Source organism: Spodoptera frugiperda, chromosome 3, assembly GCF_023101765.2.
Source record: "Spodoptera frugiperda isolate SF20-4 chromosome 3, AGI-APGP_CSIRO_Sfru_2.0, whole genome shotgun sequence".
NCBI lineage: Eukaryota > Metazoa > Arthropoda > Insecta > Lepidoptera > Noctuidae > Spodoptera > Spodoptera frugiperda.
In genome coordinates, this window is record NC_064214.1 from 9,986,743 (window position 1) to 10,227,309 (window position 240,567).

Below are 240,567 nucleotides of genomic sequence, written 5' to 3' on the forward strand. Positions count from 1 at the left end.
TGGCTCTCCAAACAACGGCGCGATAATGTTTGATTGATGCTGTCGATACCGGCCGTAAGGGGGCGTTTGTGTGCAAGACTTTTTGATGCGATTTCTGACAAGATTTTTTAATGATAATTGGGTTAAATAAAGGCAATCATTTAATTTTCACTTATTACAATGCCTATTTCTACCGAGGAAAAAACACAAATCGTAACTTTCATACAGACTTGCAAATTGACAGTAACAAGCACCTAGCTTTTTTACTGACAGAATGACAAACTATTATTTCTTTACTTGTTGACATTTCAAAAGTACCTATTAATGGTTTAATTGAAATTAGTAATTTAACTTTGACTTTGACGTAAACTGTCAAAGTAGCGACAACTGCGCCCACAATTTTACTACTCATCATATTCGCTATATCGAATACTATAGCTAACAAATATCTACCAAACCAAGAAGAAAACCACATGTTTTTAATTAAAACAAATTTTAAATCGCAACCTCTAAAATGTCTCTATGAACGCACCCTAAGCATCAATATTATCCACAAGGATATTCCGTTACACGCATCATTAAGGGTTGGCACACGTTACAGAGAACATTGGCGCTCGGAGGGTTATCCGCGCTTTGATTACTGATACGTAATCAACCAGTAATCAACTATTATGTTATGGTAGCCTAGTATGTGTAAAGAGTTTGGTTGTAATGGTTTGATGTTATGGGTTTGTGATCAAACTTTTGAAGCTCTTTTGAAGCTTTGACTCTGGCATGACTAAATTAGACCTGCTTTATTCAATCTTGTAATTTTCGAAACACCGAAAAAAGCCCAGTAATGCTTTGCCCCACCGGGAATCGAACCTAAGACGCCTTGTCCGGCAGTCGCACTTGCAACAACTCGACCAACGAGGCAAATAAATATTATGTCATAGAGAAACTCCTATTTCAAGCACTCCATACAACAATTTTTACTAAACCTCATACAGCAGTCAAATTAAAAAACACTATCATTTATCACAATAACAGCAATTAAAAGTGTCTCTGGCAGACACCATAGTCACGCCACCCTGAACCAGACGTAATATGTTAATTTGTCTATTCATTAAAATAACAATTATAATTGAACATACAGAGTCCACCACGCGAATTTCTAATTAGTATCTGTAATTGTTGAATGAGGGTATTTTATTTAAAGAGACCAAGTTGCTTGAGTTGAGATATTATCTCTTTCTGATGGTTTAAACAAGTATAAAAGTTAATATTTAAAAGATGTTCTAATCACCTACGTCGCCTGCACTCAAAAGTATTGGTCTCTGTTTCAGCAAACGATTTAGTAAAGTTAATATCCATAAAAGGTCATAATCTTGTTACAGTAAAATCTATTCACTTTTCGTCAGTTATTACTCGTAGTGTACAAGTTTCAGTTTTCAAGCCAAACATCTATTTGAATTCCAAAACTCCATAAAAAAATTGGAATCCAAAAAGGGTATAAGTAATCCCTTGTCCGACCCATCGCAGCTCACTTACCACCGAACCAGTTAACTCTTTTGAACACAATTAAAATTCATCCCACAACCTTGAAGATCACATTTGTCCCGGAATCAATTCTCCACTGATGTCATTACACCCAAAAGACGCGGTTACCCCATACATACATATGTGTAATCCCCTAATTTGATACTGGTTTTAATTAAACAATTTAACTTGGCGGCCTCGTCGCACCCCCCCTTTTATCCCCAAACCGTACCCCTACGGTATCGCTCAGAGATTTATTGCTGACACACCTGGCACCTTTGATGTATTGAGCGCAAGACATGTGTGATTATCTTTGGGGAAGTCATTGGTAATGTAGATCATAGGACGAGATATTTGAAAAGTCATCACTGAAATCAAATCGATATTTTCAATCTTATAGTTTCAATTTATATGGTTCTACCCAATGACTTTGAAAATTCGGATGTAGTCTCTTGAACAATTTGGAGCCACGGATTACCTAGCGGATTTACCGCGGCTCCGGCTCGAAAAGCAAGAGGACGAATGGTTTTTATTCAGTAAGAGTCTGATACTCCGTATCACCTCGGCCTAAGACAATGGATGTCATTTCACCACTTAAAAAAAGTCCATTGAAACAATGACTGAGGCACCTGGCGCCCTCTCACGCACACACCTTTTTTTCAACGTCTTTGGGTTCAACTCCTTGCCACACGAGGCCATGGAAAAATCATAATTTAAAAACAAACTGCTTCGTGTAAACTACAAAACTTCTTTCTAAAAATCACCATCACAATCAGTCATATTGAAAACTGTCAAAGCATACGAAATAAGGATGTCAATTTGTGTGGCATATATTTTATAAATTATTTATTATTTTGTAATCAATTTACAAACATGATGTTCATTTACGCGTGCACAGTCATACTCACGGCAATATGTGAAGTCATCGCCGTGGACCAGAAGGACTATGCACCAAATGTCGGCACAGTACTGTTCACTGCAGCAGATCTTAAGAAGAAACAATGGAGCAAGAGCGAACTAGCATTACTGAAGGCCAGAAGGCACTTCCAAACCCTGCTTCCACCACCAGTTTTCATCAACAACTTCAATGAAGACTACGTCAACATACTACTCGGATATTTCAAGGATGCCTACACCGCTATCAAACGAGAAGCTCCTGACACCGAAACAGACACCATTATGACCACAGCTCTGTCTGATGCAATAGGCGGCTACCTTAAAGTTTGGGTACTACCCGTGGCAAAACTGGACTACTACGGAGGTACAGTATCTCAAAATAACGTTGTCAAACTATTCAAATTTTACAATGAGATAAAAAGATACTTAGACACTGATGGTGTCGGATGGCGCGAGCCTGATGAAAGGGTGCTCAACTCTATGACCATCAATGTAGCTCCGTTGAAGATCATGTCAAACACCAGAAGCATGAAAGATCCTTGTGATAATTTAGCTTACTTTGAGAAGACTGATACAGGATTGGCGATACCAATTCCTAACGTGAATTGGAATGAGAGAGCAAGTACAATGTTTATACCGTTGAAAAATACATCTTTAATACCGATGAACACTCCAGATTCTGCACACAATCTGGTTAAATACTACGACGCAGCAAAAAATTGTATTCAATCCAGTAACCCTAAGGAACAGGAGAAATTCGATGAAAAATTTCAAGAGTGGCTCGCACGTGACGTTGTGCCACACTTGAAGGATGAGAACCTGTACCTCGCACTAGGAAGTGTGCTCTCACTAGTAAACAGGACACGAGATCTTTGCAATAGCGTCATTGACTTATACGGGAACAAATACGTCATGTGTAAGAAACCCCCTTCACACGCGTTAGTCGATTTATCATGTAAAAAAATGTGGATAATATCTATTATACTGCTTATTGAAGTGGCCTGGTGCATACCAGCTCTGATTTACATATTATGTTCTAAAAGATTTCGCAAAAAAGATTGTACAAGTAACGTCTATCTCTTTATAGATAATAATAAGGGCGGTAAGGGTGTTAAGGCGGAAAAAAAGGGGAAAGGTTACTTCAAAGGTACGACGAGCTGCATGGTTGAAGACACTTATCCATTATCACAGGATAGACCCCATAGCACAACATTGAGTAGAGATCCTGAAGTAGTATTATTTCGTAGATCCCAGTTGACCAACATGGAATTTGAAGGTCAATTGCCCGAATCAAAAATGGCTAAAAATATTGGAATTGGGTCGCTATTGTGTCTTCCATCGGATCCCATAGTTAACAAGATATCTCGTGAAATACCCAAACAATTTGGAGTTATCGAAAAAAAGTCGTCACTTAAGAGGCCGGCTCAATATGTATACCCTGATCGATATAATTCTATGCAACATATGAACAACTCATCAAGTTACGACCAGGGCATCAGCTGCAGTTCGAAATATACCCAAAGCGATAACAGTGTCACAACAGTGCGGTATGCGTCAAAAAACTTACCACCAGACAGGACATCGTTTGACTACAGAAATAGAAAAAGATGTGATTACAGAAGGTGTGATGATCGTAGAAAATCAGAGGAGTGTTGTCAAGTCAGTGAAGTCCGTGGCAAAAGGTCACAAAACGAACAAAGAAGATTTGAAGACCTCCAAAAAGCAGAAGAACGTAAGAAACTTGAAGAATGGCGACGGGCAGAAGAACACAAAAAAGCAGAAGAACGCAGAAGGGCAGAAGAATGTAAGAAACTAGAAGAACGCAAAAGGGCAGAAGAATGTAAGAAACAAGAAGAACGCAGAAGGTTGGAAGAATTAAAGAAACAAGAAGAACATAGAAGGGCAGAAGAATTTAAGAAACTTGAAGACCGCAAAAGAGCAGAGGAATATAAAAAACTTGAAGAACGGCGAAAAGCTGAAGAACGTAAACAGCTAGAAGACATCAGAAAAGCAGAAGAATCCAAGAAATTAGAAGAAAGTCGCAAGGCAGAAGAACGTAAAATAGCAGAGGAACGTAAAAAAGCTGAAGAATTGAAGAAATTAGAGGAACGTGAAAAAGCAGAAGAATACAAGAAATTAGAAGAACTTAGAGTTGCGGAAGAACGTAGAGCTGCAGAAGAACGTAGAATTGCAGAAGAACAAAGAATAGAAAACGAACGTAAACTAGCAGAAGAACATAAAATTGAACTTAGATTTTCAGAAGAACGTAGAAAGCCGGAAGAATGTAGATTATCGGAAGAATTTAGAATAGCAGACGATCGTAAAAAAGCAGAGGAATTTAAGAAACTAGAAGAACGCATTAAAGCGGAAGAAAGTCTGCATTTGGATGAATTCAGAAATAATGAAGACCGCAGACACACCGATGAACCTCGAATGTTTGAAGATAGCAGAAGATTCGAAGAATGTAGGATGTTAGAAAAACAAGACGATTGTAAAACACTAGAAGAGTATAGGATGCTAGAAAAACTTGAAGAATGCAGGAGTCTTGGAGAACGTATCAAAGCAGAAGAATATAGTAGAAGACGTAAACTGTTTGAAGATCAAACTAGGAAGTATGAAGAATTTAAAAAATACCAGGAACGCATGGAACGTGAACAATCTAGTAAAAAACTTGAAGAACAAAATGAGGAACAAAAAGATATTGAGGAGTTCCGGAGACAAAGAAAAGCTGAGCATTCCAGGAAAAATGATGAACGGAAAAAGCCAGAAGAGGCTAAAACGTTCGATGAATACAAAAAACTTATGGAAGCCAGACAGCTTGACGAATCCAGGAAACAAGATAATACTAAAAAATATGATGAAGCAAGAAAATATGATGAGACGAGAAATTATGATGAAGCCAGAAAACGTGATACAGCTAGAAATCCCAATGAGTGTAGGAAATATGAGGAAATTAGAAAATTTGAGGAATCCGATAAACCCAGAGAACAGAAAACAGGTAGAAAACCTGAAGATATTAAAAATCTCGAAAGTTATAGAGATTTCGATAATAGTCGACAACTTGATGCACAAAGACATAACAATAAAGACATGGGAGGCAGCAAGGTGTTAGATAGTCTCACAAACTTATACTCAGGCACTAAGATTCAAAATGACTTTAGAAAAACAGAGGATCGAAGGGACCAAGATCGTAACTCTTATAATACGATGGACAACTGTGGTGTTCGAGGGGCCTATTCTGATAACATAGATAACCAGGGCGCCAAAGACGGCGACTATTCTAGCAGTACTGGTGACCAAATAACACGAGACAGTAGCTGTAAAAATACAAGTGATCGTGGAGAATGCGAGCATAGCTCTTGTAACAAGATAGATGACAAAGTAGCTCGAAACGAGAGCTATTATAACAAGAGAGGTGAAAGAGAAGTACGTGTGACTCCATGTTGTTGCCATAAGGCTGATGACAGAGTAGCGCGTGACTGTTGCTGTGCAAGACCAGAACACAAGAGACACGACCATAGCTGCAGTAAAAGGAACGAAGACCGAAGGAAGCGAGAGCACAGCTGTAGTAGAAAGACAAAACATCGAAAAGAAAGAGACGACAGCATTTACTTAGTTGAAAATCAGAGAGGACGAGAGGAAAGCCCTTATTTAAGAACTACAGAAGAAATAAACAAAAGAGACAGTATGCCTAAAGAAAGCACGCACATTGTCAACGAAGTTAAATTTGAGAATTTGAATCGCAAATCATCTGATTATGTGGACTACAACAGTCCATTAGCAGACTCCCGAGACACTATAACAGATGAGCTGCAAAGAAGTTCTTATCCTTGTACCGAGTGCATCGATTCACTATCGACTTCAACGTATCGCGATGTAACTTCAGATAGTCTTTCAAAATATCTGTCAGATAAACCGTTGGAGAGAGAAAGAAAAACTCGCTTTGAAGTCACGAAGGAACGGATGATGCCAGGAAACAGAGGAAAAAGTAAAAACAAAGTCAAAGTAAAAACTGGAAAGTCTCCATACTTGGAGATTACTATTGACAGACCTACTACTGAGATTTGCGTGGATATGGGACAGTGTAAGTCGCATTACTCGTCGTTTAAGCCGAGCAAGATACCCAAACGTGCTAGTATTCAACCATTTCATAGTAGACAAGGATCAGACCCAACGGAGAAACAAAAGAGTCTAATTCCTCAGCCTAAAAGGAAGACACTAGATGACATTACTTTAGCCCAGTGCGGCTGTTCCAAGTCATGTGACACTAGATTAAATGACACTTTCTGATGACTCGAACTATCTACATGTGTCTATACGTTTGGCACCATTATAAAGAGGGAATTTAGTTTTATTATAGGTAGTTGATATTTCAATAATGTTAGCTGTACGATTATTGCTGTAATTCATTTGATACTGTTATTAATATTATATGGGTTTAAGTATAATTCTGAGTTTTTATTTCTGAAATATAACATTGATATCATTATAGGTAAACTATGTATGTGTTAAGTATGTATTTATAAAAATCACGATACATACACTGAAATCCTAAACCTTGAATTGTTATCTTTTGTAAATTGGTTCTAATTACATCCACAGTACAGTACAGGGCGCAAAATTCAATAACATTTCTTACTTACACACTTCTACGCGCTAGTCATTCAATTAGCAATACGCTACAAATACTGTTTTCTTGCTAGATATTCAGAAAACTGTAGTTTTACACACTCAAACACATGAATTTAAAATAAACACAACAAATTAATAACCCACAATCAACCAAAGATACATCATATCAATTATTCCACCTCCAATCTCTTTCTCTGTTCATAACTAGAGAGGTACCCACTCCATATAATTCCAGTGAGTAGCTCACTAATCACGGTGATGAATTTATTGGCTCGATCCGGGTGAATTAGAGGGGATCCTGAGTTATTGCATATTTTGCCCAGCTCAGGTGGCCGCCACCGCTGCTAATCTGTCATTACACCCAGTAGCCACTTTGCGAATTATATGTCGGACTTTTGTGGTAGGCGTTTTGGAATAATATACTCTTGTTGATGTTTCATGACAGAAAATACTAAACATGGTCTTCTAGCATTGTAAACTATATTAGTTTCACATTGCCCTGTTTACTAGTGGCTACCAGCGACTTCGCCTGCATTCCCATGGGATAAAAAGCTTATCTGTTATTCTGGACCATACTCTACCTTTGTACCAAATTTTATCCTGATCTCTTTAGCCGTTTTGACGTGATTGCGTAACAAATATCACACAATATTTCGCATTTATAATATTAGTAAGACAATAGAATTTTCACGATCACTCAAACATATTTAATGATTAAAAAACGATCTGAAACCATTAATGCTATTCTAAAAACGAAACTAAGTTGTCTCCGCACTACCCTCTAAAGTAACCAACAAATAGTATCGTTCTTTCAAACTTTTTACTAAGAACTTTTAAAGTGCTGTCCGAAGGTACAAAGTTCTATAACAAAAAATATTTATGAACTTGTTACCTAGTTTGTTCCCATTATGAAGTAGGGACAAAAAATGTACTAAACTTTAAACACTTTTGAGACAACTTTTTCCATCGACATTTAGTATAAGTGTCTACTTGTTAAGCACTAATAGGCTAACTGCCTTGCCTGAGTAAAGTTTCGATTGCTTTACAACAGTAAAATTCTTAATTAATTTATTAGCATAGAGTTCAGACAGTGCCTGTCTCAATTCAGATCGTCGCAAAATAAGATAATTCTGAAAATTATGTATACACTGAAGTATCAACACGAAATTACATACATACAAACAGAGACTTACTTTACGGTACTTTTAATTTAGCTATTCTTTAATATATTGCCAATCTGGTCGCTATATGTCCGTTTAGGGCGCTCTCTACCGACTGCTTCAACACGAATTTTGGTATTCAACCCTTAATGTATTCATCAATTGTTCAATTTATATGACAGTAATCAATTTGTCCATCAAAAACGGCAGATACTTTAATCAACAACTAGAATCAATTACACAATACAAGTGCATAATATGTATTATATGTACTAGTAATCTCGAAGACCACCAATGAAGGGTGACCACTCCCCAATAAATACTGGACTCGGGTAAATTGGTGCAGTGTTGTGGGATTACTACGTTTACCACCAATTGTCCGGATAATCCCCGATTGACAGGGATTACAGGACAAATTACCCCTGTTCCTATTTAATTTATAGGTGACCTCTAAAGGTTGTAGGAGGCCATCTGTGTATAAAGTAAGATAATTGCAATAAATCTGCGAGAGGACCTTCTAATCATGGAAGGTCAAATGTTGAAGAGATGTATTTTGGCCATATGTGGATATGGGCAGGCCATTTGAGTGAGACACTTAGTGATGATGCCGTTACGGCTATACCTAATTTGATTATCAAATATTGATCCTAAAAATGGTAAAAGAAAAATTATACCAAAACTGATCATGACAAGTAAAGTTAACTAGATATTTAAATAAAATCAATCAAGTGATCCTAATCAAAAATATGTGACTATACGTGTAGTAGACTACTGATTTCATTCACTCTAATATTTACAGATTATACTCATTTTTTTACACTCAATATACACGAAAAACCTTCGAAGATATATGGATTTGAAATATCGCGTCACGTCACTTCTAGGTACGTTTTATACGTAGAAATGACCTATTTGCTCTCATTCCTAAACATTAATTTGTTTTATAGTTTGTGAATATGGTGTTAAGTTTACCATCTTCACACATAGCAATACAATCACGTCCATACAAAATATTTCCACCTTTACAAACAAAATGTTCCTACCTAAACAATCTCCTAAACCCCCAAATCAATCCTTCATTAATTGAAATGTATAATACTTAGAGATTAATGTGTTCCAATGAAATAAACATAATACTTCAGGGCTCCAAGTCCAGGCCTGATTTATAGGCTGGACCTCAACCGAAGTTCGGACCCCAGGATTATAATGTCCAACACTAATCTCCCTGATAAAGTACTACGGACCCGTTTTGTAAAAGTATGACAAATTAGCTGGCTTGTTTTTCTGGATCGGTTGTGTAAAAACATATTTTGTATTTTAAAAATGATTTCCGTCTGTACGGTGTGAAATTCTGTATGTACCGATGTTCTCGTGGGTAAAAATTGTTAAACGATATTAGTTTTAACTGTGTCCTGCTTAAAGAGAATTATATTTTTGGGAGAATAAATAGAAACCACAATGCGAGTGGTCACAAGTGCGACTGACAGGCAAGGGGTTTCGATTCCCGGGTCGGGCAAAGCATTATTGGGTTTTTTTCAGTCTTTCGTAAATTTCTCAGTAATAGCACACCTATTACATGGGGCTTATACTTAACACAAATGGTGAAGAGTGGGTGTACATTATAGTGGCATTACGTACTTTATCCCTTCAGGGATAAAAGGCGTGACGATACGACGATCTTACTAACAGTTCCCGAATCAAAAACTTCATTGTTAAATCATTAAAAACACAAAACCAAAATAAATAACCAACAAACGACAAACCCAACAAAAAGAATAATGAATTTATGAACTCCCTTATCAAGAGAAGACGGGACCAAAAGAAGTATATCTTAAATTAACCCGTTGACAAAGCAATTGCCGCCCCTGTCGGCGGTTTGGGGGTCATAATTTAAGCAAAACCACCCCTAACTGAACAAACCCAAGATTTTACACTGATACCCATTTGTAACCCTTATCTATCTGATGGAGGAAGCAATGGGTAACGAAGGATAAGGAATTGCTGTTACTTGCGGAAGATTGCGACATCGGAAGGGACGGTGGGAGGTTCAGATTTGTTGTCGTTGTAGATATTTGGATGCAATTTGTTGAAAGCTATTGCTAATGTGTTTCTTAAATTCGTAGGTTTGCGATTTTGTAGTGTCTTTGTGTATGATTTAAGGTGACTTGGCTTCTTCGTCAGATTGCAATGAGAACATTTTCATTTTCAATATAACAATTAAGGCACACCTGATTTAATCATATATGACATAGTTATTATATTCCGATTTATATTTTATTATTGTATGCCTCTACGGCTGGACATTGCTGAACTCATTTTAATTATTATTTAAGACCTGTATTTATGATGCATACGAATAGTCTACAATAAAGATGATTTGATTTGGGTGTTACATTGTGATAAGTGTTAAATTATAATTAGTAAGAAAATCACCACTGTTGAACATAAGCTCTCCCCATCTACAGATAGGTACCGAAAACTGAAGTTTCCACTAATCGATAAATTATTTTTTGTAGTTTATAATATTATTATAATTGAATGTTTTTGTCCCGATTCTCTTCAAACTCCAATATTTAACTTAACAATTACATCCCAATCTTGTCTTAACACAATCACGCACCACAAACCAACCTCCATTCACACCGTAGTCACCACCTATTCGGGTAAGCAAATAACTCGTGCTTTCTAATTGAACCAGATAGGTGTCCCCGTAATTATAGCGGTGTAACAAGCTCCCTGGGGATCACTGAGATACTGAAGACGATACCCTTCCGTGGCAGATGCTGCGTGAAAAACGAAACGCGAGATAAACGGAGTCACGTAGCGGTACCTTGGTTTTGTTTTGGGAGATGGGTGTGTTTTGGGGGTCCTATGAATTGTATTTGCAAATTTTAGCACAAGATTGGTTGGGTATTTCCGAGATTCTGTGGAATTTGCCGGCTATTTCTGGACAAAAATCCAGCATTCAAGTATTTATTGCATCCATAATGTACAAAGGTGTTAGAAAATACAGTATTTAGCCACAATTATGGACCTTGTCGGGCAGTATTATGAGGTATGTTCAGCTTTTGTTTGTATTGCCAAATTTCCTTATACTACGTTACTTCAAGTAACTCCAAAACCATCGGAGCAAAAGAGACAAACACGTATAATTACTTCTTAGCAAACATCTCGCGAATTTCACTATTTATTGAGCTCCCAATGTCAACTAACCAAATAAGCAAGGAATTTTAGGAGCACCGCAACCATTTTACCAAGACCCCTCTTTTTCCATACCTTATCTTTAGTTGTGTAGAGTTTGTTGGTAAAGAGGGGGGTGTGGGAGACCAGGAAATAGTTGTTGATGACAAATTACACGGTAGGGGAGTTAAACAAATTAATCACGGAGTCCAATTTAGCGGAAAACAATGTGGGGCGATGTGATGGTCGGATTTTGTCATGGTATACCATGTCGAGAGTCTACCAGCAGAGATAAATTGGATGCCGTCTTCCTATGTACGTACTTGTTACTGTAATTATTAGAGAATTTAATAAGTATTGGTATTTAATTAATAGCAAACATTGGCAGGTAAATACATACTAAATGTAAATGTAACGCCCTATTTTCGTCAGTTATGTTATAAACATTTCGCGATTCCAAGTTGGAACTCGTTACCATTCCTCAGCCTTAACCACGATTTCTTGAAAAGAATAAACTTGTACTTAGTTTTGGGTTGGAAAATACTAGGGATCGTGATGTGACCATTAGAACCCTTAATACACCAGCTCCGGAGACCCCGTTGTTTTTAAGGGGGAAAAATCATCAATGACTTCTCCCGCCTTGGGCGAGACGAGAGGGAGTGTCAGACTCTTACTGACTAAAAACCACCCTGTTCCTACACCTGCTTTTCGAGCCGGAGCCCGGATAGGTAGTCCGTAGCTCCGGAGACAGTCTTCAAAACTTGGTGTGTTAACCTAGCAACCCTTTGGTCTTTTTTTTCATATCTTAACAAGCCTAACAAATCCGTATTCCTACAATGTAAGACGCATGAGTAGGTAATGGCTCCCATCCTGTTTGTGGCCGCGACACAATAACACTTGCATGTTCGTTTACATCGTCTTAATTTATATTTCCTGCTTACACCACTTTGTTAAGATGGCGTCATTAGTCAGGATTATCATTAGCTAAAGTGGTGATTGTTAGTTTGTGAAGATTTTTCATGTTGATGTTAATTAAGTATCCTTTGAAATGACTTCCGTATGTCTTTCGAGTCTTGATAGTCAAATAGTTGTGTGCACAATTGCTAACCAGGAGATTTCTGAGTATACAGATCTATGTATATGTATGTACTTCTATCTAGGATATTTATCAGTATGATATACTAGCTCATTAGAACTTGAAACGGGATATTTACCATGTTTATTAATTTCTATGAGTTTCCGATATTTCGGCACTGTTGCAAGCGCCATGATCACGAATGAACTGTGCTCATCCGTAAAAATCCCGTTTCAAGTTGTAATGATATTGTTAGTGACCATTTTAGTTTAAAAACTTATGGTAGGTATGTTCTATTTCCAACAGTACCATCAGATCAAACAGATAAAAACAACAATTATTATCGAACACAATTAAATCATAACATCCAAAACACATATCAATATAAAAGAATCAAAGTCTATTATTTACCAAACACCTGGCGGAAACCGCAATACCTTCCACTCCGAATGCAATAATTAAAAAAATATCGGCCGGAAGTTAGTTCCGCTCTAGTGCCCGCTTCCGCCTGCCATTGGCGGACACCTTTGACCCCTCCCAACGTGAGGGTAGGCCCACCCTCTGAGCACTCACGTGTGATGACGTCATACGTCACTCGACCCTCCGTTTGCGCACGTTTTATTTATTTTAGTTACTTTTGTTTTTCACGGTGAAGGTAGCAAGGAACTAGGTGAGGGGTCGGTTGGTAATGAGTTTTGTTTTTGTGATAATTATTCTATATACCTCTCTATGTAATGCCTGCCTTTCTATGTAGTGGGTCGAGCAAAGGGTGATTATGGGTTTTTGAGAACCCGTGACCTATCGAAAGGCGTTCAATACTATTAGCATGAGTTTGCTTTACGTTTAAAGTAATCAAAACGAGAGCGCGTTCAGCGCTCTGATTGGTTAGTCCATTCGTGCCAGCCAATCAGAACGCCGAACGCACTCTCGTTTCGTTTTCGTTCAACGTAAAGTCATACGTAGGGTACTGACCCCGCTTTCGTACTGATAATTCATAATTCATTTCATATTTACCTGAAAAGCTACCCATTATAACTATGTATATATTCTAATAATTATCACTAAATACTCAAACAAATCACATCAACAATCCGAAATAATCTTCGAAGGCATTTTAAAAAAGAAAGACCATTCCCCGTCCATAAAATCTAAATTTAAAATTCATTATGTATGGCGCATTCTACAATGCGTATACGCACGATAAAACTTCAAACACCCTGATAGTTAGAGAGTGCTTCGGAATGGAGGAGATAAACAAATTAATAGAGATATGATAGTGAGAGTCATAACTCATTATGAGATAACAATATCTGGGAACTGTTTAAGAAGTACTTATGGATTGTCTTTGGTTTCGTAGCTATATGGGCTCTAGGCAGGATTTATGGATAGTTTGGTTGAAGAGTTTAAAACGTATGTTTAATTTATATTTCGATTTCTAAATAATTTTTCAGACTGCTATTGGAAGTGGAGTGTATTGTCTATTTCCGATTTTAGTGAAGATCCATTGTTTGTTTTGGCGATAAAACTATTTCAGATGATATTTGACAAGAATAACTGTATACTGCGTGGTTGATGCGGTAGCTGGGTAACTGCCGCACAACGTATCTTGTCGCAGGGCTCGGTTTTTTTATATTACATTTCTGTCAGTTTCATTACACTCAGGATTGAACTATACCAAGTACTACAATAGTTTTCCAATACGCAATACTAATAGCTTTTAGTCTAAAACAAAACTTCAGCTATGAATTGACCAATAACACCTCCAATTACTTTATTAAAGAACGCAAATAAACTAATTCACAATCATAATATAATTAGAGGTAGGGACTAACAATAAAACTAGAAATTAGCACTAGAATTAGTGTGCTGAATGTCGTGAATTTTACAGCAGTGTGAAGTGTAAGGAACACGCAGGCTATTAAACTATTCCTTGTGGCATAGAGCGCATATTTCAAACAATTAGACGGGCCAATCGCGGCCAATTTGAGCCTCCAACAGCCGCCATCATGTTGTAGGACGAAGTTCATAGTTAGGATTTGTGACGTCTTTCTATCTAATCTATTCCCATGGATAACTGTTGAAAATTTACTAGGGCCAAAATAAAACTATTAAATACAATAGTTATTTTGGCCCCAGTCCTTCTGATATACTTATTAGATTTTTCAGTTTTTCATTTCAGTTTCAGGATAAGTCTTGTAAATAAGTGCTAGTTCTAAGATAAATAAATTCAGCTGTTTTAACTAGTGACAGGTTTCAATTACCACGTTGCGAAGAAGTAGGACTACACTTTATTACGCTACTAACTCATTACATACTAAGTCTACTGAATCCATATTATCCAACCATACAGGTTATACTCACTAACAAAATAAACATTTATTTAAAAAAAGAGTCTTCAACAACATAAATCTGCCATTTCCAAAAAAAAACTTTTGGTAAATGGTGACCACGATAGGTTTTGCACGACGCGACGGTTTTGCCCCTACATGCAAAACTGTACAGGCATACATGCAAAAATGTACAGGCATACATGCAAAAATGTACAGGCATAACTGACTTATATTGTACTAACAACTGTACATTTTCCCCCATATACTGGGGTTTGCATACACAGTTTTACATGTAAAGGCAAACCCGACATGTAAAACATAACATGTATGGCCACCATATTACTAAAATCAACCAATAAATACCAAAATCCAGACATTTCTCCCTCATCCCAATTTCCAAACCGCCCTTCACCGTTCACCGACTACACCGTACGTCCAGTGGCCATAACTCAATGAACAATGGCCAGCATTCTAATCCAGGCCAGCCCTGGTGGCTGCGTAATGAAATTCCCGGGTTATATGCCCGGGGCACGCCACTGTCATCATAACAATTAGTTGGACCACTAGCCGACAGTTCGTGATAGGGTTTTGTTTACATATATCTGTTTTGTTGACTAAATGCAGACTTTGATTAAATCCATTTAATTCCAGGGACTTTTTTTATGGCAGAAAATACATCGACTTTCCCGTCTTGGGCGAGGCGAGAGGGTAGGTTAGGCACTAGGTAAACCGCAGGTTCCAGAAACCTGTAAAGCATTTTGTGTCTCTTCATATTCTTCAATAAATTGACTACACGGTTGACGCGGTGGCTGGGCAACCGGCTGCCATGTAACTTGTAGTTGGTACGATTTAAGCACGGAGAAACTCTTTGTGTGATCCACTAAATTGTTGTTTCGGATCTGGGTGTTATGTGTATGTGAACTTGTATGTTTGTAAATGCATTCACGATACAGGAAAATTTCCTAATGTAGGGAAAAGTTTTTAAAAAAAAAAAAAACAGATAATATGAAAGATTTTTACTTTTTACCTCATACAAATAATTATATTGAGCTAGATTCGACTATGCGATACAATCCACTGATGAACAGCAACACCTTAAAAATCATCGTATCTTTTAAAACGATAAACTTCTTACAATTTCGTACTATAAACACCACATACCTCTACCGTAGACCTTAAGGGTATAACAACCATAATCTCAAGTTCAAACAATTTCAATGTCAACAAACACCATCAATTAATTCCTTACAAATTACAGACGAATGTTTCATTCAACACGCAATACATTACTGCGTGTGGCCAACCTTCCGTTATGCCTCTAATATATTCAGCCAATTGAGTCCGCACTGTATATTAAATATGAATAATGATCGCTTGTACGACGAAGGAATACTAAACACCTAAGATCATCATGTCATCATCACATCAGGGACAGTCATAAATTTTGAAGAGCAGTCGTAATTGATGTAAGGCTTATGTCCCATAGATGTGCAAAAATAATTACAAGGGGATATTATTTTCCAGAGTTGCGGACCACCTAGCCTCTGGCTTAAAGCAGTAGTAGGAACGAGGTGGTTACTCACAAAGGCAGGAAGTCATTAGATGATTTTAAAAAAAAGACGACAATATTGGTAATGCAACTAAATTAATAAATAGTTATTGCTTTTTGGGTATGATAGTGTGCAAGTGACTGCCGTGGAACGTGTAGCAGGTTCAATTCCCGCACGGAGAAACTCTTTGTGTGATTCACAAAATATTGTTTCGGTTCTGGGTGTTATTTGCATGTAAACTTGTATGTTTCTTAACGCACCCACGTCACAGGAGAAGAACCTAATGTGGGACAACGTTGTAATCTAATGACATAGTTTTACAATTCCTTATTTTCTGGTGTATTTCATGACTATGTCTAAATTGACCATTCGGTTCGATTGTAGTTTTTTTTATTTAGCAGTCGCTAATCTACCTAACCTATACATCCAATTCTAATAATTACCTGACATCCTATTACCTAATATGAGCATCTTTACCTACCCCTTCAAAGAATAAAACGAAGTTCGAGTAACAAATCAATTTCACAAAAAACCACCACATCGTCGCCCAGTCGAGCCTCATCTCAACTAATTCGCCATCATAATTTAACAAACACCATCTCTTTCTAACACACCCTAAGCCTATACGAAAGAAAGGGATAGAGGCACTTAATAATTTTCGCGACAATGAAACTGGATCGTTCGCGAGAGATTTATACGCTCATTTGTAAATAATGATGGCGCCACTCATTGTGATTGAAGTCCCATTGATGGCGACCTAACCACACCCCTGTGTTCAGGGCTGCCACGTAGCACCCATCTTCATTCTTACATTCCTATGTATGACGTAATATTTCGGTTTATACAGTCTATTTTTACAGATTTGGTTTCGTTGTTTGAAGTGGTTGAAGCGGAACTACGGGGTAAGGGACTATCAGATGGTTTACTAGTCATGAGGAAGCGGCAGAGTAGATATATTTTATCACCACTCCTACACTTCCCGCGGGTACCGTAAAATGCAACTAAGAAACTACACATTTGACAGAGAACGGGTAGCAGCAATTTCTGAAATTTCTTCTTATGCACTATTAGCTTCTGCCAGCGGATTCGCACACATTCCCGTGATATAAAAAGTAGCCTATGTACTATTCTATATCATAATCAACCCGATCCATTCAGCCGTTTTGACGTAATTGAGCAACAAACATACACATAAAAACAAAAATTCGCATTTATAATAATAAGTATAGATAGATGATCTCCAACACACATGCAAAGCATGGATATTGTGACCTGATAAACCATATTATGTAATAGTCCAGCAGTGTTGTTGATGTACCAAGTAGGCACTTAAACTTTATCAAAAGCAAGAGCCAGCCCTATCTTAAGGCCAATTACTTAAAGTCAGTATGCATAACGGCGTAGACAAGTACACCTGCTATTGTCTGCAGCTTAATACGTGGCGCCCCCTGCCAGACTCTTGCTTACAACTCATGTGAGCACTTTGTACAATTAGCAAGCTATTTTAAATTAACACCCTGACAACAGTTTTGATTTTAGAGCTGTTAATGTCTAGCTCTATGGTTATGTTAGGTTTTTTTTTGTTGTAGTGTTTACACTTTTGAAATTGGAATTTGTGATGATTTGACAATAGGCTAGTTTAAAAGTCAAATTATTGAATTTAACTAGTAGGAAACTAGCCTATACTTTTGTGAAAACAAAATGACAAAAACGTTACTTATCTATGAATTTTGTATGAGATCGTAACTCGTCATCAAATTTTCAATACCTTTTTCCCGAAAATTTGCTACAAAAATTAAAATAATAAGTATAGACCTCAAATTATTGAATGAAGGTACAATTTTATTGTATTGTGACGTCAAAATCAAAATAAACTATACGGTACTCGTTTTTTTAATCGTCACCTGTTTGCAGCGTCAGGCAGCGTTACATTTACCCTGTATTTTAGCTACGCATGTAGATATTCTTTTGTTAATTTACTAAATTGTTACCTTGTGCGATAAAAGTTCAGTGACCTTTACTAAACAATGTTATCATTTTCAACGTGGTTTTCCTAGTTTACCGAATTTCTATAAATTAATAATAGGCATTAATAGGACATTACTAATGCCTTCGAATGGTTAAACAACACTTATTAAAATCAATAAATTTATTTAAAAATGTTACATTAACGAAACTAAAAACATTAAACAAATATTATATGCAGTGCTACGCGCTACGCAAATTCGTAGTAGACTACGATTGCTACGAATTGCGTATCACTTTACTAATCCTAAATAGAACAAAATAAATAAATACATTAAAATAATTACTTATCTTAAGTTCCATAAAACCTGACAACAAAACGTCAAAGCCTAAAATAACCGCGAAAATCTCTGGTTACATTTTTATTTCTTAACTGATTAGAGCACAGATAAAAAATCCCTCTTTAAAAAAATACTGGCAGGAATGAGGTGCGTATTCTCAAGTCAACAACGTCTTAAAACGATTACCGACAGTCTTCAAGGTGTGAAGGGGAGTGCGACACGTAAATCGCATTAGATATGTTAAATCCCAGCCCTGAGGGAGTAGGAAGGCGGTTGAGACGATATTTTTATTCGTATCGCTTACTTTCGTGATTATTGTTCGGTAGCCATTTGCATTGCGCGGGAATGTGTACAAGGAGGTGGTGGTTTTGATCGTTTTTAGATTATTTTAGGTTAAGAATTGTTACATGTAAATGCCTATTACAATTATTATTACCTACTGTAAATGTATTACAACTATTCTGAGTCATTTAGATAATTGTATTTTTATCCGAGTAGATAGTAAATATCGTTTTCTAATAACTTTATCTGTTCAATCCACTTTATTACCAATACCATACCAATTTTAATTAATAATAGATACTTTAGTTAGCATTATTGTTCCAAATTCCCGTCCGCCGTCTATGCAAATAGGTTTGTAAAAAAAACATTCTCCCACACTAGGATTTCTTCTGTGTCGTGTGTGCGTGTACAAACATACAAGTTCACATGCACATACACACATTGTAAATTGAAAACAAAGTACACAACTACCCTTCAATTCCGCATAAGGCAAACTAAACGCTGTAGTTAAAAAAAAATCTCAAGTATCAAAACGTGACAGCGCGAGCACACAGGTGACATTTCCATGATTTTCCCGCCAGAAGCGTGACGTAAAAAAACCCCAAGACGCAAAGCAAAGTCAACGACTCCGCAGAATGTCGGAACCGAGGTTTTTTTTACTTTTTTATTCACTTTCATATTTATACAGTCGCTACTTGTCTGTCTTGTCAATTTGGGAGTGTCACAGATCTTTTACTTACAACAATTGACTATCTTTCTGTTGTAGGCGAGTGTTTTGCTCTTACTTGGTCTCTAGGCGCTGAGAATATTATTTAGATTTAGAGGGTGATTTTCTAACTTAGGTAGGTATTAAAATAAATACTGAGAGGATGCCGTGCAGTTCATTTTTAAAAATAACTTTGTTAACAAATATTATCCAATTTTTGGAAGATTTCGTTCAACAGTTTTCTATTGACGGGTAAATATTTAAAACGCAATTTATCAGAATTTTAGAATGCATGGCTCAAAGTTGTTCTGTTCTGTGTCAAATAAGAAAGCAAAATATTAATGATCCAATTTTACATTTTCAAAAGCAAATACAAGAAAAATAAAATAAACAAATACAATAATGTCACTTTATATCTCCCCTCGAATTGTCTCCAAGTGTTTGATGTTTTAAAAAGTCGTCGCCTCAGATATGTACAGTCGAGTTAACGATTTATTCACAACCCTCCTACCCTTTTGTGAGGCATCCTGTATTTGAACAGTGTAGATTTGATTCCATGTTAATTTTTCTTCGCTCTCGTCTCGTATTGTGAATTTGAGATTAATCGAGCAAGAATTTTGCGTATGTAGAAATGTTTATGAAGATATTTTTTTTATTTAGTGTGCCTTTTGTTATTATTTCGACTTATTTTTTAGTTTTACTTGCAATTTCTCGTAACGGTGCAAATAAACTGCTTTTCTTTCTTTTTTTAGCTTCTTCACTTGAGAAGAGGCCATTGCTCAGCTTATGATGATGGTGGTACCATCGTACGTGGAAAGACTACTCAGCTGTGGATTAAAGAAACAAAAACATGAGTAAACAATATGTGGGCATGTATGTATGTTGACTTAATTGACCTAATCAGGCTCCATTATTTATCATCGAGAAATCTTTAAAACCATAACTTTTATAATAATAAAACGAACACACAAACCAACTCGTAACAAAAGCATGGAAAGCAGTAAAACAGAACTGGCGTATTCCCATTTAATTCCTTGACTTAGTCACAGGTGTACCTAATTATCTAAAAGAAAGGGTTCTTTCATGATCCTTGCAATATTATCTCACAATTTCTGCTACAATCACCTTTATTTCTAACCACATTAAGGTTTTATTTCCCTAATCAAAAATGTCTCCAATACATTCCTCAATTGTATACACGACCATCATAAAATGATCCAACATGTCACGTCTAATTTTCTCTAAGACTTTCATTTTTGTATCGAACGCGGGAGAAGGGGAGGTCAACGTTAATTGGTTGGTGTTTTATAGTACAAATTCCGAGTTAAGATCAGAAAGTGATGGTTTTTCTTATAATACAATTGCGATTTATGAAGATAATCTCGCTTGTTAGCGGATCAGTGCTAAATATGATGGCAAAGTTGGTTTATGTTTGTGCTTTATTAGTTTAAAACACAATTCCGCCATGTTTGATTGTCTATGCTTCTTTCTAGATGTCAATGTCAAAAGTAAATCAAGACTTTTTTTACATTTGATGGGTCGACGTTTAGCCGCTATCTCGCCTGATGGTAAGTGATGATGCGGCCTACAATGGAGCATGTTTGCCCATAAGCAACCTATTGACGTAAAGCTATCATTAAAAGCTGTAGGAACATAAAACAAATATAACCTTTCTTCTTTCTTTTAACCACTAAAATTATTTGAAAAGATTGTTTACACAAGTAAAGGGAATTTTATTTTATTATTTTGTCGTTGATTCCAAGATCTGTGCCCAATTATGAAAGGTTTATGAAATGAAAGAATGAAATAATAAGTTTTTGAAATGGATCTTGACATGAAAGTATTTTGCAAAGATTCATTGTTTAGTGCGATATGAGACCTATAAAGAGTTTTTAGTCAGCACGTTCACCGGCTTATATCATAAAAAATGTGTCATGAGCGGCAATACTTTTACTCAATACACATTTTTAATACTTACACGACAAAACTAGTAATTATTAGACCATGTATCTAAATGATACAAAGTCATAAAGTAATATATTTCACACGTAACAACCTCTGAGTGCGGGTGTGATCCATCATAGAGTTTTATTCAATTACAACCCTCTGACGGCTGCGGAGGGCCTCCGCGACCCATCCAATTATTACCACTAATTATAATTATTGCACTTGATACTGTTTTGTGTTCACTTTATATGGTTTAGATGAACTCTGTCTTTTTTTTTTGTTTTATGTATTTTATCCTTCGAATATATTTATGAAAGGTAGCATTCATTATTTACCGTCTTTTTTATTAGGAGTTTCATGTAACAGGAGGTGCTATTTTCAAACACAAGGTAGACTTCGAAACTGTATATTATTTCCTTATTGAGAAACAAAATAATATTTAACCATTTAGCAAACTTGAGACACACAAGACAATTTCCACCATCTACTTTAGCGACCGCAATGTACATCTCTCAATCGCTAGTTTCCTCAACCAAAGCGTTCCCTCAAAGCAAACAGACAAAGAGATTAATGTCCCAAACCCACAACACTTGTTCACTAATCCCTACATGTGACTTCACCCACCTAGCACACACATTAATAATTGCACACCTCCTTGACAATACAGATTCGTCATACAACTTACTTGCAAACTTTTAATACAGCTTAAAACTACCTTAAAGCTTTAACCTTAAGGTCCATTTTCCTAATTCGTAGCTGTATATTTAAGTTTGCAATCTACACTGGAGTTGATCACCCCCGCGGGTGCCATACGTCATCAGGGCGAGGGACGACATTGGACAGTTTAAATTTCGAATTGCACGCAATCCATTTTCGAAATTGTAACTTTTGTTAGGTTTTAGTTCATTTTGTGATTGGAATTTGTGTAGGTCAGATCGAATCGAATGGATTTTTTAAATAACTTAACTTGTAGCACGCCATTTTATGAAGCGATAGTCAAAAACTGCGTGTGAGGAATATTATACTAGTCTTGAGGAAAGAGTCTATTGTTTGCCATTATTGAGGTAATCCAGACGCTGTCTATTAATATTGCTTTATTGTAAATATTAAAACATAAATTTTATTGTACACCATTAATAAAAAGAAACAATAATAATATCACTGACAGAGTTTTCTACCAGACAACCTTTGGATGGACATAATACAAATTAAAGAAATGTAAAGAAGCAAGAACTCGTACGAACTCTAAAAATCTTTCACCCTGATGCACACAATCGCATACCTACACGATTGCACGGTTGGTACTTTGACTGCACGGTTGGTGTGGTGGCTGGGCAACTGGAGCAACTCTGTATAATTCATAAATTGTTGTTTCGAGTCTGGGTGTCATGTATATGTGAACTTGTATGTTTATAAACGTAACCACGGAACAGGAAAAATTCTAGTGTGGGGCAACGTAAAGTTTTTTTAAATAACATTCTTGGGGCTCTCGCAGCCAAATCTACTAACAAATTCTAGACTGGTCAAATCTACTAACAGATTGTAGACTGGTCATAAGTAATCTCTTTCCTCCATTTAATTTCAACTTACATGTTAAGCCTAAGTCCAAATACAGCTATAACTTTCTCGATTGTGTTTAGCGGCTGTGTTTATGGTATTCCTATGGGGCCAAAGCGCAAAGGGCACGACATTTGTCTATGGGGTCGCGACCTTTTCGAGGATATGGTGATGATTCCGCAAAGGGCGCGAAAAACATAAAACCTATGCGGTCTCCTTTATAGTGGTGACATTTTTGCCAATTTATGGCCTAAAGTGGCACTTGGATTGGTGTTGTATAGGTTGCTGGGCATTTTGTGAAGTGGTTGTTTTATTTTATTATGGTATAAGCCGGTAAACGAGCTTTGGATCACCTGATGGTAAGTAATCGCCGCCGCCCATGGACACCCGAAACACCAGTAGCGTTACAACTGCGTTGCCGGTCTTTTTGGTGGTTAGGAATTTAAGGGTTGTTGGGGAATCGGGGATTGGAAATTGTAATTGAGCCTCCGGTAACCTGAATCACACAACGAAACGCAATGCATGCGTTGTTTTACGTCGGTTTTCTGCGAGGCCGTGGTATCACTCCGGTCGAGCCGGCCCATTCGTGCTAAAGCATTGCTCATCCACACTTAATTAATGATTGTTAGTTCCTATCCTTTGTAGGAACATGTGATGCTAACTTGATACTTTAATACGAGATCAAGGGAATATAAACCCTTACGACTTACACTAAAGTCAAAGTCAAAACTATTTATTTCAAATAGACCGGGAAGGCACTTTTGATTTTGATACAGTTCAACATTTCAGCAATATTATTTTTAAGAGCCATTTATAAACACTTATTTATTTTTTTATCCCGAATAAATCTCCCTTTTTCGTACACAATAATAATACTAACATTGAATTTTTAAACGATAAAACGCGTACAGGCTCTGTGTTCGCGTGGGGGTGTGTGTGCCGTGTGTGCGCCATTGTTCGGCCTTCACATGACACTAAAGGGGTTTTCGAGTGTGCTTTTCAATTTGCCTCAGGCGAGACGGACTGTGACATGCGTTGAGAGGAATTGTGGTGAGTTTATTTTAAAATAATATCTAATATAAGACGATCATTTAACACAACACTTTTCCGAGTTAGGTACATATATGTAGTTTTTAAGCATATTAAGGCAACACTGACAAACGGTGAAGGAAAATGTCGTGAGGAAACCTGGGCTTATAATTTCTAATTATAAGTTTGAAATCGCCAACCCACATTGAGCAAGCGTAGTGGTAGGTAACACAACTCCCTGATTTCCAACTCACATTGTCTAGACAAATTGTACCTAACTCAGAAAAGGCTTTTAACTTCATTTTGTCTGAACAGTTACTCTTTAGGTACAGTCCTAGAAGCCCAATACCACAACCAATGGGTACAGAGTGTTAGGTAATCAAAACATACAGTTGGTAAATGATATCCTCATCATGGAAAAACTGGCATGATTTTTCCAATTTTATATGGCGTTTTATTTAAATTAATGTAGTTCTGTATAAAGCTTATAATAACGTGGTTAAACTTCATAAAAAATAAAAGTAATTTAAATAAATAATTCACAGCAACACTCCACAGTTTCAACTGTTCTTGGTCAAATCAAGTTCGTGTAATAGTGAAACTTTTTTTACAATGGATCCGTTCAAAAACCTCTCGCATCGCGAACACAGAGTGCAACGGAAATGAAACGGAGCATGTGTCGATGGAATCGGCCAGCGAACTATTGTCGCGTGCCCGCGTTCCCGAACGAAGCGACACTTGTCAAACGTGGCGGGAATTTAGAAAAAAATATCAACGTCATTGTCATCAATCGAAAAATCGAAATTCGAAATGCGGGAATAAAGGAACGCACCTGTGACTGTGATGTGTGATGTTCTGTCGTGGTGTGGGTGGTGAAATGAAATCGAATTTTAGATTATTTCAAAGGTTTCTAAATAAAAACAGTTTCCGTGAAGATACAGAAAAATAAAATTAAACCACGGCACAGGAGAAAATCGTAGTGTGGGGCAACGTTTAAAAAAAAAGATAATTCAAATATAAAAAGTAAGAAAGAGTTTTTGTTTAGTAAAAGTGATAACAAATCATTGTTAGTGGTTATCCCAAATTCTTAGTTATGAAACAAACTATTGTTTACAAAGTGTACATTTTCCAAACATTTTCTATTCCATTTCTAGTCGCAATCTTCAGAAACTCAGACAGCAGTAAAATGTAGATTTCTTTGACGATATAAAAACAAAGGAACAATTTTATTTTACATACGCACTATGAATAAATATGGCAGCACTGGGGATGTGCTCTGTTTTCATTCGTAACAAAAAGATTTTTAAAGTAAAGAATAAAAAACGTGCGTATTTTTACTACTGACTTATTTCTAGACAAATTCGATCCATGGCTTCCATGGCTTATTAGTTTAAAAAAACATTTCGAACTAATTCAAACGCATTTTTGTCAAGACCATCCAAAAGCAAAAAAAATATTAAAAATTCTGTTCATTAAAAAAAATAATCGACTAATTACAAAAAAAAAAAAAAAACAAGAATACAAATCACTACATTAATTTATGTTCGAAACTTAAATAATTTAAATTAAAAAAAGCGACGCCCTCGGGCCAAACGTGCAACTAAGTTTAATGAGAAATTAGAGGAAAAATTGAAACAGCCAGTCATAAATGAAAAATTAAAAAAGTCCCGCCGGATGCGGAAACGCGGCCATGTTTCACGAACGGCAAACGGCGAACGGCCTTAATTACGGCCAGTGACAAACAAACCGACGAAACATTTATTGTCTCTGATCGAATTAATGCTGACTTCGCCCAACATTGGGAGCTTTGCTTCTAATTAAGAAGAGTCTGATTGTTTTGTTTGAATTCTTTGGACTAACTAAGTATTAATTGGTCCTTTGGACAGCATCATATTTTGGATTTGTCTGATAATTTATCTTTTTTATATCTCTTTTAGTGTCATGGTGAGTAAGAGAATGGGTTCGAAACATACCAACGACAAGTTACCAATGTGACTTATTCCGAGTTATATGTGGTTATATGTACTTTCTAAGATTATTTAGACACCCCTAAACATGGTGAAGGAAAACATTGTGAGGAAACCTTGGCTTATAGTTTGAAATCAGCAACCCGCATTGATCAAGCGTGGTGATTACTGCTCAAACCTTCTCCGTGTGAGAAGAGGCCTTTGGTTAGCAATGGCCACTTATAGACTGATGGTGTGATATCTTTTCTATATGTATAGCGAAGATGATATCTTTGGGGGATGATGATGATTTAATTCTTACGCAACAAAGAACTGTAATATCACGATCTATATGTATCATGTAATTCTGAATGATTAAATTATCATGTAAAACGCATCGATGTTCTTCCATTAATATTTTATTATAAGTAAATAAGTTATTGTTATGCGTAACACAGGACCAGCCTCTTGGGTGTCTTTGTGCATAAAATCACAATAATATTCTTCAATGAAGCTGATAGAATGTAACTAGAATATGTATTATAGCATAACGAACACACAATATCTCATTAATTTCCATGCCTTTAAACGCTTTTGTCATACCTATATTGGAAACAAGTGTAACAGTTTACACATGTAGTCAATTAGAACTTCATAGTTTACGAATTTAGTTTAGTGTAGTTGTAATTTTTTTAGGGTTTCGTAGCCAAATGACAAAAAACGGAACCCTTATAGATTCGTCATGTCTATCTGTCCATCAGTATTTATGGAATACCTACGGTACGGTCTGGTACGATAAACGAGCAGATGGATCACCTGATGGTAAGCAATCGCCGCCACCCATGGATACTTGAAACACCAGAGACGTTACAAATGCGTTGCCGGCCTTTTGGGGGTTAGGAATTATCCAATCTAATTCTAACACTATCCAACAAACATTCAAGTACTTAATAATATAAAAAAATAATGTATAGGGTAGGTGTAAAGTGTGTAAATGCATTATGTGGGTAGGTAGATGTCGCGGTGCTCCGGTGACTTCCGGCGACACTGAGATGACACTACACGCAACCCAGTTATTGGGTAGGGTTGGCACGGAGGGAGAAAAAAAGAAAACAGAAAAAAGAAAAAAGCCACTAATACTTTGCCCGATCCGAGAATTGAACTCGAGACCCATTGTCCTACGAGGCAGTCGTTCGTTCGAAATTATAAGGAAAAAAATATTGTTGAAATAATATGATTTGTATTTTATACATTGGTATCTACATATTCGTAGATGAATTTTAGGAATTGGATTTCCACAAATACCGCAAGGTTTTTAGGCTGTAGTAGTAGGCTGCTCACGATGAAGAGTCCTTCTGTGAGGCGAAACTAGTTGGTTTTTCTCCATTAAGTAAACCGTGATTTATTAGTTAATTTACCGCAAGTATGTTATCTAATAGATACAGAAAATAAAGTGTACCTTCGTTTTGAGTTGTTATTTAAAAAAACAGCTTTTTAGTTTGATTACATTTGGCATTTAATTTATGTATTCCAAATACCTTGTTTCTATTGAGGTATGGCTTTTATTCCATAACAGACAAATGTCTTCAGATACATGAGAGTTTTCTTGTATAAGATAAAGATATAATATTAATAAAAGAAATAATTAAAATTCAACAAAAAAAATGGTTGCAAGTGCCAACCCTAGACCAAAGACATCATTATTGTAATGGATGTCACGGGCTGCAACTCCACAAGTGCTCTAGAAAGTAGTGGCTTTACCACAAACCATCCCCCTGACACAAGCAAAAGTCAACCCTTTCACACAAACAATAGAAGCTAAACGTAATGCAGATTAAAGTTTGCAGTTTCGAAGACTAGATGGTGCGACAATCGCGAGAGCAACACATTAGCGACATCTCTTGGTGAGTGAGAAAATTACAGAGGAATTATGATGTCGGTGAGTGTTGAAGCTTTTAGAGATGTGTAGGTGCAGTACTTTTAAGGATTTTTTAAGTGTCACACTCATAAATACTTGGAGAATTCATCTAGTAATGTATTGAGGATATTTTGTTGTCTGCTAGTTGATGATTGACCCTTTATTGAAGAATATTGAATGTCGTGGTAGCCCGGAGGTTTAAGACGCCCGCTTCTCATGTTCTAATTATAAGTTTGAAATCGCTAACGCTCAAACCTCCTCTGTATTAGAAGAGGCCTTTGGTCAGCAGTGGCCACTAATAGGCTGTTAATATTGATATTACCCTTTATTTAAACGTATGTATGTTCATAAAATAACTTTATCTGCTTCTATCACTAATATAAACATTAGTGATAGAAGATTATCTGTTACAAAAAGGCTGTTTTTGAAATTAATTACAACTTATTTCTCGTTTCTGGTTGTTCGGTACTGCATAAATTATATAAGAACACTGACCTAAGAAGTCCTTCATCCGACGCCCCAGCATATAAGGCAAGCGGCCCACAAATCCACATAGCTCAAACCTTTCTAGACTACCTACTGGTCCTACTACTAATATTTACATTTACGCGAGTACTGTTGGCCTAAATGAGATACTATAAGTGTCTCAACCATCAAGTAAATTAAAATTAAATACATATTATTATAAAATATTCTTTATTATGTTCTTATGTCTTTTATTCCAAGAGTCGGGAAACCGTAAGCCCTTTTTCGGCTGTCCTAGCAAATATTTTAAAATAGTTTTGACTGCCTCGTTGGTCGAGTGGTCGCAAGTGTGACTGCCGGTCAAGGGGTCTTGGGTTCGATTCCCGGGTTAATCTCACGCAGTTTGGAATTGTGTCCAGTATATGGCAACAGGCTCACCCCCTATTACATGGGAATCATAACAGAAATAGTGAAAAGTGGGTGTAGGCACTTCTACCTACCCCTTCGGGGATAAAAGGTGTCACGTTGCGTTTTAAAATAGTTGCTTTGTCAACTGTATCTAGACTTACCTATAGCGCCATAAGAACTACATAATAGCTGACATATTAGAATACATCAATTACAGGTTGATACCGGTTACTTACTGCACATAAACTGCGCAGATACTTAATAATCACGTCAACTTAACGCTTTATTACAGTCAGTCGATTTATGTATTCCATTCTTGTATGCAACGCACTTGTAACTCATCTACTGATACGTTTATACATACAAAGTTTTTTTATGGTATAAGCCGGTAAACTAATCGCTGCCGCCCATTGACACCCGAAACACCTGAGTCGTTACAAATGCGTTGCTGGCCTTTTGGGGGTTAGGAATTTAAGGGTTGTTGGGGAATGGGGGATTGGGAAGATTGATTTTGCCTCCGGTAACCTCACTCAGACAACGCAACAAAAGTTTCACGTCGGTTTTCTGTGAGGCTGTGGTATCACGAGCCGGCCCATTCGTTCAAGGAGAATGCCCTTTATCATCATGCATTCTAAATCAACCACCGAGGGCTGAAACTGACAGCAGCATCCTCTACATTCTCGGTAACACTGTGACCCCCAAACGACTTACCGTACGTGGAGATCATGACAAACTTTCCTCAGAAATGGGAATTAGGGATAGGCTTCTGTCTTTGTCAAGCTGTCTACATCTCCCGGTTGGTAGTCATGACACCTAGTCATGTGACTATGTAAACAAAACGTGAATATGTAAACTGCATACTCATAGTTTACCTACTCCATGCTCTAATCAGATATTAATTAATGAATAGTAAACACAAGTAGGTGTTCTCTCATTAACCCACTCTATAATGAAGTGTTTATGCTAATACAGGACGGTAAAAGAAATACGAATGATAACCTTATCACCAATTTCTAATCGACTGTGTGTGGGATTGTTATTGTTTACAGAGAGGATATACAAACCGGTTCTGTTATCTTTTGTAAATATCTATTTATTTCAATAATATTACTTAAACCTGTAGCTTCACTCGCATTACCTAATTAAATTCTAATTAAATTTTGTCAATAGGGACATGCAACTTCCTATAATAGTATACTTTGGATATTATGATTACTTTCGTTTTAACTTAACTCTCGAACCTCTCTGTCAAATCTCTGACCATCACAAATAAATTGTGATGTGATCACAAGTCAATACCATCACCATATCAACGTCAACGTGACGCCTTTTATTCCCGAAGGGGTAGGTGCACATTACGGCACGTAATGCTCACCATATCAATCCCTATTATTTTTTCGAAAAGGAAAAGTGGTTAAGTCGCGAATCCAACAGTCAGGGCCACTCTGCTGCTTCATAAGCATGATGATCATCGAGATTGCGAGGTCGATTCCAGGCCCTTGTGAGAAGAGACTCTTGTGAGAGGGAGTGTCAGACTCTTACTGACTAAAAACTACCCAGTTCCTACTCCTCTTCGAGCCGGAGCCCCGGTAAACCCGCTTGGTAGTCCGCAGCCCGCAGCTCTGGTCATTTAGCACCATAGTCTACACTTTTGATATAACTCCAATCTATTTTTAAGTCAAAAAAACAAGCCATTTGCTTTTTTCCACTGTACCTATATTATGTAAATATTGATATAAAATGATATTGTTTTGTTACAAAAAATCACAGTGTAACGTTAATTTCAATTAAGTTGTAAACATTTTGCGAGATAACACGTTTTTGTTTACTTTTCTCGAATTCTTGTTTGCTTTCAATTTAAATCGTTATGCAGATAATAGATATTGTTGTGAACATTGTATCATCGTGTTTTTATTTTCTTGGGGGCTGGGCAGAGTACTTATAGAAATATGATTCGATGTATTGGCAGAAAAACGTGAAGACTATAAGTATAAATGTAATGTTTATTTTTATTTCTACTTTTCTTTAGTTATCAGGTTTTATTTTTTGAGGGCGGACATCATCTAATGACTTCTGCCGCCAACGTTAAAGCGAGAGGAGTGTCAGCGTTCCTACTCCTATTTTTCGAGTCGGAGCCCCGATAACCCGCTAATTATCCGTAGCTCCAGGTTAGGTCCTAGCTACGAATGAAATTCGGAAAATACTTAGACGTCCATTAAACTATCTACTTTAGGTTTGAGCCATTTGTTTCTCATAAACAATTTACATTGGCTTGACTGAGAAATACAGAATGCGAATAAGAGCCAGAACAATATACCTGTCTTCATAGACAAACAAATTATTACATTACATACTTAAAACTGGTTTAACTCAATGCTCAGAACATACACAATAACTTTGAGTAGATGAGGGTAATCTTAAAAATATTGGATCGAGAACATCAAGTAGTTTAGTTTGTTTCGACTAATAGGAATTTGCACTAATAGGAACTAGCAATGGTTTTATATCACGTATCGGTTTTATATTACGTATCGAAAATACGGAACACGACACTATCTACTTTCAGATATTTTTTGTGAAATAAAAGTTGTATGTTGTGTGTAAGGACTATTATCATAATATTAATGTGGTTGTCAATATTAATATTATCAAGCCTGTATTTCTAATAGGGTTGATCAGACGATTATCTAGATTAATGATGGCATCTTAGGAATTATAAACATCTAGAAGTCGATTCGTCTATAAACAATGAATTTATTTACTTAGGTACGTAAGGAAAACAATAGGTATATTTATAAATACTTTATTGTTTATAATTTATAAAATATTTCCACTGGGAATTAAAGCACTAGGGCATAGGCAGTAATACATTCAATGCGTGAGGTTGGATATCGCATACATATTCATTCGGCGTCCATTATTACATGATACTGACGCCGCTGGAGTAAAGCGCTCACTTCTCGTTCTCATGAACAACCTGAGGCTTGTAGTCCAGCTCCAGCACCTTGCTGAGGCTGTGCACATACATGTCGAGACGCTGGGTCATGTAGTAGCAGCGTCTGTCCTTAATCTGCCTGTTCTTGTTCAAATCCATCACAGCAATCAGCAGCCCATCCCTGGTGCGCGACAGTCCAGGACACCGCACGCCGTCAGGGCCAGTGAAGTAACTAGACCCGTAGAACAATCCCAGGTCTTTGTGAGCAGGTTTCCCGTCAGCAGAAGTAAATTCGTTAGGGAACTCCTCATACCCGACTCTGTTGATCGCAGCTGTGTAGTAGCAGTTGGTGATGGCAGCGTTCCTAGCCTCGATGTTCCACATGTACTCACTGCCGGCTTCCGCAGCAATAGTAGCTGATGGGTTGAACACAATCTCAGCCCCGTTCTGGCCGAACATCATCCAGTTCAGCACGTGGTGGCGGCCGAAGCAAATGTTCACCGCGATCTTACCGTACCGGGTAGCAAACACAGGGTGGCCGGTGTTACCCTCCATGTAGTAATTCGACTCGTTGAAGTCTCCTACTCTTGGAATATGGTTCTTGCGGTGCTTACCAATAACGCTGCCAGTGTCGCTGATAATCACGGCGGTGTTCCACAAGATGTCGGAGTGGTTCTCGTCTCGTTCCAGAATGGACGACACGAATACCATCGCGTATTTAGCGGCCAACTCACTCAGGAATCTTGTAGTGGGGCCATCTTCGGCAGATTCGGCGAATTCGCACCAAGGTTGTTTCTCCCTGGTGCAGAAGGCGAAAGGCATGTTCCATAGCTCTTGGAAACAAATAATGTTGACACCTTCCTGGCCGGCGACATCGATGATCTTCTTGACTTTTTCAAAGATGGCTTTCTTCTGCTCGTTGACGGGGCGGTCGGTGGGCGCGGCGATGGAGTGCTGGATGACACCAACTTTCACAATCCTGGGGGGTCTGGTCTGCTCCTTCTTGGCGGGGAAAGCATAAGCAGCGAGTTCGAAGTCAGCTTCCTTAGCGGCGGCGATAGAAGATTCCTTTAGTTTGACTTCATGGTTGTCAGTCCTTCCGTAGTAGATCCTGTTGAACTCTTCGAGATCACGGCCATTGAGGTTGTTGTTGACGATGGCCTCGAGGCTGACGGTTTCGTTCTCCATTGCTGCGGTGTGTAAGTGTATGACTGTTCTCTAGGATAGCTCGTCAACGACTGCGCTTTTCAGCCTGCGCCCGCGTTTAAATACCTTCAAGTTAGTTAGTGATGCATTAACGTAGGTTTGTTTATCTGTGTGGTCCGAGCGGTGCGGGCGACCTTCGACCCTATGCGATAAGTTTAGAAGCGGCTCTGAAAAATATTTGGTTATCTTCACGGCTACGTGACCAGAGGAACAGGATCGTTGCAGGGTGTCATGTGATAATGTATTGTGAAAATAATTTATAATTTATCTTAAAAATATGCCTACGTTACTATCTACCTAATCGGTTTAATTGTTTTTTTTTTGTGATGTTTATGTTTTGATATTTGGAAGATTTCTGTTTTCTTTATTGTTTCAGTTTGTTTTCTTGTATTTATCATCAGCTTACAATAGCAGAAGCATTTCATTTTAGTGCATGTATGTATGTAGCTACAGTGATATCATTGTATTTTTGAAATTGTCAAAATTAACACGTAGTTTGAAATAGTAGGCATCTAATAATATAATAAACATCGTTTAGCCATACCTATCAATAATAAAAATGGTACTTAGGTACAACAACAACAACAACAACAAGTCACGCCTTTATATCCCCGAAGGGGTAGGCAGAAGTGCACATTACGACACGTAATGCCACTGTACAATGTACACTTTTCACCATTTGTGTTATATAAGTCCCATGTAATAGGGGGTGAGCCTATTGCCATATACTGGGTTCAATTCCAGACTCCATGCTACTACTGAGAAATTTTCGAGAAACCGAAAAAAGTCCAGTAATACTTTGCCTGACCCGGGAATCGAACCTGAGACGTACAATCGTACTTGCAACAACCAACGAAGTACATAATCAACGAGGCAGTTAGTTAGGTACCTATTTATTAATTACCTACCTAGGTAGTTAGGTACAGCATGAGGTGATACTCAGCTGCCCTTAAATCTAGGGCGCTCTGTGGTTACTGTATCGGATAATAATGAGATCGTATTGTGACTGCTACCACAATATTTGATATTCTCTGTGCATTTTGAAACCGAAACGAAACGGCAGCTGCGGAGACTGGGGACACTACCGAGTTACGTGGAGTACAGATTATATTAAGATTTAGTTAGAAAAGGAAAACCAAATGTGATTTTTGTAAATACTAGTAAAGTGTATGTAAGTATTCGAAGTTACACGAAGTTTACGAAAAATCTACAAGGAATCTTAACGAAACGAGCTAATTAGTTAACTAAGGAACGAGCAAATATCCTAAATAGAGGACTTTTTCATACTTAATAGGATTGCACTTGGCCACCATCTGGCCTGGTGGTAAGCGATGAAGCACGACAGACAAAATGTTTTATAATACCATTAAAAATGATTAAAAATCAATTTTATACAAGAGGTGTTGATTCGACTTTCAAAAGTGCCTTCCTGGTATACTTGAAATAAATAATTTGGACTTTTTGACTTCGAATTTGAAATAGGGGAAAGATAACATACTAGCACCCTGCAGAGTCCGAAGCTGCGGACAACCTTTACTGTTACCAGGGCTCCATCTCGAAACAGGAGTATAAGTAGAACGGGGTGGTTTTAGTCAGTAAGAGTCTGACCTGTTTTTAATATTTCTGTGAATCCGTTACTCCCTCTCACCTCACCTAAGGCGGGGGAAAAACCTTACGTAACACTCAAATACAAAATCAATCAAGTAAGAATAGATGTCTACTGATTCTGTCTCTACGAATGTGCGCACATGTTTAGTCTAATTAGCTTTCTCTAATGATCATGTAGAGAGAAATCCCATGCCATGTCTAGAAAATAATTAGTTATTTGCCCAATGGCTTAGTAGTTACAAACACGACTGCTTGTCATACAGTAGCGCACTATTGCAATAGCTGTGTGGCTGGGCAACCGGCTTCTGTACGACTTGCTGCGGGTTCGATTCACATATGATACAACTATTTGTGTAATCCGCTATACTTAATTTCTGGGTCTGAGTGTGATTTGTTTGCGTTACGCTTTTTTTTTTTGAGGGGTGGAAATCATCCAATGACTTCTCTCGCCTTGAGCGAGGCGAGAGGAATGTCAGAGTCTTACTGACTAAAAACGGCAAAATAAAGTTAGGTAAGTAACAACGAAGTTCTAGAAAGACAAAAACAATGAGTACCTTTATGTTGGCACCACACAAGTACCAACTTAACGCAAACAAATCTTTAATCAAATGTTGACCAATCTGGAATAATACATTAGTGTTAATTCATAACGAGGCGCGCGCCAACTTGTTAAACATCGATTAGTTACACAAGCCACGCTTATTTACACCGTCCACAACATTACGCAACGTTTATCAATCTTGTTTATATACTAAAGCTATTTATAATCATCACATAACAGATATGGCCACCCAGTCGCTGCATTTAGACGAAATTATTAAAAAGAAATTGAATCCAGAACAGTTGAAGGAGTATAACAGAATTCATTATGGAAGAATTGATCATTGTGAGCTAAATCTTCAAGATTCCACCTTAGAAGCAGGTAAGCTGCATGATTTTGAAGTTGCTGCATATTCCTTCAATGCAGCTAAAGAGGTTAGGAATCCCAGACTCGTCAAGGTCGGTTTGATTCAACATTCTATTGTTCTACCGACCACGGAGCCAATAGAAAAGCAGAGAAATGCTGTCTTTGATAAAGTCAAGAAAATAATTGAAACTGCTGCTTCGGAAGGCGTTCAGATCCTTTGCCTGCAAGAAGCATGGTACATGCCATTTTTCTTGTGCACCCGTGAGAAAGAAGAATGGAAAGAATTTGCGGAATCAGCAGACAATGGGCCCAGCTTTGAGTTTTTGAGTGAATTGGCTAAGAAGTATAATCTGGTCATCATATCCCCAATTTTAGAGAATGACAATGGCGTTTGGTGGAACACCGCAGTTGTAATAGATGAGAATGGAAATTACGTGGGAAAGCATCGCAAAAATCATTTACCAAGTGTCGGGAGTTTTAGTGAAACCGCTTATTATCTACCTGGCAACACCGGCCATCCTGTATTTGATACGAAATACGCAAAGATTGCTGTTAATATTTGCTACGGACGTCATCATGCTTTGAACTGGTTGATGTTTGGACTCAATGGAGCTGAAATTGTATTTAACCCAGCTGCAACAATATCTGAATTTGGAGAATCGTTTTGGGGCATAGAAGCCCGTAATGCTGCGATTGCTAACAGCTATTACACTTGCAGCCTCAACAGAGTTGGCACAGAAGATTTTACTACCAGAAGTACTCAGAAAGACATATCCAGAAGTTACTATGGATCAAGTTACGTTACCGCTCCTAATGGGTGCCGGACTCCCGGCCTATCCAGGGACAGAGATGGACTTCTCGTTGTTGAGATGGATTTAAACCTTTGTCGTCAAGTCAAAGACCACTGGGGCTTTAACATGACGGGCCGACTCGACATGTATGCAAAAGAACTACAAGAAATATATCCCACTCCAAACCCGTTGTGAAAATACATCTTTGTCTTGTCATATAATGTTTATAATACATGAAAACATTGTTCTAGCAGCTATTTGTAAAAGAAATATATGAATCTGCAATATAAAAGGTAAATGTTTCCTTTCACCTACGCATATTTTCCATTTTTAGTCCAAAATTAAATAGTCAAGCAAAATATTTAATCCATAGACAATTTTGTTTTAGGAATGGCAACATTATCATTGTCTTTGGCTTTATTTTATAATCTGTGAAAAAATAGTCGCCGATGAATTGTCACTTTTTCGGTTTCCCGTATAAAGTTTATTGCTGTATTTTTATTAGAAAATAGCTGGATTTATTTACATAAAGCAAAATGGTAAGCGTATTTTACACTTATTTATATTTGATTTGTGTTTTAATGTAATAAACAAGGGAATAAAATGGAAAATTGGTTATGATAGCGTCATGAACATTACGATGCATAATTTGTATTTTGTTGTACTAAAACTTAGCTTTCTACTGCAATTAGACTTAAAAACTTAGTATTTCATAGAAATTTATGAAAAGTAAGCACCGAAAATAAGATTTTTTATGAAATTGCTGTAAACATGAAAGAATATTATAAGAATCTGGGTGTACCTGACCGCTACGTCTTGTTTGTTTTCAGTCTATTTTAGCTTATAACGGAGGTGCCGTGGTCGCCATGAAAGGCAAGGACTGCGTGGCGATCGCAACAGACAAACGGTTTGGTATTCAGGCCCAAACTGTTTCCACCAACTTCCCCAAGGTGTATCAAATGGGCCCCTCATTGTACGTCGGCCTCCCCGGCCTGGCCACTGATACACAGACCGTGTTCCAGAGACTAAAATTTAGGTAAGTAACTATTGGATGCTATCTTAGAACAATTCGGTTGGTGCGGTGGCTGGGCAACTGGCTGTCAACTAGTTCGAACGGAGCAACTCTTTGTGTGATCCACAAATTGTTGTTTCGGGTCTGGGTGTCATGTGTATGTGAACTTGTATGTTTGTAAACGCACCCACGACACAGGAGAAAATCCTAGTGTGGGGCAATTTTTTAAAAGAAAGAAAAAAAAAGAATCACTCTTCTAAAATGCTAGCAATGTCACTAGCTGGACTAACAATGTTATTGTTCTCATCTTGCTTTTTTCTGAACTTGTAAAGTCATAGCAAAACAAATATTTTGTAACTTTACTTTTACTCAAATCAATTCTTATAAGAAAACATTCTAGGATAAAATACAGCAAAATAGCAATTATACCATGAAATGCCAGAATGTTGCTCTACGCAAGACACAATGTGTTTCCTATTGTGTCATATACTGGCAGCCAAGGGGTTAATTGACCAGGCAATTATAGTCATCATTTTCATAATATCAATATTGTGTATATCTCATTCCAGAATGAACCTGTATGAGCTGAAGGAGAACAGAATGATGAGACCGAAGACATTCTCAGCAATGCTGTCCAACCTGCTGTACGAGAGGCGTTTTGGACCATACTTCATTGAGCCCGTCATTGCTGGACTTGACCCCTATGATAACCAGCCCTATGTGTGCAATATGGATCTGGTAAGCTTTTGAAGCTCATTGTCAGCCCATTTCCATCCACAACTAGACAGGTTTCTCCATCAGCATGCTACTGTCACTCCAACTTTTATGATGTTTTTGTAGAATGGAACTGCATGATTGAAAATAGAGAGGGTGTGGTGTGTAACAGCACACACTCCCTGTGAAGTGTCACACTTACGTTTTATTTACGAAATCCAGTTATGACATCTCCTCTTTGTATTTGCTTTATGGCTACATTACATTTGATTTTATCATATTGTCATAGATTTTTTAAATTAATTTTCTATAAAAGTGTCATTAGTAAAGGTCTACTGCCAAACTAAAGGAATATAAATTGTTCTGATAGCAACACTCAAGTCATTCCTTGCAAACAGAAGCATACAAGCATTGTTACTCAACTTTTCACCAGTTATAATTATGAAGTCCCACATGATTATCACAAATAAGTAGTTTTATGTACTGTAACTTCACTGATGAATGTTTATTGTTTCAGATTGGCTGCCCCAATGAGCCTGAAGACTTTGTAGTGTCAGGTACCTGCTCAGAACAGCTGTATGGTATGTGTGAAGCTCTGTGGGAACCTAACCTCTCTCCAGATGAGCTGTTTGAAACTATCTCACAGGTAAAGAACCAAAACTTTAGACTTTTCTGAATGTTGGCCCACTCAGTTACCAATTCTGAGCCACTGCTGTTGGAGCAGTAGTGTAGTCAAACATTCTTTATTTACTTCTAAACAAGGGTTTAGGTATCACTAGTCAAGTATAAATGTAGCATCACGTCTCTTATGATTGTCTTGTAGTCTTATATGTCACATAATTATACAAAAAGGTATCAAATATTTACTATGAATGGATTACTGATGAGAAATGAATATAGTCTTCCAATCTTCACCATCACTAAATATCTTGAAACTTCCCAGGCGCTAGTGAACGCAGCCGACCGCGACGCTATCTCCGGTTGGGGCGCGGTCGTGTACATCATCGAGAAAGACAAGATTACTGAGAAACACGTCAAGACGAGGATGGACTAGTTTTTGTAAGATACGTCGGTCTGGGGAGCTTTTATTAATAAAATTATTTTAAAATTTATGTGAAGATTTTCATTGATTACATTCCTCATTGATTATGTTCATCAACTTGTCTCATTCAGCTCGATTATAACATCACATTCGACCTTTGCCAGTCACTTGGTTAAAAAATCCATTATGTATTATTGGGAAGCTGAGTAGTAGGTTAGGGAATAGTGTAATAAATAAATAAAACTCTTATAATGCAGAATCTTTATAAACCGAATATTTAAAAAATTAAGTTTTAATTTTTCATACACATTTTTTTTGTCTTTACAAGAGTAGTAGACTAGAGAATTAACATTTCAACCGTGTTGCTTACATGCCGAATATGTTTGTATGTAGCGAAGCTATCGTTTAATAAATATATGCCGTACATTGCGGGCTCGTGGCTTCAACCGTCACCGATAACAAGATATAACCTATTCGAAATAACATAACTACAAATTAAAATACAATTACCGACCTAAACAATGGCAACACATATGACGTAATTTGAATCATTTCATGACTAACACATTGTTCAGGAATCTTTAGACAGGGTCCGGGATAAAATTAATAAAATCCTCTTCTCTGAGAGGGTAACAAAGGATTTCTAAACTACTGAAGCCGACCACTTCGTAACAAAACAGTACTCGTTCGTTATCGATTTAGAAATGTGAAGTGGCTAACTCGAATCTAATATAAAATTAATATCTAAAAGTAAACAATATCTATCACAAAAAACTAACATCTGACAAAATTATTTCAAATCGTAGGCGAACCAATGGGAGCCTGAAATACTGATTTCCATGAATCTTGTAATATTTCCCGATAGACAGTCAAAAGTTAAAAGAATTACTGCGACATTATTCTGAGGTCAGTTGAACATTCGATATGGCGCAGCCCGGACACGTGTCGAGGAGCTACGCGTAAAGTATAAAATTTACCAATATTATTAGTACACCGTAAACGGCACATGAATTTTCACAGAATAAATCACAAAGACTTCATAACAATCCAAGTCTTATTCGAAATATAGAATAATAAATAACAAAATCTTACATCATACTATTAAAAACACTACTCTAGACAGAACTAAGCGAACTAGGTATGGGTATATTGGCAAAACGACGTATGTATTGGGTGAAACACCGACTCTTAACAATGGCCGTTTCTCTATACAACTCTGGACCTTACTGTCCATATTATAGAATACATAGTTAACTGTTATTTAACGAGTACAATACCGAATACATTGTATAACATTTTGCCCTGGGTACAGGCAATTATGAGCTTTATTGACTTTCAAATATTTCAATCTAGTTCAATACATTGCTTCAATAATCCTCATACTTGCTACCAAAGTATGGATCGACACAAATTATTCAATTTTCGTAAACAACATTTTACATGTACTCTAAGATCACTATTTAAAATCAATTTCCAAAAAATGTATTATTGACAAATTTCATAAGTTCGTACGTATCGATCCATACTTCCCAGGGGATTACAAGTTTACTATGAACAATTGTGTACTTGAAACAATATAGAATATAATAGAAGGCATTATATAATAAGATACAATACAACGGCCAATATTATAGTATACAAGTATTCTGATAAAGTTTAATTGGCCAACCGTAACACGTCAACATCCTAATCCAATGATATTTTAACATTTTTTTTTTATTAATATTATTAATTCATTATAATTTGTCAATTACTAAACTACGCGTTAGCGGAACATTATAAAAAGCTAATAACGAGATAAGAAAATTATTGCGAACGTGCTTTTTAAGGATTATTAAAGTTTTTATCGTATTCTGAGGTAAGAAACGGCAGTATATCTTTATATTGCTTGTAACTATGGTACATGATACATTGACAAACGTAATGCACATTTTATCTTGAGTGTAGAAGACACTGATTAAGTATAAAATGGAGAGTTACACAACTTGATGTCCATATTATACTATTATTCGTGTTCCTTGCATTATGCTTTCCTTTATTCAGCACTGAAATAATGCTGTTTGTCAACATACACGTACTTACAACTTTGATTTTTATAACCGCTCAGAATTACAATGATATTTTGGTGTTTCGATGAAGAAAGACGAGCGATACACTGCAGTGTGTCGCCAAAAGGGATACTCATATTATTTAGGTATCGGGAAAGTGCGCAGTAGCAGAAATGCTACGTTTGAGATTGCCTCGACACGCCTCGTACGAATACAAGACCTAATTTAATTTGTATTGTCGTTTTATTATCTCTTATACTGCTAATATAGAGAATGATGTTACGAATGACGAAATATTATACTGAATTATCGTAAAATATCAAATATGCTTACTACTTTCCCAAATATTTTACACCATCGATTGTAAAACTAGCTAAACTATGTTGGTGTAAAATCAGCTAACAGTCTTAATTGAAAATACGATGCAATCTCAAACGTAGCACTGTAACAATAAGATTCAAATAGCACAAAACAGGGACTCAGAGTGAGAGTAAAACGTGAATATTGTCAAAAAGGGTCCGCTTATTATTATTATTGCAAACATCAAGACGAAAGTGTAGAATTATTATTAAAATATGGGTCCCGAACAACCCGTACCGTCCCTGTTTCGGACAATGACCGACCTGGATGCAACTGGAGTCATGCTAGACCGTAGAATACCCGATGCGAGGGTACTAGGCATTCGTCGATAAACTATACGTACTTTTTCTTCGAGCGAAATTTCCGTTTACAACCCCGGTTTGCGCTTTCCACGATATAGTACAAATCAGCCTTTAAACATGTCTATTGCACAGTGTTCAATTCAATTCGCACGCGAAGCGAATAAAATACGATATATCATAATTTTAATTTGATAAAAATTACAAACTTCTCGCAAATTGTCCGATCGTTTCGCATGAACGCTAATATCAATACATGTCTCTTCACTACGATTTTTAAACATTAGAATTTTATTTATTTGCATTTTATATTCTCAATAAGAATCGACGTTATTACACTTACTGTATCGTGGCACTTGTCTTAGACAAGCTATAACAATTAAGCGGTGCTTCTTTCAGTACCTAACTACGTGAACGTAACTTATGTCAAAAGTAAAGACCTAACCCAGGTAAGCAAGACATATATTTAAATTTAAGAAGTAAAATTGAACTGATAACTCATCTAAATAAACTACCAGGCCTTTACAATCTACGTCACCCTGTAAACTCCAATTATTTACTAACAAAGGGTCAATGAGCCAACTTAGTAAGGTCTATTTCATGATCTAGCGGAAACTAAACGATGTTGCCACATTCAGAACTCGACGCTCCATATTTTGACCTTTATTTCTTCATAAAGTAACGTGCTTTCGTTGAAAATATATCAAAAAAGAAATCTAGAAAATGTGTCTGCTCAGTCCAAAATATTCGTTGATGGTACCATGTCTCATGTCAAATAATTTAGTAAAACATTAAATTTAAATCATTATACATAAATATGTAAACTCCAAAATAAAGGAAATATCAAACACTCAATATAAAAAACCAATGGAATAAATGTACCAATTTTGAAATAACCACAATAATAACGTTAGGCAATGTTGTGAAACCTTCAAGACACGGATACGCCATCTTTAAATAAAATAACACAGATTAGTTAACAAATGGAGTGCTAATATACGAGTGGCATCAAGACTTAACATCCAATCCTTGGAATAATTTTTATAAGATAAAAAAAAAAGAAAGACAAACGTTATTAGCATAAGAACAAATAGAAGATAGGTACTTGAGTTTTGAAGCAGAAAATTTAAAAAGAATCTAAGTATAAAAAAAAATGCTCATGATGCTGAGACAAGCGTAATTATTGTTTCTGTTTTACAAGCTTTTTCCCTAACACGGGAATATCTTCACTCCATTAAATTGCCACGTTATAGATGCGCCAAAGTTAAATATGTTGCGTTACATTAGCACTCCATTCGCTACGGAATCCTTGTGAAATGAGAATATGCTCGAGTATAAGTACTAAAAGAAGCACCGTGTGCGGTTGCGGACCTAGTTGCCCTCGATGGCCTTGGCTACAAACTCTATGAACCGTTTCCCGTATTGCTCCGGGTCGCAGGTCGAGATGCCGTCCACGTTGCTGCCGTACTTTACAGTCTTCGCTGCTTTCGCCGCCTGCAATTTTTTATTTTAGGTTAATAATTTCTCGATCTCCATAATTAACGCCTTTTTTTTTGAGGGGGCAAATCATCCAATGACTTCTCCCGCCTTGGGCGAGGCGAGACGTGTCAGACTCTTACTGACTAAAAACCACCCCGTTCCTTCTCCTGCTTTTCGAGCCGGAGCCCCGGTAAACCCGCTAGGTAGTCCGCAGCTCCGGACATACGTAATGCCTACGATAACTTCTAGACATGAAACAAAACATAGAGATGCATGGATTTCCCTTAACCTTTCGACCACCATGGTCGGCTATAGCAGACTTCTTCTTAATTGTTTCATGCTTCAGCGTGAGTCTAGAGAAGCATCACCATTATTTGTTTTAGCGTGAGTATCAAAATAAAACATCATACCTGTTTCTTGACACCATAATGCGTCAACACGTCAATCAGAGCGACGAAGTAAATCTCCTTTTTCGGGGCACCTGAAATATAAACAAGCATTATTAAAACTTGAACTAGTCTTACTTCTAGCAGTCATACTAAGGACACAGACTATTTTAGCATTTTTTTCTGATGCGTGAAAATCGTTCAATGACTTCTCACGCCTTGGGTGAGGCGAGGGAATCTTACTGACTAATAACAACTCCATTCCTTCTCCTGCTTTGAGCTGGAGCCCCAGTAACCTGCTACTTTGTCCGCCGATTCTTTCTTCTTTTCTTCTCAAGTTGATATTTCTTCTTCTCAATGTAAAAAGTATGATACTTACTCTCTTGGCTGGGTATGGCGTAGATGTCAAGCTCTGGTATGATCCCCTCGTACCGCAGCGAGGACTGGCGAGCGAACCCACGCGGACTGTCCGGGGGCGTGTTGTAGCCCCACCTAGAAACATCATTTCATTCAATTCAATTAGCTGTAAAATTACACGCATAATGAGTATATTAAGAACAATGAATAATCAGAATATTTTCTTTCTTTATAGGGATTCTTATTAGATACAGAGTTAAATAAGTTCTATAGTAATTTGGAGAAAAAAATATATTTAGCTGCCTAAAAAATCGAAAATAAATCAGTTCGCGTCGCCGCGTCGCGCCGCGTCATTTATTGCGGAAATGCTGCTCATGAACATGAGCCTCTAGCATGGCTTGAAACTAGCCAAATTCCTCATCAAACAGTTACGTGAGTAAGCCGATAACATAATAATTAAAGAAGTCAGTGCTGTAAGTAAGTTAGGCAGTAACCTGTCTCCATGATGCCTATTGTCAGTGTCGCTGTCGGTATCGGAGTCCTGGTTGTCGGAGTCGTTCTCGGCGTCCCTCTGGCGCGCCGCCTCGGCCTCCGCCTCGCCGCGCCCGCACTCGTGCATGCCCAGCAGCAGCGAGTAGTCCATCAGGTGCAGCTTCGTTAGGAACTGGACACATAAACATACATTGTGACGTGTTTGACAGGTAAAGGGTAAGAATGGGCCCTTAAAACAGTAGCGCCATCTCTTATTCCTTTAGGAAAACTAAATACATATTGTATCTAGTAGAAAATAAATATTTGCAACACTACATGTCCTGTAAGCATCGTCATCATCACATTACGACCTTCATGTCGTATCTGAAAATATCACATCATCCCATCAACAGCCTAAAAGAAGCCCAAACTACTGACCATAGCCCTCTTACACAGTGAAGGTTTGAGCTTGCAACACCTTATTGATTTTAAATTGAAAACCGTTTATACAGTCATTTTAAACAGTATCTGAAGTTTATAACACTATGTCACAAAATCAATGTTTAACCATCCATAGCAAACAAACCAATGGTCTTCACAATCAAACCCCAGTACCTCTACGTCAGCAGTGAGCGTCTCCAGCAACTTCTCTTTGGCAGCATCCCCGATGTCGATGCGGACTCCTTGCTTGATGAAGTCGTTGTCTTTCAGCGTCGGCAGGTCCTTCTCCAGCTCCTTCTCGGACGCCTCGCGGTCCACCGTCGAGCCTTTCAAGTCGTATTTCCTTGAAAGAAGACAAAATACTATTATTTTTAGGTTGGAGGTGAATAATAATTACACAAGATTTAGAAGTCTGAGAAAGGCCCATTAAGGCCGTCTTGTGCCTGATATGGTTAGGGTATGGTATATCACGCATTTTATTGAAAAAATCTAACAAAACTTCACTGTAAGTAGATTTCATTCATGAGATAAGGGGGCAAACACACAGACGGATACCGGACACGGATTACCTAATAGACACCAGCAACACTATAGGTGTTGCTTGGCATCGCTAAGATGACATTACGACCTTCACGTCGTATTTGAAAATATCACATCAGCCTATAAGAAGTATAAGAAGCCACTGCTGACTAAAGGCCTCTTCTCACACGGAGAAGGTTTGAGCATTAATCACAACGCTTGCTCAATGCAGGTTGACGATTTTAAACTTACAATAAGGAAAAACTAGTCCAGGTTTCCTCACGCTGTTTTCCTTCGCCGTTAGTCAGTGGTGTCTAAATAATCTTAGAAAGTACATATAACTCGGATAAAATCATATTGGTACTAGCCGTTGGTAAGTTTCAAAAGTAAGTCCTAAACCTCTGGGCCACCACGACTATTTTGAGACGAGAATATACAGAGTGCAAACGTACCGACAATAATCATAATTTCACGGTAACAAGTGCACATGCACTAACCAAGATGATTGACATTTGATTAAGCATTAGCTTTATATTAATACAATGATAAGGAACCTTATCATTACAACTTGTAGCACATAGAAACTGTTTAATTGTTTTACGATCAATAGTGTGCCTTGGCAACTAGAAAGGTAAGTTAGAATTTCTTCAATACAAGTTAAAATGACATTGAAACTAGGGCTATTCGAAAATGGTACCTAACATAAAGATATAAAGTCTAATAAGTGGTTAATAATGAAGACTGTATGAAGCTGACAAACGCTTTTATTGTATCAGAATGTAAACCAGAAAAAACTAGTTAGTATAAGACATAAACAGCCCGTGACAGTCCACTACTAGACTATTAGCCTCGTCTGTATACGAAAAAGGGTGCTTTTCCACAAGAGATGGATGGTTTCCAGTGGATGCGTTTGGTTTCCACTAATCATATTTATTGGTACACATAGCTTAGCACTGGTCGAAACAGAATCAGATAAGCTATGTTTTATATGGAAAGATATTTGCTATGGATGCCTGCTATAGACGCATGCTATGGATGGCTTCCCTTTTAAATGCATAGTCCCATTTTCGGTCATTGTAGGGATGCGATGGTAGACAATGCGCCGTCAACACACTATTAGTTATTAAGTAAGCTACTGCAAATTTAATTTTACATCTTTATTTGGAGAACTACAAAACACACGTCTTAAAATAAATAGCGATAACATCGAAATTTCACACGTGTCGCGCAAATAATGCTTGAATAAGATTCCGAATAATGTGCTAAACAAATACTATATGTAATGTGTAGTGAATAATTTAGGAATTACGTCATTTTGATAGGTTTTATGATAGCTGCTTCTTTGAATTTATCGTTTTGTGTCATTTTAAGACTATTTCCGTCTGATATCAGAGGGCAAAAAGGACGATGACGAATTGACAAAAGAACCTCACTCTTTTATGGTATAAGCCGGTAAGCAATCAAATGGTAAGCTATCGCCGCCGCTCATGGACACTTAAAACACCAGAAGTGTTACAAGTGAATTGCCGGCTTTTGGGGGTTAGGCCCGAGGGGCCTGGGAAGATTGGAATGGGGGATAATTGGGCCTCCGGTAACCTCACTCACACAACGCTTGGTTACAATGGACTCGCCTTAGGATTTTAAGTTCACGAATTACGTTTTCGCAGAGTAACCGGTTAGTATTCATACTACATACAGTCAAATATACATACGACTCTACGCCTTTAACAGAAGTCAATTGAAAATGAATCTTAAAACAACACAAAAAGAATAGAGTTCAGCTTGAATTACCTGTGGATATTGAGGTGGTTGGAGAATACGTTTCTAGTGGCGACGAGGTAGTGTTCGATGCCATCGACGGTCAGCCGATACATGCCCAGGTACTGCGGCAGCAGGGTCTTGCCGTGGCGCTCCACGATGTACTGGAAATTATATAGATAGATGTGTTATAAAAGTATTCAGATTTTCTTTGACACTTGTCTGAGTTAGTTTACTTTCCTTTGTAGTCGGGTAAAAAGAAATACAAGTTTGATTTAGGACATCGATCAGTTTTAGCTTCGTTTAAAATAAGTGCTTATCAAATAATTAAGTTTACTAGGACTTTCCTAGGGGTCACGGGCGCTCTTAGATCTCAAATTAGAGACAATATAAGGACAGGATTTATTGCCTCATGACATTCCTGTTCAAACAAAAATAGCCTATAGCAACATGTCACCATATTCTCAACAAAAGAAACTAAACAACCACCTTACATTACACAAATACTACCATTAAATATTTATTTACACACATCATTCTAAATTAACTGACATCAGTAAGAGACAAGGATGCTATCTAGTATCTACTACATAATATGATATAATTATTATATACTATCGGAAGTAAAAACATTATGTACTTTCTACGATAAGATAGTGAGAGAATATATTATGTATATCTCTTGTTTACATGCCAATTGATAAATCTTTCAATGATGTCGCTATCTTAGGAATTGTGTAGTCGACATGGAAGATAGATATCACTTTTACATATGTATTTAATATGAAAAGGTTTTATGGCTGAAATATTTTTTGGTACACCTATTCTGTTTGAAAATTTTCAAAGCATAGCTTGTTTATTTCTTTGTCAAATAGATAAGTAACAACTTTGACGAGTTTTTACTTTTATTCAAACGGCGAATAGGTCAGAATCGAAACCTGTGTACCCTTAGTATGAGTATGTTGCTTTACTTACGTAAAGCAAACTCGAATTTCGAATACGTAAAGTAAGCAAAAAGGTACTGAAATAATATGAAGAATTTTACTAATGAGGCCAAACGAGCAGACCTCTCTCCTGGTGGTAGGTGATGAGCGCTACTAGTGGGATCCCGCAATACTAAACGAGTTACATGTACGTTCCGAAATTTCGGTTAGGGTTGGTTTGGTAACTAGCACCCTTAGTACGAGTTTATTTTGCGATTAACCAGATCGAAACGAGAGCGCATTCGGCGCTTTAATTGGGTGGTTCATTTGCGTCGACCAATTCAGAGCGCCGAACGTTTCTTTTTCATTCAACGTAAAGCTAACTCGTACTAAGGGTACTGTTGAAAACTTATAAACATTAAAGAAATACTCACGGGATGATAATGCTTTAGGAACGAGTGCATCCTCTCCACCTCCTCAGAAGTCAGGGTCTTGAGGATGAAGAGCCTATCGTAGCTCTGGTAGAACTTCGCTCCAGACTTGCCTGACGAGTCATCCGGGATTGGTTGAGATCTGTCGACAATTTACCGTTTATTGGTTAATAATTCTATTACGATTTATTGATTGGTTATAATTAAAGTGTAGTGATATTGTGCGACTTATGATTGGTATGTTGTTTATGTTTTGTTTTTTTTTGTACAGTGAGTATATAAAACGATCAAAATAAACAATTTTCTTGTAATTTTAACAATGTAATCCTAACCAAGTTTTTTAACTTAAGTTACATTTCAATTTATAAGAGGAAAGAGAACAAATATAACAGATTATTATTAAAGTAATCGAAGAATTAGCGAAAAAAATTAACATACCTAAAAATTTTAAAATCTAATTCGGCACAATCTTAAACTAAATTTAATTATTCTTTATATACAAAATTGTGTTTGCATTTTTTATAGTGTTCTTTTATCAATATCAAAATAAAAATACCTAAGTAAAACTTTATCCTACACACAGGTAAGGAAAACATTTTGTAAAGAAGAAAGCCAATCAAAACAATATTGAACCTATCATTATTTTAATGTACTTCCAATACCTTTTACTACACAGACGTAAAATTCGAAATGGAATATAAATTACAGACAATGTTTGATAGCCATCAGTACAAAAGAAATAGCCGTTGGTTTATGGAGCTATTAAGCTTGTAGTGTGGATAAATTGTCGGTTTATGGGCAATAGACTCAGTCACTAAGATAGATCTTATTTAGGTCTTAGAATACAGGCTTTTGTTAGTAGTCTCTTACATGATGCCTTTCAATCCCTGAAAACGTAGGCAGAGGTACAATGGAACACCCACTTTCTTTTTTTATGAGGAGGGAAAATCGTCCAATGACTTCTCCCGCCTTGGGCGAGACGAGAGGGAGTGTCAGACTCTTACTGACTAAAAACCACCCCGTTCCCACTCCTGCCTTTCGAGCCGGAGCTCTGATAACTCGCTAAGTGGTCCGCGGCAACACCCACTTACTTAGATATGTTACGTATGAATCCCATGTACCAACCATCGGGTACATCTCTGTGCCTTTATTTACTGCTTACTGCTTTTTACTTTTCGAAAAGCCTCCCAATAATTCTTTACTGGACTTGTAAATCAATTAGACACCAACTAGTTTGTACATGTGTATTAGATAATCTCTTTATATAAAAATCAATTGCTGTTCGTTAGTCTCGCTAAAAACTCGAAAACGGCAGGACCGATTTGAGTAATTTTGGTTTTGAATTATTTGCAGAAGTTCAAGGAAAGTTAAAAAGGTGAGAACAAAATGTTTGAGGCGTTACGAAGATTGCCGAGTTAGCTGGTTTTAACTATTTATTTATTCCAATAACTTCGGTAACACCCCTACTCTATTTACACTGGTACAATCGTTCTTATCGCTCCAAAAGATATTAAAAGTGCTAATAAACAATCAAAATGGATCGTTTCGTCGAATAGTATAACTTAGGAGGTAAACAAAGAACTCTATCAGTGACTCACGTGGCGTACGTCAATAATAATCTTACGAATCTACGAACATACTGATATTACGTCACTTTTTATTATAATGAAGTTGTTTTATGGGGATAGGTAAGCCGGTAAATTAGTAGACGGATAACCTGATGGCAAGCAATCGGCGCCGCCCATGGACACCCGAAACACTAGAGGCCTTACGAGTGCGTTGCCGGACTTTTGGGGGTTAGGAGTATGAGGATTGTTGGGGATTCGGGGATTGGGAAATTGTTTGGCTTTCTCACACTAGAAGTCTTTGATAAGCTTTTTAATTCTTATTTACGTATATTATTATACATGTATCAGAAGTCCTACTCACGCCTTGGGTATCGTAAGAATCCACTAAAGTACTGCACATTTTTTTGCAAAGTCTGAATTGCAGAATATTCAGTATTCTAATAAACATTTTCAGTAGGTCAAAGTATGTAATAAGTACATAGATATCCTATCCACATTTGCACCTATATTTGTGAGGACATTATTTTTGATATTCTATAAAAAGTAATGTAGATTAATTTCTATAAAACCCGGGTTTTTCATTTAACAAACTAGTAGTACAAAATAAAATTACTCTGATATAGGTAGGTAACTAAAGAGTCGCTCACACTTCCAGTCACGTAAATCCTACTAATCCACAACCTTCCTCAGACTTAGTGCATTAACGAGATTAACGCGATTAAACTAAAACACAAACTCCTGCTTTTATTCAACAAATCAATATCACATCAACAGCCTATGAATGAATACTGTTGAGCAAAGGCCTCCGAAGAAGGTTTGAGCATTAATCACGACGATACCTACTTATAAAATATAAGTGTTAAATGTCTATCTGGAGATATTATGTTCAATAACGGATATAAAGTGCTTAACTACCCATACCCTAAGACCATCACCAAAGTCCAAGCATCCAAAACTTCACCAATCGCGATGGCTGATTTCTATGATCGCTTTTTGCCCATATAACAGTAACACAGTACTTATAAATTATATGTTTATCATTTATATGTGAGTTTTATGGGATAAGGAGGTAAACGAGTAGACGGATCACCCATAGACAAGCCATAACACCAGAAGACGACAAACGGGTCTCGATCTTTGGGGATCATCAATAACTGATCTCAATCCAATTTTTTTTCTTTTCTTGAATGGCAACCGAGTCTCCAAAACAGTGTTGTCGACTATACTGCCAGTGTCGAATGGTGAGCGAAAATCTTTAGATTAAGATCAATTTTTGACATTACTTCTATAGAGTTTCTGTCAAAAATGAAGATCAATCCAAAGATTTTGGATTAAGATCGGTTATTGAAATTGGCAGTTAGACGAGATTGTCCCAAACTTGACCTTACCTTGACCTAAACATTGATTGTAATTAAACAAGGAAAGAATTAACAAACCCGGAAACAGTTTTAACTTTTAAACGTGTTAAATTGTTTTATCTTGAGAGTAACTGATACGTTTTTGTTTGGTGTTCAGAGCAAAAACATATGAAACAACTATGTACAAATTAAAATCGTATAGTTTCTGCTGAAAAACACCAAAGGAAGATTATATGTAGGTTCAATATAGAGAACATCATCATTTTGGTAGATATATCGTATCTACTTAGTTTCCAAAATATTTTATTCTATTCTCTAAGAGGTAAATGTTATACCATAATTACCAAAATTATCTAGGTAAAGGTTATATTCTTATTTCACTCAGAAACTTATTTTAAATACAAAATAAAGGTAAATTAGTTCACACATTAACTAAAAAAGATTATTATAAATCAAAGTGTATGTAAAATTAGAATAAAGTTATCAACTGTGATAGTGAATCGTGAATGAATTCGTGATTACAATCTTGCACACCCTAACAAGTGAAAATTAAGGATACTCAAAGAAAATTACACGTCTACGTAGATTACAGACTTTTTCTAGAACCTCATAATGACTCACAACAACCTCATTTGAGTATTTGTCTGCGATCTACGTAGACATAATAAAAACATTCTACATATGAGTAGCTGTATCTTAATTTAGTACTTATGTCCTCAGTTCTTGAGTTTCCTTTCATTTGTCAAATATCATATGCAAGTTTATTCATGTGATAACTCGTCATTAGTCGTGTAAGTGCGTAAAGATGCCAATTAACATAATACTTACCAACCGGTGAAAGTGCACATGAATGTGCAGCAGCATTAATGTGCACATGTCGTGTTAATGTTCCAAATATAAATATACATAAGTAGGTACATATATATGATATATTAAGTAATCGAGACATATAGGACAATTGCAGGGGTTAAGGAACGTAAATTGAGGTCACGGTCAATCAAGGATCGAGGCACTCTTGACACCCATTTAACCTAAACTGGAATGGACAAACGGGAGAATGGGCATACAGTAACCAAAATCCAACAAAAATCCAATTCCATCCAAACATGGGGACCATCTCTCATAGAGGTCCCTTACAAGCGGTTAGACAAGGGAATGACTTCACAATACAGCCAGTGAACGTGGAATAATGCTATGCTCGCTGTGTCAGTTCCAAAGGCACACTACATACTGTTATTTGAGAAAAAATAAAACTGAAAAAAAAAATCGTACAGCTGCTTAGTAAAACTCCGCTGACCTCAGGCGTTTTATCGTCAGCCCTCGTTTGACGAACTCGCTTGCATCGTGGAATATGCTCTCTTGGTGAGTTTCATTTTTCATGTTGGCAACCCCGTTAGGCGCCGTCGCCGATCGCCGCAGCAAGCTGGTAGGCCTCTTGTGGGGCCTCGAACACAGGTAGTTATCTGGCTTTCTAAACCTAGGGACCACAGGACGGGATGTGGGATCGAGGCCGGAAGATAATACATATGGGAATAAACATAAACATAAATAAATACATATTCAATAAAGAAAATAATATTTATCGTTAGCGCATCACTCGTGCCAGTCCACTTGACGTCGGGTATTGGCTATGAACAGGTCTTATAGTTAGGGCTGTACCTTGTGAGAGACTCCTTGTAGTCGAGATCATCGATTCCGAACCTCTCCCGAAGGTTCCTGAACACCAGGGGGCAGTACTCCTTGACCTTGAAGTGAGATGGCATGTTTTCTCTGAAACAATCATTGATAATTATGTAATAAGTTATTTATATTTTGTTATCTTATGATAAGTACGTGATTATGCACTTTGAGTACTTCTGGAGTGATAATATGAATAAAAATAATCATATTTTAAGGTTTGTAGAACAGACACTGGGGTTTTACTCATAATGCTTTGCCTTGTTACGAATTTCTGTGCATGTTATTAGCCAGTGTCTGCCAGCGGCTTTTCCCGCGATTCCGTGGGATAAAAAGTCCTATCACCCAAGTCAGCTCATACTCTGTTTGTATAGAAAATTTCATCAAAATCCGTTGAGTAGTTTCAGCGTGATTGACGAACAAACATCAAAATATCCAAACAATCCTTCTTTAATCAAATTAATATTAGTGTGATAACCAGCAAACCTAACACTCGTCTATGTTCTATATCATCATTTTATTTTTCGGACCAATTTTTAAAATCTTTCGGTTTCCGAATTAGCCCATTCTCCCCAGAGTTTGCGCGTAGCAACACATTTGGCGATTCATATTTTTAGATAGACTTATGATGACAATTCGACATCATTGTATGCTTATTGGAATTTTTCCTGACATATCAATATCATCATATATGTCTTAAAAAAAACTTAATACTATGTATCATTGGAATATGTGGACATTATCATACAACTGAGTCACATATCAAACTGTTTCCAAATAACCATTCATGTAAGTCCTTTGTATGATAACAGGGAAATTTTATTTCGTGGAAAAGATAAACAGTTTATTAAAGACATTGATATTGACAATAACATTTGCACTTTATGTCTTATCTATGAGGAAACTCTATTGAATAATAGTGTACCTACTAAACACATAATAATATAAATACTATGACATAACTTCACGCCTGGTTTTTCTGGGGAAAATGGGTGTACATTGTACAGTGGCATTAATTGCCGTAATGTGCACCTACTCCTTTGGGGATATCAGGAGCTGCGGATTACCTGGCGGGTTTACCGAGACTCCGGCTCGGAAAGAAGGAGTAGGAACGGGGTGGTTTTTACTAAGAGCCTGACACTCCCTCTCGCCTTGCCCAATTGAAAGTTATTTAACGATTTTCCCCCCTTAAAAGTACCCCGTTTGGGGATAAAAGGCATGACGTTGCAACGTTGTATAGTTGGAATATCCATATAATTGCTTATTTTACGTTTAATTAATTCTTCGTTCGTTGCAAGAAGTATGGAGGCAAATCAGATTCAACCATATTGAAGTGTTTTAAAGATTCTTAGTTTTAGGACAGAGTTTAGAAATTCAGGACAATAGGTTCATTCTTCTTTGCATTTTTTTAAGCGGGAATACTATTTAATGACTTCTACCGCCTTGGATAAGGCGAGAGGGAGTGTCAGACTTTTACAGACTAAAAACCACCACATTCGTTTTGATTTTCAAATCGGGTATTCCTCTTTGCATAACAATGCTATAAAACTAAGCCTAATTGAGCCTATCCTTACGAGATAAACAAAATATATCATAATGTGTATTCTAAAGTAAATGAAACATGTGTGAAGCTATTAATATGACATTAAACAAATCATATAGCTGCATCAATTAAATATTGACGCACCATGTAGGTTTATTAGCCAAGAGATTATAAATGGCTTAATAGACCTTAATAGCTCTTAGATTAATGATTATATGATAGTCAAGTGTTCCTATTTATATTTATGAATAACTAGTATTAAAAACGTGGTTTTACCCGCGTGCGCTAATGCTAAATCTCGTAAAGGTGCGTACAAATGTCGAAAATGCGTCTTTCGCGTTCGTGAGCTGCTCGCAGGGGATTTGCCAGTTATAACTTAATTACAATGCCGAGACAAGTTGTACTTTTTAACAGATTTCAAAGGAGAACGGATTACAGTTTGACCTGTGTGTGTGTGTTTGTGCGCGATTATCTCGCTTCTCACTGAACTGGTTGTGATGTGGTTTTCAGCATAATACCTAGGTGGTTCCCCTTTTTTAAGGATTATTACTACAGTTAGTAATAGTGTCTAGTCCCAATAGTTTTTCTGCCTATTGTTCAATATAACTTTTTAATTTTAGAGATTTTGTTAATAGAAGTGATAACTTTGAACAGCTTTTGTTCAGCACTTTTGTGTAAGCTGAAAGCGTTATTACAAGTCTACTTAATCATTAGATCTATGAGGAAGTCAAACAATAATAGATTACAATATTTCAATATTATCCTTATATAAAACTGCTATCACAATCAAATTTCGACATTATGCTTATAAGTTTCTAGGTAAAAGATTGCTTATCAAAATAATACTGATATTACTAGGTAATTCATATTAGGTATTTATCTATCTGTACCTATACTCATAAAAGGTTTATGAGTTATTGACTCATCTACTATTGAAGGATTAAAGTGAGGGAATTATGACCAACTGCCGCGTAGATCGCGTGGTTGCAAAGGTGCCGTAGTTGCAAAGGTTACCAAACTGAGAACCTCAGACCCTCGAATAGGCAATGGGGTGGTTATACTTTGTTTAATTAGATATTACGAGTTCGTACTCGTACTTCGAATATTTCGTAATACTCTCGTATTTAATTAATATTCGAAAATGTTACTCAACTAGATTCAAAAACGACAGGGGCTTATAATCATGGGTAGTACGCGCGACGCGACGAGCGACGCTCTGAACTTAACGAAGCTGACATGATTATGGGGGCTCATAATGGTGAATAAAATGTGTCATGTTTTCTATGTTACAGAATGCCATAACATGAAACCAATTAGGAAAAAATAATAGAGTTGCTATTAGAATATCTACAAAACCATTTATATTCCAATTTGATTATTTTGTATTCTAATTGTAGTATTTTTTAATTGTTTAAGGCAAAGCCATTGCACAACATACCTACATAAGAGATTTTATTTTTTGTCTTCTTTTTTGCCACTGGTTTGTGTAAACAAAAGTCAGTAATCAAGGTAAAAATCAGTACCATTTAAAAGCCCATTAATACATACAAGTACAATGTTATTATTAAAACCAGGAAATCACTGAATAACCTATTTAAATAAAACATTTTCTATGCATTATCCTTAATTTTTATTCTGTCCATAGTAGAACATAAACCTCCTACTTCCTTGAAGGAAAATCTATGTAATAGGTGTGTGTAATGTGGTAGAACATGTGCTACAGATTAGCAGTAACTAGTATGAAAATAATAATGTGTCCTTGAGTGTCTGTCTACGTCTACATTTCAAGCAAAATGTAAATTCTCTCAAATTTATTTCTGAACAAAAATCACATTTTCTTCTGTTCATTCTACAATAGGATTGTGTTATTGCATTCTAAATTTGAACTCTGGCTCCTTTTGTTTGAAACCTATTGTTAGAATAACGACATACAGAGCTGCAACAGATTGTGATAACTGGTATAACGATTACAGATCATGTTATTATATTCAGTGACCTAGACCAATAAATTGTGTACGAAATTATAATTAATAATATAAATCTTATAAGTTATTTTAAATGGTCTCATAATATTTTTCCAATATAATTTATGAGTAATGGTTTAAAATTAGATATAGGATGTAGAAAAAATATCTTACTTGTTAAATAAATGGTTGTCAACTTTGAGCTTAGAATAAGCTCTGAAGTCATCAGGAAGCAGCATGACTGGAATTGTGACATGACTTAGCTCGTTAATCTGGAAAAAAAATAAGTAGTTACCATAAATCTAACTACTTTTTATGCAAATATTGTTGTCACCTATATGTCCGAATATATCGGATCTACGTCCAACGCAATAAAGTTTTATAGTCTATTTATATTCAATGGCAAGGAGACACATAAAAACAGTGTATTGACAAAGTGCCAGAATTTACAATGGGATATTGAGCCTACATGAAAAGATTTTTGGTAGGTAAAAATTCGAATGTAAACATTGTAAAACCACAACAAACCAGTTGTGGGGGAAATGACATAATAATGATGCTTCGCTCGCTGAGATGGTTCAAATAGGATTATACACCCGCCATTCTATTGCAATTAGTGCATAAAATATCAAGTAATTACCGTGTGATTCACACCCCACATAAACACAGATAGTAATGGTTCATTTGCACGAAACAGTTTCACTTTTTGATGTTTTACACGAATATGTTTCTTCTTCAATTTGCTCAAACCAGTGCTAGGAACGGACATTTTGGAATTGTTTACAACTTTTACCAGAGTCAAAAAACCACCACTGTACGTAATTTATAGCGCGAGATAATAATTAAACCATTTTTAGTTAACGGGAAATCTTTTAAATCACAAAGAAAGACGATCAAAATGAGAAATTTACAGAAACTCGACACCCATCAACAGCAGCAAACGGCTTTTTGACAGACAGAGTCAGATACAGAATGAAAAAAACTCAGTAAATGAAGTACACATAAAATCGACTAAATAGAGATGTTACCTATTTAATACTAAATGGTAGTTTTTAAAGTTTATCCAGTCTAGAATTTTTGGTAGAAATTAATTCAACATCGGTCATTACTTTAAGCTTTTAATATGCCGTTACATCTAAATAATGTAATAAAAAATTATAAGCGTCGTCGTAATCATCACCATCACACAACACAAGACGTTAATTTCCACACAGCATGTTCACTTCGGTAATCAAACACGACTTCTAATGTTTTTTACGGTAGATGTCTTTGTATATGACAATAAGCATACAAAATACTTATTGTACCTAAATTATGGTTATAGATAATCGTATTTATAACTGAATTTCTAATAAAACCACAACCCACCAACCACCAAGTTGATAAATTAACATGAGCTGACATTGTCGCACTGGCAACATTATTTATATAGTGTTGAGCTTTGAGCCGGTGTCGTTGCTATCGGGGGGTTGATACATTGATAGATAACGATCTGATTGACAGTTAGGAAAATAATTACTTTTATTGGTGAATAGTGGAGATCGGTACTAATTTTATTGATATTAATTAAACGCTGTAAATATTTATTGTGTGTGGTGTGACAAACGAAACAATGATAATTCCAAGCCCGTTTGTTTATTGGGCCCAAACAGAGAGTACCATTTCATTAAAAATAGAATTAAAAAATGTTGTGGATCCTGATGTGAAAGTTCTCGAAAATAATTTGAAATTCTCAGCCGAAGGCATTGGTGCCCGAGGCGAAAGTTTATACGAATTTAAATTGGATTTATTTTCACCTGTTAAAAATGTAAGTATCACGTTCTTATCAAATAATTTAATGCCCAACTAAATCCGGTTTATCTACAAATTAAATAGATTAATCTTCGTTGAATATTTTCAATTTCTGTTACTATGCGAGTTCTTTACGTGTTACAGACCTTCGAAAATACGTATTATTGACTTAATTTTGTGGTTCTTATCAATCATACATACATAGATAATTCATATTTTTATTAAAACCCAATAGGAACTACTTTTCCCGGCTTAAACGAAAACGTAATTCATAATTCATAATTCTTTATTGCAATTATTCATAATTCTTTATTGCGTATTCCAATGATTAATCACTTAAGCATCCTAGGCCATGAAAACTAATCAAATATTGTAAAAGAAGAAAAACCTGTGTGTTACACAAAACTATTATTTTAGATTAAAACAAATATATTTACCTATGTAAATAATAAAGAATTAAGTTAAAAATAGAAATAATAATTATCTATATACATACCTAAAAAACTATCGTTATTTTAATTCCGATAACAAACCTGTACCTTAATGTAACAAACCTAGTTTACCTTGTAGGTATAAACAACAGTTATAAATTTTGAAGGCCAATTTAATGTTTAACAGGAAACTGGTTTACAGTTTAGCAAGTAAAAGAGTATAAAAGCTTAAATATATTTGTTTGACCTTCTTTCATATCTTAATAAAATAAATCTATGATTTGAATTTTACCCCACAGTTATCTACTAGTTACTACTGCATAGTTTCATCCACTCTACCTGGCTCTTTATAAATGTAGATGCTCTTTATAGTTGTGATTTTTTATACCCTATAACTTTCCTTGATAAATGGACTATCCAGCATAAAAAGATTTATTGAAATCGAATGAGGAGTTCCTTGGAGAACTTCTTGAAATTAGCATGTTTAAACAAACTAACAAACTCTTCAGCTTTATTTTAATAACTAGTTTAAGATTACAATTATTATAAGACAATAGAATCTCTAAAAGAATCTTATTTGGGAAGTAAAAGGTGTGATATATAAGTATTTGGTCATAAACATTAACTATATCTATAAACTCAAAAATAAAAATAACTACTAAAACATACATTTAAATGTATTTCTCAATTTCAGGCTGAAAACAATCATGTTACAACCGTCCGTGTGTTCGAGAATCGAGTGGACATTGTCTTGCAGAAAGAGGAGCCAGCATGGTGGCCCCGACTGACTGCCCAGCCACAGAAACCAGCATGGCTAAAGGTAAGTCTTAAAACTATTGGTATTTTCATCTTCTTCAGACTATTTTCTTCAGATCCAACTATGACTTGGTACTTTTAGGCTATCACACTACCTCATGGGTACCTTGCTTTTTCTTTATCAAGGAATATGTTTAACATTTTTGGCAGACCAGGGACCACTATTACATTTTTTCATGTCGTCCTACAAGATTTTTTCCTTAGTCAAGTTTGTTCTCATAAAAAATAGTGACTTTAATTATTGAAACCAGTTGATCTTTAAGACACTCAGTTATGACGTAAATTTTATTTTATATTGGGTCTGGAAAGATCTTCACAATTTAGATGTTATTATATCATTAATTGACTTATCTAGTAGAGAGATTAGACCTCAGTAACTATTGGGACATTATCATAAATATTTGCAATCAACATGATAACAATTACCTATCTGTACCCTTAGTATGAGCTTGCTTTACGTAGAACGAAAAAAAATGAGAGCGCGTTCGTTGTTCTGATTGGCCGGCACAAATACTCTAACAAATGAGACCGCCGAACGCACTCTCGATTCGATCTCGTTAAACGTAAAACAAAATCGTACTAAGCCCTCTACACATAATACCCTTACATATGATTAATTATAATTACATAATCTCTAGAATATGACTGGCTATATATTCTTTAGATAATAGTTAATAAGAATTATATAATTTTATACTCTACAGATAGTACTTTAATAACTTGTCAACCTTGAACTTGATCTTAGTTCATGAATGGTGACTTTATAATGAAGTTAGACATGTTTTGTTTGAGCTGCAGACTGCCTAGCGGGTTATCGGGGCTTCCTCTCGAAAAGCAGGAGTAGGATCGGGTTAGTTTTTAGTCAGGAAGAGTCTGACACTCCCTCTCAAATGGTCAATGGAACCCCGGTAGACCTGCTAGGTAGGCATCAGCCCTACTGGGCCCTATCTGTAGTGGTTTGATGGTTGTTTGAGCACGGGTACGCACGGGTTTTGTTCTGGTCGGGCGGCGACCTACCCTTCCTCGCCGTCCGCAAACCCGCACTTACGGAGATTGTCGCGCGATCCCCGAAGCTCGGAGTGTCGACTCAGAAGGATATGGCATCCCGACCTACTGGACCGGGAGCTTTTCCTGGAAGCCGCAATCGTGCAGGCCTGGGTGATACCACCGGACAGGCCTGCCGACATCAACGAGGAGGTAAGATGGCTCCAGGACGCCATGTCCAGAATATGTGACGTGGCGATGCCCCGGGTCCGGCCAGGTCAGCGCAAGCGCCAGGTGTACTGGTGGTCGCAAGAGCTGGCTGCTCTGCGCAATGCGTGCGTTGCTGCGCGCCGCCGGTACACGAGGCACCGCAGGCTCCGTATCCGCCCTCCAGACGCGGAGGTAAGAGAGGCGGAGTTGTACGAGGGGTACAAGGTGGCGAAGGCCGCCCTCAAAGCGGAGATTTGGCGGGCTAAGGAGGAAGCCCGCCGGCAGATGCTGGAGACTCTGAACAGAGATCCATGGGGGCGCCCCTATCGGATGGTGCGTGATAAGCTCCGCACCTGGGCTCCCCCGCTGACTCAGAGTCTCCGGCCAGAAGTCGTAGAGGAAGTAGTCGGCGCCTTGTTCCCCCGACTACGGAGGGGTTTCACCCCTCCATCCATGACTCCGCCCCCTGCGGTGCCCAATGCGGGCCACAGTGACGACGACGACGACATCGTTCCGGAGGTGACCGAGGCAGAAATGAGAGCGGCGGTGCGCCGGATGGGCGCCAAGAACACCGCCCCAGGACCCGATGGCCTACATGGCAAGGCGTGGGTCCTGGCCTCGGAGGCTCTCGGGCCTCGATTAATAGGTCTCTACAGCGCATGCTTGGAGAGGGGCCAGTTCCCACTTCAGTGGAAGGTGGGAAAAGTCTTCGAAAGGATAATTTCGAACCGCCTCGTCGCGCACTTGTCCGGATTTGGGCCGGACCTCGCGGATGGCCAGTTCGGCTTCCGCAGAGGGCGCTCCACGGTGGACGCCATCATGCGCGTAAGGGACCTCACGACGGGGACTGCAGTGTCCAGGGGTAAGGTCGTAGTGGCGGTGTCTCTGGACATCGCCAACGCCTTCAACTCCCTACCCTGGAGCTGCATACTGGAGGCACTCCGGTATCACCGGGTTCCTACCTACCTCCGTCGTATAATCGAGGCCTACCTGACAGACAGGTATGTCACATACCCCGGTCACCAGGGCGAATGGAAACGGCGAGAGATGTCGCGCGGTGTTCCACAGGGTTCGGTTTTGGGACCGCTCCTGTGGGATATCGGTTACGACTGGGTGCTGCGCACCGACCTCCCGAACGGCGTCGGCGTAATTTGTTACGCCGACGATACGCTAGTGTTAGCGCACGGGAGGTCGCACCAGGCGGCGGCCAACTTAATGGCGAGAGCGGTTGCGACAGTTGTTGATAGGATCCGGCAATTGGGACTCGAGGTGGCGCTCCACAAGTCCGAGGCCATGTGCTGTCATGGCCGCGGGAACGCGCCACCTCCGGGTGGGTCCCAAATAACGGCGGGAGGGGTTTCCATCGGCGTCGAGACTACGATGAAGTATCTAGGACTCGTCCTCGACAGTCGATGGAACTTCGTGGAACACTTTCGACGTTTGGCTCCTAAGTTGGAACGGACGGGGGCTGCGCTTAAGCGGCTCCTGCCAAACCTCGGGGGGCCAAATGCCTCCTGCCGGAGGTTGTACGCGGGGATCGTGCGGTCCATGGCCCTCTACGGCGCCCCTGTGTGGGCGCCGAACCTGATGCGGCGACCAGCTCGGGCGCTGCTCACGTCTCAGAGGGTCATGGCCATCCGGGTGATCCGAGGATATCGCACGATCTCCGGAGAGGCGGCGAACCTCCTTGCCGGATTACCGCCGTGGGATTTGGAGGCGAAGGTGCTCGCGCGCGTCTTCAGTTTGCGCGCCGACGCGTGTCGCCGGGGCGAAACTCCACTGCCGCGCCAGATCAGTGCGTGGCGGGACGAGCTCCGGCGCGATCTCATGGCGGAATGGCAGCAACGACTGTCGCAACCGAGGGCTGGGCTCGCTGTCATTGCAGCGGTAAGTCCCCTCTTTGAGGAGTGGCTAGAGAGGCGCCACGGCGTCCTCACCTACCGCCTGACGCAGGTGCTTACCGGACATGGGAGTTTCGGTAGGTTCCTGTTCCTTATTGGGCGGGAGGAAACGCCCGGGTGTCATCACTGTGAGGACCGCCCGGAGGACACGGTAGAACATACGGTGGCGGTGTGCCCTGCGTGGGCTGAGCACCGCCAAGTCCTCAGGGATGTGGTCGGCGACGGCGACCTCTCGCGCCCGGCACTGGTTCAGGCCATGGTGCGGAGCGAGAGGGACTGGGATGCCGTCTCCTCCTTCTGCGAAGCAGTCATGCTAGCTAAGGAGGAGGCGGGGCGCGTGAGAGAACAAACCTCCTCACGCCCCAGCCGTCGCGAGAGACACTCCGGGCGTAGGGGATCGCGAGACGATCTCCGGCCACCGTAAGTGCGGGCCTGCGGACGGCGAGCAGGGTAGCTCGCCGCCCGACCAGATCCAGACCCGTGCGTGCGGCGCGTCGCGTTCCGCGCGCGCCTCAAAGAGCCATCAGACCACCACAGATGGGGCCCAGTAGGGCTGATGCCTGATCCGGAGCTGCGGACTACCTAGCGGGTTTACCGGGGCTTCGGGTCGAAAAGCAGGAGAAGGAACGGGGTGGTTTTTAGTCAGTAAGAGTCTGACACTCCCTCTCGCCTTGCTCAAGGCGGGAGAAGTCATTGGATGATATTCCCCCCAAAAAAAAAAAAAATAAATCCCGACCTACTGGGCTAGTAATACGAATTCCTTGGCATTGCCTAAAAAAATCATCGTAGTCACTCCAACTGTTTTAAATCTGTAGATGTCATACTCGTACTTACCCGAATCCTGGTGTATTTAAATAAATATGCTTTAGATATAATTAAATAATAGGTACCAATGACAAACGAGGACTGAAGTAATAAATATTAATTCACAGATAAACTTCGATTTATGGAAGGCGGAGGATGCGGCTGACAGTGAGGACGAGAAACGTGACGTCATGAAGGACTACCCTGGCATGTACGACAGGCTACATAAGGAGGAATTGGGATATAGGAGAGGTTCGTAATACCTACATGCTATTTTACTATTATTTTATTTATAATATTCTTGTTATATTATAGGTACACAAGCGCTGTACTTGGACATCCTTAATACCAGATGAGTTTTTTTTTTTTATTGGGGGGGGGGGTTATCAATGACTTCTTCCGGCCTGGGCGAGGCGAGAGGGAGTGTCAGACTCTTAACTGACTAAAAACCACCCCGTTCCTACTCCTGCTTTTCGAGTCAGTGCCTCGGTAAATTCGCTACGTAGTCCACCACTTCTAACCTTACCATATATACATATCTTAATAGACCTCCTTGGAGAAAAAACTGAATGCCATATAATATTTGAAAATCACATTTTTTTATTATCACTCTGAACATTAATAGCGTTTTAAAGTTTAAAGGAAACATTTTGTTGATAAATTGGTAGGATATCGTGCGAACACAATCAACAAAGCAATACGTAATGAACAATCACTCAAATGTCGCTAAATAATGTGGCACGAGTGTAAAGAATTTTGTAAACAAATTTTAATGATAACATGTAGCCAAATATTAGGTTGAAGTTACTTGATTGATAGATTTGTTAATACCGTAATATAAAATACAAGTGTGGGACTTGTATTTACTTATGTATTTATTTACTCATATGTTCGGTACATTTTACAAATATACATACAAATCAGAAATCTCTAATCACAACAACAATTTATGCATCAAACAAAGAAGATTGGTTTTTTCATGGTAGGTTTAAGCAATGCCGCCGCTCATGGACACCCGATACACCACTGGTGTTACACTTGTGCGTTTTGATGTGATTGAGTAACCAACATTAGTAAGATAACCTTCCTCGATAAAAATAATTATTCCATTCGGACCAGTAGTTCGGGATTTTAGCGCGTTCAAACAAACAAACAAACTCTAGCTTTATATATTAGTAAATAGATATCTCAGCAGCCATTACAATACTTCGTACATAGGTAAGGTAAATAAGTTTTTGTAGAAATGCCCTCTGTAATTACCCATTTACCTAAATAAATGTGCATTTCAACACTTGATTTAAATAGAATGGCAATGAATATGTTTGCATAACGAGTGAATATTCCAAGTACGTTTACATGAGTTTTCTAATTTGTGAATTCATGCTGTTATGTACAGTTATGCTGATTTGAAAGTCGAAGTATTTAAATTGACTTCAGTTTTCACTGAAGTTACATTTTGTAAAAGATTTGGATGTACTTTTGACAAAAAACTCTTTAATTCTGAGACGTCTAATGTTGATCCATCATTTATCAATAGACTTGACCCTATTTACAATAATGAAATTCAGTAGAAAATTGGGAACAATGTCCATTCAATGCATTTAGGGGACCTCTTGGCAATAACTTCTATAAGTACAAGTCTTTTGAGAGGGAAAATCATCGAATGACTTCTAACGCTTTGGGCGAAGCGAGAAGGAGTGTCAGACTCTTATGGACTAAAAACCACCCCGTTCCTACTCCTGCTTTTCGAGCTGGAGCCAAAAATCACAAGGAAACCTGGACTTATATTTTTTTATTGTAAGTTTGAATTCGCCAACCCGCACTTAGGAAACGTGGTGATTAATGCTTAAACCTTCTCCGTGTGCAAAGAGGCCTTTGAGCAGTGGTCACTTATAGGCTGTTGATATGATGTGATGTGATGATGATGTTAATACAGACTGATAGTACCTATTAATTAATTATTTAATCTTCTATCACAGAGGACCTCAAAAAAGTCTACCTGAAGCTATACAACCTGTTCCAATTCATCGGCTACACGTACGTGCTGACTGTGATGGCGATCCGGTACGCCAAGCTGGACTACGACTCAGTGGCTGACACCTACGAACACGTTGGGCCGGCCATGAAGTTCCTGCAGCTACTGCAGTATTTGGAAGTCATGCATCCTTTGTTTGGGTATACTAGGGTGAGTGTTTTAGAAAGTTATTTTTTACTAGCTTGTGCCAGCTGTTTAACCCGTATTCCAGTGAGATAAAAATATCGCCCAAATCAGCTCATGCCCTCTCTGTTTTATACCAAATTTCATCAAAATCCGTTCAGTAGTTTAAGTGTTATTGACGGATAAATATCCAAACAAACTAGTGTGAACATAGCAAGTATTATTCCTACTGGCCTACAGGCTACCTGATGGCAAGCAGTCAGAGGTATCATGAGTTCATGGTCGCCTTTAATCTGCCACAAGACGTCTACTGATGAACATAGATCTCCCCCAATTACCTACTTCTAGATTGATGGATGCAACCTTCATCCAATTGTGCCGACTTTTTAATTTAAGTAACTATTGAAAATCATTTCTGGTTTCTGGCTAGCTATTCAACTACAGAAACACAATAACGATACATTATCTTAATAGACTTTCAATAATTCCAGGGTGGTGTACTGGTGCCTTTCCTACAAGTGAGCGGGCGAGCGTTCGTGTTATTCGTAATGATTGAGGCAGAGCCCCGCATGCACACGAAACCTGTCGTCTTCTATTTGTTCGTCATGTGGAGCATGATCGAAGTTGTCAGGTGAGATTACATGTTTACATGGACTTCCGCAAAGTAACGCCTGATTCTAAGTATATGACCCTTGTTGAAGACTTCGTTGGGAAAAAAAGTCGTCTTGAATCTGGTTCCCGAAATCACTTATGATCGTACTAGCTTCCGCCAGCGGCTTCACCTGGAGTCCTATGGGATAAAATGTGTGTCCTATGGGTTATACCTGACCATAATCTACCCTTGTTCATTATTCTCTCTTAAACTCATTATTTTTTCTTTCAATTTCCAGGTACCCCTACTACATATCACAGCTCTACAAGAAGGACTTCTACATCCTAACCTGGCTGCGCTACACCATGTGGATCCCTCTCTACCCAATAGGCATCATCTGTGAAGCCATAGTCATTCTCCGTAACATCCCATACTTTGAGGAAACTCAGCGGTTCACCGTCTCCTTACCAAATGAATGGAACTTTGCTTTCCATATGCCAACCTTCCTTAGGGTATACCTTCTATTCCTAACGTTCCCTGGAATGTACTTCGTGATGAGCCACATGCACAAACTTCGCACCGTCAAGCTGAAGCCAAAGATTGTCATTAAGAAATCCAAATAAGTAAGGCTGCATTCACTAATATGTGTTTAATGTATAAGGTATATGGGGTAATAGTTGTTATAGTTCAGTTTAAAAAAGCATTTATGGTCGTGGATAGTAATTGGGATGGTTATTTTATGTTAATTAGATTTAATATGGCTTGTTTACGTAAATAATTCGAGGAGACTCGACTTGTTTCAAGCAATTTGGGTTCTTAATAAGCAGCGGGTATTGGCCGCCATTGTTAGCTCTCTTATGAGCTCCTATTGTGGCTGGAAACTTGTCGAGCACCCATCTCGAATAAATTACGTGAATATGGCACATATTATCTAATTAATTTATGATACCTCACTCAATAGTTCTTACAAATAAATATTTTACTTTGCGCGTTTAATATTATGCTCAAAATCTGTTGTGTCCATTTAGTTTTTCACCAAAGATTACAAATGTATTGCAATTATTTGTCTGTAAACGTGTATCGGCCATCTCTCCTGCCATTTAGCCTTTTTGAATTAGAATAGACTTGCTAAGCTTTGTAAAATATAGCCAAAATCAATAGCCAGTGTTTTAAATGTTCAGTATTGTGTATGTGCGTTTATTGGGTAATCTAGTAAAGGTCTACACTCTATAATACTGAGGTTATTAACTAAAAATCACGGATTAATCACGTAAGTACGGCGCGACGTCGCCGCGTCTACGCACGCTGCTCATGATGAAGAGTCCCTCTGTGACTCGAAACTAGTAGAGCTTTTCTCCATTAATGTACGTGAGTTAACCGTGATTTTAGTTAATTTAGTATGTGTCACGATAGTTATTATGTAATATTGGAAATAAATACATAATTATTATTATTTTATTGAACATGTCAATTTAAATGTGGTTACAAATTAGTTTATTGTGAAATAATTATCTCAAAAATCAAGTATAAGGTGCGCAATTACTTTGAAAGCCTAAAACTAGGCAATTATTTACGTCTCAAGTATATAAACTTCCATTTTTTATATAAAATTAGTCATGGAAACCATTTAATTATGATAATACGATGTCTTATGTCCCTTTTAGACTTTAAGACATAAATTAATATATACTTAGATATAATAAATGTACATAGCTGTTGCATTTAGTGGGTGTCATTGGAAATTGAGCTTCATGTCGATTGAATATGGTTAATAACAGCTTGTACCACTGAAATGCAACATTTTTATCATGAAATATGGTATTAAGGAGCTTACATTAATATGATTTGCGAAAGTAATTTCATTTCGGTGAAGTGATGAATTTATTTAAAGTTTTCTTATTGGTTTATTGATATGGATATTATAATGTAATGCTGAAATGTATTCATGTCAGTAAACGAATAATGGGATATGTATGAAGTGATAATTTATAAGTATTTAATATTTTATGTTTACATTTTTGTATACTCGATGGTATGGTGACAGTAATAAATAATGTTTTGTTAATAAAATTTTAATATTGTTTTATTGATGCACTTTGAACTTTTCAAAAAAGTAAGCCTATAATTCGTTAAAAATAATTTTAATTCTGACTGCAAAATACCTTAATATCGTTTGTGGAATGCTGCTCACGAGAGCCTCTAGCATGACTTAAAACTAGTGGAATTCCTCATAAAATATTAACATGAGTAAACTGATAACCATAATGAATTAACATTAACACATTAGAGGCCATGTCGGATAAGCCTGACCAACATTAGTAGAGGAAATAGCCTTTAACATATAAATAAAAGCATAATCTATGAATAAAATGAAACACACAATCTCATCCTATGTTTTATTGAAATGAAATCAACCTACAAATCAATACACAGTAACCGCACTTGTACGTAACAGGAACGTAGTGACTTTACGTAAGGTAATAAGATCACCAACAGTTGTACACTGTGTTACCTTCTTAAGAGCGCAGCTTGAGGTAAGCACGTTGGAACCACTCCCAGGACCTGGAGTGAGCGTAGTACTCGTGGAAGATGGGCTCAACCAGAGTGTCGGGGGGAAGGAGTTTGTACACCTTCTCACCGTAGTAGGTGCCGACCTGGAAAGCAATAAATTCTCAAATTACTCTAGGTACTAGTTAATATTGTTTTTTCTAATTATTACCACATTTAATCCCCATAATATTATATAATGATTTTATGAAAACCTGATTAGGTATAATATGATTTTATGATCATAATATGATCAAATTAAAACATCATATTATGATGTTTTAATTTATTTATGAAGATATCTATAAAGCACGTCTTACCAAATTGATTCAGACAAATAGGGCCACTTACACATAATTGATACACTATTAAATAAATCTGAATTTAACAATAATTACAAATGGCTACTTACTTCCCATCCGGGAACATCCTTCATGAGTTCAGCCTCCGCATCACGGTTCTTGCGGAGCTGCTTCAGGTAGGCCCTGTCTCTCTCGGCCAGCAGCATCGGGTATATTGCCATCTTTGCAGAACGCATCTCAATTTGATCTCTTAATATTTGTTTGTAATTCAAGCTATAGAGGTACATTGCGAATGCTGTTATACCAAAGTAGCCAGCAAACATAGTATACCCTGGAAACACATTAAAAATTCTTAGTATTTATGCAAGTATTTATAATTTAGAACATTTTAGAAGTGATATTTTGATTAAATGGTGAAGATATCCATGAAAATTAAGTTTTATCACAATAATCAATAAAAAATAGAGGTCATTGGCAAGATGTTTACAATGTAATAAGTCTACAATAGATTCATTTTATTATCACATTTTTGAACTTTTTACAACAAATTGGTGGAATTTTGGTAAAAAGACAGCCTGAAGAATGGATAGGAGTACAGAAAACAAAACAACCTAACCTAAAAATGCAAGTTACATAATCTGGTATTAGTCTTGTTTACAGGGTAAATTTTGCAAAACTTATATTATACTTACCGCTAAATAAGGTTTTAGCAGGTACTCTTTTGTATGGAATCGGCTTGTAGCCCCCCGGAGGGGGCAAATCTTGTTTACGGGCTACCTGACAAGCCTCCATCTTTCGGTTTGACACAAGCCCGAATATCAAATCAACAGCTGACTGACAGTTCTAAAGACATTCCAATTCTCACAAAAACTCAATCTATTGCTTGATTTTGAGACAAATATTTTGATGTAAAACAAGAAACAAAATACTATTAAAATATTTGTAATAACGTAGTTAATGTATTGGTTATCGTTTCTAGCAAATACGTGCTTGCGCCTATTGTAGGTAGGTACTTTATATATTTCACGATGTGTAATCTAAACAAAACCCAAAAAAATAGTTTCCTTAGCAACTTCTAACAGTATCTTGTCATGCTTTTGTGATAAAAATCATTTTTCGCGTAGTAAAAACTCAAGGTTAACATTAACAATGGACCCTCTTAACACTGATGCAGGCGTTCAAGCTAATATTCCTGAACCAGAGCATGAAGAGGCGGCTTTGAAAATTAGACCTTTAGAGAGGATAAAACTTCATCCGAAAGCCCCTGTTGAGGAGAGTAGTTATGGCAAGGGAAAGAGTTTTAGCCGACCATGGATCCTACAAGATGGACGCGAAGCTCCCGATAAAGGGAGTGAAATGCGTCGCAGCTATCAAATCCCTAAAAAACCTCATCGCGGGGAAGGTAATTGCATTGCTCTTCATTTATTGGCAAGACCAGGAGACGGGAATTAAACCTGACACTTACCTACTGCCATGTATATCATTTTCTGTTCTGTTTAGGTGTTCGAAAGAGAATGCTGACTGATTTCTTTTGGGAACAAATGCTGGACGAAGTCATCGATGAGTTGGCTACGACTCAACCAGTTTCCGAATATTGTTCGGAATATGACGCTAATTATATCAAGGATAACTTTGAACCTCGCAATTTGGAAATCACTGCTGATAGAAATGTAAGATATTTTTGTCAGATAAAATATTTACCTATTGGGGATACTTCCCTCTTTATTTGCATAGGTGAGTATGTTCTGGCTTTGGCTCAAAGCAGGATTAGGAACGATGAGGTTTTTAATCAGTAAGAGTCTGTCAGTATTCGCACTATGCTAGTATTTTAGTCGAGTTGTGAGTATTAAGGAGTTCTCTCTCGTTTCGTTTTTAGGACAAAAGCGAGAGAGAGCTACTGGACTAAAATACTAGCGTAATGCGAAGAAGGAGGAAGAGTCTGACATAAGGTACCTACTAATATGGATTTGTACTTTCAGATGCATCTCAAATATCCTTTGTACGGCACCGGATCAAGTGCTATCACTTTTTACAGCGAGACCATAAAGAAAGTTGGTCCAGTGAGTAACAATTTCTTTATACTCAGTAATAGTACAATTTTATTAGTAGTTTTGAACTGTATACTACTAGTACTTACTGAAAATCAGCGCCAAATCGAACCGTTGTGCTCGGAATACGAAATTTTAGCTGAGCACTGGCCTTTTTGCGCCGTGTTCCTTATTTATTTACTTGTTTTGCATGCATTCCTTTATAATGGTGGAAATAAACTGTTTTTCTTTCTTTTTTATAAGTACCAACAACTTCTTTTTTATAAACACACGTTAATGGGCATTTTAGGAGCCTTTTAAACATGCGCTATTTTCATTACAGGGTGAGATTTTAGAGAAGTTCCGAAGATGCCAATACTTTACTCGCCCAATGGAAGAACGATTGGATGATGGCTGGGTTTTGTAGCTTTATTTTACTTAGCTACCGAGCATTTTCAACTTTATTAGTTAAATTATGTCGTATTTAATAAATTGCTTTAAAAAATATAAGCTTTTTTGTGTATTGCCACTACACTATGCGTATGCGTTTCCATGACCCGTTCTGATGAATTGCTAATTATTATCTCGCAGGCGCTTTAACTAGTAGGTAGGTAGATATGTAGAATAGGGTTATAGATTCACAGGAATAGGGAGAATAAATGATCTGTTAAAAATGTTCTAAATGTCTTCCTCTTCGGTTTTCATTTACTCCGATTTACAGTTATGTAGGTACTTACTAACGACAAAAAACACGCATTTTCATAAAAATAAATATACTGAACAAAATAAGGAACATTCCTACAACATAATTAGAACAAACAAAATTGAACACAAATAATAACACAGTTAGGTACATTTCACATTTTAACCTTAGAATAGGAGGTCATCGTCATCCCAGTTGTGTGGATAGCAGACGGGTTTGAAGTCGCCCGAGTCTGTGGTGGTGGTGGTCAGTGAGGAGCACGCGAGGATGCTGGTCAGACACTCTACGGAATGACGGCGAGGAGGCACGCCTGGTTCCGTTTCTGTATAATGGAATAATTTATTTTAAACGTTCTGTATAGTAGATATTTCTCAGCTTTTGTATGGCCACAGAAACTTAATGAATTCTTTTCTCAAAAATCCTGGCCCAAGACTTCAAGCTTGCTCCTATGTCGTGAGTTTCCAAAAGACTGCGCCATTGGCGCGGTCGCTGGGCAACTGGCTGCCATGCAACGTGTCGCGGGTTCAATTCCCGCACGGAACAACTCTGTGTGATCTACAGATTGTTGTTTCGGGTCTGGGTGTCGTGTGTAGGTATGTGAAATTGTATGTTTGTAAACGCAAGGAGAAAGTCCATATGTATCCGGGAATCGAACCCACAACATGTTGGACAGTAATCCAACCTCGCAGCCAGTAATTTGTAAGTAAATATATTTGAATGGAAACGTGTAATAAGTATTATGTATGAGATACCATCAGCTTCCCCGGTTTCGCCACCACCTCCCGCGCTGACCGTCTGCCGTAGGAACGCGCGCGCCTGGCTTTTGACCTTCTTCGCCTTCACCATTTTTAAACGATGAAATTCTTCTCTCTCCTATTTTAACAAATAATTATTCAAATTAGCTTCTGCCTAAGGTTTCGGCCGTGTTTCCATGGGATAAAAAGTATCCTATCATCCAAGTCAGCTCATACCCTGTCTGTACACCAAAACTCACCCACCTCTTAAAACTGGGCTTAGTTATAATGTCTCATGGTTTGACCTAGCCTATATCTGCTAAATTAAATCTAGTATTTGGTTTATGACATCATAATCTGTTCAGCAGCTATAGAGTGATTGACGGACAAACATCCGAACAAACAAACTTTCACATTTATAATATTAGTGCGATACGTGCTCTTTCAAGGTTTCTATGTCTATACTACCTATGATAACTATAAATAATGTACATAAATCAAGAGTAAGTTACCCTTTCATCCATTTCCATCATTATATAAGTTTCAGTGTTCCGTAATTTCGGCATGATAACTTTTTCAATACCATTCACTTTCCTGTTGAAATCACCATTACATTAGAGCTAGGTAATAGATAAGTCTCATTTTTAATAATATTAGTTAAGATTTCACCTTAAAGTAGACCTAATAGACTCATCCAAGAGGATACAAGTGTTTCTCAAAGAGGCAAACTTGACGAGAGTTCGGACAGCCTCTCTGAATGCTTTCTTGGCCTCACTGGTGCGGTGGCCACCGGCTCCAAGTCCTGCATAGCGCAACGAGTCACATACCCCTGTCTCTTCAAGGGCTTGCAGGGAAATTGTCGACACTCCTGATATGTTCTCCGATATACGTTGTACTCGGATTTGGGCCTGTGTTGAATGGTTTATGACGATTAAAGACATATTAAAAGTGGTTGGGAACTGTGGCTATCTATAGCATAAATGGATTTTATTAAAGAAAATAAAAGTTCTCAGGAATATTTCAATTTGCGATAAATGCATAAATCATCGCCATGACGTTCATAAGATTACTATTTCTGCTAACATCGCCATGAGTCGTGAACACTTGAGCGAAAGGTTTTAGGGGTTTTGTGGGTTCACTAACCATGAACAATGGACTAAAATATATATATTTTTAAACTAAGTTTCTTAACAACTTATCTCACTTGACCAATATTCTCAAGCACCAATGCATTGGACTCGCCGTTCGTAAACTTTATAGCGGCCAAAGATATGTAGGCTTCTCTCAGGATATGGCCTAAAATGGCCTGCGTTGAGGCCAATTCTGTTGCCGCCTGCCTACCCCTGATGCGGAGAGCTTCAGCCTTCCTCTTCAGGAGCAGGTACCCACGATTGACTTGCTCCTGCCTATGTTTTATTTCTTTCAACATAAATAGAGATGCAGTCACAGGATACCGATTCTCAGTATTCATTTTCGAAAAAGATTTCCGACAATTTCTTTGATAACGTCTTTCAAACAACGCCAAATCAACAGGGACAATGACTTTTGGTGGAAAAGTAAAAACATTGTGTCAGTTTTTCGTACTAGAAACTTTTTGATATTAAAAATTGTATTTGACATTTGACATTATCTACTTGGGGCTCTAGTGTGGCGTAAGGTCTCCTATCTTTATCTAATATCAAGCAAATTATCAGTCAATTATTTACATCTACCTTGTGATTGGACGAAAAGGACCTTATGCCTCACCAGTGCTCGTACAAATCGTAGTTTTTCATTAATGTAGAATTAATATGTAGATTGTAGTGAAGATATCTTGTGCTTTCGAAAAATATGTTATAATCACTATTTATTATTGCATATAATTACAGTTCACGACTTTTAATTCTATTGAGTAAATTAATAAGGGCAAAGTTATTGTCAAATAATAAAGATGGTTACACTCAACATTGATGGATTCGATTAATCAAACGAAAATGAACAGAGTTTTTATAAATTCATAAAAAAGTTAATATTTAGATTCGATTTATTATTACACACTGAAACTTTAATTTTACTGAATCGAATTAAAAGTCGGAATAAGTGGCCCTTTCCTGTCATGCAGGTATTCGTCCACAGTGATCTAGTTTGTGAGTGAGCAGTCCGATTCTATATCTTACATGTTTTTTTTGCTATCATCGGACTGCACGCAATATTGTGAACTTCCGCACGACAACAAAAGTGCTAGAACTACTTATGTGAAAGCCTCTATTTAATATTATGTTATTGTTCGACGTTAACAATCACATTGAAACCACTGCTATTGACATTACACTGGTATACAAAGGGAATTACTTAAGTTAAGACAACACTTTATCCTTACAATAAAACGAAAAAATATAGGAAATACTCATTATTTCTGTCTAACTTCTAAAATATTTCTTTACATTTCATAAATGTATATTTATAAAGCAGTCTCTCTTATTACAAATTATTCTACAGTTATCACTGGTCAAATTCAGTCCCAATAATACTTTCTAAGTCTCAGCTATCCGGCCAATAGTTATAACTTCCCGATGGAGGGGGGACGGGCATGGGCCCGTTGGGGGGCGGCCCCGTGCCGGCGCTGTAGGGGGACCCTTGCGGGGACCCGTACCGCGGCCTGAACCACGGTCTGCTGGTGTACTGGTACTGGTTACTCGCGTAAGCTGCCAAGTTCTGTCCCGTGGCGTTTGGGTAAGGATTCTGCGGTGATTGGTTCGGCGCGAACGCAACGTTCGGCATGTTAGGGAGATTCGCTGTCGGATACGTCTGCGGCGCCGGCGTCGTGGACGGGGAGAACGACGTCTGAGAGTTCTGTGATGTCGGCGTGCTCGGTGGTGCGTATGTCTGGCTCGAGTTTGGGGTGGACCCGTTCGACGGGTTGTAGGTGGGGGGCGGCTGTGTCGTGGGCGTCTGACTCACATACGCTGTGGTCTGGCTTCCATTCGACGTACCGTACGTCGGCGTGCCATTCTGGTTGGCCGGAGTAAACCCCGTCGTCTGCGTCGACTGTCCGTCTGACGTGAACGTCTGTTGGTTTTGCACAGTTCCCGTCAATGTGTACCCGTTATCTTGTGATGAAGACGTAATGTAATTGGTCTGACCGTTAGCTCCGTTGGTTTCAGTATCCGTGGACGTGGATTGTCCATTGCCATTAGTAGGCGTGGTCTGTGAGACAGGTATACTGTATTGTACTGTCGCATTGTTAGTGGGTACTGTGATAGTTCCGGAGTTGCCTTGCATCATGTACTGCTGAGGTAGCCCAGTGTACTGTGAAGTGGGCGTTATGAAGGAGTTCGGAACTATTTGTTGTAATGGAGGCTGGGTGCCGGGGATCGTCTGCGCTGGATTCGTCAAGGGAGACGACGGCGGTGGAGCTTGCACTATGGGTATGGTCCCTAGACTAGGGTTTAGTTGATGCCCAGCGAGAGCTGCGTTCAGTTGCTGGGCAGATAGCTGCGTGTTGAGGTTGATGCCAGTGGGCATGTACTGCGAGGTGGCGGGCATGTTCATGGGCATTAATGGCACGTTATACTGTACTCCGGCGGGCATGCCCAGCTGGTTGGGTTGCATGACCGTGACGTTCTGTCCAGGCTGGAGAACTTGTTGGAAGCCTGGAGGGAGAGCACTCTGCATGAGGTTGGGATGGTTGGCAGGTATCATGTACACCTGACTGTTGGGCGGGCCGAGCATGGTCGGGACTTGGCTTATGTTCAGGGGATTCTGCAGTACCGTCATGCCTTGCGGTACAGTGATCATTTGTACGTTTTGTGCTGTGTTCTGGACTTTGCTGAGGTCTTGTTTCTGTCCGTCTTTGCTCGTTTGTATTTGTATCGCGTTTCTATCGATCTGGCGAATGTACATTCCCGTAGCGTCTGGGCCTAGACCGGGAGATGAGACACTGTGAACAAAGAAAAGGAAGATTAGCATCTATAATTTTTTTTATGGTATAAGCCGGCAAACGCGCACACGGACCACCTGATGGTAAGCAATCGTCGGCATCCATGGGCTCCCGACGCATCAGAGACGTTACAAGTGTGTTGCCGGCCTTTTGGGGGTTAGGAATTTAAGGGTTGTTGGGGAATCGGGGATTCGGAAAATTGGGAAGGGGATAATTGGGCCTCCGGTAACCTCACTCGCACAACGAAACACAACGCAAGCGTTGTTTCACGTCGGTTTTCTGGACTCTGGTCGAGCCGGCCCATACGTGCCGAAGCATGGCTCTTCCACACTTTAGTTAGTAACAAAAATGTCCTTGTAAATATTTAATAATGTTAATCTAAGGTTTACTTACTTCGTCTGTTGTCCCGAAGACACTTGTATGATGGTCCCGTGTGCTGGATTGATTTTCATTCCCATGCTGACGATAGTGCTGTCCTTACCTGTGGAGTGTTTCAAGTTATAGTGCATATTCTGTAAGTTTATATAATCGCTTTGCTTTTACGCATGTGCAAGGGTTGCTGCGCTGTTAGTTGAGTGATCATATTATGTTCTACAGACGCATTGCATATACTAAGTATGTTGAAACTTCAATCTCCTCACAGTAGATCAACCTGTAAAGATATTATTCTAGTTTTCTTTGCTGTTGCACCTCAAGAACTAGGTAATGACCTATTTCCATGACGCGTCTAAAGCTAAAAATACGCAGAAAGCATCGCAAGAATTTCATTTTTTGTGACGCCAAATAGCAAATACTTTTTGGAGTAATCTGATTTTATTTGCATATTGTTCCAAAATACGCTTTGCAAATATTAGTCTGGATTTCTGCAATCTATAAAATGACTGCGTCTCCCCTGGAACTCACTGTACAAAAAGTTAAAAAAGATAATTAAAAATAAAGCTTCTCTGCACTCTGCTCAGGTCTTCTGACGTATTGTATCATATTCTGTAAGAAATGTTTAGTAAAATAGCTGTCATGCAACACGAAGAACTATTTTCTACGATGGCAATCGATAAAAGACTAAGTTAATGAAGCATGTTCGTCAAGTAGTATTTTTTGCCTATTTATACATCATTAATTTTGGTCAAAATCACCTTAAATACTGTAGATGTCATTATCACAAAGTAGGAGAAAGTTACGCATTATTTACAAAGTAAAGTTTTACGCCACACGCCAAGTGCTACTTGTAATTGTAGTTGATTTACAGCCAAAACGTAGTCTTTAGAATCAGCGATAATTGGCAGTTATATAACCCAAGTAATTAAATAATAAATCAGTATTAACAAGAATAGAGGAAATACATAATATTGACGCTAATGCTCGCTCATGTTCTGAAGAATTTGAGTTTATATAATTACGCTTTCAGTTTAAAGTCTGGTATCGCCACCAATATGGGAAATCAACATGCGCATTTAGAATTTTAAACATCTATAAGTACTTTTTTTGAGGGCGATACAACATCCAATGTCTTCTCCGAAAAGTTTCATACTCTTACTGACTAAAAACCATCCCGTTCCTGTTTTTCGAGCCGGAGCCCCGGTAACCCGCTAGGTAGTCCGCAGCTCCAGGTATCAATAAACACTCTTGGATTATGTATATCTACGCTCTATTACATCTCAATATTTACTCGAAGCAGGTAAGAACATTTGAAGGTGTCGAAGATGCTCTATATCACTACGCATTATGCAACGTTTAATATTATTTATTTACGCATAAGCAATGTTGCATTAAAATACAAGTCTCCATTGGAAAAATCTCCTCGTCCAAAACATTATAGCTTTCTTATAGGTATGTGTAGTCCATCGTTGGCAGCACCGACCTATAATTATATTATTTTAATCCAAACCCTATTCAATTTTATAACTTGCCCAAGAAAAGAAATCCAATCAGCTTCAACCCTACATCAGGATCAGGACCAATATTTTTAATACCAACCTTTTAAGACATACATCACTTCAGACGTCCAAAAATCAGGGTTAAACACGACTCACTTGAGAACCTGTAAACCTACAAACTATAGAACAAAGAGGTAACGCATTGCAGCCGCTTCCTTACTGCTAGAATATTATTATAAAGAGAAATAAGCTGCTCTACTATAATAGCAGTACATTTTAAAACAGCAGGTGAGCCAGCGATGCAGGGAAGGCAAAGACCTGTTGACATTAAAAGCATGCTGGATCGTGCGCTTTGAAAAAAATAAAAGAATGCCACACTTAGCGACTAGAGTTTTACGCTTTGCTTTTACATAGATACAGATTAAGCCTCCATGAATTTTAAATTTCAATTCTATTGCGAAACTAATTAAGTCGAAAACCAAAAAGTTAGAAATGAAAGTTACCATGTTTTGCTTACCAGATGGCGCTAATATAGCGTTAAGTCCTTTTGTCCAATAGAGAATACAGTAGTGTCGAACTATTGGACATTAAATTTTTGACCGTTACAGTAATTGGACAATCAAACCTCACGCTACATGAGCACCAAATGGATGGGCAAAAAATGGTGGCCCATTGGGATAGCTTAATATGTACAATGTATGTATTTAATAAAAATATACAGTAGGTATAACAGAATATAGATTCTTAGTCTCGTTGGATCTCAGCAGCTCCCTGTTTAAATAGAAAGATTTCGCAAAATGCTTCTTTGAAGAGAAGGTTTCGCAAAACGCTTCGTCGAAAACGTTTGAAGTATTTGCCGACGTTACAACTAACACCGACCAAAATAATATGCGAATGAAGCATTAATTGGTTGTAAGTAAGCGGGTGGCGGGTGCTGGTTACGATACAAATATTATTTATTTATTTATACACGAGATGACTTGAGCTTTATGTCCATAAATATATCTGTAACATAATAGGACTAGTTTTACGCCGTAAGCAGTGAGGAACAACACGCTATACTCTTTTCTTTCTTACGCAAACATAATAATCCATTACGCCACTACCAATTCGCAAAAAATGACGCGTTGTAAAATAGAAAAGCGTTAAAAATGTTTGTTATTCTTTTACGCGAAAATTGCTGGAGAGAATTGAATGAAATTTTGCATACGCCATAAGCTAGATTGACAGAAGACTATTTTGGTAAAGATGACGAAACCGCTGGTCTAACTTTAAGAGGAGTGATATAAAATTCAAATCATCTCGTATAGAAACAGCAGTAATCTTCAATGTACCTGGGGCCGCGGTCCAGGTGCGGGAATCTCTCGTCGAGTTCTTGTCATGGCTCACATGCGACCTGGAGCATCACATCATTTCAATACACGCACACAATATTAAAAGGCAAGAAGTCAAAACATTAAAAAAAAATCTTCCAAAAATGTTTCTTGGTTATGCGGTTGTCTGTGGTTTCTGTGGCTTAAAAGACTTGTGGTCAAGGCAGAATGGATTCGTCTTGTTGAACTGGAAGCTGTTTAGTAAAATTAAAGTAAAAATGTTGGTATTCTGACTTTTAAGTTCATTCAAAGATAAAATTATAAAGAAGAGAAAATGTATCATGATAAAGGGCTTCAGACAAAAAGTATCAGTTATATTTTCGAAGAGACAGTTTGAATACGGAATTTATAAGTCAGAATACAACACAACCTTATCCTTTGAAGGAGTAGGTTAAAAATATTGTTTCATTTCTATTTTGCCTTTCACACTGAATTGAGATCAATATAATATGATTACCAGACAAAATATATTATTAATTTCATAATTTATTAAATTGTGCGTCAAAATAGCAATGAAACCAAAGCATTTTTTTTTTCTTTTAGTATCTTCATTCTTCTTTGGCCCCCAATTTCCCAATTTTGGTTTCCAGCTGCTTCTATTTTAGCAAGATTTCAATTTTTGCAAAAAAACTTCAATTTTTTGGTAAAGTAACGCCAATTGCTTGACTTATTTTTAAAAAACAATTTTGAATATCAATTTCTTGTCCATAACTTTTCCGCAAACATTAAAATCTTATAGAAAAGATGTTTGCTTTGTTTTAATCAAATTATTTTGCAAAAAGACACTCAAAAATATTCTACATTGTATTGTGCTTATATTCTATTCCAATATGGAGTAAGTACTCAAATGGTAATTAACTGTATAACTTATATTTTTTTATGTAACAACAGGGTACAACTGGGTAGACATAATATCTGATGGTAAGGCCAGTATTGCAAGACCAAAAACCACTACAAATGACTTCCATTCGTTTGTTTATAGCAAAAATCTTTTCTAAGTAAACAGGGCTGAAAGAAAGTCAATATTAAGTTCTTAAATATATATAATTTAAGTGACTTACACTGCAGGTGCTATGGGTCTCAGCTGCAATTGACTCGGAGTGCCATCAGACAACCTCTTCTGACCTCTGGACTCCTGGCTAACACTCTTTGATGGAGTCGAAGTATTCTGAAATGTAAATAAGACTTTTAGATCCGTTTTTTAAGAGGAGGATTGATTGTATGAAAGTTAATAAGGGTAGAAGCAATTGTTATTGAGTATGAATGAAAAAAATAGGGAAAAATGCTGAAAATTACAAGAAGCTTTTAATGATTTTAAAATTAGTAGTGGCATGGTTAGGTTAGATAAAACTGTCTACTATAGACAGTTTTTTTATTAGAGTTTTAGTTAAGTATTAATAATGTTTTAACTCGAGAAATATCAGATTTGTTAATGTATAAAGTTATGTATGCATCTAACTATACCACTAGAATTAATTGAATACAGAACCCAATAACTTATCTATCTGTGATATCCGTCATTAAATAATCTGCAAACACATTTGTCTATTATACAAATGACAGAAGACAGCAAAATTGTTATATCTTTTATGATTTTATTACTATAGATCAAGGTGGGTGGCAAGCAAATTTTTAGTGGGCCCTGTCTTTAGAAGACACACTAACCAACCATTCTGTATTTAATGTTTCACATTGGTAATGGTTTAATTCTCTAGAAGGACCCACATATTGACTTTGGGTACTCGATTTAGATAGATTGTAGTCCAGACAACTTTGGGAACTGCTATAGATATTATTGCAAATACTAGATGGATAAGTTATTGGGTTTCGAAGAAGAAACACAAACATAATACCACTAAAAAGGGGCAAAATTAACAATAACTCAGGATACAATGAAGGCTGCATTAGAAAAAAAAAACTGCAACAAAATCTGCGAAAATAAACCCTATACCAAACCACCGAAGGGATGTGAGGGTAAGCAGAGTAGTAATTAATTAGTCTGTGCTAGTATTAAAACCTAATGCTCACAGATATTATTTGTGGCGACGACGCTTGTCCAGTCGATATTATGTTTATCAAAGAACCACTGCTTGCTATCGGCTGTTGGGAAAATTTTCATCAATATTTGTATATGTTGTATATTATGAGATCTTATAATCTAATACTATGTATGTTTGTTTCTTATGTCACACAATCAAACTTGTGACTTGAATATAACCATAGTAGTTACATTAATATTCATTTATTACCATAAGTTATTGCAATATTAAAATTAATACTTTTTACAGAAAGAATGCAACAATCATATATCATTTCATTTCTTTACATTTTGTATCACACATTTCCTACAGCACAGCAAAATTTTATTATTTCTTTAGCATAGCAAGATAAGTATTAAACAAGTACCTTTTGATTTAGCTGCATGAAAGTGCCTGTAGCCTGCAGTTGCTGTAACTGACCAGCGGTCAGAGGAAGTGATGTCTGCGGTAAAGTGCCTGCCGGAGCTATCTGTAATGTTACATTACATGTAGAGTTATAAATATGGTATTTGTTTTTATAACTTGTTTAACATGAAACATCTATACTAATATATACAGCTGAAGTGTTTGTTTAAATGCACCAATCTCTGGAACTGCTAGTCCAATTTCAATAATTCTTTTTGTGTTGGATAGTGTATTTATCAAGGAAGGCTATAAAATATCATGTTGTGAACAATAGGAGCCAAGCATAGCGGATGAAACAGCGTGGAATATTATACTATAAGGATTCCTTTCCCACTAATTTAAATAGGTAAATATTGCTTTTAATGATGTCACAGTATGACTAAGACTGATGTAGCTACTTTGAATATGTACACATAATAAACTTTTCCATTACTGAGTGACTATCAGACAACGCACAGCTGAAACTACTGGACCTAAGAAGCTGAAACTCGGCATGTATGTTCTTTGAGAAGTGTAGGAGAGCATTAAGAGAGAATTTCTCTAAATTCCCATGGGAATGGAAAAAGAAACAATCACCTATTTGTGCATACAAAGTCGCTGGCAGAAGCTAGGTTACTTATACAGCTTAATCTATTGATCTATTCCACATAATAAGGATTTTATGTTTCTTAACACTAAAATGAATATCAAATAAGTGCAATTTCAACTTAAATAGGTAATAAACAGTATACTTACAGATACAAACTGCTGAGGTTGAAAGTTAGTCAGCCCTGGTTGGCCACCAGTTAAGTCCTGTAGTTGTTGGTACGGTATCAACATAGTTTGTGAGCCTGGAACTGTCCACTGCACAGTGTCGGCCCCTTGTATGTGATATTTGATGTCTTTGTCTCCCTTGTCTGTGCTGTACAAGATCTTTTGACAAGAGTTAGTACTCTGTGCTGCACAAACAACCGGAGTAGATGTCGCCGTGCTCACAGTTGTGCTGTCTGATGTCGAAAGACTTGCTTGAGGGAATGTCAAACCATTTGGTAAGATCATAGACATAGAAGATGGCACACCACTCAGTCGTAACTGTGTCACATTCACTGGCTGCATACTCGATATATCCACTATCTGTGTCCCAAAATTTGGTTGCTGTAAACTTAACGTTTGGCCAAGAGGCAATGATGTGAAGTTTGCATTAGAAACCTGCATCCCAGGTTGTACTATAGGTATTAGCTGCCCATTTTCCTGGTTTAGAACATATTGCTGTTGGGGTTGCAGGAGTTGTAACATGGTCGGTTGGCGCACTGTCATCAGAGGAGTAGTCGCGGGTGCTACACTGACCACGGGGGGGATCACGGCGGGGTGCGCTGTCGATGTTAACGTCGGCGGAGTCGACAGAGCTGCCGTCACCACAGGCGGAGGCACTGGAGGTGGCGCACTAGTGGTCGTCAGAGTCGGAGGAGGAACATTCAGTGCAGGCGGCGGCCCTCCAGCCTGAGCCGCACTCCATTGAGCCAACTCCGCCCGTATAGTCTCTATCAAATTCTGCGCCAGAGACCTCGCGCCCGCCAAAGCTTCAGACCTCGTATGATGTAAGGCCAAATGCAATGGCTCAAGTTTGTCACCCTTCAACACAGCTACCACACCAGTTTCCGACCGAATGTATTCTAAGTTGGTTCCATTCTGAAATAAAAGTTAAAGGTTTATTTTTATAAACGAGTTAGAACGCTAAAATGTAATATATGTATACGAAAACTTACGGGGCCTAGAATACGTCCTTTAATATCAAATGCGGCCGGCGCATTATCCAGACCGATATAAACTTTATCTATAAGACCACCAGACATCATTTAAAATAGCTTTTTATTAGTATATTATTGCATTTAAGTAATTTTAGCGAAAAGCATCTTTCATCCGCAGGAGGGAGAAAACGCGCTTTTGACAGATACGCGTGTCGTTCGGAAATCTTAGTAAAGACACAAATATCGATTTTTCTTTAAATACAACTATTTATTTCAACTGTATACTTAAATTAATACATCAACGCAAATATACATTTTCTGGGAATAAAATTCTGTGACGTGATGAATGAACTAGTACTTTTTCAATTTAAAATTTTGTTTTACAATAGTTAATTTCTGAACGAAATTTGAAGAGCTTGTATTCTCGACTAGTTAGAGTACAATACAAACTGAGATTCTCGACTAGCACATCATTTACTAGTATTGAAAGAGCGTGCAGCTGCAGATTTTATAACTTCGATACGATCTCTGCATATTACTAAATTACTGGTATCTTGACTGGCATCACGAAAAACTCTTATAGAAATAAGGTAATTTTTTCCTCCACTAACGTAGGTCACCGGTGACCTACGTGGTAGTTAACGGGTTAATTATTGAAAAGTATATCACATTAATGTTCATTAGTATTGACATGATTTATCTATTATACATTTTACTAATACCCTTGTACCATATTAGAAATAAGATAGCTGTTTTATTGGCGCGTGCTTAGACGTATGTTTACCTGAACGTAATTTAAATCTAAACTGCATTATAAAGTTGCCTGCCTTTTTTTGTTACTGAAAAGGCAGGGGCCGCCACCTTTTACTTACATCGAACAGGGCTATTGTATTTTTTTTTTATTTAATAAATCCCCTTCGTTTAAACCCTTTTCTAATGCGATGCAAACCGAGGGGCATTTTATCATTGATGGGACTGATGAATGCACAGATGATAAAAAGAAGAGACGCCGAGATGGGGCGAAATGTAATAGTGTTTCGTTGGTTGTTGTAAGCGAATTTTGTAAGAACATTTGTGTTTACACAATTTAATTGGGCATTTTTTTAAATAAGAAATTGGCCAGTCTCGATGTCGAAATTAAGGCTTCTTGAGTTGAACACTTGCAATCACCTATAATATTTTATTTTTCTTTAAAAAGAACGTTATCCCACACTAGGATATCCTCCTGTCGTGGGTACGTTTACAAACATGCAAGTTCACATGCACAAGACACCTAGACCCAAAACAAAAATTTGTGGATTACACGAAGAGTGGCTCTGTGCGGGAATTAAACCCGCTACACGTTCCACGGCAGCCAGTTGCCCAGTCACCGCGCCAACCGCGCAGTCAAAGGAAGGAAGGGATTATTGAGGGAAAAGGATAAATAAATACAATATCACATTGCATACGTAATATCAATTTATATTTCTACAAAACATGATATGCTGTCTCTATATTGTTAAACATTTATGAAAAAATATTACATCTCTGATTTGAACATGGGTTATTGTGTACAATTTATTTATATGAAAAACAGTTATAATTGTCATGATTTCTCACATACACATTATAATACACAGATTTATTTAAGTATACACATTAATGTATAGATAGAACTTATAGGGCTGAAGTCTCGAAATATCGACAGAAATCGGTCGCTAAGTCTTCAATAATAGATTTTGAACTTTATTACAAATAGCTAAGGTTGAAAATCTATTAACAAAATATCTTTTTAGCGATTGAATTTTGTCGTTATCAATGTCGGTACTGCCGGCCCTTACCAGCTATTAGTATAAGATAAGTTTTGAAAAATTAACAAATTAGAGCAATTAAAAACATAAGTAAACAACTTGATCACACTATGCAACTGATTTAAAAATACAATTAGTTTCAGTAATTGAATAATCACTGCTTAAAACTATCACATTAATAACTAAGTATTCTATTTTACGGGACTAGAAGATCAATTTTTACAATAAAGGCTTTTATCTTTTTATTTATAAAAAATATAATTCTATTTTAACTATAGATATACTTGCCACGGTTGTCTATACAACAGGCATAAGTCCAGACCTATCAAAAATACTCAATAATACTTTTTTTTCAAATCGAACCTCAGATGCCTTGATCAGCAGTTGAATTAGCCACCGATCAAAGAGCAACTCTATAATTTTATTATAACTTTCATGACATACAAAATTAATTATTATGTTATCGGCTAACTCACGTAACTGTTTGACGAGGAACTCGACTAGTTTCAAGCGAAGCTAGAGGCTCATATTCATGAACAGCATTTCGCGTCAAACAGTTACGTGAGTAAGCCGATAGCATAATATTTCAAGCAACTCTATAGTTAAAATAGATTTATTTCTTTTTTTAGGAATAATGTCACATTTATTCACCACTAACAAATAGATATAGACATATTTTAGATCAAAAACTAACATTTTTTAATTTATCAGTGGTTACATAGAGCCTTGTATGCATAATTTATATATTTCTTACTCGTAAATCAGCAAATCAAGGACGGAGACGAACTCCAAGCTCGTTTTTTTTTTAATTTGGATAGGTATAACAACTAGGATTTTTATATTAGGAATTCATTTTTATTTGAGTGTGTTGAATTTACCCTGAGTCCAAAAAATATATCTGGATATTATGATTGATCGAGATACTAAAGTGTTTTTTTAGGATTTTCGTTTAAGTGTTTTTATGAGATAGGTTAGATGAGCAGACTGATCACTTGACGTCCGAGTGCAAGATTGTTTTTAACTTTTACGCGATCGACACGTAATCGAATTTAGCCCTCTGGTAGGTTAACTTGGAGCAACCAATCCGAGGGCTATATGCGGTAACGTTTTCATCGCAGTAAAGTAAAAGCAAACTTGAACAAGGCCCTCTGATGTCTACAACACCAGAGGGGTTTACAAGTGTGTTGCTAACCTTTTGGGGGGTTAGAAATTGAAGCAGAATGTAAGACAGTTTTCTAGAACTTTCTTTACTCTTTCCTACACGACGGAAGCACATCTTTAATATTTCAATCAGCCATATTAGTTATTTTTCTTTATATCACTACATCGCTGCATGAGGTAGTCGGATGATATAAATGGAGAAAAATATACATCTGTTCTTTGTACATAACCTCTAAATCACAATTCCACAAGGCTATGGGTCAATTCAAGCTGCTTTAGTACCTACTTATAGTAGGATAGTCATTATAATATATAAACTCTTTTTCTAAACATTTATATTGATCAGCGAAGCTGTTTGGTATACAGGTAAGAAAATAAATATTGTTTTAGTACATAGACAATAGGTAATGTTATACTAATCGCCCTACTCAGAGATATTTAATGATTACTTAAACCAATAATAACGTTCCGAAAACAACAATTACAGCCTACTCAGAGACATTTAATGATTACTTATAGTCACGATTTTGTTCCAAATCGCTCAGGACTGTGTTAAGTAACCAATAGATAAGGACTCTGAGCACGACTGTAAATTGTAGATATATATTTTCCACACAACGGGTACTGTCTCTGTACAAAATCAATCTATATTTTCTCACCTGCATACAAAAATAACTTCGCTGACTGTACATAAGTAATAAATATAATTTCTATAACAATTTATAGTACTTTATACCGTACTCAGAGACATTTAATGATTACTTAAACTATTCCTTGGCAACGATTTTGTTACGAAAACAATAGCTAAGGACTTAGTTAAGTGACCATTAAACAACTCTCAGCGCTAAGTATTTTCTTTATAATTATTTATCATCCTTTTCATTTATAAGTCTGATAGTTTAGCCGCCAATATAATTTAAATATTTATTTATATTTATAAGACTTTAATAAAATACTCATGGTACATTTTTTATGTGAGAAGACACGATTGTAAAGGCAACATAATAAGGTATAAACAGATTTTACCCTGTCATATATAAACTGTCTATTATATTATATATTTAATAATATATATATTCTATATACCAAATGTTATAAAACACATAGTTGCCGTATTGTCCAAAATTTACTTTCCTTTTACATCCTGGCACTAAATTTTGAACACATTTGTTACTTAAACCATTACCCATAGACAAGATATATTTTTCAATCGAATACTTTTTTAATTTTAATACGTTTAGAAGCCACTTTGGCACTTTTTTTTTAAATAACAGTCGCGTAGATCATAGACCACAGGCGTATTCACAGGGGAAGACTGGTACACAGTTAAATACAGACTTTTTACAAGATTCAAGTAAGAAGAGACATCAAGATTAGCTACAGAGTGTTTGAAAATAAATAAATGACAATTACACATTAAATACACGTTGATACGCCTATGGTTAGTTATTCTGGTAATGAGAGTAATGTTGTAGATGTTATTTCACTTAATTATTATTATTATGCTTATTAAGTATTAGGTAATAATGGTGGGGCAAACACAAAGGTGACTTACCAAATCTAAGTAACAATAAAAATATCACCCACGCAAACATTAAAGTATTACTTTTAAAATAATAATAATTAATAATAAAACTTAATTCGTACGTTAAATAAAAACTTAACGACCTAACTTCGTGTTAGTGAGAGACGAAAGTAATCATTAAAAAATATCGTTAAAAATCTAATAATTTCTAAGTTTTTTTTTATCTGCAATACTTCCCGTACAGAAATACAATAGATAAATTTTAAGTCGAATAAGGCTCTAGACAGGAGACGACTGTATTTAAACTGCACTCTGACTGCAAACCAATCTAGTAGTTCAATTACCAAAAACTATTGCCACTTATTGTCACCAGTTTTTTTTTATGAGAAGCCGGTAAACGAGCAGACGGTTTACCTGATGGTAAGCAATCGGCGTCGCCCATGGGCACTCGAAACACCAGAGGCGTTACAAGTGCGCTGCCAGCCTTTTGAGGAGTTAGGAATTTGAGGATTGTAAGAGATTATTTGGGTAGGTAGCCTCACTCACACAACGTAAACATTGTTTCACGTCGGTTTTCTGTGAAGCTGTTAAAGTAGCATCAGATCTTTATTCCTGAATTTCTATTGGTCAACAGACCTTGATCTTGAAATTTCTTTAGAACTGACGGCCAGTTAATAGTCAACAATTCTTATCGGAGTTATCATACAGATCAACAATGTTGACTGGGCCTCTAACTACTTAAATCAAGATGCAGTATAAACCCAATCCCACCAATCTAGAAGGCCAGCAATAACCTAAGACCGTGACTTACTGCAGTCGGGCGCAGCGCGAGCAGTAGTCCCCTAGCTGCGGGCTGCCGTAGTACATGCAGAGCGGCGCGCGGCACGGGCGCGGCTCGGCCGGCCGGTCGTCGTAGAACGTCGAGCGGGACAGGTACAGGGTACGGTCCCCGCCCACGCGTCCCCCACTCCCCCCATTTCCCCCACTGGCCCGCACCCCCTCGCTCGATGAACTTGTAGGGGCTGTTGTAGCCGTCGGTCTCTCTGCCTCAGCGTAGAACTGTGAGCGTCCTGTACCGTAGCGAGGTTGGCTCGGACCCACTGGCTCTTTGCGGTTCTTTTCGGCTGTGTATCTGGGGATTGTGAAGTTAAGCGTTATTAACTGTGTTTGAGTAGTTAATGTAGAAACTTGAGGTTTTTTGTGACTGTTAAAATGATTTATTACAATGGAAAACAAAGTGACTTGAATGTCATAAAAAGATATGATTGCGTGTCAATTCTTTAATGACGTTATTTGCTCGTTTCACAGTGGAGATTCGACTATAAAAACTAACAAGCAAAATCTTTATCAATCACTTATTCAATACTAGGTTGAATTTTGATAATACCACGTATGGATTTTTAAGTAAATAAAATCTACTCACCCGATCCAAGCCTCATTAAGGTAATTCTTGACCATCTCCTCCTGTACCGGCGCCCTGGCCGCCAAGACCCTGCAACACAACACCTCACAAGTAGACTGCCTCCTCATCAGACTCTCCTCAGGGTTACTATGGCTCCCACTACTCTTCCCCCCCGCCAACTTGGCCATGGAACCAAAGTTCTTCTTCAGCTTACTGCTCATTGACCTCCCGATGCTACCAAATTGTTTGGCAACGGAGTTCAACTGCTTGGAACTTTTGGTGGACAGGGCGTCCAAGGATCTTCGCAGTTCTTCAGACGGTTGGTTGAGGGAGATGCACTCGATCCGTTCAAGGTCGAGGTACGCTGCCAACATGGCCGAGCGCTGGTACTCGTCAGGGAGGATGTTGTTTATCGTCTTCTGATCTGGCTCCACGTCCCAGGGGAAATCTTCGCCGGGGTCTACGTTGAATCTGGAATTGGAGGTACATTTTGTGGATTGGTGACTTTGTGCGATCATTTACAGATTAATTACTAAATATCATTACAGCCACAAGACATTCACTACTGAACATGGCCTACCAAATACTTCCAGATCGGCTGGAATTAAAGAAAGCCATAGAGACCCAAGAGAATAAAAGACCAGAAGTACACTAATACTTCTTGTGAGCACCTAGCTTCACTGACTTACAGACTGACAGACTATTATTTATTTGTTGACATTTCAAAAGTACCTATTCATGGTTAATTGGTATAAATGATTTGACTTTAACTTAGTCTTTTTAAAATCCCCATCAAGTCCTCTTTAAGCACTTGTAAAACAAGACCTAAATAAACACCTTATACATTTGTAAATAAAGACCAAATCACCTTATAGGCATAGGATTGCCCGCACTATCCTCGAGTGGCACGCGCGCGCCATCTGACGGCAGCGGCTCACACGGCACGAGTGCGGAGAAATGTCCCGCGTCATACGCCAGCAGGATCGGCGTCTTACTGCAGGCTTCTGGAGACAGTTCCAGGGGAAGGTACACCCCCCGGAACGCAAAGGGCAACGCCTCGGAATCGAGGTGGGTTTTAGTCAGTAAAAGTCTGACACTCCCTTCCGTTCCACCCAGAGCGGGAGAGGTCATTTGATGATTTCCCATCCTTAGAAAAAAAGACTTTGTATGGACAACTTTCAGTCGTCTCTTTAACATACATAATTATGTACATACATGCATAACATTAATTGCATCACGCCTTTAAATCCCTATTTTGTGTTAACACTACCCATACAAACAGCTAAAAGGAAACAAGTTAAGAGACGAAATTTGTCTGATCCATTTTCACCTAAATTCTAAGTTATGAGATTTACTTTTTATGATCAGGTCAACCTAATAGCCTCACATGTACGTATAACATCGAAGAATTTTCTTTCAAAATAACCGTTAGGAGTTGTATTCCACATCAGCTCGTTACAATGATGACTATAGACTGTGGAAGAAAAAGCCCTGTCGAGATCATTAAAAAACGCTATATATAACCGAATTACACGTGGGCGAAGCCGCGGAAAGCTAGTGTACTTCTAAAAAAAGATCTAAATAAAAGTTATGCATTTGTGTTAATCACCTTAAGGCATACTACATGCCCGCACTATTCCAATGGCACGCGCGCGCCATCTGACGGCAGCGGCTCACACGGCACGAGTGCGGAGAAATGTCCCGCGTCATACGCCAGCAGGATCGGCGTCTTGCTGCAGGCTTCTGGAGACAGTTCCAGGGGAAGGTACACACCGCCGAACGGGATCGGAGCTATTGGGTCGCCTCGGAAATCCTGGAATAGGTGTAGAGATTAATTAGAAAAATAAATGGTTTAAAAAGCTGAAAATACGCCTAAAATTGAGTTGATGTTTACTAGTAGACAGGATGAGAATTCTTCATGGCACCTTTATTATAATAACGTATGATTATAATTAAATTAGCAATCTTACGTTGGGCTTTTATAATTGATTCATTTCACAACGCAAGATTTTTAGAACCCATACGAAATTCATAAATATATGAACAACCTACTTTAATAAATAAATCAATAAAATCCAAAATACGATTTACTTTGACATGACCATGTTTATACGTAATGAAACGTGCCGTAATGTGCACCCCTGCCTACTCATTCGAGGGTAAAAAGCGCTGACGTTGATTCGATTTTTAAACATAAAAAACTAATAGTTTAAATATAGTAAACACGTAGTGAATTTGTAGTTGATTGTTTCAAAGATTAGTATAGAGAAGAACATTATAAAGTTACTCATGTGTTTTCCCCCAAGCATATTGCATGCGTATTAAAAACAAAAGGAAAAATAATCATAAAATGTAGTTCGTGAAATTGAAAAAATATTTCTAAAGTGTATTTCATTAGTAATGTAGGTAAACTCAGGTTTTTATTAGATTAGTCAACACGGTAAAAGCGGGATTGCCTAGGTATAGATGCAACGGGAAAATGTTCTCCTGCCGTGAATCGTGATTCACATCACGAGTAAGACAATGGTTGACCTCATCGCACCTATTATAATACGTATTATAATTAAATGAGCAATCTTACGTTGGGTCCTTTTATAATTGATTCATTTCACTTAACGCAAAATCTTTTAGAACCTAACAACATCCATAAATATTCAACAGCCTACGATTTTATATGAAAATCAATCGCTCTTCGTTAGTCTCGCTAAAACGAACAGCTGAACCCATATTGCGTTAATGTAAGTATGAATTTTGATATGTGAAAGTCCAGGGAATAAAAGGTTCCGAAAATGTGAGGAGGTACAAAGTTTGCTGAGACAGCTAATAAATCAATAAGTTCAAATTACGTGTATTTTAACATTAAAAATACTATATGATAAGAATCATACTAGATAGGTCCTTCGTAGACTTCTGCCTTCTCTTGGGGTATTCGGATCGAAACGGAATGAAGTAGAACTCTAAATATTAAAATCTTTTCTCGTATAAATTAACCCTTCGGGGATAGGTGTGAGTTTAAGAATGGTCGAATCTTACCCTCAAAGCGACATCAGCAAAGACAATAACAGGTCTCCTCATGACGTGTGCCAACGCGAAGACATGCAGATGTTCCAAGGCAGCGTAGTGCGGCGCGGCGGCAGGGGTGGCGCGCGCCGGCTCCGGCGACGCGGCCGTCACGCATTGTGCCCACTCACGCTCCCACTCGGCCTCCGAAGGTGTCAACCCTGCCGACCGCAAGGATATGCTCTCCGACCAACGCCAGCGACGTTTTATTGCGTCTGTAAGATCATTTTGAAATGCTGAAGTATATTTTGGGTAAAGTAATGACTTTTTTCGAACCAAGTTGAATGATTAATCTTGAAATTTTGATTGAGAAAAAAATCATTTGTGAATTATTTTTACCGAAAAAATCACTATTTTTCAATATTTTCAATGAGGGGTTCAACCCCCATATTATTATTTTTGTCGATAAAATTAGATGTAGTACTCAGCCTTAACGGGTTAGAAGTCCCACGCCTATCACATTGTATAAGTTTCAGTACCTAGTTGTTGATCAAAATTATCTTTCATATAAAAATATTCTTTCAGTTTGAGAGAAAAGTGAGATATCTGAAATATGAACACCTTAAACACTTACTAGTAAGTACTTCGCCGCCCTCTCCGGACAGTAGAGCCTGAACTTTGGTCCGCAGCGCGAGCAATCTGTCGTGGAACCCGTACGCTGCGAGCGAGGCCGCGTGAGGCAGGCAGTTGCCGTCTCCCGAAGTAGCGAGGGGCAGGAGACGAGGCGCACCAGGCACGCGGCCGTGGCGCCACCAGTTCAGTATGTTCGCAGATTCTAGTGTCACTAGAGTCGCAGTCTCTAGAAGGTCCTTCTCTAGGAAAGTCCTGGAAATGTGTTGGTTATGTTTAAGTCTTTGACTGCCAATAGAAAACTGTTAAATGCAAGGCAAATCCTCCGCTAACGTCGGCCACCGGTGACCACCGCGGCGTTCAATGTGTTAATGTCAAAAAGATCCTAAAACTGGGTAGCTTTTTAGAAATTCTAGCATCCACGATTTGATACCAACATGAAAAACCTTTCAATGTACATTATGTCGTCGCCATCCATAACTTTACTAGACATTCGGTCAACAACCAAAAGCGCAAATTAAGTACAATAATGTATTTCCATTCGCGGGCCGTCAGCCCGTCAGCTGCTATCAGCAAAATCAATGGCCGATGTTGGTTTCATGTCTCCGAAACACGAAAAGGTTAAAGAACGGTAAACAATAACAGAAAGTTCAACCGCGGACACAAACGGTTGCGTGTGCGACGTTAATGAATGTTGGCTAGCTGCCGACCACATGTACGCAGGTACGCGGCCACGCCGTACGACATCACTCTAACACTATATTTGACATACGTGACTAATTAAAAGGGCAATATTCCAAAAAAAAAAAATGCAAATATCAACACTCATGTCCCTGTCACCGCTCTATTTCGCTGTCTAGCAAGTCATTCTTATATTTTTATACGATTACTAGCGGACCCGACAGACGTTGTCCTGTCTACACGTTAATTTGAAAATTTTATTCTTTTTTTAATAAGCTTAAACATTCTGGACCTTTTTGATGAAAATTATTATTCAAATGTTATGACAATATCTAACGTCATTAATATTTGACACTGCGATGGTAGCGCCGTCCGTCGGATCCGATGTAAAACATTCCAAAATCAACAACTACTAATAAATTAAAAATTAATTAAAAAAACATTGTCCAGCGGACAAAATTGTGAATTTAAACCATTCTCAGATCCTCTTGAACACACACAAAAAGTTTCATCAAAATCCGTCTAGTCGTTTAAGAGGAGTTCAGTGACATACACACGTACAGAAGAATTATATATATAAAGATACTAACGAATGAATATTTGAATAATGTTTCGTTTCGTAAATTAGCAATAAATCAAATAGAAAGAAAAATCCATTTATAACAATTGAAACAATAGCGGGTCTAGTAGCCCTGTTTTCGGATAATGATGACCTGTCCTCAGTCTTCGCTAAACAAAACCTACCTATGATGGCCTTGTGTCGAAAATAGCTACGCAATCCAATTTTAGTACGAGATTAAGTAGGAAAGCCCGTTCTTAGTCCATGTTCGTGCAGATAATATTACATTACAAAGATTCGGAAACTGAAACCACGGCTTCGGTGTACGATTCTCGAACTTACGGTGTTTAAATTCACTACCATAGTTAGTATACACTTTTCCATAACATTCCAAATACTTCACACCTACAGATTTTGGTCATATTTGGCAACATAGCAAAAATCTACCGAGAGTTCCCATAAAATCACCAAAAAATGACCCATAAGAGAGGAAATCAGCCTTATATCCAAGATCAATTTTATGTAGATGTATCTAATATCAACTTACCTGAAATCAGGCGGGTATACAGTAATATCTGGCAGCAACAGTATGTGATCCGAATTGATTGTGTTCGGTTCAGGCTCAGTATTGTTGCGCAACGCCCACACAAGACCCTCATTGTCTGTCGCGCGGGAGATACCTCGCGAGAGCTTGCGACCTGATGGAAATAAATTCAGGTCAAAAATTTGGTAGAAACATGTTTAAAGGTCACACAGCTTTCATTATTGGAGTTGGGGTGATCTAAAAAAGGTATGAACTCATACATTGTGTTAGTTGCGTGCCCGACAGGGTCCTTAATTGTTACCCAAATCTTATTTAAGACCATATACCACATTTAGGAAAGCAAACAAAGTTTTTGAATTTGAATTTTAGGTTTGTGTCTTGTGAGAAATTATATCAGACTGTTTAGATACAGTTTAGTTTAGTCTAGTCCTAGTACTAGTCTCCATTGCCAGATAGAGTCCATTATCTTCTTCTTAGCTTGCCCAAGAGTTGAAAGAGTTCAATCTTTGGGACTCCAAATCCACCCAATGCCAACCATTTTGCAAATTGTAGTATGATGTATTAAGCGCTGTACCCACATAAGTATATACTTAGCTTTTACTAAATAGGTCAAAATGACTTATTCTGTTTTTTCCTTCTCCTATTACAAACATAACCGGACTCAAGTCTCTGCCCTTGGTATATTTTTTCAGCGTAAGACCTACGTGACATACAATTCATCATTTTAAATATGCTTTGTGAAATATTGTAGTTAAGACTTACATTCAGGCGCAGGTGTGAGCACCAGGTTTGAAGGGGCCGTGAAAGACATGTTAAGGTCGAGAGTGCCGACCGAGCGCTCGGGAGAAATGACGTCACCACCCGCCCGCGCCTTCAACGATGCGCCGTGCACTCTTTCTGAAAGAAACACCGTAATCAAATAACGCATCACTTATACACTATTACGTACTAACGTATTTATATCCCACACTGAATCACGATATAAATTTTACTTCATACATCTCCGTTTATTTTCGTTTAGACATTCAAAACATGAGTCAAAACTTAATGTTTTGCTATTACAAAGAGCATACCACTTCTCTCGTCACTCATTGAGCGGTCCTAAGTGCTACTTAAATTCCTAATTTAAATAATTGAGTTTTAACACTGGCTATTGTTAGAATCAGGTGGCTGTATGACAATACGCGTTCTGTTTTAAATGCACAATTCTTTGACTCTACACGAACGACCAAAGAGGACTGGTCATGTGTAATGAGGATAAAAAATCACATTAAATAAATAAAATTCATAATTAAATGGAGCAAAATCCCCTGACATGGGTACGTTGTTAATCAGTAATTTTAGATAACTCGGGGAAACCTAGAGCAAACTGAATATATGAACAATAGGTTGCATGGACTTTATTTGGTTCGGGAACATCCCCGCAACTGATGTGGTAGGTTTAAATGTGGAATCATCAGGAATGTTACGATCAGTATGGATGATAACAGTCTTATTGAATAATGACGATTTGATAATAATAAATCCAATAAACCCACACCCATAACCCAATCATTTCCTTTCATATTGCACAATAGTCCTGCATATATAGGGATAATCGCCGGCTGATGTCCCATTACATTTAGATCAAAATTGTTCAACGGGCCTCTGCGAGTTGGCTTCGGCCCCTCGTACGCCTTCCAAAGGTCCGGGACCCTGTGGTCCCGTGCAAGGAAAGAACAAAGAAAATCCAATAATATGAACTTTGTGGCGTTTTACTTCGAGATTTAATAAGATCTTTATTCTTATATCACCTATGTTTTTCTTTTTTAGGGGGGAACATCATTCTATAACTTCTCCCGCCTTGGCCGAGGCGAAAGGAAGTGTCATACAATTACTGACTAAAAACCACTCCGTTCCTATTCCTGTTTTTCGAGCCGGAGTCGTGGTAACCCGCTAGGCAGTCCGCAACTCCAGTTCAGTTCTCACCCATGCTGCACCCATATTTGTTATAATAGATTGTTATGATTACAGAGAACTTGAACTATTTTCAACTCTAGCGGATAAACATTTACCTAAGTATAATCTCAAAAGGATAACCATTCAAAATCTCCCTAAAACCTTCAATATCAACAAATCAAGCTCAAATGTCAGATTTAGGACACAAAACCCAAATTGATTTATCAGTGGCGCCATACCATGATGTTTCCGATATACCAACAAGAGATGAATACAATGGAAGCGATGGAGCAAGACCGTCCAACCGGATTGACAACATGAATGGCCAATCTGAATAATGCTGGCCATTCAAACCCATCGGATCGCGATACGCTACATTGACTCTTTGTAAATCGTTTGTTTCAATTTAAAAGGCAATTTGCACATTTTTTTATTCTTTTTGTGTTGGGTTCTTATCAAGGCTACGGGATGGTTTTTAGTCGGTAAGAGTGACAGTGATACTCGCCTCTCCCAAGGCTCCCGACTTGGGTGAGGTGAGGTGAAGTCGTTTATGGCTGAAATCAATCAAAAATCTTTAGAGTGAGATCGATTTATTGATATGGAGTTTCTGTCAATAACTTAAACCGATGCAGAGATTTTGGTGACCATCGAAGTTGGGAAAAGAGTGATCGATGCAATCGCGGATAGTCTTAATCTTAACCAGCAGACTATGCAGAAGATAGTATAAGTATGTAGTGCATGTGAACGCAAATATCTACCTACAACAGTAAGAGGTCTTGATGTTATTTTATAAGAATGTTTTTCAAGAAAAACTTGAAGACCGTCTTATAGTTAAATCGTAAGTTGTGTAGGTTGTATGCAGGATTTCAGAGCTGCGGTCTACCTAGCGGGTTTACCGGGGCTCCGACTCGAAAAGCAGGAGTAGGAACAGGGTGGTTTTTAGTCAGTAAGAGTCTGCCACTCCCTCTCGTCTCGCCCAAGGCGGGGGAAGTCATTGGATGATTTTCCTCTTCAAAACAAGGTGTCAAAATTGTAAGGTGTGTAGGCTGTATGGACCTACGATTACGATATATTACGATATGGATCTACGATACGAGTAAGATGTGTAGCGTGCATTACAAGATACTTATTGCAATAATGCAATCAGAATTGGATGTCTTAGCTAGGTAGTTAGCTTCACCGTAATCACTTTATTGGTGTTTTTATGACCGGTTTGTAAATTGATTGTAATAGTAAAACAAGTGTTCATATCTTACGGTTCCATTATTTAATAGTAAAAGTGAATGTTTAAATAGAGACACGCAATATCAATAAAAATGTTATGTGCAATATACGACCTCGTTAGTTTGGTCGTCGTAACTTTATAAGAGCGACTGAGTATGTGATTTCGAAATTGTCAGTTATGGCTTGAAGCCTGGAATGATCTCTCGGTATTCGTCAACTGTATCAAAAATGCTACATTTTATTCGAAAAGCAGGAGAAGAAACGGTGTAGTTTTTAGTCTGTAAGAGTTTGACACTCCCTCTCGTCTCGCCCATGGCGGGAGAAGTGATTGGACGAGTTTCACTTCTCAAAAAAGACTACTTTATTACTTGCCAATGCTTTTAATCACCAAAGGATGAGGCAAGGAGGCATCCAATTTCAGCTAGTCGTATTAGAAGTCCTAAACAATGGGAGTTTATTGCCATACAAGAGGACACTTTTCCATACCGTACCTATTACTGGGAGTTCCGAAATTATAATCGTGTCCTGTACTTCTATCATCATGGGTTTACAACATTAGGTTTTATTGTTTAAGTAATAGCAAAGATTAAATTTTTTAAGAAGGATAGGTAGTGGCGTTATGTTCTTGGACATACAAAAATTGTGTCGTCGCTATCGACTGTCGACAAATACTGTTGCTTCAAACTAATGGTAGAGGTTCTGTCCTCTCAGCCAAAGAGACAATTAAGACAACCATAAAGATTAGGACACCGAGGACTACTGAGTAAGACGTCCTCCTTTTTCACAAATAGTCCAAAATATAAACAGATGTAGAATAACAAAACAGCTTTATAAAGAACGGTTAGACACTGATATTTATGAAGATGTTAATTAGCCAGGAAGACTAAGATATAATGCTGGCCAAAACTACAAATCACGGGGAACATCAAAAGCGTTGTCTGTCTGTCTGTCTCTGATTTGTGTTCCGATAATTTAGTTTCCGTTCCTGCGAATTTGAATCAAAATGGTCGGCTCGTGTGGCACGAGGTCGGGTCAGTAGGCACAGGAAGTTTGGAAATGGCCAATGGACTTGCCCTCTATTAAAATGGCACTGATCAACGTTGTTAAATTTGATTGTGATTTCGGAGAATGGCATGAATGGGGTTAGATGCTGTTTTCCGCAAATTCAGAAGTTTATTGAAATACTAGATATACATACGAGTATATGGGAATAGAATTGGGTCAAGATGATGTCTGATTGGAGCGAATGAAAAAATAAGACATTGTGGACGTAACCTCCGATATTAATTGGACAATAAAATAAGTGATCTAAAATTAGAAACGCATCTTTTGAATCAACAAGAAGTGCTGTTGCCATTTTAAGACATGCAAAATGTTACCAGATACAAAACTTGAGACAGTTTATAAATAGCGTCAAAGATTCAGTTTGTTTCAGAAATAGATTTTATCGATACATTCCTCACGCGTGTAAAAATATTGTTATCAAGTTTCCATCCAATAATAAAACTAGGAAATACTTCGATAGCCGTAACACAACTGATTGCGGCCTAGCTCTTGGAATAATTTCCATTACCCGTCGTATTGATAGATAATCTTTGAGATATTGTTTACTTAAAGCAAAACATGATTCATAAACATACAGAGAATGACGAGATGTAGTGTACAAATCTACTGCTTACTAATTCAGACTTCATCCATACCAAAAGATAAGAGAAAATACGAATAACACCGGTCTGCGTTCGAAGGGAATCGAACAGAAATCTCTTGCTTGCCTCGACAGCAACAAGGCCACCGAGCCATGATTCATTTGCGCGATAAAAACTGTCTATAACCGGCCAGACATTCAAACAAAACGGATTAGAGTACGTGCCTAGTATATGTACCGTATAGATCAAGCATTTAGGCCAATGACTTTGCAAGCGAAAGAAAATGGGAGGCTAGGAAATAGGACGGGCGTCAATTGGGACATGACGCCATGACACATGTTATTAATTCTGTGTAGCAACCAAATTACGCAATAAATCATCTGAGATATGAGTTTAATGCTCTTAATGATGTAGATCTAGAAGATAAACCCCATGTTCCAAAATTACCAGGACCTTTTTTGGTCTATCAAAGGCTTTGAAACGTTTAGCAAAAAGAATCGCCGAACAAACCAAGCATTTACATATTTGTGGTAGAAATATGTAAATGTAAACGCCTACAAATAGAAGTATAACGCTAAGAATTCTGAATACTTCTAGCGTTATTGCGATTTAAGTGCTCGATAAATTACTTTCTGGCAGTCAAAATGACCTCGGCGTCATTCAATTATAGACCTCAGTCTGCTGTACCGAAATGCCAAAATTAAATGAAACTTCTGATAAGAACGTGCTAGAATTATTGATGGAATTGTTTTATATTTACCATCATTATGTTTGCCAGCTATCGGGTCGGCTTCCATCACCATCCCGGACTACCTACCCTGTAACAAAAGATGTTCTTCAAGTCATTTCACAGCAAAAGGAATTTTACGCCAATGTCACAAAAAATATTTAAGTCCCCGTCAAGGCTTGAACGTAAATCGATAGTAGGTACCTCGCTTGCCAACAAGCAAACTGCGCCAACCACATGCACACGAAACAAGTCAAATAATATTTCGTTATTTATTGGACAAAAAACTGTGTTTACAGTGTGCCTTGCCAGCGCTGAAAATGACGAATTAAGTCCAGAAATATCATCATGAGCAATAATGACACGTAGCACCACCCACATAGGATTTTAAATAGATTTAAATTACCGGTTCAGATCGTCCAGTTAATTGTTTTCTTGGACACACACACATGATATTGCTTACGGCACGTTTACGCTTTGTTTAGAAGCCAGCGAGGCGGGGGATCTTTGTGAAGTGGTGCCTCTTGTTTGCGTCTGGTGACGATTGCGGAGACGACATCGAACAACAAATCTAATTACAATATCTATTTGAATGCATGAATGATTTCCCTAGTACGCTAACGTATACTTGAAGCGTCTTTATTTAATCTTGTATCTGCGTATTATACAGATTTGTTTTCCCAGTCGGAGCGTAAACCTTCATTTTAATTCTACATAGGTACAAATAATGAATTGAAAAGGACGATGAGCCTTCAGTAATGCAGGTAGTCAAAGTCAAATTTTATTGTAAAGGCCCGACAAACAACCACTTTATACACAGTCAAACAGAGGTTAGCAAAATAAATTCAAATGTATCTGGTTATCATACATAATTATACGTAGTGTAGGTACACAAATACGGCAATACATCCTACGACACAACACCTACGTTATAGAAGTTCGCAGATTGGCCATAAAAGCAGATCTTGGCTGGCATCACGTGTTTCTGTACTTAGTTATTTGTTTTTGTATGTATATTCTAATGGTTTAACTGATACGGAATGTTTTACGTATGACCAAACATGTAGGTACAGTGGGTACAACGCAAGGACATTTTTTTCTTAAGATTAACCAGGTATGTCCGAAAACCGAGAATTAATTGAATGTTGTCTCTATAACAATTGACATAAGGCCCATAATCTAACAATGGGTATTAAAATTCTGAAGTACTATTGACAGAATGATATACACAGATTAGAGAGCAATTGAAACGATCTCAGAGATCTGGGCGATGACTCACGTTTGTATTCGTTTTTCGCTATCAAAACATGAGGAAATGAACCGACATCGCCTTCCTTAAAGAAAAAAAAACAATAACAAAGCAATAGAGGAGGAAATATGGAGGTCAGTTTTACTAATTGGCCGTACGGCGGACAACTGAAAGCGATATGTTTCCTAAATTGAGCAATCTAGCAATCCTGAGTACGTTCTTGTTTACTTAATTAGAGCTTCGGTGCTAAGAATGTGGCCGTAAGAATATTATCACAGTTAGCATCACATATTATGTAAGTGCCCGGTTTAGAGTTTAGACCTATAACTTCACTGGTATTTATTACTTCAAGGTGTTTGTTTGGATACGGCATTGCAATCATGTTTGGTTTCATACCGTTGATAAAGCATATCAAAATTGTTGTTAGTGTTGTGGGCCTTGCTATTTGCAGAACGAGGTTAGGTTTGCTTTTTAATTGGGCTTGAGGCTTATCAGTATGAACCTTTAAATCGAGTTCACTGTATGAACAGTCAGTAACTGCCTGTAGTTTTGCTTTAATCGATATAGATTCTGGCTTACAGAAGAATCAGTGGTTGGGAATATAACATTTAATTGACCTCGATGTAGCGAAAAAATACTGATCCGAATACTAATAAAAGCAATATTTTGTTCGGCTTTGCCAGGACAAAATTGGGACTGATGACGTCAGTATTTAAATAAGGACGATGCGATGTGACAGAATGTGCAAAAATCCATCCAAAACAAATGAAGAAACGATTCATGAAATGAATTCATAATACATTCCTGTTTTAGGCATTATTGAAGAGATGACGTAAATGACGCCGGATACGTCACAGCCAGATTAATAAGCGGTCAAGCTATGAATGGGGATGACATTGAAATTGCAATGCGAGACAGAACAGAATAAAATTACTCTATATGGTGATGCGGTGGTTTCAATATTAATGCAATGCAGATGGGCTGCAGACGCTACAAAGAAATGTGGGAACGGATTTTCCATTCACAAGAAAGCTTCACGTGGTCAATACTTTATTTTTATCCTTTTGGAGAAGTGTCTCCCCGTCTTCTATAGAAAGACTGACGTCGTGTCTGCATTTGTTTTTAGTTTTTTATATTTTTTATTTATAGAACGGTCCGTTGTTCCAGCTCGACGTCATAAACTATCTCTTTATAGCAACCAGTGAGGGCATTGTGAGCATAAACTTATGTTTATTTTAATTTCTATATTGGACATTGTCCTTCAAACGTTTACCTTCATCAATCGCATTATACCTCAGTTCAGCTGCCTATTGTCAAATACTTCGGCTTATATGTTTAATTAACTTAGCTATAAGTATTGATTTTTAGCGTGCGTAAGCAAATTTCTTTACAGCAATTCAACCTTGCTTAATGAATGCCTGAGGGTCAACGAATTCGCCGTGAACGTAATTAAGAATCAAGAGAATGCCTTCGAAAAAGTCAGCTCATAATTGCTTTTTTTGATCTCGATAAAAAGTAAAATTAACAAGGATGCTTGAGAAATATCAAAGACTTTATTCAATTTGGCCGTATTAGTTCGCTAGGAAGTATCTCGAAGCGCTGGCGGTAAGCCAAGTGTTCATCACCAATTTTATGTCGATAACAACCATGACTTTCAGATGTTTCGGTGTCATCGTTGTGTTTGATCGTACTCGTGTTTTATTGAATTCTTTATTGGTGCGGGCGTTAACACTTTCTCGACGTTTTTATTCCAACTCTCGAGCTGTTCTGATGTTCTCTCACAGTGGAATAATGGCTTCATATTGGTTCCAATCACGCAATATAGTTCTTATGACACGAAAGCAAATACTAAAATTCACACAGTTCTCAGTATTAAGTTCTTGGGTTCTGGTTGACGGCGTTGCTGGAATCTTTGACCTTAATATGCATGGCTTGTCACGGTCGACTGTTGTTTTGAGCCCTGCTTAGGACTTAGCGAGCGAATCGATGAGTAGACACACCTAATTGAATAGATAGTATAATTTACTTATTCAATAATATGGAACAAATCTTGTTAGATTAGACAAAGAAGATTTTGATGGTATTAATTACCATATAATTAATTAGGTTTGCTTTCAAAATGAAAAGCGTCTTTACATCATCAGAAACTAGGGATTGTCAGAGACTCTTCAAGCTAAATGAGGCGCAAAGATTTCCACACTTACACAGCAGATAAGCTTTCCATGATCCAGTATACACGAACAACTTTCGCATCGGCTTTTTGTGAACCGAGCGATGGTTATTGCAAGCCGATTCGTATTTCCACACATGTCATTGTGAGAGAAAGTTGTATTGTATTAGGCATTGGTATGCGGTACTTGTAACGTAGCTTGTGGTTCCTATTGGAGCATAGATTACGAAGGCTGAAGGCTTCCATTTTGTTTGAGGTTTATTCAGGAGTGAAGGAGAGTTATTGAAGATTTTGTAGCAGTTTCTTTGCAGAAGAATGAAGACGCAAACGGGTCTTCTGGATTTGAACGTAAAAAGCATTTTTTTAGGAAGCAATCGTTCTAATGTGTTCAACTTTAAATACTTGAAAAGGGCCTTTCATTTGGTTACTAGATTATCACTTTGTATTGCAGTAATCCCTTTATACTTGCCAATATTAATGCATGACGACCAAAAGGGTTTTAATACTGTATAAGAATACATTCAAGTATATTATTATTCCCAAAGTATCTGGTTTTATTGCAACATCCAAGTGCAAGTTGCAGCAGATGGCAAACTGCACCTGTCTTCTTATAGTCTTTATCATCTGCCGTAAGATGTGCGATCCTTTCAAAACTTCTTGTTTTGTGTTTTGCTAAAAAGGGCCGAGCACAAGACTCAGCTGTTTCTTTTAAAGGTGTAGTAGTTAGTGGTACATCAATTTTATACTAAGATACATTTTACTTATTCTAACTCATAGTCAATTAGGCTTTTAATTTTATGCCATAGGATTTGGATAGATACTCGGTGCCCCTTTATAGCTCCTGAGCGTGGCCATCGGGGCGGTTTTAGTGAAGTAAATATACCACACTCCCTTGTCTTTCTCCATAAATCCATAAAAGCTAGACGCCTTTTGAAGGTTTCTCGGCGTAATAAAAAAAAATGGATCTGGATAGATGCCTGATTTAATTAATAGCTTTTACTTCATTTTTGAAGGATCTTACCTGTTAATACATACTTGTATACATGAAATATTTACACGTATCGAAAACGTGACTGAAAACGTGTATGAATTACCTGTGATAAAGATTAAATAAGTGGTATATATTACGGTATATAACATAATCTAATCAAATGATTAAAAATTACCAGCGTTTGTGCTTTGTGTTGTCATAACTAGCTTATCTTATTATAAACTGAATGGGTTTCCGATAATTACCTATATACCGATTCATTATAATTTTAGCAACAATTTAGAGGAAGTGTTTGAAGCCCCAGCTTCGCATTATGCATGTATTATACATATAAACCTTCCTCTTGAAACACTCTATCTGCATCAAAATCCGTTGCGTAGTTTTAAAGATTTAAGCATACAAAGGGACATAGGGGCAGAGAAAGCGACTTTGTTTTATACTATGTATACATGTAGTGAATAGAGGACCCCGCGAACTTTGCTTCGCTTTGGAAAATTTTCTGCGCATATTTGTTAATATTTTCTTACATAAAAACCTTCTCCTAACAATAACAAACCCAACAAGAAAAAGCATTAGCGAAATCGGTTCAGCTGTTCTCGAGATTTGCGTTGCCAACACAATCTACAATTAGTACATTCTAAGATGGCTGTAATTGCAATCGATATCCGTAGTCGGATGCAATCTATGATGACAGAATACATCGATAATTTATACGCGGAGTTTGGCAGAACATTTGGCCACAGATGAAGATGGAGTGGTTTAAAAAAAGGAACAATGTCTATCCAAAAATGGGTTGAAGTTGAATTTATATATGAGATTAGCTTATGTTTGCGGCTTCGCTCGCGTGACTAATAAAAGTAGCCTTAGTTACACCTTAGTACATCAGCTACCTGCCAATAAAAGTTCCGTCAAAATCGGTTCAGTCATTATAGAGATTAGCCAGAACAGACAGACTGATAGACAGAAATTGTAAAAAATATTTTTTTGGGGTATATATCGTATGTATGTCATATGCATGTAGTACAAACAGACACTCCAATTTTATCTATTCGACTAGATTCAAAACTGAGGAGTAGGTATGCCCAGAAAAACTGGATATTCTCGAAGTATCTTTTAAAATTGGAATGTTCTGACCAAATAGGTATTATTTTTAAAAAAAGTGACAAATACCTACATAATGTTTAAAAATAAATAACTGAAAGAGAAAACAAAGAGTGTTTAAATATGTTCACTGACAAACTCAGGATATCACCAGACGTGTTTATGACGGGTGATAATGACGTCACGCCCTACCAGATTATTTACAAAGTAATGTTTATAAAAAATAAACTTTATATTCATGTCTTTAGAGTCCATATTGCATTGTTGTGATGTTTAAGACAGGCAAAAGGTTGATTTATTTTTGTTATTTTTTTTTTGTAGGGTCTAATTTATTCATCATAAGTAATTTATTTAATTAGGTATGTGGTTTGTAAATATTTACCTTCTGCCTTCAAATTTGAATTCTATATAGTTTTGTTATAAGGTACTTATTTGAATGACCTTCCCTTTTTACATAGCACTTGTGTAATTACCTACATATTGAGTTATCAATGGATTAGTCACTTATTGGTTTTTATTACAACACTGTATTTCATGGACCTGTATGAACTTGACAGATAAAACCAGAATTATTACACCATTTTGTGTAAAAATGACTAGAAAAAATTTAATTGAGTATCAGAAAAGAGATATAAGGATTACGGTACAAGAAGTAGTAAATATCAATACCTAACACAAAAAGGGTGCATAATTTTATGCCCTTAAGTAAATACATACAGACAATAGCCAATTAACAAGACCAATCTCTTTGAATTCTATTTATTGTGCCCCGTCTACAACAAAACATGACTCATGTTATTGTTAAAACAACCTTATCTCCTTATCATTAAGTATTATATTTGTGTACTACTTTTTTACTTTATTTGCTTGGTAAGTGTTGGTATGATGCACTGATAACAGGGCTTATCTTTGCGGCAGGTGAATGAAATATATATAGTATATTGCAGTAGATTTTTAATGGTTAGTTTCAATGACCTAGGTTTGGGACCTAGAGATAGATATTCTGCTTGTTACCTAATGTAAATGTTAATTTTTGTGAGGATGTATGTGTTTGTTATTGTGATTGTTATTGTTTCACATAAAAACTACTGAATAGTTTTCGATAAAACATAGATTTGAAAAAAAAAACCCACTAAAAGTTTTTCCCCTGTGTCATGGATTGTGTTTACAAACATACATGTTTACATACACATTACACATCCAGAAACAACAATTTGTTGGTCACAGAAAGAGTTGGTCCATGTGGAAAACCGAAATAGCTATGGGTTGTATTGCAGGCAGTTGTCCAGCCACTCTAATTAATTAAATTAAACAGCTGGTTTGACCCTTTATGAATGCCGATCCAAATGCGACACAGTTTGTTTTCTATTGATGCCTTATATACCAGCATATGAGAGGTTAAACTGTATTTGGTAGAGTGACAAGTCAATGACACTAGCCATAAACATAGTTAAGAGGTAGCTTCCTTGTGCCTACTTTCATCTGGAATCCAAGATTTCTTATCAATATGACTGTAACATACAGTGTTGTTGTTTGATACAGATGGTGATCTCAGATAATCGGAATCTCTATATCTTTCTTGGCATTTGCAATGAACCTTGTTAGAAAATTCAATTAGAAATTGTTTGAAGTAACCAATGGGAATCATCAGAAAAATTTAACATGTCTATGGATTATTTAAAAAGCATTTAATACTTTATTTTACTTACAGAACCTAACTAAATATGTAAGATATACTTTATATTTTAGATTTCAGGCGTGATCGCCCCTGCAGTGCAAAGGCCTCCCTACCTTCCTTCCACTCCTCTCTGTTTAAAGATCTACTTACAAGAATATTTTTATTATTTTTCTGTCCATTTACATTTCTTATAATGTTTTATTTACTTATTCTAGCCAGTAAAGTAAAAAAAAAAACAAAAGCTTCTCAACAACAAAGGTGTTGACAGCATAAATTCCACATTCAAATATCTAAAACCACAGAGTATCTATTTCATGCAAGTATTATGTTACTGGCCAGTATGAGGTTGCTAAGTGCTTGTGTACAATAATAATAATATGGCAGAAATGGTTTAGTTATTTAGTTGTTGGATTCCATTTTTAAACCATATTCTTTTGCTCATTGTACTGTTTTGTTTTTTTAATCAATATTACAATGACTTTGCAGAAAGCAATAACATAAAAAATCGGTTACAGTAATACAACCAGACATTAGGAAATTAGTTAATTAGATTCTTATAAGAACTCATGAAAAGTCAATTACAGAGATCTTTTAAACTCACCCTCTACTACATGGGACTTATAACACAAATGGTGAAAAGTGGATGTACATTGTACAGTGGCATTATGTGCTATAATGTGCATCGCAAAGGTGTGCCATAGTGTTGCATGTTTTTATTTGTCTACATGCGGGCTAAAGGAGTGACATAGCACTGCAATTTTTTTTAATGTTGAAAGATTTAAATAATTACTTAGCTTAATTTATATAGTACTGAAAAGAAACAATCAAATAAGCAAATGTGTTATAACAGAAACCATGTCATAAGGTGATTAGGGTGATCATTAATTCTATTTCTAAACATTTGAATTGGATTTAATAGCCTAATGAAGATTATCTGTAATGCTATGATGAAGATTTGAGATATTATTTAATTAGTGGAATGGATTGTTTTGGTAATATTTTAGTACTAGTCAGCTTTGGATTCTAGATTTAATAATATTGTGATTTCTTGTACATTACACAGGCTTTAAAGAAACTGAATATATAATGCGTTACGGTAAAATTACGTCGAATAAGAAATTACGTACCCGCATTTTTTTATTTTCACAATACCTACATATTGTATTTACAAACAAAAGAATATCTACGAAGAAAACGTTTTGTAACACGTGCATGTTATGAATTGCTAGTTTTCTCTTCAAGTACATAGCCGAAGTATTTACGTCGCCTTATAAATACGTGTAGGGCACAAGCTGTAAGGCCAAATTAGACGATGACACTCCGCTTCGCACACCCAAGGTTACACGAAACAGCGCAACTGGCCCACGTTCCAGGCAAAACGAGAGATTTGAAATTGTTACGAAACCATAATGACCCTATATCTAACAATGAATTGCATTTACATAAAAATTACGCACGATACGACAGGTGTTTGATCATCCTTCGCGATTTAACTCACCTTATAAAACGAAAAAAGTCCTTATTGTACGATGTTTTCCCATAAAACACTGTCACTTTCGATATTAACACGAATCAATTTGTAAACACACAAAAATTATGAATATTTACTTTTTTACAATATTTACAAATAAACACCACTTTCTACTGCGCGCAGAACTTGTAAAAACCAAAAACAAAATAGACTGATCGTGTTTGACAGCTACGAATCTAGTGCTGGACATCGTAATTAAGTTAATGGGAATCGAGTACAATGACGTAAATCGATTCCAGATTCGATTCATTACAATACCTAAAAAATATCACTATGATACTTCTTAAACTACAAAGTCATTACTTTTACGATTATTTTATGTTATTGAAGATAAAGCACTTATAAATAGTAGCGTATCACAATTAACAAAATAAATTATTTATATCGAATACAAAACTCACATATCGATTCTCATATACCATAGTTCGATAAATGGTCTATGTCACAGCGCAATGTCTATGGATATAATGTTGCCAAGAAAAGAAATTTCCTCTAATACGGGGAGTTTAAATAAATTGACATCTAATAAAGAGACTTTTGATTTTAATTTCAAATGTTTTAGCGACGATCGAATATGTCAAGATATGATATGATCTTGAGTGCTTAAGTCTTGTTTAATATCAATAAATTAATGTTTAATATTCAAGAATAATTATTTATGTTTTTATTATACTAAGGGATTATGGAATATTTTTAATTTCGGTTTTCTACCTAACACTTGACTATTTTATTTGTAATGAATAAGACAAATATTTTTTAAATCACTTTATGAATTTGACGTTTGTCAGCTGTTGTAGGGGAAAATCTTAATAAAGTGGCAACACTGGTCTCAATTTCCGGGTTCCTGTCGGGCGGGCCGATACGGCTCGGAGGTCCAATCAAATCATTCAGCTCGCGGTTCTATGTGGGCGATACCTATCAAAACAACGTTTTGTGTTGTAGACCGCGCGTGTTATTTACAAATTGAAAACATTGACTGAAAATATTTAGCTTTTAACGTTTATAGTAATGCAGTGATATATTGAAGTGTTATCTGTCAGAATAGGACTAGACTTTTGATTTATTGACTGTGTGCGAATATTTATTTGGTGCCGAAAATGACCGCTTCCACGATGATTGAATTGGAATCCTGGATAATCTACCAGTGTGTGCTGAATGAATGCCATGTGTCCAGCAGCTGTAAGTACTACTTGTATCAATTATTATGATAATTAATTCATAAAGTATCCGATGCACGACAACACGCGTGTTTAATCACGTCAAAATATTTTTTTAATGATTTGTTTTCGTCAGTCAGTCATAAAAATACTAGTTCACTATTTCCTTAATTTATTTCTGTGTTAATTGTTTCTTCTTCCGCTTTTAGATTAAATGCGGTAAATTATTATTATCTATTTATATTTAACACCTGTATTACGTACTTGATTTATTAAAAGTATTGGTAGGTAAATACGAAAATGCGGTAAAACGTGTCTACGATTTTTTTTAAACATAAACATTTTATATGATCAACCAAAACGATTTTCATACATATAATTTTGCCATCCCAATATCCTGTAAAAGGAAACACAACAGCTTAATATTTTTTTAAAACACTCCATGCTTTTACTACATTTCTCATTCATTTATGCATTCAGATATTGTCAGAATATCTATGACAAGGAGCGATATTTTTTTTACTATCGGACTACTCGTCGCAAAGGAGGGTAATGAGTTAAGTTCACTTGTTTACCTATTTAAACATAAAGATAGGTAAGTAATGTTACCAATATTTTAACTTTAAATCGTCATTGTTTTTTAAACTCATCGTATAGTAGGTACGTATTGGTGCCGTCTGAACCGCAGTAAGCATAGGTACCGGTTGGAAATTACGTTCAATTCAATGACTCACATAGGCATGAATTAATTGCATTTAATATTAATTTACTTGTAGTACAAGCAGCTCTTGTAGGTTAATGTGTAATAATGTTAGCCTGGAAGATTGGAGATAGGCCTATGGGATTTTACGATGTGATCTAGAATCTAGTCTTATTAGGTTATGACTAAGTTCGTCTTTTGGGATCATGGTTACGGAAAAAAGGTTAATATGTAGTTATGATTGTATTATTCATTCATTTATTCATAATTCAACAACAATATAGACTTACAGTAACAGTACCAAATAAGTTACGAGAAGCAGCGTAAGGTTCTTCAAAAAGACGTAAATACGTAATTCAATTTCTCCATGGTCGGCAACGCATTCGTGATGTTCTATTGTTGTTGCGGATGCGTAGGTAAGTTGGGGTGACCGTGTTCCATCAGACTCGATAGCTTCGTTGCTATTGCAATTGCAAGTAGCATAAATACATCCCAGACCTTTTTAAAATGATCATTACCTAACTATCCAAACATTTCTTCTGTATATTATTTTTGTTAACTATACAAACTTTAATTGTTGCGGGTGTCTCTCAGCGGCGCTGATCGCTTACCATCAGGTGATCCGTCTGCTCGTTTGCCACCTATTCCATAAAAAACCATCCATGATCATGATTCAAATATTCTTTAAAGAATTCTTGTCAGCAAACCTTTACTTCTCGTAGAAACCGAATAAGTAAGATACTCATGCCTTTCTACTCCTATTAGGAGCACCCCAGGTCTTCCCAACAAATCAATAACAACGACCTTCCATAAACATCAGCTCTTCATTGAATGGTTCGGCTCCATAGAAGATAAGAGGCTCTCAGACGAGCAATGATCACAGGCAATCGTGAACGTTTGAGCGGGACGCCTAATTAACGTTAATTGCTTACCATCTTCATAACACATGCCCTGTCCGGCGCAGTCTCTGTTACTCCTCAATGGAATGTGTTTGGAGCGTGCTGCTTATTATGTTTTCAATTTGAAGATGGTTACTTTGATAGGGATCAAAGTAGTTATGTTCAAATTCAAAATTATGGAAAAAAAATGGGAAAATCTTTTCGGAAACTGTGATTGAAATAGATAGTCCGAAAATCTATTCATTTCTTGGTCCTTAGAAGCTTAAAGTAAGAGAAGCAATGAATGCGAATTAAGGTACCCAAGGACTTTTAACATAAAACAAACAATAAAAATGTATGATTGATTTACCAATAAAGAGCTACTACTTTCAATGTAAGTAAGATTGTTTTCTAGAAATATTCCGAATATCTATAACAAGAATCGGCTAAGCAATAAATTAATGTGAAGATCGTTAACAATCCAACAAGCACACAAGCTAGCTGCCCGGAAGAGGCTATTAATCGGCACCGATCACGTTCGATACCAATCAGAAACATGCTCTCGATTTCTGTAGCGTGTTGCGATTTTCTATTACACTGTCTTCATGTTAAGATTCTTGATAACACTCGTCTACAAGTCTTGGAGTCAGATTTGTAATAGTTAGTTACTAGAATTCGCGGAAAATCTTGGGTCGTCTGTTTGACAAATTCAAATTAAAATACTTTATTTTATTAGATTTTGAGACCTCTACAAGGGTTTAAACAAAGCAACGACGCGAAAATCCTAGACAAAAAACAGTACACAATAGCTAAGTTTGCTATCAAAGTAAATTATGTAGCTATGTAGGCTACTATCCGCGGTGTTGTGAAGGGCATAAATTTTCGAGTGTTTTGAAGGTAAACCGTGGATCGATTGAGTCTTCATGACACACAGGAGCTTCACGAAGGACGCGGCCTTGGCTCCGGGCAGGTCTTTACGACGCCGACAACATGGAGCGTAGACTTTATAGCGTTTTATGTTTACTGTGGCGTACTCAATAAATATGCCAGTGTTATAGTTACAGGTTAATACTCCCTTGTATGTTTCAGCACACACACACCCCTTTGTTGACAATTCATATGAATACCGCAATCTATAGCATGACGCATTTTCCCCTACCGCGCCAAAAAACGTTTTGCGACGTGCGACTCCACGTTTCCTTCCTTTTACTAAAGATAGCGGACATTTTTGCATATTTTCAAATCGTTTACCCAGTACCAGCACCCTCTAAAATGTCGTTGCCACAATCTTATTGAAATTTTCCCCGAAAGGGTTTCCGTAAAAATAAGTGTGTACGCACAAAATCGGATCGAATCTTACAAAATCAGGTTTGGAGAAGATCTGCGGTTCAAAGGAGTTATTTCCGACATCGATCAAGTCTCGCTTCCCAATAATTACGATACTTAAACCTAATGGAGAACTTGATTATCGTAGAAAATAATTAAAGACATTTATGTAAGGAGTTTTATGGGACGAGTGTTACATTCTGGGTTTATAGTCGAACCTTGTGTTCCAAGGCTCATACCAAAGGATATAAAATTTTTAATTTTGCTAATTGCGAATTGAAAGTTACAAAGTAACATATGATAAAGAGTATGTCTTTATTAGGCTTCGTTATGAATGCAACTGTTGTTAATGTTATCAATGAATAAATTGCAGAAACAATTTTAACAAAAAAAAAACCGACTTCAAAAAATAAATATTCCAAAACAAATTAATATGCACTAAAAAGTAAAATAAATAATTGCGTATTTTTCAACAACTTAATAGATCAACTAACTTTACTAACTCATCACACACATTATAATGTAAGTAAATTATTGTTATTTCTGGAGTCGGTGTCAGCCAACTAAGATAGGTTTGTTATTTACCTATTATGACAACAACAAAACATTACAGTTTTACACCAGTTGTAAGTAGGTACTCAACCACCTCTCCGCCCGTGCCGTGCTAGTTGTTGGCGTTTCCTAGGCTGACACCGACTCCAAAAATAACAATAATTTACTTACATTATAATGTGTGTGATGAGTTAGTAAAGTTAGTTGATCTATTAAGTTGTTGAAAAATACGCAATTATTTATTTTACTTTTTAGTGCATATTAATTTGTTTTGGAATATTTATTTTTTGAAGTCGGTTTTTTTTTGTTAAAATTGTTTTTTATTTCTTGATTTTTAGTGAATAACTTATTTGAGTATGGGTCGACCTATTAAACGCGCTGCTCATACGAGACAGCGCCGTTTAAATGAATAATATTAATATCTATCCATATTGACGCATATTTACATTATTTTCAAATGTATATTAACCTGATACCCTTACTTATGATCTGCTGAGCCGACAGCTAACAGTAACCTGTTCATAAGCTACATACATAGTCAGTTGTCAAACACACAAACAGATTAGATACCCACATAGGTATACAGTCATGTAACTCAGACAGCACATCAAGCTACCCATCATTCTATACCAGATATGTTACTATCTGTCCTGAATTTTATGGCTACTGAGGAAGATAAGCTAGTATGCATCACATCAACGTAAACGCAAAGCTCATTCTGCTCATTTTTAAGGAGTTCCCTGGATTATCTTCCACATTTATGGTCAGACTAAAACAATTATATGGAACCACACTGCCATTCTACTCTTTCAAACACAAAAAGAATTTCTCAAATCGGACTATAACACAAACAGATTAGGTACCTACATACACATGTAAATCAGACAGCACATCAAGCTACCCATCATTCTATACCAGATATGCTACTATCTGTCCTGAATTTTATGGTTACTGAGAAAGATTAGCTAATATACATCACTTAAACTCAAACGCAGAGCACATTCTGTTCATTTTTGAGGAGTTCCCTGGATTATCTTCCACATTTATGGTCAGACTTTAAAAAAAATACACGGGACCACACTGACATCGTACTCTTTCAAATACAAAAAGAATTTCTCAAATCGGTCTATAACTACCGGAGATATGGATTAACATACATAAAAAAAAAAAAATACGGTCGAATTGAGAACCTCCTCCTTTTTTTGAAGTCGGTTAAAAAGTAAAACATTTTTATACAGCTGTACGACGGACGTAAACAAATTCAAGAGCAAATTGCCAATTTTGTAAGCAGTTGAAGGAAGAAACGTGTCAGACATAATATTTAATAAGTTATTTTTGGCACCGAATCTCATAAAACCTGAGATAGCGTAAATTTGAGATCCTTACGCAGTTTACATAAAGTAACTTTTGCCTTAAATTTTCTATGGAAAGTACCTAATTATTGGATGAATGATGAGTCCTACGTTATGGACAATGAATAAAGTTGAAACAGTATTTAAGAAAGAATGTGGCAATCCACAGATTTAATGCGTAAATTGATACTTTATTAACAAATTCTATCAATCGTAGGGAAGATTTATCATCCTCAACTTTGTGAGTAACAATATTAAGACAAATTAATTTCTAAACTAACCACAGATGGAAATATCTTGGTTCTCAAATGTTTACCAACTCGATCAGATTTCAAAGGCTTAGATTGGAAGTTTTTAAGCTTCTTAGTCATATATTTAAGATAATCACTAAGTATATTTGCTTACCAACGACTGAAACAAACTTAATCTTTAAGTTTCTTTATGAATTTAGACCGCATTTTTGTATAAGCTAAATATTTTCAAACACACCATGTTTGCTCAATTAATTAAAAGCAATTTTAGCACAGTAAATATTTTTAGTCCATTCAACTAAATTAGGACAACTAGGTGTAATTGGCGTGACTGTAGAGAATAGTTGAAACTAGGACTAGCATTTGAGCAGGATTATATTTCAGTTGATCCAATTTTTATTTTTTAATATGGTGAACAAGTAAATATTGTAAGGGATGGTATTCTCGGAGCTGCGGACTACCTAGCGGGTTTACCGGGGATCCGGCTTGAAGGGCAGAAATAGGAACGGGATGGTTTTTAGTCAGTAAGAGTCTGACACTCCCTCTCGCCTCGCCCAAAGCGGGAGAAGTAATTGGATGATTTTACCCTCTTTAAAAAATGAAGGGTATATTCAGAACACAGATTGTTCAGCATAAAAACAATACCTTTTCGAGGTCGAGAGCGTTTTTGAAATAAACCGTATTTTTTCTGGAAATTTCTCCATAGCTATGAAGCATAATTGCTCTGAATGAATATCGTCATTCACCGGCTTGACCGCAATTTACCGAAGTGCTCTCGTCCAAGGATTACTTCGAATTCCACGTGTGGAATGCTGAAGGTTGCGGGCTTTTGTCCAGCATTCGCATTCCGTATAACACTATGTACGCAATGCATGGTCTAACACTGCGTATTTTCATGTTTCTTTGTTTATTTTGGAGCCAGAAAAGATCCAATTTTTTCACTAAGAACCTGTTTATCGATTTTCGATAAAAAAAAATATTTGCTAGATCCTTTGATGGTATTATAAAAGGAACATGTATCCGCCAGAACATCAAGCTATCCCTTTTTCAACTTTTAACCTTAGGCTTTTTGTAATAAAGTCGAAATTTTATTGAAGGCATTTGACATTTCGTTGTAACAAAGTCCCCCTTTTAAAAGAAGTATAAAGTCTTTATCGTAAGGCGGTCCTTGCTCAGCTGTTGTGCGGCAGGTGCGATCCCAGCTGCTCGACCCATCGGCGTAACGGTCGCCGGCTCGTGCGAGCCGCCATTATTATTTCAAAATTTCAAATATAGAAATAGCGAGCTTACCATAAACACTGGCCGAATAGAATATTAGTCCAGTCATTTGGTAGTTTTACCTGGAAAGTTTTCCGGGAGTGTTGAAAATTGGTGAATTTATAGATTTGGGTATGCTCTTTTCGAATTTCAACTTTGCCACCTCGTACAACCGCCGCTCGCGCCGCCATATTAAAAAAATGACGCCTAAAAACGGTTTTTTATTAATATCTCCGTTTCGACGCATTTTACGAAAAAATATTTATCTACAAAATTAAACTAGACAAAATTTCTTACAATTTATGTATGGATAACTTTTTCGTAAAATCAATAGTTTTTGGTGTACAAGCGCCGCAAAGTATTTTTCATCTGCACCACCACGTGTACAAACAATGTGTGTTGTGCAGCAACGACTGTCGCAACCGAGGGCTGGGCTCGCTGTTATTGCAGAGGTAAGTCCCCTGTTTGAGGAGTGGCTAGAGAGGCGCCATGGCGTCCTCACCTACCGCCTGACGCAGGTGCTTACCGGACACAGGAGTTTCGGTAGGATCCTGTTCTTGATTGGGCGGGAGGAAACGCCCGGGTGTCCTCACTGCGAAGACCGCCCGGAGGACACGGTGGAACATATAACATAACACATATAACATCAGAAACAGGAACCTACCGAAACTTACGTACAAACAATGTTTGTACAACACACGTTGTTTGTAAACGGTTTTTTATTAATATCTCCGTTCCGACGCATTTTACGAAAAAATATTTATCTACAAAATTAAACTAGAAAAAATTTCCTACAGTTTATGTATTGATAACTTTTTCATAAAATCAATAGTTTTTGGCGTACGAGCGCCGCAAAGTATTATTCATCTGCACCACCACGTGTACAAACAATGTGTGTAGGTTCGGTATGTTCCTGTTTCTGATGTTATATGTGTTATGTTATATGTTCCACCGTGTCCTCCGGGCGGTCTTCGCAGTTATGACACCCGGGCGTTTCCTCCCGCCCAATCAAAAACAGGATCCTACCGAAACTCCTGTGTCCGGTAAGCACCTGCGTCAGGCGGTAGGTGAGGACGCCATGGCGCCTCTCTAGCCACTCCTCAAACAGGGGACTTACCTCTGCAATGACAGCGAGCCCAGCCCTCGGTTGCGACAGTCGTTGCTGCACAACACACATTGTTTGTACCCGTGGTGGTGCTCATGAAAAATACTTTGCGGCGCTTGTACGCCAAAAACTATTGATTTTACGAAAATGTTATCAATACATAAATTGTAGGAAATTTTCTCTAGTTTAATTTTGTAGATAAATATTTTTTCGTAAAATGCGTCGAAACGGAGATATTAATAAAAAACCGTTTTTAGGCGCCATTTTTTCAATATGGCGGCGCGAGCGGCGGTTGTACGAGGTGGCAAAGTTGAAATTCGAAAAGAGCATACCCAAATCTATAAATTCACCAATTTTCAACACTCCCGGAAAACATTCCAGGTAACGCCCTTTTTATCTACCAAATGACTGGACTATATGTTTAAAGAAATTTTATTATGGGATTTACAAAGATTTACTTTAGTTCAGTCTGTTGCTCGTTTAAAAATTCAATACGTGTAAAAGTCTTTTCAAATTATACTTGTTGTTGCATTGTCCTCTATGATTAGGAAAACAGTTGTAGTCTCGGCGTTAGTCCGTGGCGTCACACATAATTTTAAAGATTAAAAGCTTAAATTTCTGAACGCAGCCATGCACATTGGCAACACTGCGTCTGCAACACTAATTTCATTCGGATTTTATGTCACGTAACGGCGTCACGTTTTCCCACCTTTTTACCATTTTTTAGTTAAAATAAGTGTTTCTAAAACTGTAATATGGGAAAGATAAAGTCGGAGTCAAGATCTAAAACTGCTGAAGAAATTGAAGAAACTTGAAAAGGAACTTTGAGCTCCGATTCGAGCGATGATGGTACGAAAATGGCCGGCCTTTCATCTTTTGCAAGTTTGCAACAAAGTTTATAGCTTCGCTATGCAGCAAAACATTTAACGCTACACCGTTTAAAGAACGTGTGTTTTTACTTTTGTGCCTGGGCGTCTTGCGCTTTGCATGTGTATGTAAAGGACGCGGCGACATTTTGCTATTTCATGCGCGATAGATACTTATGTACAAGGAATCGCACGAGCATTTACAAGGCCGGTTATTTTCTAGCAAGAACTGGCCTGACCTGTGGGACGTCCTGCGGGGGCGTACGTGGTCTACAATGGCTAAGTTATCAAATAATCAACCTCTGGGGTGTTCTGTGGGAGCACACGCGGTTGAGTCTTGCTAAGCTATCAAATAATCAACCTCTGGGGTGTTCTGTGGGAGCACACGCGGTTGAGTCTTGCTAAGCTATCAAATAATCAACCTCTGGGGTGTTCTGTGGGAGCACACGCGGTTGAGTCTTTATAACCTTCAAGGGAAGTTCTGCGGGAACTTACATGGTTATATTGTGATGTGGCGAAAGCCACATGCTGTACCATACGCCACATGCTGTACCATAAGTCACATGCTGTACCATAAGCACAGCTTGCATTGTGTTTTACTTCCAGAAACTGGAAAGACACCATTAACATTATCACACTACATGGAGGAAGACATTGAAAATGTCCCTCCGGATAATGAATGCATAGAATTGAGCAATGCTCAACAAAATGATACATATGTACATTGTACAACAAGATGTAAATGTGGAAAATATAGAATCTTTATGAGAATTACCTGAAGTCTTACCACATGAAGAGATGTTGGATCCTCAGGTAATAGACATATAAGGTGTGAAGTCACAGCTGGTGAGAGTAGGAGGAGAGTTACACAAACAAATAGCACAAAGGTGATTGGGGGAATGGCATACTGATGAAAATTCACCGTTCTCCAACATGAAATTAATGGTGCATCTTTTGTTAAACCCGGAGGTAAGCACTACAATCAATGATTAATAATCCCAGAAGTGTGACCAAATGATACAAACAAAACAGAAACAAACCTCAACAGCCTTGGCATGTCTGGGTTCATGTCTTCAAATGTGCATGAGAGATAATTAAGGACATAGATGGATATCATTAGAATACTGAATGATGCTCCAATCCTACTCTGTGACTATAAATTTAGATAGAAAGAGACGTAAGTCCCTCCTGTTATCAGTTATAAATAAAAATGTGAAAGATTTTCTATTGCAATCTGGAACAGAAATCTATCTATTTGGTGAAGATCTAGGAGAAGAGATCAGAACAGCAAGATCAGTCAAGAGATCTGGTCAAGAACTGAGGTGGCTGAAACAAAAAGGTTCACTACAAAGCGAAGTACATGGGTGCCTCAGACAGGTACTCCTAAAATAAATAATAATAAAGCTTTAAACTGGCGGGGTCCTCCTCAGGCAGATGCTAAAAAGAGGGGGGGCCGTCACCCAGAACACCAGCAGCAGTCAGGACCAGGGAGAGCAAGAGGAGTCAACCTCAACGCAAATGAACCAACAGGTGAGTAGACTTAACTACCACTTAAATAATTGAAAACTTGATAACTCAGGATCCAATTATTCTCAGTTGGGTTGCGGGATACTCAACCCCTTTGTGTGATAAACCACACCAGAGTTTAACTCAAGATCCAATTATTCTCGGTTGGGTTGCAGGATATTCAATCCTTTTGCATAGTAAACCATACCAGAGTTGTACTCAAAATGATAGGTTTTCTGAACTAGAATCTTTACAGATCACCGCAGAAATTAACCAGTTAAGTACTTGCTATGAAAGCAATACAAACTTGCAAACCTGTAAAAAGATTCATTGTGTTCACCTATTTTCCTTGTTAAAAAGAGCAATGGAACTTTTCGTTTTGTTCTAAGTTTAAAGAATTTAAATAATTTTGTTGAAACTGAGTATTTCAAATTGGAAAATACCGAACAGTGTGCAAGTTTTTACAAAAAGATGATGTTCTTGTCATCTTATATCTGAAATATACTTGTTATATGATAAGTATCAACAAGGATAGTGAGAAATATTTAAGATTTATTTTTAAGGAAAACACTATCAGTTAAATACTTATGTTTTATTCTTGGGCCTTTGTACGGCTCCATCAACATTCACAAAAATCATGAACCAATGATGGTTTTCTTAAGAGAAAGAGGTTGTATATCAGTTATCTATTTAGATGACTTTTTGTTTTTTTAAGTATATGAAACAACTATGTTATTATGTTACATAAACAAAATTGTTATAACAACAGTGTATACAAAACATACAAGCAACTGTGAATTTACTAAAAACATTAGGATTTATAGTTAGCCGAGCAAAGAGAATAGTTAAGTGTGATGTTACAACTGTAACTTTTATTGTTACTATACAATACTATAGATATGACTCTTAACATTACTGAAAAGGAAAGAAATATATTCTTTTATTGTTTTTTCCAAGCTTATAAAAGAATTACTGTATAAAATTATGATTAAAGTTAGAATTTAGGCTAATTAAAGAGTCTAGGGCTCACATAAATTCACTGGAATGAATAGCTGCCTTTTTTGTTTTAAAAATGTTTGCTTATAAATGAAGAAATAGTGATAATATTACTGCTGTAACCTATATGTATAAATAGATTAGGAGGAATTTAATATAATTTTTTACATAGGATTTCTAAGAATATTTGGCAATGGTGTGAATTTTAAAAGACTATTGTTTGATGCTAATTACATAAACACTAAAGATAGTGTGATAGCTTTTTTGAGTCTAGAAGGAAGATAGGAAGATAGACATTACAAAATGGGAACTGAGCAATATAAACAATCCAAAGGTTATTGATATATACTAATGCAAGGTGTTGCACTTATATGTCATGGCAACCAGACCTAGGAGCTGTTGCAGTTGATGCTTTCACCATTCCTTGGACTAAATACAGCTTATTTTATTTATTATTTCTCCTCCATTCTCTATGGTTCTTAAAACCCTAGAAAATAAATTACAGACAAAGCAACAGGTATAATAGTTGTGCCCCATTGGGTCACTCAGTGGTTATTGTTAATGTTAATAGATTATTGTTAAAGGAACCTGTTATATTTTTACCTTCTAAGTCCTTATCTTGCATAATTCCAGATTGTTACACCCCTTTTATAAGAAAGTGGTATTGATGGTAGAAGCATTATCAGGAAAACATAGAGTTAGGAATTTGTGATGAAGCAGTTCTTGTCTTGATGAATTCAATATCTAAAGATACTTTGAATCATGCAAATCATGCATGCATGTGCATTAGTATCATAGGCTAAGTATTTAAATCCATAAATATAAACATTACTAAGCCTACCATTACTGAAGTTATTTCAGTACCGTACTTTGTGATTCAATGAAAGAGTTACAGTTAGTAACATATGGTAATTTGAATTCCGTAAGATTAGCTCTATCATTAGTTATAGGACCACATTTGGATACCGATCATTAGATCAAAAGATTGTTCAAGGGATTTTTTAAATTAAGACCCCCAAACCCAAATATAATAATACTTGGGATATGTCTTTGTACTTGATTATATTGAAAAGAATTATACTCTAGAGAAAGAATTATCTGCAGATTGTTACCAAGAAAACCTTATTAACGTTGGCCACGGGTTAAAGGGCTCAAACAGTAGCCCTGATTAATATTATTAATATAATGATTAAACAAGACTGTATTAATCAATTCATCAATCTATTTGTAAAAGATAGATTGATCAAGACTTTAGGACCAAACAGGGTCAACTTTTTATAACTGATCCTTTTCTTTAATGCTAGGAAAGGAGTATGTCCAGCCACTGCGGTGGTCAACAATTTAAAAGTTACAAAGGGTTTACGTGATTTTAAAAGTACTAGCTTATTTGTATCTACATAGGAGCCATATAAAGCTGTGTGCTTCAGTACAATCAGCCGTTGGGTCAAAAGAGCCATGGAAGAGAGTGGAATTGACACTAGTGTATTTTCAACACACAGTACCCGACATGCAACAACATTAGCAGTTTTCAGCAAGTGGGGAAGTATTGATGAAATACGACGAACGGCTGCTTGGATTGGAGAGTCTTAAATTTTTTGCAAGTTTTTTCATAACAGACCAATAATTAATAAAAGTTTTCTTAGAACCTTTTCTTCAACAATGTGAATGATATTTGGAATTAGTTTGAATTACGCAGTTAATAGATATATAACTGTTCAGTTATATATTTAATTAAGAAGTGTATATTTTTTAAAAAATAACTCTGTTGATTGTTATTTTTAAACAAATGGTTATTGTTTTTACAACTGGTCTTTGAACATCTACAACTGTTTTCCTAATCATAGAGGACAATGCAACAACAAGTATAATTAAATAGTCAAACGAACTTACCTGTAAGTGAAGTTCGACTGTAATTATTCTTGTTGTTGCATTGTCCGAAGATGATTAGTCCCACCCTACCCAGATCCTTCATGTTATATAAATATAAACATGAACCCTATGTTGTAAAACCAATAAATGGCTATGAACTTAATGAAATTAGTGTTGCAGACGCAGTGTTGCCAATGTGCATGGCTGCGTTCAGAAATTTAAGCTTTTAATCTTTAAAATTATGTGTGACGCCACGGACTAACGCCGAGACTACAACTGTTTTCCTAATCATCTTCGGACAATGCAACAACAAGAATAATTACAGTCGAACTTCACTTACAGGTAAGTTCGTTTGACTATTTAATTATAACTTACAATGTTAGGTTAAGTTCGATTTTTATTTTCTTTGGCACTGCGACAGAACGATGACTAAGTAAGTATGAATTTTAATTGGAATATAGCTGGCTTGCGAACCGTGTATTGTTCGGAATTCGATCTCGATAGTATTAAAATACAAGAATTAAAGGTTTAAAATGTCTGTGAGGCTTTAGTCTTGAGAATTTGTTGAGAAATCTTAATTAGAATCGAGTAGAATGTTAATTTGTAATCGATATGGACATGATTAAAGTTCTTTGCGGTTCACTGATGAGGTATTTCGGTCATGTGTATGTACTTTAAAATATTGCAAGTGACTTAACTCTGTTGACTAATCGAGTCAACCGTTTTAATTAAAAGTGTCTCAAATACACTCAAAAATGAACACATAGCGGTTTAAAATTTAATATTTTCTCTTCTAAACCGTCATTTAGTTTTAATATGTATTGAGTACTACGGTTTAGAGAGAACTCGACCAATTTCTCACGTTCCGTTCCATTGTAGCTAGTTAATGAGGGTCGAGTCAAGTTGTCATTTTAGTTCAACTGTTTCTAGTGCCCTCTCAACTAAATGCATTGCGGTTCTAACGGCTCTTACACGTTCGACTTTAGTCCATACAGTGGATGATATAGAGAATTTTTAAAGCATTCGAATTAAATGTGCAATCTCGTTTTCTCTTAGCAGTTGTGGTTGTGGCTGTGGCTTGTCCCATTAAAACAAAGGCAGCGCTGCTTACCATCAGAAAACCCATGTACTTCCCCCAAAAAATTTCATCCCAAAAAATTGGTTCTCATGTTACTTTGCTCGATCTTCGCTTCTACAGCTCTTTGCATTTAGCCACTGCCAGTATCTCAGTATATGTTTTTTTTCATATATCTAATATTTCTATTATCTTTTCCATATCTAATTAAGAATTTCCATTGTGCCGATAAATCCCAAGGATGCTAGGTAAGAGCCTTAATTAAATAACTTAGTTCCATCGCCGGATAGGCCATTAATATAGGGATCCGATAGCCGGGCTTTATGATGATCGATTCCTAGTAATTTGGAATATTAGAGACGTTTCTAAGATTGAAATAGTCCCTTTATTCTAACTTTGTGAGACTAGACTAGAATTTCTAAGTTTATTTCTTGTAGGATAGGAATATTAAAGACTAGCTTTTAGCTAGCAGTTTCACCCGTTCAGAATTTGTTAAGTTATTAGAAAAAAAGTAGGACTTATGTTTGCACCTTCGACGCTTAATCAATTTATAAACATAGGGTAAAACATAAAGGGTAAGAACGATTTTCAGACTTACTACTATAAAACTAGAAACGTTTTTTCCTTACTAACTTAATAGCATAGGTCCAGATAATGGTCCCTAAAAGTACCTTTAGAAGGAACCTTTTTGTTGAAAACTTATGCCTAATATTAGTGTGCGTATAAAATTTTATAAGACACATAAAATCAAAGTGTAGCAGTTTGATCATTGGCGTCTACAATGTTTCATGACCCAATAATGATGGGGTCAGGGTCGCCCAATATACCGTTAAATAGCATTATGGAAATCAATAGCAACATCCATCCTTCAGTCGTCAGTTTGTCGTCATATTATGGAGATTTCTAAGATGGCTGCTCGTCAAAATATTTTATACTAGCTTCGCATGGGTGCAATGGTGATATATTATTCATGTATTAAACGTGTACTTAAAATGAATCACTCTGTATTAAAAAAACACATCAAAATCCGTTGCGTAGTTTTAAAGATTTGACCATACAAAGTGACATAGGGACAGAGAAAGCGACCATGTTTTATACTCTGTAGTGATGTTGGATTAAAATACCTCTTCTTAATAAATTAATCATATATTATAAAGTTAAAAAATAATTATAATTTTGCGAAAGTAAAAAAAATAGGTGTTAAGATAATTTTATGTAATAATCGCCACAACGTTTAGAGATGGACTTTCACTCTAGAAATATGTTTAGGTACTGTAGATCTAGCTAGAGGCGTTTCGTCCGTAGATCTAAGTATGTTTAGACTTCTCCTTATTTCTAGTTCCACACAAAACAATAACATACATTTGAAATGTTGACAAATCCGCAAGGGAATGGCACGTCACTCGCGTCAGGTATCCTTATTAATAAAATTCTTGAGTCCCTCTGTATCGGAACATAATCAATTCATTGTCACGTGCTCGCGTGTGGAATATTTCGTAATGAATCATTATTAAAACTAAGACTGCACATTCTTAATATTGTATATACATATCAACATCAATACTCTTTTATTTATATCATTTCTTCCAATATCTTACGATCAGTTTCGCGATACTTGTCTTAGTTAAACGAACCTCTCTCTCGCGAGTGACTAAAAAAACTTTGTATTATTTTAATTAGATGGCAGTAACTATAATTCGTTTTATTAATATAGTTTGTTCAAATAATTGTGTGTGGAAATTCTTAGGGGGTGCAAATAACCATACATATGTGTAATTATAATGAAGTTACCTTAGTTGCCGTGAAGCCAAGGATTGATTTTCGGAAAATTGCAAGTAAGCTTTTAATTTAATTAGCTGTGGTGAAAAATTATGTGTTATTGACTTATTAACTTTCGTGATAATATTTTAAAATATCCATCTATGCTTTATTTATTAATTTAATGTAAGTGTTCACCTTCATCGCATAGGTATGTTATGTCTAAAGTATTTTTACGTGGGCAGTCCATATTTCTTTGATAATTTCTTCAACCTTCGCCGCTAAAGCAATGACCCTTTGAATTATGTCAAGTATGAGCATTTACGGTACTTAATTTAATGAAAACGTTTCGCATATTTGACTACACGCGATATTTTTTAAATTCTCAAATGAGTCGGTTGTTATAATTTAGTCGAGTGTTTTAGTATGACTGTGAGTAATTTTAATCGATATTTTTGCTGTATTTTATTCTTTTTTAATGTTGTTAGGTACCAGTGTCTCATGTTCCAAATTTGAAATTGAAAAAAGAACAATAATTCGAACGTTCCATTCAATTTATCAACAGTCTCGTTTCTTCGTTTGGTCATTGTTTACTGTTTAGCATTGACCTTGATTGACCTGGCTTTCAGCTAATGGTCCTGTTTTGCTTTTAATTATCCCAAACAGGCTACCAAAAATAGAAGCCGACGTAAACTAATAATACAATTTGTCTGAGGAAACAGCGGCTTTTTGGGAGAATATTTCAAAACTCAATCGTAGTTGGCAAACAAAAAGTTTGATTGGTTTCTTCACGAGTTCTTGGCTTCAGCAATCAGATCAGATGGCTTTCCGAGCTTAAGGACGTTATTGAACTACGTCTTTAGTGCTAACCGATGTTCTGTTTGCACTGTCTTGATTTAAGTGGTTCAAAGAGCTGAATAATCTTCGTCTTGGATTATTTTCGAATTTAAAAAGAATAAAATTTGTGGTACTTACTTATGATTTAGAATCGGTTTTGAAAGCAAAATTCTCGAAGAATCATCGCATAACTGTTGTGTCACATCATGCAAAAGGTGGCCCTGTTCCTAATTGTCATTCATTTTCTATGGTAGTTATAAGCCGGTAAACGAGCAGATTGATCACCTGATTAAGCCATCGCTGCCGTCCATGGACACCCTAAACACCAGAGGCGTTACAACTTTACAAGTGCGTTCCGGGCCTTGGGGGTTAGGAATTTAACGGTTGTTGGGAAATCGGAGATTAGGAAATTGGGCATAGCTGTAAAAATTATCGACATAAAAACTACTTAATAAAATTTAAACTGATGTCATTATAAAAACGGGTTATAATGCTGTGTAACTGTGGACAGTTAGACGCTACATACAAAATATATTTTAAGACAAAGTTGCGTTGATCATTAGTAGAAATAGCAGAAGTGAATGGTTGGGTCGTGACATCATTTCACTTATTGTTTCCTTCGTTATTCTTGTCGGTCCATTGTTTGTGGCTCAAAATAAAACACTTCTAGACACCTTGGAAGTGTGATCCGAAATATGAAGAACCGGATAGGAAGGAGAGATACTATTTTTAAGTAAAAAAAAACATTGCCTCCGCATTAGGGGTTTTCTCCTGTGTTGTGAGTGCGTTTAAAATATAAAAATTCACATACTCATGACACTCAGACACGAAACAACAATTTGTAGATCACACAAAGACTTGCTCCGTGCGAGAATCTGTGTTTCTTTTATTGATTTCTTCTTTACTATAATATTATTTATAAGGGTAATCAGCACTTCTCTTGGTTCCCTTTAGGTAACTTTAGAGTGGACAGAAACTATTTGCAGTAACGAGACAGCCCGACATATATTTTTGGTGTAACGTTTGTTCAGTCTCCCAATCCCAAAGATACTATTCGAACAATAGGTATATTATATTCTTTTCTTTAGAACTAATCATTCAATGATCCTCAAGTATATACAGTTGATGAAGTAAACGACTTATCTTTATTACTCATTACAAGTAAACCGTTTTACAACGATGTTGAAATTATTTGCTTATCTGGAGCGAAAAAAATGGCGTCTGTAGAACATGTACAGTAACCTTAGTACGAGTTTGTTTTATGTTTAAAGTAATCGAAACAAGAGCGCGTTCGGTGCTCTGATTGGTCGGCTCGAATAAACCAACCAATCAGAGCGCCGAGCGCGTAGTTGAGTAAAGTAAACTCATACTAAGGGTACAGTACAACAGACGTAATGAATTACTAACACATACAGGTTTTACTTAACCGATAAGTCCCTTGCCAGCTCAATGCTAACTAGTCACTTCATGACACATGGCATGATACAGTCATTTCCTTGGCTTAGAAAGAAGGGACGAGAAAGAAAATATTTTATTTTGCAAGAAGGCATAGTCACGGACATAAATAATGTGTACAGAACTTAGGATAACATTCTAGAAGCATCTCTGATGATCGATTTATAATTTCGACAAAATGTAAGTACCTGATACCACGGGCTTACAGAAAACGGAAGCTGCGTTGTATTTCGTTGTATGCGTGAGGCTACCGCAATCCCCGATTCCCCAACAACCCTTAATTCGTAATCCCCAAAAGGCCAGCAACACACTTGTAACCCCTCTGATGTTTAGGGTGTCCATGGGTGGTCGCAATTATTTACCATCAGGTGATCTATCTGCTCGTTTACCGGCTTATACCATAAAAAATATATACAGTCGTCACAACAAATCTAAACGATTCCTTTTTTAAACCTTGATTTGGCAATAAAAATTAATTTGCGAAATATTTGTTGGTCTGTCCGACCGTTAGATATCTTGTTTTTGTGTCTACACATACATCTTATTCTGTTTAGCATTTACATATGTGGAACCGATCGATTTGAAACGCTGACTACCGTTGTTGACCTTTGCACTTACATTGTAAAAGTCTATTTTGGTCTCGTCTGGTCTCCTTCGTGATGATGAAGCATCATGAAGATGATTTATTGGTTTTTGATTTGTATCACCAATTTGTTTAATGGGTGTCATTAGGGTTAATAAGTGAATTTAGAAGGTGATCGTTCTGTGACTATTCTGAGCAAATGAATTTTGAAATTACTGGTTCTATAATATTAAAATTTGTTTTGATACCAGGTAATTTCGGGTTATTCTAACCCACTGGGGTAATTTTGATCTAACTGCTATAACCAATAGGAATCTAGTAGAACAAAGCGTACATTACTTTTTCATTGGTCTAAAAGTTTGGGTCCAAATTACTCCCTAGAGTCAAACAAACCCGATTTTACAGTAGTTATTATGTAAATGATACTCAAAGTAACTATTGAATAGTTACAATATTTTGAATGTATGAATTTGTGCAATGCATATGCCAAAATTAGGTTTGTACAATTAATCATTGCATGAATGAATAATTCCCGAGATAGCATACGATTAGCAAACAATGACATGAGATTCGAAGAACTTAGGCCAACTATGAGTAAGCGCACAAATGCGTTAGTTCCTGTCCAAGATAACATAGTACTTACCTAAATCATATCTCCAATTACTGCTGTAGCTTTTACCGTCATAATTTTCTAATTTAGAACCGATCGATATTTATTCCAATCATCGATCACCTTAAGTACTCCGTAACAAGGTTCGGAATGGCTTGCCAATTATTCAAATGATAAATAATAGTCCTCACCTCTGTACAATACAGGCATTAGTTAGCAATCTTTCAGACGATCACTTGAGAAATTATGAGCCTTATAACAAGTGGCAGAAGAGTTATTATAGCTGGGTTGGAGTGGATGCTGACAAGGTCGTTGTGTCTAGCCTCCAGACAGCCTGTTTTGCTAGCTTTAATAATATGTTTATGTTTGAGTTATAAATATTAGCGGTACGTTTAACGGTGAGTGTAGGGAAGTTCTAATAAAGTATGGCTAGAAACATCATAATGATCGAATGCCTATTAGTTTTTATAACACAGGTTTTGGACATGCGCGATGCGAAGCTTGTAAACAAGATTCTGTAACAGTAATGGTAACGGTAGGTAATTTTTGGGCCACATTGCGCCTGCGCCGGTCTGCTTAATTGGTTATTCCGCTTCAGTATTAAACTGTTCCGATGGTTCTGTGGAATTGACCGCCACATTAAAGTGTCATGTGTTTTTGTTTGACCAATGCTTGCACATGGCGGTTTAAAATAATTCCTTTTTTTGTGATCTGGCGCCTCGATTCTTGGTATTGCAATCTGTCTTTCGCGATTAATCGATTTGTATACGAAAAGAGTCTGTTGTTCCTCAGGCCATTTATTTATTGACTTCTTCTGTGTAAATATCTCTTCACAGTTTACAGTATACTGTGTCTAGCCTATAATTAGCTGTATGAAGTAGCATTTCTCGAAGCTCTTATCCGAAACTGCGCATTGTTTGCAAGCGAACCATCCCTCTACATATCTACATTACACAACATAGTCGGATACTTGATAGCCTCATTGTCACCACAATGTTGGCCTTTGTTATGCGAAGGTTTGTATTACAATACTGTAAGACTAGCTGGCTTGTTCCGGGTTGCCGATCCATGACACACTTCCGAAATAAATATTAATTCTTCTTGATAGATGAGCAAGTCAGCGTTTCATTAAAGTCGGCTTTCTGACCTATCTTAATCTTTATTTTCTATTATCCTATTACCAATGTTTACGGCTGATTTAACTGCAAATTCTTGAGTTTATTGTCGGCACATTTTATTATAGAGGTTGATAATTTTCCTTAGTTTTATGGACTGTTCAGGCGTTGGCTAACCAATGGCTCCATTCCGGTTTCTCCTCTCAAATAATTCGATTTATCTTCACGTTCCTTGTCCTGTGCAATGACGTCAACTTTAAATTTAATGTCGTATATTTCCAGTTTGTTAGGCAAATTAAACCCAAAGTATTATATAAAAAAGTCTAAGACATACCGCGCTTCTTGGAGAAGAAAATATTTTTTGTTGCTTCCCAACAAATTGTGTCTAAATTGTTTTGCTCTGCCATTTTACTTAAGTGCTTGTTTCTTTTACTTATTTTTCTTTCTTTCTTGTCTTATGCAGTCATTTTTACATGAGTTTCTACAAAATGGTTCGGGCTTATCCCAACAAGCTGGTTAACGCAATTAGGCACTTTACTATATTTTTTTCCTATTTCATGAAACATTTTGTCTGAATTAGGTACTGTCTGGTTTTAATGTTCTCTTATCTTGTAGATACCTAAATATACAGCCGCAGACAGACGAGTAGGTAGTTCAAAGCTGGGGTAAAACATTTAATGATGAAATAGGGACTTTTAGCTTTGTACGTAGCGATACAAAGGTAGGCCATTAGTCTGATATAGAGAGCGTAACATCGTTTTTATTTGCCGGTAGACTAGCTTTCATACGCTTTCATGTCTGACAGGATGTCAATGGAAGTGTTTGCGTCGCGTCGGTGTCACGGTTCTGGGAATCACTAAAGTGATTTACTCAAGTTAGGTATACTGCTAGTCTGCTACACATTTTAGGTTAAGTGATTCTGGAGGTATGCGACATGCTTACTTGTTCAAATGCACGTGTAAGTATTTGTCAGAGTACCTGTAGTGTGAGTATTCCAAGTAGCTAGCAAACTTGACTCATTACTTCATGTTATCTAACTTGTAGCTATAACGATATTGTGTGTCTATTTACTTCTACATAATCTTAATTTTCATAGCACTTAACAGTTTAATCTGGTATTTGTTTTAATAATCGATGTTATCTTTACGATTATATGCCACTAGTTCTAATATTATATTACGTTTATCGAGACTATTATGGTCTGGTTTATTCATCTAAAGATTATGGTCTGGTTCGGTTTGTGAGAAATGTGTGGGTAAATAAAAAGTTAAAGAGATACTGTCTCGTTCTATTTAACATATGTTAGCAAGAAGCGTATTAATGTCTGCCTCAAGTATAATTGCAACCGCGTTGCTCTTATGAGACGTAATATGAGCGCCGTCGACTGCTTATTGTTAAACATCTCTCACGATTTTACTTGTTTCTCGAAAGTCGGGGGAAATAATTCATTTTATTATGTTTGTAGTCGACAGTGTTTCCGCTATTATTTAATTGACAGACTCCGTCTTCGCTTTCGATACGATCTTCTTGTGCTAATTGAACGGATCGAGGTTTATTGTCCGTACTGAAAGCAATAACTGTTTTGTATTGAAACTGTGTGCTACTTTACTTACCTCTAGTGCTTTAGTCATTTCTGTATTGGTAGCTTTCATTAAAATAAGACTATCGTGCGAAGAAATGCTAAGTAACATAATATTCAAATGGCATCTAATCTCATTTGCTTGTAACCGGACGAACAAGAAACTTGTCAATGCACGTACAACAGCGGAACGAGTTTTTGCTCCACATATGGCAATGACCGCGGAGACGATAATGTTGTAATTAAATATGCAGTCTAATCTGAAGGACTGAACATCTATATTTGCGAATAAAACCGGCTTGTGACGGGTTAGGGGTGTCGAGTGTTCTCACGTAACCCTTCCCTTTTTATCAATAGTGCCCTGTAATAATTGAATTGTGTTATTGAAAGTTGAATGGGATAAAATCTTGTAGGGAGCTTGCGACGGGAAGTACAGCATAACTAGTAATTATTGTTGATTTTATGGGATTGTGGCCCATGTTAACGCTAAACGGAAGTGAGTAAAACAAACCGTCTGGCCTACGTCAGTGTGAAATAGTGCTAAAGTCATTAAAATATCTTTAAAGTCTGGAAATCAAAACAAACACAGTATTGTACGGGGAATTACGCGGTGAATAAAGCAGGGCAGCTGAAATTATAACTTGTTTAGTTTTTTACGCCTGAATGTATCTTTGCAGCTTAATTGGTGACGCTTTTTTGTATTCTTTGCACAGTTTTTGCTTCCAGGCGTAATTAATCTCGGCTTTTGTCAGCCAGCGCGTCCGGCTTAATCTTTTTCGCTTCGCTATCTCATTTGCCTCTCATATTTTCTTTCTTTTTAAAACTGTTGTTTATATTATCTTTTGGTCGTTAAGTCAAACTGTTTCAGAATATATCTAGACATGTAGTGACAGATATTTTTATACACTTACTCTAATCTGTCCAAACATTAAACATTTTGAATAGCCATAAGAATATCGATTTTGATTAATCCTGTATTTTCTACTTTGATCATATTGTTAAAAAACATTTCAATTCACGAAAAAAAAAAAACAATTTGCCACAATTCGAAGCCTTGATCATTGTGCACAGCGTGTCAAAATGGCGCTTCATTCGCCGTGATCAAAGGAATAAGAATGCCTATGTAATTGGATGGGCCCTCATTCGACCGTACGTACTATCGTCCGACATTATGTGTCTATGGGCCGAAGGGATTTTCTCAGGTACCTTGGTACCTTATTGAAGTAAGCACTGGCTGGCTTTTCTACCCCGTATTGATCGTTTTGTATTCCGAATTCGAATTGGTCTTTTACTTTTTTATTCATTGTCAAGTTTCCTGTCCCGTAATCATGCTTTTTTTAGTTCTGGCAAATTCTATTTGGTATGTTTTTTATGTCATTCGTATAGTCAATGTCATTCGGTTTTTACCCGACTGCGCCAGAAGGAGGGTTATGTTTTTCGAGTGTATGTATGTATGTACGTATGTATGTATGTATGTATGTATAATTGTTTGGCACGCTCTGCAGCCTAAACGGCTTGACGGATTTTGACTTGAGAGGTGTCGTTAGATTCGTATTTACTGTGAGAGTGACACTGGATATATAAAAATAATAAAAAAACAATATGGCGGACCGGGCACGATGCACCAAATTCGATTATTTCTCACTCTCTAGCCTAAACTACTTGATGGATTTTGACTTGAGAGGTGTCGTTAGATTCGTATTTACTGTGAGAGTGACACTGGATATATCAAAATAAAAAAAAAAAACAAAATGGCGGATTTTTGGCGCCAAATTCGAATATTTCTCACTCTCTAACCTGAACGGCTCGATGGATTTCCGCTTGATCAGGGTCGTTTGATTCGTATTTATTGTGAGAGTGACACTAGATATATCAATATAAAAAATAATAAAACTAAAAAAATAAAAATAAAGAATAAAAAACATAAAACCCGACTGGTTTCTTTATAATATTAAAATGAAAAAACAAACATAGTCATCGTAAAATTTAAGCAGTCGGGACCCATTCTAGAAAGCCAGCCGTATGTGCCCTCACAAAGTCTTTATATTTAGAATGGGTCCCGACTGCTTAAATACGATGACTTTCTTGTTTTAGGGTTTTTTCATTTTAATATTATAAAGAACAGTCGGTTTTAAAAGTTTTTTAAATTACATAATAGGCTTTTGCTTGTTTGCGGTCTATTTTTATCTTATTAGGTTTAGGTACGTATTTTTAAACAGCTTCATCTAATTTATTTTTCTATTTAAAGCTCTAAAATGAAGCGACTATTACAAGTGGTAGTTAGGATGATAATCACTATATCTACAATATTGACGTTGTCTCAAATGATAGTCTGAACATTAACTCCAGAATGGGAAAGCTAGGTTAAAGATTAGATACTTGTAATCACGATCATATTAACACCTAATGCGTCCATGATTCGCTGAAATGGTCGCATACACAGAATTGTCTGGTGATCATCTTGGTACGGATCCTGTCTCTTCACTTCAGCAACTTTATTCCACTAAATTTAAGTCTATTCAAAATTCATTAGCTTTATTGGAACTCATAGATTCATTTAAACTTTAATAACTGATATTTATTATACTTACTTCGTAATTACCATGTACACTTTTCCTTAATGTAACGTCAAACGTGGCGTTTGAAGCCAAGTGACTGACTTGGCTCGATGGATTCTTTTTTTTGCGATGTATTACTTGTATGTAAATGCCAGTGTTGTGTAGGTATATACGTACCGAACAAATCAGGCGATTTGTGGTCACACCATAGTCTTTGTTACTCTATAGTAGCTTGTGTTTCTGTCTCATTCACTTCATAACTTTATAATAAAGCACATTACAAGGAAAATGGTGACCTCAATAATCCTTATTGTACCCACGTCAGTTGAAACGGTACAAAAATAGCATAAAGTTGAGCGCAGTAGCAGATGCTTGTGTTCGATTCAAGGATGGTGTAAACAATGATTAAGTCACAGTTACTATACTGTGACTCACTGATGTGTTTGTACGGCTGGTAGTGGTGCCATGAAGGCTGACACTGTTACCGTAAAATCCTTTTACATTGCTTGCTTGCTTGCTACGTCATCTTATGCTTGTACATGCCACGTTGTACCTACTCGTATTGTTGGATTGGCAATGACTTTGAAAATGAGGGGAAGTTTTAGAAATGACGTTGGATTGTAATACAACACACACAACGTCACGCCTTTTTATCCCCGAAGGGGTAGGCAGAGATGCACTTTATTTGGATTGTAATAGTCCTTTGTGATTGTTCATTTAGAACTTTTCATTTAGTGTTCATATCAGCGACATCTATATCCACACTCATATCTACGTTTATTCGTCTGCTTTTGTCTTTGTCATTATTAGGTTTTATAGTTACATGTAACTAATCCATTTCTTCACCATTCCTTGTATCGTCACTTCTGTATTGATTTCCTAATTGTATCAACTAACCCTTGAAACCACGACTGTTAAAATTCTCCCTCTTGTCGTCACCAGCTTGAAGTTTGGGCAGCAAATATTTTATCATCTACGCTGTTTTTTGTTTGAAAGCTTCATACTTCTAATCTTCGAAAGGCCATTCAGATGATTCATACAAAATTATCGTGCATTTGTCTGTCTGTATGTATGTTTATACATGTTTGTCGTGTCCAGTCATCTGAGACGCCTTTGTAGTTTGTCTTTCATTGATGCTTGAAGATCTTTGAATTTTTTTTTTATCAATGTTTGAATGTTTTTATTGGACAAGAACGTGTATTAAAGAGCCGTTTTATTGCTATGTTACAGGAAAAATATATGATTATGTATTTCTATTTAAATTAAATTATGTCAATTAATTTTACGTTTAATTTTGTCGCGTCCTATAAATAAAACATTAATTTTGAAATGTTTCCTCTGAGTCAAACTGGCCTGAAGATAAAATTTCGTGGTACGACACTTCAGATGATTGATTTATCATCGCATTATAACTTTTATTTCTTTGGTATAACATGTATAATCCCGTGAGCATACGTTGCAAAGAAAGGATTAAAAGTTCCCATTGCGAACATAAATCAATGTGAAGTTTGCTAATGTATTTAAATGTTTCCGATGAAACGATGTGGGCTTCTGCGGTATTTGTCTTCGTATTTTTAGATACGAATCATTCGATTTATTTTTTGGGTCAATCAGTTTTATTATTGGCAGTTTTCAGACGCGGTTGAGAGATATAAGTAGTATTTTTGCTATAGAATTTTTCATATAATAAATATCGTAGAGGTAATTATAGAACAGGGAATATGATTCAAACATACATAGAGCTTGATTTATTGCGTTTTAGTGCGAGTTTATCCTTTAACCAATGAATATATGGTATGTCGTGTGTAGGTGAACACAAAACGCAATTTATACCTATTTATGTCTGTATATACCTGACACGTTCCACGTTACAGCTTACGTATTTAATATCATTTCCCTTATTTACTCGATTAAATCGAAAACCGGTCAAGTGTGAATCCGTATTCCGTATCTATATTGAGAGTATGAGTGGCACGTGTTGCCAATTGAAACATGAGCTCCCAGTCTCATTTAACAAATAAATAAGAATAAGGTAAAACAGGCAATAACGTAGATTGATATACAACACATGGATGCCTAGTTTATTCTGAACTGGTCATATTAACTTACAATATTAAATTTTCTATGAATATTCAGCAAACACTCGCTTCTATGGTCCGGAAATTGTAAATTTTCCCCGGAAGCGTAAAGCGCTTTTTATTTCTTGAACGTATACTAGACGTAGGTACAGGGCTAACACGATAAAGCGATTAAGCTGCTCTAGGCGTTTGTCAGGAACTGCGTCGCATGTGGCATCGACCGCGGGGTGCATTTTCTTTTTTTTTTTTATTCCGTGACCACGATACGGCATCCGGACGCAACTGGCGACGACGCGCGAGATAAAAGGATTTTAAATATAGAACGGGGAAAATGTAACGGCTATTTTGTTACTCATGCGGCTTGTTAGTTAAAAAGCTTGGATTACCGCAGTATGCTGTTTGAAGTGGTGCAAATGAAACTATACTTTGTAATGTTGTATCAGGTTTCATTTTACTGTGCGTTTTAAATTTGTGGCGACATGAAAGTAATTTGTGAATCATGTCTGTTGATATTTTCGTTTGAGTTGTTTACGTTTTAACTGAACGTTTAAATGGATTGTCTGTGTGATTAAACGTTGAACGAATGCTAGCAATAATTAAGTTTAAAAAAACTACGCTTGTTGTTGTTTTTCTTTGATTAGAATGAAACATTTGCGAATGGTTCGACGGTACAAACCTAATGTATATACAGAGTGTTTTCTTTTACATTTGTTTTTTTTATTAGTATATACAGAATGTTCCCTTTTACATTTTTTTTATTTGTATACACAGAGTGTTTTATTTTACCTTTATTTTTTATTAGTATACACAGAGTGTGTTTCCTTTTACATTTATTTATTTTTCTTTTTTGTTAATTTTATTTTTTGTTTTTCTTTACAGGAGCTGGATGTGTAGCTGATTGTTTTTTGTTTGGCACAAGTTTCTTTAAGTTTTCTTCATGGTATCATGTAAGTTTTATTTTATTTTTTGTTTCTTTATTTTTATTTAATGTTACTTATTATTTTTATTTTGTTTTACAAAGACCAATGAACTTTGATATTATAACCTTTTTTATGTATAGGTACTGTATAACTATTGTAAATGTGAAAGGTAAGAGAAAGCTGTCACTCTTTGTATTTATGAGTGGCAGTCAGATTATAACCATAACTGAAACATTTACATATTTCATCAAGTAATTTTCATCCTTGTTAATTTTACAAAACTATCAACAGGAGCTACCATAACATAAAAGTATTATACATTTTTACCCATTAAAAATACAATCCAAATTCCACAAACCAAAAGAAAATAACCACCAGTTCACACGAAACTGTATTCTCTACGTCAAAAATGCGCGCTGTCACCCGGAATTTTTCCATTTCCGCAAAGGGACACACGAGGCCCCATGCAGGACAGTTCGGACAATTCAATTTGAAGTTATTTTCCGGATATTTGACACAAGTCCACCCTGACGAGAATTCCCGTAAAAATAATCCCGGGAACGTCCACTATCCCGGCTTTTCGGATACATCAGGATGAGGATTTTTGTGCTTTTGTCTAGATGTAAACGTCATGTAGGATTTTGGATGTACTACAGTATTGATAGTTTAATTAGATTTGTGTCTAGAATAGCGCTCTTTAAATTGTATATTGGCTTCCTTACATTTGGGAAGCAAACCTATTAGATTCAGAGATTTTGGTTCATAGAAGAAGAAGTTATCCTCATAAATTCTTCGTTCTTACTCCTGGTTTTATAGCTGGAGTCCCAGTAACCGCTAGCAGTCCGCAGTTCCGGGGTGTCAAGTAGGTACGGTAGTATTTCTCTAGAATTAATGATCAAATCGGTTCAAAAGTTGAAATATATCGCTGATACAACAACCAATCGTCACTCACCCCCCATCAATACCCCATACTACTTACAATCAACAATCACCCTCGAAAACCATAAAAACAAAAACCCATTCAAAAAGTATGACATGACAAAAGCAATACGGAAGTGTATAGTAATTTCTGCACGTTTTATATTGACTATAAAACCTCCCCAATGGTTGGGTCTCATTGGCGGCCATACTGCCATCGCCAGGGCAACGGGCTTCCGCCTCGGAAGGTCCAAGGTTACTGCAATACTGACGTAGTTCCGTAAAAGGGTATTAAGTTATTCGCACTTCTGTATGATTTATTGCTGTTTTAATATATTGTTTGTCAGTAATTGCTAGGTTATGGCTATCAGCGGTTGGTAATCTTTTTCCTTATTTGATGGTAGTATTCGATTACTTTTACTTAATAACTTGATGAAATCTACAAGGGCTCAGTTTATTTCGAATATTTTTGATTTATAACGTCAAGTCTTTATTCCCCGAAGAGGTAGTGCACAATATGGCACATAATGCCAATGTACACCCACATTTATATTTTTGTCTTGAATTCGAACTGTCATATTATATTCTATAGCAATCCATCAAATTAATGTTATTTCACTATTAAACAAGTTTGTCCGTCAGTCTAAAACGTAAAGGTATCAAAATATCAGATTTTCAAAGGATCTACGTTCCAGAAAGTTGTAAAAGTAATTAAGCTGTAATTGGGAACCTTAGTTTGCTTAGATAGTTCTATCTTCATTAAGGGAAGTACTCTTAATCCTTTTACATTGGGTTTGGAAGTTGTTAATGTGTTTTTGTTGAGTATAAGGAAGGGGTATTTGTCAAATAACTTTTGCACATCATTAAAGAAGTTCTGATAATGAGTCGGAACGATGAATTGATTATAGTGGTAGCTGAAATCGTCAAAAATTAGCTTGGGAAAATTCTACTTCTGCAAGTATTTAAAAGAGTAACGAATAGAACTCTATTCGTAATAAACTCCTTGCTCGCTCTTCTCCATTCTAAACTACACTTTGGAACGAGCATCTAGCTTCACTGATGGATAGACTGATAGGCTATTATTTATTTCTTTATTTGTTGATGTGTCAAAAGTACATATTTATGGTTTAATTGGAATTTTGACTTTGACTACAAGAAAGAACCTATTGAAAGGAGAACCTTTATTAAAATAACTTGAAGCATTCATATAGTTCTTGCTACTAAAGTATAATTAACGTGTATAAGATCGACCTTTAGATCAAACAATTACCTCAATAAACTGCAGCCTTATGTTTTAAAATACTGCACATAATAAATTCTTAGGCAAGAAAACCACTTAAATAAAATTGATCCTTGTAACTGAAGGTCTAAAGTAGTAATTAGAACGACGCATCCTTGACACGCCCGCGGTGACCGCATCACGTTTGTCAAGGAAAGGTACCACGGTACCACAAACATTGATTATGGTAATTAAATGGTTTAGTAACATGAGACTTTACGGTTCTTTGAAGAAAAGTTTCTTTGAAATCATAGCTCAAAAGTTAATGATTTATTGGACTATTTTATATGATGATTAGACTAAGTATTTGTTGAATTCGTTCGTCAGATACTAATGTCACTTAAGCATAATTTAAAATTAATTTAGTCACATAATTGTTTGATCAGGTTACTCGACTAGTTTCAAGTTACGCTAGGGTCCTTAAGTTACTATTTTGTGACTATATGTGTGTTAATCTGCATTTTATGATGGCTTTTGTTTATGAAGTTAAGCTTTTGCTTTCTAACTGGTGATGGTGGTAGTAGGCCATAAACAGTATTGGTCTTTATTTACGTAACCGTTCGTGATTTGATCATGGTTTTCTGTCCTTATTCTTAGAAGAAATAGTTGTCAAAACGAAATAACCCAAATCAATTTCGAAGAAGTTGTAAATAATCATCTTACGAAACAGGTCACGCAGAAACAGCCTCTACGAGTTGGAAAAAAGGAATCAATTTGCTAAAACAAATCTGAAGTTTGTCATGATACTTGTAACGTGACTGAAGTTGCGTTCGGTTGGCTGAGCATTGTTCCAATATCGTATATATTGACACGTGACTCGTGTAAGCTTTGTGCTGGAAAATTCTGAATGTAGACAATATAGGTACTAAAGCTTTGAAACTTCATGAAACCATAAATAGTTAAAGTTTCTGTTAATATGTTTGTCTTGTAAGTTGATGATTATAATTGGTGTAAAGTTTGAAAGAGAGAAGCGATTCCTGGCATGGGATGTTTTAGAGATTTTTATTTCTTCTATCTATCTATCGAAATTGTAAACTATAGCCCAGTATAATTGTGCCTAGAATTTATAATGTCTTAGTTGATTAAATATTTTCATTTCTCGGATATCGAATCTAAGAAATTGTAACGTATAACAAGGTTATTGACTGTAAAACTTAACTAATTGTTTGACAAGGGGACGGACTCGAGTCCGTGGAGAGTAAACTATTCTAATATACATAAAAAAAAAACTTATAACAAGTTCTAAACTATACCTAACTAAGTACTACCACATTACATATGTCCTGTAAGGTTACATCAGTGGGATTATTAGCTTACTCCAAGGTTGCAGCAGGATTACCTTGAATGTCGGATTATGGAATACTTATTTTATTTTTATTTTATTTATTTGGCTCACCAACAATTGAGTACACCGATACAAATTTTGCTGACAGTATAAGGAATACAAATTTAGTGCCTCAATCCCTTACAGGTAAGCACAGCATGCAATATATATCTGTTAATTGACTTAAATACCAATAAGACAAAACTTAAGACAATGTAAACATCAACGAATAACAATAATCAAGGACACAATGCAATGAAATCGCTGTCAAAAATTAAGATTGAAATTGAATCTAACAAAATTACATTGAATAATAATATAACATATAAATCATAATTGTGTAAATGTAATGTTAACATTATAATAACCAATTATGAATAAAGAATCTTGATCTTAAATTACTTAAATTACAAATTTGCATAAATCATAACATATTACAAACAAATGTCAGACTAAATATTACTAGCGAAATCAATCAGGAGTAAAACAATTACGTTGAACATAACATAAAAATCACAACGATAATCACACCATCATAAAAAAATTAAATTATAAATCAAAATAAACAAAATTATAATCCTAATTAAATAAAAAAAAATTATATTATTAAAAAAAAATAATAATAATAATCAAATGTAAAATAGCAATCAACTAGAACACAACAACATTACAAAACTAAAGTCACAATCAAAGTAAAAATTAAATTAGATTAGATTAGAACAGAACAATTAAATATCAGACATGAAGATCATAACAAGACTAAGCAAAAATCAATAAATAAATAAAGTCAGAAACAATAAACATTAACCTTGACTAGATCAAAGAGGTATCACAAGTTTTTGCACATAATATTTCTTCTGAACCTACTAAGTGAGTCAAAGTGCACATCTACAAGATCACTGCAGCTGTTTAACAATGTACACAGGCGGGAGATAGGAGAATTAGCACCAAGTACAGTTCTGCGAAAAAGGGGACATAATGGGGTTATAGGAGCTCGTGGGCATTTCGTGGGTACACGGATTTTTAACTTGGTCAACAATTGGGGACAATCAATTTGAGAGCGTAAAATTTTAAATAAAAAAGTTGAATCCAATAAATCTCTTCTTTTTTGTAAGGTTATCATCTTAAAATGTACTTATACAATATTAAGGGCCATAGGTCACGAACGTATTAGTAGATACATGAATGAAAACCTATTTTCGTTGTTACAGCAGAATTTTGTAACAATTAATACTGATAGATGGATCAACAATTAAATTGTTATTTAAATTTGAACTTTAAATTGTATGTCATATGATATATTTCGTAATGTCAATACAAAACGCGGTAAGCGCGCTGCCAGCACGCTTGCAGCCTTTTTGTATTGTTTCCAAAACAAAAAACGCCGTGCCGGATCCGTGCTGCCTTAACAAAGCTTTGTCCAATTTTGCATTACATACCTTACCGCTTACTCGGCACTCCTACATGTGATTGCCAACGATGCAGTCATGACTCCGCTCAGTAATCACACAAGAATGTACCTACAACCTATTAGAAAATATTAAATTGATCCCCAAGACCCTTCATACTTAATCCTACCAATTAACACACTAAGTCTTCCTGAAATCCTGCTCTGTAAGGAAACCAATTATTTGCAAATGAAAACCCAGAATTGTGTTCGCTTCGTTTCTGAGAACGCTCATTCAAAGGGTGGTTCTTGGAAACTTAATGTGAAAACTGAACTACGCTATTATTCATATCGCCTGCAACAAGAATATTAACACAAAATAATAACAGTCACTGCAAACAGACTGTTTAATTAAACTCAGAAATGCAATTTACATTTCATTACAATATTTCGAAACGTTTGTTTTTCTTTCTCGAAACATAAAGCTCTATGAAACAGCATTTGCCAATTTAATTTACCTTGATAAAATATCACAGACGGATGCTTTTAATATTGTTCGCACGTAGAAAAATGTGGGCACTTTTTTATAAGGGAGGGCAAACAAAAATACCGTCTCGACGTCTCGCCTTACCTACTCGTATAATATAATCCGAAAAAATTAAGTGTACATATAATATTCCCTCGCTTGGGTAATATCTCGTGGAACATGATAAGGCTTTGTTGGCAGGTCGTTAGGGTATCCTTGGAGATTCGAAGCCTCGAAACCAGCTCGTGCAGGGTTAGATAAGGCCTCCTGGATATAGATACCAGCGGATTCAATTAAATGCGCCGTTTTTAGGGTTGGGTGCGTGCTTATCTTGATTGGATCGTAATGTGGAAGGATTGCGATAAATTCTATTTTACAGGTTCTGTTTTGGTTTGTTTCTTTCGATAGTAATGGATGGTTTGCTTGTATCTTTGTGCGCGAGTAATGCTTATTTGTATTTATCGTTTATTTACTTTTTTATGGGACATCCCTTACCGCTGCAACTCCTGTAAGCCAGGATCTACAGTTGATACAACCATGAAAACATCGGAACACTGAAGTCCGGCGCGTCCCAGGGATATGAATGACTGTCTCTCTTGAGTTACTTACTTCCTTTGATTCAAGTATAGTAGCTGTAGTTTTTACATCCATACATTGTCTCAAATAAAAGTATAACTTCAGACGAGCTTAACTCCGTTACCCATTTTCAATCGACCTTAAAATTCCGTCCAATATTTTCATTTCCAATCGCTCAATAAAAACAATACACCAATCATTCACGTGGGTAAACCGACCCGCCTCCTATTAACCAGGGAAGGCAATAGATCGTAGCACGTGATTTATCTTCCATCGCCCTGGTACCTACGGAACCTTTGACATACAGCTTAGGCACGCACACCCACCCACATCCCCACACACACACATACACACATTGTTCATGAACTATAATGTGTATGGACTCTTCGCAGGAAAGCCGATCTTTGTGTGATTAACCTTTTTCTAATATGTTTTTAATAATGCTCGATTCTTATAAAGTAAATCTTATGTAGATAAATTATTTATATAATATTTTTCCTTAACTAAAAATCACGGTTTATTAATGGGGAAAAGCTCTACTAGTTTCGAGTCACAGAGGGACTCTTCCGGTTCACGTGAATAAACCCTGATTTTTAGTTAATTTAGTATGTCTCACGAGAGCTATTATAAAAATATATTTTTCCTTGTTTCGAAAAGGTGTTAAAATTATTTATAGTTGAGTATTATCACAAACGTGACAGATGGTTGGCAATAAATATAAATCGATTTTCCGGCTATTGTTCATTAAAATAAATACTTCCAGTACATAACGTTTAATGAAACGTGATTCGAAATAAACAAATACTTAGGTATGGTAAAATCAGTTAATCTGAAACTTATAGATACAATATAGGGAAAGACTTATACGAAAAATGATTTATTTCAACTTTGGAAGTAAATCAATTAATTTGTAATCCATTCATGTTATGTAATGTAATAATGATCAATTTCAATTAAGTATCTTACAAGTTGCCGCTATGGAAAGGGCTAAGCGCTATTATGCTCAGAGTTTCTTTACAAGATCGAATAAAATTTGAGAAGACCCGCAAAATAACAAAAATCGCCGACATAACCCAGTGGATTAGCAAGCTGAAGTGGTAGTGGGCAGGGCACATAGCGCAGAGAACCGATGGCCGCTGGGGCAGAAAAGTTCTCAAGTGGAGACCACGTACCGGCAAGCACAGTGTAGGACGTCCACCCACAAGGTAGACAGACGACCTGACTAAGGTCGCAGAGAGCCCCTGGATGGGGGTCGCAAACCAACCTATCTGGAAGTCATTGAGGAACCTATGTTCAGCAGCGGACGTCTTATGGCTGAAAATTATGATGATGATGATAACAAGTTGTCAAGTCAAATCAATTTATCTTCTGCGGAAAAGCAACGATGATTTGATCAATAGTATTCTTATTCGAGAATTTCTCAGTAGTAGCACGGAGTATGGAAATGTGCCCGGTATATGGCAATAGGCTCACCACCTATTACATGGGACTTACAACATAAATTGTGAAAAGTGGGTGTACATTGTACAGTGGCATTACGTGCCATAATGTGCACCTCTGTCTACCCCTTCGGGGATTAAAGGCGTGACGATATGTATGTATGTATTCTTATCCGAGAATTTTAATTAAGGAATGTGTATCGTATCTATAGAAGTATGAGTGAAAAACAAAAGACTAATTAAGCATGCACAGCGCACTCTAGAACATAAATCTCAGAAGAAAATAATCTAGACAAAGTATTGTATCTTGTATCCGGCATAGTAACTCAAATATATTGTTGGTATAATTTTTCCGCAAAATTTTCGCAGTCGGCTCGCGAACTCGCGTTGGTTTGCCCTTCTTGATAATGTTTATAAACTTTATAATTGGATGAAAGACAAATTATTGGGAAAATATAAATGGTACGATAAGGTTGAAAGGTTTTTGTTTGTTATTGATGATAGTTTCCAACTATGAGACTGCCTCGTTGACCAACTACCGGGCCAGGGGTCTGGGGTTCCCGTGTCCGGCAAAGTATTACTAGGGTTTTTTTTTCAGTTTATCAAAAATTTCTCAGTAATAGCACGAAGTCTGGTAATGTACGCCGTATATGGCAAAAGACTCACCTCTCACTCACCCACATGGGACTATAAATTCTGAAAAGTGGGTGTACATAGCCATTACGTGCCATTATGTGCACCTCTGCCTACTCCTTCGGGGATAAAAGGCGTGACGAAGGAAACTATGAAATTGGAAGGAAATTTAATAAGGTCTTATTATGGACCTTGAGTGTTGACATTTCGTAAATGCGTAACTTAATAACGTTTGTTCGTTGTTTCGAGATAAGTAGGTGGCTTGTATCTTCTTTAATCTTTGTTTATGGAAATAACAAATTGAGTAAATCCTCTAAAGTTTTATGAAGTTACTGTGACTTCTATTTAAAGCGCCATAGATGATTATTTTACTTGTACCTAATATTAGTTGAAATATTACATATACCATTAACAAAAACTTAGCTAGCAGTTAACAACCCTATGCTATTACTAAGTAACTCGGAAATATTTAACAATTAAGACATAATAGAGATGATGATGGGGGTATGAAAAAATATTAGACCTTTTTAATATTATTAAAATACGTGTCTAATATTTTACAGTAATCTACAAGACGGACATTAAAATAATAAATAGCCATCTACTCTATTCAGGTGTTGTTGACAGCCGTGTAGACATCACATTAAGAACGGAAAAATCAATATGTTTCCTCTCAGTATTGACTTCTTTGTATAAGAAGCAAGGCATTGTATTCTTCCAGAACGCTCGAGGCATGTTAATGGCACCTGTCCTAGAGTAAAATTCAATTTTATCTTCGACGTAGCTTAAGATGAACGTGGCTTAGCTTCGCCGAATCAAATTGCTTTCAGACAACGCCTTACGTAGGTAGAAAAGAAAGGCAGTTTACATTTTTTACGATGAAACTTTCGCGTTGAAATATGAAGGTTTGTTCTGGAAGTTGTTTAATATTAGTCTGTGAACTTGTTGAAGAAACTACGTCTTTAGTAGCGTCTGTATTGGTACGGTCAGTTTGTGGAGTTGTATTGCTAAAGTTAATGTTGGTTTTGCTATTGGATTCAGTTAAGATATGTGTACGTGTGTGTGTTTGAGGGAAACTTTTGTGTATTCTTCTAGATATAGGAGGCAAATTAACATTTTTCACATTGTAATTACGTCTAGTTGGAACATAATCATATTTATATTAAAATTACACCCTTTTACACTATGAATGCATTCAACTTATTTCATTTGTCTTCCAGGACTTAATAAAAATAGTCCCCTATTTACAATTTATTCGAAGCGCTAAGTTGTTCCAATGAAAAACTTCCATTTAACACGAAGCGTCTACATTAAAATTCTTGATAAAATCTCTTAGACCGCCAGGAATGGTTCATTGGGGCTAAATCGGAGAAAGGATTATTGTAGGTCGTTGACCTGTCACTACCCATTCCAACCATCCTTGGGTCCATATTACTTGACAAAATAAATTCGACGAGGGAGCTTAAAATTCTATTACGGATCCCTTTTCTGCGTTGTTTTTCTAACGAAGTTTTTCTCTTGTTTGTACTGTTTTTTTTTTTATTTGAAAATAACAGGTACTAAAAGTGTACAGTATATTAAAGTAAACAGAGCTCTATTCTTTATTATATTAAATTTAAAACAGTTTCGCTTCATTTAAAGGAGCTAGCTTATTAATTCTAAAACCCCTTCTAGGAATTTAGATTTTTTTTAATCGTCCAATGACTTCTCTCGCCTTGGGTGAGAGGGAGTGTTAGAATCTTACTGACCGAAAACCACCCCGTTTCCACTCCTGCTTTTCGAACCAGAACCCCGGTAAATCCGTTAGGTAGTCCGCAGCTCCAGTCGAGGAATTTAGCTTACATTCTGCGATCAGACCAAAGAAACACAGTTTACAACCAAGGAATCAATAATATCATGAATATATATTTACATAAAGGTGTTATCCTCATTCCAGTAAGAAGAATACAATCAACAGATCTACCCAAACTCTTGAACCTCACTACCCTCACCAGTCTTTACGACTCCCATAGGAAATTCATGGGGAGTTTCTATTTTTAGCCGAAAACAGACGACATTCCAAATCAAACTAGCAAAACCAACCTTATTCCTTTACAATACGCACACAATTCCTGTAACACCAACCGTAAGGAAGCCACCGTTGTTACGGAAGGCAGTTTAGTTATTAACTATTTTTGTCACACAATAGGTATTGGACAGTCTGTTAAAGCAGTTTGGAGTTTAATGCTAAGTGTATAAGGTTTGTTTTTGCTGTTGTTTTGTTTATCGCAGGAGTGTGGACAGTACATTTCCTTGGTTACGGTAAATAGAGGTGACATGGACGTATATTGTCCTGTTTGTTCCCGTGTCACTGTTTCCTTCGTGACGAGTGAATTATCGTGTATACCTGGAAAATGCTGGTAGTACTTTATCTCTTCCTAAACACTATTTATTTCGTTTTCTATATCAATGCTATAGTATAAGTATGTATAGTATAAGCGGAATTAAAACTAAAAATCTATTGTATTAGTGTAGCATGGATTTCCGCAAAGTAACGCCTGATTCTATTCTATATACCTAATATATCAATGCTTCCAAGTTTCATGTTCCTATGTCCACCTGTCTTTAGAATCACCATCATCAATCATTATTTATTCTATTATGCTTCCAACTATAGCTGATTGGATAATATTAGGAGAAATAGAAGGGTCATGAACTCATGAACTTAAGCAGATTTGGTTGAATGTCAGTGTTTTACGTTTACGTTGTTATAAGTTTTAAATGCGTTAGCTGCGCTCATCTCTGTGGAAAAGAACCCTAATACATTTACAACGAAGTCAGTCACCATTACCATTCACACTAAAAACCATAAAACCAAAGACACAGCCCATACAGATCCGAATCTATATATATAAAACTCTTCCGTTACTGAGTGACTGACTGACTGACTGACTGACTGACAGACAACGCACAGTCGAAACTACTCGTCGTAGACAGCTGAAATTTGGAATGTAGGTTCCTTGGGATATGTAGGGGAGCACTAAGAAAGGATTTTTGGAAATTCAACCCCCAAGGGGGGAAAAGGGGTAAAAACGTTTCTATGAAAAATCTTATTCCTTGGGTTTATAAACTTGAAACTTGGCATGAACACGTACATAGGCAAGTAAATATGTTTGACATTATAAGTTTTTTCAAACTACCCTCCAATCGTGATTTAGGGGGTGCGATTGGGTGACTGATTTATTAACGCACAGCCGAAACCGCTCGGTATAGGAGTCTGAGATTTTGAACAGAGGTTCCTTTAGTAACATAAGTGAGCACTAAGAAGGGATTTTTGAAATGTCAACCCCCAAGGGGGGGAAACGGGATAAACTGAGCCGGGGCTGCGGGAAAGTTCTAACGAGATACCGTGGCCCCGGAACGCAAAGGGCAACTGAAGGAACGAGGTGGGTTTTAGTCAGTAAAAGTCTGACACTCCCTTCCGTTCCACCCAGAGCGGGAGAAGATTTCAGCCTGTGGAAGAAAAAGCCCTGTCGAGATCATTAAAAAACGTTATATATAACCGAATTACACGTGGGCGAAGCCGCGGGCGGAAAGCTAGTAAAATATAAAAAAGAAAGATCCACTAACAACTCCCCAATACACTAACGATCTCTCAAATCAGAACAAATCTGTTTGAAAGCAAGTCCTTCAAAGACTCGAGGAGGTTTTAATTAAAGGCAAGTATGATATCATTGAAAAGCTTCCTACCCTATATTTCCTCTGTGAAACGGAATCAAACATTAGCTCATTGAAGCATACAAACTCAAACATACAATCAGATAGATACTATTGAATTCCAAACATACTAATCTTGTACTATTGATACAACGATGTACTTGACTATTCATATTTCTGCTAGTCAAGGAAATAGAGAATTCGATGTGTAACTAATTGACGAAATCTACACTGGGTTACGTTATTTAAATAGTTAACTAAAGTACCAGGTAAAGACAGCTTAGTTAACTAGTACAATGACTAAGTAGTCTAGAATTATTCACAACACGAATGTATGAGTCATTATAGAACCTAACCTATACAACACAAACTAAAAAACATAAAGTACTAGGTTTTTGTGGCTTTAGTAGTTTACTACGGTCATAAAGACATGACTTGGGTAACGGTCGACAGTGCTAAAAATGGTAAACATATGCATGTCGAAAGCTATCTCGCAAATCATACTTAAAACCTATTAAAATTGTTAAAATGCTAAACCAAAATGTCACGTGGTAAAGTCCAAAATGGCAAAAATCTTAACCTGGCGTGGTTCTCTTGATGCCCGTCAGCACCTGGTGGCGTTAGTGTCGAGTTCACTTCTTTTCATAAGAAACTGTAATCTCACTGCGGAATCAGAATGACTCAGCAAAATAAACGTTAAGAATAACTCTACTGGTATGTAAAGTAACTTCAGTACCCTTAGTACAAGTTTGCTTTACGTTTAAAGTAATCGAAACGTGTTCGGCGCTCTGATTGGTTGGTGTATTTGAGCCAGCGAATTAGAGCGCCAAACGCTTTCGTTTCGTTTTCGTTTAACGTAACGCAAATGTACAGAATATGTTTGTGACATTAAGTGCGGTTTCATAACTTGAAAATTGTGTAGGTAGATAGGCCTTCTTTAGGTACCTAGTCACGTTTACGACGACTTTGAAAACTCCTAAACTTGTACTGTTACTACAGTACAAGTTTAGGAGGTCATATTAATTTTAGTTAGTGCAAAGTATGTTTGGTAAAATAATTAATTATTATGTCTAAGGAGTAAGGTATACCATAACATAACCAATTAAAAAAATATTATTTTCGTCTCATTTTAGGATTTTTCCACTCTAAAAATCCCTGTAGATAATAGCCGTGTGCAAAATCTATTAAGAAAAACAAATGACAATAATAAATTCGCAATAAACTATCAATCTTCAATGTATTCTTAAATAGCACTTACATTACCCCGAACACCCCTACAAATCATTAAAACAACATTAGAGAAATAAATCTCAAAGGATTGGCACATCTTTTTATTTTTCTTTGAACGAATAAAGAGTTCGGAAAGAGCAATAAACGGAGGTGTCACATCTATCACGTAGACTGCTTGGCGACAAATGGGCTTAGACTAATAAATGAGCAGACAGGACACACCTATGAATATTTAACAAGCTTTAGAAAATAAACATGTTTCGTGTGTTTTCGTAGTACGAACATGAGTTTTATACACTTTACAATTTAGAATTTTTACTGTGAATGACAGGAGCAATGTTAAGTAACTTGGCTTTTTAGAGACTCGGTAACATTAATTGATATTTGATCTCAATCCTTATACAACCATTTTTTTTCTATCCAATGACTTTTCCCGCCTTGGGCGAGGCAAGAGAGAGTGTCAGACTCTTACTAAACTAAAAACCACCCCGTTCCTAATCCTGTTTTTCGAGCCGGAGCCCCGGTAACCCGCTAGTTGTCCGCAGCATCATCGTTCCTTACACAATTTACAAGTTTAGTAACACTTAAAGTATAGACGGATTTACTAGTGTATGCAACTTGGCAATTGCTCAAGTAAGGTGTCAGACAGCAATCAGTTGAAACGTGTAAACCGATGAAAGCGCAAAAATTGGAATGTCACAATGTCGAGCAACTGCATGTAACTCCGAGTTTACGACTCGTGTTCCAACTTTACGAGTTTTGTTACAAGTTTACGACATTTTTACCATATGGGACATGGGATGTGATACAAGATTGCGGATATATGGGTATTTTTATCACCAGAACCGAAGGTATTTTGCAACAATTTTCATATTTTTATGTCTTCATTCAACTTTGCTTGAAGATTGATTACTTTATTTGTGTCGTATACGACAGGATCTAGAGCGTCTTTGAAATGGGTAAACAAATAACATTTTTGTGACGAAAAATAAATCGTCCGGTTTCAATTCGGAAGTCCTTAATTAAAGTTAAGAGTATTGAATCAGGGGTTCTTTTATGTAGCGGTAGGTCGAAGCCTGCCGGGTGCGGTGAATCCGCGAGGGCAGCCCGGATCACGGGCACAGGCAGTGGAGGAACACCGCGGTGGTTTTAGCCGGTAAGAGTCTGGCATACCCCCCCGTTATCCTCACGGCGTGGGAAGTCCATAAGGATTTCCATCGCGTTAGTAAAACAAAAGGGGTTATTTTGTACCTCATTCTACGAGTAAAAGAAGTGCAATATATATCCATTTGTCCTAATAGATCAATTTCTAAATAGATTAACCGAAAATTCTACGCAAATCTTATAATGACTAACCGGAATATTAATCTTTATTTACTAAATAGGTTCGATAAATGTCTTCAATGGTTCACAGGCCTTAAGTAATGACTTCCCTCCCTTAATGTCAGGTATAGAGCAATCGCGGTCATGACCATGGGGTCAATCACTTCCATGAAAGAAAATGTATTTAAAGACATCGCTTTCATATTATCTATATTTAGGGCAGGTCTAGTTTGTGGTTTGTCCGTTGTTCTTAAGATTAATGACAGTTAAACAACATTTTCTTGAATGTCAATTACCAATATGGTGTTTTTTCTCAATATGAACTTGTTTTTCCGTGTTTTTTAGAATAGATACCTTTGTCATTATAGTCTTTTAACTTTCTTGGCGTAAGTCTATTGATGGAATAGAAACAAACTATTAAGGTTTTTGAAGGGGAAAATCATCCAACGACTTCTCCCGCCTTGGGCGACGCGAGAGGGAATGTCAGACTCTTTTAGAATCAGAACCCCGGTAAACCCGCTAGGTAGTCCGCAGCTCCAGAGCGGGCGGCAGCGTGTCAGGCGGTAGGTGAGGACGATCGAATACTAGTAGTTGATCGAAACCGCTAACAGAAAGCTTCTGGAACTTTCTAATATTTCTTTTGACATTTAACTTATCAAATTGATCTCTATCACATCGACATACGTCACATAGTTACTTAGATAATGATTAATCCATTAGTCACAGAGTATTTCGTGTTGGCAACACTTGTTTCTGCTCCATGCAATTAGGTTAGTGGTGTGACCAACGTAATCGGTCTCTTTTTCAAGATGGCGGCCGAGCTATCATTCATATTGTTTGTTTGTTTAAAGAATATGAGGGATTTTAATATTATTAAGGGTTTTCTACTGGAAGCTATCGATATATCATCCGTCTTAGCTGTCTTCTCTTATTTTGCATTATAAATATGGTTAGGTACCTACCTCAAGGTCTGTTTATGTAATTCGCTCTATAATTTTCCTGTTTACTACCTAATTGTGTTTATAAATTGAACTTTAAGGTAGGCACTTTTAAATGACTTCATTTAGAACAAGCGTAGATCGTATTAACGTGTGCTCAAATCTGTTTTAGTGTTTTTATGTGCCTGAAATCCAGTATTCATACATATTTATGTACTTATCGTATCTGTTACATATTCAAGAACTAGATAAAACTGATGTCATTAGAAAACCTCTTTACCTCACGCTAAAATCTCCTAATAATTGACAATACACTCAAAAAAACTAATAAAGAATATATCTTAAACCGATACAATCTAAAAATCCTTTAAAGTTTACCAATAATGTCTTTATAGTAACACTGTTATGACACAATTTTCTTTGGCACTAAATAGTAATGAGTCTATAAAGATATAATATTTCTTACATCATACTAGACAGGGGTTTAATACGAAATACCCGTAGTAATATGATAGTCTGGGTGATCCTGTTATACGGTGTCATAAAAACCAATAGCCGTCGTTACACAGGCTCTTGTGAGAGCTCGAGACATTCTCATTTAATAACTCGAAATTTTACTCACTAAAAAGCTATGGAATTCTAGAATAATATGTGTGAAGACATCAGATTTCGTCATATAAACAACACCAAAAATTCTACATTTTTGTTATGGTATAAGCCGATAAACTAGAAGTCGGATCACCTGTTGGTAAGCAATCGGCGCATCCCATTTATCATTAACTTCTACAAGTTTCTAACAAAGTCTTACTAAATTAACTAATATGCGATAGTAGAGGCTACCTACTAGGTAAGTTGCGCTGTGCTGTGCTACTACTCGGTAGTCGACATCGCCGCGTCTGCGCACGCTGCTCATGATGAAGAGTCCCTCTGTGACTCGAAACTAGTAGAGCGTTTCTCCACCAAATAACGAAGTAAACCGTGATTTTTAGTTCATTTAGTATGTCTCGAGTCTTACTACTTACTCATAGTCAACTGTGACTAACCAGTGCGAATTGAATGCCAGCATTTTCCGCGCGAATGAAAAGTTACTTACCCATATAAGGTAACACCTTCAACCATACTTTAGTTATAAATAAAGAAACACATACATAATGTTACTAAGAAATATCGCAAACTGACATTTACCTCTATACAAGTAGTGCTGCGTGCAACTTATATATATTCTTTGGCTCCATTTATTTCTATAAATAATTTAATATAATTACTGGTACCACAATAATAATACAATCGCTTTGTGTTAAGTTTGTTCCATTTCTTAGTACTTATGATTCATTATTATTTTTATTTCTACCAATGCCTTAACATTAACTGTTGTGGTCGCTTGCATCAGTATCCAATTTTATGTCCCCGCTTCAATGACATTTACTCAATCAGTAGGTCAAGTTTTCCGAATACATTTGTTCAAAAAGCTCGACTAGTTTCAAACCACACTGGGACTCACAATCATGTAACGTGTTCGTGGTGAATAACACGCATGCATCGTCATTAGACCAACTTTTTCTGAACAATTTGGCTACACGGTTGGCGCGGTGGCTGGGCAACTGGTTGCCGCACAACGTGCGTAGCGGGATCGATTCCCGCACGGAGCAACTCTTTGTTTGATTCAAAATTATTGTTTCGGGTCTGGGTATCATGTACGTCTGAAATTGTATGTTTGTAAACGCAATCTCGACACAGGAGAACGTTCTAGAGAAGGGAAAAGTTTTGTTTTTAAAAAAGGGAAAAAGTTTCCATGAGAAAGTCGTATTTTTAAACAAAAGAGAACTAAATCCACTATCAAATGTTCACTAGTCACCATGTAACTAATTGACTAATAAAATCAGTAACGAATGCATAAAAACCTCAGTAAACAGGTGTACCTACGATGTCGAACTTTATAAATAAATCCATTTCATATACTCAGAGATAATTTCGTTTTGGAAGTACGTGGATCGATACAGTGGCGTGTGTCACGCAACTAGTGTTGTGTGCTTGTAGACAGCTCGTATCCGACATTTTGTATTCATAACATCGGATAGCCGCAGTCCGTTGTAAAGATATCCGAAACTGTTCACTAGTGGGCTGTTAGATAGATAGATATAGACCTTATTGTACACCACGAAGGTAATTTTACAATTAACAAAGTATACCTAAGAAGAGTACAAGGGCGGTTTTTTTTATACCACGACGGTGGCAAGAAAGCACACGGCCCACCTGATGGTAAGCGGTTACCGTGGCCTATGTACGCTTGCAACACTTGGGGCATTACATGCGCTTTGCCGACCCTTAAGAAACCTTCCTAATTTACTTCCTTCTGGAATTACCCCATATTGTAACCTACTGGGAAAACCTCAGCAGGGAGTTCATTCATCAGTAAGTGTTGATTTTACTTCAAAAACACGCTTATACGCAATACACGCTTCATCATAGATTAACCTTCTCTAGATATTTATTTGTCGTTCTATATTTTCGGAAGAAAGAAAGGAAAACGTAAAAAGAAACGTGTTGTTAATGTTGTCTACACATGTCTCATCCTGTCGCGTTAAGCAGTAAGCGACCCTTTTCTATAAAAAACTAGATATTGTATATAAACGGATTTAGTTTTACGAGGCCGGCACGTCACTACTAACATCATTGGACACACCGTGGAAGCTCTAATAATTTACGCGCGTGTCCTCTTCAATTTTTGTGTTAACACATTTCTCTAATGTTTTGTGAAAATTGTTTTTTAGTTTGTGATATTCGGTGCCATTTTTGTTGAAGGTTTTTTATAGTGCGTCATTTTGTTGTACTTATTGTGTTTTTTTAAATGCAGAATAGGATTAGTCTACGTTTTTTCCACTAAAATCTGCTCTCAGTTTTTGAAGTTTCAACAAGCACAAATTTCAAGTCCGTACTGCTAATTCAAAATCCACAAATCAAGTAATCTTTGTCCGATCTAGAATCTAGATTGTACTAAAATGCACGATAAACATTTATCAACTGAACTAAAAGCTGAACTTCATAACAAAAAAGCCTCACCGAAAAAAGATCTCTAAAATACACCAACAAAACAAGTAATAATAAATCATATTGCATGAATAATAAGAATGAAATTTGGGTACTGATACGTCGAACAGAAAGGCCTGTAATACCGAAATAATATCTTTATGCTAGGGACGCTAATGGAATACAAAACGAGTACAAAATAATACACTACGCATATTTGTCTCATGTTCTATTATTCATGAACAAATTATGAGAAAGGAAATTCTCTTTATTGATTGTGTCCTTTATGAAAAAAGTATTGTGGAAAGTTTATGTTGGAGGTGGAACAATGTTAAAACGAGCTTCAGTTTAAGTGACCCAATTACCCCCCTTCCCAATCTTCCCAATCCCTGATTCCACAACAACCCTTAAATTCCTAATCCCCAAAATGGCAGGCAAACCTATTTGTAACGCCTCTGGTCACAGCCTCTGGTGTTTCAAGCGTCTATGGACGGCGGCGGTTGCTTACCATCAGGATCACTAGACGGATCCCCGTCTGCTAGTTTAAACTAGCCTATTCCATAAAAAAGTGGAGAAATAAGACTAATTTTCTTATGATTTTTATTAAGAAGCACCTCCATTGCTTGCTATAATCTTTACATTTGGTAGGGTTTTAGGGATCACCATCAAAAGTTTAGAAGACAGTGCTGACCATGTCTCAGTGCACAAGAATCCAAAACTATTACATTTTAGAGGAATCAAAGGGGGATTTGTTACTAAACTTATCAGAATGCAACACAAACTGAATGAGTAAATAACCTGGTAGTTTATACAGACTTTAAATAAACAAATGCACCCTTCCGTACATACGTAACTACATACTCGCATACGTCAACCAGTATCAAATAAATACATACGTAGTGTACACTGCAGGGATCCAGCTACGCAAGCGTATCACAGCTCCTGTGTGTCCTTGGCCTAAGGGAGTGTTAAGGACACACGGCACTTGCAATACAAAATAATAAATGTCAGTACTGCGACTGTCATGGACAAACTTTCTGAATCATTCATGCCTCAAAAGTTATTACAGAAAAAGTATATTATATACATTTTCTCTCGTAAATTGTGTACCTTACCTACCAAGTTTTGTGATGAAACTTAGTCCTTTGTTGTAAAAGTTAATACTTAATCTCATTTTAACAGCGTCCTTATTTTGTTGACATAAAGTTGTTTTTTTTTCGAGTTTTCACTGATGTACGGTTGATACGAGTATGTTCGGTCATGAGCTGAGAATAGAATGTTTCGACTGTTCCCTGTAATATATTATTCAAACGCTATTCCTCGTTGTCAATAAGCATCAAATATTTACAAAACAATTATGTTCTATTAGCTATCGAAAATATCAAAATGTACTAACATGAAACAGAGGTTGATTGTTATTCAAATTGCTATTCAATTGTGTTTCTACTTCCAAAAATATCGTAGTCGTAGATAATAGTGGGTTTGGTATATAGAGGTAATATTATTTGTGTCACTAAGCAGATTACCTATATAGATACAGTGTAGCTTTTGTCGAAATCGGTTGAGCAATTTATTAAAATATATTAGTAATATGAGCAATTTTTTTTTAGGAATTTAAGGGTTGTTGGGAAATCGGGGATTGGAAAGATTGGGAAGGGGGGTAATTGGGCATCCGGTAACCTCACTCACACAACGAAAACGTTGTTTCACGTCGGTTTTCTGTGAGGCCGTGGTATCACTCCGACTGAGCCAGCCCATTCGTGGCGAAGCATGGAGCAATACTTATGTACGTGGATAAGTGTAACTTAAGCGACGCTCGAATAAATCCATGTTATGATTTTATGCAACTTTAATATCTGCGAGCTGTTTAAGTGTCAAGCATCATGCACAAGATAAAACTAGGTCATGTCAGGAGCTAACCATAAAATGACAAGCTGGGACATAAGCTCTATCATTTTCCACTAAACATTTATTCTATGTAAAAACCAATTTAATAAAAAAGTCTCGCCGCTCCAAATATCGTAGATTTAATACAAAATTGAACAAAGGAAATATTTGAGACGAGAGATTTTCTGATTCGGCGAAAAGGAAAAAATGGTTCGGATTTCTTATAGTTTTCGAATAGACATCAATGTTTGCTCACTGGCCGATGTACTTTAGTAGTATTGCCTACAAATCCTACACACGACCCTAAATGTTTTTCTTAAACATCTTCGGAGTTGGTACGAATTTGATTTATGTACCTATTCTTGTAGTTCCGATATTGCAAGACCTCTTTTATTTTTTCCTTTTAGGAATAGTGCTTCATAGCTAGAATAGTGCTTTTATCCCTAAAGGGGTAGGCAGAGGTGAACATTACGGCACGTGATGCCAATGTATAATGTACCCCTCTCCCCCTTTCACCACTTGTTTAATACTGAACATTTTTCGAAAAACCGAAAAATGCCCAGCAATACTTTGCCCGACAGTCGCTCTCGCGACCACTCGACTAACAAACCAATCGTTGTAATAAAGCCTTATATTATTAAAAGATTTCAATCTTCTTTATGGTCCCCATTACTGTCAACGTTACAAAAGATAATAGCTTCTAAATCACAATATCAACAAGGGCCCGTGTTTTACAGCAGCCGACGACAAGTTTCGCTAAGTTTCGACAAAACTTTCGCTATCTCGCGTCCACGGGAAATGGGGACCGGGGGATTTTTCCAAGTTATTGACTAAAACTTGTTCAGTTATGAAAGTAACCTTAATTATATTGACATTGGGATTGGGACAACTTCTTTAAAGCTTGCCATTGTCACAAATGAGTTTTGTCTGAGCTGAGAACTTTTTTTTTAATTTTCTTGCACTTTATGAGCTTGGTTGAGATTTAAAGATGATTTTTCTCTCTTAATACATATCGGCTTACTCACGTAACTGTTTGACGAGGAACTCGACTAGTTTCTAGCCATGCTAGAGGCTCATATTCATGAGCAGCATTCCGAGATACACGACGCGGCGATTGTGAGTAAGCCGATAACATAATAATTATTTACGTATGTTTCACGAAAGTTATAATAAAATTATCTTGTATTGTGTTTGCTTGTCTTCATCGACAGTGACTATACAATAATCATCTTTGATTTTCAAAACTTAACGCTTGTCTCCAATTCTCCATCAAGCATAAACGTCGACTTGAGTTTCAAAGTCTCACTTGGTCCAATTAACAAAATATTGTTCTTAATTATCTCCTCGCGGTCGATGACCCTCGGCTTGCTAGGGCTGTGCCGTAATGATCCATTGTTGGGAACTGTTCCGAGTCGAATGTGTGCTCGAATGAGTTTGTGCGTATCGAGATAACGATTGTTTATCGATAACAAGGTGACTTCGAGCGTGGAGCGTAGAAAACTTGGAGTGGATTTGGCGAACTTTTAATTGTGAGGGAGTTCTTTTGGAAAGAAGGACCGTGAAAATAGTAACGACCATTATTATTATTATTTAGCTAAATAATGACGTATAGAAAAGTTTTGATGTGCTGAAAATGGCTGAAATACAAAGAATGAAAGCGTTGTTTATGAATTGACTCCATAAATCTGACTAAAAGGGTGCGATAACCTCGCAGTGTTGATTTCCGTAATAATTCATCTTTGTACATCGTTAATGATGGGCTCGTCTGCCGGGACCTGAAGGGATCGCTTAATGAGTCGTTTTATATAAAAGATCTTTTCAGTACTATGTTGTTTGGTTGACCTTTTTTTTTAAATTAATGAACTTTTGCAAAAGTTGATGTCGAAAAGATAGCGTATTTATTTAAAGGAATGGTTTTAATCTGCAGAACATACTTAAAACATTGCTTGTGAAACAAACATTTTGAGTTTTTACTAAATATTGTGGAACGTACACAGTTTTTGTCAATGTGAATCTGATACAATAATATTGGTACCATTGTAGTCATTAATTTAGTGCCCTAGTATGAGTTTGCTTTACATTTAAAGTAACCAAAACGAGAGCGCGTTCGGCGCTCTGATTGGCCGGCTCGAATAAACCAACCAATCAGAGCACCAGTCGCGCTCTAAGGGTACTGACTAAACACAACGCGAGTGACTAATTTCCCTCACACTAAATTACAACAACCACTTACAGTTTACTCAAAATGTGTGGAATGTCATAGAACATAGATGATAAAGGATATTTTGAAAACAATGGACACAGGTGTTTGGCTTCATAATAACTTTAACAAAGAAGTAACTATAGACGATACACATAAATGACACGTGCAGTACCTACTCCGTTGAAAGTTTAGTTTTCCGATAACCGTACCCTTAGTATGAGTTTGCTTTACTACGAACGAACGAACGAAAGCTTACCAGAAACAATTATTACGCACTAGCTTCTGCCAGCGGCTTCGCTCGGGTTCCCGTGGGATAAAAAGTATCCTAATCCAAAGTCTGCTCATACACTGACTGTACACAAAATTTCCTCAAAATCCGTACAGTAGTTTCAGCGTGATTGGCGGACAAACATTTATAATACTAGTGTGATAGTGTGAGTACATTTTCAGAATTATATGTGTTTTGAAGATGATCATGAAGATGTTTGTTTATTTATTTTATGAAGATGTTGGTCTTTGCAATCTGATATAGCTAACGAAACATCTACAGGAAGATTCATTGAGTACAATTTTCATTATCATTCAGTAAAGTTTCCTTTGGTTCAGCTAAATAACAACAAAACCAAATTAAAGTTTTCCCCAAGGTCCCTGACCTCGGTATGTGGGTGATCTATGATTCTACAATATTTTGTTACCTCCTGTAAGAGGCTTATCACCGTGGTTACCGCCTACATCAGATTTCCATATTTTCAAAATAATTAGCAGTATACATAGAAGTGTGTAGGTACCTATATACAGATTTCAAAATAATTATGAGCGTGTGTAGGTATATACAGAAAATAATTAGTATGAGGCTGTTGTTAACGAAGTGGTTTTTTATTTAAAACTAGACAGGTATTTGACCGTGATCTCACCTCTACCCTTAGTATGAGTTTGATTTACATTTAAAGTAATCGAAAACGCACTGGTTACGCCTCTGATGTTTCAAGTGTCCGTGGACGGCGGCATGCTTACCATCAGGTGATACGTCTGCTCGTTTACCGGCTTCCATAAAAAAGCGCGTTCGGTGTTCTGAATCTTCCGATTCCCCAAAAACCCTAAATTCCTCAACCCCAAAAGGCCAACAACGCACTTGTAACGCCTCTGGTGTGTCGGGTGTCCATGGGCGGCGGTGATTGTTACCATCAGGTGAACCGTCAGCTCGTTTACCGGCTTATAACATAAACAAAATAAATTAGGTATGTTTAAAAACTACTCATTTAACATTTCGAAACGTGAAAGGTATGAATGAAATCTAATTACAAACCATCCTTTTTATTATAACTCAGTAAATAAAAGTTTAATTTGCTCACGGAACCACGTTTTCATATGAATTTGAAATCCTGATTGCAGTTGAATATAAAATGAAACTGGCGTAGTTGTAATGAATGCGTTGGTTAGTCGCTTGTGGACTATAAAAGTAACTCATACTTTATACTGCACCACCGTGGCAGTAGCCGGTAGCAATGTAATAGTTTTAATATTATACCGACGGAACTAACGCTAGAATTTAAATATGCACTAGAAAATGTACATATTGCTTTGTGATAACTATATGTAATTGAATTAACTGTTTGACGAGGAACTCGACTAGTTTCAAGCCAGCGCGAAAATCTCCGCATTGTGTGCTGCCCATGAATATGAGCCTCTAGCATGGCTTGAAACTAGTCGAGTTCCTCGTCAAATAATTACGGGAGGAAGCCGATAACGTTTAATTAGTATGTCTCACAAAAATTATGATAAAATTTTTAAACTTTTTAACTTTTTAAAAGGCCAGCACCGCACCTGCGGGTGTCCCTAGGCGGCGCTGATCGCTTACCATCAAGTGACCCATCGTTTGCCTGCTATTCCATAAAAGGGAATCTTTTCATTTTCTTCAACGCATAGGCTGTTTACCTATATTTCTGTTAAGAGTAGAGTTGGTGCAAATATACCCAATTACTCATTTTTCGAAAACTTTTAGGCGCCGTGCTGCTGCAAAAAACATAGTATACAACAGAACAGAAACTCTGTTAAACAGAATTCAGGTTTTCGTTCCTAGAAAAACTCGAAAAATTACGCTGAAAGTTTCAGTAGTACCTATACAACAGAACAGAAACCGTACTATTCATATTCTTTGAAAAACTGGAAAACTGACGCTGAAAGTTTCAGACGACGTAAAATACCATTACATACTTTAATTAGTTATTAAAACCCTTATGACATTTAAATGCTTTAACCCATTACAGTATATAAAGTTTTTTATAGCACTTATTATGATTTTAATTGAATTAATAATTATTTAATTAGATATTCACCCCAATAATTATATAGAATTTTCTAGCGTTCGATTTATCAATTATGCTGTAATGGGTATATGATAGTATTGAGTATAGACGCAGTACGTAATCATCCCCATGTAAGATGTGGTCCGTGGTTCTATCATACATAGTTTCTAGTTTCCCTCCCGTTGCCATGGTTACGAGGTTGTTATACAAGAGATAAGTTTGTTGCATAGATACTCGTATGTATTACGTGTGATGTCGGTCTTTGTGATGTTAAGTTCCGAGATGTTATGTGTTTAACACCTTTTTTTTTATGTAACAAGCCGGTAATCGGGCAGATTCTTGTTTTGTGCAGTCCTTGATCCTTGATGGTAAGCAATCGCCGCCGCCCATGGACACTTGAAACACCAGAGGCGTTACAAGTGCGTTGCCGGCTTTTTGGGAGTTAGGAATTTAAGGGTTGTTGTTCGGGAATCGGGAATGGGGAAGATTGGGAAGGGGGTAATTGGGCCTCCGGTAACCTCACTCACACAACGAAACACAACGCAAGCGTTGTTTCACGTCGGTTTTCTGTGAGGCCGTGGTATCACTCCGGTTGAGCTGGCCCATTCGTGCCGAAGCATGGCTCTCCCACACTTTAAAACCTTTTGTTGGATGGTCTAAGTTAGAACTTAATCTAAAGGTAGAGGTAGTTTTGATGCGTTCATGATTCTTACTTGATACATTGATACGAAATTTTCCATTTAAGACCACATACAGTGGTCGCAAGTGCGACTGCCGGACGCGGGGTCTGAGTTCGATTTCAGGGTCTGGCAAAGTATGACTGGGCTTTTTTCGGTTTTTCGACAGTTTACTTTATGTTATATGCCATAATGAGAACCTCTGCCTCACGCCGTTTATGTCCGAAGGCTACCCCTTCGTCGTCATACATAATATTAAAATCGATATTTCTTCAAACACCTCAAACCCAAAACTCATTTCATTTATGACCAATTTTACAAACAAGGCAGACAAGTTGCTAGACTATGAGGCAGAAAAAAAACCGAAGTCGATCAATGGAAAAGGTTATCCATAAAATATTTAAAGCTGAGCCTCCAGGCAACAGGGTACCTTAACACTTCGATGAACAACGTAAAATAAGTTTTCTCCTCAAGTTGTAAATTATAACGATAAATCCTCACTTTATCGTTTTTCTTTTGAAGGCAGAAAAAAATGAATTCTACCTTTTTAGTACAGAATCTCTTTTCTTGCCTTGAGCTACTGATTCGTTTCTTTTTATTTGAAAACTTGTGTAGGTACTGTTAATACGACATACAGATGTCGTATTAACATTTAAAAGTTATTTTATGATAACTGTACCCTTAGTATGAGTTTGCTTTAAGTTTTTTGATTGGTTGGTTTATTCGAGCCGGCCAATCAGAGCGCCGAACGCGCTCTCGTTTCGATTACTATAACATACATACATACAGCCACGCCTTTAATCCCCGAAGGGGTAGGCAGAGGTGCACATTATGTCATGTAATGCCACTGTGTACACCCACTTTTCACAATTTATGTTGTAAGTCCCATGTAATAGGTGGTGAGCCTATTGCCATATACCGGGCACATTTCCAGACTCCGTGCTACCACTGAGAAATCGAAAAACCGAAAAAAGCCCAGTAATACTTCGCCCGACCCGGGAATCGAACCCGAGACCCCTTGCCCGGCAGTCGAACTTGCAACCACTCGGCCAACGAGGCAGTCACTATAAATATGGGGCATATTTTGAGCAGGAGGATATAAGATTTACTCGCCAACTTAGCTAATAAAAAAAATTGGTTCGTCTATGTAACCTTTCATTAATATTTTGTAATGGCAACATTAATAACGTAATTCAAAAATGGCGCCAATTTCCACATGAACTGTCAAAAGTCAGCGGCCATTTTGGAAATATAAAAGCACACTTTAATTTCATTTGTAACATAAAATCGTACATTAAAGTTATAAAATGCGTACAAAAAGGTATTTTTGTTCAATCGAGACTATAGTGGGGCGATTAAGGGGTTAACGGCTACCCCAGGGAGCAATTTCCTGGCCGAGCCGCGAAGGTCGAATGCGTATAATGGACGAACTAAATGTAGCAGCGTTTCATATATTATATTAATATTTACATTACTTTCCCCTGTGTAATTTAGTGCAGAAAAGCTTTTAAAAATACTAAAAGCTGGTATTATTACCACTCTTGCTGTAAAAATGAAATAATTGTTTGAACTTAAACATAAATTATTATTATGATTTTGAAAACAATTAAAGTACTTACATAGTATAATTATACTAAAAACAATAGATATAAATAAACTAGTGCAGGTAAACCACGGATATACCTAATTACGATAATGAGAGGAAAACCGGCACTAAATATTTAATAATAGCAACTAAATGCACAATTGTACGTATATGATTAGTATAAAATATTATTATATCAACTAAATTGTACTTTAATTTTCATATTCTAATGTGATTTATTTGTAAACATAAAAAAAAATTTAAAATAAGAACTAAAATGTGTAACGGTTTTCTATTTTCGCGCGAAAAAAATCGCAAGTGTCAATTTTAGACTCCAGTCTTTTTGCTCAACCTCGAAAAATTGGATAAAAGTTGTCGTGCAATTTTCTCCGTTGTTTCTTGCTGCCAAAACATTGGATAACACATGTTTAGAACAAAATAGAAATTGTTAGAGTGTGCCAGGGTGTTGCAAATTGGCTTAAAATGTTGGCAAGTAAAGGTGTCGAGTTGAGGATTGGGTTCATTGCCAGATGCTCATGTCATGTCATCGAACAAATTGCTAAAGCATTCGTGTGTCGGCTTAACATATCATTAAGCTGATGGAAAAGCAATCAATTTGCCCGTGGAAGATTAGTTTCGGATTATTCTTTTTGGCACAATTAGTCTGTTGTTTTATTATGTAGGTCATTTTTGTGTAGTGCAAATTCATTGTTCTATATCGTGCACATTCTTCTGCTTGTATCCCAAAGAGTTTTAAATAAGTTTAGGGCTTGTAGGGTCATGTATTGCCAAATAAATCATTTGTGTTCTCTTCCCAATGTTTTTTGACCATTTTAATTCAATCTAATACTTCCTCTAACTTTGACAAAACGACTGACTCACTCCCGGTTCAAATCAAAATTTTCCCCAAAGTAAAATTTAATTACATAACATAATTTAATTAATAACCTTGACAAACAAACCACGTGATTCATTAAAATATCCATTAACTTTTTGATTTAGTTTAAGAGCCAGTAGTACTCGTATACAATGAATATCAATAAGGAAATATCGGACCAGTATTTTGGACAATTTTCCTTAAAAATTTACCAAATGTTTTTGTAGGAGAGAGTTGGTCTTGTGACCTTTTTATTTTATTTGCTTTTAACACGGCCCCTGGCTGTTTAGTGGCACCATTGAATGCGGAAACGAAAAAGGTTTGAAAAAGTGGAACGCTCTTTCATATGGGGTGAACTCACGATGGTGGCGTGAATTTTATGCATAAAATAAGTAATTTAAGTGTGTGGTAAGGTACTGGTAATAGCCAACCACTTGAGTCATTGCAAAATTAATAACATTCACACTGTGTAGTGGGGCTATTAGTTTTTCAGTGTGTAGATTAACATATGGAATTTCTTGCTCGTTCTTCTCCTATCTACACTCTGGTACGAGCAAATAGCTTCACTAGTGGACTGATCGACAGACAGAGATTGTTAACATTATTATATTTACTTTGACGTTTGAAAGTGCCTTCATGGTCTATTTGAAATAAATGATTTTGACTTTCGACTTTGATTACACACCTACGTACCTCTAAAATTCGTTACATTTCCAACTAGTTTTCAAAATGAATTCCTCAATCTCGTTTGCTTAATAAACAGAATCTGTCTTGTCAATGAGATTCCCTTGTATCCTTTGTTTGTAGTAGATATCTCAGCTATTACTGTCACCAGATTGATGATTGTAAAATATCCGCTTTCTGTTTACGTGAGCTTGGTGAATGATAACAGTGCACATTAAATGGAATTTAAGAGTTGTTGGGGAATCGGGGATTGGGTAGTGGGTAATTCTGCCTCTGGTCACCTCACTCGCACGACGAAACACATCGCAAACGTTATTTCACATCGGTTTTCTGGGAGGCCGTCCGTAGTATCACTCCGGTCGAGCCGGTCGATTCGTGCCGAAGCATGGCTCTCCCACACTTGAATAGTATTAATTTCATCATAACCATCAACATTGTCATCATTACCATGTTAGCCACAAGGCTTCCAATGCCGTACATATGTAGGAATTTCAGATAGGGCTTCAGCTGGAAGTCATCAACTCCATACGACCTTTACCAGGTCGTCTGTCTATCTTGTATATATTAATACCTTTCATAATATTATGTCAAATTATTTATAATAATTATACGTCATCTAATGAGGTGTTTGACCCAGGGATTAACGAAGTACGTGATATTGACCTTTCTAAACAAAGCTATTTTCTCCACAAATATACTTGAAATTAGATCTCTGTACTGAATACCTGGGAGTATCGGTACTTTCCTGTTTACGCTCAATGGTGCGTACCGCGATTGTTATTCAAATAGGTGTGTCATTACACCGGCACAATACATGTGCTGGTCCAAGGAGCGATTGATCATATCGCTTGGCTGAGGTTAAACGGATTCCGTAATTAGTATAGTTATATTTAGTTGATTAAATAGGTGCTTTATAAGCTAGCATCATTGGATCATTGGCTGGGGGACCGGCTGATATGTAAACGTTGCGAGAAGATCTGTCATGGAATGTAAATCTCGGCAAAGTTAGGAAGAATGTATAAGTCTGTTTATAAGAAGGCTTATAGCACAGGCCGCGACGCCTTCCTACCTACATCTCCATTTTTATAATCTATAGCTACATATATCATACTCAGAAGGCTTATGATTGTGATATTAATCGTCATATACCATGAGCTACGATAGCATAAAACCATATATAACCTCACAGCTCTCTCCCATGTGGGTAGGAAGAGACAATGGAACATCAATTGCTACCATTCTTACTTTCATACCTCTTTCGCTTCATCAACAGCATAAAACCACTAGTCCTAAATAGCTCTAAAAAAAACAAATTACAAAGTCTTTCCCCCCCTTTCATACAAGCACACACTACATTTCTCGTCTTGTTTTAAGATTAAAAGCATCAGACAGCTAATTGGCTGTGTAGTGTCGTGCAGTCTCTGCAGCCTTTGTGCCTAGTCCCGTAAGATTACGCCATTGTAAGAGACTGAGCCATAAATCTATAAGGTCTGGAGGCAGACGGGACCTAGCTTCCTGGCTTGGCTATAATAATAAATCATTTAAAGGATATTTTTGTTCTAAAGGTATTTTATCGATAGTATTATATGGGCGTTTATTTTGTAAGTCTAGATATATTTCAGTGTATAACTAAATATCTGATCGGTATTTTTCATGACTTTTCGGAGACATATCGTACATTATTTTACCTTTTTTTTTAAAAACGTTGCCCCACTAGCATTTTCTCCTGTCTCGTGGGTGCTTTTACAAATATACAATATCATATACACATAACACCCAAACCCGTAACAACAATTCGCTCTGTGCGGGAATCGAACCCACTACACGTTACACAGCAGCCGGTTTACAGCCACCGTCACCGTTAAAAGATTATTAGTATGACAAAAGAATTAAATCCTCAAAAACTATAAGTTATTATTACATAAAGTAAAGCTGAATTTTTAACAACATTTCGACTGAAAATCCGCAATCCCAACAACTCAATTACAGCGGTTATCGTGAAAAAAATCTCATTATCATAAATTACTAAAAATATCTAGAATCTAGACAGAAATATAGGACTTTTGGTCTCTGATAGGAATCACAGCGTTATTAGGCATGGACGTTTGGGAACACGCTTATTACAAGTTATAAATAAGGATACTTCATGAGGTTGATGACCTTTTTGGGGTCTCGCTACGTTTGCTACCATTCAGCCTTGTATAGGTACTGTTGTGAATATTTATTCGGGATGAACGTTGTTGGCTGTGTGTAAAGGAAAGTTGAAGTATTCATAAAAAAAATAAACTTTGGTGATTATATTATATTGATCTTGTAAACAAAATTATTGTTCATCAGTGATTATATATAGACCTGCGGTCTGCCTTAGCGGGTTTACCAGGGTTTCGTCTCGAAAAGCAGGAGTAGGAACGGGATGTTTTTAAATCAGTAAGAGTCTGGCACTCCCGACTCTCGCCTCGCCCAAGGCGAGAGAAATCGGAAGTACAACATTTTACTCCCTAAACTTTAATTTAACAGACATAAACCAACCAAATATCAGACCTACTATTTTGTCTTCAGGCAAAAAAGAAACCATCCACACTATGAACTTACAGCCCTCCCAATCATGAAGTTATCCGAAATTTTCCATCGGCTCGCATATAAACGTATAGCCATGACAAACAAACACACTGTTTGTGTTCATATCTACATTCACGGAGTATTCGCAGCCAGGTCACGTTGCTTTACGTGATAGATGGGAGACCGTGTTCCTCCGTTCCACCCCGTTTTCTGGAACATTCCACCGACTATTGTAAAATGATTTGTGTACAGGTTTTTGGTTTGAAATAGTTATGCTGTAGGAAAGGAAATTGTATGTGTATCTAGTATTTACATATTTGATTGTAGGTATATACTTAGATTCAATTTCTCTTCATCTAATGTTACATCATGTGCAAATCGTGCCACAATATTCAAAAAGAAAATGCAGCAAAAAAAGACTCGACTGCTAGTTTTGCGGTTCGATTCCCGCACGTAGCAACTCTTTGTGTGATCTACAAATTGTTGTCTGGGTGTTTAGGTGTTATGTGTCTGTAAACTTGTATATTTGTAAACGCACCCACAACATAGGAGTGTGGACAAAGTTTTATGTAAAAGAAGACATAGGTTTTTCTCACCATCTTAACTAAACTCAATAGAACTGTAAGATTGCACCTTTTTTATAACAATTTTCTTAAGGTTAGGTAGGACATTTACTTATGCCAACGTAACCTCAAAAACTTCAGCGCACAAGCAATATTCTTCGCCCGATAATCTAGCGAGGATCTTTACAACCCTAGACGCACGGTGGGTACACTATCACCCACTAACACATGTAGCACTTACGTAGGTAACCCTACCGAAACCCATTTGGGATGGAAGGGGTTACGAAATACCCTAATCAAGATCTCTCGTTGAAGGTCTTGGCCAGCTAAATCTGAACATTGACATTGTAAGGGCGCGTTGAGAACTTGACATTGGTTGTACTTAGTTAGGTGGAAAACAGTGGGTCATGTTTTCGTGGTATTTGATATTATTCTATGTAGGTGGTTGCTTAGTAAGATATTTCTTTCATTAAATTCTTAAGCTATAATGATTCGTTATTTTTCTAAACGGTATTAGCTTAAAAGGTACTGCTAAAGTAGGTATTCTTAGTGTAAAAATATATTCTGTTTTGTTTACAATTTTTGCGAAAAACTGTAAGGTTCCAAGTAATATTAATCAGTATTGGTTTAAGCAAAACACCTTAGAATACTAAGAATGTCAGTATTTTTAAACAATATTTTTCAGAATACATTAAATTAACGGTAAAACTAAAGTTAGAATTCATTTCTAATTAAATAGAAGGACTTGTAAAATGCAACGTTTCAACATTGATTTAAGGCTAAATAGAGATCTACCTTCAAGACAATTTTGTTTCTAAAGTTCACCATTACGGTTTATGCCACACTAGTATACCATAACCATAAACCCCTTCTCATAAGCTCTTTCTACCTCCATAAGCAGCTTTATCACCAATTTTAACATAAAGCAACAACACAACCACATGTGTCATCCACTTTATCGTGTTTCTAAACTACTGTAAAGTGACTTTACTGTATGTTCACACGGACACATCGAGTTGTACAAAACCAGTCTATCATGGTCTCGCTTTGTATGGTCTATTCGCACAATCAAAGGTCAGGTTATACTGGTTTGTGTAGGTTGATGTGTAGCTGTGTACTTGGAAAGTTTGGCACCCCTCCAATCTCCAAGGTTGATGGGACACGCTATATGGTAATATTGCTGTATCAGCCATCACCGGAACAGTATGGGCGCGCCATTTTTTTGGTACAAAATAAGTTGGAGGTGTTAGTTTGATTAGTAGTGTGAAGTTCCGTAGGTATTACTGTTTTGTATGGTAGAAAATAATACATCAGCAGTCCTTGTTAGTCCTACTGCTGGACTATGGAACGGCTTTACAAATATTCTATTAATTTCTAAGAAATATCCTTGTTTCTAAGTATGTAAACAATTGCTAAGGACTTTTTCTGTGGGGGAAAAATCATCCAATGTCTTATCCTGTCTTGGGCGTGGCGACAGGAGTTCCTACTCCTGTTTCTCGAGCCGGAGCCCCGAAAAACCCGCTAGGTAGTAATTGCTAAGGACTGGGTTAAGTAACCATAAATAACTGAGTACGGCGGTTAGTCTTTATTTCAGAGTCCTAAACACTACACAGAACCCTAAAAAAACCCAAACCAGCTGTAGCTGAGTCATCAGTTTCGAATTACAAGTTCAAGTTACAAGGCCGTTGTTTCTACTTCAACTTTCAACCTTACCCCATAGGTATACGATAGCAATTTGGTTACAATACTTTGTAGTTATATTTAAAGTAGTTATTAAGTTCTTAGTCATTGTTTGATTGACTATTTAGAATATTAATTTGTACCTATGAGTCATGTGAACAAACAGCTGTCGAATAGGCTCTAATTACTCTGCCTATTATTGGTACTGTGTTTATTATTTATTTCTATACTTAGATACCATATTAGTATGTGCTATAATGAGTATAGTATTTCCAATTTATATTATGAGTCATAATATAAAAGGTGAAAAGTTTATGGTACATTTTATGTTCTCTAACTATTCCTTCATCCATGGAATATACAACATAATGTTAAGCCATTTATATTTATTACAAAAAATTGTGTCCTTCTAAGATTTTCTCCTGTGTTGTGGGTGCGTTTACAAACATACGAATTCACATACACGTATGATATCCAGGCCCAAAACAACAATTTGTGGATCACACAAAGAGTTGCTTCGTGCTTTCATTTTCAAGACTCCATCCATAGCTTAGTTTTTTGGAAGTGCGAATAACATATCCGAAGTGACGGAAAATATTCTTGTCCTATCAAATAATCTGTCCTGTACCAAGAAAAAACCTGTTTAATCTGGGGGCACGGTAGTGCCCCGCCAAGACGAGCCAAGCGAAGCGCAAGGGCACTACCTACCTTTTCTCGAAGCGCTTCGTCGTATTTTTGAACCTTCATAACTTGAGTTTGGGTTATACCAGATAAACAAAATTTTCAGGATATAATGTCAGTGGTAGACTTAATAAACCTCTAAAGTTTCAATTGCATAGCTCTTATACTTTAGATTTTATTGATATCTAAAATACCCCGATTTCGTCACTCACTCACTCACTCACTCACTCACTCACTCACTCACTGATGATCAACAAAATTCTTAAGGTACTTCCTGAAGTCCTAGAAAACTGAAATTTGGTATGTAAGCTAGTATTAGTACCCAAACAACAAAAAATCCTAAAACTTGGAACTTTTACCCCCCAACCCCTTAAACTAGGGGGTGAAAGTTTGTTCGAGACTTCCGCAACTTTTGACGCTAGAGGTCTGAATGCGGCCGCGGAGGGGTAAAAATCTGAAATAGGGAAACTTAATTCCCTATTTCCTGCTTGAGATCTGAAAATTATACACAAGTACATAGAACACAAACTTTTCATCAAATCAAAACATTATCCTACCCATAAGTACTTAGATATGAATAATATTACTACACTTCACTTCGGTAAGTGTTTATTAATCAACCTATACTTTTGAACATAAGCATCGTAAGTATAGTATGCGCCAACGCCCGCCGCCTGCCCCCTCGTCCCCGCGCAGTAGCTAAAAATAATCGGCCCGTCAGCGAGCGCGGCACCCGAACGCGGGCAGACGCGCGAGGGCAGACGTCGTTGACGGTTGTCTCGTTGAATGAAAAGTTTTCGGAATATTTCGGTGATTTAAAAGTTTGCTATCGCGGAGAAAAAAACCATTTGCCTAATATTTAATTGTTAGTAGTTTAGTAGGTAAAGGTTTAGATACTAGTGTTTTAATTTTCATTGATAAAAAGTATTAGGATTACGTTTCCAATTTTCTTATAAATTTAGTAGTTTAGTAGGTGAATTTGTCGCTCATTTTATCTTTCTATCATAAGCAACCTACAAAAAGAAATGAAATCCCACAAAAACATTTCATGTTAAATGTTGCCAAGACGAGACCATATAGCTCGCACTGTCAAAAAGTAATCAGATCCCGTGTAGAGCCAAGTTTCTAACCCTATACTTTTGAACTGGCGAGTTGGCCGCACGGAAAGAGTTTAGAAGATTGAATAGATTTTTAAGCTCAAGCCCATATGACGAATAGCAAAAAGTCCGTGCGGCCAACTCGCCAGTTCAAAAGTATAGGGTTAGAAACTTGGCTCTACACGGGATCTGATTACTTTTTGACAGTGCGAGCTATATGGTCTCGTCTTGGCAACATTTAACATGAAATGTTTTTGTGGGATTCTATATTTTCAAATCAACACAACAAACAATTGTAAACAGATATCGATTACAAAACAAAGTAGATATCTCAAAAACTCTCTCTGCCTTTACCTTAAATCTGATATTTGAATATTAAATCACCGGTTAAATTAAACTTCCAGGTAAGTTCGGAACTCGATTCATTTCAATCGTTCGGATCCTTCACGCTTCAATGTTATCGATAATTGTGATCTGATTCAATACGAATTGAAAGGTATCTGAAATTCAACGATTTAAGGGCTCGTCTGTTATCTAGTTCCTGTGTATTGTGTAGGACTTAAACATTGGTTGTTGTTTTAAAATATGAGGGTTTTATGATGGATCATAAACCATACCCAGGAACCATAGGAAGATAGGATAAGTCGTCACGATGACTACTCGTCATCGTTAGACATACAGTTTAAAAAAATCTGGCGGCCTTTTCTTTATTTGAGGAAGGAATATCATCTAATGACTTCTCCCGTCTTGGGTGCGGCGAGACGGATTGTCAGACTCTTACTTGCTAAAAACCACCCCGTTCCTACTCCTGCTTTTCGAGCCGGAGCCCCGGTAAACCCGCTAGGTACAATACTTATTAGGTTCAATAATTGAGTCGAGCAAAGTATTATTGGTCTTTTGGAAATCAATATATTGGAACAGATTTGTCCCAATTACTGTTACATGATCGTATAACATAATTCGTATTTCGTATAATCGAAGCAAAACGTAACGAAGCTCCACAGCTATCTGCCTAAAGATTACTAACTTGAACTAAGTTTCTATATACACAATATATAACATTATTTACTAACACATAATATACAGAATATCATTAATAGTTAAGTAATGCCTTCGCAAACAAATCGATCGGCGTTTGTCCTTGAATGTTTTTGACTTTGACCTTGGTTCGTGGTGGTTTAACAACACCGGTGACCACGGCAATGGTGGGGTGACTTGCTGAAATAGTTTATATGTACGAGTAACTAATGGATGTATTATTTATTGTAAATTCGTGATGGACGATTTCCTTGCAAATGAAATTCAATGGTGAATGCGTTGATATTTTTTTTTAGGGTGCGTTGGGAATGTTGTTAATGATAGAAATGCTTGTCAAATAACTCCAACATTTGGAGTTAGAAATGTGAATGGACTGTGAATAAACTATCATTAATGGATACAAAACATCATTGTCCAAAATGTCGCGAAAGATTGGCTACTGTTGTATGTATTTGAATTTGCTAATGTAGCTCTGAATTTCGGCTCAAAGCAGGAGAAGGAACGGGATGGTTTTTAGTCAGTAAGAGTCTGACACTCCCTCCTGCCTCCCCCAAGGCGGTGGAAGTCACTGGATGATTTACCCCTCTCAAAAAAAAAGAAACCCTGAATTCAGAGGGAGATAGGGCTTAAAAAGAATCTATAGAAATAGTGTGTGGCTTCAGAATTGCGCAGAAATAGAACTACGTGTCAATAACTGGTTTAACATTTACTAAAAATATAAAATTATCTTGGCTTACATTGTAATATTACATAGATAATGTCGGTGCACCGTATGTGTATAAATACTCCGTTATCACCATCAAAAAGGATGCTCCTAATGGAACTAATGCGGTTGTTTTGCCAACTTTAGTAATATAGTACTTTGTATGCAAAATTCAATTCCTTTACATAATGAGTTTGCATACAAATATTTGATTTATCAAAGTTAAGGACCCCTACGTATGTTCTGTTCAATATATGAGATTTATTTATTTAACTCTTCATGCACATAAATGTGTACACAAGGCAGTCTTAATGCCGTAGGCATTTTCTACCAACCAAACCTTTGAGTGATGCAGAGGCAAACCAGTGATATGTGGATTCCCTCTTCCCCATTTAGGGACTTTTTTTTGAGGGGGAAAATCATTCAATGTCTTCTCTCGCCTTGGGCGATGCGAGAGGGAGTGTCAGACTCTTACTGACTAAAAAGCTCCGGTAACCCGCTAGGCAGTCCGCAGGGGACTTAGGGAGTCATATGAGATACAATATGAATGTGCTACATCCTTTAACCTTATTTGAAGTATACTCGTTAAACTCATTTAAAAATAGCAACTGAATTAAGCCGACCATATTGATAAAAGCAATTTGCCACCATTAACCAGAGCGCTGGACTTCAAACGACTCTGAAATTGATCCAAATTGCAGAAAGCGGTACCGAATCTGATACCATTTGTTTGGATATTCAGCTGGCAGACTGTCCAAGGGAACCAGTGTAGCCATGTACAAAATATCAAATCGGTTCTGGCAACATTTCAAATTGTTGTTTCTATGTCCAAATTGGTCGTAGCACTTGTGATAATGTTCGAAGTTATAACCACGAGAATAGAAAAAAGAATCGGGATTTCCAAAGGTGTTGGTACAATATCTCCTGCCTAAACTTCGCAAAACGCATATGGCGCTCTTGAAAATATCCTTTATTGTTGCCATTTGTTAAAACATTGGGTAATCGTGTTTGGGGGACTCCTTTTAAGCAAAGTATGCCTGTGTTAGGAGACCCCGCTCCTTCATAACAAGAAAACCTTACAAAATAAACAGCTCTTGTCAAGTTTATAAATTAAATTCATTCAATCATCCACCAAATATGGTCAAGCCATTTCTTCACTTCTTTACTTTTCTTTACGATCTGTCTTTATGCATACCATTTGCAGAAGAATTACTTCTTTTCTAGCATCTATTTAACTGACGACAAGAAACTATCAATAGCTATTTCGTGGCCCATATGTTATCCCCCAGGGCGTTTATCGTGATTTACCTATTTACCGATTACCTTCCACTTTCTAAAACATACATCGGCCGTGTTTGTTATTACTCGGCTCAGATTCTCACCTGCAGGCTACAGCTATTGTTCTGCCATGTTTACGAAGACATATCCTGAATTCACAGAACATAAGTGTGTGATGTCTGTCGGGTTTGTTTTTGCTTAGCAATATTCATTCATATTGGTTTTTAAACGGATGGCTACTTCTCTGTTCGTACCTATTAAAAGTCCGTTCTTATTTTTGCATTACGCTCTTGCAGCGCTGTAAGACATATTTTTCCTTTATGAACGTTATCTGTTGTATGACTGTCACTTATGAAACTACTTTTGTCTTCCTTGTCTCGTGTTCGACTCCCGGGTCGGGCAAAGCATTACTGTGTTTTTTACGGTGTTTCAAAAATTTCGTGACCCAGTATATGGTAATAGACACAACCCCTATTACATGGGACTTGTCCACAAATGGTGAAATGTGGGTGTATAGCGTCATTACGTGCCGTAATGCGCACCTCTGCCTACCCCTACGGGGGTAAAAGGCGTGACGTAGTATGTTCTATGTTGCTTTAGGTCGATTTTCTATTTTGTCCCATCAGACGTTATCACATCATACTATATTCTCTTTTCTTCATACTGTAAAAGTATCCGTTCTGTCTTCTTAGAATAATAAACTTATACAATTAAACATTACTGAGAATAGCAACCCCTTACGTGCTATACAACCGGAACTTTCACCTTTCTCAACTTTAATAACCTATGTTTTGAAACGAAGGTGACTATGTGAGGTCATAGAACATATCATTAGTTCCTTATCCACTATATAATTTTCCACCATGTAAATGTCACATAAAGTTCAGTGTAATTTAGCACTTGCATTGCAAAAACCAGTCTAAATGCCTTGGAAATAAAGGTGATAATCAATACGATGCTCATGTGAGAAAGAGCAGCTGGCAGTCTTGCAGCTGCAATGTCAGCTAGTTCTTATGTGCTAATAACTTGCAATTGTTTTAATTGTAATGGACAGGCAATAAACACTACATCACTTATGGACTTTACCAGTTATATTGTAAGGCATTGTATTTTTTTTATATCGGAAATGAGTTGGTGTTGTCGTGGTTGCCCGGAGGTTTAAGGCACCCGTTCCTCATACATGAGGCAACGGCACGTGCCAATGTGACTTTTTCCAAATTATATGTACTTTCTAAGATTATTTAGACACTAGGTACTGATAAACGGTGAAGGAACCTGGGCTTATAATTTATGATTATAAGTTTGAAATCGCCAACCCGCATTGAGCAAGCATGGTGATTAATGCTTCAACCTTCTCCATGTGAGCAGAGACTGGTCAGCAGTGGCCATTAATAGGCTGTTGTTGATGATTGATGATGATTGGTGTTGGAGTACACTTTGGTACCCTTTAACATAGAGGTCCAAGTCTACAGTCAAAACAGGAGTATAAATTCAAACGTTTTGGATTGAAACGCGAAAACACTTAATCACTAGGAGATTCTCAACTTAAACAAAAGAAAACTTTTCAAGATCAACACACTGCAGTTAAAAACACACCTGTTCGAGTATGAACAGCTGACGTCACAGTCGAGGGTCGGGCAATATCCGACGACGATGTGTCTGCACCGTCCCGCCTGATAACAACGTCGGTTGCCATGGAAACCGACGACAAAGGGATAATGCTCTCATATATACAATACCTATAGATAGTTGGTAACTACCTGAGTTCAGTTAGCACCTGACCTTTCAACAACTGTGTCTGATTGCCGTCAAGTAATGGGATTGAGGGGACTGAGAGTGCAACTGTACTTGTCTACTGTTGTCTCCTGTGTTGACTGGTCTAATTTGAGACTGGCTACCGTGGTAGAAATCTGGGGACGTCATATTTGGTTAGCAGTACTGTTTTCTTTTGATATAGTCTATTAACTGCCTCTTTTTTTAAGGTAGGAAAATCATCTCATGTCTTCAAGAGAAGACATCAAGGCAAGAGCCTTGAGCGAGGTGGAAGTGTCAGACTCTTACTGACTAAAAACCACCCCGTTCCTACTCCTGCTTTTCGAGCCGGAGTCCCGGTAAACCCGCTAGGTAGTCCGCAGCTCCGGATAGTTTTGTTGGAATTTAATTAAAAACATTGTTAAGAGGTTTAAAAAGGTTTAAGAGAGATCTTAGCAAACCTCTTTTCACAACGACTTGAGACCGTCCTATTTTTAATCAGGTTTCTATCAAAACCTTCGATTAAATCGCAGAGAATGTTAAATATTATATTCTTTAGATATGTATGAATGGCAATGTGTTTGAATCAGATAAACAGATGCAATGAAAGCTAACAGCGTACAATGCAATGCCCCAGTTACTGGAGATCTAATTGAAATTGTTATTGTTCATTGCACAGAATTGAAGTAGATTCCTCTAACCAATTGTAAACAGACTAGAGGACATATTTTATGTGGGATGGTACAGATGCGTAGGTTAGGTACTATTATTTTAATTTCAACTAGTTTCTGCTAGCGATTTCGCCCGCGTTTTCGTGGGATAAAAAGTATCCTATCACCCAAGTCAGCTCATAGGTTATCTGTATACCAAATTTCATCAAAATTCGTGCAGTAGTTTCAGAGTGATTGACGGACAAACATCCAAACAAACTTTCACGTTTATAATATGATTATACTTTATCGATAATTCTATCGTTATTAGCTAATATTATCTTTAGATCAACGAATCTAATTAAGGTTATGTAGGCTGCCATTTCCGAATAAATTTATTAGTTCAGATTTCGGTCGCGATTTAATTATTACCTACGTACTAGTATAAACGCGAACCATTGAACAGTGAGATTGCAAAAAGTTTATTCTTATGAACACGGAATGTTGGAATGCTCTAGTAATGGCGTGGTATTGCCGTATTGCTTATCTGCAAATCGTTTACATTTTATGCCTCTCTCATACGCTATCTTTGGAATTGATTTCGCATTTTCTCTTTGGAAACAGATCAAGAACATCTTTTGTACACAAATAGTATTAGGTAAATCATTAAAAAAATAGGTGTATAGGTAAATGAAACCATATTACAATTTAATCATGATTAGCTACTATAGAAAATAATTATGAAAAACGAAAGAGAGGGACATAGATGTGACAACGTCTGATAGAGGAGAATGAAAAAAGAAAAAGATTCATCAATAGACATTTTTTATTCGTATTTTCGAGTTGGTATTTTGTGCCCTTGCATGAACTGATTGTTTCGTTGAAATATTTAATTAATGTATCTTCTTTCCTTGTCTACAGCAATGGAAGGCGGCGCCTGGTGCGCTCGCGACATCTCGCTGCGCGCGCAGAAGAAATTCCTGTCCCGCGTGGGCGGCGCGGCCAGCGCACGCGCACTCGTGCTCGATGAGCATGCCGCTAAACTGCTGGACCAGGTAATATTATGTTAATCTTATTTACTTATTTTATGTTACACAACGTGTTTGAAAACTCTTAGCATTTCCGATTTTGCCTTTTGTAGCATTAGAAAATGTTCAAGCTGCTTATTCACATTTTTTTTTTAATACGAGGATGCCCAACTAGTTTCGAGGCTAATCAGATCTCTTGGCCACGGGCACACAAATGTATTCAAGTATTCCTCATCATAGTCTGAATTAAGCGTTAAGTAACAAAATCAATATTGTTGTTATCTAAGGTGCTCCCACACAGCAGTTATATAACGTTATACAACAATGTGTAACAATATAACATTTGCAATAGCGTGTAACATACTCTACAATTACTGTTATAATTTGTTAAATAAACAAATGTTAAATCAGTCTCTAACGTTATATAACTGCTGTGTGGGAGCACCTTTAGAGCATTTAGATTTCTTACTATATCTGGTCTTCTCAATTCCAGTTTTTGACGGTACTCCGCGAGCGCCTGGAGAAGCGAGAAGCGGAGAAGTTGGTGAAGCACGTGATCAAGTCGGCGGTGAAGCTGGGCGTGCTGCGCAGGCACGGGCAGCTGTCGGCCGCTGACGAGCGCGCGCTGGCTGCGTTCCGGTCCAAGTTCCACGTGAGTCAAAGTTCAAAGTCAAAGTCAATGCATTTATTTCAATTAATCCTAAATAAGGCCCTTTTGAAACGTCAAATTGAATTGTCTGTCAGTCTGTCTGTCAGTGAAGCTAGGCGCTCGTTCCAAAGTGTTGCTTCGAATGGAGAAGAACGAGAAAGAAACTCCATCGTTACTCTTTTTAAAAAAAATGTTTTTTACAATATCTCTGATACATTATTTAATCATTTATCTATTGAGTGAGTAGTCAGAAAGAAAGAAATTGAGGGATAACGTTGTTGTTTTGACTGCACGGTTGGTGCGGTGGCTGGGCAACTGGCCGTCGTGTAACGTGTAGAGGGTTTGATTTCCTTACGGAGCAACTCTTTGTGTGATCCTCAAATTGTTGTTTCGGGTCTGGGTGTCACGTGCATGTGAAATTGTATGTTTGTAAACGCACCTACGACACAGGAGAAAATCCTAGTGTAGGGAACGTGTTTTTTTTTTAATTAACGTTAGATCTTGCATTTTCCTGGCCTTTACCAAACAATGATCACCAAACTGAATTTTGTTAAGACTCAATATTCTACCCAATTAAGGCAAACGTTAGCAACATAATTAAACCAAGGACAATTACAAACATCAAGTCATTTAAGTTTTATTCCTATTTATAAAGTTTAACAGGAAACACCCAATTTTATCGTCTGCAGTACAATGACTGGCTCTAAAAATAAATTAATTCAATCGGTGATAAGTTTTAATTGTTGCTCCGTGGTGTTCCAGAATGTACTGATGGCAGTGGTGTCGTTCTGCGAGGTGGACTTCTCATACGATCGCGGCTTCCTCCAGGATGCACTGCGCGAGTCACACCAGTCTCTCAAGTAAGTATTATAATCATTTACATCATTTGAAAGTGGGACCCTGGTTGGAGGATTTTTTAAATAAATTAAGGGGTCATTAGGTATGCAGGGCTAACTTGCGAGATGCCAAAAGTGGGTCTCTGTTTAGTAACACGTAACTATCTCGACAAAACATGTAATGAAAATCATAATGACGTATTGCTATTTGTCTTTATGAACATTACAATATAGTCCAGACAAACTAATCTATTATACATTAAAAATTTCCAGAGCCGTGGTAGAGCGACACCTCACAGACAAATCAGTGTCGAGGCTCGCGGGGGTGTTTGCCATCGCGTCTCGTGGCGAGCTGCTGGACGCCATGTTCGCCGGCCAAGTGGACGAGGACGTGCTGAAACTGTCCAGGATGCTGCGCAAGGAGCTGGACCGAGGCCTCCTATAATCCCACACACTCACACACCCTGTGCCGTCCTTACCCAAAGCTAGATATACCAACGTATCAAAGTATTTGGACGATTTTCCTCAAACGAGGCTTCATGTCGACGGGACGAGCTCCCGACAACTTCGACTATGGGAACACTAACAATATCGTTATCTCCACAAATGGAGATTTGATTTTTTATTATAAACAATATTTCTAGTTAGATTTGTATGTACGTCTGTGCACAGTCGATGCCGGCTTTGGGCGTGACAATACTACATCAAATTGATACTTTTCTACGAACAGGAGGTAATGTATGTGTCCTTGCAGACACAGGCTTAGAATCTGAACAAACTTGTTTAAAAAATCTTGTTTCTACAAAGAAACATTGTCAGTTCAAAGTCAGCAAGCGACGTAGCATATCGCTTGAGCGTTCGTTTCACTGCACGTCAATACAATGCCTTCTGAAATGCTCTCTTCCCAGAATTGTGTGGTTCCAAACCATTTGTAGCGATCTACAAGACTTTTACGAATACTCAGTGAGTTTATATCGATGTAATATGTGCGGGGAAACTCGTAAAGTTTACCAGTGTCCACTGTCTTTTAGTGTTTTAACGACTAGTAATGACATTACCTACCATTTACTTCCAATTTTTTTTTCGGTGTAATCATTTACTGTTCCCTTAGTATGAGTTTGATTTACGATTAAAGTAATCAAAACAAGAGCCTATTTGGTGCTCTGATTGGTTGGCTCGAATAAACCCACCAATCAAATTGCCGAAAGCGCTCTGGTTTTGATTACTTTAAACGTAAATCAAAGTCATACTAAGGGAACTGTTTGATACTTAATGTGTCATTGTCAGTCTAACTAATGATTTATGGATTAATTGAAATATAATGAATCAAAATGTTTCTTCGCAATGTAAACTTGCCTGCCGTTGCTCTGCCATTTGAAAATGTAAAATAAAAGCGTGTCTATGTCGAAATACACTGTCTTGCCCAGTTATACGACTTTACTAATACACAGCATTATTAATTTAGAGTGCATTTAATAGTCTGTATATAAAATCATGTTATTAATGTATACTCGAATGATTTTTGTAATTATATTTTAGTTTTTAGACATTTTTTTATTTTGTTATAAGGACCGTTACCAGTTAGGTGAGTCGTTCTTTTTTTAAAATATCGATAATGAGATTTTAAATATTACTGTACTCGAAACCATAGACAATTTTATCTGTCAGTTCATTTAAAGAGGTCATGTATGGGAAATATTTATCTATGGATTTGGATGTGAAGAAAATGTAATCTATTCTACTATTAACTAAATGTAAACGAAAAAAATAGACTTAAACTTATTAAGCCTACCCAATATCTATGAATATACGGTATATTACAACGCCCTATTGCATTACTGAATAAAATCACAAATTCATGAACAATTTTGAGTTTAGATGTATATTCAGATGATTAAAATTATTTAGTTATACTTATTAAATCGTTATGAAATTACAATGACATCTTCGCTTTCTACTTCGATGTAATCTTGATAACTAACTATAAGAACTTACATATATTATAGTTTTTCTACGAAATCATAATCACTAAACCATTTGGAACAAAAAAAATGAAAATTTTGATAAAATAAAATCTACTTCGGACCAAAATGTTTAAATATCTACACAGTTCAAACATATCTGAACTAGAATTCATATCTTATTTTATTAGCAATAAAAACTAATTTGGATAGTCATAGTGTGTAACTCGTATTGTTTTGTATAAGTATTTAAGTCAGTAGTGCGGTGCACTCACTAGAACGCACATCTATAACTCTCTTGCCTAATCGTATCACTGTTTAGTGTTTTATACTATTTGTGTTGGTGTTATGGGGTATCCCATTTAGAGAAGGCACTTGTTCAATAATTTAAAAAATATATTTGAAAAGATTCATGGAACATGTTCTAATTTATCGATAAAATGTCCCAATCCTAAAAATAGACTATGATTTTGATGGTAAAGATTTTGTTTTTATATTGTATTCCGTAAGACATTATAAAGTCCCATAAATATAAGACACATTTTTACTCTTAATAAGAAACTTCGTCATTTTAATCTAGTCTTTGCTTCACTTAGAAACTTATCGATAGATTTTCCTCTTTGTGTGTCACATCTCTAAATGGGAACCACCAAATGTCATAGCTAGATGAAATCAAAGAGACGTCCAAGTAGGGATTGTATTAAAAAAGACAATATCGATGTGTAATGTTATAAATGTTGATTCCTAGACGAATCTCTACGAGATGTATCTGAAATGAATGTTAAAAGTTAGTTGTTTATAAAAACTGGTGTGATTTATATGTTAGAGTACTTATATGTTAGGAGTTAGTTTCTCAAGTTTTCAATGTTTCATTGTACTTTTTGGAGGCAACGTTCACCTTGAGCCAATAGTGATGTTCTTGTTTTATCGATATTAAGTAGTCAAGATTTCGAGTCATAGTGGACGTGTTTCTTTAAATGATTTTGCTATCGATAGTTCTTGTATCTTCTATCTTTATCACAAAGGTGAACGTTGTGACATTAAATGAATATTTTCCTACAAATAAAAAGATTTTTAATACAATGTCGATATAAAAATGGATGGAAATTGTATCTATATTTGATTGAGTCGGGCTTTAAAACGAGACAACGCAATTTTATGTTTTTCTTTAAAAATAATGTAGTGTTTACTATAATCTCACGATGCAAAGTTTGTTTTAGAACACTATTTAATGCAAATAAGACAGAAGAGTCTTAATGACACAATGTTAATGTTGAAATTGGTCTGAGAACCTATGTTACATTTTTATAATTTGTATCATACAGGGTGTAAACGGAACATTTCCGAAAAACATTAAATATTTTTTGTTTTTATAATTTTAATCGTTTTTGTTTTCGTGTTATTCATGCAACATCAGCCTTAAGCAGTTGATTACAACTATTATTACACAAAATAAACATTGAATTCCTTAATTTTTTGAAAATAAAACTATTTTTTTACCATCACCTGTTTGTGGCGTTTGGGAGCGTTCCGTTTACACCCTGTATTATAACTGAATTTCAGAAGTACACAACTGAATATCTTCATCATCGTTATTTATTTATTGTTAATTCGTTTTAAATGTTGAAGAAGAAAAACAATGTTTATTTTAAACTCCGAAATATTGCGTAGGACACAAAAAAAATCTACGAATAACGCCCGGTTTTTTTCCTAAAGATTGATTGATCTTTGAATATTTTCAGTCCAATTTCAACATTTGATGAAAGTTTTAAAACAAGTATGAAGCACATTTAGCACCTACATGACATTTGAAAGATCGCAGCGCTGTCACCTGTGGCCTGTGTTGCATTGCGTGGCGCGTGACGCGTGCGCCAGTATAAATGTAATAATTTTTGTTATAAGCTGTGTTATGTAATAAGATTTGATATCAAATATACAATTGATAAGAGTTTTTGTGTTATTATTTTACAATTATTTACCCATTTACCTTTTTTAAGAGGGGGGGATCATTCTGACTTCTCCCGCCATAAGCGAGGCGAGAGGGAGTGTCAGACTCTTACTGACTAAAAACCACCCCGTTCCTGCTCCTGGTTTTCGAGCCGGAGCCCCGTTAAACCCGCTAGGTAGTCCGCAGCTCCGGTACCTATTTACCTATGTTATGTTTATTATTTAATCTGTACCTAATGTAATACGTGCAGCAGAAGAAAAATAGCAAAATTAAAAGAATTTGCGTCAAATTTTATGTATTTCAATGAAATGAATATCTGTTGTCTGTTAAATAAAGACAATAGTTTCCAAGAATTAATTCAATTATATGTAACACTAGCTTCTACCAGCGGCTCCGCCTGCGGTCCCGTGGAATAAAAAGCACCCTATGTGTTACTCCAGACCACCGACTATTGCTGTTTTAAATTTCGTCCCGATCCCTTCAGCCGTTATGACGTGATTAAGTCACAAACATACAGACAAACATAAACTTTCGTATTTATAATATTAACTAGTAAGATTGTTATGTATTGTTTGTCCGGGAAATACTCAATAAGAAAACAATCAAGAACAAGTATAACTTATAATATATTTGCTACTTTACTTACCATCTAGATACATCACAATATCGTTAAAAAAGAATGTACAAAGAACTAGTAAATCGTATACAAGTACATTTGTGTGAGATAGAAACAATATCTAATAGATGGAAATAATAACATTTATACTTAATTCCTATTTAAAAAAATATAAACAGTAATATCTAAAATATTAGACAATTTGGAATCAGAAAACCATTGTTATTTTTATATAAACGGTAAACGACTAAAAAGGAATGTACTAAACACATTTGAAAAAAGAATTGAACCATAATCTCAGATGAAAAAAAATATAGGAAAGATCTTTAGATTGCAATTTATTGTGAAGATTGACATTATGATGACTTATGTACTTGACTTACTTAAAATTAGGATATTGTTATAAAAAAATGATAAGGTAAAAAAGATGGAACACGGTAAGAAGATATAGGTTCATCTAATAGATATTTAAAAATAAACAACTAGACAGACAGTCAATAAAAAAACAGTAATCATCAATAACTCATTCATTCATGATATCATTTTCAAAATCGAATTCATATTTAACAGGATGAGGGACTATTCGCGGCATGTTTTCAATAGATTCCTTGGACATACCATCAGCTTGCAACTCGTACCTTGTGAACAACGTGGCTATTTCTAACTTCAACATAATTTGCATACGAGGAGGTAACTTTTTAAAAGTCTCCGCGTAACTTAGGAAGAAGTGGTCTACGCCATCTAACGAGTCCTTTTTCACTTCACATTCGCTTGTTCCTTCATTTAAATTGTCTTCTGAAGTTTTTGGGTCAGTATTCTCTGGACTTGGTTCCCGAATTTCCTTTGGAGTGTAATTATAAACTCTTCTACATGTTGTGCTGACGCAGTCGTCCAAAAACTTCACTTTATCCGCCCAAGGCCAGTGCTTGTACTTCTTGTACGCTTCCACGAAACCCGGTTCAGAAGTTTTCTTGTACTTAGCGTAGTTGTCCTTCAAACCTTTCCATTTTGCGCTCCAGATGTGCGCTGAAAATAAAGACTGAATTTAGTTACATACCTATATAAATATTACGCATTGAAATCTCTTAAAGATCAGAGATTTCTTACAGACACGATCACCGTGCCGATTCACCTGGTACCATTAAGACGTCGAGTTCAGGGACACCCTATATACAACATACATTTATGTACACCTCTACTTACCTCTTCGAGATTAGAGACATGTCGTTATATATTTTAAGTAAAATACTACGTTCCGAGTATGTACAGCGCCATCTAGCATACTTTAACAAAAACAAAATTTAATTACTTGCAAAATACGATAGATGGCGTTAAATTATACAATGATAAGTGTGAACTCACCAGTACCACTGCCCGAGCCCATTAACCGCGAGATTTCTTTCCATGCTTCCATTCGTTTGTGTCGATCTTTGTACAATGGATCACTTAAATCGTATAGAAACCGTCTGCTTTTGACGAGTTCTATCAATCTTTCCGTTTCGGACATAGTTAAGGTTTGTTAAAGTGAATAAAATAGAAGAACGCGTAACGCGGTGCGACGCGACGTGCGTTCGGTGTCGCTGACCGCCGCGGTCGAACTGTCGTTACGCGAAGTTTCTAGATAGCGTGTGAGAGAGAAGCCTTGAACTCTGATCGCTGAACGCTATCTTCTAACGTTCTCTTTCACACATTTATCTATTGTTCATTTAAACAAAGGATTTTGTTGATTTTTAGCAATAATAAATTACTGTCGTATGTGACCGCGTTTCGGTTTATCTCGCATTTTCTCGACTAGATAATGAAAGTTAAGAATGATAGATATGCAACAGACAAGTAGTTAGGTAGCAGTAGATAGATAGCTATAATATATTGTTGTAGATACCTACTACAAAATAGGAAATATAATGAAAAGCTAAATACTATTAGGAGGTTCTTTCTGTTTTTCATTTACATACTATATACATACTTATATTCAAATTGGGTCTTTTCATATTTTATGGTAAGTAGCCTTTCAGCTAAAGACCTTTTCGAAAAACTAAAAGTAGCTAACAATATTTGACGCCTCAAAACCAAACGGTTGTTTGAGATTGACGCTGACCCTTTTATATTATGGAACTTTTTCAAAAATATGTTGCTCTATACTTGCACTCGGATTTAGTTTTATATCGTAGGTGTGTTTTTAGAAACGTACACATCACATCTAGGTTTAAAACCACACCCCACAGAACCACAATTCTCCCGTGCAGGAATCGAACCCACGACACGTTGCGTAACAGCCACTGCGCCGGCTGAGCAATAAGAATCAAAAATCGTGTTTTTTAAGTTGACATGTTTTGCGTGATGATGATGATTAAGAGTAGGTGGCATTTTTCAGCACGGAGTCTAGAATTGTGCCCAGTATAAGGCAATAGACTCACCCCCTATTACATGGGACTTATAACACAAATGGTGAAAAGTGGGTGTACATTGTATAGCGGCCTTATGTGTCGTAATGTGCATATCTGCCTAGCTGGGTGGTTTTCCGAAAAACTTTAACTTTTATTTAACAAATCATTAATCTCCTGCGTTATTAAGCATCGTGGTAGCTTATTATCATCCTTATTTTTATTGTATTGGTTGAGAGCAGTGTCACAGCTTATTTTATTGAAACCAAATTTTGTGTTTCAATCGGCAAAATTGTTAACTTTTGGTTGAGGATAATGACGCCGTTAACATTTTGTGATTTTTTCGGAAAACCACCCCTCTGATAAATGGCATGCCGGTGCAGTAACTTAGGTAGGTAGGTAGATAGGTACTATTACAAATATTATATATTATAGGAAAACAGGGAAAAAGAAATAAAACTCGCAATATATTGTGAAAGCACCAGTCAATAAATTTTATTCACTAAAATTCCCTTAGTATACAATTCTGATATTTGTGATTTGGATGACGTGGTCTAGTATACTACAGTGCTGGTATATAGCTGGTAACTTGCTTTACTCAGACATTCATCAACTCGGAAAGAAAATGTCGAAAAATACGACATTTTGTGACGTAGATTTTGTTGACGTTCCGACTTTTTTGACATTAGTAATGTATTGTATGTAGCGACTATTATAGAATAGGGTAGATGACTATTTTTTATTTTAATGTCCGTCTTGTAGATCATTTTAAAACATTAGACACGTATTATTTATTTTCTTACGCAAACAAATACTTTCGAAGATATATTGATTTGAAATATCGTGTGACGTCACTTCTATGTACATTTTATACGTAGAAATGACGTATTTGCTTAACTTTGATTCGTTTTATCTAAGTTTTGTTATCTTATATGACAAAATAAAAAATACGTGTCTAATATTTTTCATTACCTAACTGACGGACTAAATAGATTTTTAATTTTCATACACCGTCATCATCCCTATTGTATATGTATGTATGTATGTCAAAATTAGTGTTTTTTATTACTTCTTGTGAAGTATCGATATTGATAAATGTCTCAGTACAAATTGCAACATTAATTTTATTAATGAAACCTAAGATCTGTTTCATTGCTTTCAAAAATAATCAAACTAAAATACTTCGTCAGTTTCCAAATTACTTACAGCATATCCTAGTAACAAAACAGATCTTATGCCTTTAGCGATAAGAACCAGTTTCGCATGTTTCATCTACGACACATGTACATTTATGAAATTAAATACAAATTAAGTATCTAGTACTTAGAAAGTAAACACACGAGATTTTTAAAACGGAAACATTTATACTTCATCTAAAATTATGTTAGACAATTTAACCAACTTAAAACTGCAGTTAGATCAAGCGATTTTGATCTTTAATACGCTTATCATAAGACTATAAGCATCTGCATCAATTGCAAATACATTTTTGCATTGTTAATTCAACTCTTATGTCTGATGAATAGAGTTCAGAATAGCTCGTTAAAATGTCTACCATCATCTTAAATGAAGTGTAGTTTTTATTATAGTAAGTTCTTAAATCTAATTATAATTTCTTATTTTAACAATTAGAATGAGAAAGCGGTTTACCGATGATCCAAGCAATGACTATTTACAGTTTTTTTTAATAATTTGGAATGTTATAAGTATGGAGTTACTTATAATAAAGGGATATTGACGTCTACATACGTTTAAATCCACAACTACAATGAATATTAGTAAATACAATAGCGTTGGTTCCAATATCCACACAGAATAACTGTACATACATATATTATGGAAAATAAATTATAATTCGTATATTGTCCACTACTAATTTTCTGACACAAATTACATTATCGATGAATAAACAATTACATCTGCTACGATTTCAAAAAATACGTTGACATATTATGACATGAAATTAAGAACAGCGCCATCTATCGTGACACAGCGACACTATGAAATTACGACAGTTTTGAAGCTTCGTTCTGAGCTTTACACATACCTAAACAACTATTAAAGTAACTTTAGGTATAAAATAGATTTATTTTTCTAACCTAAAAACTATACATGTTATGTTCTAGTTGATCAATGAGTATTTTTTTTTCGAATCCTGCGCATGCTGACTGCTGTGTAAATGAGTTAAACTGACAGTTTCTACAGTTACTGTACTTTTATTGTAGGTATTTATTTAGGATGTACCTAGATACCTAATGAAAGAAACTAGTGACTAGGTACCAAAGTTTTAGAATTACAGATTTGTCTGTAGATATTTTTGAATAATTTTGATCAATAACATTTATCCAGAATGTGATGAGAGCTAAATTGGAAATTAAATACGACTATGCTAATTAATAGCTTGTTAGGGTTTAGCAAAGGTTTGCTGGTACACCTATTAAATAAAACTATTGCTATCTCTCACTAACATTGGTTACTAGAAAGAGACAGGTTGATTTTTTGAACTGTCAAATTTGACAGGTCTGAAGTCGGCCATCTTTCTTTTTACCGTTAGTAAGAGATAGCATTAGTTAACGTTTAGGAGCATGGGATTCAGGGTCGTAAAGCTAAATCCATAAGGTATGAGTTCCAATACATCAAGTGTTCTTATAATTAGATATGTAGATAATAAGAAGATATTGAAACGGGAGTTTTTAATTTTTTAAACTGTCGAGTTCTTCATAATTTTCTGTACAATTTTGAGCATTCTGCTTAGGACAGACTATTTTATGATGATAGTTTTTAAAATGTTATATTTGGAACTTCCCTCCCGTTTCAAAACGTTTAATCTACATTCAGTCCCCTTAGTATGAGTTTGCTTTACGTTTAAAGTAATCGAAACGAGAGCATGTTCGGCGCTCTGATTGGTTGGTTCATTCGAGCCGGCCAATCAATGCGCCGAACGCGCTCTCGTTTCGTTTTCGTTCAACGTAAAGCAAACTCGTACTAAGGGTACAGATAAACATGAATTTACGTTTATTATAATCCGTCAGTTACTTGGGAAGGGGGATGGGATGCTGTGCGCTTACAAACAAACAAATATACAAATATTCCACGCGAATAAATTCCAAATAATTTCTTCTATCTAATATACAATATCATTTTTTTTTTAGTTTACAAATTAAGTCTAAATAAAACGCTTGGAAACCACCACTGGACTTTGGCTTGGCCGTTATTTCTATAAACTGTGCAAGAATAATAAGTGAAACTACGTCTTAATACTGAAACACTACACACATTTTAAAAATACCAAACAAGACATTACTTCATAGCTCAGTTGTAATTTCCATATTGTTCAAAATTTACGTCTTACTTCAGGGAATGTGGAATATGCCTTTGCATAAAATTTTGGGCAGCGTTTCAGTATTTAGACGTTAATCAAACCGAATATATCTGTCCGATATTTTAAAAGTAAAACTCATACGATTGTATAATAAGTTACGCATTTTAGGCAATTCAAATGTTGTAGGGTTAGAGGGATGGGGAAACGTGATGACTGCACTTGGAACCTGATCATGTAGCCATTAGGACCTTTTCTTAGAAGTTGTCGCCACTTTTTTGCTCATATTTCATTATTATGATCATCATCCATCATACTTCATTAGGAATTATTTTGGGCAGTTCCCCAAAACATCTTGCTTCATTTTCAACATCATGGTGTTCTTACACGATGATTACTTCTTCAGAGATATCCTAGACAATTATATGTTTGGAGATCTCCCCTACGATGTATGAATAGGAGCTACCTACCAAAGATTAGGAGATGTTTTTAGCGAACCAGGGGCCTTAGTCTGCTATTACAATTGTGTCAGAATGGTCGATCACTGAGCAGTGCAAGAGGGACGGAGCTATGTAGGTTGTATAGCTCCATCCCTCTCGCACTGCTCAGTGATCCCCAGTTTGTATGTAATTCCAGGGGCTACAAGATCAGGCGGTGCGAGCAGAGATGTGAGTTCACTCCTTGAGCTTGTGCCAGTCGGCGATCTGTCGTCGCGGCGCGGCCTGCACCTCGCGCCAGTGGTGCCGCGCGCTGCCCGCGCCCACCGCGCCCAGCTCCAGCCGACCGATCACCTGGGAGACAAATCTTGTTAGTACTCAAGTAAGTCATAAGTCTTTTGAAAGGTCTAATAATATCTATTATGTGCTTCACTCGTTTATTAAATACGTGGAGGATTATTAAGGACTAATTGCAATATGGCTTAATCCTAGGTAGTCCACAGCCCCATCTTAAATTTCCACTTCTCTAATCTTCAAATCCTCCTTCAAAGGCCAGCAACGTTCTTGTAACCAGCTTCTATGAACCTGCGTCCATGGACTACCGTCCATGAGTAGCACCAATAACTTACCATCTGATGATCCATCTATTCGTTTACCTATCCCAAAAAAAAATTCGTAGTTGGGTCCGAATATCATCCCTATCCTAAAAAGGAAACCTCATCTATTTTTAATCACCACATCTCATCAGCGTACCTCATTCTTAGTGACCCGGTCCCAGTCGAGCACGAGCAGCTCGAGGGAGACGTGGTCGAGGGTGGCGTTGGGCGCGGCCGGGACCTCGAACACGAACGACTCGTTGAACACCGGGTTCAGCGTCCGCTTCTTCACGTGGGTCTTCTTCTTGGCGATGCGCTGCCCGTTGTAAAGCAGGTACATTTTCACGTAGCTGTGGGAGAGATTGATGGTTAGACGCATGTTTTTGCTCACCCCATTCTCACACAAAGCGTATCGGAAGCTTATTGGGATATGTGTGTAGAAACAGGTATTGTATTTGTAAAAGATTTTAATATCATTATCATTGAGTCAAGCTTTGTCACAATACGCTTGCGATACGACATTGTGTGCAAAGAGGTTTAGTCAATTTTATTGAGTTGTTAGTAATGTGTTACGATTGGAAATGCCCTCTAAAATGACTAACTACTGGACAAATGTGACATCTATCTTTATGTTAGGAAATAAGCGTGTTAGAGAAGGGGTCTTGAAAGGTTTTTAAAGGATTAAGGTAGCCACTAAAAGTAAGTTTTAGAGAACATTAACACATTAAGCTGACAAAGAATTAGTTTGATTGTGAAGTGTAAGCTAATCAAAGGTAGAATAAAAATTTGGTTGCAGGAAAAGAGAGCATGCACTCGGAAGATAAGAACACTTCCACTTGTCCCAAAAGTTATGAGCATACACTGGCTCCAAACGTTGGCCTGAACGATGGCACCAATGCCACTCGTCCAACGTGTCTAGCTAGAAAATAAACACCCCAACATTGGGGCCAATGTTTTCTAGCTACACATATTGGACGAAAGGCGTTGGTACAATGTTGGGGCCAGCGTGTGGAGCGGGTGTGAGAGTGTTTGTATACGAACGGGTCAGCGAGTCCGGTGACGTCCATCTTGGGCAGGTTGCGCGCCTTGAGCAGCACGACGGTGAGGCGCGCGGCCGCCGGCTGCCAGCACAGCGACACCAACACCTCGCCGCGGCCCACGCTACGCATCTACGCAACACGACATCACACTCCGGCTTACTCTTACTGCACGCCAACTTTGCTCATATTCAGGGGGCCTACTCCGGTTCTCGAATCCGAAGTTTCGTTTAATCTTCGACCGTAGGCTTTATTGATTCACTAATAGAATTACTTAAAATAACGTTTTATTTTTAATTTCATATCAAAACCTATTTATTTATTTCATTCATTTTTGTTCACGAAAGTTCGCAATAAATAGAAATGTAGTATGCAATCTGCGAAGTTTTTTCGTTCGTTCGTTGAATTAGAGTAGGCCCCCAGGTAAGGCGACTAATTCGAAAGAACTTCGTTCGGAATCTACCATAGTAATATTAGATTTACTTATGTTTATTGAACCACCCAAATTTGAAAAGAGAGTATACTTTATTAGAGAAAATATGTATTTATCTATTTCCAAATATTTCTTTCGAAAGGTTTTGGGACTTCCCTATGATTACATTTTTAAACGAAACAATGCAAGTCCCTACACTCCCCATACTTATTTTGCTTCGCAAAAATGGGACTTAGTATATGGATATGGAACAATAAAAAAAATCCTCGATACTAAAAAGCTTGAGGTTTTTACAGGAATATGGATTAAAACTCGGAAAGACGGGACGTGGTGGTGAGCGTGGGACATCAAGGAATTGATCATGTTTGTCTAATGAAGCGTTCAATTAATGTTCCAAGGTACAGTACAAATTGTTGTACCTTCAGGCTGCGTGGTTGGATCTCACGGCAGAGGGCCATGGGCTCGCCACTCTGCAGCTGCAGGCTCGTCAGCGGGGCCACCACCTCGCCGATTATCTCATCGCGGGAATATCTGGAAATAAATGGTAAGCATATTAAATATAAGATGACTTATTGTGTGATTGTAATTTTGATAGACTTTTACCTATAAGCCTGATACTATCCAGTGAACTACAACCGATACGCGACACGTGACGCGCAACACAATTCTGTAACATGATGTAACGTAACGAAACATTGTGTGGCCAGGCAACAATGTTGAGCCACCATGTGCTGCAACATGCCGCGCGTCAAATGTTGCCAAGTCGATATTACGAGTACGGCGTTATTTTAAAGTTTACTGACTCTTTCTTCGAATGAGTGCAAGCAGCAGTAGAGAAGTGAGCAAGCCTGGTTTTAAACACAGAGGAGATCTGTACTTATTCATTATGTTATAAACCGCTTTACAAACGAGGCAGCTTAAACAAAAATATATAATAGTAATTGGTTTATTTCCAGACCTGTCAAAGCTGAGGACAACGAAGTGCAGGGTGATGAGCGAGATCTGGTGCTGGTAGATGCCGTAGAAGGTGAAGTCCTCGTCGTACACGGGGCAGCGGGTCTTGCGGACAACCCTGGAAGTAGTCACAAGTAGGTAATCAGTATGTCTGTATATGGAAGTAATTAACATTACTAAATTGTAAGTATTTCAGTACTGATTGATTGGGCTTTTTGGGTGTTACAGCCTTTGGGTTATTCTATTAGGAATTTGTATATTTAGCATCATTACGTACATAACCGGTGTATTCTGTTGACTTAGGTTAAAAATAAATGTAATGTAACATTAATCAATCAGTTGGTACCTACCGAATTTAGCACGTGACCTTCACAAAACATTGAAATTCTGAATCGATACTAAATGAAAAATGTTTCATCTATACATATAATAAAATCGTAGAAAAGTGCTGTCTGTACATTGAAAATAAAAATAAAAAAAATAGCAGGGGTTATTGTTATGTCGATGTCGAACCCAAAAATGTAATTAACTTTTTTTTTGTCTGTTTGTCTGTTTGTCTGTTTGTCTGTTTGTCTGTTTGTCTGTTCGTCTGTGCGCGCTAATCTCAGAAACGGCTGATCCGAGTTGGATGCGGTTTTCACGAATATATTGTGGGATGCTTAAATTTACATTTAGTGTTTGTTTCATGTCAATCGGTTCATAAATAAAAAAGTTATGTCAAATTAAAGAATCACGTCGAACATTCTATGCTTATACCATTAATCTCCGCAACTATTTGACGGATTTGGTTGAAATTTGGTACAGATATAGTTTAGAACCTTAGAAAGGACATAGATATATTTTTATTTCAAAAATCAAAAAATAAAAATAAGAAATAAATTATTTATAAATAATTCTATGTCGATCGTTACACGACTTCGATTCATGTTATTGTTTTAATTTATCGAAAAAAAGTAAATAAATAGTAAAAAGGTATGAAAAAAATAATATCAATATAATAAAACATTTAGTACAAAGAAAATGCTCTAACGGAGTATAGATAATTCTATGTCGATCGTTACACGACTTCGGTTATGTTATTGTTTTAATTCATCGAAAAAAGTAAATAAATAGTAAAAAGGTATGAAAAAAATAATATCAATATAATTAAACTTTTAGTACAAAGAAAATGCCCGAACGGAGTATAAATAAATAATCCAAGTTGTCTTTATCCTCGATAGATGGCGTTGGGATCGAAATAGATCGCGCTATGGTTTCGTTACATTCATTTGGTTGGGTAGCGGCCGAGCGCTTCGGTACTATCGTAGAAAAAGTGTATTGTCTGTAGTGGTCCTGCTGTTTCGTATATTCTAAATTGGTTTCGTTGTATTTGTCAATTAATAAGTTTATTTGTTGGGTTTTCCTGGTTTTTTGGTTAAACTATTTAACGTAGGTTTAGTTTGATATCGATTATTAGTAGTTACTGTAGTTAGTTTTTTTAATAAAATTGTAAGTCTAATTTTTTTTTAATTAGATTTAAGTCGTTTCTTTTAAATTATTTAGTTTAAGCTTGGTTATTATAGCATAGAGGATAGGTTGTAATATAGTTTCTTTTTTAATTGTTATAAATTCGTAATTCGTAGCTTTCTTTAGTTTTAAGTTACTTTAAGTCCGTTTTTAAACTATTTTTTCAATGCCCTAAGTGAGTATACATCTATTAAATTCAAACGCAGAGCTCATTATGTTGATTTTTGAAGAGTTCCCTGGAATATCTTCCACATCTCATTTTTGAAGAGATCCCGCGAGATCGGGAACTATGTGGTTAAAACCAAAAATTTGCCGGAAGTCACTATTCCACGCGAACGAAGTCGCGGGCAAAAGCTAGTTGCAAATAAATTCCTTTGTACAGGTACTGAATTAATTTTGTGAGGTTTAGACAGTTTTTATTCGACTTTTAAATTGAATTCCTTTCTCCATTGAACATAATTACGGTTTATTCACGTATTATTAATGGAGAAAAGCTCTACTAGTTTCGAGTCACAGAGGGACTCTTCATTATAAGCAGCGTGTGCCACGTCAAAAACCGTTGTAAGTTGTGATGTCTCACGATATTTATTATAAAACATTAATTGTGTTCGATTTGATATTAAGTCCTAAAAACCTTTCACTTTTCAGTCACAATTCAACTTTGTTTGAAGATCCACCTAGAAGCCTCTAACCACCTCTATGCAACATGGTACTGACCTGGTCTTGACCTTATGCTGTTTGTCAGGCAGCAGCTGCAGCTTGACGTACGGATCAGGTCCGGCAGGCTCGCGGCCAGGCAGGTTCTGGCAGGAGACCACAGACACCACCAGCGCGTTCTTCTCCGTCTCATAGCTGTGGAAGTGAAGAAGATGAGATAATATTCGATGTTTTGGGTATTTCGTATGTTTGGAGTGACGTGCCTTTTTTGCGGGGGAAACCTTCAAAAGGCGCCTAGTTTTCTGGGGATAAAAGACTAGGGAGTGTGGAATTTTTACCTCACTAAAACCCTCAGCGCCTGTAAGGGGCACCGGGTCCTCTAATAGACCTGCTTCGGAGCCCCCACGATGCAACGCCTATTACGGCACATCCCTAAGGAGACGCGTATTGGAGTGACGTGCCTAAGGTTTGAAAAACTTATTTAACATCTACTAAGTATGTGATGTAAACTGTGTGAATAAAATCTTTTTTGTTTACGTAGCTATGTAACTTATTATTTATTGATTACATATAGCAATAGGTTTCGTTCCATATACCATACAGCATAATAATTAAACATGATTAAAGAAGTAATAATCTATCTTGATACCTTAACTTTTCACAAATAAAAAATTAAATTACATACGAGAATCTAACATATTCTAAAACCATACAAATCAATAAGTTTTATCAAAAACAGAAACAATATTCAAATCATTTACCGATTTACACAATAACATCTGCGACGTAACACATAGTTATCAATACATAATCATCAGTAAAACGAACGAAGTACACAAATATTATGTACATACTTTATATACAAAATATATTAGTAAATACTTCGAAATATCGGTTGGTCGGTTATCGATTACCGTTGGTCGTGTGCCGAGGCAATAACCTCACGTTGTGCGTTCAAACCCGGTACATAAACTAGGTCATATCAGACGGGATACTAGGCCGAAGTACATAAGTACTATCTAGACTACCTATCAAGGATATCCTATATAGAGAGAGTCTTTTGTGTGAGGATCTAGTACATGGTGTTTACAATAGTCTTATAGGTGAAGGTAAAATAAACCTTTTACTAAAAGACCTACTTCTATATGTATAGTCTACTTATGTAGGAAATACTATAAGTAGTCTTTTGTGTTGAGATATTTCTATGTACTTACATCGTGTTTACAATGGAAAGTCAAGCCGTTTTTCAGCAAAATAAAAATCTAGTGTTTTTTCGCTTATACGAGAAAATGGTTAATATTGTAATAAAATAAAATGTTGAAAACAGATATTAAGTATTATACAAAAATTTACTAAACGTCATCACGCCCTGTATACCTAGAAGACATGGGCAAAAAGAATCATCATAAACTACCAGCCTCTGTTGATTTTCACCAGCTACTTTATTAAACTCCTTGTAATATCAGCAAGTCCACCATTAAACACAGAAAACCATTCAATAATATTCTAATATATTAGCAGAGACTAACAACTCCGAGACAAGCTGGTTAGAGTCAATTTCCAAAACGGGCGTGTTCGTGTGATTGCTCTGTCGCTTTTCAGATATAGATGTTTAATGGTGGTTATCTCATTGAAAATAATGATATTCAAATAGTATATTTTTGTTGTTTTCAATGAGACTAGTGGTCGCCTAGTGGTCGAAATTCAACCATATACGATTTAATTTACAATACTACTTAACATACGTTCAAGGATAATTTTTATTTAACCCAAACTCAAACAAACTCTTTTATAAAACTCTATTCATATGAGACGTGAGAATATCATCGCAATGTCTATCGATTTTGACGTTTTGTCAAATACGATCAGATACTATGCATGTGTGTGTAACAAACTTTATGTTGGGGTCTAATGTTTTATTTATTGATTTAATGTACTTTATAAGCATTATTTTTGAAAAATATTAGCGCACTGCACTTCTCCTACACATAAACTATAAGTGTACCAAATTTTATGCTCCTACGTCCGCGCAATTTTCGTAAAAAGCGGTCCAAAGTTTTTGCATCACGTATTAATATATAGATACACAATTGCCATTAATTATCTACGTCTAAGGGGCGCCAGAGCGATCACACGAGTACGCCCGTTTTGGAGATTGACCGGTTAGAATGTATGAGACCCTTCAAGGTATGTTTGTTATTTAAAATCGAACCCTAACATATTTCACCCCTTTACAGAAAAACAGCATCTCGTAATCGAGTCCCCACTAACCCAAAACTGAATAAACTTTATATTTGGTCCAAAAATACCACTTTTCTAACTGTGCCCACGTGTGGGCCTCGAAAGTAACGTAACAAACTTTATGTTGGGGTCTACTGGGGTCTGACACTTCCCCGATATTTTACGATAGACCCCCTAGGGCCCGGTTTAGTTTACGTTTTATTGGAAAAATATTTGAGTGGGCGTCGCGTTTCGCGTTCGGATAGGAAACCAATCAATTAATGTGAGGACGTAAAAACGTCAAGTGGGGGACATAAGTATTTATCTCATACATTTCTGTTATATGTATATTTTTTGAGTTGAAGGTCGGATATACAAGGACTTACCAAGACTTTTCAAGTAGAATCAGACTAAGTAGGTATCAAAGTGACGCCTTTTATCCCAGAAGGAGTAGGCTGAGGTGTACATTACGGCACGTAATGCCACTGTACAATGTACACTGAAAATGATACCCCTATTACAGTCTGTAACAGGGGGTGAGTATAAGTTATAAATAGGTATCATTGGACTTAAAATTAGATTTTTTATGGAATAGGGGGCTAATGAGCAGATGTATCACCTGATGGTAAGCGATCATCGCCGCCCATGGACACCCGCAACACCAGAAGAGTCACAGGTGCGTTGCCAAGATTTTAATATATTGAGCAGTAAGCTTATGATCTGAGTTTGTGCCCAATACTTGATATAGGTTCACACCCCTATAACAATAGGATTCTCAATGCCCACACAAATCATACCAGGCCAAACGTGGGTGTAAATTGTAGGCCTATGTACGTAATACTTTAAGTGCCATGCTTCGGCACGATGGGCCGGCTCGATCGGAGTAATGCCACTGTCTTACAGAAACCGACGTAAGACAACGCTTCCCTTGTGTTTAGTTGTGAAAGTGAGGTTACCGGAGGCCCAATTTCCTCCTTTCCCAATTCCCGATTCCCGGACAACCCTTAAATTCGTAACCCCAAAACCCGTTTCGGGTGTCCATGGGCGGCGGCGATTGCTTACCATCAGGTGATCTGGCTGCTCGTTTACCAGCTTATACTAGTTTCTGTATTCCGTGGGCTTATACCATAAAAAAATACTCTTCTTCAGCATTTTATTTTATTAGTAAGTGGAAATATGTAAAAAAATATCTTTGAATATTATGTTCCAAGCAAAATTCTTGAAACTTGTTAGGTACCTTTTCAATTAAATCATTTCAGAGAAATTTCGGTGTATTTACTGAAGAAAGTTGTTCCAAGTAATTTATCTATTGCGTCGCTTCTCTGAACTAAAGACGTAGAAGAGAAATTTCGATAGGTACTCAAGTGCCTAGAAGTATCAAATTATATTATTAGTAGACGGTACTTGGTAGAAACTTCTATTATTATGTTTTCTTCGTGTAAGTACTTGAGTAGGCCCTCCTATGACTTTACGTAATTCTGTTTTCGTAAGATCTATAGAATATAGACATAATACTTGGAACTAATCATTGTGATTAATTCCTGGCTGATTCTCGGATAGAGACTGATTGTTAGGGCCTTTAACAAGATAAGAAATCATTATCAGGATAGATTTGTCTCCAAAAACCGAATATCTATTACATCAACTATTGTTGCTCAGATTTTTGCTGTTGTAGTGTTGGTTTACAAGTCAGAGCTGCCAAGCGGGTTACCGGCCGCTTGGCAGTTTGCAGCTCCAAGTAGACTCATCAGCTAGGGACTCATCTTGATACAATTGGTGAAAAAGTCGATGTTACAGTGTGAATGTGCATCAGTCATCACTGACTAAAAACCACCCCGTTCCTACTCCTGCTTTTCGAGCCGGAGCCCCGGTAAACCCGTTAGGTAGGTAGTCCGCAGCTCCGGAACCTTTAGACCTTCCATAAAACTTACAAATTCTATAAAAAGAACTAAAAATACACCAACAAAACAGAAGAGAATAATTCAAAACGCCAGTTGATTTGTACTTGATAAGACTGGCCGTCATTTCACAAGGCACAGCTATCGTAAAGCGAATATATTCAGTTTTACGAGCTCCGCCAGACGACACGACAGTTTATTATTAAAACACAGTAAAAAGGCTTAAAGGCTTTTACGTAGCATGTAACAAAACACCCCCCGGGGTTACTCACAAATGGATTACTTTTTACTAGTCGCTGTAATATCGCGAACGGTTTTGCGGACTAAGTTTGGAACGAATGGACTTTAGGTTGGTAGGTATACCGACAAATTATGATATGCCCTAGGTGGTAGTTTTGTGTAATGGTTTATTTATGTTAAAATGTGATGTAATCCTTGTGTTCTTATGGTATCTATTGAGTACTATAGGTTCCTGCTTAGTGTACAACATTTCTCTTTTGAGGGGTAAAATCATTCAATGTCTTCTCCCCCTTGGGCGAGGCGTGAGAATGTGTGTGAAACTCTTACTGACTAAAAATAACCCCGTTCCTACTCCTGCTTTTCCGGAGCCGGAGCGCTAGGCGGTTCGCAGCTCCGGGTCGGTAGTGTACACCCTTACATTACAGGTCATACATAGGTAAACTATACAAAAAAATCTAAATATCTAATGGCGTGTTTCCACGCTTGCCAAGGTTTATCAAGGGTCTACAAGCATAAGCGTGTGAAGAGAACATTTGGCTTGGCTTACGTGAGTTTGGAGATGCTTGTGTAGGATACGGTATAGTCTCGGTTTTTGGACACAGATAAAAGGGCGTTTTGGATGTACGTAGCACACTGACGCATTAAGTAGGTAAACGACTTCTGAAATGTCAAGCAAGATTTGCAGAAGCAAGCCTTGGCAAGCATGGAAATGTATTTAAAGAATTGTAGTATTTTATTCTAAAATAAGGTTAAAATGTTCACCTTATTCTTGTATATCAAGAATGTGGGTGAACAACCTACACAAAATCGGTCATACATTTCTAAGCTGCTTAATATTTCGTAAACTTCCTAGCGTTGTGCTATGTTTCGTTAGAACAACATTTTCCTAACAAAAGGATACACAATTTTAATACTTTGGATTTGCTGCCAAATCCCAGTACTTGTGGATTTAGTAACACAATGCCTGCAAATGCGATTAAAAGCTTAAAGAGGCTTAAAACGCCGTAATAACTGATGAGAGATGGCGCGTGAGTTATTGTTCCATTTAAAGAGTACTTTAGATGTGGGCGGAGATAAACAACACATTTATTTTTGCTTCTATAAAGACTTCAGGCTGTTATACGCAATTAATTATAAATTAAAATGTTCCTTTTAATTTTATGAAGAGAATCCTTATAATTGTAAGGAGAGAATTGAGACCAGAATGCTAATTAATAAGGATTTAATATTCAGGCGTAGTTATATCTTTTTGATTGTTCATTTACAGAGTGTTTACCATTTCTAACAATATTGTAACAAGACAATTATCACGCTAAATCAAGTCATTACCCAGAACAAATAGAATCCGAGAAATCAATTAACCATAGTGCGAAATAGTCGTAATGAATGAAACGGAACGCGTCGACCACAGACAAATATTTTGACAGCTCCGCAAATTACCACTTTTCCCGCCCACCCAAACAAAATGGCGCTGGCATTGGGAGAATGGCGCGTAAACAAACCCCAAACTACTTAATGAGACAATTTAACTTTGGTACAAAAAGTTAGGGAACCCTCAATGGTTATTTCGCGAGCACATTGGTGGGTTAACTTTGCCACACCCAATTAAAACCTAGTAAAGGTTTTCGCGCCGAGTACTTAATACTTTGTTAAAATCTATTTGGACTGTTTTATGAACTGTTCACTCAATTTGTTGATGGAATAAGTGTTTTTTGATATCTATTAATTGCCTCTTTCTCCATAATAATGGCAATTAGGAGAATCGAGATGGTGGAACATCGAATAACTAAACAAAAGCTTCTATGATAATTGTCTTAATAATAAATGAACTAGATGACGCTGAAAAGATGGCGTGTTTCAATTTATTTTTTATAGAATAAATAAGTGCAAGTGCATTGTCGGCCTTTTGGGAGTAAGAAATTTAAGGGTTGTTGAGGAAGCGAGTATTGGGAAGATTTTAAGGGGGTAATTGGGTCTCCGGTAAACTCATTCCCACAACGCAAGCGTTGTATCACGTCGGTTTCCTATGCGGCCGTGATATCATTCTGATCGAACCGGCCCATCTCCCACATTTGAAAGTCTATGTTCGATCAGACAGTTCTATCATGTAGGTCATCCCAGTGCTACTTTTAAAGTCCATAACAGATTATAACAACTAGTGTGTACTCTGTAAGGGACGTATGTGCTTAATTTTCCCGAACAATAAGTTACCTAGCGACCGAGAAACATCGGTGTGACTTATCTTAGGTCACCAAAGAGATTATTTCGACCTTGTCTACTTGAGGCTGAAGAGATCTTGACCCTCAGAAGGTCGGACCCTGCGATATACTACTTAGATATCCGTGGATGTTTCTACCCGGCCGTACCTAAGATAAGATATTTTTTTCTTTTACGGGTTTATTTTTTTAGGCCGCAAGGTAGTTTTTGTGGACAGAAATTAAGCTGTGTCGTCGTGAGTTTGTGGGTTTCGTAATTTGCTTTTCGTGTAAAAATAACATTATACTAAATTGGAAATATAACGCGTAAGTAAGTGTAGTTTAATACATTTTACACGTTTATTGCACACTTTTCGCCAGTTGTGTTATTACATAAGAGTAGTAATCTCGTAAAATATAGAGTTACATAATCAATTCTAGTTTTATCAACAGCCTATATATTGCCACTACTGACCAAAGGTCTCTTCTTTCTTGCGGAAAAGGCTTGAGCATTAATCACCACTCTTGCCCAATGCGGGTTGGCGATTTCGAACTAATACTTAGAAATTATAAACCCCGTTTTCGTTCAACGTTTGTCAGTGGTGTTTAAATAATCTTAGAAAGCACATATAACTCGGAAAAAGTCACATTGTTACTTGCCGTTAGTAGGTTTTAAACCCTTATGCATGAGGAGAGAGTCTTAAACCTCCGGGTCACCACGACATTGTTTTTAGAATGGAAGTCTCAAGTTAGGCAGTAATATTAACGACTACTCGACCAACGACAAGAAACCTTTAAAAAATACCTATGAAAGGACTCTTAGATCCACCATCTTGCTTATTAAATTCCGTCCAAATACTGAAATGATACCGCATCCTCCCACGACCTAGTATCTAAAATCTCTTCTATTCCGAGCTGGTTCATTATCTCGTCTCGTATAATCACCGGCAGATAATAAGCGCTTTGATCCGGCCACCCCTAATGAGAAATAATGGTAGTCAGGATTTTTCCTAGAAAAGCCGGTATTATGAACGTAGTACTTGTATTAAGCTTAGTTAGACTGTAGAGCTGTATCGAACAGGTCATCAGTTAGTGTTTAAGTGTGCTCTTTAGTAAGTGATAATGAAGAGAACCTAGAAAATACATAGGTATGTACTTTTAGGAGAATACATGATCTTTGAAACCGACTAACAAAGTTATATCACTGAGTAATACCAAGTGATTTGTAATAGTTAGTCTGAATCTTGAGCTTTAATAATGATGATCTAAAGACCGATAATCATATAGGTGCTTTGCCACCAGAGATGTGCTATTTAGCTATTATATACGCTACGAAGATGTAATAGCTAAGATGTCAACTATGTGTCCACCGATACTAAGCTAGTAGCTGTGCGAGGAAGCTCGAGTATGCGATGTATTAATAATAGGAAAGCCATCCATAGCACGCATCCGTAGCACGCATCTTTCCATGTAAAAAACTTAGCTTAGCTGAGTCCATTTCTGGGTACCAATGAATATGATTGGTGGAAGCCAAACGCATCCACACCAACGTAGCATAGCACATCTCTGGTGGAAAAACACCGTAATAATAACAAAAGTGCCCACATTTCTCTCAATCCCTTAAGAAAGTAACAATAGTAACGATATCAGCTATTTATTCCACTTATATCCTTGACATACACGTGTAACGGTAGCAGGCAAGGCCGGCCTTTGTCCGTGGACCCGGCGAGTGCATGACTGTACCGAGACCTTGGAGCGAAAGGGGTTTCCATTGCAATTCTATGTATAAATACGACTGCATGTATTTATATCGCATGTTACTTACTGTAATAACGTATGTATTACCTACATTTACATCTACTCTACACTAATAAATAAAATTGGATTATCTGTTGTAACATTTCAATACTCGCTTTTTACCACATGCGTTTGAATATACATACGATACATACACCAAAATAATATTTCTTTACATTTTTTGTCTGTCTGTATATTTGTTCTGAATATAACGATTATAACGGGATTTGCCGGAGAGATCCTTAACATAGAGGTTGCCATAATCTTTTTGTCTGGCAGTCACTTTGAAAAACACGTTTAAAAGATTTAGGTTTATCCGAAAGCTCTACTGTTCCATCTGTCAAATATATACTCCATATTTGCTATTATAATACCCGCGAGACAAATAGGACTGGTGACTTTATTCTACACGGCTACATAAATAATTAATCATATCACTAAGTAAAGATATCATTCCCATTTCATTACCAACTAATCCCAACGTAATTACATAAACACACTTTCAATAATTAAACTCAGTATTACATTACTTATAAAGTTATAACATTGTAAGCAAAGGCGAGCCTACTACCAAACAAGGACGAATATCACAATGAAGTTTGTAATTTATCGTATACAAAGACGTTGAGGAATAAATGCGTACTTCATGGGTGGGGGGTATGGTGTTACACCTCTATAGACTTGCGAACAATAGCAAATCCTTTGGTTTGACGTAGATAGCTTACTTATTGTATATGTGAGGGTGTATATAATGCTTTCTATGTGTTTTGTTATTTATTACCTATATTCATACAATAGTGGGCGAGGATATTACTGAATACCCACAAATATTTCAGGCTCCAATAGCTAGCTGCGGCTACGGACTACCTAGCAGGTTACCGGGGCTTCGGCTCGAAAAGCATGAGTAGGAACGGGGTGGTTTTTAGTCAAGTAGAGTCTGACACTACCTCTTGCCTTAACTAAGATGGGAGAAATCGTTGGATGATTTTTCCCTTTCAGAAATAAGTTTCAATAGCTATTGCTTAATTTTTAATGCGGGTTTTATACGTAATTTTTACAATTTTCTATATTTTAATAAGCGGGAATCAACAAAACATGAATATTGAATAATCGTGCTTAATCTACCCTTTTAACTAAAGGTAAGGTAAGATAACTATCTTATTTGATTTTAACCATGGAATAGTAAAATGTAGGGGAAATGTCATCCAACACAATTACTACGGGAATCAATTTAACGATAAGCAAGTTTTATTATTTACTTTTTATTATTATTCTACATGAATTATTTTGAAACTAGTTCAAAAGAATAATTTTAAAAGATCCTTACTCATTACCCTTTAGTTTTGAACCATAAAAGAGAACGAACAACGAGCTTCACTAACGAACCATCTGACAGAAAAGACAACACGTATTCTCTACGAAATAAACCATCCAATTACAACTTTACAAGCAGAAATATATAGACACAAAAGTAGTAACCGTCGCGGGAAAGCCGCCATTAAAATTTCAGCGCACATACATGTACTTACTCACACTCACGCTCATGTAAACAGCCTGTCACGAAGTACAAATAGCAGCAAGACAAACTACCCTTAACTCTCAACATCCTTCAATAAACTTTCGACTTTATTTCCACTGCAATAAAATTCAAAACCCATTTGATGGTATAGGCTAGCTTGTTGTGCTTCTCTGTCAAAAGTATAGACATCATCACATCATGTTACACTGAAACTGTGCAAGGTAAATTCAGCTTTATGTCTTTGGGATATAGTTGGGAATGTATTAATGTGGTGTGTGTACTTGATGTGCTGTACATTCGAGCCATGCATTACGAAGTATCGATTGCCTGTCGAAAAGACACCAGCACGTCAAGTTACACTCAAACTGTTCAATGCATTTTCAGCTTTATGTCTTTGGGATGGAGTTGGAAATGGATTAATGTGTTGTATGAGCTTGATGTGCCATGCATTACAAAGTATCGACACATTATCGTCACGCCAGTCTGTGGTATCGGGAGGCTTGAATCGATAACCTCCCTTAACGCCCTCCCGACCACAAATCATAGTGAGGGATGTGTCAATGTGTCCTCTGTGGAAATTACGGTTTTAACTACATTTACTACCTGTATTTTGGTGATTTTCCACAAAAGTATGATAGTATACCTATTGAAGTATTGAAAACTATAGTTATATTTATTTAGCTTGCAGGATTTTTAGAAGATAGAAGTAGAAAATGTCTATCGGTAGTATAAAAAAGTGAAGTCAAATGAAGAACGAAACCAAAGAAAGAAAACGTTGAAGAACCCGGTTTTCGCTATTATTATTCATGAAAGTTCACTGTTTGACCTAATGAACCTCCATTTCATTCTTTAATTTCCCTTTACAAATACAGAAAGTAAACAATCGTAACAAAAATAGTACAAAGTACCACTATAAAAGAAAAACATGTTACGACACAAAAAAAAATTAAAATGACTCACACATAATTACGCTACTCCACAGTTTTATTCGTCATACGCGTGTGTTAAAGTTCTGTGCGCATACATTATATGGCGCCTACAGCCGACTATGGAGCAATAGGGTAGATGACTAATTTTATTTAAAGTCCGTCTTTAGGATTACTTCAAAATATTAGACATGTATTTTTAATAACCCAAATGGAAATTACGGAAACAAATACTTTCGAAGATAATATTATTATCTTCGAAAGTACGTAATTTCAAATCGATATATTATATCGATTTGAAATATCGCGTGACGTTACTTCTAGATATATTTTATACATAGAAATGACGTATCTGCTCCCACTCCTAAACTTTGATTCGTTTTATTTAAGTATTGTTATCTTATAAGACAAAATAAAAAATACGTGTCTAACATTTTTTCATTACCTAGCTGACGGACTAAATAGATTTTTAATTTTCATACCCCTTCATCATCCCTATTGCGCTACTTCACAGTTTTATTCGTTATACGCGTGTGTTAAGGGTATGTGCGCATACATTATATGGCGCCTACAGCCGACTATGGAGCAATTTGTTAAAGAAATCACTATTATAACTTACATTGACCCCTAATTAGTGATATGGTATCAGGTCGTTGCTCACTACAAGTAATTACCGGCTACACTTCATTTTTATTATGTGTAATGGAGCTGCTATTTTGCCTTACGGAATTCACAGAAACTACTCATATGGTTTAAGGTTTTAAGTCATGTTTTTTAGTTTGTATTCGCGTTAGATAGATAGATTTCGCGTTAGATATTGTATAGTACCGTACCAATTGTGAATCGATTGTAGAATCACTCAAAAAATTATTTGAATGCACAGATTTTGGGCTGAGATTGGCATTTATCAGCCGCTACTAATAAAGCACATTCTATAGTTTATTTTTCCAGAGCAGTTAAGAATATGTATCCAATCAATTAAGTATAACTACTATTTATCAATTTATTCAAAGACAACAAATAATAGTCATTATTTTAGAAAGACTGAATAAAATAAAGGTCATAGCACCGTAATGAGAAATAAACAACATAGATACCTACCTAACAGACTGCCTACACTAAATAAACTTCTCGAAATAAAACGTACTTCAATTGAGACGTCTAAAAAAAACAATTACATAATTTAAACGAGAAAAATCTCTCTTTAATTAGAATTTTGACGCAAGTATCATGTTAACTCCCAAGCGAACTCAGCGAGATTGAATATTCATTTAATATTTCACGTTATTTCATAATATTTCACGTTAAGCAAACAAACTCACGCCTCGACGCGAAAAAAGAAACCTATCCATTAAAATACATGATTTTGATAAATTACGAACATTTTGCGTAGTTTATTAAAACGCTGTTTAGCAAAAATGGCACTTATAGGCTTTGGGAGTGGTGATTGATCGGTTTTAACGAGATTATGGACGAGCTTACGAATCAATACGTTGCAAATTCAATTGAAATGAAGGTTCTGTTTACTTAGCTGCTAGTGAAATAAAAATACTTTGATCAATTATGTATGTTTGCGGATTTCTACCGATTATCACTACATAGTATAAAACAAAGTCGCTTTCTCTGTCCCTATGTCTCTTTGTATGCTTAATCTTTAAAATGCACGGATTTGGATGCTGTTTTTTAATAGATAGAGTGATTCTAGATGAAGTTTTATATGTAAGATATATGCATAATATATCACCATTGCACTTATGCGAAGCTGGGGCGGGTCGCTAGTATATAATAATTTGATAATAAAAGTATTTTTTTATCTATTATATTAAACCTAAATTCTCTCCCCGACTCTGGTTCCCTCAGTACAATTTAGCATTCATCATTTTATCCGCATTTTTCAATGTTGCTACGGCGTAACGTACTAAACTTTCGAAATATCATTTCTTGTCGCGAAACCTACACAGAGCAATCCTCACATTCTTGGCACAAAATAAACCAAGTCATTGTTAAATAGATTCTTTCTCCGACCATTACATGACTTGCAGGACAGTCGTTGATGCTCCGAAGTAGCAAGGCATGTCAATATCGACGTACAAAGGTCACTGACCGTCACAGCGCAGTTTCACTGCGAATTACTGCTGCATCGATTTGTCCTCGTGCTGAACTTTTATATACCTTATTTATGTTAGATATAAGGTCTTATTTTAATAGAAATTGTTTTTAAAATATCTTTTTTAATATATAAGATGGTTTTTAATAAGAATTGATAAAGAAATGGGAGTCTCTTTTTTATAAAATGCTTTAAAAAATATGCGTTCTTTTTAACTGTTTTAAAATAAAGCAGTAATATGATATGACATGTAATATGGATGATTATGGCATTGTACAATATACATTTTGTTTTTGTATGTTTAATATGATTAAATTGTCTAAAAATTATCGACCTTTTAAATTTCAGTTAATATAACCTAATACTTTGCTGAAACAGCTCCTAGTTCTGCCCTAGATATACATGTGCTTATAATATGTCACATAGACATAGTTCACTAATCGAATTTGAAACTGTACCGTGTGTACCGTGATTGATATTAGTTACGGTACAGCAACCTCTAATTAGTTTTCGATGACCTAACGGCGTTTCCCAAATCTAATCCTAACCGAGGGGAATGAGGTTTATGGAATACAGGAGGCATTAACCTCTAGAATGTAGGTATATGAGACACAAAAGAAAATCTTGCTTATATTTATCACCAGGGGTTAATTCCGACGACCAGAACAAGACCCGTGCGTGCGGCGCGTTGCGTTCTGCGTGCGCCTCAAAGAGCTATCAGCCCACCACAGATGAGACCCAATAGGGATGATGCCGGAGCGGCGGACTACCGGGCTTACCGGGAATTCGGCTCGAAAATCAGGAGTAGGGACGGGATGGTTTTTAGTCAGTAATAGTCTGACACTATTTGCCTCGGCCAAGATGAGAGAAGTCATTAAATGATTTTTTCCCCTCAAAAAAGGGGTTAATTGAGATTAGTTACGTCACTTACCGCAACTTGAAGTGCAGATCACCAAGTCGTCCGTCATTGCTCTCAGGTTCGGTAGTCTTGGTCTTCTCGGTGGCATTGGCATCGGCGAGCTCCTTGCTGAGCGGGGCCGGCTCGGTGGGCGCGAGCGGCGATTGCGGGCTGTTGCCGCCAGTCGGCTGGTTAGATGTAATTATGTATTAATTTTCAAGTAATTTACGTTCAAGATGTAAAGGGAACTAAAGTATCTAGCTGGGTTTGAAACTTGTGGGATATTTTTTTTAGAACGTTGTCCCATACTGGGATTTAACCTTGTGTCGTCGATCCGTTTACAAACATAACAAGTTCACATACACATGATACCCAGACCCGAAACGATAATTTTGTGATCACACAAAAAGTTGCCTCGTGCGGGAATCGAACCCACCACGCTAAATGTGCAGTCAATTCATCCCCGTGATACAAAAATGTGAGTAAATCATAAACTTATATAATTTACTTTTCTCATAAATTATAGACAGTTTCTGGACGTTATACAATCTAGATTGCATTGTTAAAATGTTGCTCTCATTGATGCGTAAAGACCGACGTTCCATTAAAATCTATGGTGTTACATAATATTATTTTTGCACTTTTGTATTATCTTACCGTGGTAGCAGGATTGACAGCCGGCGTCTGCGGCGCGGGCTGCGGCGGGGACGAGGCCGGTGGCGCGGGCGCAGTCGGCGACGGGGACTTGCGCAGGTAGTGGGTGGCTGAGCCGGGGGAGCGGACGGCAGTCGCGCGCCGTGGGGGCTGGAACACCAGCGCCTTGTCCGGACCACGCTTGCCTCCTGGACAAGAGTTAACTGGTTAGTCAAAGATTCATGATGTGGTTGATTGGACCACAACAGCTTTTTCCACATCAAAAGTCTTCAAGTCCCGGTAATTCCATTCACATTAGTATTAAGTGTGGAAAAGCCATGATTCGGCACGAATAGGCGCCGGCTTGACCCGTGTGACACCACGGCCTCACCGTCAAACAACGCTTGCGTTGTGTGAGTGAGGTTACCGTAGACCCAATTACTTCTCTTCCCAATCTTCCCAATCCCCGATTCCCAACAACTCTTAAATTCCTAACCCCCAAAAGGTAGGCAAAACACGGCGTGTTCCATCAAAAATATTGTCTTACCAAGTTTGTGAGCAAGCGAGTTCCTGCGGCGGGCGATCCAGCAGGCGAGGGCACCCAGCGCAGCCGCCACCAGCACCGCGGCACCACACACCACCAGCCACAGCGTGGCGCCATGCAGCTCGCCAGCTAAACATAGAAAGCCAACTTTAGTTGATTGACACAATTTTTTATTGAAATAAGTACTTTTTATAGAGGTGTTACGTTTGGGTGTTTCAAAGTGCTTCTCCACCAGAGATGTGCTATATTCGAGGAAAATGCGAAGCTCGAGTATGCAATGTATCGAAAGTAGGAAGCCACCCATAGCACGCATCTTTCCATAAAAACATAGCTTAGCTGAATTGGTTTCCACCAGTGCTAAACTATGTGTACCAATGAATATGATTGGTGGAAGCCAAACGCATTCACAGCAACGTCGCATAACACATCTCTGATGGAAAAGCACCTTTCGTCTAGACCTACACATATTTGTGTTTTTTTTCTATACATGTTTACATTATAGTTCTGATTATGACTAATCAATGAGTCAACGATGTTTACGATCTGTCTCCAATAGGATTATAGTTAGAGACGAGGAATTCCCTAAAGTTAGGTAGGGAATGAGATGAGTCAATGTTGTCTCATTGCCAACCATTTTAGCTTAATTGACAATGACTACATCAGTCGTATCTACAGAAACTAGGTTCTTAGTTCTAAGTTATTCGATTGGCCGCAACTGCAAATCCTTAGTCGGAAAAGTATTATTGAGTGTTTTTCGGAAACCATTAGGTTATTAAAAGGACGGAGTCTGAAATTGTGCCCCAATATCAGTAATGTTACGCTTATTGTAAGTAGTAACCCTAAGTTGTAAGATTTTTTAAATTAGGTATCTCTTTTTTCTCAGATTTAGTTTTAAATAATAGTAAATTCAACATATTGATTTATTACTAGTTTTGCCTTTAATCTTTTATTTCACCAGAACGTAATATCAATTTCAAGTTTACATTACAATAAAAAGACTGATCTCCAATTACATTCGTATCATTCAACCGTTCCTTGAGCCTAGTATACCCATTCGGTTATTGTTATAACACTTATAACGTGCTCATCCATATGATAATGGAGTATCAAAGTGATTTGATAGCCCTTTCGTACGGAACGAGATTGGGCAACTATGCAATAGCCGCTCAATGGCCTGTTATACCTTTATCGGTTATAAGGGGGAGGGGGAGCTTTAATATGTACTATTTTCTCCTTATAATAATAACTGTAGTATTTTCTTTTATAATATCTATCGTGAGACATACTAAATTAACTAAAATCGCGGTTTAATCATGTAAATTAATTGAGAAAAGATCTATTAGTTTCGAGTCACAGAGGGACTCTTCATCATGAGCAGCGTGCAACTAATCACTACATAGTATAAAACAAAGTCGCTTTCTCTGTCCCTATGTTCCTTTGTATCTTTAAAACTAAGCAACGGATTTTGATGCGGTTTTTTTAATAGATAGTGTGATTTAAGAGGACGGTGTTTATCTGTATAATAGATGCATAATATATCACCATTGCACCAATACTAAGTTAAGGGTCGCTAGTGAATATATAAAAAGAGTTTCTTTGGGAAAGTTGTTTGTAATCATGGGTACAAACACGTGTTTAAATATCGTTCACTAATTACCAGTCACCCTTTATACCCCTTGGTACACCCTTCTCGATGTCATAAGCATGAGAGTAATGGAAAGTTTTGCAACTTTCCTAAACATTTCTTTTAAGTATTGTTCATACATTTCCGTGAAAACAATGACTCACGTTTTAAACTGGGGCCAATGTAATGGAGATTGAAAAAGTTTGGAGTGCTACATTACATTATTATGTGGAGAGGGGACAGACAGAGATATGTAAACGTGTAGAAGGATTTTATGTCCTATACTTGTGTTGTCTATTTGTGAGTAACTAGTTTCACATTATAACTAATTTATTTATTTGCCACATGGACCATGGACGATAAACAGTGTAGATATAGATTAAAACCTCTATTATGTATAAGACAATAGTATATAAGCCAACAATAAAAAAACACATTGTGTCTCATATGGATTCGCTTTCTCCACACGAAGGGTTAATTTATGTAAATATTACGAATTTAAAATTAAAAGTAGAGACATTTTTAACTGCACGATTGGCGCGGTGTCTTGGCAACCGGCTGCCGCGCAACGTGTAGCGGGTTAAATTGCCGCACAAAGCAACTCTTTGTGTGATCCATAAATTGTTGTTTCGGGTCTGGGTGTGATGCGTATGTGAACTTGTATGTTGATAAACACATCTAAGACACAGGAGAAAACCCTACGGTAGGAAAACTTATTTAAAAAGAAATTACATAAAATCTATTCAGCAGACCACCTCAAAAAGCGAGCTAACATTTTACCAAATAACATATCTCTTTATAGTTACTTTTTAACTTAACCTAAGGAGCTACCACAGAAAGAAGCGAGATGACGTAAATAAATTACATCGGATCTCTACATAGAGTCCGCAGTTGTTCGAGAGAAAATATATGTAGTTCGGTAGAGATAAGCCGTGCGACGTCGGCGTCCTACTTCGGAACTAGTATACATTTTTTATATGGACTCTATGTAGAGACTAGGTCTATAGGTATATAGAGGGTAGTAAAATGCTCTCGTTCGTAGCTCTACGTCAATTTAGGTTAAATAAACAAAGAGAGGGTTTAAAATGGCTGAATCTAGCAAAGGTAGAGTCTGAATAGCTGTTTGCTTGGACTCTGTTTTATAGCTGTTTTGAGATTTCTTGCTTTTTGGTTTTTGGATTCTAGGTTTGTCTGATAGTTTAAAGGAGGGTTTAAAGTAGTTAGTTTTAGTTTATCCTTATATAATTCTATAAAGAACATTGAAATAAATTAACTTGGTTTAATTTTGGTTTGACTGTCAAAGTCAAAGACATTATTATTTATTTTAAATAGACCAGAAAGACACTTTTGAACGTCAAAGTAAATATATTAATGTCTGTTTGTCGGTCAGTCCTCTATTAAAGCTATTTACCCGTTCCAAAGCGTAGACACATTTTGTATGGAACTTGTATTAAAATGGTATATCTATTAAGTAAATTTACAGATAGATAAGTTACATATTAATAAAAACGGACCTTAGTAGGTAAATAATAAAAACGAAAATTCTACTAAAACATTCACCATATTTTATTTCTGGACTTCGCATCTGTCCACTTGAGCTGAGCTCAATCGATACCCCGAGTCTATAAGAGGATCTAGGTCATATTTCACTACCTAGTGTCTAGTCTAGATATAAATATTTATTGGGAAATGCATCTAACGATTGATATTTAAGAGCTGTTGAATAGAATATTTGAAAAAGTAATATTTAACCGTCTGACTATATGTATGTAAATTGGTATACAAAGCATGGCTTGCGTTTGATACAAATTTATGTAGTATGCTTTGTCAATCACAAAATCGTGCCTTAATATAATTTAACATTGTGATATTTCGGTAACAGCTTAGCTATTACAAACGAACCGGAGTTGCGGACTACCTAGTGGGTTACCGGGGCTCCAGCTCGAAAAGCAGGAGTAGAAACAGGGTATATATTTTTTATTCAATAAGAGTCTGACACGTGGTGTTTATTGCTCGTTCTTCCCCATTCGAAGCTACACTTTGGAAAGAGCATCAAGCTTCACTGATGGATAATTTAATTTGTCGTTTCAAAAGTGCCTAATTTAGGATTAATTGAAATAAATGCTGTAACTTTGACTTTGGCATTCACTCTTACCTCGCCCAGCGGGAGGAGACGTTGAATAATACTCCCAACTTAAAAATATATGGCATATAATACATGGAACTGGCATCAAAAATTCACACTAATCCGTCACAACAACGACATAAAAATCCTGGCCAAAACTTCACACAAATCAAAAAGGGCCAAAGGTCCAGCATTAAAAACCCCCAATTTGCATATAAATTGCAAAGAGACCGTGACATTGAGTTAATTCAAACATCAACTTGCATTACTGGTGACGCACGCGAGCCCATTCTCCCCTCGACGTAATCCCATGAGCATGAAACCAGATTTCCAATAAGCCCCGTGTCTACCCTCCCCGTAAACATTGCGGTACCAAATACCTTGTTTACTGGTAGAGAGGAGACTGGGGGTATTCGCGATCGGAATTTGTTTAGGAGTACGCTGGTAAAATAAGGTACGGTATTGTGTGAAGTGGTTGTTGAAAATGAAATATAAATTGGATTGGAATTGAAGTACTTGTTGTATTTTGAAGTAGTTTTGGTTTTATTGCTTAGTTTTGAAATGTATAAATAGTCTCCAGTAATCGATCGTTTAAGTTACAAATTATACTTTTTTTTATAAACCCCACTCTAGGATTTTCTCCTGTGTCGTGAGTGCAACACTAAAAAACAACAAACATAAAAGTAGTTTGTACTTACAAGTTCACATACACATGACACCCAAACCCGAAACAACAATTTTATGGATCGTACAAAGAGTTAATCTAATTTAATGTACTTCTGTTGTAGCTGCTTTACATATTATTTTACCAAGTTAAATTATTTTGGTTTTGTCTATATAATTCTGACTATACCCAATCTCAATATCACACCAATCAATTTCACACAATCAACATTTAACAAACAAAATAAATAACTACACCCCAAAACCCAACTATCCAGTTACGCCCACACTCCTCCAATTGATCAACAGCCTACGTAATAGAAAACAAACTCAATCAATCATCAATAGAACAACTTTGTACAACAATAACAGCACTCACTAAATCCCTACGAAGAGTAGTTAATACATCACACTCATGAAGATTTGACGAATCACACTCACTTATTACCCCTTAAATAATTAAAATAATCGAGTTCCTCATCAAACAGTTACGTGAGTAAGCCTATAACATAATAATTAGCTTCAATAATAATTGTTATTATGTTGAAGAGTTTCTTTGTTTGAACGCGTTATTCTCCAGAACTATTGATTCGAAATTGATAATTATTTTTGTGTTGAATAGTCCATTTATCAAGGAACGCTGTAAGCTAAAAAACATCACGCTACGATCAATAGGAGCTGAGCAGCGGGCGAAGCTATTTGGTGCTAAAATATGTACGTGACGAAGTGAGTATGTAATCCTTAGTACGCACTCTTTTTTGTTTTTACAACTTCATTTTAAAGGAAAAATGAGGTAAAAGTGAGTGTTTTGTGTTATAAAACTCTTTTACGCGTGTGTGTAAAAGTAATCAACGTGTGTGCGAGTAAAATTTTGCTTTAGTATGTTGTGTTAAGAGTGATTTTTGTGTAACAATACATGTTCATACATATTCATTGTGAGTGAAAAATATATTGAAGATATGGTGCCTTACGTTCATAAAGGGTTCGTTCTTTCGTTCGTCGTTCAATAAATCATGATACATATTCTTTACCGAACAAGATTAATTTGTTTAGTGTTGTTGGATAGAAAATCTAAACAAAAATAACAATAGTGGTACTGACTGATGAAGCCACTCCGACGTCATACGTACCCAACCAAAAATACCTTCTTCATCCTAACACCAAATGAAAATGCTATTTCATATTTCACTCAACACTAAACAAGCCTTTGAAACTTTAACAAAACAAACTCAAAACTTCAAAATCATTAATAAGTAACCCGATACCGAACTTCTGTTTATTTAAAAACTTTCCGCTGGATATCATTGTTTATTTAAAAGGGAAAGATCAATAAACTTGGATAAAGGCTATAAAGTTTAGTAAAGCCTGTTAAATCTAAGTCTACCTTTGTCAGTCAGTGACCAGGGCCGTATTACAACTAAGGCTAGGGCGCCAAGTTACAGAGGGGCGCCAAGACAGATACGTGCTCATAGAGTGGTGCCAAAACAAATGAAAGGTACGAATATCATTATCATCTGAGGCTAGATCTGTGTATCATCTAATCATTTCATATTTAAGTTTAAGGGCAAGCTAAACCTGTAAACAGTTTAGCTACTTCATTGTAATGTGTATTGAATTTTGTATCCTATAAAATGGAGCAGTCGTTTTTCTATTTTAGGAATAAAAAGCTCTACTTAAAAAATAAACATTAAAAAATGGTACGAATAAACTACGACACTATACACTAAATGTATAAATGGAATGGCTCTGTATGAGCACAAGTGTCTGTAATTGAATAATTTATTGTGACACGATAATTAGTGTTACTATATAAGTGTCTTACTGTCGCTGTCTTACTATATAAGTGTGAACAATACGGAGCATTATGCTGACATTTATATCAGAATTTGTATCGTAGTCGATTCGTACCTTAAGGGTCTATAAGGCGCTAGTCTAGGGCGCTCTCTAGGTGTAATCCGCCCCTGTCAGTAACAAATGTGTTGAAGCTATAAATCTAAGGGAGCACTTAAATAAGTGTGCCCTTGGTCTTGGGTGTCCGCCCTCGCGCTCTCACCACGTAAGTGGATGAAAGTATCTAATGTAAGTCCGTGTGACTGTGACTTGTCACTCTTCAGGACCTTTTTTATAGAAATAAAACGGTATTGTGTTGTCTTGGTATAAAAAAGTCGCGTCGTGGAAAAAAGTGTGGTAGTGTGTTCATTCATTGCAAAGAGAAACACAAACATGAAAAGTAGAAAGTGAAAAGTTGAATTTAAAATCCCAATAACAATTTTTGGACCCGGGATTCTCGCAATTAAATTTTGAAATGGTCGATCTAGAATACTTTTTGGAAATTAAAATAACAATAATAATTTTCGGACCCGGGATTCTCGCAATAGTGTAACCAAGTCAACTAATCAAGCAGTTATTGAAATGAAAACATTTCCTAGAAACGATATCATTGGGAACAATAATAAAGATACCTAACTACAGATGTTTTTAAACTAGCATTTTCATGATACAAAACAAAATAAACAAACATCAAAGACATTGACAGGGTAAACAAAAAAAGCATTATAATTAAATGGAAACACATAATAATAATATATACGAAACGTGACCAAACGACAGGCGACTTTTTTAATTATTTCTCCGACATTTTTTGACCTTTTCCTTATAAACGTTATTAAGATTCGAAAGTCCTTTCATCTTCAAGTGTTTCAGGGAAAATCAAAGGTATATTCTCAGGATACTTGTGTCAATATTTCTTTCATTAATTAATTTCTGAAAATAACCTAAACAAGTGTGCTTATCTCTGATACTGGGATTAAATAAAATATTATTATGTAGTTAATAACGAATTATTTACTTTAAAGATTTTCTTAACGTGGGAGGTAAATCTGTAGTCTTAGTAGGAGTTTGCTTTACGTTTAAAGTAATCTTACAATAAATCTAATACGGAGCTGCGGACTATCTAGCAGGTTACCGAGGATCTGGCTTGATAAGCAGGAGTAGGAACGGGTCAGTAAGAGTCTGACATTCCCTCTCGCCTCGCGCAAGGCTGGGAGAAGCCACCAGATGATGATGATCCCCGCTCAAAAAAAAACTTCCAATAATTAAACTTCAATCACAATTATCGTTATTTACTCAATGAAATTAAAATGAACTTAATAACTTGTACTTTTCCGACATCACCGTAATGAAAGATACGAACCTTTTTCGTGAAACGATAAAAATATTTCTCCCGATAGAGAGCTGTTTATATTGTTGCTTTTTCCTGTTATGTTCGATTTTTCGATAAGATTGTTTACAGGGAAAGAAATATTTCGTTAATCTGTTTTTGTTTTTTTTTGCAGTCGAGTAAGTTTTGATTGTGTAGTCGAAAAATTGTGAGTTTGATTCAGTGATCTATTTTACAAGCGTTGTGGCTGTCTATAGCATTAGGCTCATTTTCTATTACTCTCATGACCAACAGAACTGAAGAAATGTTAAGACAGAGGTGGCATCACGGTTGGTTGGCTACCGTTGCCGCGTAACGTGCAGCGGTCTCTAATCCCGCACGAAGCAATTGCTCTCTTCTTTGAAGCTCTTTGTTCAACAACTGAATCAAAATAACTAGTCTCCATTCAACCACAAATTGTGTTTTTGGGACTGTATCATGCGCATGTAAAATTGTATGTTTCTAAAGCATCTATAATACAAGAGAAAATCCTAGTGTGGGACAACGTTTTAAAATTAATATGTGTTACTACATTAAAATTTACACGTCTATCCTATTTGGGATCATTTGAGTGTTAAAATTTGAATAGATACATGTATATCACAAATAACATTGAATCAGGAATGACCGCTTATTACGTGTAGCTTCCATTTCCAAACACCTACAATGCTACCTACCTACGTTTGCGTCAGCTCCGATCGATGTCACACGTCACAATAACGACACAATTGACCATGACGTCACAGTTTTAAATATGGCCACCTATCCAGTATCCAAGTAAAAGTAACATCTTACGGAGCTGCGGACTACCTAGCGGGTTTACCGGGGCTCCGGCTTGAAAAGCAGGAGTAGGAACGGGGTGGTTTTTAGTCAGTAAGAGTTTGACACTCCGTCTCGCCTCGCCTAGGGTGAGAGAAACCATTTCAAGATTTTCCTCCCTTAAAAAAAAGTAAAAGTAACATCTAAAACATAAGCTGAAATCATGACAGTAATATTTTATCTGTCGTAAAGATTTAAGGTCTAAACAGCTCATTCTTTACAATTTTTATTTTAAGAGTAAAGAAAAACAAATAGATTTAATTTATATACATATTTTTTTATCTACATGTGTCTTTGTTTAAAAATAAACGACCCTTTGTGTGTATGTTTCATGGCCCACACTTCAAATTCATAGCCTAAAAGGATTTGTACTATAATCATATCAAAGATGCTTTACACAGAATGATAAACTTTTGCGGGTGTAATGATCAAAATTGACAACCCTGGGATTTTGTATAGGTACTCGTAAGATCTTATGTTGTAACTTAACATAACAGCTGTTTAACAAGAGATATTTACTTTGATTTTTGAGTAAAATAATATGTAATTATTTTATATTTTCGTTAAAGTTATATTTTCTTGGAATTTCTCTTGTACTTTGTTCTAATTTAAGAATCTTTTTTCTTATAAAGACGAACATTGTTTAATTCTACGAACGAGACATATTTAAACGTAAAATTTGCCTCAAAAATATTACTTACAAAGATTACATGAAAATACCTATTCTATTACAAAGGTTAACAATAACAAATGTGGGCCTATTAATATAATATTATGCCTAAAGCTACATTTAAGCAAATATTTACCTCAGAATATGAAAACAGCGGTGCCAACAAGATAATTCAGGGTCTAAAAATAACTTCACATTACTCTCTGAATTTATCTCATATTTGCGCAGAAATTCTAACAGATTCAAGGGTCGTTTGAGCTCGGCTTGTTATAATAATATTATCGGGCCCACTCTAAACGTGTTAAACATAGAGAAAGCCTGTAGACAAACTATCTTAACATGTTTTTGCGGAGGTCTAAATCCTCTTACAGAAATAATATGGGCCGAAAAGGTCAACTGGAATATTTTCTTTCTAGAATATATTTTGCGGAACTCCCGACGGAAAACTAGTATCATTTTCTATTTTCTGATATCTACTTTTATACAACATAATATTATTACATAAAACTTGTATAAATATGTATAAAAGTATAAATAATGAAGCTCTCTGTAAATGTCATTTTAATATTGAGACTTAAAGCCGCCATATTGGAAAAGTTTTCGAACAAAACGTAAACGATCGAATGTCAGCCATTTTGAAATGATAACGTCAAACAAAGCCCGCCATAATGAAATGAAACGAGTAATAATTAAAACTAAATTTAATAAAAGGAAAGGCCATGTTACTACGTAGATAGAATATTATATTTTTATTTTATTCTCATTTTGTTGTTACCAAGCCATGTATTAATTTGTATAACACTAGGTTTTGCTCGCGACTTCGTCCGCGTGGAATAAATCATATTTTTGGCTTTAGGGTCTTTCTAATAACACCCCCTTTACGCCACCTACCACTCCACTACTTTTTTTCTATTTTCAATTTACAGAATTATCAGTTATACAGTTTTATTACGGGTATATACACGGAGATTCTCCTTAAAACATTCTCTTTAATTAATTAAACTAAGTAATCACAAAAATACACTTTATTGGAAAAGAAGTACCAAGGGAATACCGAAGCTAGCTCTAGCAAAGCTCTTTCTTTCATACTCTATTTTTATATGTATAATACCGGCACAGATTATACTAACCACCACAGAGGATATCTAAAAAAAGGTTGCCAGCCCAAAAAAATATTTACAGAGCCTAACTAACAATGAAAGGTAGGCTTATTTAAATACGTATATACGATCGTATGTACATATGTACAAAGCGTTGTGTTGTAAATGGGTCGTTTGTGGTCACAGGCCACGTACTGTGGTCACGTTTGACCCCAAACCACAATAAAATTAGGTTCGTTCGAAACGGTGTTAGTCCACATTCGGCCTAGCAACGAACCCGTTCCATTTTAGTTTTACTCAAACAATTATGAAAATTTATGGACGTCCTTTCGAAGCCTAAGGTCAGACGTATTTTAAACTTTTTTTTTAAACTTACAAAGGTCTTTGAGGCGAGCAGTTTAGGGGCCGTAATTATAACTTCCAAGATTGCTAATTAGAACTCGTTTTTGAAACCTAACTATGTTAATATAAATGCGAAATTAAGTTTGTTTGTAGCGCTTCCCTGCGTTAGAAAGTAATGAATTTTGATAAAAATGTAGATTGGACCCTGGAGACTTTCATAAGCTTCTGTTATTTGCACGAGGAAAGTCAGAAGGGGTGAGGAGATAGACTCTTTTATAAAATCAAGTTTGGTATTTTCATTTTTATCGCAATTTATGTTGATAAATTGTTAAAGAATAGTGAAAACTTGGTGTTGCGTTGCATATTGTGTTCTTTGTTTATCCGTTCACAGATAGATGTGCTGTTATATTATTGTTTTTACGACAAGGAAAATATAACATTATCATACTATAGCACACTGTCAAGGTAATATGATAAATGTGAAAGTTTGTTTGTTTGGAAAATGTGGACGTAAAATATTACAATTTATCTCAAGTTTAGAATCCTACGAAAGTTTATAAACTTCCTAGTAGATTGATAAACTTACAGATCTTGTTATTTTTCGGTGACATATGGACAGGATATGAGCAGGGTGATAGGATACTTCTAATATTACGGGGCGAAGCCACTGGCGGAAGCTAGTTCAACATAAAATTTATAAACAACACACAAAAACATAAACAATAACAAGATACATAAATAAACAGCTTCGTTATCAAAACACATTACTTAATTAACATCTCCATACTCTCAATTTAAGTATATCATTATAAAACCCTCCTCCCTCCTTTTGAGTGAAAACCCTCTCAAAATATAAGTACCGTACGTCGCGTCATGTGGTTTGCCCTTCGTTCCACCTTCAGATATAAGGGTGTATTTACAGAATTATGACGTCATAATTTTGTTGAATATATCTGTTATTACTTTGTGTCTAATGTTAAGTGTCATCGTTAACTTAGGCTTGTTATGTAAGAAAAAGGGGTTGCAGAAATATGCCTCATTATATTATTACATGATTACTGAACTAGCTTCTGCCAGTGGATTCACCCAGCGTATCACGTCGGATATAAAGTATCCTATCACTCAAGACAGCTTTTATATACCCTGTCTGTATACTAAATTTCATCAAAATCCGTTTAGTAGTTTCAGCATGACGGACAAACATTCAAATATCCTAAGATCCAAACAACAAAACGAACTAAATTTAACATTTATACTATTAGAGTGATTTGATTAAAGTAATTATTAAAAAAAAACTATTATTATTTGCCTGACTAACGGATCAAATATATGAGAAAGCTTCATTACACTTAATTAAAAATATTTCAAAAAATATTATGACTGTAAACTGAATAAAGTTAAATCAGGAATGTAATCAGTAAATTCATTAATTTTACAGTATGAATACTGAATAAAACCTTTCATTATAATATATCCAACATCATCATACTAATATATCATAATAAAAAATATAAGTCTATTTATGACAGTCGCAATTTATCAATATTACTACGCGTAGCTGCTACGCCGTAGCACCTGCTACGAAACGGCTTAATACCGCGGCCGCGGTATGTTAGCATCGTAAATACGTAGCGATACGTGTACTTTATTATTATTTGAGATATTTTAGTTTTATTATTTTTTACACATAGATAATATAAAACATTACGCCCTTGTTACCCAAAGGGGGTATACACAGACGTGGATTTAGTGAATGTAACACCCACCTTTCACCATAATCAGTAACATTGAACTTGGAATATGGTAGGTGAGTTATTTTTATTTTAATGTCTGTCTTGTAGATTATTTTAAAACGGAAACAAATACTTTCGAAGATATGTTGATTTGAAATATCGCGTGACGTCACTTCTATATACATTTTATACGTAGAAATGACGTCCCTATTTGCTCTTACAATTAAACTTTGATTCGTTTTATCTAAGTATTGTTATCTTATATGACAAAACAAAAAAAATACGTGTCTAAAATTTATTCATTACCTAACTGACGGACTAAATAAATTTTTAATTTTCATACCCCGTCATCATCCCTATTACTCCCAATATTTAATAATCCATACATATTAAAGTTCTCGCTTTTTAATAATTAAATGAAACACTCCCAGTAACATAAAGTATTGTATGAGTATCATATCAAACGAACGAAAAACATAAAATATATCGATTGTCGACAATCGCAGAAACATAAAATATATCGATTGTCGACAATCGTTTGAACTTGTAGCTGACATGTTTTGGCAGACAGCCTGCACGCGTGAGCTCAGATTACGCAATGTTATTCTAATACTGTAGTACCGTTTAGGATAATGCCGCCATTCCCTCGCCGATCAATACACTCGTCCGATTAGCTGAGATATACATGCATTACTTTACTGAAGTATGCCTTGAAATAGTAGGTGTATATAGAGATAGAAACTTGTAACTAGGGAGTCACTTGCGGAGTTCTGCAACTTGCTGGACAACCTCATTAGTCCAACGGTCGTAAGTGCGACTGTCGAGCAAGGGATCTCAAGTTATTTTCAATGTTTGAGGAAAGTATTATAAGGCTTTAGAACGTTAATTATTAACACGACGACAAAAAATATGAGTATAAGTGTGAATTTGTGTTGTGTGTGTAATGATGTGCTATGCTACGTTGCTGTATGTGCATTTGGGCTCCACCAATCATGTACATTGGTATACATAGCTTAGCACTGATGGAAACGACAAGGGCCTCAGCTAAGCTATGTTTTTATATCGAAAGATGCGTGCTATGGATGTGTGCTATACATAGCTTCCCTACTATCGATACATCGCATACTCGAGCTGCGCATCTTCCTCGCACAGCTACATAGCTTAGTATCAGTGGAAACAGTCACATAGTTTCACAGCTTAGATATTACATCTTCGTAGCATAGCAACATAGTATATCGCAGGTGGAAAAGCACCCTGTGGCTTGTACGACGGAAGCAAGGTATGCCAACTGAAGGAAACGTGAATTCCGGTGTACGTCAAACATATGTTAGATACTATCTTTGTATCGGTGTTAATATAATGTGTGATGTTTACTAGTAAGTACTTCTATTTAGTACGACACTATATTTCTTATTTATAAGGCTCTGTATATTCGATTTTCAGGTTTTGCGAAGTATTACAAACTTTTTTATTAGAATACGATCTGCTGTATAAAATTACTGCGTCTTAGGGTGGTCTTTAACTTTTGTAGAAACATAGAAGTACCTCTATTTAAGTAGATAACTGAACTCTTTTATAAGTTTGCTAATCATTGAAACGTCTGATATTAGATCTAGAACCTGCTCCCTTTTGGAAGTTTCTAATAAATGCAAAATTACTACAATTCTATCAGAATGATGCAAAATAATTATTGTTTTTACAAAAGACGTTAATAATTTTGAACATTCATTTCAGTAATCTTTATAAAAACCAACAAAAGTATAGCGTACATCAAATCATTGTTCACGAATCACGATTCATTAGCCCACGTATCAATTTCATCTAATAATAGAATATTTAAGACTATCGATTTTCTTAACACCTACGTTGGCTGAGTCAGAGGCGATACGCAGCCAAGACCAGAAAATTACGACCTAACCACGCTCATAAAAACCTTTTCTCTAAATACTTTTTTATATAAGACATAAAATAGTATATTTAGACCGTCTCATTGGTCTGGTCTAGACTACCTCGTTTGACATACTCGTACAGTCTACCTCATAAAACTAAATTCGAAGAAAGATTGGTAATGTGATTACTAGCCGCTATGTAAAAAATAACATATAAAAAAGTGGGCGTATCTATTTAGTAAGCAAACAATAAGTTCAGCATGTTTTATCTACCTATTCTAATAAATCACTATAAATATAAGCATATTGTTCTTGATCTACCTCTAAAAGTCCTTACAGTTTATTAACCTTTAAATTTTATTGAAACGTATATACTGATTTTAATGAAAATTGATACTTTTGTCTAGTAAAACAAGGTCGGGTTTCAGTTTTTTTATGGTACAGTGGGCAAACGAAAAGACGGGATTGTTGAAGATTCAGTTTTTATGAATTGGAACTTTTACATAAATAAACGTTCTTAAAAAATCGAGATGTTATATAATTTTGAACATCAGTGGATCAATACAATCCAATACGATATATTTATGTTCCCGATTTCCTTCCGATTCGACAAAATGTAATAAGTGTGATGTGATGTGTGTACTTGTTATTTAATATAAGATCTGGTTTACGTATCATCACGAATGGAATCTTGGAAAAATAAATGTATTATTTAGGAAGAAAATATGTGATAATATTTATCACGATTATGTACGCGAAATATCATACTTGTCTATAAGACTGGTATATTTGTTATTGTTTATCTATACACAATATTAATACGTGATGCAAAAACTTTGGACCTCTTTTTACGATAATTGCGCGGACGTAGGAGCATAAAATTTGATACACTTATAGTATATGTGTAGGAGAAGTCCAGAACGCTAATATTTTTCAAAAATAATGCTTATAAAGTACATTAAATCAATAAATAAAATATTACACACACATGCATAGTATCTGATCGTATTTGACAAAACGTCAAAATCGATAGACATTGCGATGATATTCTCACGTCTCATATGAAAAGAGTTTTATAAAAGAGTTTGAGTTAAATAAAAATTATCCTTCAACGTACGTTAAGTGGTAATGTAAATTAAATCATATATGGTCGAATTTCGGCCACTAGGCGACCACTAGTATCATGTTATTGTTTATAAGTGAAACATACATATAACCATGAAGCAAGTACAAAGAGGAGATGCCATAATGTGATTGTGCATTGTGACAAAACAAATGGACACTGCCCAATGATATTATAAGTAACAAGGTGTAAATAAGCGCTTAAAAAGCGGAACATTAAAATGTGGACAATTGGCAACGTTTTTATAGTATGGGACTGAGAATAATAATATTGGAAAATAGAGAGGGGCGTGTAATTTGTAACATCTCGCGCTCCCCGTAAATGTATCACCCATTATGTCAAATGGAAATCCAGTTATGACATCTACAGTGTCACGCGTTATGTTAAAGGAAAATCCAGTTATGATATCTACTCTTTGTATTTGTTTCATGGTAAAGACTGTACTCAGGCAATATGCCTATATACACATAGGTAGATATGTAAGTAAGTATCACACGTACCTAATACAGCTCCTAATTATATTACGCAACATGTCGCCATCTAGTTTCAGTACACGTAACTAAATTAGTTAATTTGCGACCAAAGGCAACGCTCCACGCACTACGTACAAGTCGTACTTTCAGCTGATTCTATTAGCAAAGTAATTAGTTAAGAGAAAGGAGATCGTATGTCTCTGTAGTAAATGTACTATGTTTACTAACATGTTGTGTAATTTCTTGTGAGTTTGTTTGTTTACTTGGTAGGTACAAATGAAAGCACGTTTACGTGATGCGTTCTTTTAAATGATGCGATTACATACAATTGTTAGATCTATTTTCAGTTAGCCTACGAGTAGGCTGCCCGACGTCACTACGACTGCCTACGTTTTTCATAATGAAGAGTTACACTGTGACATTTTTATTATTTTCAAGCAGTATTTCTCAGTCAGTTCGTCAATTTGTCTTCAGTGATTATCTAAAATATTTAAACAAACAAACATTTGAAGAAAAAGAAAACATTATATACACGCAGTGTGAAATAAGTTAGAAAATCAATAACAAAGAGAGAAACTGATAAGTATTGATCCATATATCAGTAATACATAAATAGGAGAGAACCTATCAACTCAAATCAAATTAATAGAAAGTTCTCCAATCGACTTCCAATATGGCTGAACAAACACGTGACCACTACACGTACCACTTAGTTACGGGATACAAGATATTGCTTTTAATGATTCATTGCTTCGACTACTCTGCCCTAGTTATAATTATAAAGGAGTGTTGACCTAAAATCTTTAAGTCGGATAAAGCATTATTTAGTTTAAGTTGAAATATTGTATGTACTATCATAAATGGTATAATAAATAAATAAGTTAAACCTTTGAAGTAATTTTTGACATAATTTAAAACATGACATAGTTTATAAACATACAAGTTCACATATACCCAGACCCGAAACAACAATTTGTGGATCTCACAAAGAGTGGCTTAGAGCAGAAATCGAACCCGTTACACATTATGCGGCAGCCGGGTGCCCAGCAACCACGCCAATCGTGCAGCCAAAATAAACTGTACATACAGGTAAACCTGACAACCTCAATTTAATTAAGTAGACTAATTACTTATGATGCACAGAAGTTAGTGTAAAGAGAAAATATGATATAAAGACATTTAAATCTTATAAGTCTTTCCCCAACTAGCTATATTAACGAAGCCACAGACAAACACTAATATCTAGACCTAACGTTACGTAAGATATGAATTCCGATTACCTAACATATCACGCATCCATAGAATGCCATGACACTTCACAATCCTTATTAAATTGGTTCGACCTTTCAAGGCGAACTCTGATGAAACAGTTTCCAATTGAAATACGATTGAATTAAATGGAATTGCAAATTGCAATGCATCCAGCATTCGTTTCCAAGTCATTAAGGTCTTACTTGTCTTTTGATAAGATGGATGGAAATGTACGTCTTCTTGTATCTGTTTTTAGAATAAAATAAGAATAAATATGTTAATTAAAATGAGTCTGTTTTCCCCATAGTTTATAGTTCTATTACAATAAGACATGCGTAAGATTACTTGTCCATAAAATTACAGGTTTGATTAAGATTTTTGTTTTCAATGCTAAATCGTAAGATTTTTTGTAATGCCACGAATTTAGTGAAAAGAAAATCTAAACATATTTTGTTAGACCTGGCTATCACATTATCAAAGTCAAAGTCAAAGCATTTATTTTAATTAATAGTTGTCAGTCAGTCCGTCGGTTAAGCTAAATGCTCGTTGAAAGTGTAGCTTCAAATGGAGAAGAACGAGTAAGAAATCGCATCGATACTATTGTCAAAAAAAAAATTTTATAATCTCCCTGATACATTATTTGATCCCTACCCTACTACCTATTGTAAATATGCGACAATAATATATTTTATCACGATATTGATGATTGACGCTATATTAGCGTCGTTATAATTATTAAATTAATATCGTAAATAACAATAAAATATGAAATGATTATAAAATAAGTCAATCAATCATTACTATTGAATAAACTGTCATTTCAAATGTTTAATTGCTATTTAGATAATTACTCTCGATACCTAGCTGACACGAGGCGGACACTCGAATATTTTATTATAAATCCATAAAATACTCGTTAGTCGTTAGCTGCTGAATTTCATCATTAATAATATAAAAAGAACGGGGCGTAAATATCATGATCTACCGAATTGACTAATGGCTTTTAAATCCGAATATTTTAAGTACCTTTCAAAGTATTTTTCATTTTCCTGACAAAAAAGAAATTTCATAACTTTGTCAACTACATTTTCTTCGAAGTACATCTTCCAACAAAATACTAATCCGAATCCTTTTTAGTCTCTGATTAATATTTTTAAATCCCCACCTCGTTCAAAAATAGCTATACTTCACAATTATTTCAATAATATATTTAATAACTAGCTGATGTCTGTGGATTTAATCGCGTGGATTACGTACGACTTTGTAACAAATAAAATTTGTCTGAATTACTCCGTAGTACATCAGCTGCCTATCAATAAAATTCCCGTCAAAATCGGTTTAGCCATTTCAGAGATTACCGAGAACAAACAGACTGACAGACAGACAAAAATATTATTTTAGTATATGTATTGTATATTCTGTGGTGCATGTAATAAAAAGTTATTTCAATATTACAAACAGACAATCCAATTTTATTTATTAGTCTAGATTAATTTCTATGTTCTAGTGATGATTAGCACAAATTGAATGTTCATTTATCATTTACTATGTTCACATCAACCTACACATAAAGATAATAAAAGCTATGATGTGATATTGTTATCATTTACTTTATCTAAATACGTTTGTTTATTCCTGTTTCGATTTTAACATTTGTAATGTTTATTGTAGGGACAACATAGTATATGTGTGCGTAGGAATAATAAATAAGCTATACGCCACATAAGTCAGTCGCAATTAGACGCAGTTTAAGTGAACACGTTTTTATTTTTTTCTTTCTAGTATTCAGTTAATGTAATTCTCCTGATCCGGAGCTGCGGACTACCTAGCGGGTTTACCGGGGCTCCGGTTCGAAAAGCAGGAGTAGAAACAGGGTGGTTTTTAGTCAGTAAGAGTCTGACACTCCCTCTCGCCTCGACTAAGACTGAGGGGAAAATTATCCAATGACTTCTCTCAGTCATTGGATAATTTTCCCCGCTCAAAAAAGAAAAAAAAAGTTTATGTAATTCTACAAATAGTATTCCCTTAAATCTATCATGTATTACGCAATTTCGTCACAAAGTAATACGTAACAATAGCTCACGTAAATAATAAAGTCTAGCAAATACAATATCTTGAAATGAAATATACATTACACAAATAAAAAACTAATACATTATTTAATATCATGTATGATTGGTATTCTATTATAACAATATCAATCAAGTAAAAGACGAAAAAATACCAATAATATTAGTTTTCGACAAACGAAAATACAAAATCATATCGTAGTACGAGTATGTGTGTATTCTATAAAAAGATCTAATAAATAACGTGGGTGAGCCATGCTTCGGCACGAATAGGCTGACTCGACCGGAGTGATAGCGCGGCCTCACAGAAAACCGACGTGAAACAACGCTTGCGTTGTGTTTCGTTGTGTGAGTGAAGTTACCGGAGACTGAATTAACCCTTCCCAATCTTCAATTCCCCAACAACTTTTAATTCCTAACCCCTAAAAGGCTAGCAACGCACTTATGTAACGCTTCTGATTATTGAGGTGTCCATGGGTGGTGGCGATTGCTTACCATCAGGTGATCCGTCTGCTCGTTAACCGGTTTATACCATAAAAAAAATATATTTGCGTAAAACAAACGTACAATAAGTGTCATCGTTATATCTATCGAAGTGATTTATCTAATCGATATAAAAACACGTTCATTAGTCGATACGACTCGAGTGCTGGCCTTTACACTCTCATAAATTGATTAATAGCTCAAATGTACACACTAATGCTTCATTTCACATATGGTATTATTTATTCCTTAAGGGAATTAATTTACTTAGAGTAGACATTTGTTATTCGCTCAACAATTACTAACATTATAAATTCAAAAGGGTTTTTGTGCGTTTGTCATTCTCTCATGTCACATTTGTATGATAATTTCATAATTTCATCCTATACAGTTGACTCTCTATAATTAATTTTCAAGTGTAGGAGAGCCATGCTGCACCAATGGGCCGGAGTTGTACCACGGCCTCGCAGAATACTGACGTGAAACCACTCTTGCGTTGTGTTTCGTTGTGTAAGTGAGGTTACTGGAGGTCCAATTACCCCCCTTCCCAATTTTTTTCAATCGCTGATTTCTCAACAACCCTTAAATTCGTAACCCCTAAAGGCAGACAACGCACTTGTAACGCTTCTGGTGTTTCGGTTACTTACCATCAGGTGATCCGTCTGCTCATTTACCGAATTATATAATAAAAAAACCTCTACCTACCACTCTACCGACCAGCAATCAAGGAAGTCACAAAGTAAGCTTGCTCGTATTTTAATAACAACTCGAAACCAATAAAAGTCTCGTTAACCACAAACCACTGAAAGGTTAAAGGTCTCCAATAAAATCAAAGTACTTCCTTCTATGTGCGGGTAAGTAAACAAACAACGAATATCACTTATATTACATTTTCCAAAAACAAATATGTAGGTAACATTATCAGTATATCTATTCGATAAAAGCTTCGGCGAAACATGCTAGCATTCTCATTACTAACCTTCGATTTTATATAAGGTGTTCCAAAACTATCAGCCACGGCTTTAAGGGGAGGTAGTGTTGTGTTTGAAAATTACAATAGTGAAGAAATTTTGTAGGTACTCCAGACCAGTTAATTCATTTTGAGACCATAAACATTGACTCTACTCTGCATAAAGTAGTTCACAAATGTGCAGTATGCGTCGTCGTCGGCGACAAAATAAAAGAGGTAGCTCTTTCGCTGTCTCATTCGCCTCTCATCTTCAAACACAACACTATCTCCCATTAAAGCCGTGGTAGATACTTTTAGAACACCTTATATTGTGCAAGACCGCAGATAAAAAACGTGATTGTTTTTAAACATACGTGGCTTCAAATCACCGGACATTAATCAAAAGATATCTTATAGCTATCCTTCTGGTCCTATCCTTCAAATGTGACTTAACGTGTGGCGAGTTAGGTTCCCGAACGGTCCAATTTGACCTTTGTGTAACTCACAAATTACTGTTCCGGGTCTGGGTGTCATGTGTATGGATTCAACTGTACAGTTTGACTGCACAGTTAAATTGTAACGTATTCGTATCGTGTAGCCGCTATTTGTAAAATTTTATGTTTTACCGATATTTTCTACTTTCTTGACAAATTGGAAGTACAATTCTGTTTCTTACAAGTCTGACAAGATACTTGTTTTTCTATATCCACACGCTCATTACACATTATACCAAACATGACAGTTAATAATCTCCTCAACCTAATTTCCCCGAAAATGATACGCAGAGGCGTATACACCCACGTTGCAACGATTATGTCAACCCTGAATGAAATGTAGATGTGATCCTATTCTCTGTCGAGGTAGGTGTAACGTAGGAATAATGTTACAAGTCTGTAATAATCATGGTATCCGACATCGCCTGATGTCTCTGGGGACACATGTCGCTCGACAAATGTTCCTGGGAACGAGGCTTAATGCTTGATCTTTAACTTTACCCGACTTAATAACTTTTTATGATATATTATTTTACAACTACAATTTAACAAACCACTAGCAAGGCATTACCAATACCAAAAAGTGAACTTTATTCTTAACAGCACAACACGTTCACATAATCTATTTCTAATTATCAATGAAAACTATATGAACATACAAACAATAGCTAACAATAATTGTATCATTGTTATTGCATAATAATAGCAAGTGTTATTATCATTGTTCAGTTCAGTTATCAGCCTATATTGCGATTACTGCACTTCATCGATAAACTTACTCGTTAGCGATTGCGGTTCGAGTTTGCGTGCGAAACTAAAACCATTTCAAACGACCTACAAGTAGTAGTTCTATGTATTTCTTCACTATATTCTTACGTTAAAATAGGGCCGTCACTGAGTCATAGAAAATCAGATGCAGCTGAATGTAGAAACCTGATGGCTAAGTACCTACTATTTATTAATACCTTACTAAAAAGGAATGATTTCTCTTCTTATTAGTAGGGTTTAAATAGGCAACGGTCTTAGACATTCAATCTGAAACCTAAAGTCTTAAACCGCTCTGAGATAGTTTGGCATCCTCCATCTCGAAGTTATATGTATAATATAAGTTATCATTTTCACTTTAAAAACTTCCAGACGTCTTTAAAAATATTGAAAGTTTGAGACCCAAGCCATTTACTTCGTTCACATTAAGGATAATCCAACACCTTCAAGGTAAGTGATAATCTTGTCAGACTGTCTGGCTTTAGGCGCCCCGTAACTGCAGACATAAATATTTGTACAGGCTCTCGCAGACGTGAAGCAGACCCTTTTAAGACTTATTCGTACCTACTCTCCTTTCATAATATACCGACAAATATTATTAGTCATATTTAAGGTTACTTCGGTACGTCCTAAAACTACAGCCTCCGTATAGAAAATCCTCATTTTTTTCCTAACATAACAGCGATGTATGTACTATTAATCCTCAGAAGGATCGCAAATGCTTTTTCACAATTGCTTTTTCACCAGAGATGTGCTAAGTAGCTATGCTACGAAGATGTAATAGCTAAGCTGCGAAACTATGTATTTGTTTCCACTGATACGCCTAAGCTATGAAGGTGTGCGAGGAAGATGCGCAGCTCGAGTATGCGATGTATCGAGCACAAATCCATAGGACGCATCCATACCACGCATCTTTCCATATTAAAAACATAGCTTAGTTGAGTCCGTTTCCACCAAAAACATCCATAGAAACATAACATAGCCCATTTCTGTTGGAAAAACACTCTAATTGAATATCCACTTCTCGATAGATATCCTAAAAGTATTAAATATTATGTAACTTGAAAACTTTTACTTATAATTGTAGGTACCAGACTCATGATCACTTAATATAATTACATTCCCAAGAGTTATTTCACATCAGTAACGAGTAATACGAATACCGAAAACATCTATAAATAATTGCGTAACATTATAATGTCGTCTACAATTTTCCATTACGGAATTTTATCCTGACAAAATTTCCCGTCGGCAGCCATCACTCCTGTCTACTCCTGTCAGGGCGGACTTTTATTTTCGGTACAAATTGACTAATGAGTTGTGAAGCTTCAAGTTTTATGCTTGATGGTTTTTCAATAAATTTTACCGATAAAAATGTCCTGTTTTCAAGTCCTTACTTTGATAGATGTTTGTATAATAAATGGGAATGTTTGGCTTCGATGAAATATTTAAAATTAACGTTCCAAAGTGATTGATAGTCTACTTGTCAATCAACTAAAACTACTTGTCGTAGAAAACCAAAAATTATCTGGTAGTAGGCTGCGATAAATTAAAAAAGGTTTCCCTTTTTACTGAATAAACTAAGAAAGCGGCTTATATTTTGTAATAATATTTGAACATCAATATGAATTTCCAACGTTTATTTACAGCCTTTTTATTCGGACAAGACAAAATCTATCTTAACACATTGAACGCCGTGGTGGTCACCGGTGACCGACGTTAGCGGAGGATTTGCCTTCAACAGTTTTCTATTGGCAGTCAAAGACTTAAGCTATCAGTGAGTTCTTCCTTCACTTCTGCGTGTCCGTTTGCCAGATGGCAAAGGCCTTCACCAATCTTCTCCATTCTGACCTTTCTATGTCCACTCTACCCCAAGTTATTCGAGCGACTTGTCTGAGGTCGTTGTTCCACCTTTTTTGTGGTCTGCCTCTTTTTCTCTTTCCATTCCATGACTATCCAATTTTCGTCGTTACAACATAAAAAACAAACAACGGTTCCAAAATTGCAAGTCATTGCTACAAAATACATCAATTTGACGTTTCCTCATACGTCTACTGCTGTTGTTTAACTTGAACTCTCAATATCCTTAATGAATTGCTTAAACGAAATATGGAAAAGGTCAACTGGTTTTCAAATTAGGCCAAGTGATCAATACTTTGGTCTATTAATATTCTAGAACATAAAATAAAACCTAGGTATTGGAAAAACAATGAAATTCGAAGGGTTGTTTGTTTTTATCAGCATTTTATAAGATAAAGTTATACATCACGGCTCTTGTTAAGACTTGGAGGCTAGTTCACTAGTTAAGTCGTAATTACAGTAGGAGGTGAACCGTTGCTACGACGATGACAGTATCATTTTGTCAGAATTTCATATTACTTTTTCCAGAGTTTTTTCTTGAGGGGGAAAATCATCCAATGATTTCTCCCGCCTTCGATGAGGCGAGAGAGAATGCCAGAGTCTTACTCACTAAAAACCACCCTATTCCTACTCCTGCTTTTCGAGCCGGAGCCCCGGTACCTCGCTATGTAGTCCGCAGCTCCGGGTCACTATTCTCGTGCTAAGAATCGTACATTTACAATGACTAAGTAATTCAACACAGCAAACACATATGGCCCAAAACCCATCTCATGACAAAACAATACAGGTAAAACTACCAGACACGTAGACAAGTACAGACAGGCAAAAGTTAATTATAATTTTCCTCCTTTTCAAAAACAATAGAGAACAATCCGATCTGTAGTTCCTGCGAGTGGGAGCCTCTAATGATGTCTCCTTCGGCGGAAAATTAAAAATAACAATAGCTTTTAATAACAGAAGTGCTTCGAGCGTTATAATCCTGTTGATGATCTTCTCGGAATAACTGGACGCTGTTTTTCTCCCTCGTGTTAATTAATTTTACCTGAACGGTTATGTAGTAGGCTATTTTTATATTTATATTATTATATGATGATATTGTTAATGTGTAAACAAAGGCAGTGATATTTAACACGGTTACTGTAGCTGAAGGAAATATGTGTAAAACTCTTGTTATTTTAGAAGAAGATTATAAATGCCCGTGACTTAGCTCTCGCTTAAAAGTTTACTTGTCATTCCAACGGAAATTTTCTCGCCATACTATCTCATATTCTACGTAGGGACCTACTTGTCTTTAATTTCAGCTTCCAATTATCAGTAGTATATCAATCGGTAAAGATAGATATGTTAGTAATAATTTAATGTAGGATTAGTAGTGAAGTTTTTATTTCCTAAATCAGTAATTGCAAATGCTCTCCGGTTTATAATTATCCTATAATATCATTTCAATACTTTCCTTCTTGATGACCTTATCCCGAGAGTATTGTGCACAACATTATCTTCTTCTTCTATTATATGTATATTCTTCTTAATAGGAGATCAAATGACATATATGACATACTCCTTTCATTTCTTACAATTCCTTTCTATCTCTTTTTAAATGGCTACCTTTTCACCCATCCACGCTTAAACTTAACATTCGCTTTGTCATTTAAGTATTATAACTTTCGTGAGACATACTTAATTAATTATTCTGTTATCGGCTTAATCCTGCAATTGCTTAACGAGGAACTCGTCTAGTTTCAAGCCATGCTAAGGGCTCATATTCATTCATTCACATTCATCAGCATTCCGCGACACACAACGCGGCGATTGTCGTGCTGCTACTGAAACTAGTCGAGTTCCTCGTGAAACAGTTACAGGAATAAGCCGATAACATATTAATTATTAATTCGCTTTATAAACATATTTTTTATTCCATATTTGACGTTTATACCAAGAGAATCAACCATCTTCTAGCTTCTCTGTAATCAGCGCCACATGCATACTTCCTCTAACATATTCAGGTCTTATATTTTCTTATTATGCTACACATTTACATATCTTAAGGTTTTCATCTCCGCTTCATGTAGTTTTCTTACATCCGTCTCTTTCATTACTCAGCATTCAGTTTTAAATGTAAAGGTACTAAGTATTATATTTTATTAATATTGTTTAAAACTCCGTGACATTATTTAGGTTCTGATACTATACTACACCTAGCTTCACTGACAGACAGACTGATGGACAATTCAATTTGTCGTTTCAAAAGTACCTAATTGAGGATTATTAGAAATAGATGCTTTGACTTTGGTAATTCTGAAAGTCGGAGAGCATAAATTAAACTTTGTCCTACTAGTATAATTATATGTATATGGGGTCTTCTAACTGCAACTACTTTAAACTGCAAAATAACTACCAACTTCTGAAATCTTGAACGCTATACCTTTTTATTTTAAAACTAATATAATTTGAGTTACATATGTATATGTACAGAGTATGTATTACCGCATACAGTGTATCTATCTAAACATGTGTTAACTGACACTTTGGTTTATTATGTTTGGTTACAATAATTTATTATATTTAAATGTATAATTTATCCTCATTTTTGAACATGAAATACATAAGCTATAAATAATTACATTATCATGTAATGCAGGTAAATGCGATATATATTTTTGTGTTATGTTAAATTGGGTTTATTCCATTCTGAATAATTAATTTTGTAGTTAGTATAAATGAATATTTTCTTTACTAAGACGTACGACCATATCGTAAAGTTATACTACATAGCATCACGCCTTTGTATTCTTGAACAGGGTGAGCAGAAGTGCTCTATGTAGACATAGCTTCCGATTGTAAGGTAGTAATAGGGATCGACTAGCCAACATTGCTTCGTTAAGAAAGCAACCCTAGTTGCGTCCACTCAACTTATGTTACAGATTTGTATTTTATTCCATAGCCTGTACCCTGGACAATTTTCAGGCGTAGTATTTCATAATACTTTTTTCCTTGATGACAACCGAGTCTCTAATACAAAGTCGTCGACTATACTGCCAGTGACGAGTGGTGGCGGCAGATTTTCATAATGCATTTCATAGTACAAAAAAAGAAATAAAACGTATTACCATTCTATTTTCAAATAATGATTAGTAGACATTTAATTTTCTTGATGAGTCATTGAACAAAAGCCGTTTGTGAAATTATAGTACAATATTCTAAATTTGAAAAAGAAAACAGAACTCCGTTCATAAATAAAATAAATGGCCAGTAATTTTCTACGCCTATAAGTGGATACGATTATGTTTTTATGAAACGTATATTACTTTTTTTATTCTAAGCTTTGAAATCCCTATTACTGTTATGTTTTTTTTATTTTTATGAGAACATAGTTAAATTAATTTTCTACGTTCTAATATGTTACGCTAGATGATATCGATATAATACGCTAATCTATTCATCCTTAAGGTTAAAATACTGGTCAAAGGAACACAGTTGCGTAAGCCTTTTGCGTAGTACGTTGTAGAAAGGATGAAAACATACAGCCGAGACGAAGATTTTCATCTTAAAGTTAAGCCATATCGGTATCCTCACAAATTCGATATTTAACACTCCGACTAAAATCGCGAAGACAAAGACAACATCGATAGTTTTCGATTCCCATATTCCCGTTCATATATTTATTTATTTATAGGGTGTCGACATAACAAAGATCCTTTTCTATAATAAAACATACTGCGCATCAAGTATTTTGTTCATAAAACGACTTTTTTTAAGCAGAACGTTAAAAAAACTCGTAACTTGATGAGCATGTCACAATGTACTTAATGCACAATTTTATTATGTAGTCTTAATGATTGTTTTCCACTGACCTGAGTCGACTGGCGCTATGTCGGGACCGTCGTGGGGCGCTAGCATCTTCATCGTGATGGCACCTGGTAGCACGCTACTTGACACCGACACCGTGGCGAATTACTTCACAGTTTCAACCGAAAAAACGACGATTAATCGGGAAAATAAGGGAAAATAACCGGAGCCCAACAGGCTGTTTCGACACTGCACTATCGATTGAAGCTGTGAGGGTAGTCGCGCATGCGTGCGGCGCGCGGACTTGGCGCCTGCGCGCTCGCCCGCGCCGCCATGTTTGCCCGGAAAGACGTCACGTGACAGTTGACAGTTTAAGGCGCGTTTCCGCTGTTAATAATTGACGTGATATCTAATTTTCCTATGACTAATGTGTTTATCCCCCTTTCGTTCGGGAAATGGATGGTTGTATTGCAGTAATTTTTATAGATTGTTTCTTTTGATAATGGGGTCGGTGGTATAAGCAAGTTTAAAGCTGCTTGAATAGGAATGTTGTTCTTTACAATTTGTAAAACTATTTTTACTACTTTTTTTGTATAAAGAGAGAACTTTTTGTAGAGACTAGTTTCTTTTTACTAGGTATTTAGCGAACAGTAGGGGAAAGTGGGGTAAACGCGAACGCGGGGTAAACCCGAACCCAATAGTTTTAATATGTTAGAAAGATATAGCTGTATATCACTCGCCGGTAACTCAGAGATCACGCTACCACCAGCGCCAGTCAACGACACGGGAGACGGGGGCGCACGTACTTTTCAAGGTATGCCAATTTTAATATTTTCAATGTTTTCGATGTAATTTTTTGATAAATTGGAGTTGGTGTAGCTTTATTTCTATTGAGAATAGTTATTTAACCTTTACATAGTGGGAAACTTACATACTAAACCATTCAAATGACAGTGACGCATTTGGTAAAAGTTATAACTTAAAATATTTTTTCCATTTTATTTTTTTCGACCCGGTGGGGTAAAGGCGAACGCTGCATGTCGGGTAATCTCGAACGTTCGGCATTACTCCTCTCTCCTTTTTTTGTTAGTTCCCTGTTCATTTTTTTTTCCAACTAGCCACTGGCAAATAGGGTATAGTGTTTTCCAGTCTATGTTGATTTCTTTGTGGCACTAAATTATGTTGTCGGGTGATTTTGATAATGCTAAACATCAAATAAATTATTTCAGATGCCCCGTAATTATAAAAGTAAAAACTGAAACTAAATACAGTTTAGAGGATCTCAAAAAGGTTATAGTCGATGTTCAAAACAAGAAACTCAGCATTGGCAGAGCAGCAAATACTTGT

At 36.6% G+C, this 240,567-nt stretch overlaps 14 protein-coding genes across 23 annotated transcripts; 6 read left to right on the forward strand and 8 right to left on the reverse strand.

Annotated features, from left to right (window-relative positions):
• Positions 1–2,279: 2,279 nt before the first annotated feature.
• Positions 2,280–6,842, forward strand: LOC118274243 (apical junction molecule-like). Its single transcript, XM_035591676.2, has one exon. The coding sequence runs from the start codon at positions 2,371–2,373 to the stop codon at positions 6,682–6,684; it is 4,314 nt and encodes a 1,437-aa protein (XP_035447569.2). The 5' UTR covers positions 2,280–2,370; the 3' UTR covers positions 6,685–6,842.
• A 24,830-nt stretch (positions 6,843–31,672) lies between these two features.
• On the reverse strand, positions 31,673–33,078 carry LOC118274075 (beta-ureidopropionase-like). Its single transcript, XM_035591431.2, has one exon. It carries the CDS (start codon positions 33,006–33,008, stop codon positions 31,839–31,841), a length of 1,170 nt encoding a protein of 389 aa, XP_035447324.2. The 5' UTR covers positions 33,009–33,078; the 3' UTR covers positions 31,673–31,838.
• Positions 33,079–35,234: 2,156 nt separating this feature from the next.
• LOC118273984 (beta-ureidopropionase-like) lies at positions 35,235–36,624 on the forward strand. Its single transcript, XM_035591288.2, has one exon. The coding sequence runs from the start codon at positions 35,418–35,420 to the stop codon at positions 36,525–36,527; it is 1,110 nt and encodes a 369-aa protein (XP_035447181.2). The 5' UTR covers positions 35,235–35,417; the 3' UTR covers positions 36,528–36,624.
• An 83-nt stretch (positions 36,625–36,707) lies between these two features.
• LOC118274000 (proteasome subunit beta type-3) lies at positions 36,708–39,170 on the forward strand. The gene is made up of 5 exons (XM_035591311.2): positions 36,708–36,871; positions 37,163–37,368; positions 37,914–38,082; positions 38,576–38,704; positions 39,002–39,170. The coding sequence occupies exons 1-5, from the start codon at positions 36,869–36,871 to the stop codon at positions 39,110–39,112; spliced, it is 618 nt and encodes a 205-aa protein (XP_035447204.1). The 5' UTR covers positions 36,708–36,868; the 3' UTR covers positions 39,113–39,170.
• Positions 39,171–39,346: 176 nt separating this feature from the next.
• LOC118273909 (phosphatidylinositol 5-phosphate 4-kinase type-2 alpha) lies at positions 39,347–57,657 on the reverse strand. Of its 2 annotated transcripts, XM_035591109.2 has the most exons (11): positions 57,323–57,657; positions 56,857–56,954; positions 53,158–53,268; positions 52,796–52,975; positions 48,576–48,714; positions 47,252–47,382; positions 45,116–45,284; positions 44,524–44,693; positions 44,052–44,164; positions 43,697–43,767; positions 39,347–43,301 (listed from the first exon to the last, which is right to left on the reverse strand). In XM_035591109.2, exons 1-11 carry the CDS (start codon positions 57,449–57,451, stop codon positions 43,179–43,181), a joined length of 1,434 nt encoding a protein of 477 aa, XP_035447002.1. In that variant the 5' UTR covers positions 57,452–57,657; the 3' UTR covers positions 39,347–43,178. The 2 variants fall into 2 exon arrangements, with proteins under 2 accessions (XP_035447002.1, XP_035447003.1); XM_035591110.2 differs by lacking the exon at positions 52,796–52,975.
• A 456-nt stretch (positions 57,658–58,113) lies between these two features.
• Positions 58,114–68,439, forward strand: LOC118274118 (very-long-chain (3R)-3-hydroxyacyl-CoA dehydratase). The gene is made up of 6 exons (XM_035591497.2): positions 58,114–58,489; positions 59,599–59,724; positions 63,748–63,871; positions 65,599–65,804; positions 66,269–66,408; positions 66,668–68,439. Exons 1-6 carry the CDS (start codon positions 58,295–58,297, stop codon positions 66,990–66,992), a joined length of 1,116 nt encoding a protein of 371 aa, XP_035447390.2. The 5' UTR covers positions 58,114–58,294; the 3' UTR covers positions 66,993–68,439.
• A 312-nt stretch (positions 68,440–68,751) lies between these two features.
• On the reverse strand, positions 68,752–70,077 carry LOC118274234 (NADH dehydrogenase [ubiquinone] 1 alpha subcomplex subunit 13). The gene is made up of 3 exons (XM_035591663.2): positions 69,911–70,077; positions 69,329–69,549; positions 68,752–69,023 (listed from the first exon to the last, which is right to left on the reverse strand). The coding sequence occupies exons 1-3, from the start codon at positions 70,008–70,010 to the stop codon at positions 68,886–68,888; spliced, it is 459 nt and encodes a 152-aa protein (XP_035447556.1). The 5' UTR covers positions 70,011–70,077; the 3' UTR covers positions 68,752–68,885.
• A 179-nt stretch (positions 70,078–70,256) lies between these two features.
• LOC118274233 (uncharacterized) lies at positions 70,257–71,755 on the forward strand. Its single transcript, XM_035591662.2, has 4 exons — positions 70,257–70,620; positions 70,719–70,888; positions 71,198–71,278; positions 71,589–71,755. Exons 1-4 carry the CDS (start codon positions 70,368–70,370, stop codon positions 71,670–71,672), a joined length of 588 nt encoding a protein of 195 aa, XP_035447555.1. The 5' UTR covers positions 70,257–70,367; the 3' UTR covers positions 71,673–71,755.
• Positions 71,756–72,007: 252 nt separating this feature from the next.
• On the reverse strand, positions 72,008–74,165 carry LOC118274061 (V-type proton ATPase subunit D-like). The gene is made up of 5 exons (XM_035591414.2): positions 73,887–74,165; positions 73,352–73,590; positions 73,195–73,276; positions 72,701–72,821; positions 72,008–72,270 (listed from the first exon to the last, which is right to left on the reverse strand). Exons 1-5 carry the CDS (start codon positions 74,151–74,153, stop codon positions 72,116–72,118), a joined length of 864 nt encoding a protein of 287 aa, XP_035447307.1. The 5' UTR covers positions 74,154–74,165; the 3' UTR covers positions 72,008–72,115.
• An 891-nt stretch (positions 74,166–75,056) lies between these two features.
• LOC118274062 (mucin-2) lies at positions 75,057–84,225 on the reverse strand. Of its 2 annotated transcripts, XM_035591415.2 has the most exons (8): positions 84,038–84,225; positions 83,028–83,960; positions 82,255–82,356; positions 81,877–81,948; positions 80,910–81,016; positions 79,810–79,871; positions 76,995–77,082; positions 75,057–76,601 (listed from the first exon to the last, which is right to left on the reverse strand). In XM_035591415.2, the coding sequence occupies exons 1-8, from the start codon at positions 84,125–84,127 to the stop codon at positions 75,203–75,205; spliced, it is 2,853 nt and encodes a 950-aa protein (XP_035447308.2). In that variant the 5' UTR covers positions 84,128–84,225; the 3' UTR covers positions 75,057–75,202. The 2 variants fall into 2 exon arrangements, with proteins under 2 accessions (XP_035447308.2, XP_050563801.1); XM_050707844.1 differs by lacking the exon at positions 81,877–81,948.
• A 4,993-nt stretch (positions 84,226–89,218) lies between these two features.
• LOC118274084 (OTU domain-containing protein 7B) lies at positions 89,219–109,722 on the reverse strand. 5 transcript variants are annotated; one of them, XM_050707850.1, is made up of 10 exons: positions 109,534–109,722; positions 100,880–100,937; positions 96,074–96,208; positions 95,315–95,465; positions 93,532–93,782; positions 92,931–93,172; positions 91,596–91,710; positions 90,766–90,856; positions 89,919–90,368; positions 89,219–89,627 (listed from the first exon to the last, which is right to left on the reverse strand). In XM_050707850.1, the coding sequence occupies exons 2-10, from the start codon at positions 100,920–100,922 to the stop codon at positions 89,303–89,305; spliced, it is 1,803 nt and encodes a 600-aa protein (XP_050563807.1). In that variant the 5' UTR covers positions 100,923–100,937; positions 109,534–109,722; the 3' UTR covers positions 89,219–89,302. The 5 variants fall into 5 exon arrangements, with proteins under 5 accessions (XP_050563807.1, XP_050563804.1, XP_050563802.1 ...); XM_050707847.1 differs by having other exon boundaries at positions 89,220–89,627; positions 90,766–90,795; positions 91,535–91,710; positions 96,074–96,204; XM_050707845.1 differs by having other exon boundaries at positions 89,220–89,627; positions 90,766–90,795; positions 91,535–91,710.
• Positions 109,723–110,406: 684 nt separating this feature from the next.
• On the forward strand, positions 110,407–184,888 carry LOC118274212 (tumor necrosis factor alpha-induced protein 8-like protein). 3 transcript variants are annotated; one of them, XM_035591644.2, is made up of 6 exons: positions 110,409–110,745; positions 137,909–137,976; positions 179,387–179,520; positions 179,987–180,145; positions 180,905–181,002; positions 181,252–184,888. In XM_035591644.2, exons 2-6 carry the CDS (start codon positions 137,967–137,969, stop codon positions 181,421–181,423), a joined length of 573 nt encoding a protein of 190 aa, XP_035447537.1. In that variant the 5' UTR covers positions 110,409–110,745; positions 137,909–137,966; the 3' UTR covers positions 181,424–184,888. The 3 variants fall into 3 exon arrangements, with proteins under 3 accessions (XP_035447536.1, XP_035447537.1, XP_050563809.1); XM_050707852.1 differs by lacking the exon at positions 110,409–110,745 and adding an exon at positions 137,512–137,530; XM_035591643.2 differs by lacking the exon at positions 137,909–137,976 and having other exon boundaries at positions 110,407–110,745.
• A 1,127-nt stretch (positions 184,889–186,015) lies between these two features.
• Positions 186,016–187,117, reverse strand: LOC118274123 (uncharacterized). The gene is made up of 2 exons (XM_035591504.2): positions 186,866–187,117; positions 186,016–186,529 (listed from the first exon to the last, which is right to left on the reverse strand). Exons 1-2 carry the CDS (start codon positions 187,008–187,010, stop codon positions 186,027–186,029), a joined length of 648 nt encoding a protein of 215 aa, XP_035447397.2. The 5' UTR covers positions 187,011–187,117; the 3' UTR covers positions 186,016–186,026.
• Positions 187,118–188,355: 1,238 nt separating this feature from the next.
• LOC118274133 (synaptotagmin-4) lies at positions 188,356–239,527 on the reverse strand. Of its 2 annotated transcripts, XM_035591519.2 has the most exons (10): positions 239,286–239,525; positions 211,807–211,932; positions 211,284–211,468; positions 210,660–210,814; positions 196,887–197,021; positions 194,668–194,781; positions 194,129–194,240; positions 193,281–193,408; positions 192,397–192,589; positions 188,356–191,997 (listed from the first exon to the last, which is right to left on the reverse strand). In XM_035591519.2, exons 1-10 carry the CDS (start codon positions 239,335–239,337, stop codon positions 191,881–191,883), a joined length of 1,317 nt encoding a protein of 438 aa, XP_035447412.2. In that variant the 5' UTR covers positions 239,338–239,525; the 3' UTR covers positions 188,356–191,880. The 2 variants fall into 2 exon arrangements, with proteins under 2 accessions (XP_035447412.2, XP_035447414.2); XM_035591521.2 differs by lacking the exon at positions 193,281–193,408 and having other exon boundaries at positions 239,286–239,527.
• Positions 239,528–240,567: the final 1,040 nt, after the last annotated feature.

Bases quoted from the DNA above. Each gene is read 5' to 3' on its own strand.
- LOC118274234 (XM_035591663.2), bottom strand. From the start codon at position 70,010: ATGGAGGCTTGTCAGGTAGCCCGTAAACAAGATTTGCCCCCTCCGGGG. The intron at 69,550-69,910 runs GTAAGTATAATA...ATGTGTTTCCAG, and splicing joins TGCTAAAACCTTATTTAGCG to GGTATACTATGTTTGCTGGC. The intron at 69,024-69,328 runs GTAAGTAGCCAT...ATTGCTTTCCAG, and splicing joins AGGATGTTCCCGGATGGGAA to GTCGGCACCTACTACGGTGA.
- LOC118274000 (XM_035591311.2), top strand. The intron at 37,369-37,913 runs GTAAGTAACTAT...ATCTCATTCCAG, and splicing joins TTCCAGAGACTAAAATTTAG to AATGAACCTGTATGAGCTGA. The intron at 38,083-38,575 runs GTAAGCTTTTGA...TTATTGTTTCAG, and splicing joins ATGTGTGCAATATGGATCTG to ATTGGCTGCCCCAATGAGCC.
- LOC118274084 (XM_050707850.1), bottom strand. From the start codon at position 100,922: ATGGTGATGGAAGCCGACCCGATAGCTGGCAAACATAATGATG. The intron at 96,209-100,879 runs GTAAATATAAAA...TGTTTCTTTCAG, and splicing joins AGCTGGCAAACATAATGATG to AAAGAGTGCACGGCGCATCG. The intron at 93,783-95,314 runs GTAAGTTGATAT...ACACATTTCCAG, and splicing joins GTATACCCGCCTGATTTCAG to GACTTTCCTAGAGAAGGACC.
- LOC118273984 (XM_035591288.2), top strand. From the start codon at position 35,418: ATGGCCACCCAGTCGCTGCATTTAGACGAAATTATTAAAAAGAAATTG.
- LOC118273909 (XM_035591109.2), bottom strand. From the start codon at position 57,451: ATGTCCGTTCCTAGCACTGGTTTGAGCAAATTGAAGAAGAAACATATT. The intron at 48,715-52,795 runs GTCAGCGGAGTT...AATTGTCGACAG, and splicing joins CTGACGATAAAACGCCTGAG to ATCTCAACCAATCCCGGATG. The intron at 44,165-44,523 runs GTTACTGCCTAA...TGATGTTTCTAG, and splicing joins AATAGGCATCATGGAGACAG to GTGGGGCTACAACACGCCCC.
- LOC118274075 (XM_035591431.2), bottom strand. From the start codon at position 33,008: ATGGAGAACGAAACCGTCAGCCTCGAGGCCATCGTCAACAACAACCTC.
- LOC118274061 (XM_035591414.2), bottom strand. From the start codon at position 74,153: ATGAATACTGAGAATCGGTATCCTGTGACTGCATCTCTATTTATGTTG. The intron at 73,277-73,351 runs GTGAAATCTTAA...TGATTTCAACAG, and splicing joins TCTATTAGGTCTACTTTAAG to GAAAGTGAATGGTATTGAAA. The intron at 72,822-73,194 runs GTAACTTACTCT...TTGTTAAAATAG, and splicing joins TGATGGAAATGGATGAAAGG to GAGAGAGAAGAATTTCATCG.
- LOC118274062 (XM_035591415.2), bottom strand. From the start codon at position 84,127: ATGATGTCTGGTGGTCTTATAGATAAAGTTTATATCGGTCTGGATAAT. The intron at 81,017-81,876 runs GTGAGCATTAGG...TTTACATTTCAG, and splicing joins CGTCGCCACAAATAATATCT to AATACTTCGACTCCATCAAA. The intron at 76,602-76,994 runs GTAAGTAAACCT...CTTTGTTCACAG, and splicing joins TCTTCGGGACAACAGACGAA to TGTCTCATCTCCCGGTCTAG.
- LOC118274133 (XM_035591519.2), bottom strand. From the start codon at position 239,337: ATGAAGATGCTAGCGCCCCACGACGGTCCCGACATAGCGCCAGTCGAC. The intron at 197,022-210,659 runs GTAAGTGACGTA...TCACTTCCACAG, and splicing joins GATCTGCACTTCAAGTTGCG to CTATGAGACGGAGAAGAACG. The intron at 194,241-194,667 runs GTCTGGAAATAA...ATTTATTTCCAG, and splicing joins GTTGTCCTCAGCTTTGACAG to ATATTCCCGCGATGAGATAA.
- LOC118274118 (XM_035591497.2), top strand. From the start codon at position 58,295: ATGATAATTCCAAGCCCGTTTGTTTATTGGGCCCAAACAGAGAGTACC. The intron at 63,872-65,598 runs GTTCGTAATACC...CTTCTATCACAG, and splicing joins GGAATTGGGATATAGGAGAG to AGGACCTCAAAAAAGTCTAC. The intron at 65,805-66,268 runs GTGAGTGTTTTA...CAATAATTCCAG, and splicing joins CTTTGTTTGGGTATACTAGG to GGTGGTGTACTGGTGCCTTT.
- LOC118274123 (XM_035591504.2), bottom strand. From the start codon at position 187,010: ATGTCCGAAACGGAAAGATTGATAGAACTCGTCAAAAGCAGACGGTTT. The intron at 186,530-186,865 runs GTGAGTTCACAC...CTTTATTTTCAG, and splicing joins GGGCTCGGGCAGTGGTACTG to CGCACATCTGGAGCGCAAAA.
- LOC118274212 (XM_035591643.2), top strand. From the start codon at position 110,664: ATGACCGCTTCCACGATGATTGAATTGGAATCCTGGATAATCTACCAG. The intron at 179,521-179,986 runs GTAATATTATGT...TCTCAATTCCAG, and splicing joins CCGCTAAACTGCTGGACCAG to TTTTTGACGGTACTCCGCGA. The intron at 181,003-181,251 runs GTAAGTATTATA...AAAAATTTCCAG, and splicing joins GAGTCACACCAGTCTCTCAA to AGCCGTGGTAGAGCGACACC.
- LOC118274233 (XM_035591662.2), top strand. From the start codon at position 70,368: ATGGACCCTCTTAACACTGATGCAGGCGTTCAAGCTAATATTCCTGAA. The intron at 70,621-70,718 runs GTAATTGCATTG...TGTTCTGTTTAG, and splicing joins AAAACCTCATCGCGGGGAAG to GTGTTCGAAAGAGAATGCTG. The intron at 70,889-71,197 runs GTAAGATATTTT...TTGTACTTTCAG, and splicing joins AAATCACTGCTGATAGAAAT to ATGCATCTCAAATATCCTTT.
- LOC118274243 (XM_035591676.2), top strand. From the start codon at position 2,371: ATGATGTTCATTTACGCGTGCACAGTCATACTCACGGCAATATGTGAA.